The sequence below is a fragment of the Panthera uncia genome, chromosome B4 (genome assembly GCF_023721935.1).
Source record: "Panthera uncia isolate 11264 chromosome B4, Puncia_PCG_1.0, whole genome shotgun sequence".
Taxonomy (NCBI): domain Eukaryota; kingdom Metazoa; phylum Chordata; class Mammalia; order Carnivora; family Felidae; genus Panthera; species Panthera uncia.
The window spans coordinates 93,463,536-93,751,893 of record NC_064809.1 but is presented as its reverse complement, the minus strand read 5'-3'; the positions used below and the strand labels follow the sequence as shown (position 1 = coordinate 93,751,893).

The window sequence follows — 288,358 nt, the reverse complement described above, 5'->3', positions numbered from 1 at the left end:
CCTTTGAATTTCTAACTCCTGTTCCAAGCACATAATAGGAATTCTAGAGATACTTGGGAATGAATGAATGATACATCTTAAGCCAGTATGTCTTGGCTCCCCAGTTTTTCTGTCTTCCATGAAGCTTCTGACATTCCATATTGATTCCACCTTGAGAGAACTGACTTTTTGGATGATTGCTTATCTTTCCTGATCTGCCTCCCTCCTGTTTTATGAAACACACTCTTCTAAGAAACCACACAGGTGTTCTGAAATGTGGCAACTAGAAATCTAGTGTCACTCAAGCAAACATATTCTTTTTCATTAGACTCCTTTTCCACTTCAAACCTGATAGTCCATTCATTCAACAAATATTTGAAGGTGCCTACCATGTGCCAGGCACTGTACCGAACATGATACAACATCTCTATCATCAGGAGCTTACATTTTAGGGGTGCCTGGCTGTCTCAGTCTGTTGAGAATTCATCTCTTGATCTCAGGGTTCTGGGTTCAAGCCCCAAGTTGGGTGTAGAGATTGCTTAAAAAGAAAATCTTTTTTTTTTTTTTTAAAGCTTACATTTTAGCAGAAGACAAAAACAGTCAATTACATAATGAATGCTGTCATCTTGATAAAGCAGTTCAGAGTATCCTGCAAAGGTATATCGGGACTCAACCCATTTTGCATTCTAGAGTAATGCATGCATTTGGTTAGGAGTAATCTAGGCCAGAAGGGAGGATAGCTTTGCAAGTAGAGAGAACAGTATGTCCAACAGCGTTGACGTAGGAAGGAGCATCTAAAGTTCAGCAACTGAAAATGTGGTTAGAATGCAGAGAGGAAAAGAGCTCCAGATGAGACCTGTAAGGAAGCCAGGGGCCAATACTGAAAGAGCCTTTCAGCAATGAAGGATTTTAATCAAGGGGCTGACATAATCAGATTTAATTTAAAAAAAAATCACTCTGCCTATAATTTGAAAAATGGATTGGAAAGGATAACACTATAATCTGATGTGCTCTCTTCTGGGGGCTAGAACTGTGTCTTTCACATTTTTTAAATCTTCAGAGCTTGGAATGTAGTGCCCAAGTGCCCTTGGAATGTAATAAATAACATTTATTAATTACAACAAGTGAACACATAAATCTAAGCCTATAAAATACTAGGTTTGAGAAATGCTCTTGGACATATGGGGCTTTGTTAAACAGAATTGTCAAAGCATTTGCCATTTTAAGCATCTAGTACTAGTAATTAACAATAGAAAGAGGGGCACCTGGTGGGCTCAGTTGGAAGAGCATGGAACTCTTGACCTCAGTGTCATGAGTTCAAGCCCCATGTTGGGTATAGAGATTACTTAAATAAAAAAAACTTAAAAAACAAAAGGACAATAGAAAGAAAAATTGTTCTCTCCTGTGAACTTGCTATAGACTAAACCCATTTGTTCCTCCATTTGCTCATTCAACAATCTTTGCAGAGTGTCATGCAAGATGTCTCTGCCTTCATGGGGCTTGATCGTATTTTAGTGTGGGAGGCAACACAGTTACAAGTAATGTGTAGTGGCCATGTTTGATGCCAACCTGGCATCCATACCTCCTTCTGCTTTCAATCAGAATCTGGTCCTTGCTCAGGTATCCTCTCCTCTTGTGCAGCCCATATGCCCCTACCTTCTAGCTGGCTTTCTTCCCATTTTCCTGTGGTTCTTTCCAGCTTTCAGAGGCGACTATTCATGCATCTGAAGCAACAGTTCAGAGGCTTCGCAAAGGCAAACAAAACTGAGCTGTAATTGTAAGCACCGGCCACAATGGGGCACAAGCAGCTCAATGAAATTTACCAAGTTGGCTAGAGCACACCCAAGACTAACTCAGAAGTGCCTCAACATGAAAAAGAAAGAAACCATTGGGAGATTTTCTTCTGAGTTATAGAAAACGAGAATATTCCAAGAGACATGTAGTCTAGGAGAAGGGAGGAAGGGACAGTTTCCAAGGTGTTTATCCCTAAGGTGACAATATTAATTAAAAGTGTCTCAAAAAAAAAGTGTCTTGAGATATATATTTTTGTCAGAGAAGGAATTTAAGGGGCGCCTTGGTGGCTCAATCAGTTGAGCATCCGACTCTTGTTTTAGGCTCAGGTCATGATCCCAGGATCGTGATATTCATTCTCTCTCCCCACCCCCACCCCCCACCCTGCCCCTCTCCCCCTTTTGTGTGCAGTCCCTCTCTCTAAAATAAAAATTAAAAAAAAAAAAAAAAGAACAAGAAGAAGAAGGAATCTAAGCCAAACTTCGAGATTCTTACAACTTACCAATTTCCACTAAAAACATACACTCTCAATAGTTAAAAAGGTAGGACAAGAAGCCACTTTGTTTACTTGTGATGTGTATTTTATTTTATTTTATGTTTATTTATTTGAGAGAGAGAGAGCAAGGGAAGGGCAGAAGGAGAGGGGGACAGAGGATCTGAAGCAGACTTTATGCTGACAGTGGGAAGCCCAATGTGGAACTCAAACTCACAAACCAGAGAGATCATGACCTGAGCCGAAGTTGGATGATTAACTGACTGAGCCACCCAGGCTCCTTTGATGTTTATTTTATGTTTACATTTATAAATTGTATTTTGAGATAACCAGAACATGAAGTTGTATCAGATGAAAGTGTTTGTTTGGCATGATTGGCAATAGAATTGTGTACCAGCAATTTCTAAATTACTGAAAAGGTTCAGTTCAGAATGTTAGCAGTCTTGTTGAGTCAGGCCTGTATGCTTACTTCTTAAAACTAAATATCAGTAGTTATATAGAGCTGGAATTCTAAAGAGACTTGTCCACTTCAACTAGGCCTGAATGACTATACTTTTCCATTTTCTTGAGTAATAAATCAGTATAGTGATGGAAAAGTCTCTTACCAGAGAAACTGTTTTGCCCTGGTGAAATAATTTGAGTGCTCTTATGAGAGATTTGTGATTTTGGAGAGCTTTCCAATGGCCATGGATGCTCTAATGGGAAGTTTGTAAGTATATATATACTGAGGATTATAACATTCAGTCCCACTTGCTTGAGTGTTTTCTCCTATTGGCTACTCACTCCTGCTTGGTAAGTTCTCATTTAAAATCTTGCCATTCCTCTATGCCACTTTCTAAGTACTTCCTAGCATATATCATTAAATATTACAATTACCTATTTATTTATCAGTATTACAGCCATAAACCCTATGGTAGTAAAGATCTGTCTGCCTTGCTCACCATTCATTATACCCTGTGTCCAGAATAATGCCTAGAACATGGGAGATGTAAAATAAATACCAGCTCTCTTATGCCTTCGTTTTCAATAAATCTTTTTTTTTTCTTTTGTACAAACCTCCAATTCTTTGAGCCTCCATCTGCTGCTGACTCCCCAACCCTATTTGCGTATGTGTCCCTCCCTTGAATCATTTAGACTAAATTCCAGGTTGTGTGTAAACCCCATGAGGCTGAACCAAGAACAGCTACTGAGGAAAGAACATTTACAGAGGAGCTATAATGCAGAAAATTCACCCCCATCCCCAGTCCATCTATCAGCCCTCTCTTGGTCTCTCCATCCCCCCTACTTCTAACTCCCTCATACCCTTGCCTTCCCTCATCACCAGGCTTGGCCTCCATATTGAGCAACTAAACTCTTCTTTTACCAACATGCTTTATTGTCTTATATCCTTATATTCCTACTGCATCATCACAGAACACCACCTTTCAAGTAAACTGGAAAAATTCTCTGAGCCACCTGGATTTTGTGCATCAATACAAATTCATAGTCATTAATTTCATTCTCAGGGCTACCTATCAGTTCCTTTTCTTTTCTGGCTTCAGCTTCCTCCCATACCCTTTTATCACTATTAGGCTTTCCTCATTCTACTTCTGGTTCTAATTTGAGTTCTTCATAATATTTCCTTATTATTCTTTAGTGTCGGTACGTCTGTACTGATCTTCCTTTTATTCCTGATATTGCTTATTATGTATTCTTTTTTTTTTCTTGGTCAGGCTCACTAGAGATTTATCAATTTTATTTATGTTTTTTTCTAAGAATTGGCTTTGATTTCATTGATTTTTCTCAATTATTTTTCAGTTCTCAATTTCATTGATTTCTACTCTTTATTATTTCCTGCCTTCTGCTTGCTTGGATTTAATTTGACCTTCTTTCTCCAGTTCCTTAAGGTGGCAGCTTAGATTACTGAATTGAGATCTTTATTCTTTTTTATTACAAGTATTTATAATGGCTGTATCCACAAATTTTAATGTATTTAATAATAATAAAAATTAATGTATTTTCATTACACACGCACACACACACACACACACATTTTACATTTCCCTTGAAGCTTTCTCTTCTTTGAGCAAATGCGGTTGTTGTGGAAGGCAGAATAACATCCCTCTTTTCCTTCTCCCAGCCCGTAATTACTGGAACCTGTGAATATGTTAGGTTACACAACAAAGGGGCATTGCGGTTGCAGATGGCATTAATGTTGCTAATCATTTGACCTTTAAATAGTGAGATTATGTTGGATTATCCAGGCAGGCCCAGTGTAATCACAGGGATCCTTGAAAGTGGAAGCCAGAAGCAGAAAAGGAGATGTGACAACAAAAACAAGGTTAGAGTGATGATCCAGCATTGCTAGCTTTAAAGATATGGGAAGGGTATCATGAACTGAGTATGCAGATGGCACCTGGAAGCTGGAAAAGGCAAGTGGGGTCCCATGTTGTGTCCTACCTATAGAACTGTAAGATAATAAATTTATTTTACTTTAAGCCATTAAAATTGTGGCAATGTGTTATAGCAGCAATATAAAACTAATAGTTACTTATAAATGTGTCATTTAATTTCCAAATATTTGAGGATTTGCCATATCTTTCTGTTTTGGATTTATAACTTAATTGTCATCACTTAAGAACATCCTTCGTATGTTTGTTTAAATTTGTTTTAAATTGTCTTATGGTCAAGAATCTGGTCTTAGTGAACATTCTATTTATTTGAAAGGAATGTGCATTCTGTTGATGTTGGGACAAGTTTTTTTGTTTGTTTGTTTGTTTGTTTTTATAAATGTCAATTAGGTCAAGTGAATTGATAGAATTATTCAGATCTTCTCTATCTTTATATTGATTTTCTAATACTTCTATGACAAAGTCTCCAACCCCAATTGTGGATTTGTCTATTTCTCTTTTCAGCTCTATCAGTTTTTGTTTCATCTATTTTTGAAGCTCTGTTATTAAGTGCATATACATTTACTACTGTTAGACCTTCTTGGAGAATTGACCCTCTATTATTATGTAATACCCCTCATTATTCCTGATGTCAGTCCTTGTTTTGAAGTCTACTATGTCTGATAGTAATATAGTTATTGCAGGAGCACCTGGCTGGCTCGAGTGGAGAGTGTGACTCTTGATCTGGGGTTGTGAGTTTAAGCCCCACATTGCATGTAGAGATTACTTAAAAATAAAATCTTAAAAAAAAATCTATATAGCTGTTGTAATTCTTTTTTTTTTTAATTTTTTTTTTAACGTTTATTTATTTTTGAGACAGAGAGAGAGAGAGAGAGCATGAACAGGGGAGGGGCAGAGAGAGAGGGAGACACAGAATCTGAAACAGGCTCCAGGCTCTGAGCTGGCAGCACAGAGCCCGATGCGGGGCTCAAACCCACTGACTGAGAGATCATGACCTGAGCCGAAGTCGGCCGCTTAACCGACTGAGCCACCCAGGTGCCCCTGTTGTAATTCTTTTTAAACGCTGTACTGATTATTGTTTGTATGGTATATCTTTTTCTGTCTACTTTTAATTTATGTTTATGGGTTTCTTGTAAACAGTATATGGTTGAGTCTTGTTTTTGTTTTGTTTTGTTTAAATCTAGTCCGACAACCTCTGGTTTTTAATTGGTATTCCTGGTCTTAATTAAACCTACAACAGGTACTCTCAGTAAATGACTCTGCTGAGATCACTAAAACTAGGTCAACAGGTATATTCTTCCTCAACTTCCAACTCTCCTACCTAATAATAAAAGCTACAATTATTCAGCATTTTCTATGTACCATACTTCTATTTACATGTATTTACTAATTTAATTCCATTAACAATGCTATGAGGTGGGTACTATTAGTTTCTTTCCCAGTTTACAGAGAAGGAAAACCAAGATACAGAAAGGTTAAGTAACTTGACTGAGATCAGATTAAGAAACATTAGAGCCAAATTCCAAATGTAAACAGTATAGCTTTAGATAGTAATCTCACACTATATGGCCTCTCCATCTTTGAAGGAGTCTTCCACTTCAAATTCATTTTTAAATAAGATATCTTCATACATTATCTCCACTTTTTCAGTACTCAAACCACTCTGTTTCCATAGCACTCCTCAGGTATAATTAAAAATGATCGCAATATTGCAAAATCCAGTAGACATGTCTTAGTTACCTGTTTGGCTCTCTCTACTGTATTTGACTTTATTAACCACTCCTATCTAAACTGGATTAGGAATCTCTTTTCACAATGCTCCCATAACGCCCTATATATATTCTTATTTTTGCAATTATATAATATATCAAAATTAAATGTTCAGGAGCTTGTCTACTTACTATCTCATAAGGCCCCTGACATCAGAGACTGTTTCTTATTTTTGTATGCCCAGTGCACACAAAATGCATACAATGTGCCTGGCACATTGTAGGCATTTAAAAATATTTAGTTAAATCAATGAATTAATGAAAACCATTTACTGATGAGTATATTATTTTTTGTCACTTCTATGCAAGCAAACAAAAAAACCTCTCAAAGGCACAGATTTTGTGAGCTACATTATTTATTAAGATCGACTAGAAAGGAGATGAAGCTTGGCTGAAACGCAACCATTCTTCTCTTCCCCAGTGGAATCCCTTAGGATGCTGGGGGGGGGGGGGGGGGGGGGAGAAATTAACAAGATTTGTCTTCTTTATGTCCCTATAATGCCCCCCTAGTGTGGTTTTCATTAAAAAAACAACTTCCAGGGGCACCTGGGTGGCTCAGTCCGTTGAGCTTCTGACTCTCGATTTCTTCAAGTCACGATCCCAGGGCCGTGGTATCAAGCCCTGCATCGGGCTGTGCAAGGGCTCTGTGCTGACAGCCTGGGGCCTGCTTGAGATTCTCTTTCTCTCTCCCTTTGCTCCTCTCCACCACTCACACTCTCTCTTTTTCTCTAAAAAAAAAAAATTTTTTTTTAAATTTCCGGGAAACTGTGGATGTGACAGCATTAATAATATCTTTACTGCTTATATACCTAAGGTATTCAATAAAATACTTAGTAGAATTAATAAGAGATTAGTAAAGCGGCTATGTATCAAAGCAATATACTAAATTCATTAGGTTTTTCAGTTTTCTGGCAACAAGCACCTAGAAATAATGAGAAAAATATTCCATGTTTTATTCATAATAGTGGAAAAATATAAAATGCTTAGGAAAAATATTGATTAAATATATGAAATCTATAAAATTTTATTGGTAGGCATGATAAAAAAAAAGTTAGACCTGAAGATATGGAAGACACACTACATTCTTGGATGCGAAGTTAGCATTAAAATAACATTTTCCCCGAATGTAATATAAATATCTTTAAGTAAGCTCTATACCCAACATGGACCCCGAGACTCCATGACCCCGAGATCAAGAGTTGTATGCTCTACCAACTGAGTCAGCCAGGAGTCCCAGTAATGTATTAATTAGTTGTTACCCTGATTGTGTTTATTATAGAATTGGATAAAATATGCCTAACATATGGGAAGTTAAATGCTATATTTTAAACTTATTCTGGCTTCTTAAATTTTTTTTAATGTTTTTATTTATTTTTGAGACAGAGAGAGACAGAGTATGAGCAGGGGAGGGGCAGAGAGAGAGAGGGAGACACAGAACTGAAGCAGGCTCCAGGCTCTGAGCTGTCAGCACAGAGCCTGATGCAGGGCTCGAACTCATGGGTGTGAGATCATGACCTGAGCTGAAGTCGGACACTCAACCGACTGAGCCACCCAGGCACCCCATAAACTTATTCTGGCTTCTTAAAATAAATTAGGAATCCTTCTAGTTTAAACAATAACTTTCTTTAAAAGGAACAGAATTACCTATTCTTTAGAAGTTGGGAACTCATCTGGTACTGGAGCCTTTTTCAAGTACTGAATTTTTTTTTAAATCATCTTTACTATCTCTTTTATAAAGATTGTAATTTGTATACAGAGTGCACATATTTGGTAATTTATATTTTGCCAGAAAATTTTCCATTTCATCAAAGGCTTTCAGATTTGTTGTTATAGAATTGCTAGTCATGTATTCTCATAATCCTTTTAATCTCTGCTGAATATGTTGTATGTTTTCTTTCTCATGTCCAATTGTGTCTATTTTTGCTCTCTCTCACTTAATCAGACCCATGAGCTTATTTGTTTTTTTTCTTAATATTTTTCTAGATGAGGCATGTGAATGATCTATTCTCTGAATTACTGCACATTTTCTTTCTTTCTTTTTTTTTAAAGTCTATTTATTTATTCTGAGAGAGAGAGAGAGAGAGAGAGAGAGAGAGAGAGAGCAGGGAAGGAGCAGAGAGAGAGGGAGATAGAATCCCAAACAGGCTCCATGCTGTCAGTGCAGAGCCCCACTCTGGGGCTCGATCTAATAAACCATGAGATCATGACCTGAGCCAAAATGAAAAGTAGGACACTTAACCAACTGAGCCACCCAGGCAGGCACCCCTGAATTACTGCACATTTTCCGAGATTGTTCTTTGGGGTGCCTGGGTGGCTCGGTTAAGCATCTGACTTCGGCTCAGGTCATGAACTAGGGTTTGTGAGTTCAAACCCTGCCTCCAGCTGCCTGCTACCAGAACAGAGCTTGTTTGAGATCCTTTGTTTCCTGCTCTCTCTGCTCCTCCCCTGCTCCCTCTCAAAAATAAATAAGCATTTAAAAAAAAGAAAAGGACTGTTCCTTCATTTGATGGGGCTAATTACATCATAGCTAAGTTAAAAATCTTGCCTTTTCCCATTGTAAAGATCCTATTCTACTGCCTTGAAGCTTCTGGAGTTAACAGTAAGTTCAATGCAAATCTGGTTCTTTTTTTCCTTTTCAGCAATTTGTTCTTTCTAAATGGTAGCAAATAATATTTTCTCTTTATTCATAGAGTTCAGGAATTTTTATCAGGTTGTGTATGTATATTTTCTTATCAATTCAGTCTACCCTGAATTCTGGGAGCCTTTTTAATTTACAAAATCAGATCTTTCAGCTCTCTTTTTTTTTTTTTAATTTTTTTTTTCAACGTTTTTTATTTATTTTTGGGACAGAGAGAGACAGAGCATGAACGGGGGAGGGGCAGAGAGAGAGGGAGACACAGAATCGGAAACAGGCTCCAGGCTCCGAGCCATCAGCCCAGAGCCTGACGCGGGGCTCGAACTCACAGACTGCGAGATCGTGACCTGGCTGAAGTCGGACGCCCAACCGACTGCGCCACCCAGGCGCCCCTCTTTCAGCTCTCTTGAATGCTTCTTTTTGTCTGTCTAGAGTGCCTGTTGTTTATATGTTAGGTCTTTTGCCTTTCTGCTCTTAGTTGCTTGTTTGCCCTCTTGATTTCCATGTCTGCTTTTCCTTTGCACTTTGAGAGCATTCTTACACTTTACTTTCTAGGCCACTACAGTGACCAACCAATCTTTTTCAGTTTATCTACCAACATATTTAGTTGGAGATTTCTGTTTTATATGTTTCTAGTACTTTTTCTTTACTGCACTTGAATTTCACTAGTTTTAAAAAACAATGTGAGTTGTTCTCTTTGAAGAGATTATTTTCTGTTTATGACTCTTTTCCTGGTCTTACCTATATAGGGTGATTTTCTTCTCTTTTCTTTCTTTCTCTCTCTCTCTCTCTCTCTCTTTTTTTTTTAATAAGCTCTATGTGCAGTGTGGGGCTTGAACTCACAACCCAGAGATCAAGAGTCATATGCTCTACCAACTGAGCCAGCTAGGTACCCCCGGGGTGCTTTTGTTTTTCTTTCTTTTTTTCTTATTAGGGATCAGGTCTTGAAGGACTTGAAGTCTAATAAGTGGTTTTTTTGGAGGACTTGAAGTCCAATAAGTAGTTATTAGACTTGTACTGATAATGCAGAAAGCAGGCAGGTTATCACTTCTCTTCTGATTCCAAAAATGGAGACCTTATAACAAAGTAGATAAGAATGAAGACTTTGGAGCCAGATTGCCTCAGTTCAAATACAGCTCTGCTGTTTACTAATGATGTGGCCTTGGGCAAGTTACTCAAACTCTGAATTTCCTTGTTTATCCAGTGGGGAAAATAATCACAGCATTCTTGTGAGAATTATAAGGGTCTACTTTTGTGAAATACTGAGAACACTTCCTGACAAGCATATTGGCTGTTTTTAAAAATTCCTTCTGAAAATGGATGAATATGTGGTGGAACAAAAACTGTTAAAACTTTGAGCTTTCTAGCTTTCCCTCCCAATTGTTCTCCTTTTGGACTACACATTTGAATCACCAAGAAGCTTGAGAAATTTTCTCGCTGTACCCCAGACTAATTAGATGAAATTTCTCAAAAGGGGAAACAAGGCAGTGGGAATTTTTAAAACTTCCCAGGGGATTCCACTCTGTAGCCAACAATGAGAGCCATTGCCTTAAACCCTACACCAAAGGCAATCCAGTGTTTGCTTCTTGAGCTACTCTTGTATTAGTCATTGTAGATATGATTTCTTCAGACAGGTTCTTTTGCTCTGCAGAGTACAGATCTTAAAGAGAAAAAGGTCTACAGAGTGAGGCTAAACGTCAGCTTCAAGGAACTTTGGAAGAACCTAGTTATTTTCCATTACACTAAGAGAGAACCCAAAGTCTGACAAGGCAAGTCTCTCTGGGGATCAAGTCCCTGTCTGCGCCTCTAGCCTCCTTACATCATTTCCCCTCTGCTCACTAGGCTCCAGCCTAGCCAGCCACCTTTGCATTTTTTTTTAATGTGTCAAGCTCTTCCTGTCTCAGGACTTTTCTTATACCTGGAATTGGCTATTCTTATACCAGGAATGCTCTCTACTCCCTACACTTTACCTGACCATTGCTTACTGTCACTTAGAAAAATATTTCGTGACCTTCCAATAAAATCAGTCCTTCTAGGGCCCACTATTCACCAACACTGAAGTTTCCTTCACAGAACCTACCACAATGTGTAATTATTTACTTGTGTGATTATTGGTGTAATGCCTGACTCCTAACTGGACTATAAGCTTTATGTTTATTTGGTTCTACTTCTTTCTCTCAATACCTTATGGCTAATACTGTGCAATATACCCAAGAGCTCATAAATAAATATTTAATAAATCAATAAATGAAAAGTGTTAGTTCTTGGGGCACCTGGGTGGCTCAGTTGGTTGAGCGACTGACTTCAGCTCAGGTCATGATCTCACGGTTCATGAGTTCGAGCCCCACGTCAGGCTCTGTGCAGACAGCTCAGGGCCTGGAGACTGCTTTGAAATCTGTGTCTCCCTCTCCCTCTGCCCCTCCCACACTCACACCCTGTCTCTCTCTCTCTCTCTCTCTCTCAAAAATAAATAAATATTTAATAATGATAAAACAAAGTGTTAGTTCTTAATTTTGATCCATGATTAAAAGATTAAATTTTAGGGGTGCCTGGCTGGCTCAGTTGGAAGAATATGCAACTCTTGATCTTGGGGTCATGAGTTTGAGCCCCACTTGAATGTAGAGATTACTGGGGGAAAAAAAAAAGCTTGAAATTTAGTCCTGAAAGGAGTTTTTGATCATCTGTTTCAAACAGTTTGTGATTTGAATGAAGAAACTGAAGTATGTAAATGACTTGCCCAAGTATGTAAATGACTTGCCTAAAATCATTCAGCTAATTAGTGAGGGAATTAGGACTCATTCTCATTTCTTCCATTTCTAACTCTGATGAACTTTCTGGTACTAAGTGATTTGCTGCTGCAGATATAAAACAAGAAGCTCAAGAAAGTAATTTATATATATGGAATGAATGAAGATTTAATACACTCATCATTCAGAAAAATAATTTTTACTGAATGATAATATAAAGTAAGTGTTAGAAGATGTTGAAAACTGAACTGAGTGTTAGTTTTCAAATGAAAGAAGTGAATAAATAAAGACTTAGTTAAATCATTGTGAAAGGTTGTTTGCAATCCTTAGTCCAGATTAGATTACTATTTGGAATGTGTCCAGATTCTCAGAAAAGTGTGGCATCAACCAATAAAAAAGCAACCACTCATTAAACTCCTATACCTTGGCTAAGTGATTTGCATACACAAACCCCAAATAGCTCCAACTTTGCAAAGTAGATATTATTATTCACAGATGAGAAAATGAGACTCATTATCACATAGTTCACAAATGGTTAACACTGACACCACATTGGTCCCACCTGACATGTAAAGAGCTTGGAAGTCCTCACTTCCAACCTCCCAACAAGAAAAAAGCTGAACAAATTGAAAATCAACAACTTTTCTCAGATCTAGCAGAGAACTGAAGTCACAGGGCAAACTGCTGCCCTAAAAACTGAGAGACAGACAAATGGATACAGAGAATCACAGTTGACAGGGAGCAGAAGCCCAGGAGCAAAAACCAGCAGCTAGAGCCAGTATCAGTGAGAAAACTTTAAACTACAACTAAAAAGATTGTTGGAAACTCACTGCCGACTCACTTGAGAGTTTAAAACACCTAAGAGGCCCAGGATTAGGAAGGCCCTTACACTTTCCTAAATTTTACCATGAAGAGCTATACCAAATTTTCGCTGTAAGGAGCAGAGAAAAATCCCTTGAGGGGCAGGAGGACAGTAATCATTTTTAGAGTGCTAAAGAGCTCTCAGTTCTCCTTCACAAAGTGGTCCTTCAAGGAAAACTGTTTTACTGAAGCCTAACTGACTGGGGTTTTCCCAAAGCCTAACCCACCTGGGGAAGGGAAATACCCAACTCCAGCCTCCTCTAGCCTTTGACAAGGGGGAAAGGAAATAACCAACTCAAGCTCACCAGAAGATGGAGACTGAATTATAGGATTATATAACACTTCTCCCACACTTTGCCATCTCATCAAGAGGCCTTCTGAATAATAATAACTGGAGATTAAGGCTAAAAGAACTGCAAGACTCAGACTCTATTCTTAAATTCCTATTCTAGGAATACCCAAAGACAATAGGGGAGACAAAAACAAGGACCCTAGGGGAAATTTTAGTCTCCGACACCACAGCAAGCATTAAACATAGCCCAACTCCTAGCAGGTAAACATAAAAACTCACACCAAAGGCCCATACCTGGTATCTCATGTGAGCTTTCAACAAAAAATTACAAGGCATGCTAACAGGTAAAAACCAACCTTAAGAGACAGCAAGCATCAGAACCAGATTCAGACATGGCAAAGATTTTGGAATTATGAGACAAGGAATTTATTTATTTATTTTTTAAGTTTATTTATTTTTGAGAGAAAGACAGAGAGAGTGAATGGAGGAGGAGTAGAGACGGAGAATCCCAAGCAGGCCCTGCACTGTCAGTGGGGATTCTGACTCAGGGTTTGTACTCAGGAACTGTGAGCTCATGACCTCAGCCAAAATCAAGAGTCAGACACTTAACTGACTGACCCAGCCAGGCTCCACAAGACAAGGAATTTAAAATCAACTGATTAATATACTAAGTGCTTTAAAGAAAAAAGTGGACAATGTGGAAAATGTTGATGAGTTATATAAGCAGAGGGATAGAAATCCTAATAAAGAGTCAAAAGGAAAGGCTAGAAATAAAAAACACATAACAGAAATGAAGAACGCTTTTGATGGACTCATCAATAGACTGGAACCTGGGTGAGGGAAGAATTAGTAAGCTTGAAGATACGTGAGGCAAAAACTGATAGAATTGCAAGGAGAAATAGATATGTCCACTATTAGAGTTTGAGACTTCAGTAACTATCAGTAATTGACAGATGCAACAAGCAAAAAATCAGGAAGGATAGAGTAGAATTGAAGAGTGCTATCAATCAACTGGATGTAATTGACATTTATAGAATACTTCATCCAACAACAGCAAAATACACATTCTTCTTAAGTTCACATGAAACATGCACCAAGATAGACCACGTTCTGAGCCATAAAACACACCTTAACAAATTTAAAAGAATAGACATCATACAAAGTTTGCCCTTAGACCACAAGGTAATTAGAAATCAATAACAAAGATAGCTCGAAAATCCCAACATATTTGGAGATCAAACAATATACTTCTAAATAATACATGAGTCAGTGAATAAGTCTCAAAAGGAATTAAAAAATATTTTAAGGAGTGCCTGGTTGGCTCAGTCAGTAGAGCATGCAAGTCTTGATCTCAGAGTCATCAGTTCAAGCCCCACGTTAGGTATAGAACTTACTTCATAATAATAAAAATAATTTTAAAAATGTTTTATAATAAGTAAAAATTGAAATACAACCTGTCCAAAGTTGTGGGTTGCAGTGAAAGTAGTGTTTAGAGGGACATTTATAACATTGAAATGCATTTTTCTTTTTAAGTAGGCTTTACATCCAGTGTGGGGCCCAATGTGGGGCTTGAACTCAAGACCCTGAAACCAAGACCTGAGCGGAAATCAAGAGTCGGACATTTAACTGACTGAGCCACCCAGGAATCCCTGCAATGCATTTTAGGGGGGAAAAAAGGTCAATCGTCTGAGCTTTCAATTTAGGAAAGCTAGAAAAAGAAGAGCAAATTAAATCCAAAGCAAATTAAACCAGAGGAAAGGAAATACTAAAAATTAGAACAGAAATTAATGAATTTGAAAACAAAAACAACAGAGAAAATTAACAAAAAGTTGGTCCTTTGAAAGATCAATAAAACTGAAAAACCCCTAGTCAAGCTAACCAAGAAGAAAGGATAGAAATTAAAAAGAAAAAAAGAGGAGATACAAATTACCAATATCACAGAGGAAAGAGGTATCGTCACTACCAATCTCATGCACACTAAAAGGATAATAAAGGAATATTATAAACAACTATTCCCACAAAGTTGATAACTTAGATAAAGTCAACCAATTCCTTGAAAGATGCAATAAACTAAAACTCACACAAAAAGAAATATCTGTCTAAGCCTATGTATTAAAGAAACTGAATTGGTAATTAATAACTTTCCAAGACAGAAAGCACCAAACCCAGATGGTTTCACTGGTGAATTTATCAACCAATTAAGGAACAAATTTAAGGAACCAGTTCTCTACAATGATGTAAAAAGTAGAAGCAAAGGGAACACCTCCTAACCTACTCTATAAGGCCAACATTACTTAATACCAAATCAGAGATATTATCAAGAAAGGAAAACTATGGACTGATGTCTTTCATGAGCATAGTTTCTGTGGGTCAGGAATTCAGGAGCATCTTAGCTGGGTGGTTCTGGCTTAGAAACCCTCATGAAGCGGCAGTCAAGAATTTGGCCAAGTAGAAGACTTGACAGGAGGATTTATATCACATGGTGCTGGTTGTTGACAGAAGGCCTCAGTTTCTCCCCATGTGGGCCTCTCCACTGGTTGGTTAACTGTTTTCCTGACATGGAGGCTGGCTTTCCCCAGAATGAATGATCCAAAAGAAAGCAAGGTAGAAGCTGTAATGTCTTTTATGACCTCGCTTCAGAAGTCATATACATCATTTCCTCAATATCCTATTGGTTGCACAGACTAGCTCTATTCAGTATGGAAAGAGACTAAACCAAGAGCCATCTTAGAGGTTGTTTATGACAACATACAATGGAATCCTTTTAGCAATGAGAAGAAATCACTAACACATACAACCATTTAGATGAAGCTCAGATATTATAATGAAAAAAAAATGCCAGACACTAAAGAGTATGTACTGTACTCTATTTATACGATGTTCTAGAACAGACAAAACTAATCTATAGTTATTACCTCTGGGAAGGGGAGTGATTGACAGGAAATAACCAAGGGAATTTCTAGGGTGATAGAAATGTTCTGTATCTTGATAGGGTGTGCCTCACATGGGCGTATCATTTGTCAGAGTTGTACAATTAAAAATACTTGTGTATTTCAATGTAGAAACATTTACCTCAAAAAATAGTCCCATAAGAAAATCAAGTGAGAATTGGGAATGAGTATACATGAATGTAGTATACATGGAACAAGAATGGCAGAATATTAATTATCGAAGCTGAGTGATAGATATTTCAGGGCTCATTATATTATTCTGTCTACTTTGTATGTGTTTCATCGTTACAAAATAAGTTTAAAAACTAAAGCCAAACTGTTTTGTGTAAAAGTTTATATTTCCTTTTGTTCTAAAATGCGAATTAAAGGGGCGCCTGGGTAGCTCAGTTGGTTAGACATCTGACTTTGGCTCAGGTCATGATCTCATGGCTTGTGAGTTTGAGCCCCGCGCCGGGCTCTGTGCTGACAGCTCAGAGCCTGGAGCCTGCTTCAGATTCTGTGTCTCCCTCTGTCTCTGCTCCTGCCCTGCTCATGCACGCGCTCTCTCTCAAAAATGAATAAACATTTAACATAAAAATATATTTAAAAAATAAAAATAAATAAAATGCTAATTATAAGAGCATTTGTATCTTGTGAAGGCTGCATTTTGAATTGCATACCAACAAAGTCAGAGCACCTTAGTAACCCTGATTACAATTAGGTCACAAAAATCTGGTGGTGGAAGATGGGTAGTGAGAAAATCTTCCAGGAGCACATTTTTACCTGCTTTGTTAATTATGTAAAAATTGGTGAAACTCATTAAGCTCTTAGGGGAAGTAGGCCAGCAAACATGACATAAAGATAGCTAAGACCATGCTTCCTTTTCTCTTTTTTTAAGTTTTAAAAAATGTTTATTTATTTTTGAGACAGAGAGACAGAGCATGAACGGGGGAGGGTCAGAAAGAGAGGGAGACACAGAATCTGAAGCAGGTTTCAGGCTTTGAGCTGTCAGTACAGAGCCTGACATGGGGCTCGAACTCACGGACCATGAGGTCATGACCTGAGCTGAAGTCAGATGCTTAACCGACCGAACCACCCAGGTGCCCCAAGACCATGCTTCGTTTTAAGCCAATTTTTTCCCTTCTTCCACCCAAGGGAGGCTGAGCAGGGACAATGGTGATCTCAACATTTAGAGAGCACCTACTACTTGTAATATTTCCTGTTTCTTTCCTCAAAGGCTTTAAGCGTATTTGGCTGTGGGTATGGGGATATGAATTAAGTGGAAGAGTACAGGAATTTGTCAAGTGGACACAGAGATCATTTTACCATACTCCTATCACTTGAGGATCTAATTTTTAACATGAAAGTACATACGTCTACTTACAGATGCCAGTGAACTTCTGCCAGAACCCTCAAGTATGGAATAATGTGGAGATATGGGAAAGCATAGGATATATTCTAGGACTAGGAATAGTCTAGATGGCCTAGATACATGAAGGCCATGTTTGTAGGGGAATAACTATTGATAAGGCCAAAGAGCCTAGGGATCCTTATGCCTAATAGTAGGCACCCATTCTTCTCACTAGGAGAAAAATGGTACCAAAAGCTTAAGAATGAGGTTTTGGTTAAAATAGCGAAGTGTGAAAAAGAATATCTTTCTTGGGGCACCTGGGTGGCTCAGTTGGTTAAGCATCTGACTCTTAATTTTGGCTCAGGTCATGATCTCACAGTTTGTGAGTTAGAGCCCCGAGTTGGGCTCCGCACTGCTTGGGATTCTCTCTCTCCCTCTCTCTGCACCCCTCCTCTGCACATGTACGTGTGCATGCTCTCTCTCTCAAAATAAATAAACTTAAAAAAATAGTATCTTTCTTATCTCTGGCAAAGTGAATTATATGGCACAGTTCATTTATATAATATTAGGAGTTATCTTTTTCATAGAATAATAGCAATAATAATAAATATAAAAGAGCAGAACTACCTTGCAGTTGCATGGCACTATAAACATGTCACATAGTAATGATAACACTGACTGCTTAATATATACTAGAGACTGTGCTAAATATGTTAGATGACTTAACTTACTTGATTCTCACAGCAACTTCATGCACTAGGTGCTGTTGGTAGCCTCATTTTATGGATGAGGAACTTGAGATACAGAGGTCATGCAGCTACTGAGCAGAAGAACTAGGATTTGAATCCAGGGGACTGTTCTAGCTCCAGAGACTGTTGCTGCATTATTGCTGCATGTTCTATTAGTTTTCTGTGGCTGCTGAAACAAATTATCATAAACTTAACGGCTTAAAACAATACAAATTTATTGCCTCAGTGCTCTGTAGGGCAGAAGTCCTAAAATTAAGGTGTCAGCAGGGTTGCGTTCCTTTCTGGAGGCTCTAGGAAAGAACATGTTTCCTTGCCTTTTCCAGCTTCTACAGGCTGCCCACATTCCTTGACTTATAGCCTCCTTCCTCAATCTTCAAAACCAGGATCTCTCTGACTCTTCTTCTGTTGTCACATCTCTCTTTGACCACAGCCAGGAAAGGGTCTCTACTTTTAAGGGTTCATGTGATTCAATTGGACCCATTTGGACAATCCAGGATAATCTCTCCATCTCAAGGTTCTTAATCTTGAACACATCTGCAAGTCCTTTGTCATGTAAATAGGTTCTGAGGATTGGAACATGGACATCTTCTAGGGACTATTATTCTGCCTCCCCCACGTTTTCTCCAAAGGCTTTTCACATATATAACTCATGTGATATCAACAATATGGCGGAATAGAAAATATTCATATAAGGTCATGTGGGTAGCTCAGTTGGCTAGGTGTCTGACTTGATTTTGGTTCAGGTCATGGTCCCAGGGTCATGAAATTAAGCCCCACATCGGGCTCTGTGCTGAGTGTGGAGACTACTTGAGATTCTCTCTCTGTCCCTCTACCACTCTCCCCGGCTTGTGCTCTCTCTCTAGTGAAATAAGTAAATCAATAAATAATGTTTCTCTAAAACAAATAAATAAATAAATAAATAAGTAGATAGATAAATAAATGCATATCAATCTCATTTTTCCATATAGAGAGACGAATACTGTTTTTTGTCCCAAGATCGTACAGCTAGTATTAGGGTCCTTTATGAATGGGTCGCAATCTACCTCTTTGGCTTCATTGCCTTCCACCTAATCTCTAGTCTCAGTGAACTTTTTCCCCCCCTCAAAAAGTCATACCCCTTCAAAACTCAGTCTTTAAATGTGTTGTTATACTCTCTGGAGGGAGCATCTTGATTTGCCAAGCCACCAAGATGACACGCAGCCGTCCATGGAGAACTTAACAACTTATGGCACATTTCCTGGGCTCCTCAGCCAGATCAGCGTTATAAAGTGAGGCCAGAGAGGAGAAAGCTTCAGCAAGTAATGAAGAGTTTCTTTTCATTTTTTTTTTTTAAGTTTCTTTCTTTATTTTGAGAGAGAGAGCTTGTGAATGTATGTGACCAGGGGAGGGGCAGAGAGAGGGGGAGTGAGAGAATCCCAAGCAGGCTCCGAGCTGTCAGTGCAGAGCCCAATGTGGGGCTCGAACTCATGAAACTGTGAGATCATGACCTGAGCTGAAATCAAGAGTCAGACACTTAAACCGACTGAGCCACCCAGGCACCCCCAAAGAGTTTCTTTAAAGTGAGTGGTAGCTGGATTGTGAATCCCACTTGGGGAGAAGACTTAAAGTGTACCTTTGGTGAGTGTTTCCTTTAGTTGGCACAGAGAGGACTAGTGCCCAAGTCATGCCTAAGAAAGTTAAAGCTGTGGGCGCCTGGGTGGCTCAGTTGGTAAAGCCCCACACTGGGCTCCATCAGTGCGGGGACTGCTTGGGATTCTCTCTCCCTGTCTCTCTCTGTCCCTCCCCTCCCTCACTCCTCAAAATAAATGAATAAACATTTTTTTTAAAGGAAAGTTAAAGCCGACTATATCATCCTGGGGGCTGACTCTTGCCAGGGATTCCAAAAAGCAAGCAAATGCTTGACTGTCTTTGATGCTAAAGCCAGAGAGAGCCTGCTGCCCTGAACTGGCCAGCAATTCCAGGCATGGTAAAAGCAAGACAGTTTTCCCAAGCAGCTTATGTAGGTCATCTGGTAAAACCCTATCATGAGGTTGTCTTGAATCCAGTCCAATAGGGGTGCCCGACAAGTGGGAATATCTCAGCAGAAAGAGCATGATGACCAGGAGCTGAGGAAGTAAGAGTGGTAGAGTGTTAGAATAATGGCCCCCAGGGCATCACACCTCTCTATCACCTTTCTCCTCTACAGTGTAACTAATCCTTCCATGGAGCTGTGGGGTACATTTCCCCACCCCTTGAATTGTACTGGCCTTTGGACTTTTTTGACTAATGACTAGCAGAAATGACATCATGAGACTTTTGAGGCCAGGCTTTAAGAGAACTTGCAGCTGCTACTTGTGCTTTCTTGGAACACTTGTGTCATCAGTGTAAAGAAACGCATACTGGAGGATGACAGACAGGTCACGTACAGAAGCCCAGCCAAGAGGCAAGTGCCATCCAGTGCCAGACATACAAATGAGGCCTTCCTGACTAGTACCTCAGCCTGTCAACTCTCTGCAAACCTGAGTGAGCCCAGCTGACATGTGGAACAGAATTTTCCGGCTGATCCTAACCCAAATTGCCAGCCACAAAACTAAATGCAAATAAATGGTTTTTGCTTTAACCCACTAGGTTTGGGATGGTTTGCATTAATAGATAACTATTAGAATTAGAAAGTGGCTGCAGGCAGCCACTTGAACCAGAGATGCATCTGCTGCTTCAAGAACTGTCAAAAAGGGGCTCAGCAGGCAACCTCCAGATAGCCGACAAAAGCACCCCCCAAGCTAGCACCAGCCTTAATCTTCTATCTACCAAAATCATCCAATAACACCAGCTTAAGCCATCTGCCGTGCCTAGACAACCAAACTATCTTTACACACATCTCTTCTTCCTGCCTCTATCTCCCTTCCTACTTCCACACCAGTGCCTTAATCCGTTCAGACTCCTGTGAGAAAATAGCACTAGTCCCATTCATGAGCCTCCCCTCTCATGACCTAATCACTTCCCAAAGACTTCACCTCCTAATGCCATCACACTGGAGGTTAAGATTTCGATATGTGAATTTTGGGGACATACAAATATGCAGCCCATAACGAACAGTATCAGCAAACCTTCAATTTTGTCATTAGTCTCAGTTCAGCATTTAAAATAGCCATACCTGGCTTAAAAAACAAAAGCAAAAAAAAAAAAAATCAAATTTGACTTAGTCTTCTCAGCTTGGACCTGCTTCAAGCTAGAAGCCTGCTGTGGGAAAGGGGGACACAGTTCTCTATTCTCTCACAGCTCACCTACCTACTTCCCCACTAGTTTCTAGGAATAAGAGAAATGTCAAGGGTTTTCCAGAGTTTTTATAGAAAGTTATGGGAAGTTTTAAGGGGCACCAGAAGGCAAAAATAAAATCACTTAAAAAAAATCATAGTAGACACACTGTATTTGATATTTGTTCATGGTGGTTAGTTACACACATTTGTCTCCCCCACTCTTATCAGATGGGCACCGTTCTTGTCTTACTCTTCTTTGATTCACCAACTTCAAACACAGTTCCTAAAGCATAGAGGTACCAAATGAATGTTTGTTTGACTGGAAGCTAAAACCCAGGTTTCCCTACGTTGGGATTAAACCCTCTATCACTGCTCAGGTGAGACAGGACATGAAATAGTGAGAAATATAAAACAGAATGGTATGCCCGGGACCAGACCCCTCAACAATCATGGTTTCCTCTACACCAAAATACACTCACAAAAGGATTTAGGTATTTTCTTTCCTTCTTTTTAAAGCAATAATCATCAAATAGAACATTCCATTTACTGTGATATTTATTTCATCTTTTTATTGAAATAATAAATGCATATAAATGTTTAGCTTGACACATTTCCACAAATGGATCACACTCATATAGACAAAACCCAGATCAAGAAACATGTTTTAGCACCTCAGAAGCTCCTCTCTTGAAACTTCCATTCATTCTCTATCCTCCAGGTAACCACTATCCCTGACCTCCTATAGCACAAATGAGTTTTACACATTTTTGTTCTTTATGTAAGTGAAATCCAAGTATGTATTTTTTAAACTTACTTTAGAGAGAACGAGCAAGTTGGGGTGAGGGGCAGGAGAGAGAGAGAGAGAGAGAGAGAGCGAGCGAGCAGGCTCCATGCTCAGTACAGAGCTTAACGTGGGGGTTGATCCCATGACCCTGGGATCAGGACCTGAGCTGAAATCAAGAGTCAGACACTCAACCAACTGAGCCAGCCAGGTGCCCTGAATCACAGTGTACATTTTTTTGTAAGTCTAATTTCTTTTGCTCAACTCATCTATACTCAGTGCAGGTGTAGCAGGTGTAGGCTGTTCATTTTCATTGTTTTTTTTCTTAATGTTTATTTTTTGAGAGAGAGAGAGAGAGAGAGAGAGAGAGCGCACAAGCAGGGGAGGGGCAGAGAGAGAGGGAGACACAGAATCCAAAGTAGGCTCTAGGTTCTGAGCTGCCCACACAGAGCCCGGCATGGGGCTTGAACTCACAAACCATGATGTCATGACCTGAGCTGAAGTCAGTCGGACGCTCGATCGACTGAGCCACCCAGGAGCCCCTTTTCATTCTCATTGTTATACAGCATCTCCATCCTGTGACCATTCCACAGTATATTAATCTGAGGTATGGCTGATGGGCATTTGGTAGTTTCCAGTTTGACCATTATGAAGGGAACTGGTATGAACATTTCTCTTGAGAATATGGCTAGGCATGGAATGAATGGGTCAAACTATGTATGTTCAACTTTAGTAGACGCTGCTGAATACTTACTTTCACAACATGGTTACACCAAATTTATATTCCCTCCAGCCCTGTAAGAGTTGCAGCTATACTACATCTCCTTTAACATTTATTTTCTGTCATTTTTCATTTCAGCCATTTTGAGAGGCTGAGTGCCAGTGTCGGCTGTTCATTCTCATTGTTATAAACCATTTGCATCCTGTGACCATTCCACACTATAGTTTTTTTCCCTCCTCCCACCATCCAGTGTAGTTTTAATTTGCATTTTTCTGATGACCTAAAGAGGCACATACGCATATGTCTATTGTCCATGTGGATACTCTCTTTTATGGAGATGCTGTTCAGGTCTTTTGCCTATACTTTATTTCTATACTTCATATTTCCATTTTCTATTTCTATTTTTCTTTTAAAAACTGTATTTGCAGATAATTGTTTTACATTCTAAATATGAACCTTTTGTTGGATACACATGGGCTGCTTTTCACTCTTAATAGTGTCTTGATGAACAGAAAGTTAATTTTAATATAGTCCAACTTTCTTTGTGGTTAGCACTTTTGTGTCCCATTTGAGAAATCATGATCCATGCTCCAGGGTCACAAAGTTCTTCTGTTTTTCTCAACACCTTTATTTAATCTTTCTCAGTTAGATCTGTAATACATCTGGAAGTTATTTTCTTTTTTTTTTTTTTTTAACATTTATTCATTTTTGAGACAGAGAGAGACACAGCATGAATGGGGGAGGGTCAGAGAGAGGGAGACACAGAATCTGAAACAGGCTCCAGGCTCTGAGCTGTCAGCACAGAGCCCAACGCAGGGCTTGAACTCACGGACCGCGAGATCATGACCTGAGCCGAAGTCGGACGCCCAACCGACTGAGCCACCCAGGTGCCCCTGGAAGTGATTTTCTATATGATATGAAGAAGGGGTCAAGATACTTTGTTTTCTTCATATGGATATTAAATAACCCAGCACCATTTACTGAAAAACCATCATGTCCCCTCTGTACTGTATTGTGATAAATCAGGTGGCCATTTGCCTATTCCATCTCCCCCTTTAACAAAAAATACTTTATTAATTACAAAAACAGGAATACTCATTGTAGAGGATATAAAAAACAGTTAAAACAAAGACAGTGTTAAAACTCTAATAATCCCACTTCCCAGGCATCATTAACAGTAAGGATGCATATACATCTTGACATTTTTTTGATGGCTATATAGCTATGGATATTTTTAAACCAAAATGAAACCATACTGCCAGTTCTGGCTTTTAGACTACTTTTTACTTAATAGCCAATACAAATAACCCAAAACCCCCCAATAAGGAATTATAGATGGTGCTCTCTAAGCTGGAATATTTCCTGGCCATCAGAAACATATTCACATAATTTTTAATAGCAAGGCAGTGTTTACATTTTAGTGTTAAGTGATGATACCAGGCTGTGAAATTGTATAGTGTGACCACAATTATGTAAAAAAACCCAAAAAACAAACAATCACACTCAGATTAAAGATGGGAAGAGCGCATATACTAAAATATTGTGCTTGCCTCTGGGCAAGATGTGAAATAAATCTTTTTTCCTTTCTACACCTTTTTCCTATTTTCTAAATTTTATATAATGGATATATTGCATTAAAATCAAGAAAAAGGTTATTTCATTTATTTTTTTTAAGTTTATTTATTTTGAGAGTGCATGCACACATGCATGGGAGGAGCAGAGAGAATGAGAATGAATCCCAAGCAGGTTTCGTGCTGTCAGCATGGAGCTCCACACAAGGCTTGATCTCACCTGAGATCATGACCTGAGCTGAAATCAAGAGTCAGATATTCAACTGGCTGAGCCGCCCAGGCACCCCTATGCATGCTAGTTCTTAGCAATGAGAAGACTAGCAGTTTGAAGAAGGTTAAGTATTAATATAACGACTCAATAAATGTTTATTGTGTGATAACTGTTGTAGTTAAGTGTAGAATGTGTATGGGCATACCTAATTCAGCCTAGGAAGACTGTTAGAGGAAGTGCCACTAAGCCAGTTTTTGAAGGATCTATAAGGGAAGAGAGAGGGAAGAAATTCCAAGTAGAAAAGACAGTGTTAGAAAAACACTACACTCACTCGTATGAGATGGTATACATATTTTTAAATTTCAAATCTGATCAATGGGCTAAGATTCCTTATGGTTCTTTGTTCTAGAATTCAACAACGTGTTGACAATTTTGTCAAAAGTGTTTGCCATGTATAATTCCAAATGCAAGCAGCTAAGATGAGAAGAATGTAAAAAATTGGAAAAAAAATCACACTCAAAATATACACACGGGTACAGAGATATGTGATACTTGTATTAACGTTTGCAACAATCTAAAAGTGAAGGTGTTAAAGTACTGCTTTGAGTATCCACTGTTACTTTTCATTATGTTATACTAAACTCCCACTTTAGTCTTTCAATTGAGTACTAATAAGGTAGTTTATAAAGAAAAGGAAAGCCATTTAAAACAATGGTGGGGAGGGGTAGATGGAGAAGAGAGGTAATTTCTAGAGATTACTTTGAGTATCTTCTTGATTGGTAGAATAAATGCATTTGATTGTAGATGTTTTAGAAATAACACATTGATATTTTGGTATACATCTTTTTCACCCTTTTTTTCTCCTTAATAGATTTTTCTTGGATGAAAACATCCAACTTAAAGCAGCGAAGTCATAGTATTAATTATAACAAGATCTCATTGATTAAAAATAATATATGTTAAAATAAACCCAACACAATTACTGTGTAGAAAAGATCTCAAATTTCTAGTGCTAAGTTATTTTGGGAAAGGTAGGAGAGGGCCACGTCTGTTGAGGGGGTTGTGGAGGCAAAAGGATATTTTAGTTTTATCTCTAATATACTAATATTTAAAAAAATAAATTGTGTATTCCATAATAATTAAATATTAACAACAAAAAAGAAAAACTATCTGGGACACATGGCTGGCTCAGTTAGTGGAGCGTGTGACTCTTGGTCTTGGGGTCATGAGTTCAAGCCCTACATTGAGGTAGAGATTACTTAAAAAACTAAAAAATAAATTTAAAAAAGAAAGAAAAAAAATCCAAACATTAAAAAAAGGGTTGCCACATGTATAAAATAAATTTTGAAGGTGGTGACGAATGAGAGTTAACATGTCTAGTCCTGGCAGAGAAAACAATTTTAGGAGCCTTACCCTGATTATCATTTCCTGACTCATTAGTTTCAAAACCATTAATAGTGTGTCACATGACTGATAAATGCTGGAATCATCACAGTCCTCAGAAATTCAGGTAGCCAAACTGGTTTTTTTTATTTTTTATTTTCTTCCAGAACAATGTTCCTGATTATCAGCTTTCAGTGACTCTTAAAGGAAACACTGATTAAAGTCAAACAACTTAATTTAACAAACATATACCGAACATCTATATACTTTTTAAAATATTCAGGACCAGGTGCACTGGGGTGGCTCAGTCGGTTAAGCGTCAGACTTCAGCTCAGAGCCTGGAGCCTGCTTCAGATTCTGTGTCTCCCTCTCTCTCTGACCCTCCCCTGCTCACACTCTGTCGCTCTCAAAAATAAACAAACATTAAAAAAAATTTTTTTAATAAAATATTCAGGACCATTTGGAATTATAGCAACAGATACTCTATTAGGAGATTAAATAATTTAGCTGCATAACTGTGTTTTCATCTTTAAAATATGTACAATTCACCTGAGATCTGGGGGCTAAGACAGTTTTTTTCTCACTGTGATGGCATCAGCAACAGCAGATGAAGGACATCAGATGATTGCACTCCAGTATATCTGCCGTGCATAATAGGTAGCAGCCGTTACTACTACAGGCATGAGGCAGAGTTTATATCTCACCTTGCATGATTTTTCTCTCCACTAGGTCTTTAACTGGGATGGGTCTGGCATTTCTGAAGCTAGCATCCTACAAATACAGCAGTTAGAAACAAGAAAGAAATTTGTACACCTTGGTTGAGACACTCATAACCCAAGTAATGAGAAAAGCTAAGAATGGAATGACCTGTTGTATCAATTCATTGTTCTCCTGGTAGCTCCATTTGATGAGTCTTCATATGCCACTCCTTGAAATCTTTAGGTCTCCTTCAAAAGCTTCAAAAGCCTTGAGCCACATAACCTTCCTCTCCTCTACTGTATAACAGTATGATAAAAATGGTATGTATACCTTTAGGCTGCCCTAGGTAGGCAGTACGTATTGTTTTGTTATACTCTTACATGGAGTTCTTTCTATGAAAGTGTTTTTATTTTTTTCTATCAAAAAGGTTTTGTTTTTAATGTTTACTTCTGAGAGAGGGAGCGAGAGCACAAGTTGGGGAGGGGCAAAGAGAGAGATGGGGACAGAGGATCTGAAGCCGGCTCTGCAGACAGCAGAGAGTCCGATGTGGGGCTCGAACTCACGAATCACAAGATCATGCCCTGAGCCGAAGCCAGACACTCAACCTGCTGAGCAACCCAGGTGCCCCAGAAAGTGTTTTTAAAATAAACTGTTCATTCAGTAAAGAGGAAGAAGAGGTTGAACTAGTTAAATATTCAATTATGAAGGATGTTACAATAAAATACATCTAAGATTAAAGAAAACAAAAAGAGCCACAATTCCTTATCTGTAATTCTCATATCCAAAAAAAGCTCTGAAAACAGAAAGTTCCTTCCTAAATTTGGTGCCAAAACTGACCTGATCTGAGGCTCTCTTTATAGTGTTCAGTTATCACACTTGGTGGTACTATTCATACATTCACCATAGAAACATTAGTGTATTTGAGAATAGGTACCACCTGAGACTCTTTTTTTTGGGAATTTAAGTAAAATATATGTACTCCATTAGTTTTCTAAAATCTGAAGATTTTGATTCCAAAACACAACTAGACCTAGGTTTTCAAATAAAGGCTTGTCAAGCAGTATTTCCCTACACCATTAATGATACGGTGATTCTACCAAACCCAAAGATGGTTGCAATAAATATTTATATTCCATTGTATGTCATGAGGATGAATCACCAGGAAAAGAGAAAAGGCATGTTGGAACAGATACAGGCTGTTCAAACAATAAACAGGCTGCATCAAAAACTGACACGGGAATGATTTGGTAAGTGATGTGGCCATAAGACACAGTATAATTACCAGAAGCTATTAATGCAAAAAGAGAGCATACAGCACTGCTACTAACAGCTGTCTGCATAAAAATGGAAAGTCCCATTCTTTTGAAGCTTCTTTTATATATGGTGCTTTAGGACATTCTTATTTAGTAGTTCTCAACCTGTCTAAACATTAGAATCTCCTAGAGAGTTTTCTAAAAATAACCTATGCATGAACCTCACCTTCAGATGCTCAGATTTACTTGTCTGGAGGGGTTTTGGCAAATATTTTTAAAAACACCCTATGCCTGGATGGCTCAGTTGGTACAGCATGGGACTCTTGATCCCGGGGTTGTAAATTCAAGCCCCACATTGGGTGTAGAGATTTAAGAAAAACAAAAAACACCCTATGTGATTCTAATGTACAGCAAGAGCTCTAAAATGTCCTAACACCGAGGCTCTACCCCAGAACAGATGAATCAGAATCCCTGGAAGCAAAGCCCAGACACAAGGGTTTTTTTTTTTTTTTAAAGATCCTCAGGTGATTACACTCTATACCCAAAGGTGAAAACCGATGCTTGAGACACACTGTGTTGCTTGGCTTAAGGATTAAGGATGTCTGCGTTGTTTTTTCTCTCCCCTTCCCCTTCCCCCCTCCCCTTCCCCCCTCCCCCCCCATCTTCTTTCTCTCTCTCTCTTTTCTTTCTTTCTTCCTGAGTCAACACAGGTCTTAATTATCACTGTAGTAGAGCCACCAGTAAAGAATTTTTTTTTTTTTTACTCTTTATTTATTTTTGACAGAGAGCGAGCGAGTGAGAGAGAGAGAGAGAGCATGAAAGGGGGAGGGCAGAGGGCAAGAGGGAGACAGAGAATCTGAAGCAAGCTCTGCATTGTTAAGGCTGAGCCTGACTTGGGGCTCGAACTCACAGTGAGATCATGACCTGAGCCAAAGTCAGTCATGAGCCAAAGTTGGTCACTTAACCAAATGAGCCACCCAGGCGCCCCACCAGTAAAGAATTCTAAGCTTTATCCACTCTAAAATAATAGTGGCTTAATTCATGCAATCTCTCTTCAATTTCAATGCAAAAGAAGGGGGAGGGATGTGTGGAAATCACATGAGAAATATTTTTAAATACTTTCAACAACGTGCTCACTTCAGCAGCACATATACTAAAATACTTTGAGCAAAATAATCCATACTATATTAAACTCCTTTGGTGCACAGTAAATCAAAGTGAAAAACAAAACTGAAAAGTAGAATTCATTTGAGTTTATATTGTACAGAAGAGCATAACTTAAGTACAGAAGAGGAAATCATAGCATCTTCCAGTGAATTCTAGGTAGCAAATAAAAAAACAGTTTCCCAGTGACTCTAATTGTTCAGGATGCCAAAGTAAAACAAATTCCTATACAAATTTCAAAGAAAACTAGAAAATACATTAAAAAATATTAAATACAAGATAACTTCTCAAAGATCAATTGAAATAGAAGGTGCACATATCTTAGATATAAATCTTTTTTGCTTTTACTTAAAAAAGTATGCTTTCTAATGGTCATATGAAAAAGACATTTACTTTTTTCCCATTACTAACCCTGAGAAAGGGAGAACAAATGTGGAGTAGGCCTCATAGCTCATTAAGAACCAAACTCCACACTTTTCCCAATTGTGTATGGCAAGTAATGGAGTCCAGGATTACACTTATTCAGGATTCCACATACACATATCAGTTTAAACCACCCCAAACTACAATTTGGGTAACTGTTACATGTGGCATTACACTTTTAGTCCCTATACTGGTTTAACGAGAACAAAATCTATTATTTACTCTGTAGGAATTTTCAGTTCAGTATATAGCAATATATATGGATATCACAGCTTCATTGCTCAAGAAGCTCTACTCAGCAGAAGAAAAATATGAATAAGTTCTGTGTATACTTATCTTTCACTACAAACATGTTAGCTGTTACAAGGGAGTTAATGAAAGGAAAAATGTGGAATTTCATCACAATGGAATATGGGAAGAGCTGATATTTCCTCTTTGCCATTGTAATTATTCTTTTTACGATGAAACTCAGAATTGCAAATTTAGCTGAATTTACCACAGTTTCAACCTTTGTAAATGAAATAAAGTTCACTCGCTGGGCCAAAAATGGCAAGCAGCAGTTGGGAGCAAGAGGGCAATAAGGACAGAAGAAAACAGATTCACTGCATTGTTATCAAGAATCGGTTTCCCTGCTATGTACTTCACCTCATTCACTGGGCTGTTGACCACCATGCCAGTGCTTTCATCTAAACCTGGAGTAGAAAAGAAGCAAGTGAGGTAGAAAATCCAAATGACTTGATTTAAAACAAATAAGCTCATCCCTTCCAAAGAATATAATCTTTGAAAGATTCTCAGCCACTTAAAATTGATTTCAGTGGAGGCGCGCCTGGGTGGCTCAGTAGGTTAAGCATCCTACTTTGGCTCATACCATGATCTCACAGTTTGTGAGTTCGAGCCCTGCGTTGGGCTCTGTGCTGACAGCTCAGAGCCTGGAGCCTGCTTCGAATGTTGTGCCTCCCTCTGTCTCTGCCCCTCCCCTGCTCATGCTCTGTGTCTCTCTCCCTCAGAAATAAGATAAACATTTAAAACAAATTTTTTAAAAATTGATTTCAGTGGATAATTAAATGGGGAGAGATATGGAACCCTCAATTACAATAGACTTTTTTGAAATGTGATTTTCAGTACACCTTAATACTGTTCTCTCAACACTGCTCGAATTCCTTCACAGGTGGAAGGGAGAACATTAAAAGTAGAGATGTCATGAAACCAGAAGACTAGGCCTGCAAGACCAATAGGGATCATGTCTTTGGCCTCTGCACTGGAAACCCAGGACGCAGCACGGTGCCAGCACAAAGGAGGCACACAAAGAATTAACGAGTTAATCTGTCCCAAGATTAACAGATTATTTTTTCAACCCACTCAATATGATCAGAAACTTCCCCAGTTAGAGCCCAGTTTAGAATAAACCTAGGTTCTTAAAAAAAACAAGAACAAACAAAAAAATGTAGGGATGGAGGAGGGAGGGAGGGAGAGGGAGAGAGAGAGAGAGAGAGAGACAGAGAGACGGTGAGTCTGTGTGTGTGTGTGTAGTTACTGACCTTTACCCTGAACTAAAATCAGACTGCTTCCTCCTTAGTATCTAGATGAGACTAACAAATCTGAGAGAACAAACATTCTGATTGGTGGGGAGCGAAGCATAAGGGCAAGTAGATGATCTTGGCACATGAAAAGAAATAGAAGGACTGTACACAGAGAAACTTTCTCCAGACTCCCAGCTTCTTCACTGTATGAGTCAAAGGAGAACACATGGTTGGTCAGAGTGTGGAAGAAATACACACCTACCAGAATATGTCAGTATACTGACATGACAGGACAGCCTCAAAAGCAAAGCACAGAAAATTGTGGGGAAAACCAACTCTCCCATGTATCTTGAGTGGAGCTAAAAATTCAGTGGGGACAGAAAGCATTATGTCACAGTAGAAAAGTAGGTCATATGTGTACAGAGTAGTACAATAATTCTTTCTCAAACAGACTTGAAAAACAAATAGAGGGTGGGCATTAAAATGATCTTATCCGAAATGTTCTGCTTTCCTGGGATTAGATAAAGTCCCATAAGCAAAAGTATCTGTTTCCTGCACTATCATATCCTCCCCACATAGCTTCTATTCATTGTTCTGTAGGACTAATTCTCTTTCAATTAATTTAACACACACAAAAATTAAAATCAAAATTGTGGAAAAGATTCTGTCCTATCATTCCTGGCCTCTCAATTTCCTCTTTGAGATTGTTTTCGGGGCGCCTGGGTGGCGCAGTCGGTTAAGCGTCCGACTTCAGCCAGGTCACGATCTCGCGGTCCGTGAGTTCGAGCCCCGCGTCAGGCTCTGGGCTGATGGCTCGGAGCCTGGAGCCTGTTTCCGATTCTGTGTCTCCCTCTCTCTGCCCCTCCCCCGTTCATGCTCTGTCTCTCTCTGTCCCAAAAATAAATAAAAAACGTTGAAAAAAAATTAAAAAAAAAAAAAAGAGATTGTTTTCATATTTTCTCCCCCCATATTTGTTCCCATTTAATATACTAATAAGTTGCAATAATAAAGTGATGCTCTTACCAGTAAATTGCATTGTAGCTCCTAAGTATGAGTCTACAACTGATCCTAGTAATCCAGCCAGACCCCCAAATGCAATAATTGGCCACTGGGGAGCAGAAATGTCCAAATCATTAACAAAAACCAACTGTGTGAGGAAGTACGTGATGCCCACAAAGGTACCACCAAGGAGACTGGAGGCAAGGCCCACCACTGTGACCCCTCCATTGGTCCCTGAAGAAGAAACATAGATAAAAATAATCTGGTTAAAAATCAACAAACACATAAAATCAAGGAAAGCAAAAAATTGTAGTACCTATCTTACTAAGACTAATTCAAAGAAAGGGTTCTCTTTCATACAATCCAAAGCTCATAGCCTACTTAAAAAGAAGTCTTTTCTGCATATTAACTCCTGACATTATAAGCAGTGCGGGGGAATGGTTCAATGGAGCCAGGCTGCCTGATTTCAATCTTCCTTCTGCCACTTCCAAGTTATGTAACTGTAGTGAAGTTACTTAACTTCTCTTAATTTCCTTGTTAGATGAAAATAAATTAAAGAACCAATACACATGAATATTGAGAATATTAAGGATGACGATAATGAGGAAGAGATAAAAAGGAGGAGGTGAGGAAGAAAAGGAAGAGGAGGAGAAAGTAGAGGAGTAAAAGACGAGGAGAAGGAAGGGAAGAAGATGAAGGAGGAGGGCGGGTGATAACAGAGACAAAAATGCAGTAGTCGTAGTAGTGGTAGATGATGATGATAATGGTAAGGGAACTGAGATCTGTGGTAAAGCACTAACCACATAACAGGTCCTCAAGAAATACTCTACTATTCCTTTCCTTTTCTCCTCTCCTACTGATAGGTCTCTGCATTCCTGTATTATTTATCTAGGACTTGCTAACATTTCCTGCAAATATTATTATCACCAATTTAACAGCCTACAGTAATTTTCCAATTAAGGGAATAACCAAAATTCTTAAAAGCCTCCTAGGTAAGAAACACAATCAATCGGGTTTTTTTGTTCACTTTGTTTTTTTGAAGAAATTTAAATATAGACTCACCAATTGGAACTTTTTCCCAGGTTGTTATTAGCCTTGGCGGGCTTTTACTCAGAACGGTGCCAACTTCTGAAGCCCACGTGTCTCCAGCAGAGCAGGCCAGTGCAGCCAAGAGAGACAAACACATCCAGGAAGCAGTGTACTGCTTGGAAAAATCTATTGGGATTTCCCCAGGGCCATTTTCTATCATATACAGCAGGGCCAGCTCTGTAGGCACAGCTCCATTACAGAATACCTGAATCCAATTCCTCTGCCCGCCTACAAACAAACAAGTACATAAAAAGGACAAGAAACGTTTTCTCCTCAGAAGGGCAATCATGCAGTTACAGGAATTTATTTTAATGTTTAAGAAAAGAAAAATGACTACAATTTTAAAAATGACTAAAATCGGATAGTACGTTTTTCTATATTCTATATTATTTTAGAATAATTAATGATAGATTCTAATGCTTCTAAAATTCGCTCTTACTTTTATGGTGAAGTAATGATAAAGTAAATTAGGCTACTACTTAAAGTTATTCTCATCTAAAATTTATCTGTTTCAACAATCTAAACATGTTCTTGCTGTAAGCTTATAATACGTTAGGATGAAATAAAGGTTACTATTTTGAGTGATATCAAACATAATTCATTTTACCTTCTTTGTATTCTGAATCTAGACGCTTCTTTATTTCTCCCTTCCATTTAGTGAGTTTTGAAGAAGAAAGGAAAAACATCAGCAAAGAGGTAAAAAAGCTGTAATTTGCAATGGTTAGGATAAATCCAACCACAAGTCCTGAAAGAAACATATATATACACAGAATTATATTTAGTCCATACATTAATGCTGTGAAAAAAAAGAATGGATTTTTTTTCAATTCTTTTTCACATTAAACCTGAAATGTACATTTCTAATACATTTTCACTTTTATCAGTTCAGATATTACCAAATAGTAAACTAAATGTTGATTTCATTAAATTGAGAGATTTTTTTTAAACCATATTTTGACCTCCTTTCAAACTATGAATATATGAATGTATTACTGTAGACATTTTATTTTATAATCAAATTACAGAACACAATAAATAGCAGTGATTCATTATTAAGCAATACATATTATATATGTTATATACAACATTTGGATAGACAGCTAGTTTGGAAAATTTCAAAGTTAACTGTGGATCTCTGCAGAGAGGTTAAACTGTGGCATCTTTCAGGCTTCTAATTTTTACATTTCCCCCCACAGTCTAGATCTTTTTTTCTACTTAAAGGCTAGCTTTTTGGCTTTTCAAAAACAGTTCTACATGCTCTATTCTTGAGCCTCATAAACTATGGGAGAAGATATAGATAGTGTTTCTTAGCTATGTTTTCTTATGTAAATCTATGAAAACAGTCCTGGATTTTATGTGAAATTAAAAATGGAGTATTTTCTGTGAATGTATTTTTTAACTTTTTCTTTGTTTCTTTTATTGGACAAAGAAGAAAGGGAACATCTTACATTTTTCCATGAATGACCAATTTCAAGGAAGGCTTATCAGGAGAGCAAAAAAGAGGGAAGCTTACATTAAATGAAACAGAAAAGAAAAAAACAGAAAGAAAGAAAGATGTACTCTTGATATTATAGCAATATGTAAAGAGGCCACTGAAATCAACTGCTAAATCAGTCAAACATGCTTGAGACTTAACTTGTTGTAGGTTACTAAACTGAGAAATTATAAAGCCTGTCTCTCAATAATTCTATAAAGAAAATGCACATCTGCTGGAATTAGCTTCTTAAATTACTCAGATAATCCTTAAAGGCCTTTGTTAGAAAATTTGAAAATAAATGTTCTTATGAGAGATGCCTGGGTGGCTTAGTCGGTTGAGTGACTAACTCTTGATTTTGGCTCAGGTCATGATCCCAGGGTTGTGGGATCAAGCCCTGCACTGGGCTCCATGCTGAGCATGGAGCCTGCTTAAGATTCTTTCTCTCCCTCCCTCTGCCCCTCTTCCCCATGTGTGTGTGCTCTATATAATAAAATAAAAATAAAAAAGAAATTGTTCTTAGTAGTAAAACTTGGTGGCTGAGATAGCAAAGTACCCTAGTTTCTATTACCACAATGGTTAGTAAATTCTACAAAAATGAATGAGACAGAGGATTCTGGAAAGATGGAGGAGTAGGAAGCATTAAGAATCTGTCTTCCCACCTAGACAACAATTGCACAGGCAGAATCTGTCTGACAAAACTTTTTTGGAACTCTGGAGTCTACTGAAGGCTTGTAACTTTCAAAGGAAGGCTTGGAAGGGAAACTGCAGTAATTTTGGTCAGTTTCCCATCACCACTCCCAGCCCCATGGCAGGAAGTACAGGAATTGCAGGAGCAGTCTGCACACAGGTTATGAAAGCCAGGGCAGACAATAAGGACTTGTCTTTCTTTAAAAATTTTTTAATCTTTATTTTTGAAAGAGAGAGAGAGAGAGAGAGAGAGAGAGAGAGAGAGAGAGAACGTGAGCAGGGGAGAGACAGAGAGAGAGGGAGATAGAATCTGAAGCAGGCTCCAGGCTCAGAGCTGTCAGCACAGAGCCTGATGCAGAGCTCTAACACTCCAACCATGAAATCATGACCTGAGCTGAAGTCAGACACCCAAGGGCCCCTGGACTTGTCTTTCAAATATGAGGATTTGTACTCTGATCAATGATTGCTGCTTCTGATAATGCAGATATAGACACAGAGGATGGCAGCCATTGTTGCACTCCACCCCTTACTGTTGCAAGCCCTTTCTTGCTGAAGGAACTTCCAAAGGATTTAAAGGGTTGATTCCAGCCTCCCTTCATTTCTGGTTTTCCTCATTTGGAGAGCCATACATTAAAGACTAGGACATTCGAAAGAAACTGAATTTACGGGGAAAATTAGAAAGTCACAGTGCATACCCAGAGAAAGGTATAGGCTTAGAAAAGACTGGGAAGACCTTAAGTTTACACCTTAGGGTGATCTCTGGCATAGAGACAGCCTGCAACAATCAAAAACAAGACAAAACAAAAACAAAAAAGAGCAAACCTTGGGGACAGGGGAAATTCTGACTTCCAGAGTTACCGTCTTACTAGATTTAAATGTTTAGTTTTCAAGAAAAATATCACAAGGCATACAAAGAAACAGGAAAGTATGGCCCATTCACAGGGGAAAAAAAAAAATCAATGGAGACTGTCACTGGAAGGGCCAGATGGTGGACCTACTAAGCAAAGACCTCAAAACAACAGTCTTAAGGATGCTCAAAGAATGAAAAGAAGACATGAAGAAAGTCAAGAAAACAATATGGAATATGGAAATGCTAATAAAGAGGACAGAAATCTAGAGAAAAAACAAAAGGAAATATTGGAGCTGAAAACAATTCAGTAAAGATTCAAAGGCACATTTGAGCTGGCAGAATAAAGAAATCAATGAACTTGAAGGCAGGCAAAGGAAATTATCCAGCCTGAAGAACAGAAAAAAAAAAAAGACTGAAGAAAAGTGAACAAAGCCTAAGGGACAAGTGGAACAACACACACGTGGGAATCCCAGAAGAAGAAAAGAGGACAAGGGATAGAGAAATTCTTTGAAGAAATAACAGCTGAAACCTTCCCAAGTTTTGTTTTTTTATTAAACTTACCAAGTTTGATGAAAGACACATGTATAAACATGCAAGAAAGCAGCTTACCAAACTCCAAGTAGAATGAATTCAGAGAGCCACATTGAGACACATTATAATCAAACTGTTCAAAGACAAAGACAGTCTTGAAAGCAGAAAAAGGTAAGCAACTCATCACATACGAGTGATCCTCAGTAAGATTATCAACAGATTTCTTATCAGAAATTTTGGAGGCCAGAAGGCTAGAAGGCACAGGGCTGATATACTCAAAGTGTGAAAAGGAAAGAAAAAAAAAAAAAAAAACACCTGTCAAACAAGAGGCTTAAATCTAGCCAAACTATTTTTCAAAAGCAAAGGAGAAATTAAAAGTTTGTAGGTTATTGATGTTATGCTGGCAAAAATTTAAATGAAAATGTTGTAACTCCAGGATGTTAAATGTAATTCTTTTGGTAACCATAAAGAAAACAGTTATAAAATATACACAAAAGGAAATGAGAAAGGAATTCAAACATTCCACTACAAAAAATTAAACACAAAAGAAGACAGTAATACAAAAAATGAGGAACAAAAAAACTGAAAGGCATATAGAAACAAATAGCAAAATGACAGAAATAAGTTTCTCCTTAATTACTTTAAATGTAAGGGGCTAGGGGCGCCTGGCTGGCTCAATTGGTAGAGCACTCTCGATCTCAGGGTTGTAAATTTGAGCCCCACACTGGGTGTAGAGATTACTTACAAAAAAAAAATCTTCCAAAAAAACCCAAGTATGTGTAAGGGGATGAAACACTCTAATCAAAAGACGTAGACTGTCTATGTGAAATAAAAATACATAGTCCAATGCTGTCTACAAAGAATGCACTTTAAAGACACAAAGGGGTTGAAAGTAAAAGGACTGAAAAAAATATCCCATGCAAACAGTAACCAAAAGAGAGCAGGGGGGTGCTATACTAATAACAGACAAAATAGATAAGCTCATTACTACACCTGTGTGACATAACCCCATCTTTTTCTTTCTCTCTTTCTTCTTCTTCTTTTTTTTTTTTTTTTTTTTTTAGTATTTCCTTTCTTTCTGGCATAACATAGATGCTCTAGGTTCTTCCCAAACCTAGTTTTCCCCAGCCCTGGAACCAGTCATTTCTCTGAGGAGCTTTAGTTCATTTCCGTGGCCAATCTCACAGTGTGCTCATTGCTACTGGGGTATATTTACTTTTTTGTGGACAGGACAAGTAAATACATGCATACACATGAACATACAAATATACACACATGCACATACATGTGCACATCTACACATACATACACATACATGTATTTTAGAAATCACAAGATCATACCAAGAGCTCCCATTACAATCCATCTCCACAGATTCTCTTGCTCCTCCTCCTTCCACATTTGTATGCCTCCTTCTTTGGTAAGAACCCCCCAGTTTAAAACAACAATGACAATTTCACTCATTTTCTCAATCCCCTATCACATCTAAAATTTGTAGAATTACTTCACTCTTACTACAACAAAAACAAACCACACCAAAAATAGTTCAGGATTTGTTTGCAATTCTCTTCTTCTCTTAACCCAAGACTGAAGGAATATAGTTAAATACTATGTTTTCTCTTTTTCCCTCCAGTGTGCTTATAGTATTAATTTAAAATACAATTGGGTTCATTTGTTTTAGTTTGCTTTCAGTTGTAGATTTCCCCTTTTCCATCCTTTCTAATTTTATTGCTTAAAATATGTAGAATACTAGCATGATTTCAAAAGTCAAACTTACACAAAAAAGTATATTCAGAGAAGGGTCACTTCCTCCCAGGTCCCTTTGCCCCTCTGACTATATTTTGCTCTCCCTGCATTCTTTGTAGATAACAAACTTCATTATTTTCTAGCTTATCATTCCTGCATTTCTTTTTCGAAAGATATATATATATATATATATATGCATATATATATATATATGTTTTATTTTCCCTTTTTTTTAATTTTTAAAGTTTATTTATTTTGAGAGAGACAGAGAATGAGCAGGGGAGGGGCAGGGAGAGAGGGAAAGAGAGATCCCAAGCAAACTTTACACTGGCGGAGCCCGATGTGGGGCTTGAACTCACGAACCACAAGATCATGACCTGAGCAGAAACCAAGAGTCAGTGGCTTACTGACTGAGCCAACCAGGTACCTCCCTTCTTCTTTATATAAAAGCAGCATTCTCTATTCTCTAAGTCCTTCTCACCTTAAAAGCACATTTAAAAAAAGTTTTATTTATTAATCTCTGCACCCAATGTGGGGCTCAAACTCATGACCCCAAGATTGCAAGTTGCACGATGCTCTGACGAAGCCAGCCAGGTGCCCCTATAATCATATTTTTTATAATAATTTTTTATTGGGTTTTTAAAAAATGTTTATTTTGGGGTAGGGGTGCAGAGAGAGAGGAAAAGAGAGAGCTCCAAGGAAGCTCCATGCTGTCAGTGCAGAGCCCAGTGGGGCTTGATCTCGCGAATTGTGAGATCATGACCTGAGCCAAATCAAGAGTGGATGCTTAATTAACTGAGCCACCCAGGCACCCCTTTTATAGTAATTTTTATAGTTCTCCTTTCAGGGAGAGAGTGTCCTAATTCTGCCTTTGAACACTCGGGTCAGTGGCACCCAAAAAATTTACATTTATTGTTAATTAGTCTCTCATGAGCTTGGCTGCTTTAAGTCTAAGTTTCCAGTTTAGAGTCGGTGTGTGAAAAAAATCCACCTGCTGGCCCTGCAGGGTTGGGGACCAGTTTCCTAGAATGTGATCATCACACCAAGGCACTGTTATCTTGTGTGGCCCTGTCCAGACTGCTTGCTTGTATTTCTAAGTACAAATTCTTCCATCCCTGTCTAACTTTATTGTTAACAATTTCCATTCTCAGGGCACGTGGATGGCTCAGTCAGCATTAAGAGGATGTGACTCTTAGTTTCAGAGTCATGAGTTCAAGCCCCATGTTGAATGTGAGGCCTAGTTAAAATTTAAACAAACAAAAAACCCCCCAAAAAACAATTTCCATTCTCTGTAACTTTTAAGATAAATATATTCAGTGTTGTCATATAAAGATTTTTGTTAACACATTAAACAAAACTATTACTAGAAAAGATATTAAGCAGGTGTTAATATTTACTTAATAAATGAGTATGAAATAGTATCTTCTTAAATAACAGAACAGGGGACCAGGTTTTTATTTTTGTAGAAACTCTGATTAGCTCAACATTCAGATACTGCAACTAGTGAGACATTTATTGATTGATCACTCGAGAGATACTCAAATATTGGCATTTTACTCAAGTTTATCAAGCTTAGTACTTTAAGTAGGCTCCACGACGCTGAGATGAAGACCTAAGATGATATCAAGAGTCAGATGCTTAACGGACTGAGTCACCCAGGCACTCCAACTTTAGTGCATTCTAATTTAAAGTGTAAGAAGTAGGGGGCGCCTGGGTGGCTCAGTCGGTTGAGTGTCTGACCCTTATTTTTGGCTCAGGTCATGAGCTCATGGTTTGGGGGTGTGAGCCCCAAGTTGGGCTGCCAGTGTGGAGCCTGCATGGGATTCTCTCTCTCCCTCTCTGCCCCTCCCCCACTTTCTTTCTCTCTTTCTCTCTCAAAATAAACTTAAAAAAATAAATAAAGCGCAAGAAGTAGGGTAATGCTGTATAAAGTACTAACAAAGTACTTTAGCTCTGGAGTTGAACAGTCTGGAGTTCAAACTTTGGCTCCTCCAGTTACCTCTGAATAACTAAATGTTTCCCAACTGTAAGCCTCAACTTTTCATTGGTGAAATAATAACAGCAATTCCTACCTCATTGGCTTGCTGTGAAAAGTTAAATAATTTTTATAATATACTTATTATATTACGCAGATGTAGAAGGCCTTTAATAAATGTTAACTAATATCACTGGCAATCAAAGCAGCTGCAGTGGAAAAACCTATTCAACCTTGAAGTTTTTTTCAATTGATTTTACAGTATTACAAAAGTAGTACATAACTATTGGAGGAGAAAGCCAAAAATATGGAAGTATACATAGTAAATGTGAAAATGTCTCTGTACACCCCCACACTCCCATCCCTTCTCTATAGTCACTATTAACAATTCGTTCCACTGTTTGTAAACAAACCCAGAGTAGGAGGGCCCTAAAACAACCTATACTGAAATGCTACCAGTCATCTACATCCTTTTTACTTCAACCACCTTAAAATACCACAGGAAGTGATCAATGTTCATATGGATGACAGGTTCAGAATGAGGAAATAAATCAAAGGCAATGTACTTTGAAAGAATGATTTCTTTCATGTAGTCTAAAAATATCTTGGAATTTTTTGCAACTGCTAGCTATGCCTGAACTCTTAAATTAGTAACTGCAGTTTCCAGTTCTAGATTCCATCTCCTGGAACCACCTCTGGAATCTCTAATTGTCAGTAATAAAAACTGATATGAAAAACAAAAGGGTGCTCTCAAAGCACTTCAAGATTCAAGAATTATGGCTGCCTTCTGAGTTTTAAACAGGTAAATTCTGCACTTAACAGAGCCATAGGGGGAAGTAAAACAACACTGTCTACAAATGTCACTGATAGCAGGAGTAGAGTTACACCCCAAATTTCAACCATGGTGACCTGGGTATAATAACCCTGAGAGGCAGAAAAGGGAAAGGCAGGACTAGAATTTTATAATTTAATCAACTCAAATATAATCAATTCTATCATAGGTAATCTACTACAGAAAGACTGTGGGAATCAACAGAAGGCTCATTAGCCCAAAATAAAGAACATGAAGGCCAAAGAACCAGAAGTTGGCAGACTTGTTGAATTCCGTACAAGGGATAGGACCCTTTGACTGGTGGATTTGCAATACTGGAGACAGGGAAACTGAAGGACTCCATAAAAATCTGCTTTCTGTTCCTTTTCCTGCTTCTGTTCTTGCTAGGACCTGCACCCCCACTTTATACATGCCTCATAAAGCAAACAGTGTATATCCTCCTTGTAAGGGACAAGGAGTTAATGATTTCTTTAGAATAGATAACTTCTAAGGAAGGACCAGGTAAGAATGACCCGAGGAAGCCAGCATATGTGTATTCCAGACCACTGGTGCTAGACATCTTGACCAAGGCCCCCTGGCTCCAAGAAATAACACCTGGACCTTCTCCTTTGTTCTAACTGGTTCCTGGATGCCTAAAAAAACACATACACCAGACCACAATCCTCATTAAAACCCCACACGCCAAACAAAGATGGGACTCTCTCTCCTTTCCTTTCTGTGTCTCCCTCTGTCTGTATTTGGACTCTATATCTTCCATAAACTTCACTTTCATTTCATGCTGACTCACATTTGATTTCTACCCTGCGCACAGTCAGGGATTCTCTTGGTTGGTCCTGTGTGACCCCCATCTGGGTCTTTAGACTCGGCTTGCTGGCATCATATAGACTGTTTCTCAGACTTAGTACTCACCAAAGAAAAGTTCTGGTTATAATCTTACTTCTCAAGTGGCCTGACTACAAGAATTGGGCATGCCTCAGCAGTGATGTTTTTATTCAGTCTGCAATCAACTAGTTCCATATATCTTTTTAAAGACATACTTTATTATTATTATTTTTAAAGTAAGCTCCACACCCATTGTGGGACTTGAACTCATGACTCTGAGATCAAGAGTCACATATTCTACTGACTGAGCCAGCCAGGCACCCTGACTAGTTCCATATTAATCAGATTAATAAAAGTGGTATACTGATTGCTAATACCAGTCCCTCGTGACAATGAACAACATAAACTGGTTTTCTTAGGTCTTATCAACTCTGGGTACCTGATAGAATGAGGCTTCTATTTCAGAAAGATCGATCACCAGATCCGAACCATGGTGACCCAAAAGAGGTAAGGCCACCCTCTGTAAGACCACATGGAATACAACCACTAGCCTTTCCAGACAATACTCCATTTGTGTGCATTTCCATTACATTTACAATATATATTTCTGGGGATTAAATGCCTCAAACCTGGGGTGCCTGGGTGGCTCAGTTGGTTAAGCGTCCGACTTCGGCTCAGGTCATGATCTCACAGTTTGTGAGTTTGAGCCCCACATCAGGTTCTGTGCTGACAGCTCAGAGCCTGGAGCCTGCTTTGGATTCTGTGTCTCCCTCAATCTCTGCCCCTCCCCTGTTCACTCTCTCTCTCTCTCAAAAATAAATAAAACATTAAAAAAATTTAATAGTAAATGCCTCAAGCCCATCTTATTTATCTCTGTTCCCTAAAACTGTAAGTTCTCTAACAGTGGTATTTTTTTTAGGTTTTCATTTAAATTATAGTTAGTTGGAGTGCCTGGGGTCTTAGTTAAGCATCCAACTCTTGATTTCGGCTCAAATCATGATCTTGCAGTTCATAGGATTGAGCCCCGTGTCAGGCTCCATGCTGACAGCAAGGAGCCTGCTTGGGATTCTCTCTCTTCCTCTCTCTCTCAAAAGAAATAAAGAACTTTAAAAAAAAAAATAAATTCTAGTTATTTAACATATAGTATAATATTGGTTTCAGGAGTGACAGTGGGATTTTTATCCATTTTGTTTACTACTAAATCCTAAGTGTCCAGGACAGTGCCTGGCATACAGGGAACCCTAACTATATATTTGTTGAATGAATGAATGAATGAATGAGAAAAAATGGTAAACCATTATGCCTAATAGTCTTGGTAGGTAAAATCAAATTTAAAATTGTCAAGTCAAAAAACTGATGACGGATTGTCCATTCTGAGCTCAAAGGAATACAATGACTAGTAATACTTCCTTAGAGTAAATCATTTACACAGTGCTTCCCAGTGCTTTATAATCACTTTCCCATATATTCCCTCATGTGATCCTCCTTATTCTAGAAATAATCTCTCTCAAAGAGATCAGAGGCCTCCACTTCAGTGTTCACCTTAAGCACTGCCTCAACCCCTCCTCTCTTCCATCATCACCGAAGTACGTGTTCCAGTGTCATAGGGGGCTCTTAACACCCATATCCTGAGGAAGTTCTGAAACTCTTCTCGATCCCAAGCACACTAAAGGCATGATATGGACAACCTTAGTAAAATTCCTATGACTGTGAACAGTAGTGGAAGGAAGACAATAACAGTAACTAACATCTATAAAATACTTAATGTGTGTGCCAGGTACTGTGCTAACCTTTGTACATGGATGGCTTCTCATAGATCAATGCTGTAGATAATATAATTTATTCTCACTTTACAGATAGGCAAATGACAACACTGATGGTTTAAGTAATTTATAGTCATACTCCAGGATGGTATTCCCAAGTCCTATATAATTTGAACTAGCATTACAATTTTTTTTTTGTTCTTAAGGGAAAAAAAAAAAAAAAGCTCCAAACAAAAGATACCAATATTCATGGAATGAAATGATTAGAAAAAAGAACAGAGGTTTTAAAATCAATGTACAGGGGTGACTGGGTGGCTTGGTCGGTTGAGCGTCCTCTTGATATCAGCTCAGGTCATGATCTCACAGTTCCTGAGTTCAAGCTGCACATTGGGCTCTGTGCTGACACACACAGCTTGCTTGGGATTCTCCCAATCACCTCCCTCTCCTTTCTCCCCTCCAATAAATAAAAAAAAACATTAAAAAGAATCAATCATATATTTCCTAAGTACCTGTTATGCATGTAACACTATTCAAAGAAGCATGGGACACAGAAGCATAAGATCCACTCCTGTCTTCTGGGAGTTTACAATACAATCGAAAGCACACAATAAATCACTAATAGTAAATGTTTATATAATGCTCTATAGCTTTTTAAAAATTTTTTTAAACTTTTTAATTTTTTTTTGAGAGAGAGAGAGAGAGAGAGAGAGACAGAGCATGAATGGGGGAAGAGCAGAGAAAGAAGGAGATGCAGAATCCAAAGCAGGCTCCAGGCTCTGAGCTGTCAGCCCAGAGCCCAATGCAGGGCTTGAACCCACGAACTGTGAGATCATGACCTGAGCCGAAGTCAGACGCTTAACTGACTGAGCCACCCAGGCACCCCTAACGCTCTATAGCTTAAACAGACATATTGTCCCATACATTATCTTGTCTGAACCTCACCAATAAGCCCTAAGGAACTATTTCATAAGAGATGAAGAAACTGAGACTCCAAATTGTTAGGCAATGTGGTAAAATGTGGGGAAATAGGTTCTACTTACATAAATGGGTTAGAAAAAGCTTAGGGTGGAAAGCAGCTGCCACAGGGCAAAAATGCCCAAGGTTAGCTAGCAAGATATTGTAATGGGATCACAAATACTTCCATCTGACGCCAATATACTATTGTACTCTGATCACAAACTCCACTTGCCCCCACACCCTTTGCTTCTTACGCACACAACTTAATGATTACTGATTGTTTTCTCCACGTTCACATGTGTAAGATCTTGTTTTCTTCATGTTCACCCACATGGGTAATATCTTGTAAGCTCAATAAATGTGGAGACGAAACCCCTATTTGGGGCTCTTGTCTCTTCCTGGACACAAGCCTCTCTTGTATTCAATTCTGCATCCGTTCTCTTGCTGGACAAGAGAGAACTCCAGACTCATAGTATGTGACAGCAAACTTCACTGAGATAGCAAGTGGAAGTCTCAGAATTCAAATACGTATCTTCTAATTCTAAATCAAGCTAGGCAGGAGAGGAATAGAAGCCCAAGGACTAGAAGGCAGGAAAGCAAATGGTAGCAGGAAAGAAACAAAAGTAGAGATCGGAAAAGGAAAAGCAGGGCAATATACAACATGGAAACCAGGGAAGACAGAATTTCAGGAAGGACTTGCCCTTTCTATATGTCAAGAATGATAATAATCAAGGCAAGACTACTTGAGAAAGGACATTTTTAACAAAGCATAACTATGTGTTATATTCAAACAGAAACCAAATTATTCACTTTAAATTTTTTTTTTTAATGTTTATTTTTGAGACAGAGCATGATGGGGGAGGGGCAGAGAGAGAGGGAGACACAGAAACGGAAGCAGGCTCCAGGCTCTGAGCCATCAGCCCAGAGCCCGACGCGGGGCTCGAACTCACGAACGTGAGTTCGTGACCTGAGCTGAAGTCGGACGCTCAATCGACTGAGCCACCCAGGTGCCCCCCAAATTATTCACTTTAAGTGAGTTAATACTTCCAAAGTGCTAACAGCAGTGCCTGGTACACAGTATACGCAACATAAGCATTTGCTAAACAGATAAAACATAACCATTCCTAAATTATATGGCAAGACAAAATATATGTCAATATGGTCTGTTAACTGTAATTCTCAATTACCCTCATGGGAGGGAAAAAAGTCCTTGAACAATGTTTCTCAATCATAAAGGAAGAGACTTAGCATGATTCTGAAGAACTGCCTGAAAATAAGCAGCCAATAAATGCTGGCTATGTCTATGCACTGAGCTAGGAACTTTATTGTGATTACCTGATTTAATTCTTACTGCAACCCGTAAGAATGAAATCAGAAATAGATCAAGGATTTATAGGGCCTGGTGCTTATAAATTAAAAAAAAAAAAATATATATATATACGTACATATATATATATGTATACATATATACACACACATACACACACAAACATAGCTCTTACCTTTGTAAAATTTACAAAACCATAGGACCATGAGCATACACTGCTAGGGTTCTTCCCAAGGCCTTAGAAGGTACCACTGCAAGTGAAGATGCCATGAAGTTTAAGCTGTATTAACTTCATGGTAGTTCTTTAGGTTGGATATTAAAAATCCCATTTCACTGAAGAGAAAACTAAGGCATAGGGAGGTTAAGTGACTCTCCCAAAGCCATAACTAATATTCATTTATTTTTATTTTATTTTTTTAACTTAAAAAAATGTTTATTTATTTATTTATTTTTTTTTTAATTTTTTTTTCAACGTTTTTTATTTATTTTTGGGACAGAGAGAGACAGAGCATGAACGGGGGAGGGGCAGAGAGAGAGGGAGACACAGAATCGGAAACAGGCTCCAGGCTCCGAGCCATCAGCCCAGAGCCTGACGCGGGGCTCGAACTCACGTACCGCGAGATCGTGACCTGGCTGAAGTCGGACGCTTAACCGACTGCGCCACCCAGGCGCCCCAAAAAAATGTTTATTTTTGAAAGAGAGCAAACATGTGAGCAGGGAAGGGGCAGATAGAGAGGGAGACAGAGAATCCCAAGCAGGCTCCATGCTGTCAGTGCAGAGCTGGACAGGGGACCTGAACTCACGAACCATGAAATCATGACCTGAGCCGAAGTCAGATGCTTAACTGACTGAGCCACCCAGGCACCTGCTGTAACTATCATTCAAATCCATCCTGCCTGATTCTAGCACTTGTTCTTTTACCCATCATGTTATATTGCTTCCATGAAGGCCTGCTCAAGTTTATAAAACTTTGAGAAACATCTGCTCTATGTGAATACAGTGGCAGCAGAGTGTGTTTACAGTGCTAAGTTAGGCTAATGAGCAATATTTTGCAGGTTAGATAGGTGGCTTCAAGACCTGCCAGTTCTGAATAATTGTCATTCCATAGTGATCTTATCTAGTGATCCATGTAGTAATTGAGGGGGATTCTCATGTCTTAGGATTTAAAACACTGCCAGGAATGAAAGTCTCAATGTCATATCAGACCATGTCACCCCACTGATCTGAGGCAGGTGAGGTTCCACCTAGTTTGAAATAGAACTTGAAACCTTGTCCTTGTTCACAGTCACATCCTCAGTTTCTAGAAGAGTGGCATATAGTAAGTGCTCAATAAATATGTGCTAAAAGAACAGATAAATGGCCTATCCCTAACTCAGTTCTGAAAAACATATCTAGGATACTTAATTTGTACTGCTCTGCTTGAGGCTACTAATAGCGATTTCCAAGAACAATTCTTTCCACCAGTTCCTCTACGTTACACCTAGGAGTTCTCTAGCATTTCTGCCAGCAGATAATTTAATACAACTAAAGGAGCAGAATAATTAAGGAACTGAAAAAAAAAGCTATCCTATTAATCTACTTGACATCAATTACAAAGATAAATTTGAACATTACACTGAGTATGTTAGTATCTGCAATTTTGACAGAATAGGAATGCTGAGCAATAAATCACTTTATCATTGTCTAAAATACATAACATTGTGACTGTCGTCTCATATATCTGGAATTTAGAAAACATGGTTTTAAATTATATTAGCAAGCACTTATTATATAGTTAACATTCAAAAGAAAAACATACCTCCTAAAGCCCCACTGTGGTCTAGACTTTTCTTCTTAAAGCCATTAGAGACAATCAAAACAGGAACGACAACGGAAAACAGCCAACGCCAAGGAGAAATAGGCTGTAAATTACCTAAAAATTATAAAGATAGAGCACAAATTGTGTGAAGCCTGCACATGTTAGTCCTGGCTGTAAACTCTGATTAACTGCATTCTGGATTAAAATACTGGCATAAGTAGGGAAACAGAGATGAAGTCACCAAAGTAAAATATGTTGAGACTTTTATATTTCCAGAGAGACAATCCTACTGGGGAATGACCAAATAAGTCCTGTCCAAGTTTTGATATTTCATACATATGTGGAGATTTGAAATGATTCTCTATAGTTCACCATTGTTTTGGAAAGGAGGCATGTATTAAATCTCAAGAACTGCATAAAGCAAACTATTAACAGGATCCAATTATTTCACTTTCTGCCTTGTAGAGAGGTTTTTTTTTGTTTGTGTGTGTGTGTGTGTGTGTGTGTGTGTTTTAAAGTAACATTCTCACAAGCTATACACCTCAATTCAACAATTAGCAACTGAGTTTTCCAAAGGTTGCATCCAGCTCACAGGTATTTTGTTTGGCTAACATAATGTTTTCAAACAATTGGAAGTTAATATTTAAGATTAGGATATTTCAGTATAAAAATTCAGAACCTTCGCTTATGTTTTAAAATGTGGAAGTTCAGGCTCACGTGGCAGAATTGACTGTAGTGGAGAGAGGCCTCCTCCCATATACAGGCCATTGTTTTCCCCTTTAAAGTCCCCACCATTCCTGACAGACTCGTACACACAAGACTGAGTGATTACGGTAAGGAAAAATGTGAACTATTGCCTGAGCCCATGTTTCTATCAAAAATGGGAAAATGGAAGACAAAGAGGGCCAAATGTTCAACCAAAAAATTCTATTTCTGAAAATGAAAACTATTCCCATGTGTTTAAGATGCAATGATCATGTTCCTGGCCCCAGAGGGACACTTGGGTTTACAGATCCTGGTTTATTCCATTGCGTTCAAGCAATAGTTAATACTAGCGCACACCAGAATCTTCTCCCATACCTCTCCTCCCTAAACCCTCATCCCCTACTGTGAGTCATTATGAACCAACTCTGAAAGCTTCTGAACCCTGAAGAATACCCATTCAATTATTCACATGTCTGCAGAAGGGTAAGTTCTGAGATGGCAATCGCTTTATCACTCTACTTTTCACTTTTCCTTTCAGCTGAACAGTATTCCATTTTTACAGGGGTACCAAGGAATTTGTGTAAAGGCATATGTATGCTCTTAGGAGGTGTCAAAACTATCAAGATTTGAGTCCAGAGTACGCAATGTGGTTTCAGACTTTAAAAGGAATCTGTTCTTCTGAAGTGACTAAAACAGCAGACAAATCCTCCAACTCTCCAAATGTAAACATTATACCACCTTTCATTTTTACTGTGATTTTTTACAGGATACGAGAAACTGATAGTTACAAATATTCTTATTTAAAAATCACTGCAGTTGTTTTACAAAACCATGTTTCATTTCACTTATTTCTCAAGATAGATGTAATAACTACATACAACATAAAAACATTTTGAAATAGGTTTAACTAGTATTATCCACAAGCTGTGTTTATTAAAGGTTCTAAAATGTTCAAGGCAGTGATTACATTTTAATGTTTGTAAATTCGGACCATGGGAGTTAAGTAAACACAACAGTTCATAACCACTCAGAGGACAGGAGTTTTGGATTTCGTTAATGTGACTATTTTCAATTCCACCAATTAGCTTATAGAAAAACAACTTAGAACATTCATACTTACCATAATAGGTGCTTGCAGTCATAGACATAATCCAGAAAGCTAAAGAAATGCAAATGATCAGGCTCAATATAACTATATTAGTGATCATCTTTATATATTTTTTGCATATATTGTCGTTAAGATCTGTCATGGAAAGTAAGGATATGAACGAGCCCCCGAGGGAGAAAATATACAGTGTTCCTAATTAAAAAAATCAGTCATTTAAGTTGCCAGCAAAAAACTCATGTAGAGGCAAACGTAAATGCGAACGTCTCCCACCGACCGAAAAAAAACCCCAAAAAACCTGAAACTATTTCCGGAAACTTCGGCAGGTGGAGAGCTGAAACTCCCGTGGGCGAGGTTAACACTTCACTGGAAAAGCAAAGCCCACCCCCGCAGAGTGCCGGTTCCTAGTCGGCGGTCACTTCACACCGCAACTCAGCAGGGTGGAAAGCGACGGAAAAGCGGAATCAGCCAATCGCTGGTCTTAGGACCGTGGGCTCCGCCTCCACCTCCCGCCCGCGCGTCGACGCGGGCCGCAAAAAGACAAGGTGCGCAGCCAGAGCCCAGGTGGGTCCAGGCGGTGAGCCCAGCGCAATGGAGCGCGGTCACATCCCGACCGCTGCGCGCGCCGCTTCAGAATCCTGGTACAGCCCGCCTGGGCCGAGGTTCCCGGACCTCAGCCCCGCGGCGAGTCGCGTCTCCCTTTCCTGCGCGCATGCGCTGCGGCCGCCCGAGACGTCGCTTAGTCCACGTGAGCGGTTTAAGGGCGTCTCCCAGAGGTCGAGCGGGGCGGACCCACTCAGAGGCCACCTGCGACCGGGGCCTGGTGGGTTTGTAATGCTTCTCAGAATACTGATGTCTGGAACCTTAGGTACTTAGGTTTGAGAACATAGGCAAACACCGAATGCTGAAACCACTACCCGGGTAGTGAATGCAAATAAATTTAGACCCCATAAGTCCGTTTCAAGCATAATCGAATACATTTTCATCTATAAAGAGTTTATGGCACATAATATTACGGATTTTTAGGGGAAGGGGCATATGTTGTGTTGTAAAAATTTTATGACTGAGAAAATTATTTAAGACGACACCATTTAGTATGTGGTGAACACTTGTAATTGCTAGAGATGTAAAGTTGCACATAGTACCTGCTATTGAGCTCAAATAATTATTGTAATGACAGCATTTACATTGAGATCTGTTCCTACACCGCTCACACTTTAAGTGTGTGCATTAAGTCATTTAACTTAGAAAGCAGAACGTCTTATTAACATTAAAAGTCTGAATCTTGTGGCTTATTTCGTGGTTTATTTGACATTAACATTGGTATGCCTTGATTAAAACTAATTAATAATTACACTATATTTGAACTTTTTCAGTTAATTGCTGACAATGTAAGAAGAGGACGTAAATGAGTTTCAGATATATACACGGATGTGTTTTAACCCAGAAAACGTTTTCTTTGAATAGTTTTTTAACTACTGAGTACTTTTTAAAAACACACAAGTCTAAATTTAAATAACATGTCAAAACAACATCCTTTCCTTTGGTAAGACATCGAATTAACTGATTAACTAAGAACCAAATCTGTGAAGTAAGACTAAATAGTAGCGGCCTTCTTATTAGACTCCTTGCATATATGGTCTTCATGCAGAAAATATGTGCCCACTTTATTTTTGTCTCACACTGTTCGGTACAGGTAAATTATTGGATTACCTCAGCAAGCTGACTAGCTAATATCAGTCACACCACACAACTGGATACAGTTATTAACAGTAAAACCTATTATTTTTGTGGTTTGCATAGTGACCTTGCTTTTGTCCCATAGAGAAGATTATGAACTGATCTTGCTTTTCCTTCCCCCTCCTTTCATCAGTCACAAGGTTACAAGGGTAACCTTGTCCGATGTTGGTGTTTTACGAGATTTTTACGTTAATTAGAAAACCATTGATGACGCCTAGCTGTGTCAGGCATCTCCTAAAAACACTGAAGTCTAGATGTGTCAGGCTAGTTCCCGGATGCCAGGGATGATTTTCTCGTGACTGTGACTAAAATTGAATATTAAATAATAAATAATAGTGAGCCTAAAAATGAATATTTCTCTTTCATTTTTTCTCAGTGTCCAATTACTGCTGTCATTCTCCATCATGTTATTTTATTTATTTATTTAAAGTTATTTTAGCTTAAGGTTGAAACAATTTGGGGGAGTTACTGTAGTTAAGATACACTAATTCTTTAAAAAAATTTTTTTTAATGTTTATTTATTTTTGAGAGAGCGTGAGTGGGGGAGGGGCTGCGAGAGGGAGACACCAAATCCAAAGCAGGCTCCAGGCTCCTAGCTGTCAGCACAGAGCCCGTTGTAGGGCTTGAACTTACAAACTGCGAGATCATGACCCGAGCCAAAGTTGGGTACTTAACTAACTGAGCCACCCAGGCGCCTGAAGATACACTAATTATTTGAAAAAATACCATTATTTTACAGTCTGATAATTTTTATACAGTTTGATAATTTTCAAAATTCCCACAGTATTTTTCTATTCATATTAAAAGTCATTTTCGGGGCGCCTGGGTGGCCCATTCCATTCAGCATCTGACTCTTGATTTCGGCTCAGGTCCATGATCTCACAGGTTGTAAGTTTGAGCCCTGCGTCAGCGCATTGCCTGCTTGGGGTTCTCTGTCTCTCCCTTTCTCTCTGCCTCTCCCCTGCTCTCCCTCACTGTCTCTGTCAATAAATAAATAAACATTAAAAAAAAATAAAAGTAATTTTCTAGCAACACAGAATTTTTGGTCAAGATTTCCTAAACTATATTCCTTAAGATATTAGTAGGTATGCTACTCTCTGCTCTGCTCCCCTTCCCCAAACGATACCTTTGATGGAATAAGGTTGAGAATTTTGTGTCCTCAGAGGACTTTGAGAACACATTATTTTAAAGGCTCTGAGAAGTTAGAAAACTTGAACACCTTTGTTTAAATCTTTCCAACAGTTAATTGTTTTATCAGATTTTTCCCCCAGAAAACTCAACAGTTTGAGAATTTCTATAATAACCAGAACAGACTGAAAATTCATTATTACACCAATAATCTTTAAATGTAACCATATAAACCTATTTTTAGTTGTTTTTTAACGTTTATTTATTTTTGAGACAGAGAGAGACAGAGCATGAACGGGGGAGGGGCAGAGAGAGAGGGGAACACAGAATCAGAAGCAGGCTCCAGGCTCTGAGCCATCAGCCCAGAGCCCGACGCGGGGCTCGAACTCACGGACCGCGAGATCATGACCTGAGCAAAGTCGGACGCTTAACCGACTGAGCCACCCAGGCGCCCCTTTAGTTGTTTTTTGATATAAACAAATTTGGATATTTTGGGGGATAAACATTTGGTACTTGACACCATTGTAAAAGTCATCCCAATGGCAAAAAGCACTTATCATTGCTAGGGAAATATCAGAGAATTCTATGTATATTCCTTTTGAATTTGAGCCAAAGGAGTGGTTTAGGTTTTCTGAAATGTGTTAATATTTGACTGCCTAATGTATATATGTCAGACTGAAAGCCCAAAAAGAAAAAAACACATACATACACATGTGCCTTGAAGGAACATAGATGAAAATCAATGTGGAGACAATTATATTAATATGATGACTTCACCCAAGTTATGTGTAAAACAGGACTCAAGGACCTTTTTTTTTTTTTTAGAAACTTGTTTTCTCCTCAGCACTTATCCCATCGATCATTCTAGAAATGTTTATTTGTTTTGAGAGAGAGTGAGCGAGCTGGGGAGGGGCAGAGAGAGGGAAGAGAGAGAATCCCAAGCAGGCTCCATGCTGAGTGTAGCAGCTGACGCAGGGCTCAATCCCATGACCATAAGATCAGGACCTGGGCCGAAAACCAAGAGTCGGATGCTCAACTGACTGAGCCATCCAGGCGCCCCACTGAACATTCTAGATTGTTCCTGGTCTCTCCCACCAGCTCACAAGGATGGGGATTTGTGCTGTTTTCTGCTGTGCTACAGATGAGGAAACTGAGGCCCAGAGAGGTGGGCAACTCCTACGAGCTGGCGAAGCCAGGAAGTGGTGGAGAGTCGGTGCCTGGGCACTTACTGTCACTTCAGTATGTTAAGGGAAGTGTCATAGAGGGATTGTGAGAGCTAAGATGTGAAAGATGACAAGTTTAAGTGACCAAGCTAAGGGAAGGGCAATTTGTAAAGGTTTGGTGGTTAGGGAGAGCATGAAAATAAGTTCAGGAGAATGGAGAAGAGTTAGAAATAAGCCTTGAAATATTATCTAAACAAACTAAAAGCTTTGTTCTACTGAGAGATAGGCACACATCTGCTTTCTTGATATTAAACTCAAAGGCTGTTTTATGTTTTCAACTTTTGGAGCGTAAATTTTAAAAGCCTAAGTAGCAATCTGAAGACTGATTTCTTGTATTAGATTCAACTCATTCTAAAGGACACTAGAAAGAGACTAGGGAGCAGTGAGGGGAGAAATAAACAAATGGAGTCTTTACTTTCAGTAACTTTGAGGATAGGGACCTCGTCTATCTGGTTTGCTCAGTGTTTTTTAGTGAATGTTAAGATAGTATTTTTTTGGAGTAAAGTATCAAATGAAAAAATGAATTAAAAATCACATCTTATTTCCTTTTTTGTTATTGAACAAATGCTATTGTTATTGAAATAATGCTTTGATAATTGTTTCTACAAATATCCTCTGTGTGATCCTCTATTGTCAGGATAGACAGATAATTTTTATAGCCTTTTGTGTATCTGATTTAGATTGCATAACCAGTATAAAACAGTGCAAATAAAGTATAATGTATTGTTAGATAGAATTTGAGCAACAAAAATAAAAAGGATAATTCCTCTTCTATGCTTTACATATCTTTATTTTGTTTATAGTTTGCTTCAATTTATGGGCAAGGACTTCTACAGAAGTATTTTAGGGCCCATCTAGGGGAAAGACTTCCACAGAGATATTCATGTACATTTAAAAAAATAGGCATGATGGTAATTTCCTTGTAAAAAAGTTTTTAATATTAATATACTCAGAATACAATATGCAATTGTCTAATATACATTATAAAATCATTAATTTTAGAAGACTTCCAACTACCTAAAGAATCCCATGTTCAGGCATTAAGATGAACTATTTTCTTTATTATACCAAAATTGAAATTTACCCGTGTTCTAACATTGAGAAATGAGATAAAATACCAACATTAGAAAGTCTACCTAGAAAAGATCAACAATGACCTCATAGACCATCTTACTATATACATATATGTAATTTATTTTTTGAGACACATGACTTGTCCTATTTTAATAACATGATTCATTATGTTTGACAGAGGGTTATAATGTGGAGGGTAGAGCACAGGATTTGAAGGCTGACAACCATTGTTCAACCTAGGATTGAACTTCCTAGATTGTTGGCATTTCTATCCCTTGTGCTAGTGGCACATATTAAACGTCTAAAATAAGTAAGTAAATAAATAAATAAGTAAATAAAATTAACAAAGATTCCATCTGTAAATTGGAGATAATACCACATACCACAAAGAATATTTGTAAAGAACAAGAGATCTAATGGATGCCATAGTGTTTTGTTAACCTTAAGACTCTGAGCTAAATTATTTGTAAAAATCTTGTTGGTAGGGTTTGTTATTTTGTAAAAATACCAAATGTCAAATAAACTTGAGGACTTGGCTTTGGTACAGTATTTTCTTTAGTTATGTTTTCCTGTTGACAAAGATATCATTAATAACCAATTTGTTCAGTGTTCATTTTCAAGGAGAAAAATGTCTTACAATTCATTAAAAAACACTGTACATTTCAGGTCAGCACTGATGTCCTTCTACCTCCTCTGATAAGTCGTAAGAAATCTGTTGTGTTTCAAGGGAAAATTTTTTTTGGAAAAAGATCTAAAGTTTATATGCTTATTAAATTCTAAGTCAACAGCATTTACCAAAGCACTTCATGTATCCTTCTTTTATAGCATTTATTGTGTTACAAATATTTTTTTTTTCCTTGCAGGAGACTTTTGAGGAACTTAAGGGGAGATAATGGTATCATTTTTATATCATCATGTTACTAGCCTTTGGCTCGTTCTTTGTAGAGGTTAGTGCCTAACAGGTTAGAATGAATAACAGACATCGAATGAACAGAGGATACATACTGGGTCCAGCAGAAGAAAAAGAGCTATTCTGATTTTTATTATTTTTATTGTAGATGGTCAAAGTGATGTTTATCAACATCTGAAAACAGGATTTAAAAAGATTTAGGTTTTTCTCTATGAGTAAGACTAGTTTTAAGGTAGACAGATGTATGTTAACGAAAACGATTTGATGCAGGGAGTGTTTAGGGCATTTTATCAGGACAGGAATATGAAAATGACATGGAGGAAACACCAAAATAAATTTACTTTAAAATTATTGAGTGGTAGTTTATCCAGTGGTCTCAAATAATAATGAATAAAGACTAGTTAATTTTGCCAAAAGCTTGTATTTTATAATATTTTGTGATTTTTAATATATTAAGATATCAAGATACTTTTGTAGATGGGAACTAGCCTGCATTAATTAGTATTTTGTTTTGTATTGGGGAGGGTGCTGAACCACATGAGAGTTTATACTTGGAAAACACAGTTAATGTTTAAAGTTTTATTTTTATTATGTTTATTTATTTTAAGAGAGAGACAGCATGAGCCGGGGAGGGGCAGAGAGAGAGACACACAGAATCCAAAGCAGGCTCCACGCTTTGAGCTATCAGTGCAGAGCCCGATGCAGGGCTCAAACCCATAAGCCGTGAGATCATGACCTAAGCCGAAGTTGGACACTTAACTGACTGAGCCACCCAGGCGCCCCAACACAGTTATGTTTAAATGATTATTTGCTCAACTTATTTTGAGGCATAAAGTTATGGTCAGTAAGCAAAGAGATATTTGGAACCATATTAAAAAAACAAACAAACATGTAATGACAATTCCAAGGAGCTACATCCAATATTTAAGATAAAATGACTAATAAGGCTTCCAATATTCACAAAAAGATTTTCATAAATATTTAAATGCCTGATATAACTAAAACAGCCTTTTCTTACTTTTGCCTTTGTGAAATCCAGTTGCTTGGGAGGCATTCCCTATTAAAAGACAGATTGCTAATACTGTAAAAAAGACTATTGCTAGGATCCAAGCAAATGTCACCAAAAAAAACAAAAACAAAAAAAAAAAAAACAAACCATCACAACAAAAACAACAAAAAAATTTTCCCCAATTTTTTTTTTTTTTTTTTTTTTTTTTTTACAAAATAGCCATTACTTTAAAGGAAAAAGGTATAGCAATTATGGTTAGGTATATGCTACTTTCATATGGTAGTGTCAGAAGCTTGAACTAGGATTAATAACTTGATTACACATTAATAAACTTAATGTGATTTGCCCAAAGCTGTTTGAAGGAAAGCGTTCTTATTAAAATTACAATTTATCTGGTGAAATAATGTGAACTCTTTTAATTAGTCAAGAGGCAACTATAAGAATAGTTCTCAGATTGTTTTGTAAAATAGCATTTGCATAGCTTTATCAGACACATATATTTTTTTAAAAAGTTTATTTATTTTAGAGAGAGACCATGCACACGAGGAAGAGACAGACAGAATTCCAAGCAGGCTCCGATGTGGGGCTTGGACTCATGAACCATGAGCCCATGACCTGAGACAAAATCAAGAGTAGGTCATTTAACCCACAGAGCCACCTAGGTGCCCCTGGACACAGTATTTTTACAGAAAATACATTTCACTTCCCTTATGCAGTACAGTTGCTCTATTTGACTCACTAAAAAAGATAAAAGCAAGCTGATATATACGATAAATTGATTCCATTTTAAGTTATAAGTTGTGAAGGTATATAGTAAGTACTTCTGTTATTAAATCCTATTGTGGGGTTATGGAGAAAAAAAAGCTTAAGAGTTTCAGTACCAACATACATGGGGGTAGAGAACATATTCCTAATATGGAACTTTGTATCATGTTGTCTAATGCATACATTTTGGAATCAAAAATGTAATATTTTTATTATGAGAAAAATAGTATAGATTTATCTTTTTGTTTAACTAAGGTAAAAGCTAGATCACAACATCTGGATTATTTCACAACATATAATCAGCTACCAGTTTTTACTAGTCTGAGGTACTTGAGGTCTTAACCTTGCTTGGATGACTCCAGAGTACTTCATATTGAAAATATTATTTTTGAAATATTTTACAATCTATTTTAAAAGCTAATATTTTTATGAGGGAGGCCATGATTAGCACACTTTTATTGGTAAGCAGATACAGAAAGTTTAAATAAAAGAACTTGCCTTGTATATCTTTTTTTCCTATAAAATTTCCAGATCACAGTGCCAATAATAATTAATACAAAACCCAGCAGTTTTAAAGTCATATTTAATGTTGGTTAACTCCCACTTAGCATCCTATTTAGAATGTAATATCCTAACATTGTTACAGGAAAAAAACCCTGTTTTTCTAATATAAATTAAACACATTGTCATAGATAGTTCTTTAAAAGTAGCCTTAAAAGACAAAAACACAAAACATCTTGCAAACATACAATTCCCTAGCAAAATTTTTAAGTACATAATTCTCATGTAAGGCACTTTCATTCTTTTTCAAATAAAATTTTCATAAAAAGTTTCCATTTTTTTTGTAATCAAATCTTCAGGAATTATACAGTAATAATGTTAGTTCAAGTAAAACTTTATTAAATACCCAATTTTGGCATAATTTCCTTAAATATCTTTACCTTTGAAGAGAATGAAGGATGGGCATCAAGTTTTATGTAGGCTAATCTTAAATGAAGGTATTCTTAGCCTGTTTTAGAGAATTGATAATGTTTTATCTTGTTGCTCTTGTTCAAGAATCTTGAAATCTTCCAAAGGAAGACTGCTTAAGGCAGTTGGTAAAATGTGTTCTGATGTACCCTTAGGTAATATGTTATTTGCTTCCAGATTCTTCACCAAGCACGTGGCTTTGATCCATCTCCGTGTTGCTCTGCGTTCTTTTTGTAAGCAAGTTTTCATTTTCTTTCTTAAGCTTGCTATTTCTTTTTCCAGTTTTATTATCCTCTTTTTGGCCTCCATAGGATTCCTAAAAGCATAACTGTGTTCGAGCAGTACTTGCTGACTACTAATGTTTGATTTTAAATTAGATGGTCCTGTTGGAGTACAAGTGTTGTTTTTCTTCAAAAGATTCCTTGACTTGAGTTTCTAAGCCAAATAAAATCAAAGGGTTGAACATAAATGATGGAATATCACAAATAAGTGAATTTTATCCTGTTTTGTATACACATAATTAAACCTCTCTTTTAAAAACTGATTTTAAAAGTTTGATAGGCAACATCAACAGCCCATCTCGTATAATCATGGATTCAAGTTTCTCAACTTGTTGAATTAGCCCCATTTACTTATTTCTTTTTGTGTTTTCTCTTCAGACGGATGTGAATATTATTAGAAAATAGACAATGGACTACCAAGGTCTCTTTCAAGTTATTGAGTATGATTCTATGGAAACTCTAAAACCTTTTGCAATTTTCTCACTAAGGCCAATGTAATGTATTTAAACATTTGTTTTATCTGTGATAGTGATTTAAACTCTTTTTTAGGTACATCCTATTCTTTCAATTTGGTAATATTTTAAATTATTTCCAAGTATCAAGCTCCTGAATAGATTTACTTATTAATTGTTCAGTTACATCTTCCATTCAAGGATTTAAAATCTGGCTAGGAACTTTTTACCCAAACCCAAGGACCCTGAGGACCTTTTTTTCCCTTTATGTCTTTCATTTGATTGTTCATCAAGTCCCATTATTTCTCCTCCTAAATATCTCTATCATGAATCTTTCCCTCTCCATCATTCTTAATGCTACTGTCCACATCAGGCCCATACATCACATCTGGTTTGAGGATATTAGAAACTTCTTTACTGATGCCTGCCTTATTCTGATCTTAATTCACATTCTGCCACCAGAATAATTTTTCTAACAGATTTGATGTTTCTGTAACTGGCTAAATTCCTCTTTGCCTAACTATATAAAGAAAAAACATGGCAAACTTACTATTTAGGATCTCACTCCTGCCATTCACCATCTTGATTTATACTCACAATACTAAACCACTTCCAGTTCTGAGGGTATGTCATAACCTCATAACTTTGTGTTTTTTATTGACTGAACAAACATTAAAACATATAGGGATTCATTTGTGGACAAATAAATTTTCCTCTCTGATCAGATTTTGCCTAGCTATATAAAACGTTGTTCTAATACATTCATCATGTGCCTTAATTCTCTTTCCTTTTACATATCACTTGCTAACATTTGATTATTTTCTACTTACCCCTCAACCCATTGGCTTTTGTTCTCATCATGTTATCGTAATTGTTCTGTGCAAGGTCAAGAACCCTCTCTTAAGTTCCAAACTCCAAGCTCAAGCCAGCCTAAATGCCTGAGCTCTATGAATCTTTGTTATGCTTTCCTCTGAATTTATATTCTTTAGTGTAACTCTTGTATTCTTTGGATGTGTTATTCTTAAAGTTCTTTGCACACATTTTAAATGTTACCTTAAAATCAGAGCAGAATGATGCTGGAGGTTTCATTACTCATGATTTCTCAGTTTTATCATTGGTTCAATTATTGATAATGACTGGAAATAATGTAAAATCCCAATATAGTAAAAACAGTTTGGAATGGGGAAAAAATATTGGAGTTAGGGAGACCTGGTCTCTAGCCTGCACCTTTACTGCAAAAGAGGAAGTTTTGCAACTTTCTTGAGGCAGATCATTATATATGAATTTCCATGTATTCTGAATGGTCCCACTTTACAAGCAAAAAAGAATGGGTACTAAAAATGGTAAAAATGGGTAAAAGAAAAGTAATGTTACCTACCATAGACTTTAAATGGTTACAAAAATCAAAAATGGTTGGAACAGCATCCATTTTAAGTCGTCGAGTTTGTCCTGTTAAGTCAAAACAGGAGGCTTCAAAGTGCTTTGAGCAAAGAAAAGTGTGTTTTCCTGGCACAAAATTTTTGCGCCTAAGTAGGCGAACCCATTCTTTTCTTCTTTTAGGATCCAAAGGAAACCTTTAAAAAAAAAAAAAAAAAAGGGCAACTCAAATTCCAACTATTACACTTCTGGTTGCACCTAAATGGTTAAAAGAAATTTTAAAAGATGCTGATTTAAAGTGTCTTCCATTTACATAAAACATTTTAATATCCAGACACTGAAACAGAAACTAATTCATGCTAATTTTTATAAGTTGGCAAAAAAATTACTCAAAAACTGACTTGAGTGGCTTTATTTTGATTTTTCAGGATTTTTAAGAGAACTTTCTTCCTCCCCACCACCCCCCCCCAACAGTCCTTAACATGGGCAGTAAAAATACAAGACTATATTGATTTAGATCGAGGTTATATAGAACCATTTTAAGCAGGAGTAATTCACAATGCTGTGATGTGCTGCTGATGCACACGGTCAAGACAAAATATCTGCAGATTAAATTTTATCAAGGAGAGCCTAGACAGATTCTGGTATTCCTTCCTCTGTGTTTGTTCATTGTGACACTTAACACATTGTTTAGGAATTTTTCCATTTTAATAAATTTCCAGTGAAATAAAAGTAGGTTATAAGTTTCTTGAGGACAGGGATCATTATATCATCTATTTATCTTTGACACTTAGCACAGAGCCTTGCAAACACTAGGGGCCCAATAAATATTTGCTTAATTGCTATGAAACAGAATACATAAATTAAAATTTACTATATTACGTCCATGTAGTTAAACTACACACATATATTTTTAAGCTTATTTATTAATTTTTTTTGGGGGGAGGGGCAGAGGGAGAAAGAGAATCCCAAGTAGGCTCTGTGCTGTCAGTGCAGAGCCCTACGCAGGGCTCAAACTCACAAAACTGTGAGATCATGACCTGAGCTGAAATCAGGAGTTGGACGCTTAACTGACTAAGCTACCCAGGTGCCCCTAACTACACATATTAAAAAAAAAAAAAAAAAGAACTCTTAAGCTCTGTAGTAGAAAGCATAATTATTCCAAAAAGTAAAATGCTGCTGTCAAGCCCAGCAGGAATGTTTTCCCTTTCATATTTATTTTAAGTATAAAATATACTGATATGTACCAGTGTATACCTGGTAGGAAGAGAAAATTGTAGGGGACTGCCCCAAAATTCTAGTGGCCATTGTACTGACTGACTTGAAAACATAAGAATCAACGTTCACATAAGTTTGAATTGAGCTCTTCTTTAGTTTGATTAATCCTTTAAGTATTAATAATGAACTGACTAGTGTTTAAAAAGAACCATTAAAATCATGTTAAAAGATCACATGTTAGGGGCGCCTGGGTGGCTCAGTCGGTTAAGCGTCCGACTTCAGCTCAGGTCACGATTTCACAGCCTGTGAGTTCAAGCCCCACGTCGGGCTCTGTGCTGACAGCTCAGAGCCTGGAGCCTGCTTCAGATTCTGTGTCTCCCTCTCTCTCTGCCCCTTCCCTGCTCATGCTCTGTCTCTCTCTGTCTCAAAAATAAATAAAAACATTTAAAAAAAAAATCACGTTAGAAGCTCCCAAGTGAAGCTTGATTAGGTAACAATAGCTTTAGCTAGATTAGATATTTAGGTTTGCTCAAATTGCCAGCACTAAGGGGCATAGAAGAAAACCCCGATTTACTGTAAGTACCCTTCCATCTCCTATCCCCCCACCCAAAAATACCCTAATCTGAAGATAACATTTGTATGTCACTCTACAGTTCGCTTTCATGTATGTAAGTTTTTTCTATTTCATTAGAAACCTCTGATGGAGAATTTATCTACTGTGTTCCAATATTTAGTGGTTTGGAAATGTTTCCTGGGGCCTAAGCTAAAAGTCAAGCTTTAGTTTACAAGCACATTTCTTGTTTGGGCCTCAATAAAGATACAGAACAAATTAAGTACTGTCATTGTATTATCATTGCTTTAAGACTCTTCAGATATATGAAGGCTATCTTTCAAAATTATTTTTCAACCTTTTAATTTCTTTAGCTCTTTGTAGAAAGCTTTTTTTTTTTTTTTTTTTTTTAAATAGGCTCCACACTCAATGTGGGGCTTGAACTCAAGACCCTGAGATCAAATGTCACATGCTCTACCAACTGAGCCAGCCAGATACCCTTTGCTCTTTTTAAAACTAGCTCCCTAATTATGAAACCAAGGCATAATTGAACCTTAACGAGTCAATTTTCCTTCCTTAAGATTCAATTTAGGAATCCCATCTTCCTAAGGAAATTGTTCATGGAATAAGGTGTTCCTGTATCATACAAAATATCATTGTATTCTAATTGTTTACTTTTCTATTTCCACTCCTAGATCATAAGTTTCTCCTGGTTAGGAGCTGTTTTTCACTACTTTATCCTGTTAAGCAAGCACTCAATGAACTTTCTCAATGAATCAATGAATGTGCAAACTAATGGGGTTAGTTTTTATGTATATAGTAATGGGAAGGGTACATAATCAAATGACTTGATGCAATAAAAGAGTGGCTGAGAGTATAGTCTCTGGAGTCAAATCAAGGTGCCAATCCTGGTGCCTTCAATGTAATAGCTGGGTGACTTTAGGCAAGTTATTTAACCTTTTTAGGTCTCAGTTTTATCATCTATAATTGGAGTAATAATGGTACTTAGTACATTTCTAGGGAATAAATTAGATAATATGAGTAAATGCTTAGCCCAGTGCATTGTATACATTAAATACTAAATAGGGGCTATTTATGAATACAAAAACAATTACAGGTGTCATGAGTGTCATAAAAGGGTAAGAGCTAATCTAGTCAGGACACTTTGAGTTAGGAATTAGCCAGGGAATTTAGGGTGGGAATAGTGAAGAGTTTTAGCTTGGGGACAGTGAAGAGTGTTATGACATGAAATGATGTTGGAGGGCCTTCTGGGTTAAAGAGTAATTTTGAACTCTATCCAAAATGGCACTGGTAAGCCTTTTAAAGGCCTAATTTATTATTTTTTTATTTTTATTTTTTAAAGGCCTAATTTAGAGAGCTGATTATTAACATACCTTAACTAGCTGTTGAACACAGTCATTAAAAATTAGGTATATTTGCAATTAAGAACAAAGGTAATAAATACTGAAACCCATCATTTCTTAATTACTGTATCTATATTCTTGAAGTTATTTATGTCTGTTATATCTGTGTGGTATAATTGCTATAGAACAGTGTGGTACTGCACATTTATTCCCAACTCTATGATCAGTCATGTCATATTGGTAACTTGAAACTAGTCATGGTAGGAGTATTTATATCATGGAAATTGGGCAAATACTATCAATCAGGGCTATCCTCTTTCCCTGGAGATCCTGTTGTTAAACCTTTAGCAACACAGCTACGATTATAGAGGTTAGTAGTGTATGAATAGAAGCAGTGAACCAGTTAAAAGGCTGTTGTAATAATCCAATCAAGAGGGAATGGTGACAAGTCAAGGGAGGATGACCTACCACATTCTGGGTGGATAGTGTTTTCATTTACTGAGAAAGGGGTTAAGAGAAGTGGTGTAGGTTTGGGGGAAGAGCAAGCTCATTAGTACAGTTTCGAAATGTTGAACCCAAGGAACTGAAGAAAGAACAGGCAAATACTGAGACACTTGTCCTATGGGGTCTGGAACTCATTAGAAAGATTGGACTGGAGATATTGATTTGGGAGGCATCATGGATTAAGTGTTAACTGAGACCACAGAACAGTTGAAATCATTCTGAGAACAGTGGTAAGACCTAGGTCAGGGTGCAGAGAAAGGGGCTGGCAGAGAAAACAGATCAAAGACAAAAATCACAAAAGTAGTGTCAAATAATTCAAAAGTAGAGAGTATTTCATGGAAGAAATGATCACATGCCATAAAAAAGAAACACAAAAATGACAACTCAGCAAGAGAAGTTCAGAAGATTATTGGGGAGACTTAGACTGCAGTGGGCTAAGAGATAAAAATGGAGACAGTAAGTTGAGGCAACATAAGTTGTACATGGGGATAAAGACGTCTACCAACATCCTAGAAGTTAGTCAGACATTGTATTTGTGAAATAGGAATGTAATTTATTATAATATTAAGATCTAAATTTCTGAGGTTACACATGAAAATGCTAATTTCATAGGAAGAAAAATGGTCAGGTATGCATGTTACTGTATCACTGTGTATCTCTTAAACATTCAATATTATTGGTGCCTTGCTTGACTCCTCTTTCCCTCATCTTCCACATCAAATTACCAAACACGGTAGTTTCTACTCAAAAATCTTAAAAAAAAATTTTTAGTGTTATTTTTTTAATGTTTATTCGTTTTTGAGAGACAGAGCATAAGCAGGGGTGGGGCAGAGAGAGGGGGACACAGAATCTGAAGCAGGCTCCAGGCTCTGAGCTGTCAGCACAGAGCCCGATACAGGGCACGAACCCACAAACCGTGAGATAATGACCTGAGTCGAAGTCAGACGCTTAACCGAGTGAGCCACCCAGGCGCCCCTAACTCGAATATTTCTTAAATCTGTCCACTTCTTTCCATCTCTGTCAGTACCACTCTAGTCTAGGCTACTGGTGGACTCTCTCTTGTTTTACTGCAAGTTTCTGTTTTTTTCTCTATAACTCTCACCTCGTCTAATTTACTGCTGGTTGTGCCAGCAATGAAGTATATTGCTTAGCTCAGTTGACATTATAGCAGAATTTCTCTGTGAAAGAAATAGTAGGTAAATTAACATTGTGTAATAAGCTCCTTTGTCATCAAATTCATCTCTTGATGATGCTTGACCAGCACTTTAAGTGTCAAATAATTCTCCACACTGCAGCCAGATGGCTTTTTAATATGCAAATCTAATCATGTCTTTCTTTTAAAAACTTTCACGTCTTCTCAAACACTTACTGGGTAAATGAGAAATCTGTGAAGTAGCACACAGGACTAAATCTCTGTCATCTTTTGGTATTATCTGAAATTTCACATCCTCTGAGAAGTGTTCTTTGACTTACTAAGGCTTAGTTAGGTATCCCCGAGTATCTCTACTGTGGCACTGACCCATAATTATGTCTTTCTTTCTCACTACAGGCTAAACTCAAGGTGTAAGAATTTTCTAGATCCCTAGCACTATGTCAGGCAAATGAGAACTCTGTACACATTTGATGAATGAATGAATGAATGAATGAAGTGCTACGTTTCCATCAAATAGCTGAAAATCAGAAACATCACAAGGACTTTTTAAAGCAGCAGTTTTTAATAAGAGGGGCATTTAGTCATAATTAGGTAGGGAAAGGGTCAAGGTTATAGTTTTCCACATTCTAAGATCGTGTTAAGTTGTGAGATATATAAAATCAGAACTATTTGCGCTTAACTTTCTTTTAATGCTTCTTCAGGCACATGGCAGGCACTTGCGTATTACAAAGGTAAACATTTACAGAGTACCTATTATATCTCATGCAGTGTTCAAAATGTTTTCAAGAGTTCTGATGTGACAGAACTAAATTTTGATCGCTCTTCCAGCAATCGGAGGAAAAGCAAAATGTAAGTTCTTTTTATTACTGTTCCGTTAAGAATAGAAAGCTTATCTTTTGCACTTTCATTAACATCGCTTAATTCTTTAGCTATCAATGATGACTCAACTCCTCCGCAGTTAACTGTTATGTGACTGAAATCGAAATGCTTCCCATGCCAATTCAGCTCGTGACAATTTCCTAACTTTGATGAAAGCACACAGCAGGCTTTTAAGGTGACTGCGGACTTGAACAGGAAGGTTTCGCTTCCTTTTAAGGCATCATTCATGTCAAGGCCCAGTCTAATACATGAAAGAACAGAAAATTAAGATATTCTCCTCTCACTTTTTCTCTAAGGGGTAGCCACCACACAGAACTTGGATTTCTTGTACAAAGTGAGTAAACCTTCCCTGAAGTGACAGAAAAATTGGGCGTATTTGAGAAACACAGACAAAGGGCGGACAGAAATGATGCTCCCCTGCTACCAGCTAGGTAGCGAAGTCTTCAGAATTAGTAGGATCCTCTTGTTCCTTCCACACAAGCGACACCCAATCTAGGAGCTCCCGTTTCCGGCACCCCCACTCCCTGCCCAGGTTACCTGTGGAAGCTGATGTTAATGTGCTTGTTGTAGGTAGTGGCACAGCCCGCCGCGGCGCAATTGGTCGGCATTTCCCTTTCCCCCTCATTCGGCGCTGTCTTAAGCCTGTTCTGAGGCGCTGGCTGCTACGCTTCCTTCGCGCAAAGGCTAGGCAAGCGAGGCTAGGGGAAGGGCCCACCGACAGGAGTCGTGGGAACGGGGTGGGAAAGACGGGTTGTGTGTATTTGGGGGGGTGGTGGTGTCAACCTTCTGTCTCTTTATTAATATGGCGGACTTCAGCCAGCAGAGCAGACAGTCCTGGACCTCCGATCTCCTTCGTCTACCTTCACCAACATGGCGGACAAAAGCCACCCCCTCCCGGCCCCCAAAAGGGAGTGGGACTACTGCGTCTCTTTGGCAGCCGACCTCAGAGCAGTTACAAAGGTGTCTCTTGCCCTCCCCCCATCACTATGAAACTCTTGCGGCCAAGACTAAGAACGGGCCCGCCCACCCCGCCACGCACCCAGATATCCCAATCCCGAGCCCGCGGTGGGTGTGAGCTATGGGTTGGAAGGACAAACCCGAAGGGAGAGAGAAGAAAGACTACAAGTCCCACTGAGAATCGCGTTGTCCGGATTATTATCGCGTGAACTGGAAGCCTTGTTTCCTGCGTGCCGCAGGAAGCGACGTCACGGGCGAGCCACTTCCAGAGCCCCTTTCTCGCGAGGCGGAAGAGCCCCGAGCGCGGAGGAGCAAGGGGGCGCTAGGGAAGGGAACTGGATTGCGACGGTCCGGCGAGAAAGAGCTGGGGTGCGGGGAAGTTGGGGAGCAAAGCCCGCTAGGTGTCCGAGTAGGGTAAGGCCGCACCGACCGGGTCCGTTAGAAAAAAAGGGAACCGAGGAGGAAGGCAATTGTCGGGCGGATCCCCGGACGGAGGGCTAAGGTTGTGTGGAAGGCGCTGCTCCCGGGATGGCGACCGCAGATATTCCGGCCCCGGCCTCCAGTGGCCTCTCGCCCAAGGAAGAAGGGGAGCTAGAAGATGGGGAAATCAGCGACGACGATAACAACAGCCAGATACGGAGCCGGAGCAGCAGCAGCAGCAGTGGCGGCGGGCTGTTACCGTATCCACGGCGAAGGCCTCCTCACCCGGCCCGGGGCGGTGGATCTGGCGGAGGCGGTGGCTCCTCCTCGTCGTCGTCCTCTTCTCAGCAGCAGTTGAGGAATTTCTCACGCTCGCGGCACGCGTCGGAGCGGGGCCACCTCAGGGGACACAGCAGCTACCGACCCAAAGAGCCGTTCCGGTCTCACCCGCCCTCCGTGCGGATGCCTTCGAGCTCGCTGTCCGAAAGCAGCCCCCGACCGTCCTTTTGGGAACGGAGCCACATCGCCTTGGACCGTTTCCGCTTTCGAGGCAGGCCGTACCGGGGTGGAAGTCGCTGGAGTCGGGGGCGAGGAGGGGGTGAGCGAGGAGGCAAGTCGGGGGGCAGACCTCCTCTGGGAGGAGGAGCAGGATCTGGATTCAGCAGCAGTCAGGGCTGGCGAGAGCCCTCTCCACCTCGGAAGAGTTGTATCCTTAACGTGGCGGTCCGCCCTGGGTGTGTCACTTAACAAAGTTCCCTTTAGCGTCATTATTAGGTCTATGAGATGAGTAACTTTTCTGAACCATCAGAACCGCTTATTTGTCAGTGTCAATATACTAAAAGTAAGTTGCTCTTTGGTGATCCCCATGTGTCACACTATGGAGTCTGGTTTCTTAAGATTGGTTTACTGGGTGTATTATTGCTTTTTAATGTAAACGTGTATGGGTTGGCACCAAGTTAGTGAAATACAAGAAAGTCTAAAATCACATTTGTAATAGTACATCAGAAGCCTAGGTTTCATTAGCATTTGTTTGTATGTGAGGTTGATTTAGATTGTTAGAGGGGAAAAAAAGAGTCAGTTTGGGGAATAGTGTTGCTTATACCATATTGAACTTTGGCATTGAAAATTGTAAAGTTCTATTCTGCGTAATTCTGCAGTTTTTATTTGTGATTCTGCTTTACCATTCTTGATTGATTCTTACACATTGCTGCCTTGTAAAGTGGGGGACAGGGAAAAGACCCGTAGCTTTACCAAGTCTGTTAATTCAGAGGTTTCAAATTCGTAAACTTTTAGTAAAACTTTACCGCCTTCTCTATGTTCACTTTTTGGAAATTTTGTAACTCAGTGCTGACAAATGTAGGTTAGAGGAAGACAAACAGCATTTTAATTTTAATATATTGGAAGCCATGGAGTATATGGGAGGGTGGAGATTATGGGGAGGTTGAGAAGGGAAATAGCAAAATACCTGGTTTTTGTCATCTCTAAGCCCATAATCTTTAACAGTCCTAAATTTCCTTAAGATTTATACTGGGGAATTAGTCATCTGAAGGTTTGCTAGTTTATGAGTTTGTAGGACTAGGTCTTATTTCATGATAACGGCATTAAAATAGTTTACTAAGTATAGTTATTACTGGTTGTAATTTCTATAGTGTAATGATTTTATAACATTAATTATATTTGGAACTTATGCGCAATGACATGTGTTTGGAAGACACGCAACATTATTTTTATAGAATATTTAGGACCAGATGGTTTTCCCCAGATTTTAGGATATAAAGGGGACAAGAAATGTAAGTTTAGGTAAGAAGTAGCAACTTCTGATGCTAGTGCCCAGAAAAAACTTAATTTTGCCACCAGAAGTTGGGTTAGGAGCATCCCAGGCTCATTTCAAAGAAAATCATGTAGATATTTAACTTTTAAAAAGAGGATGTTCTTTCAAAAAAAAAGAAAAAAAGAAGAAAAGAACTCTGCCTAAGGTACTTTTTTAATGAAAGATTTATTGTCGATTCTGAATCTAAAAAACAGGATGTTTAAGTACATATATGTGTATTTTTTAAGAATACAAGAGAGGAAGTTTGGAATTTGTGTTGGAGAGACAAACGTGAGTAAATATAGTTTAATGTAAAGCAGTTCGTATTGAGGTGTGTAAAAAGTACTGTGGGAGCAGAGTTTTTTCTTCATCTAATTGTATTAGAGAAGGTGGTGAGGAAGGGGGTTTGCCCAGCTGCTGCCTTTGCTTTTTTTTGTCCATTCATTCAATACCAATTTGGCCTCTGTCACATATACCTTTATTCATTGCTAAGCTTATGTTTTTATTAGTAAACAGGCATATGATGTGAAAAAGCACAAGAATATATCCAATCTGATTTCTGTAGTAACTTACCAGAAATGAGCTGTCTTGCTGTTTTTCTTTTCACAGATGCTGCTCTTAAGAAAAGGATGCTTACTTTGATCCTCTGCTCATTGTTTTCCTCATGAAGTATCATTAATCCACCCTAGGGTTGATAGTCTTTGTAAGAATTTGTGAAGGAAAACATAGTTTCCAACTACTTTTATATGATGTGAGCAAACAAAATTTGTCATACAAATATTTATTAATTCAAATTTCTTAATACCAAGATTTTACTTAGGTTTATTCCTATATTTCACTGTGCAATTATAATAATGACATTTTAATTTTGCAGATATTACATTAAGAAAGAATAAGGGTTATGGGAAACCTGGCTGGCTCAGTCATTAGAGCATGTGACTCTTGATGTTGGCGTCATAGGTTTGAGCCCCATGTTGGGGGTAGAATTTACAAAAAAAAAAAGAAGAAGAAGGGTTGTACTGTGGTTCATTTCTGTAATTAATGTGGAAGTAAAGTAACATGAGTACAAGTTTTTTGTTTTGTTTTGTTTTTTAACTCTTTTTCTGTAATGATTAAGGTATGCTGATTGCAGCTTTAAAAAGGTAGAATGAACCAGATTCTATTGTGGCACTTATTTTCATTCTCATTCATTTAAAATTTTTCTTAGTGATAGACAGATGCTCATTCAGTCTTAGCATGTTTCCTTTGGATGACTACTGTTTTACACTTTCTAATCTGATGAGAGCTAACATAATTAGGCCAGTGTCTCTCATCAGTAAAAGTCATTTCATTTTCACCTGCAGTTGTAAAGGTTGAATAGCAGTTCTTTTTTTAAACCAGATCTGAGGTAGAAATTGCATTTTAACTAGCTTAAAATTAAATCTTTTAAATGTTGGTTTCATCCTAGTTGTCCTGTATTAGAAATAGATTTCATTTAGCCTTGATGGAGATTACTTAGTTACAGTTGTAACTGAATTACTTTTCCTCATTTTTCTTTTATTTTTTTGTCAGTGTATTGAATCTTTTTCCTCTACAAATCTTTCCAAGGTCTTCAGTTTTATTTTTATTAATCACTGTGGTTGTGCCTTTAGATGGCTCTACTGAAAAGTGAGATGTAATGCAGCTAATTAGTGAATTCATGTACAAAGAGTAATGTGGGTTAGGGGAGCAAATAATGCTCTAGCTTCACATAGGAGGTGACATTTCAATTTTGAATTGGGGTCAGTTTGAAGAACCAAAAAATCTAAATACAAAGCTGTGCATGATTGTGATTAACGGGGAAATTGTAAGATTGGAAAGGAAGTACAGGTCAAATCATGAGGCATTATATATGCCATTGTAAGGATTTTGGACTCTGTTCTTAATGAGATTTAAACAAGGGGAGAGATCTGATCAGATTTGTGTTCTAGAAAGATTATTAGTGCGGCAACAGAGTGGGAGGTGGCTTGTGGGAGATAAAACCCCAAATATCTATCATGAGGCAAGACTTCTCCCTTGTATTGTGTAAATGTATGGGGGTGCATTAGAACGCTCAAAAGGAAAAGTGAAAGAGGGTTAAATAGAGCTTACTGAAGAGCACCATTATTGCGGAGTTAGGAAGGAGTCATGAAGACTTAAAGGAAAAAAGAAGGTAGGGAAACAGGAGGAAAGTGGGGTTAGGGAAGGGAAGTGGTTTGCAGTGTCCAAAGCTGCAGAGAGGTCAGGTGAAATAAAGTTTGAAAACACGGTGGATAAACAAACTCAGCCAGCAGAATCTAGATTTCGTTTGAAGAGTAGGATAATGAGAAACTAGTATTCTTTCAAGAAACTTGGCTCTGCAGAGGTTAGATCAGAGGTCCAAAGATTTACTAAAACAGTTTTGCCGTAGAACTGTTAAGATGTTGAGATGTAAGTGGTAATGCTGGTTTAGTTTCTAAAATTATTGGTGAAAAAACAATATTTGGTGGTGATTCCCATTCTTCTATTAATTATTAGGGAAATTGAACAATATCTGGAGGCTGATTGTCCTGTAAATTGTTAAACAGAGGAACCATCTTTAGGGAACTGTAATGTTATATCCTAGGAGTTTAAATGATCTATAAAGGACATATTGTATTAAAATCACATTATCTTGTTAATTTCTAGGCAGAAGTGAGGGATAGCAATTTTCACCTATGTTAATTATTTTGAATAAGAATAGTATTGGAATTTTGTAGCCATTTCCAAGGAAAAAGTTATGTTCTGTGTATCACTTGTTAGAGAAGAAGAAAAAATTTGGTAGTTGTCCTTATCTTCAGGGACAAATTAAATTAGTTTACAAAATACATTTTGAATGCTATTGAAAGATTTTATTATTTTTTTTATAGTATAACTGCCTTCATTGTCTTAGTTGTGCATATGTTGGATATTAGTATATTTGAGGAGCTCTAAGATTGTTATGTACTAGGTATTTAAGAAAATGTTGCTATTTATAAACTAGTTTTAGCTATTAGCTGTCAATGTTCATTTTTTATCTCTTTTTTAAAAATTTGAGACTTGAGAAGAAACTAAAAGAAGAAATGTTTCCTTCTGATTATCTGAAGGGTAAATTATCCACACCTGTGACAAACCAGTTTCTCCTCTTCTTTCAGAAAGGAATTTTTAACATCCAGCATATTATGGCTTTTTCTGATAACCTCAGAAGGAAGGCTGCTGTAGACCTCTAAGTGGTTGGAATACCTGTAGTTACTGTGGGTAACAACTGACATTAGTGATTTTCTAAGTGGATTATTTTATGTGGTTACTTATTCAGTTTGAAATATGGGCGCATAATGAAAGTGGGCATTAGCACATATGTTGAATGGACTTTAGTAATTTGAAACTACCAATTCATCTTTTTTGAAAAACAGGTATAAAAGGGAGGCAATTAATCTATAACTTAATGTGTTTTTGTTAAATTTACTGGAAAAATTTTGGAAACTGGTTTCCTTAATATGCTGTTCAGCCAAAAGTTTTGGAAGATCTCCATCAAGAAAACAAAATTATTCATCTAAAAATGAAAACTGTGGGGAAGAAACTTTTGAAGACTTACTTTTGAAGTATAAGCAAATACAGTTGGAACTAGAGTGCATCAATAAGGATGAAAAACTAGCTTTGAGTAGCAAAGAAGAGAATGTGCAGGAAGATCCTAAAACATTGAACTTTGAGGACCAAACAAGCACTGATAATGTCAGTATTACAAAGGACCCAAGTAAAGAAGTAGCTCCTGAGGAGAAAACGCAGGTCAAAACTTTTCAGGCATTTGAATTAAAACCACTCAGGCAAAAATTGACTTTACCAGGGGATAAGAACCGGTTGAAAAAAGTTAAAGATGGAACAAAACAGCTTTCCCTGAAATCTGACACTACTGAACCTAGTCAAGGTAATGGAATAAAAAATTTCAATTAGTACTAAGATTCTTTATGGGGTAACTAGTCATTTTGATGCTGTGTTTCATTGAAATTGTTTTGATACCTCATCTGTGAATTCTTCTTGCACTTTCTAGATAGACAGTCATTATTCAATAATGATAGGTTTAGATTCATTCTCATCTTTCTTTTTTGGCCTTACATGCTGGTCAAGACTTCTAATATATTTTTTAAAATAAGCAATAATGTGGACACCTTTGTTCCCTACCTTGAAGGAATGCTTTAGATATTTACTTTTCACATGATGTTAGGTTTTTTAGAGATATCCTTATTGAGTAAAAAGTTTTTTCCCCCTATTTGACATTTTCAGCATGAATGGATGTTGAAGTTTATCGTATCTTTTTTCTTCATTATTGAGAAGAACATGTATTTTTCTCCTTTAATTTATTAGTGTAATGGATTATATTTTTGTACTGTTAAACCACCTTTGTATTCTTGGGATAATTCCAGTTCGTGATACATCATTTCTGGGTTGGATTTGCTAATTTTTTCTTTTTCTCTTTTTTATGAAGGTATAAATTATATGCAGTAAAATTTAGCCTTTTTAGTGTATAGTTCTTTAAGTTTTGAGAAATACAGGCAGTTGGCTAACCATTGCCAGCGACCACAATTAAGATCTAGAACAGTTTTGTCACCTCTCACAGATTCCCCCATGTCCCTTTGCAATCAATTCCTTCCTCCCCCAGCCTACCAGGTAACTACTGATGGGTTTTCTGTCCTTATAGTTTTGCCTTTTCCAGAATGTCATATAAATGGAATCGTTCAATATATTGCCTTTTGATTCTGGATTCTTTCATTTAATAGTGTATTTCAGATTCATCCTTGTTATTGTATGTATCACTAGTGCATTCTTATTGCTAAATGTGCCATTGTATGGCTGTGCTACAGTTTGTTTATCCATTTCCCACTTGAGGGATATTTGGGTTAGAATTTTTCATCTGGATTTATAGGTTAATTTTTTCCCTTCTTTTCCCATGCCAAATTCTAGTATAAGGTTATGATATGCTCAAAATGAGCTAGGGAGTGGTTTCCTCTATTTTCAAGAATAAGTTAAGATTAGAATTGTTCCTGGGATATTTGGTAGGCTTTGTTGGTAGAAGTGTTTGGGCCTGGGTAGAATTTTTTCTGGGAAGGTTTTAAACTATTGACTGTTCATCCTTTCTATTTCTGGTTAAGGCAGTTTAGGTAAAACATACTTTTCTAGTAAAGTGTCCTTTTCCTGTAAGTTGTAACATTTATAAAAAATTATTAATATTAAAAAAAATTTTTTTTTAATGTTTGTTTATTTTTGAGAGAGAGAAAGAGCATAAGCCAGGAAGGGGCAGAGAGAGAGGGAGACACAGAATCTGAAGCAGGTCCAGGCTCTGAGCTGTTAGCACAGACCACGACGCAGGGCTTGAACTCACAAACGGTGAGATCAGGACCTGAGCCAAAGTCAGATGCTAAACCGACTGAGCCACCCAGGTGCCTCTATAAAAAATTATTATTAAGAATCTCATTTTTCTATTATAGCATTTATAAGTTGTATCACCCCTGTTTTTAAATTTTCTTAGAAAGAAATCCATAGCTTTTTAAACTTATGGGTTTTCAGCCTCTCTTCTATTAAGATCATTTTGAGTTATGAAATTTCTACTTCAGCTGTTTGTGATGTGTAATTTTTTGCCATTTATTCTAAATATTTGCGAGTTTTGTTTTTCTTTGATCTGTAGGCTATTTGGAAGTATGTTTCTTAACTTCCAAGCATGGAGGTTCTTTAGCTGTATTTTTTGTTATTGATTTCTAAGTCAGTCATATTGTCAGAGAATGAGATATTAGAGAAAGATAGAATGAGAATTTACTGTCATTTATTTGTAGAGATTTGCTTTATTGTATGTGATTGATTTTTATAACTCTTCTGTGTGTTTGAAAGGAATAAATGGATCGTTAGATATGTTTTTTTATGTTCACATCTTCCTTCATTTTTTGATCTGCTTGATTAACTACTGAGAGGTTAAAGTCAGCCACTATGATGATGGATTTATGGTTTTCAGTTTTTGCTTTAACTACCCCGAGACTAAGGAATTGACTCATTATTCTCATTATTATGTAGTGGCCTTTATCTCTAGCAATGTTTCTGCCTAAAAGACTTATGGTAACAGTCCACACCATCTTTCTTTTGGTAAGTATATATGCCTTGTATATCATTTTCCATTCTTTCAGTCTTTCCATATCCTCATGTCTCAAATGTCACTTGTACATAGTATAGAACTGGATTTCATTTGTAATTTAGTCTGACAGTCTTTGTTCTTTAACTAGAATATATATTCCATTCACATTTTTCATGATTACTGACATTTGGATTTTTTTTTTCTTGCCTCTTTTGTTTTTTGGGCTTTTTTTTCAAACATTTTTTTTTTTCTTTTACTAGTTTGGAAGGTAGATATTAAGTTTCTTGTCTCATTAGTTCCTTTAGGAATTGTAACATGAATTCTTATCAATGTTTGAAATTAATCAAGACCTTTATCCTGTCCTGGTATACAAAGGCCAGTACATGCCTAGCTTTGCTCATATAGTTAATGTTTTCTTGGCTCACTTTTCTTTTTTTATTTTTTTTTTTATTTTTATTTTTTTATTTTTAAAAAAAATTTTTTTTTCAACGTTTTTTATTTATTTTTGGGACAGAGAGAGACAGAGCATGGATGGGGGAGGGGCAGAGAGAGAGGGAGACACAGAATCGGAAACAGGCTCCAGGCTCCCAGCCATCAGCCCAGAGCCTGACGCGGGGCTCGAACTCACGGACCGCGAGATCGTGACCTGGCTGAAGTCGGACGCTTAACCAACTGCGCCACCCAGGCGCCCCTTGGCTCACTTTTCTATGTCTAGAATCATTTATGCTTAAAATAAATTTTTTAGGATTTTCTTTAGAATGTGTCTGCTTGATGGAAAACTTATTTCTGGTTGCCCTTTTAAAAAGTTTATTTATTTATTTTGAGAGAGAGCAAGAGAGGAAGGGGAAGAGAGAAGGAGAGAGAGAATCCCAAGCAAGCTCCATGCTGTCAGTGCAGGACCTGATGCAAGGCTCAAACTCATGAACCATGAGATCATGACCTGAGCCGAAATCAAAAGTCAGACACTTAACTAAGCCACCCAGGCGCCCTTTGTTTGCCCCTTTTTAAGTTTTCAATTAGCAATAATCGCGCCTCGGATAAACCTCATTGGCTACGATACTGCCACTGCGCAAAGCTGTTTGCCCCTTTTTAAAGATAGTTGTCTAGGTTTGAAATTCTATATTGGCTAGTTACATTCTCAAAATATTGAAGATATTTTCTGGCTTCCATTATTGATATTGAAAATTTCACTATCAGTCTTAATAGTTTCTTATTTGAAGGTAGTTTATCTTTCTCTGCTTGCTTTAAAAATCCGATTTTTGTCTTTGATATTCTGTAGTTTAACTGTGATGTGTTGATTGCAGATTTCTTTTTATTTATCCAGCTTGGCATTTGTTGTGCTTTTTGTTTTCATTGATTCTGAAAAATTGTCATTATTGCTTAAATATTTTCCCATTCTCTGTCTTTTCTGGAATTCTGTATATCTGTATGTTATATCAAATCATCTCACTTTATCTTCCATTTCTCCTAATTTCCTTTAAGTTTCTGTCTCTTTGGTTTTTGTTTTGTTTTGTTTGTAAGGTTTTTTACTTTGAGAGAGAGGGAGAGCATGAGCAGGGGATGGACAGAGAGGCAGAAAGAGAATCCCAAGCAGGCTCTGACATGGAGCTTAATCTCATGAACTGTGAGATTGTGACCTGAGCTGAAACCAAGAGTTGGATGCCCAACTGACTGACTCCTAGTTTTCATCTCTTTGTAAATCTGTGCTACATTCTGTGAAGTTTCTTCTCATATATCTTTCAGTTCACGGATTCTCTCTTAGCTGTGCCTGATTTGCCTGAAGCTCACCTATTGAATTTTAAAAGTTTTTTGTTTTTTTTTTAATGTTTATTTATTTTTGAGACAGAGAGAGACAGAGCATGAACGGGGGAGGGTCACAGAGAGAAGGAGACACAGAATCTGAAACAGGCTCCAGGCTCTGAGCTGTCAGCACAGAGCCCGACGCGGGGCTCGAACCCATGAACCGTGAGATCATGACCTGAGCCGAAGCCGGACACTTAACCGACTGAGCCACCCAGGCGCCCCTTGAATTTTAAATTTCAGTTATAGTTTTTATTTTAGTATTTCATTTTTATTTTGTTTTTCAAATTACTTTGGTCATTCTTTTTAGATTTTTCTGCTTAGTTTTTCAAATTTATTTATTTTTTCTAAATAGTATTTAAAAAATTTTTTATTTATTTTATTTTAGAGAGAGAGAGCGAGTTGGAGAGAGGGGGAGAGAAAGAGAGAGAGATTTTTAAAATATATTTAAAAAAACATTTATTTATTTTGAGAGACATAGAGAGCAAGTGGGGGAGGGGCAGAGAGAGAGGGAGACAGAATCCCAAGCAGATTCTGGGCTGACAGCACAGAGCCTGATGGGCTAAAACTCCCAAACAGATCATGACCTGAGCTGAAATCAAGAGTCAGACCTTAACCAACTGAGCCACGCAGGCGCCCTGAGAGACTGAGAAAGAGAGAGAGAGGATGAGAAACATAAGCAGGCTTCATGCTCAGCAAGGAGCCTGATACAGGGCTCGATCCCACGACTCTGTGATCATGACCTGATGTGAAATCGAGAGTCAGATGCTCAACCAACTGAGCCACCCAGGCACCCCTTTTTAAATTTAAAGAAAAAATTTATTTTTTAATTTTATTAGAAAGAGTGAGCAGATAGGATAGAGGAGCAGAGGGAGACGAAGAGAATCTTCAAATTTATCTTTCTTTTTTTTTAAATTTTTTTAAAGTTTATTTATTTTTGAGGCAAAGAAAGAACGTAGTGGGGCAGGCTCCAGGCTCTGAGCTGTCAGCACAGAGCCCAATGTGGGACTTGAACTCACAAACCATGATGTTTTGTTTTTTTTTTCCTTTGCTAATTTCCAGTATCTAAAGTTTTTATGGGTTTCATTTCTGGTTCCCATATTTTGGTGCCTTCTTTTCTTGAATGTTTAGTGATTAGTTTCTTTTTCTTTTCTTTCTTTTTTCTTTTTTCCTTTTAAAAAAATTTTTTTTTAATGTTTATTTATCTTTGAGAGAGAGAGAGAGCAAGTGGGGGAGGAGCAGAGAGAGACACACAGAATCTGAAGCAAGCTCCAGGCTCCGAACCATCAGCACAGAGCCCAATGTGGGGCCTGAACTCACAAACCGTGAGATCATGATCCGAGCCAAAGTCAGACACCCAACCGACTAAGCCACCCAGGCGCTCCTCCTATTTTTTTTTTTTTTTTTTTTTTTTTTACAGGTGTTCATTTTTCTTTCAGTTTTTTCGGTGGGAATTTTTTGAGACCTGGGACAAAGATGGATTTCTAAGGGAGAGCTTGTTTTTGCCACTGTCAGGCACCTGAGTAGACTTTTGTTCTGGGAGTACTTTATATTCGAAGTTTTCAAGGCCACCCATGTAGTATAGATTGGGTTATAAACCTGAGTGGTGACTGATTTTGGTTACACTTACTCAGGGATGTGTTTTTTCCTCTTCAGTTTAGCACCATGATTCCAGGCAGTCAGTTTCAAAAAGAGTAACTCAGTGGGATAGAAAAGACACAAGTAACTATTAGTAAGAGTTATGTATGAAATAATGAGTTATGTATAAAAGTATACATGAGAGTATAATAAAAGTTATGTATGAAAGCCTGCAGTAATACAGGGGATGGATCAGATATGTCCACCCCTGGGCTTGGAAAATTTTCATAGTGATGGAAATGTTTGATACGTGCCTCAAAAAAATGAGTTTTTTTGACTTGGGAAGTTGGAAGGAACCAAATAAGCAGATAAAGCACAGAGAATTTTTAAAGGATAATTGAGATTGATCTAGTACAGGCACAGTTTGAAATATATGGTATATTTCTGGGAGGGGTAAAAGGGTAGATTGAGATCAGATTGCAGAGGGCCTTGAATGTCTTGGCTAAGGAATTTAGATTTTCTTAAACATCATGTATGCCACTGAATATTTTTAAACAGGAAAATGATATTATCAGGTATCTTTTTAGAAAAGTAACTGATAGCAGTGTAGAAGGGGAGGGATTGGAGGAAAACCAAAAGAGCTAAAATTTATATGAATCAATAAATTATTTGGTTAGTGTTTCTTCATATGCATCTTGCAGCTGCCACCATCCAGCCCTCCCAGCTCTTCAGTAAGACTCTGCCATCAAGCTTTTAAGTTGTTAGTGATCAGCTTCTTTTCCACTTCTCTCAACAACTCTTCTAAACCTTTATCATTTTTTTCAGGCCTTTTACTCAACTTTATTCCTGTTGTCAGTCTATGAGTGTGCCTCTTATTTCAGGTTCTCTCACTCAACTTCCAACTTTTCACTTTCTGATTGTAAACTTATATCCATATTGATTTTCACTTCAGTGTTTCCACACTGATGAAATGGAGACTTTCTTTTTGTTTATGGTAACTTGTTTTAATCTGTACTCCTGGCTCTACTTTCTACCATCTTTTGGACCTTGCGCTCCGTCTGTTGTTTATTTTGATTCATCTTTAACCACATTCTCTTAAGGGGTTATTACAAACATTTGCGTTTTTCCTTCCCAAATTTAATCACTCTCTCCCCGCTCTGTATTCTCCCATAACTTCTGTCTTTTCAGCCAGACTTCTGGAAACACTAACCTGTGCTGACTCTCTTCACTATACCTCTCATTCCCTCTTAATACAATGTAATCTGCTTTTTCTGCTCCTTACCTGAATACTGAAACTAGTCAGGGCTGGATTACTTGATGTCATTGCAAAATTAATTTTTCATTTTCCTACATTTTTTTATTTCATTCTTCCATTCACTCAAAATTAAGCACTTGAATTCCAGACTTGTTGAAATATATCCGTGAACAAAGTAGCCAGTCATTTATGCCTTCATTGGCCTCCATTTTAGAAAGGGGAAAGTAAATATGATTAGTAAATAACAGTTATGGAAAAAGTATAGCAGGGTAAGTAGGAGGGCGGTAGCAGGAATAGGTTGCAGTGTTAATGAGTGATCAGGAGAGGCCTGAATTTGGACAAAGATTTAAATGAAGCCTTTGAAGACAGTGAGGGAATAGCCAAATGGGTATCTGGGGAAGAGCTTTCTAGGCAAAGAATAAATAGAGCAGTGGTTTTCTAACCTTGTTCATTGGATCAGCCTTACCTGGGCACTTGATAGAAATGCAAATGCTCATGCCGTATCTTAGATCTACTGAATTGGAAACTCTGGAAGTGGGGACTAACAATCTATATTTGGCAAGCATTCTTGTTGATTTTTTTTTTTAATTTTTTTTTTAATGTTTATGTTTGAGAGATAGAGACAGAGCATGATCAGGGAAGGGCAGAGAGAGGGAGACCCAGAATCCGAAGCAAGGTCCAGGCTCTGAGCTGTCAGCACAGGGCTCGATATGGGGCTCAAACCCATGAACCATGAGATCATGACCTGAGCTGAAGTGGGACACTTAACCGACTGAGCCACCCAGGCGCCCCCATTCTTGCTGATTCTAATACCTGTTAATAAAGTTTGAGAATCTGTGAACCAGGATAACTACTGTTAAGGGAGAAGGATATTGGCATATTTGGGGAATAACAGGGAGGCCTCTGCCACTAAAGAAAAAAAGCATGGGAGTGCTGAATAGTGGGAAAGAAGAGGTCAGGGATGATGGGTTGGGTTAGATCATGTAGAGCCTTATAAGAATTTTGTGTTTTATAGTGAGTGAAATGTGAGCTACTGTGGAGTCTTGAGCAAAGGACTGGCATAATTTGTTGTATATTCTCAAAGGACCATTCAGGTTACAATGTTGAGAATATTCTATAGGGAGTAGATGTATCTATTATATTCAGTGATGTTTTTCTTTTTTTTTTTTTAATTTTTTTTAAATGTTTTTATTTATTTTTGAGACAGAGAGAGACAGAGCATGAGCAGGGGAGGGACAGAGAGAGAGGGAGACACAGAATCTGAAACAGGCTCCAGGCTGTTAGCACAGAACCTGATGCGGGGCTCGAACTCATGAATCGTGAGATCATGACCTGGGCCGAAGTCAGACGCTTAACCGACTGAGCCACCCAGGCGCCCCTGTTTTTCTTGATAATCTTGAAAATTTGGGATTTTTGTAATACCATACACATCTGGAATTTCTTATAACCTGATTTTCCTTTTTTAAAACTAATTAAAATATAATTAGTTTTCATTTGTAATTTCTTACTGTTGATGTCCTTCCTCAGTGTTCCATTCTCCAGGAGTGTTCTTAATTACTATGATTTTAACTACTACCTATATCCTGACGATTGTCTTTAACTCAGTTTAGAATTCTAGCTAATACTGCGTGACTGCACAAGACCAATTTTCATTTTGGAAGTATTGAGGCAAAATTGAAATAATTGTATTGTTAGAGACCTGTAACAATGGTAGGACAATGCCTAAGTACATGTTTGGTGAATTAAACCATTACTTGCTTTTATAAACTTTGCGTAAAGTTATATTTATAGTTTGAAATTTATGGTTTGTACTTATTTTTAAGGTAGCATTGTGCTCATAAGGTACCTGCCAGCTTAATGTAAATTCTGTTATTCAAATAATTACTTTTATTTCAGAAGTCATTTTTTATCAAAGTACAGTTTTAACTTATTTGATATTTTTAATAATTTCGTCTTATAACTTTCAGAGATAAAGCTGATATGAGAAGTTTGGTCAGATTTTCATTCTAATAACATCCTTTCCTTTTCGTTCAAATATTGTGGAAATGAGAGACCTTTTAAAATAATAACTACTAAATATCATACAGCATTTCATTTTAAATTGATTGTAGCTATTTATTGAGTATTCAGAGTATGCTGTTTTATTTTAAAGGATTAGAAGATAAAGAACAAAATTTAACAAGAAGAATTAGTGCCTCTGACATTTTATCTGAAAAGGTAAGATGCTGCTTTTTGGAATTGGATGTCTCTGTAAAACTGATTCTTGCTCACTTTGCTCACTTCTTGTGAAAGAAGATTCTGTCTTGCTTTTTGCTCATTTTCTTTATCATTTTTTCATCATTACCTCCATTTGGACATAAGCCTTAAATATAAGAAAATCTGGAGAGATGTCCTGAAGTGTCTTTGCACTGGGTTCAATTGAATTGAAATTTTTTTTAATGTTTATTTTTGACAGAGAAAGCATGTGTGCGCATAAGTTGGGGAGGGGCAGACAGAAATGGAGACACAGAATTGGCACAGGCTCCAGGCTCTGAGCCGTTAGCGTGGGACCTGATGTGAGGCTCGAACTCCCGAGCCATGAGATCATGACCTGAGCCAAAGTCCGACGATTTTCGTATATATATCCATAGATGATCTTTTTGCTTGTTAGTTTTTTGAAACTTTTAATTTTCACCCAGAGATTGTGTTTTCCTACTTTTGGGAGGTTATCCTGTATTGGAAATCTTTGGAGTTAGACTTTGACCAGCTTTTCAGTTCTAGCTCCTCCTCTTACTAGCTTAGTGATCTTGCATAAGCTCTTTAGCCTTTACTTGCCTCTATTTTCTTTTCTACAAAATGAATTTAATGTCGTCTGTTTTCTGGATTGTGGTGAGGTTCAGCAGGATAAAGTACAGAAGCACCAAGTACTGTGTTTGATACATAATAGCTTTCAATAGCCCAAGCCTTTTTGTTTTTTTAATTTTTTTTTTTTTTATTTTCAAGAGTGAGAGAGACAGCACAAGCAAGGGAGGGACAGAGAGACAGGGAGACACAGACTCCAAAGCAGGCTCCAGGCTCTGAGCTGTCAGCACAGAGCCCAACGTGGGGCTCAAACTCTTGAACCTGGAGATCATCACCTGAGCCAAAGTCAGCCACTCAACTGACTGAGCCACCCAGGCACCCCAGCCCAAGCCTTTTCTTTATTTAATTAGAAATATGAAATACCTTCAGTTCCTTCTTTTAAGATTTCACTTCCTTTTTTTTTTTTTTTAATGTTTATTTTTGAGAGAGAGACAGAGTTTAACGGGGGGAGGCACAGAGAGAGAGGGAGACACAGAATCTGAAGCAAGCTCCAGACTCTGAGCTGTCAGGACAGAGCCCGGTGCAGGGCTTGAATGCATGAACGGTGAGATCATGACCCTAGCCGAAGTCACACGCTTAACTGACTGAGCCATCCAGGCACCCCTTATTTCACTTAGTTTTTATGAGTAAATCAAAATGATGCAGAGAGCCTAGGAGCTTTAGGAAAGAGGTGGACCTGAATTTAAGATTGATAATATAACAGGTACATATATATATGTATATATATATATGTATATATATATGTATGCACACACATATACACTTGTATATGTTTTGAATGTTCTCACAATAACCTGCTAAATTAAGTTGACATTTTCCGGTTTACAGATGAGGTAAGATTCATATGGGTAGATTAAGTGACTTACCTAAAGTTACGTAGGACTTAAGTGTCAGAGCAAGGAGTTGAATGAGGTTCAGTGCTCTTGCTAATGAGGTAGCTGCTTTAAGTAGCATATAGTTGTGTGACAGAATCAATAACTTATTTTATTCCAAAAGAATAAAAAGTAATCAAAGACTTTTAAGTCTCAATGAAATGGTGATGATAGCTTTATTTTAAATTCTCTAGATCAGCAGTATCCAATGGAATTTTCTGCAGTAATAGAAATGTCCTTTATCTGCACTCTCCAATATGGTAGCTATTAACCACATGTGGCTTTTAAGCACTTGAAGTGTGATTAGTATGGCAGAGGAACTAAATTTCCTACTCAATTTTAGTTAACTTAAATTTAAATAGCCACATGGGGGCTCATTGCCACCAAACTGGATAGCACAGCTGTAGAATGTCCGTACAAAGCAGTAGAATTTGGTATGTTTTTTAAAAATTTTTATTTATTTATTTTTTTAACACCTACTCATTTTTGAGAGAGAGAGAGAGAGAGAGAGAGAGAGAGAGGGAGAGAGAGAGGGCATGAGTAGGGGAGGGGCAGAGAGAGAGGGATACACAGAATCTGAAGCAGGCTCTAGGCTCTGAGCTGTCAGCCCAGAGCCTGACGCGGGGCTCAAACTCATGAACTCTGAGGTTTTGACCTGAGCCAAAGTCCAAAGCTCAACAGACTGAGCCACCCAGTCTCCCCAAAAAGATAATTTTTCAGTTCATTTGTTACATATATTTCCCAGCAATGGAAAGAGTAACTATATCCTGGTTTGGATAAACTGAAGTACTGACATATGTGATGGTAATTCATTTAGGCACTTAAAATAGTGCATAGTAAATTGAAGCCCGTAAGAAGGATCCATAAAGAAAGGTTTCTTTATTCTTAGGTGTTAAATAATTTAATTGGATATTAGGAAAAAAGTGATTACAATTCACCTATAAGTAAAAGTCATTAGATAAGTGGGCCTTAACCGTTGTTGTGAGTCGTAGTTTGTTTTGATTCCCTGCTTTATAAATACACATAAAGGGGGGTGCCTGGGTGGCTCAGTCGGGTGAGCATCTGACTTCGGCTCAGGTCATGATCTCACAGCTCGTGAGTTCGAGCCCCGCGTTGGGCTCTGTGCTGACGGCTCAGAGCCTGAAGCCTGCTTCTGCTTCTGTGTCTCCCTCTCTCTCTGCCCCTAACCCCCTCGCATTCTGTCTCTGTCAAAAATAAAATAAAACATTAAAAAATAAATAAATAAATACACATAAAGGAAAAACAGTTTTGCATTTAACCTCAAAGGGTGGGGAGGACAGAGGACTCCCAAAATCTCTCTTCCCACCAAATCCACGTACTCCATTTAGAACTTCCGTTTTGTTTGCCTGACATTACATTTTAGCTAAAATGTGGAGAATAGATTAATTTTTTAAATTATCTCAAAAAAGGTAGAGTGAAAAATTTAAGAAGGTATTTCAGTTGGAAAAAAAATTTCAAACATTTGCTTGTAACCTGTTTTCCTATTTCAGCTTCCCTGAAGAAAAGTCTTGGGTGTTCAAAATATTTTAAATGTTCAGATACATATCTGTAGTTTTAGAACATGTAATGTTCAAATATAAGTAAATCTCATTTAAAGAATAATAAAATACGTATTTAAAAAAATATTTTTTAAGTTTATTTATTTTTAAGAGAGAGACAGAGCAAGCAGGGGAGGGGAAGCGATAGAGGGAGAGACAGAATCCCAAGCAGGCTCTGCACTGTCAGCACAGAGCCCAATATAGGACTTGAACTCACAAACCCGGGAGATCATGACCAGAGCCGAAACCAAGAGTTGGACACTTAACCGACTGAGCCACCCACGCACCCCAAAATACGTATTTTTTTAAAGTTTGCAAATTTCAACCTTGACATTCAGTGTACTTGTTCTCTGTATTCCTTGTAACACTAGTAAATCACATGATTACAGAACCACTTCATTCTTTATTCTTTTAAAAAAAATTTTTTTTTAATGTTTGTTTATTTTTGAGAGAGAGAGAGAGACAGAGGGCAAGTGGGGAAGGAACAGAAAGAGTGGAGACATAGAATCCGAAGCAGGTTCCAGGCTATGAGCTGTCAGCACCGAGCCAGAGGGGGGGCTCGAACCACGAACTGTGAGATCGTGACGCTTAGAGTCATGACGCTTGAGACGCTTGAGAGTCAGATGCTTAACCGACGGAGCCACCCAGGCACCCCATTTCAAAAAAAAAAAAAAAATTTTTTTTTTTTAAATGTTTAGTTATTTTTGAGAGAGAGAGACAGAGGGTAAGTGGGGGAGGAACAGAGACATTCTTCATTCGTTAAGTCACCTCTGGGTTGATTTCTTGCATTTGTTGTCATCAGATTTTTACTTGTTTGGGAAGTTCAGTTAAATGCTGATCTCTGACCTTTAACTTTCCTTTTTTTTTTTTCTTTTTGCATCATCCTGTTCCATCAGTTATATTCTCCTCTTCTAACCCTTCAACTTACATATACACACACACAGTCTACAGATTGATCTTCTATATCATAGGGACTGAATTAGGATGTAGGGCTGTACGGAAAGTAGTTTAGTTTCCTTATTTCAGTTACATTGCTATTTAAATATTTGCCTTACAGCTAACTTTAAATTCTGATCTTAGGAAAGATTTGACTTGGTAAAATGTTTAAGGTTAAATAATAGAACTAAAAAATTGCAACTGTTTATTTTTTTAAAGAAACTTGGTGAAGATGAAGAGGAACTGTCTGAACTACAACTTCGACTTTTGGCTCTTCAGTCAGCCAGTAAAAAATGGCAACAAAAAGAACAGCAGGTGATGAAAGAAAGCAAAGAAAAGTTGACTAAGACGAAAACTGTACAACAAAAAGTTAAAACCAGTACAAAAACACATTCAGCCAAAAAAGTTAGCACTACAGGTGATTGATCATTTCTGTTAAATTCTTTAAAAAAATTCTTTTTAATGTTTTTTTATTTTTGAGAGAGGGAGAGGGAGACAGAGTGCGAGCGGGGGGAGGGGCAGAGAGAGAGGGAGGCACAGAATCTGAAGCAGGCTCCAGGCTCCGAGCTGTCAGCACAGAGCCCGACGCAGGACTCGAACTCACAAACCGCGAAATTATGACCTGAGCCAAAGTCGGACGCTTAACCGACTTAGCCACCCAGGTGCCCCTGTTAAATTCTTTTAATTGATTTCATATATCAGTATAGTTTCAAGATTAAAAAAAATTTTTTTTTAATTTTAGAGAAAAAACGCAAGCGGGGGAGAGGGGAGCGGTGGGGAGAGAGAGAGACCGTCTCAAGCAAGCTCCACACTTGGCACAGAGCCTAATATGGGATTCAGTCCTATGACTCTGGGTTTGTGACCTGAGCCGAAATCAAGAGTCAGACACTCAACCGACTGAGCCACCTAGGTGCCCCTAATTTCAAGATTTTAACTCAAAGTTTTGAGTTTGCAGAATTACAGGGCCCTGAATGGGAGACAATCCTGTATAAACAGAACTTGGAGGAACAGCTAGTATATTTGACTTAACAATAATGAAAATAAATTATAAAGCTCTTGTTTTCTTTTATGTAGGAAATTCTAACTCTAGTAGGTACTGATGTTTCTGTATTTTCTATTTAAAGCTAAACAGGCATTAAGGAAGCAGCAAACAAAGGCTTGGAAGAAACTACAACAACAAAAAGAACAGGAAAGACAGAAAGAAGAGGATCAGCGGAAACAAGCTGAAGAAGAAGAGAGAAGGAAAAGAGAAGAAGAAATCAGAAAAATTCGAGATCTCTCAAATCAGGAAGAGCAGTACAATCGATTCATGAAATTGGTTGGTGGAAAGAGGAGATCAAGAAGTAAGGTAAAGAGTGCTAAAATATAAAATCAAAATGTTATTCAAATCTAAGTGTCTTTGTTGTCTTTTATCATAAAGTCAGTCAATTAAGAAAAAGCATAGATCTCTTGTATTTGATAGAATTTGATAAAACATTTTTGGGGAGATGAGAAGGTTGGTTATAATCGAGAATGAGTCTTATATAGTTACAGATAATAGAAATAGAAGAAATGAAAGACTAAAATATGGTTAGCAAAGTCTGCTTTTGGCTTTTTCATCCTTCTCTATTTAGAAGAAAGTGAGATTACTAAATTGTAGTATAGACCTATCCAAAAAAAAAAAAAAAAATGGCCATACCTTAAGTTATAAGGGCAGAATTTCATTAGTTGTTTTTTTGGTTTTTGTTTTTTAACATTTGTTTAGTATTGTAGAATTAGAAGTGTGTCATGACCAGTTGGTATGGAATGTTTTAAAGAAAGTTAAATCATCCTGGTCTGACTGCTTGTGGCTACTTTAGTTATTAAGCGTTTAGTTTAAGCATTAAGAATTTATTATGTAAAGTCATTAATAATTAAGTCATTGGTGTTTCTGGATGGTGTTAGGCAGTAAATTGGAGTTTTAATATCAGTCTCTAGTGGTATAAGTGACATATTAGAATTTTGAGATTTGAGACTAGTGAATGGACTGTTGAAGAGAGGGATGTTAAAAAGTAAAAGCACTTTGTAGGGAGTCAGGAATTAGGTTTGCTTAAGCAAGGAATTTATCAATATACTTTGAACTTCTAAAAAGTACTTTGATAGAATCTCTTTTAGAGAAAAGTGTTGCACTTTTACATGACTCTTTTTATCCATCAGGATTGGTTTTGTTAGATTTTGGTTTGTTAAGAACTGTCTCTGAAACGTGTAAGAAATAAAAAAAGAAAACTACACATAAACATGTCAACTAAGAATTTCTAGTTTTCAGCTATCATTAATGTATCCATAACTAAGATGTTACTGGATTTTTTGGAAATACTCCAAAATATAGTCTCAATGACCTAAAACTTGAGTTTATTCATCTGGTTTCTTAGAGAGGCCATAAGTATTCAAGAACTCGAACATCTTAATTTTACAGATGAATATGATTTTTGATAGTGTTCCCTAGAAATAACTGTCAATTGTTTCGTAGTTTCTAGTGTAAGAATAGACTGAGACAGAAAATGCTTTGAAACTAAAAAAAATCTTGTTATTAGTCTTCAGATCCTGACCTAAGACGATCCTTAGATAAGCAACCTACTGATAGTGGAGGAGGCATTTATCAATATGATAACTATGAAGAAGTTGCTATGGATACAGATAGTGAAACCAATTCTCCAGGTATGAACCAAAACTTAAAACATTATCATATTCACAAATTGTCATAAATAGAAAATGATCATAAAGCTACCCAAACCTTGGAAGAAGTGTGTCATGAAAAGTGACATTTGCTGGTGAATTGTGTAACTGTAGACATTTAATGGTCCTCAAATATGTAATATGAACCTTTATTTCTAGGTGTTTGTTTCTAGATAGGATTTAAATAAAAAGGCAGTATTTAAACTCCTATTAACTGTTGGATCTAAAAAGTGAAGATAGTTGGAAAGATGAGAACACTGTTTTTAAATAAAACACAATAAACTTTTGATCTCTAAAGTTACCTTTATGTTAAAGATACTTTCTAGTTTAGTAAAAAAAAAAAATCTTGTTTTGAGGCTTCCTTTCTCTTTCCAGCGATGTTACTTCTAAGGAATTTGCAGATGGAAAGTAGTACTAGTAGCATCTCAAGAGAGGCTGCTTAGAACTGATGAGGGCAGTACCTCAGTTTGATCGCATACATTAGGATGTGACTATTCTTGAGAGCTAGAGACTTGCTTAGGTGATAGTCAAGGGTGATTTTGTGAGAGGCCTATTTTCTTACTAATTAAAACACATAAGACTGGGGTGCCTGTGTGTCAGTTAGGTGTCTGACTCTTTATTACTGCTCAGGTCATGATTTCACAGTTCGTGAATTCTAGCCCCTCATTGGGCTCTGTGTTGACAGCATGGAGCCTCCCTGGGATTTTCTCACACTCTCTCTCTGCCCCTCCCCAGCTTGTGCTTATGTGCTCTGACTCTCTCAAAAATAAATAAACATTAAGTTTATTTAAGTTAGATTTATTTATTTATTTATTTATTTATTTATTTATTTATTTATTTATATTAAGTAACCACACGTAAGACTAAGGCAGATAACTGAATGCAGTTGGCATTCTAGGAGCTGGAATACTTACTTGAACGATCGTATGATCAATGTATTTCTTCCTGTGGTCATGTTGTCAGAGCAAATCAAAACTAGAATCATGCTGGGTGTGTCTAGACAGAGACAAAGAAAAACATATGATTGACTAATGTTTACCCAAAGTGCTCATTTTAGGTTGTTTTAAGGCTGATGTTTGATAAGTTCACATCATACATTTATTTTGAGAGTGAGAGAGCCCAAGCGCAAGCAGGGGAGGGGCAGAGAGAGAGAGAGAGAGGGAGAGAGAATCCCAAGCAGCAGAGCCTAACTCGGGGCTCGATCTCACTACTGTGAGATCATGACCTAAGCCAAAATCAAGAGTTGGAAGCTTAATTGAGCCACCCACGCACCCCTGTTTTTATTTCAACGTTTAACTCTTTGGTCAGTATTAAGTTTTCTTATTCGTAGATTCTTTGAGATAATTCATTGCATTCCCAATATTGGTAATATTATTAATACTTTCTATTTCTATAAAATAACTTTATGAACTATGCTTTCAAAAGAATTTTGTAAAATGGGGCACCTGGCTGGCTCAGTCAGTGGAGCATGCAACTCTTGTCATTGGGGTTGTGAGTTCAAGCCCCGTGTTGGGTGTAGGGCCCACTTTAAATAAATAGATAAACTTTAAAAAATTAATAGAGAATGCAGTCTTTACTCAACTTTATCAAATTTTAACTTTTTGCTATATTCAGTACAGGTACTGATATTTAAGAAGTATAATGTTCTAAAGGCCAATGTATATTCAAATGCTGTCATTATATGGTACAAGTTAACCATATAAATCATGTGGGTAATAGCCATATTGATTTGTGAGACAGCTGGATAAGAAGAAGCATTAGTTTTTCCCTGAAGTTTGTCTATAGTTACTGGGTAGCAAGAGTCGTCTTTGAATCTGCCATATTTCACCTAGTCTTAAGAAACTACTGAAGTTGAAATGCATAATTATTTTTATCTGCTACCATGGAAGAAAAAATGCTAACAATTTAAGAGATGCATTGATTTTATTTCAGAATTATTAAAATGTGACTTAGTGTACATTTAATTGATTAAATATAAGTAGTTCTTTTCATTTCTAGTCCTATTTGCTTTCTTTCTTTTTTTTTTTTTTATGTTTATTTATTTTTGAGACAGAGAGAGAGCATGAATGGGGGAGGGACAGAGAGAGAGGGAGACACAGAATCTGAAACAGGCTCCAGGCTTTGAGCTGTCAGCACAGAGCCGGACGCGGGGCTCGAACTCACGGACCGTGAGATCATGACCTGAGCTGAAGTCGGAAGCTCAACCGACTGAGCCACCCAGGCGCCCCGCTATTTGCTTTCTGTACAGCTTAATAGTTCATTTCTTTGCTCCACATGAAGAATGAAATTACATCACTGGTTTTGTTTTGTTTTATTGGTTAGGGCACTTTAGCAGATTCAAGGGAATTTTTTGTTTTACTATTCCTTTAAAAAATATGTTTGTAAAAAAAAAAGTATGTAAAAAAAAAGAGCCTTTCCTGCTCTATTCCTTCCTTGTTACCATCATTAGGTGAAAAGTGGAACAAACTAGAGAGGTTTTTGGATTTTTTTGTTTTTTTCAAACTAGAGAGTTTTAAGGCACTAATTGTCAGCTTAAGTTGGAAGGCTGATGTTATGATAAAGGATAATTTTAAATAGGTGGAAAGGATTCATGGAGGTTAAAGAATTTGTTAGAGATTAATTTGCACTCTACTTTGATGTATTTTTATTTCTTCAAACATATCATAATCTTAATTTATTCCTGTTGAAGAATATTTGTCTGTAAATTCTTAATGAAAAAATTTTTTACAGCCCCTTCACCGGTGCAACCACCATTCTTCTCTGAATGTTCACTGGGGTATTTTTCTCCAGCACCATCTATTTCTTTGCCTCCACCACCTCAGGTTTCTGTAAGTGAGAACTGATGTGATTTCTAAGAGAATTATTTTGTTGTTTTGTGTCTTTTCTAATTTGTTCTGAAAAACTGGCAGGTAATTAAAAGCAGTTAATGTTTGAAGAGAGCTTCAATTAGAATTGTTTACCAAAATGAATAGCTATGAAACCTATAGAATAAATAGTTATTTATGTATTGGCGGGGTTGTCCAGAAGGTAGATTTTTTTTCATAGCTATTTTTTAATCTCATGTGTACTTTTGTTCAGTACTTACCGTGTTTCCTTTTTCCTTCTCGGCTAGTAGCTACTCCAAAACTTTATTCCAAAGAAGAATGAGATTATCTCCTGTTTTGTATTATCTTTTTTGGCAGTTGGGATTTAGATGCATGAAGGATACTTCTAGAAATAAATTCTTTCCTTTTTCTTTTGGTGAATTATGGTTATTTTTTATTTGAAATTTCAGCAAAAAAAGATCATTTTATGTAGAAGTTAATTTCTTTTTCCCCATCTTCCTTTTAAAAGAACTGCCAGTCCCCCAATTATAAAAAAAAAGGGAAAAAAGGAAGTGAGGGAATCATTAAGTAAAAGTTCTGAAGTTCTCAGTGAGTTAGTGGGAACATTACCATTTCACAGTTGCTAGGTGGACATCTGGTGTCCTAGCTTAAGGTGAGGGGAATATTAGAGCACAGAGTGAAGGAAAAGGTTTTTTTTCCCCTTTGAAATGTTTTCTTTTGGGAAATGGAGAATGGATGAGCTAAGTGCCAAGGGAAATACTAGAAGGTCTTTGAAACAAAACTTTCCAAACTCAAGGATTTGTATACAATTAGTTTTCTTTATAATTTCTAAGAAGCCATTTCACAAGGAATTAAGAGATTGTTCTTGACAGTTCTTGAGATACTCTGGACTATTCTCGGAATCTCTTTGGTGCCTAATTTTGTTTTTTACTTAAATATCACCTTTGTTTTCAGTAATTCCACTTGTTTTCAGGTAGTCATCTAAAGGGAAAGACCCTGTAAAATTTGATTTCTGTCTTTTAGAATGCTAAATGAAAATAAGAAAGATAATGGAAGAGTTTGTATAATTGCCCTGAAGTTCATAAATTAAATGTTTCAAATATCGTTGATTTTTTTATTGTAAAAATTATACTTTTTTCATGGTTGAATATTGAATTTGAGTTAGTTTTAAGATTTACAGGATGCTTAGTTCACTTCTGTTTACAATTGAAGTAATAATCTAAAGTTTACTTTTTTAAATTTAATGTAGCTCCATAGATAAACATTTTGAATTGGTAGTATTTGCATTGTAATTATTATTTCTTCTCTTCTAAAAATAACCAGTCTATGCCACCTTTGAGCCAGCCTTATGTGGAAGGCTTATGTGTTTCTCTTGAACCTCTACCTCCTCTACCACCTTTACCACCTCTTCCACCTGAAGATCCAGAACAGCCTCCAAAACCACCTTTTGCAGATGAGGAAGAGGAGGAAGAAATGCTGCTTCGAGAAGAGCTACTTAAATCTCTTGCAAATAAAAGAGCTTTTAAGCCAGAGGTAATTTAGGTGCCTGAACCTCTAGGTGGTGCTCTTGAGCTTAGTTTTAGGTAGTTCTGCTTTTCTGTTTGGGATTCATTGGGCTTTTCAGTAAAGTAGCACTAGTCTAAAAAATGACAGAAGTGTCTTTTTATTTAAAAATGTTTCATATTTCTCTTTTCCTTATTTAGGAAACATCTAGTAATAGTGACCCACCTTCACCTCCAGTACTGAACAATTCACAGCCTGTGCCAAGAAGCAATCTATCAATAGTCAGTATTAATACAGTATCTCAGCCTAGGATTCAGAATCCAAAGTTTCATAGAGGACCTCGTCTTCCACGAACTGTGATTTCGGTAAAAACAAGCAGAATATTTAATCCTACTGCTACATAGCTTGTGAGAAATTTTTATGAAATTTTACTGTCTTATTCCCTGCCTCCCAGTTTATTTATATGTGTCAAAAAAGTTTGTCATTAATTGTGTAATTTGTAAATTGTATAATTTGTCATTAATTATTTTTTTGTTTGGTTGTAAAAGAATTAATTTAGGTGGCATTATGGTTCTTTATAGAAAGTTGGAGAATATAAAACTTAATGAGAAGGGTGGTCACAGTAAGTGTCTAGAAAGACTGACAATATAGAATATTTTATTTTGTGGGCAAATAACCAGTATTGGTGAAGTGGAACAAAGTTAGGCAACATAAACATAAAAAACTATAAACTATCTACTTGGATTCATTATTTTTAGGAATTGAAATTAAAAGAGGTGAAGTGACTTGTCCAAGGTTACCTATCTAATTGTGGTAGGGCCCAGAAAAGAATAGATAACTTCTGTCATCAAGAGTAACAGATATATTGTCTTTGCAGCTTCCAAAGCATAAATCAGTGGTTGTAACACTGAATGATTCAGATGACAGTGAATCTGATGGAGAGGCTTCCAAGGCAACAAATAGTGTTTTTGGTGGATTGGAGTCCATGATTAAGGAAGCAAGACGAACTGCTGAAGTAAGTGCAATAATGAAAGATGAAAAGATGATTTATTGATCACTGTTAAAGTTTTTTTCCCTGAAAATTAGACCTTAGAGGTGTAAGTTTTTAATATATTGAGTTGTGGGGATATTTTAAGTACTGTGTTATTTAGGACTTTATGTAATGAAGCATGTATAAATTTAATTAGACTTAACTATTAAAGTCCACTTTATTTTTATTCAAATTGGCTAGTACCTTTTTCAAAATAGTTAAATTGAGTAGATAATTGTCCTCTGTACCAAGGAAATGTATTGCTTTGGAATTGTATCATATTACCAGAAAATAGTTTTTATGATCTCAGTACAACTTAAAAAAAATTTTTTTTTAGTGTTTATTTATTTGAAAGAGAGACAGAGAGAGACAGAGCATGAGTGGGGGAGGAGCAGAAAGAGAGGGAGACATAGGATCCAAAGCCGGCTTCTGGCTCTGAGCTGTCAGCCCAGAGCACAATGTGGGGCTTGAACTTCCGAACCACGAGATCATGACCTGAGCTGAAGTCAGACACTTAACTAACTGACTGTGCCACCCAGGTGCCCCAGTACAACTTTTACCCCTATTCTTACTGTGCATATGTTGGTTACATATGATTTAGTTCAATTATTTTAAAACTGTAGGTCTTAGTGGATTGTACAGTTAAGTTGTGGTTAACAGGCTGTGTTGTTTTAAGAAAAGAAATATAAAGTAATGATGAAGATACTCTGTTATTTCTAAATAGCTAAATAAATGTGCACTGGGTTGCAATATAAATATAAAACTTAGCTAAAGCTTAGCATGGGATTATTGAAAGCTGTTGATCTGGTTGACTTCAACTGTTTTCTAGCAAGCTTCAAAACCGAAAGTACCTCCAAAATCTGAAAAAGAAAATGATCCCTTGAGAACACCTGAAGCTTTGCCTGAAGAAAAGAAGATTGAATATAGATTGTTAAAGGAAGAGATTGCCAAGTAAGTAGCATTTTATGTAATTAGCTTTAAAGATACGTGCTCTTTTCTTTATATACCGTATTCGTATTAGGCAATGAGTGATGCTGATTTTTATCCAAGCTGCAGAGTATCCAAGCTGCAGAGTTAATATCTTTATAATTCACAGGAGGGGGAGCCAGATGATCGATCACTTATAGGCTTGAATACAGTGGTGCACTGAGATAAAAACAGCTTAGAAAAGGATTAAAGCTGCTATAAAGGAGAACTACACTTTTTTATACTTTAAATATATAATTTTATTTGTCAATTATACCTTAGTAAAGTTGAAAAAATAGTAGAATCAGTAGTAGATTCCTGTTGTAGTTTTAGTAATTGATGGGAGGATGTTACATTAGTCTCAGGTGTATAACATTGTGATTTGACATTTCTCTACCTAGGCTATTGTATATTGTCAACTTTGAATGCCAGCTTGGTTATTATTAGTCAATATGATTAATATTTTTACTTTATTTTATGAAATAGAACACATCTTTATCAAAGATAAGTAATTTTAGTTTATTTTTTGGTGTAATTCGTCTACTTCTATTGATTATTTTAGTCGAGAGAAGCAGCGTTTAATTAAATCAGATCATCTGAAGACAAGTTCATCATCCCCAGCAAACTCTGATGTAGAAATTGATGGGATTGGCAGAATAGCAATGGTTACTAAGCAGGTTACAGATGCAGAAGCGAAACTTAAAAAACATAGGTGAGCCTCTTTATCTGATTAAGTACTGGCATATATTTAAATGTTCCTATATTTGAATGATATATTTTTACAGTTAATGTTAATAATAACTATATTGTATAATTACAGATTCTTTTATACTTGGCAAAACCATAGAAAGCTATCATTTTGTTGAATAATACATTTACATAAAGTAATAGTATTAATGTTTAAATAAAAATATCAAGATTTCAGAGGAGATTTTTTTCCTGTTAGATATATACATGGCTTATTCATTGCTAAAAACATTTGTGAAACTCCTTGTTTTGGAATTTTCCTTAAAACTTTGACATCTTTTTGAAATAACTTCATTAGAACCATATTGTTGAAGATGGGCTCAGTTGGAAATAATCATTACCAAGTCTGTTCAGTAAGACACATAGTCAAATATGGTGTTACTATAAATGTGTGTGAATATTAAGTTACAATCCTAAACTTACGTGTTTTGTGAAATTACTATGTTCGAGTAGTGTTGCAAAATTTTGAAAATGTGTAACTTCATAAGATGGACATGAGTCATAGAATTCATTTTAATTCATTAGCATATTTGGGGAAGTTATTTTATTGAGGTATAATTGACATATAATATTATATTAGTTTCAGGTGTATATCATGAAATGATCACCACATTAAGTTAACATCTGTCCCCATATATAGTTGCAGATTTTTGTAATAGTCTTTGATGAGGACCATTAGCGTGTATTTGATAGAAGTATTATGGCTATATATCTTTTTTGCTCCATATACCTTGAAATCATTAGTTGATGAAGAGCAAAATGGCTTTAGTTAACATCAACACTTGTGAGTTTTGTTCTGCTAGTCCTCCTGTAGGTTTACACATGTCAGGGGAGGTTCTGTGCAAAGATGGTTAGACTCCCCCTATTCTGTTTTTAATAACTGACTGACTAACCGATTCTTAAACTTCAAAGATTAATAGTAAAAAATGATTACAGGGATGGATTAATTCTTAATGTTAAAAATCATTAACGGTGTATAAATAATGGTTTTTGAAACAAGCTTCAGAAGTTAATCCACTCATAGTTAATTAGTGAAGGGGAAAAGGTAGAATTTACAACCACCTTGGTACTCTTTATTTTTTTAAATCATAAAAAAGAATGTAATTTGGAGTGTTTTGACAAGGCACCACACACAAATCCCTCAAGGAGAGGTATTAAGGCGATAGGGACTATGTAAATTTTTATAAGTAAACAAAAGTATGTTCTGTTCCTTATTTCTTTTATTATTTATTTTAAAGTTTATTTCGTGAGAGAGAGAGAGAGTGTGCGCATACATGAGAGCACACATGGGGAAGGGGCAGGGAGAGAGAATCCCAAGCAGGCTCCATGCTGTCAGGCTGTCAGCGCAGAACCAGATGCGGGGCTCAATGTCAGGACCATGAGCTCACGACCTAAGCTGAAACCAAGAGTTGACGCTTAACTGACTGAGCCACCCAGCTGCCCCTGTTCTTTATTTTTGAATAAGACATTGGAGATTAAGTATTTTGAATATTTGTCTTTGTGCTAACTACCATATTTTAATTACAATTAAAATATGCCATTATTTTGTTCACTAAGAAAGAAAACCTGCTGCTAGCCAAACTATGATATATAATAATGTTAAGACACACCCTGATATTAGAGATATGAAAAGTATTCTCCATAAATGAAATGCTGCGGTGACTGTAAATCTCCAAAATTATCAATGAGAAATGGTATTGTGTATGTTTTAAAAAAGATTAAAATAAATTTCATTTAGATTCTATTTGTTAACTTCGATAAAAAGTGAAAAGGTTTTAATATTTATTTATTTAAAGTTTATTAGAGAGCAGGGGAGGGACAGAGAGGGAGAGAGAATCTCTAGTAGGCTTCACACTGTCAGCATGGAGTCCGATGTGGGGCTTGATCCCATGAACCATGAGATCATCACCGAGCTGAAATCAAGAGTTGGATGCTTAGCCAACTGAGCTACCTAGGTGCCCCAGAAAGTGAAAAGGTTTTAAAAAATTCTTTTATTTCTACTCCCCATTCTATCACATAGTCTCTGACTCTGTGATTCATTTTAGATGACAATTGTTGTGACTGTTGAAATATATCTCCTGGGCAAGGTCTTTCATTTTTTTAATTTTATGGTCTACCATAATATTCAGTAGTTGAGAAAATTAAAATCTGTATTTATTTGTTTGTTTATTAATTTGTTTTGTTTTTATTCACAGTTCCAATCTTTATATCTGTATATTGTTTAAAAATTTAGACTTCCTGTCCCCTTGCTTGCCTAGCTTTAAATAAAATAGATAAGAGATTTGTAAGTGTGCTTGATTATATTTATTAGATGTTTATTTGTGTATCTATTAAGAGCATTATAAATGAAGCCAAACATAGCAATTTTCTGTCTTAAGTTCTCATTTTTCAGGAATCCTATAGGGTCAGATTCAGTCACATCTACTAGTAATAGTTTTTCAGCTGTAATTCACCTTAGTCAAACTTAGTGATATTGACCTGTAGTTGCTTTCATTAAATGTAATCGTGTTTATTTGAATATGTGTGTGAATATGAAAACATTAATCCTTTTAAATTTTCATCTGTATTGATATATTTTTTAAAATGAGCTACTGCTTTGGAAATTTTTTATTCTGATGGTATTCATCCACTAGTTGAGAAAAAAATTTTATTTTCCAATTAGGATTCTCTTGATGAAAGATGAGTCTGTTTTAAAGAATCTAGTACAACAAGAAGCTAAGAAGAAAGAATCTGTTCGAAATGCTGAAACAAAGATTACAAAACTTACAGAACAGCTTCAGGCAACAGAGAAAATTCTCAGTGTCAACAGAATGTTTTTGAAGAAGCTTCAGGAACAAGTAATGTTCTTTTTTTAAATGAAGATATTGTAGTCTCACATTCCTACTCATTTTTATGGGCTAAGTTTTTTTTATAAAACAAAACCATAAACCAAAGCCATCAAAATGTGTAACCGATATATTATCTTCCATTGAGACATAATTTTGGAATATTTTTATTTTCAGTTGAATATTCTAAAACTGCTGTGTTTAAGGAGGAAGGTATGTCCTCTCTTAAGATTTACATTTACATTTTCAGAATTATCCTATATTTTCAGATTCACAAAGTTCAACAACGTGTTACAATTAAGAAAGCTTTGACTCTAAAGTACGGAGAGGAGCTTGCTCGGGCAAAGGCAGTGGCTAGTAAAGAAATAGGAAAACGTAAACTGGAACAAGATCGCCTTGGAGTAAGTTTGTAGGAATATTTTATTTTTGGAAAGGAGAAAGTTTTATGATACTTTTAAGGGTAAGAGATATATAAAATAACACGTTTTTTCCTGCATATTCTGAAAGATTAAAGCTTTGTTTTTAAATGACATCCATATTTTTGGAAACTTAATTTTTTAGTTGTTTTATTTCATCTTTTTGTTTTATTTTTCATAGATTATTGATTAACTGGCATAACTGTTGGGGACTTCTATAAAACTGTTTTATTCTCATCAGTGATTTAGTTTTATATTGTTGGCATTGTATTGTAGGGATAACACCAACCAAAAATTGTTTATGAAATCATAGTGATGTAAAATATGTATACTATGTTTCCCCCCAGCCAAACAAAATGATGAGACTGGACAATTCTCCAATATCAAGTCCAAGAAAGCATTCAGCAGAACTAATTGCTATGGAAAAAAGACGATTACAAAAACTAGAATATGAGTATGCCCTGAAAATTCAGAAACTAAAAGAAGCCCGGGCCCTTAAAGCAAAGGAACAACAAAATATTGCTCCAGTTGTGGAGGAGGAACCTGAATTTTCTTTACCCCAGCCATCACTTCATGATCTGACTCAAGATAAATTAAGTCTGGACACTGAGGAAAATGATGTTGATGATGAGATTTTGTCTGGTTCAAACAGAGAACGAAGAAGATCGTTCTTAGAGTCTAATTCTTTTACTAAACCTAACCTTAAGCACACTGATACACCTAACAAAGAATGCATAAACAAACCTGCTAAGAATACGGTAGAAAAACCAGAACTTTTTCTAGGGTTAAAAATTGGTGAATTGCAAAAATTATATTCAAAAGCTGACAGCTTAAAACAACTGATTTTAAAAACCACCACAGGCATTGCAGAAAAGGCCTTGCATGGTCAGGTAACTGAACATTTCATATTCCGTATAAAATCTGGGATTCACCCTAGGCTTATTTACTTTATGTAATTACTGTTTTCTTTTGTAGGAGATTTCTGTGGATGTGGATTTTGTGACAGCACAGAGTAAAACAACAGAAGTGAAGCCATGTCCTTTTAGACCCTATCATAGTCCTCTTCTAGTTTTTAAGTCGTACAGGTATAAAAGAAAGATTCAGTAAACTTGAATTTCAGGACTGTTCCTTGATCTTAATGATAGTATAACCTTGGATGTTTAACAGTAATGAAAAAATAATTGCGTTTTGGTGACTGAAAAATGAACTTGTCCTTTTAGGGAAAATAAAATTGTCTTGTTGTCAGATGTGAACCATATTAGGAAGTAAAGTTTAGCTCATAGTGGGTTTATTCTTACCAAATCCTTATTTCTGGCTATTGGGGAATTGTGGAGAATTCTGGATTACTGTCTATTAGGGATTTTAGGAAAAATAACTGGAATCGAATGAGAATTAAAAAAAATGTTTTAATGTTTATTTTGGGAGAGAGAGCATGAATGAGCGAGCAGGAGAGGGGCAGAGCGGGAGAAGAGAATCCCAAGCAGGTTACCTGTGTCAGCACACAGCCCAACGCAAGGCTCTATCTCATGAACTATGAGATCATGACCTGAGCTGAAATCAAGAACCTGACGCTTAACTAAGTCTCCCAGGCGCCACAAGAATTTTTTAATTTTAAAAAGAATTTTATCATTACTCTAAGGAATGCATTGGCTAGTGTTTATAAAATTGATTTAGACATTCTTAGGTGATTAGCTTTGTGGATGTCTTTTTTAAAGCCTTCTGGACTTTGTGAGACTAAATGGGTAGGATTTAATTATAAAATCGTAAAGCACCTATTGGGTAGTACAGACACTAGTTATAACCCTGGTTATTTTGTTGGCTGCACAAGAAATGCCAATTGTACAAGAAATGCCCATATTATATACTGTTTTATTATATGATAAGACACTAGGTTTAAATACAAGGATTTTTGTTGTTGTTTTCTATTTCAGATCTTTTGTGTTTTAGGTATAAAAGTAGTTGTCTCTGTCAGTTGATACTCTGGTTTTTTCGAGTTCATTTTGGTATTAAGTTACTAGATAAATAGTAAGCTCAAAGCATAGAAATTTTAATGGAGAAAAATAAAAATTTCTTAATTTTATAGGGATTGTTTGTGGAGTATAATGTGCCTGTCTACCTTTCTCCTCCTTAGATTTAGTCCATACTATCGAACCAAGGAAAAACTTCCCTTGAGCTCAGTATCATACAGTAATATGATTGAACCCGATCAGTGTTTCTGCCGTTTTGATTTAACAGGAACATGTAATGATGATGATTGTCAGTGGTGAGTAGTTTTTATTTGTGAATATTTTATAATTTAAAAGGGTCTTGGTTATTTAGTTTTGATATGTACATAATTCTCTTTTCTGTGTTGTTATTTTATTTTAGGCAGCATACACAAGACTATACGCTTAGCCGAAAACAGCTATTCCAGGACATTCTGTCATATAATCTGTCTTTGATTGGTTGTTCAGAGACAAGCACTGATGAAGAAATTGCTGCTGCAGCAGGTACTTAAAGACCTCTTGTTGTGAAAACTTGAATTTAGGCAATTAAAAATTGTATGTTTACTTATTGGCATCTTTAAGTAGTTGTAATAATTCAGTACATTCATCTGTGGCATTTTATCCAGATTTGCTTTTATATAGTAGTCACTAGCCACATGTTGCTATTCAAATATAAGTTAATTAAAATTTCTTCCTTAGTTGCACTAGCCACATTTCAAGTACTTCATAGTTGCTTTTGATCTCAGCCGTAAGTGCTTACCAATAGGATAGTGTAGATACAAGACATTTCCATTGTTGTGGAAAGTTCTTTGGGAAGAACTCATCTAAATAAATAGTTCAGTTTATTTAGAAGAATATATTAACATACTCGTTTAGCAGTTTTATTAATGATTTTAAAAGACTCCTATTTTTATTATTCTAAAAAATAGAGAAGGGATGGAAATTAAGATGAATGTGGTTTCATATTTTACAAAGAAATAAAAAGGACTTTATACACTCTGATACTATAGAAAGTGTAGATTACTGTCACACATTGTGAGTAAATACTGTTAAGATTTTCTCCAGATTTATTGCCAAATTTTAAACCTTAAAGTACAAGTTTTCTGGAAATAAAGGAATTGGTGTTTATTAAATTTAGTATTAATCACAACCCAGAGTGATTGTAAAGTCACTGAATCTGTGTGATCATTCTCAATTTGGCACTTTAATTTTTACTTACTTGTTTAGTTTGTTTCAGGAAATACTTTTTTTTCTTTTTAAGTCCAAATTGGGTGCATGATGTGGTAGGATTTGCCATAGTAATTAAGGTAGTGGAGTCCTTGCCCTCTGGGAGGCATATATGTTTTTGACTAATAACGTATACTTTCTTTTAATTTTTAAATTACTCTTCACTTTATACTCTTTAATTAGCCTTGTCTCTGTAATCCATGGTTTTATGCTTTTTATGAAGACAGCATTCTTCTAATTTCAGAAAAATACGTTGAAAAACTTTTTGGAGTAAATAAAGATCGAATGTCCATGGACCAGATGGCTGTGCTCCTTGTTAGCAATATCAATGAAAGTAAAGGCCATAGTGAGTATCTCTCTCTCTGTCTCACACACACATACCCACAAAAGGACCTTAGAGTTTCTGTATGATAGCAAATTTTTTGGCATTATGTTCTGAAAAAATACACATATATTTATATATATATATAAAACATGCTTATAGAGTAGAATAAATGTTTCTTCCTATAGGGCAGAAAATATATATATGTGTGTGTCATTTCTGACTAACAGAATAAATTTAGCTTTTTTTGAGTATTGTGTGGATAGCCTTAAAAACTGTAAGAAATCTGTCTACTTTAGCACCTCCATTTACAACCTACAAAGATAAAAGAAAATGGAAGCCAAAATTTTGGAGAAAACCTATTTCAGAGAATAGCTTCAGTAGTGATGAGGAACAGTCTACAGGACCAATTAAGTATGGTAAGAAGTAATTTAAGATCCTGAATCATTAAATTGTGGTGTTCATCTTTGTCTAACGCTTTACTAATTTTTTGGTGTAGCTACAAGCTTATTAGTTTTTTGTTTTTTGTTTTTTTCTATTTTTTTAAAACAGTGATACCATTTGGCCTTTAATGCATGTAGTTCTTCATTGTGTAGGATTGCCCCTTGTATTCATGACCCCTGCCCAGTAAATACAGGGATCACTCTTTAGTAAATGTGATGGTTTCAACATACTTGAGCAAGGGAGAGGCGAGCAGTGCTGCTCCCACTTGAGAACTACTGCCTGGGTGTCCTTGAGGGTAAGGGTAGTATTTTTTTTGTGTTTGAGTCTGCTTGTTGACATGCAGTAGGCTTCCAGAACGAATAAACGAACAAACAAGGTAAATATGAATGAGTAGTGTATTGTCAAGTATATCTTATGTTATCTTAACTCTGCTTTATTTACTAATTTTTTTAAAGTTTGTAATTTGGGGCGCCTGGGTGGCTCAGTCAGTTGAGCATCTGACCTCAGCTCAGGTCATGATCTCACAGTTTGTGGGTTCGAGCCCCGCATCAGGCTCTGTGCTGACAGCTTGCTCAGAGCCTGCAGCCTGCTTCAGATTCTGTGTCTCCTTCTCCTCTCTCTGCCCCTCCTATGTTCATGTTCTGTCTCTCTCTTTCTCTCAAAAATAAAGTCAAAAAAATAAATAAAAATAAAGTTTGCATAATTTGTTTACTATATGTGGATTAGCAGATATCTAATGGATATATGCTTTCATGTGCTTATTTATGTTAATACTTTTTTCTAAATGTAGTGGGATAATTTTATCTTCATAAATTATAACTTTTTTTTTCTTTTCTAATTTAGTAAATGTGAATTATCAGGTGATGCCACTTATCCTTCAAGTAGGGAGACCATACTTCTGGTTTGTCCAGCAGAATCCTAGTTTATACCTGTTACTCTGATATAGTTTTTAATAACATCCCTTTCACTTTTAGAAGGGTCCTAGTATATGACCATTCTATCTTAAAGCTATGAGCTACTGCATATATTTCGAATATTTAGATTTTTAGATTATTTTAAAGTTGAGGCCAATTGTTTTCTCTTCGTCTGTGGATAAAAGAAAGTGTGAAGCTAATGATACTTTTCTTTCCAGCCTTCCAGCCAGAGAACCGAATAAATGTTCCAGCTTTGGATACAGTTGTCACTCCAGATGATGTCAGATACTTTACAAATGAGACTGATGACATTGCTAATTTAGAAGCAAGTGTGCTTGAAAATCCATCTCATGTACAGCTTTGGCTCAAGCTTGCATACAAGTATTTGAATCAGAATGAGGGGTAGGTCCACTTCTGATCTTTGTGTCAACTGTTGCACATTTATATTTTTATGTTTGAAGTGTATTTTATCTGTGGTAATCACGTTTACATCATGGAATCAATGAGGTCTTTGTTTTTTGACAAAACCAGAAGCACTGTATTGTTTAAAAGCTGTTAGAAAAAGTTTAAGGTTAGATCTTGAGTTGTTTGTGTGGCTCAGTGTGTGGGTAATAAATTAGCCACAGTTTTTAACTCCAGTAGGCTCTTATTTCAAAGCAGGATTAGTTAAAACAGTATATTCTGAGTGGTGCAAGGATTATTGTTTTGGTTTTTTTTTTTTTTTTTAAAGTTAGGCACATAGTGATAGTCTCTTAAAATTATGGTAAAATCACAATGGAACAAATTAAGTTTTATGTTAGTTTTTAATTTAGGGGTTTAAAGCTTGTCTAGGAACATCTAAATTCTGATGAATTGGCTTTTTTTCTGTGGGTGGTGTTACATGTATTCAAATAAGGTAAATAGTAATTTTTCTCATAAACCTGTTGCATTTTCTAACTCCAACTTTTTGATACTATTAACAGGAGTAATCTTTTATTATCAGGAATAGTCTTTTATTACTATACTTGAAAATTTATAATTCAGTTTTTGAAAGCTATTTTGAATGTCAGAAAACTTGGTATAAAAGCTTTGTTAGTAAGGCAGCACTGCGGGATGCTAATGTATCACACATACCTGAATATGGTGCTTGTTTAACTTACCTTGTGTGTCATTTCCATGTTACTGAGGTAAGTTACGGTGTTTTCTTTTCTGACTCATTTACTGAGTGAAGGCCAAAAGAACTGTACATTATTTTATGAATAGGATCATGAGACAGTTATCTTCTTGAAGAGATAGCAAGCCCTTGACCGTTGAAAAGAACTGTTACATTGAAAGCTTTGATATTTTGTGTTGGCAGTAGTTGGCCTTGAGGGGGAATTGTTTAACTTTTCCCATTCCCAGACCAGAGTAACTCATAAAAGGTATTGCTAAATATAGACATAAAGTACATTTGAAGTTGATAATCTAAGGGTTTTATAACAGTGGGTTTTTTGTTTGTTTGTTTGGTTTTTGGTTTTTTTTTTGGTAAATGCTCATTGAACATCCACTTAAAAAGGAATTGTTAGGTCTGTGGGAAATCAGGACCTTTTTTTTTTGACTGATGTGATTTAAAATCCTAATCTACCTCCCTTTGTCATAGGTCTTTCTAGCTTCTTGGTAGGTTCCAATAGAAAATGGAACTTTAGGGGCACCTGGGTGGCTCCGTTGGTTAAGCATCCGACTTCAGGTCAAGTCATGATCTCATAGTTTGTGGGTTTGAGCCCCGTATTGGGCTCTGTGCTGACAGTGTGGAGTTTGGAGCCTGCTTCGGATTCTGTGTCTTTCTTTCTCTCTGCCCCTCCCCTGCTCGTGCTGTCTCACTCTCTCTCAAAAATAAATAGACATTAAAAAAATTTTTTTTTTTTTAATGAAACTTTAAAGTTGACTCATTAGATCAGCCTGATTTAAGAGTATCTTGAAGTATTTTTTAAAAAAGATGTTCCTGGTTTTTTTCTTTTATGTAGGCTATGTTCAGAGTCCTTGGATTCTGCTTTAAATGTTCTGGCTCGAGCTTTGGAAAACAACAAAGACAATCCAGAAATTTGGTGCCATTACCTCAGATTGTTCTCAAAAAGAGGAACCAAGGAAGAAGTGCAGGAAATGTGTGAAACAGCTGTTGAATATGCTCCTGACTATCAAAGTTTTTGGACTGTGAGTAGAATAGATAGCATAGTGTATGTGTATGTGTTATTATAATTCTTTGGATCATCTTAAATATTGATGCATAGCTTAATAAAGTCATATGGTTTATCTGCAGGTAGATATAATGACTTTTCAGTGTCCTGTAACTTCAAAACCACTCATGGGTCAGGACTAAATTTAAAATAAGAAGAAAATATGTAGTGAAGGGGTAAATTTTCTTGTTAACCTTATTGGTAAGGAAAAAACATAAACGGTTTAAAACATTTTACACTTACCTATTCATTGGCAGTTTTGGTTTGGGCAACGTGAATTTTTTTGTAAAGCACCTGAAAAAATATTTTTTTAATTTACTGTGTTCATGTAACATTTTTATGAATGTCAGAAAACATTTTGGTCTTTTTATTATCTATCCTCATTACTTAAGGAAATAATCTTAATCTGTAAATTCATACTAATACTGAACTTTACCATGATACAGAGATTTGGTGAAAAAATGAGTCCTTTATTCTCTGAGACAATGGGATGTTTCCTACCCATGCTTAAACTTAAAATTATAATTAATCCACTTGTAGAATGAATATTTATTAATATCTGAACTTTGATCAGCTGAACTCAGCAACCATAAGTTTTAGCTAAACTTTTAGATAAATGTATTAACTGTCAGATCTGTCATTTATTTGCTAACTGAAATTCAGAACAGAGAGATTTGGATAACATGCTATCCCTTAATGAATGAACTTGCCATTCTCTCTCCTAACTCAGGTACCAAATAGGTTTGGACAGTGAAAGATGCTTGATTTTTGACCTGGAGCCTTGTGCCAAAGTTAATGCTATTGATTGCCATAAGATTTTATAGGGTGTGAAGTTTTTCCTTAAAGTTGTTTGGTCTTTAAGGGGTCTTTTAATTTCTTAGGGCTTTTTAATTATTTTGCTACATATATCTAATATGAATGCTGTTCTCAGAATTTGTGTACAATATTTATGTACAAAATTTGTGCTCAAACCTGAGCAATGTAAATAGTACTTGACCAGCAACCTGAAATTTCGTAAATTTGTCATGGTCTTGCTGCCATTACTTTGTTGATTCAAGGAAGGGAAAGATGAATTTGCTTCAGTGGTAATTCTAAGAGTACATCTGTATGATTTTAGTTTTCATTTGGTTCTACTTTCTAACTTGTAGAATGGGAAATCTAGAATATGGTACTGGAAGATGGTTTTGTTTTTGTTTTTGTTTTTTTTAAGTAAGCTCTTTGCCTAACATGGGGCTTGAACTCAAAACCCCGAGATCACCCGTTGCCTGCTGTACTGACTGAGCCAGACAGGTGCCCCAGGAAGATGGGTTTACACGTATTTATAATGATCCTTTTTGCAGAAATTGAAGATTTAATATGACATTTAATGAACTGTGGAAAATCTGTAGCTTTACAGTTTATTTTTATGAAGCAGGATTAATTATATGAAACCCCTTTGGGCAGTTTCTGCACCTAGAAAGCACCTTTGAAGAAAAGGATTATGTATGTGAAAGAATGGTGGAGTTTCTGATGGGAGCAGCCAAGCGGGAAGCATCAGATATTCTGTCCTTTCAGCTCTTAGAGGCTCTCTTGTTTAGAGTTCAGCTGCACATATTTACTGGAAGGTGCCAGAGTGCACTTGCAGTTTTACAGGTAAACATTTATCATAGCATTTAATTACATTTTATAGAGAATTTTTTAAAGGTCTGAAACATTACAGATTAGCTGTTTAATAAGCACACAGGCTTTAGATTTGAATCCTTGTTTTGCCACTTATTATCAGTAAGTTGTGTAGAGTTGGGTCAGTTTATGACTGTTTCCTCATTTGCTTAGTGGGGATAATGCCTTTTTAAGATTATTTATGAGGTTTAAATGAAGACGTATGTTAAGTACCCACCAGAATAAACTTCAGTATTCAGACAATAAGGAAAAAAAATTAGTCCATAGTGAAAATCTCCTGTATGGGTATGGTGGGTCTTTTTGTTTGTTGTTTTACTGTTTTTGTCTTACTAGATTTTGAATGTCGAGACACTAAAAATGTACAGATAAATTGAATTTTTTTCAGTAATTAGCTTATAAATCTTAGCAGAGGAAAAATTATATTAATCTGTATTGACATTTCTAAAGAGTTTTTTCATTAAAAAAAAATTGGCAGCTGTCAAATTTTGACTTAGATATTTAAGAACCACTCCAAAGAAATACGACCCTTGTATTCTTCTTTGCCCTTACATTTGAATCTTACTAAGAATAGGAGTCATTATTTCTAAAAACACAGGCTGTTTTTTCATTTTACCTAGAATGCACTGAAATCAGCTAATGGTGGAATAGTAGCTGAATACCTTAAAACAAGTGATCGATGCTTGGCATGGCTGGCCTACATACATCTTATTGAATTCAACGTTCTCCCTTCAAAATTTTACGATCCATCTAATGCCAATCCTTCAAGAATTGTTAACACAGAATCATTTGTAATGCCATGGCAAACAGTTCAAGATGTAAAGACTAATCCTGACATGTTGCTAGCAGTTTTCGAAGGTAAGTGCAAATGTTTATAAGTTATTTAGAACATCAACTTACCCCTTATTATGATTCTTCATAATTAATTGGAACAAATTTGTATCTACATATTTCAAGCTGTAGTTTAACACTTTAGTAGTATATCAATGCTTAAAAGATTAAGGGTTGAGTCACATAAGATGGACATTTGGCATCTATGAAAGCCAGGAACTATATTACCTTAAATATTTTTTTTGATTGTGGCTAAATATGTAGATAAAACATATTATGTAGATTTAATGAGTTGATTGAATAAGAGAACCAGGTAATTTTTTTAAAACAATCCATCAAGGTGATAGTTAAAAGGTTATATCATCTCTTTTCAAGTAACTAATGTTTTCTTCATTAGTCAATGAGTTTGAGTACTACCATATGCTAAATGGTATATCAGCTATGGACAACAGTTAAGGACAAAGCTTATTCCCTTCTAATAGGAAGTATGTAGCCTAGTCACAAGATAAAATTTATCCATTTGACACAGTTATTAAATGTATGAGACCATGTAACTGTATTGGTATATAGTCTAAATTCTGTGCTTCAGAAGAGACAGAGATTTGTGATGTATAGAATTATATTGTGCAGGTCATAACCCCAAAGGAGAGAGCTTATTGTAGGTTGGCATGATGAAAGAAGTCTTTGCAGAAGAATTAAGACTTGGAACTGGACTGTGAAGCTGATTCTGTTGTGACATAGTTGGCTTCCTCAAAGATGGGACCCTGGTCTTATTTGTTCTGTATTTCCCAAGGACCTATAATGTCTGCAGCATACTAAGTGCTTAGTAAATATTTAGTGAATAAACCAAAGAAAAGGAAGGAAAAGCAGGACATTCCTGTTAAGGGAGCTAAGTTAATAAAAAGCAACAAGTAGATAGAAATTGGTGCAGTGGATTTGAAGGGAGATTAGAAGAAGGGAGAGTTCTTATCAAAGCAAGAGTTTTATGCTAGAGAACAGTAGAAATTAAGTTCGGTAAGTGGAATGATATCAGATTTTCATGAACTTTGTAAGTGGTAGACTTGATGACAGTCAAGGTTCTTGAAGAAAGGAAGAATGTGCTGAAGAGGAATGATTTGAAAGGTAGGAAAACCAGAAGCTGATGGCCATAAGTGAAGCACAAAAAACAGAACCTGGGAAAGAGGGAATGTTTATTGGAGACATTTGAAGTTCTCACATGCAGATGTGAGGGAAATAGAGAAGAAATAGTCAAAGATGATTTCAGGGTTTTGAGGCTGGGGGAAAAAGTGTATTAATAGAAAACAAGTAAATTTGGGAAGACTGATTTTGGTAGTAGGAGTAGTATTTGTGAATGGTAATTGGCCATTCAAGTGGAAATGCTTACTGGCAGAAGGAAATAAGGAAGTGGACCTTAAGTGGATGATTATGGATAGAAAAATGATTTGAAAGTTATTAATGTAGGAGCTACTATATTATAAAGTGCTTCACAGTTTTTAATGTGCTCTTGCGGTAAATTTTTTAGTAGTTGAAGCTATGAAATATTTTCTCTGAGAAAATGGAAACTTAAGACTATAGCAACAGGGGTGAAGGAGAAGAGTCAATGAATGAGACCAAGAGGACATGTAAATAAACTCTTGATAGCATAGGGAAGAAAAAAATTGAGAAGAAGAGGAAGAACATTATCAATTGAGAATGAAGCAAGTGTAGTATTGGCCGTTAGGTTTGTTTAGATGATTTTTGTAAGTGAACGTCAGAAGTGCAGTTTCAGAATGACACTCTATCTGGGAAATCATACTACCACTGAGCAAAGGAGGAAATGGTAACAGCTGTACAAAGTAAAACAGTGAACCATTCTCTAAGACCCAGCAGGATCAAGTAAAGGACTCTTTACAAGGGAAACGTGTTTTGAAGGAATAAGGAAAGGATCTAGTTTAGAGGAAGACAATTAAATGGCTGTATAACAGAGAGCAAGGCCTCTTGAATTGGGTCAAAGAAAAACCAAAAGATAATTCATTCTATGATTTTTTTTTTTTTTTTTTGAGACCAGTTTTAAGAAATTTAGGTAAATGCAGAGACACTTAAGTGAAACCTTTGATACGTGCGAGAGCTCATATTGAATGGTTTTATTCTTACCAAGAATGTGAGGGTAAGAGGTTGAGTTTTAGGGAGTTTGGAGATACCTAAAAATACCTCTGGAGTAAAGATGAATAAGATTATGGTCAAGCAAAAGGGTAGGCCACCATGTTGTATTAGTCTCCCAGAATTTAAATAACATAGTCAGATAATTCATTTTATGTTTGATTTCTGTTATTGTGATGTTTTTGGATAGATGCTGTGAAAGCTTGCACAGATGAGAGCCATACTGTTGAGGAAAGAGTAGAAGTCTGTGTTCCACTTTACACAAACATGATTGCTCTGCACCAGCTTCTAGAGAGGTAAAACTTAATCGACAAGCAGTTAACTGTGCGTTAAAAGTTGATTTTTTTTCTCATGTGTTTAGACATGTTTTTTTGTTATTAAAGGTATGAGGCTGCAGTGGAGCTTTGTAAATGTTTATTGGAAACGTGTCCCATGAACTGCCAATTGTTGGAAGCCCTTGTTGCTTTATATTTGCAAACAAATCAGCACGACAAAGCCAGAGCAGTGTGGCTTACTGCATTTGAAAAAAATCCTCAGAATGCAGAGATTTTTTATCATATGTGCAAATTCTTCATCCTACAGGTAAAAAAAAAAAAGCCTCAAAATTCTTAAATATGTTTTTGTGTTTCACATTTTCTTATTCATCCTTTAATATGTTTCAGGCATCAGCCTCTCCAAGGAGCTTTTCCTGGTCCTTTTTCCCTTTGCAGACTGTGTTATATGTTCCTTCTGTCTTTGCTATAAATATTCTGTGGATAGTTCTGCCATTGCCCTTACTATAGTGCTTTGTAATTTTGTTGATAGCTGCTTTATATACTCTACTCTTTGAGGGCAAGAATCATGTCTTAACCAGATTTAGAGCCTCCAACACACCTCACACAGTGCTAAACATGTAATAGAAGCTTATTAGACAATTGGTGGATATGGTATATCGGGTGTTAAGCTGTTTAATGGTTAGTTGACTTTAATTGGAGATCAAAATGTAGAAGTTCTCTCTACCTCCACCTATTCAAGAAACTTAATCTGATCAGTGTTTTTTTTTTTAAGGGCTTTTTCCTCCCTTGAAAAGAATTTTTTAAATGTTTATATGTTTATTTTTGAGAGGCAAAGGCAGGGTGGGGGGTGGGCTGTGCAGAGAGAAAAGGAGACAGAGAATCCCAAGCAGGCTCCATGCCGACTTGGGGCTCGAACTCAAAAATCATGAGATCATGACCTGAGCCTAAATCAAGAGTCAGACGCGTGACCAACTGAGCCACCCCGGTGCCCTTCTCCTTTGAATGATATAATTAAACACTGTAAGTCTAATGTATATCCTTCCTCTCTTTTTAAAAAATAGAATCAAGGAGATAATCTTCTTCCATCTTTGCGGAAATTTATTGCATCCTTCTTTAAACCTGGGTTTGAGAAATACAGTAACTTGGATCTGTTTCGGTAAGTTTGTAGAACTCTTGACTTATAGAATAAAGAGAGTATAGTTTAGTGGAAAAACCAAATTTTTTTGTGTGGGTTGATTATATTTTAGACTGATGTAAAAAAATACTTGAACATTCTTATAGAACTATTATGAGGGCAGTAGAACTTAATAAAAATGGAGAAAAGAGGTAATTACGCATTCCTTGGAGTAGAGACACTAACAAAGGAAGGCTTATATTAACATCATGGTGACTCATCCTGCTTTTAATTTATTATTGTTCATTTTAGTACTTAATACTATAGCAGTGAATTATCGGAGACAATCTCAGTGATTTCTGAAAAAATGAATTTTAATTTATTTGGTGAGCTCAAGTAGATGTAAATAATATGCCTTTTACTTTTTCTTAAAATCTAAAGAGAATTGCTCTAGCCTCTGAAATATTGAGTGGGAAGCTTTCAGGCAATCTTTTTCAACCACTTTCTCAGTAATTTCCAGAGAGCTCTATTATTTACTGCCTTTGCTTGCTTAGTTGTGAATTCTTACTCTAACAATAATAGGAGGCCACAGCCAATCCTGAGGAATTACTTCTGGGTGGACTTCTCTTCCCTTCCTCCCCATCCCTCTAGGGGTCAGCAAAGTTGTTGTTTTTTTTATAAATATTTATTTTGAGAGAGAGGGAGTGAGAGAGATCACGCACGGATGGGGGAGGGGCAGAGAGAGATGGAGAGAGAGAGAGAATCCCAGGCAGGCTCCACACTCAGCTCGGAGCCCTCAGCGTAGAGCCCAATACAGGGCTTGACCCACAACCTTGAGATCATGACCTGAGCCTTTGACCCAAGAGTTGTATGCTCAGGTGTTCCACCAAACTTTTTTTTCTTTTCTTTCTTTCTTCTTCTTTTTTTTTAAATGTTTATTTTGGAGAGAGAGAGAGAGAGAGAAACAGAGCTTGAGCAGAGGAGGGGCAGAGAGAGAGGGAGACACAGAATCCGAAGCAGGCTCCAGGCTCTGAGCTGTCAGCACAGAGCCTGATATGGGGCTTGAACTCATGAACCACAAGATCATGACCTGAGCCAAAGTCAGATGCTTAACTGATTGAGCCACCCACCTGCCTCGCAAACTTTTTTTCATAAGGGCTAGATAGTAAATAGGCTTGCAAGCTGTGTGGTCTATCACTTCTTGTTACCTATGCTGTTTAGGAAGAAAGTAGCCATAGACAATATATAAATGAATGAGCTAAATGAATGAGCATGGCTGTATGCTAATAAAACTTTATTTACAAAAATAAGTTTGCTGATCCCAAATCAAACAGCATCAAAAAGAAAATATTTTATCATAACATACTCTATCATTTTATGTTAGGAAGAACTGAGAGAAGGAAGACCTAAGTTGAATATCTCCTAAAAATTTTTGTTGTAGAAAATAGTGCAGATAAAGTTTTGGTTTTAAATATGTAAGTCAAAAGCTTGCAAATATTTTTCTTTTCTTAGGTGCTTCCCCTGCTTATCCCACAGTGTAGCAGTGTTATATGAAAACATTTTCTAAAAGTAACCCACATTTTGTTAATTCAGTGGTCCATCTACCTTAGAATATCAGTTTTACTTGAGATTTGGCAAAAGTTGGGGTCACTGTTCTTTTCCTAGACTTGAGTCTTTATGTCTATCCTCTTATGGTAACCAGTTTATTGACATAGTGACTTTAGTACTGTTTCTGAAATTCTTTCTGCTCTATTACATCTAGATTAATATCTTACAGTTAATTACGAAAGAATAATTTAAAATACAAAATAATGGAGAATAAGTAAACTATCTGTAAGAAACTTAGAGATTGTTCAGCTTCCTCATGCTGACTTCGTCTCTGTCAAGTTAGATTGCTTTAATGTCTCAAACTTAGGCACAGGACAGATCTAAAGCTGAACATTTTACAGACTTGCTCGTTCTGATCTTCCCTTGGGCATGGAGGTAATTGGTTTAGCTTAAAAGAAGATGCTGCCAGTTTCTGCTGTGGTAACTAATCAAAGATCTTCAGATCTTCTTGATGTCAGCTTAATGAAGGAGACTGAATAACTGTCAATAAAAATTTGGAAAGGGGCTGCCTCCTAATAATCTTCTATTGTTTACTAAGTCACCTTGCCTTATGAAATGTTTCATGGGAATAGTCATAATTCATAATACACCAAGAGTTACAAGGAAAAGGTATCTTGTGCTTAGTTTAGACAATACTGAAGACCTTATTTACACAGTGTGCATTTTTTGTTCATTTAGGAAATCTTTTTTGAGTCAGTTATTAGGAGAATGGCAGTAGGTGAGATAGTTGTTAGCATTGTCATACTTCTTATTGATGTTGATAAAAAAAATTTTTAATTTATAAATAGAGTCAAGATTTATTTAATACGGTAAGTCGATGCTCTTAATAGGTTCAAAATATTTTTTTTTTATTTCATGAGTAGAAATTGTGAAACAATACTAAGAATTTTGTATGTGTTGCAATATTTACATGGAGTTGGGTTCTATCATTTCCCTTTCTATGTAACTTTTAATAAAAAGAACTAGATAAGGTAATTTTCATGTGTTTCAAATCAATTTGGAGATTAGTAGATAGCCACAGAAGTTAACCAGGGGATTTTATTCAGTGTACTGAAGTTAGCTTAGGGATGGAGTCTTAAATAGATTAGATCTCCTCTTACCTCAGTTTTCAGTTGACAAAACTAGTATCCTTAGAAGTCAAGTGATTAAATGACAGTAATACAGCTAGTTAAGGCCAAGTCATCAGCAGGATAATAACCTGACTCCTAAATGTCCTGTTTTTTTTCTCTTGCTTATGGTTCCTCCTGCCCTCTGCCTCCATACAGTTTCTCTAATCCATTAAAACTGAGTTCCTTGCAATAATTTTTTTTTCTTGAAATACTTTTTAAATCCAAGATTAGTTACACTAGATTGTCATTGTTGAGATTAATGTATTTCCTTTAAAAACATTGTCCCTACAGATGTTGGTAAATGTACACAAAAATTCAGATATATTGGGGAGAGACCTAAATTAGTGAGAGTCAAATAGATTTCTTTACTGATTGACTTCATAGAATCTTTAATATGCTATTAAACACTCTATTGTGGCTTTTTATAAGAGTGTACTATAATTTTCAGTATTTCCCAGTTTTACTTGATTATGGACCTCTTCTGACAAGTACCTTATGGACCGATATGTTACCGAATACACTTTGATATATCTAAAAGGCTATGTGTGTATATGTGAGGAAGAGATTATTTTCAGATATCAACTTTTATAACTCTTAAATAATTTTTTTTTTTTTAAATGTATAGATTTTGTCGAGAAATTTTAGATACATAGTAATCTCATTTGTTCTCTGTTTTTGATTAGATGATTATGGTGGTTTATTTAATTTGGGGCTGGGGCATAGAATGAATTCATTTTTGAAGAGTTACTCGTGTAGGTATAAAATAATAGACTGTGTGATGCTAGAGATGGGACCAAAGCAGTATGGTATACATGTGAAAATAAAGTATATTTCAAGGACATTTAAGTTGAAACAGAGGTCTTTTTTGTTTTGTTTTGTTTCTGTTTTTCTTAAGTGTTAGTAATCCATGTGTGCATAGGCATAATTTCCAACAGTGTTTTTTTGTTTGTTTTTTTCCAGGTATCTTTTAAATATCCCAGGACCACTTGACATTCCAGCCCGTTTATGTAAAGGGACTTTTGATGATGAGTTGTTTAACCACCAGGTTCCTTATTTGTGGCTGATTTACTGGTGAGACATTATCTAACATGGAGAGAAATGTTGCATATTAGGCTTGCATTTGTTATTTATTACCAAATTACCTTGTGTTAAAGTTAACTTGATGCTAAAGTCATTGAAGCAAAATTGAAGGGACATACTTTATACATTATTAAAGGTTTATACATTATTAAAGAAGAAACATCAAAAGAAGAATTCCATTCTATATCTCTGATGCTTAAATATATATTGTCATTCCTTTACTAATCGAAGTGAGCTGTAGACATACATTGTTTTCCTTCATTTTTAAAACAGCCTTTGTCATCCTCTTCAATCAAGTATTAAAGAGACAGTGGAGGCATATGAGGCAGCATTAGGGGTGGCCATGAGATCTGATATAGTGCAGAAGATTTGGATGGAGTAAGTTTAGTTCCTCTTAATAAGAATGGGATTTGGAATAAGGGGATATGGTGGGGGGAAAGGGGTGATCAGTTTTCTGAGTGAGAGACTCGCTGCCTTAATTATTCTAAATTATAATATTTTTCTTTTGGCAGTTATCTTGTCTTTGCCAATAATAGAGCTGCTGGATCCAGAAACAAAGTCCAAGAATTCAAATTTTTTACTGATTTAGTGAATAGATGTTTGGTTACAGTCCCTGCCCGATACCCCATTCCTTTTAGCAGTGCTGATTACTGGTCCAACTATGAATTTCATAATAGGGTAAGAACTTAAAACTTTTTTCTTTAGATACTTGTACAAAAGAAGGGGACTTGGAAAAATGACAGTAAAACTCCTGTTTTTTATCAAGAGAGCTTTGTAGGACCACTTTCCTAGCATTTAATGTTATTCTTGACCGTGTTTCCTGCTTATCTCTTAAATCTAGGAACAGAGCCCTTTAAGGTTCAGTTAAGATAAATGTGTATTTTGATTCTTATATTTAAGAAAAATTAACATTGAAGCAAAATTGAAGAAATGTTAAGGTTTAATACATATTAAAGAAGAAAGATCAAAAAATGTGATTATAATAATATCTAATGTTTTGCTTGATTAGTTGGAAATTCACTGAATGAAAAAGTCCATAATGTACAGTGGAGCTACTTTTTTTTGGTTAATACTGTGTTAAGTGAATATAGCTATACATAGGGCATAAGAAAGCTGAAATTAGATGTTGTTTAGAATTTTAATAGTAGAATAGAACTAATGATCTATTTATCAGGTTATTTCCTTATAAGAAAGGAAGCAAAGGTTTGTTTTAGTTTCTTTTCAGAGACCCCTTTTATTCAGTACAGTGTAGGCTAAAATTTCCTATTAAAGCTCCATGTAGACTAAAACATATATGTATTCTATTTTTTGGTGGGATGGTTTGTTGCTAATCGGGATAACCAATTATTATGCTTTGTACTTCTATGCCATTCTTTATCCCAGGATCTCAAACCACTTTGTGGACATTAAGTCATTTACACACGGGCATTCCATGAGCAAGATGTGGCAGGTATTATTAGTCCTATGACTTGCCCAGCTATACAGCAAGTAAAGGTAGACTCAGGAATGAAAACCCGGACTCCTGGCTTCTTGTCAGTGTTCTCAGTCCATGGCTATCATCACTAGATCATATTTCCTAATTCATATTTGGAAAGTCACTAATATAATTAATGGTAGGAACTGTAACTCACAGCATCATACATTATTATAATTTATACATTCATGTCTTAAAGACCATTTTGGTTTTCTCATTAAAACATTTAAGTAATTGGATTTCACATTTTGTTGCATTTATTTTCCCCCCGTCAACCTTTCCAGGTTATTTTCTTTTATTTGAGCTGTGTTCCAAAGACTCAGCATTCCAAAACCTTGGAACGGTTTTGCTCAATTATGCCAACTAATTCTGGACTTGCACTGAGGTAAGAAAAAATAAAATTCTTTTCAATCTCAACTCAATATTATATAGCTCTTCATATAAAATTATTCTTGAAAACGTGACTAAAAGTAGTCTGTCCTTTACTATTTTCTCGTTGATATATACTACTTTAATTTCAGAGTTAAGCAATATACAGCTTCATATAAAAGTCAGTATAAAAATCTGATAACTTCAGAAAACTGCAGGTTTTAAGGGGCATATAATTCAAGTAAAGTTCATTTATGTCCCTAAGCACATACCATCTGTCCTTAGCACGTGCATAATAAGCAATAATCATGTTTTACATAGCAAAGAAATATTACTTAAGAGGTTTGTAAAGTGTTACTACAAAGATAGCAGCCAACTGTATATATTTTGGTTATTATGACTTGTTTTCATATATGTCAGTTGCTCTGAAGTATTAACATGCATCAGAATCTCCTGGGATGTTTGTGTAAAATACAGATCCCTGGGGGTGCCTGGCTGGCTCAGTTGGTAGAGTCTGTGACTCTTGATCTCAGGGTCATGAGCTCAAGCCCCACATTGGGTGTGGAGCATTCTTAAAAATACAGATTCCTGAGCTTGAGCCCTCAAATCACATTTGAGAAACACTTATGTACGGATTTCATATATTGAACTGGAGGTTTCTGAGCATCTCTTTGTAGTTTCTCTATTCCAACAGAGTAAACTTATTTTCACTGTCAAGAATTGTGCTTTTTAATTCAAAATGGTACCCTACATGCTAATGCCTTGGCTTGTACTTGTGCAGTCATTCCCACTGCATTGTATTGTGTCTTATGTTTCTAAGTTTGTTTTGTGGATCATAAGGTACCTAAATTTATCAAATATTTCCTTATGTGTTAAAATATTTACATTCCACTTAGCCCGTGTGTGGGAAAATGGTATGAGGTTGAAAAAAATTTGAAGGTCTGAGGGTGCAACAAAAGTAGTGTTTCATAATAAAAATTCTTAGTAAACATTCTAGTCTTTGGAAGCTAATACAGAAATTTCTATTATAAGGCATCACCTTTGGTAAAACATTTGAAAAATATAAAATGTAGTATTTTGACTAGTTTCTGTTATGATAGAATTATAGGCATTATAGGAAAGGTAGTTTAATTGTTGGTTTTGTTGGTAAAGCTCCACTTCTGTATTTTGATAGTTACTTCCTTGTGATCATTCTTGTCTTTTTTTTTTTTTTTTCAGAATAGAGAACTTAATAATTAGTCACTGTACTTACATTTTAGCCCAAGAAACATTCATATTTACGTCTACTCTGTTTAATAAAGAAAGAAAAATACAAGGAAATTGCATTAATATATCTAGTCATTATTATAAAAATTTTGGGGGAGGGGGTGCTTGGAGGGAGTGCTTTAGTGTAGGAGTACATGGACCTTATTCTACTTTATTGAACATGGCATGGGTCTTGACTGGGTATCTTGCTAGCTTGCTTATTCCTGTCCCGGGGTGATTTTTGTAAGAGGTATTCTAGAATCACGTGCTGAATAGCCTTGAGGGAATTTAACTGATCAAAAATTGTACCTCATCAAACATTCTGCTCATAGAGCACATTGGGGGTTCCCTACACTTACAGTGCCTTGTTCATTTTCCTGAATGTACTTTGCAGGCTACTTCAACATGAATGGGAAGAAAGCAATGTTCAGATTCTGAAACTTCAAGCCAAGATGTTTACATATAATATTCCAACATGCCTGGCCACCTGGAAAATGTAATGCAGCAATCATGTACATGTTTTTATAGCTATTGCTTTTATTTGTAAGGTTTGCTCCAGACAGGTAAATCTGAAATGACATCTATGTTTTTTTTTCCTGGACAGATCTCTACTCTAATTTAGATTTGTTTTTGTCACTTGCTGAGGTTTTCTACCAAGAGTAAGGGAGTGCTCGTTAACAATTGCTTTTAAAAGCAAAAATGGGTAGAATTTGAATTTTTTTTTGCGGCAGAACATTTAGGTAACAGTAGTGTTATCAAACAAATCTGTTATACACATTTTAAGACCATCTTTTTTTAAATGTGTGGGTTTCCCTCCCCCCTTTTATAGTCTGATGTCTTTTTTTTTTTTAAGCTATTAAGAGTGCCAGGTGTTTTTACTAGTAATTATGAGTATTTTTCATGAACGTTATTTATGTTCAAAACACTGGTCTGCTTAATTCTTGTAAAGTTGATAAAAATTGTTGAATTTTTCTTTTCACTATAGGTTACCCTCCTTGGAAGTTTAGCCTGTTACTTTCAGGAAGTTTTGTACTCAGATTCCCACAGTCAGTATTCTGCCAGTGGTAGTATCTCATTTCGTTCAAAGATATATAAATTTTTCTTTTCCCTTTTCTATATTCCTTTGTTTTTTCTTAGAGCCATTGCTGCTGAGATTGTTCTAAAGGGACAAAGAGAGGTAAGCTATGATTATCAGATGGGTCACTTTGTTTTTAAGCTGTTCTGCCCCTTTTGTTGACTTCTCAGTTTAAAAGGATTTATGCATAGATGTTACCATCCTAAGAACTCTAAATGTTTGGAAACTTGAAAACCCAGTGTAACCGTTTTGTATTTCGTGAGGTCCCAGTCAAATAATTAGGGTTATAAAGGTGTTTTTCATCATGTTTCCTGATGGAATTGTGTGTATATCTATCTTATAGGTCCACCGTTTATATCAGAGAGCCTTACAGAAGTTACCTCTTTGTGCATCACTGTGGAAAGATGTAATGCTTTTTACCTTTTATTTCATCTTGAAGTTTTCCTATAAATTTTCTGCATGTGCCATATCCATTGATGTGGTGATGCTCAAAATCTAGCTAAGTCTTACTTCTGTGCTTCCCTGTCTTTTACAGCAACTCTTGTTTGAAGCATCAGAAGGAGGTAAAACTGATAACCTGAGAAAACTAGTTTCCAAGTGCCAAGAGATTGGAGTCAGCCTAAATGAGCTCTTAAATTTAAACAGTTACAAAACAGAAAGCAAGAATCACTGAACACTGGGTGCAGTCAGTTCTAAGTCCTTATAATAATTGCCAAAATTATTTGAATGATCCTTCAAGATTAGGCTGATCCCTGGCTAAGGTCTGCGTAAGGCAGACAAGCATTTTACTGATCATATCAAGTCCCCTACAATATCCTATCCTCAAAACCGGAAGCAATGAACATGACCCTCTTCGGTTGGATAAATGAACTTCCTGTTTGGCCTACTTCTAGGCCCTGCCAGATTCTCATAACATCATGTACGTAAGTATAGTTCCTCAAAGTGACTGACATTTATTTTAATTTTGCTTTGTTTTGTTTTTATTTTTTACTTTCCCCCTTTTCTTTACGTTGTGCTATTCCTGATTCACTTGACACACTCTGATGCCTGAGAGATTCTTGTTGGGATTTAATTTCCAGGGCTGTGTTTACAGTAAAAACCAGGCAGTCCCTTTTAGTTCTTCTTCTTTTAAACCTTTGAGATTCTTCATTTCAGGATTTAAAACTTAAGCAGTCCATCTTAAGGAAAGTGTAACTGCCATGGCCACAAGTCTGCTAGTTGCACTTGAATGCTCTAACAGGGTTGTTTATTGCCCTTTCTACGTTCTGGACTCCTTGCCGAGACTGTTTAACTTGAAGATTAAAGAAACTATTGCAAATGCCAGTGCATCAGAACCTAAGAGTGGTCAAATATTATGTGCAATTTTTTTGTAAAGAAATTTTAATTTATAATAAAGTTTAACAGTTTAAAGAACAGTTAATATTTGAACTGCTTTGTATTGAAATACTACTTTGTAGTATTAAAATTGTTTATAAACAAAATATTTTTTAATATAAGTTAACTTTTTAAAAAACGTTGCTGTCTTTATTCACTTTTCACACACACATGGTGGGAAAGGGTTCCAATATGAGATACGGATTTTCACTGTAATTATATCCTAGCCTGCTTTCTCCCATAAACACTCCAGTGACTTCTTGATTTATGAGAAGATAGGTTCTGTTCTGTTTTGAGGACAGTAGCAGGTTTGCATTACCTTTAAATTCCTCGTTCTCAGAACCCAGTGTTTAGAAAGTATCTCTCAACTGTAGTTTGAATGAGTTGCTTAGTGACATGCTCTCTTATGTTGAATATCATTATGACCAAATATAGAGGAGACTTTGGAGGTCTTTTTCCTAGTCTATAGTCGGTTGTTTGCACCTGGTAGAAAATTGGTTAATGATACACACACACACTTTCACAAATCTGGTTTTATAGCTACAATTCAATCTGATTACTGGAGACAGAGCAGCAGCCCCATGAAATAGTAGGCAGATTTGTACACATGTGTATTTGTATAATGCTTAGTCAAAATAAAATCATGTTTTGAGGCCCAACTGTGTGCCTACCAGACAGTGCGTATTTGGTAGTAAGTGCTCTTGGGTGAGGTCAGGAATGAAACCCACTTATCTAGTGTCTTTCATTAAATCAAAAGAGGCTAATTGATTTTTCTCTAAAACCAAAGGAATTTGGATGGAAGACAGTAATCACAGAGGGTGTGTTCCTCCATTGTATGCATTTAACTGTTTAATCCTGAAAGCTTTTCCCGCTCTATTTGGAAACCATTGTTAGGTGCTTAGAAAAAAATTTCCAGTCTGTCCCCTCGTAGTGTAACAGTTTTGATGTTAATTAACTGAAATGTCAGTTTTTTGCAGACAGTGATAAGTCTTGAACTTTTGTATATTCTTAAACTTACCATTTGTTGCATTAACAATTCATCAGCAGTAACTTTTATCTCTTTTTAAAAAAAGAATACTTTGCATTGGTGCATCAGCTCCATGGTCCTGCCATGCAGGCTATCCGCAGTGACAACTCCAGGAGTCGCTGTTACACTGTGCATAGTCATGCAGAAGACCTAGCATTTGTTAAGCAGCTGTTTCCTTTTTGATCAGTTGTCATACTGCTATTTAAAATCAAGAAGCTTGGGGTACCTGACTGGCTCAGTCAGTAGAGTATGCGACTCTTGATCTTGGGGTTCTGAATTCGAGCCCCACGTTGGGAGTGGAGTTTACTTCAAAAAATAAAAAAATAAAAAATGGGCACCTGGTGTCTCAGTCGGTTAAGTGTCCAACTTCCGCTCAGATCATGATCTTGCAGTTTGTGGGTTTGAGCCCCACCTCGGGCTCTGTGCTGACAGTTCGGAGCCTGGAGCTTGCTTTGGATTCTGTGTCTCCCTCTCTCTCTGCCCTTCCCCTGCTCTTGCTCTCTCTCTCTCTCTCTCTCTCTCTCTCAAAAATAAACATTTAAAAAAATTTTAATAAAAAAATTTTTAAAAAGTAAAATCAAGAAGCTATTGTATAAAAATTATATTGCTTTTAAGATACCTCTTATGTTACCCTTTCTTCCTGTCATTTTACAAACTCCCTTTAATCTCCCCTCCCCCCAAAAGCAAGTACTGCTTACAAGTGAGGTATATGTTTTGGTCATCCTTCTGTATTTGTTTTTATCAGTTTTAAAATTAAGTACTTTCAACATATAATAATTTGAATATTAAAACTCAATAAACTTGATAAAGGTTTTAATAACCTGGTATTAATAACTTGACAAAGTTACCACAGTTCATGCTGTGGTAGCATGAATATACTACTTAACATACCGTATGACAAAGTCTTTGGGCAGAGAAATGGCCTACCGTCAGGAAAGGTTAGTCATTGAGAACTGCAGTTCTTTGCACTCCCTTAGTCCTACCGGTGGGGGGAAACACAAAAGAGGCATTTTAGGCTTTGGGGCTTTATCTCTGATAAAGGAAGTGGTGTGGCAGATTGCGGTGTATTTTTATGTGTTTTTCTTCATTTTAGAGAACAGCCTAATATTTCTATTTGCCTTTTAACGGAAAGTGGACCTTGTAACATTGTTGTCACTGGATTATCTAAGGCGGTTTGCTTTCAATTAAAGGGCATATAAACCTACATCATAAAGCAAGCAGGAATCTCCAGGTGCAACATCTAAGAGCTAAAGGCACTAAGCAGACAAGCAGAAGGTGATTAAGACTGACAACAAATGTAGAGAGACTTTATTGAAGATTGTAGTTCAAATATTTATTTTTCAAGGTGGTTGAAAAAGTAGGAACATATGGCTGTAACACAAAACAGGGCCAATATTCTTGCTTAAAGCTGTCATGTGTTCACAGATAAGTCATAATTTCCTTAGTCTGCTTTCATATCTGCACGTTAACATTAGTTCGACTGAAGAATGGGGAAATAAAATTTTAGTAACCTTTTAGGTTTGGATATTATGTCTGAAAATGTATCATTGCCCCTCCATGAGAAATAATAGTAATTATACAGAACATTTTGGAATAAGAACTGATCAAGAGAAGGCAGACTTCTCAAGAACATTTTTGAAATTGTTGCTTTTTTGTCCAACCTCAAATTTCACAGTTCAGTCTATCTTTCCAAGCTGTTTATTTTATTTTTTTAGGGCTGTTTTCATTTACTTCCAGAAAGTCCCCTCCCTTTCTGCAGGTGTTCTTCAGTTGTGCGTTTCTTATTTTGGGGGCCAGTGGACAGCTGCCTAAGGAAATGCTGCCCCACCCTGCTGTTGTTACCATGGCCCACGGCCACTCACATGGCCTCCTCAGTAATGGCTATGCTGTATTTTGTCAGTACTACTTGGTTGAGGTATCTGCAATAAATGTGAAGAGTTTTTTTTTTTTTTTCTGACATCTTTGAGGTAGATAATAGCTGTGTCTTTTGTAGTAAAATGGATGTAGAATTTTCTCCGCTTTTCATTTCATTGATCTTCACAAGAGAGACCCCACAACAAGTTTTCAGAGACTCCACAGTGCAGAATCACGTTATTTTTTTTTTTGGTTTCAGAATCAATTTGAACTTTGTGCTAGACATTGCAGATACAAAGATGAAAAAGGCTCTTGAGTCTAACAGAACAGAAGAGTGTATGCCAAGGAAGCATTTTCAAAGGAGCTCCAAGTTTGGGCTGAGAAAGGTTGGGAAAGTCTTCCTGGCTAAGTGAATTATTGGCTAAATCATAAAATAGGAAAAATTAAGGCCCGTAATATTTCCAAAAATTACGTGCTACTTGCACCTGAGTATTATGGAAAGGTTTACACGTTTAGAAACCTATGCCTTTCTTAAAACTTCCTAAAAAGCTGCTTTGACTTTGTACTAATTCATTCACAACTGACTTTATTAAACATGATGACAGGTATGGCATGTAAAACTCCATAGCAGCCACATCCGTCCAGAAGAAAGAACTCTTAGGGCACATTGTACTTCAAAATCCACATGAACATGCTGAATAGAAGTCAGTTTTATCAGGCCCAATTTAAACAGCCTTGATGTGGAGAGTCATTGAAATTCTAACTGCTGCAACTAGTTTTCTTTTTTTTCCCCTAACTCCTTGGATAATCCATGAATGAAAGGCTGCTCTCAACATTTACTAGCATCTGCAAATGCTATGGAGCCCTGTTTTAATCCCAGTCAAGGCTACAAAGTTCTGTTCCATGACTCATAAGACTCAGTTAATTTTTTATCTATATAGAAGAACTACCTGGAGAGAGCCCAGTGTTCAATGCTTTAAACTGGTTTTTCCAAACGACACATTTCAGCCCAACACAAATGTTTTAATGTAGAATTCAGTAATGCTGGGAATTTGAAATATTTCAGTTGGGAAGCAAAAAAATTTACATGAATTTAGAAGGAACATGTGCTTCCTGCTTTCATCAATAAAGCAGAAGATCCACACAGGCCAATTTGATTGGTCTTACATGATGTGACTTTGCTGTGAGTGCTGGTGGGCCTGACTTTTTTCCTCTAGTAAGGTACAACTATTGCATAGAAGACCACGAATAGAATATCAAGAGTGTCTTGAGTCCATTGTATCACAAACACTATGGAATAACGAATATTTTCCCTTTGTGGAAGAGGTTAATCAATTTGGGGGCCACCCAAAATATAAATGAATGTGACTCTTCAAAGGGCTATCTTCTATGAAATAAAAGCCTAATCCAAACAAGAAAAAAACTATTTGCACAGCTGTCCTAGAAGAGAATACGGCACTTACCCTTAAATTGGTCATTTAAAAGCTTCAAGATTTGATCAACTTCAGCCAAAATCAAAGGTAGATTTACAATATTGTTTGGTCAATCAAGCAAATTAAATCTTGCAAATGTTCTTACCTAGTGATGTAAACATTGTGAAAGAAGGATAGCCAACAGCCTAAGGGAGCTGAACCAATTAGGAAGATAGAGGACTGATGAGCTGTTTGCATTAATGGAGATAATCGGGATATCTGCTGCCAAGGCCAAAACAAACACTCAACTTAGCACATCATACAGTCAAAATTATGAAACTGCCTGTGGATAGATTTGGCATTTCATGCTGGTTGAAATGGAGCTACAAAGAAATCATTTCAGGAAATAGAGGAGTATGGACCAACGTGAGTAATGAGAAAAGCACATATCTAAAAGATCTGGATGTTAGATTTCGTTCCACCACTAGCTGTGTAATCGTGACAGGTCATTTCATCGCTTCTTGTCTGTTTCCACATATATAAAATATGGAAATATATGCATTTACCTCAGTGGTGTTGAGAGATAGTATAGTAGAAATTATCTTTTAAGACTAAGGGTAGTATTTTGAGTTGGGGATCATTTTCCAAAACTTGAGGGCAAAGAGATGCTACAAAATAAGTCATTGTTTTGTTTTGGATGTGCTTTCGTTACTGTCAGTTGGAGCATATGTCCGTACCCAATACTCAAGCATGAGTTAGTTGCTCTCTCTCGGTAAGTGACACAACAGAAAGCACTACCATCTAAATTCAGTGGTGTTACTGCCCAAAATAACAGGTAAAACTATCCACTAGCAGATGGTCTTAACGTCAGGTTAAATAAAACGGGATCAATATGAAGATCCTCTGTTATCAATTCCGAGGTTTCTCAGCATGCTAGCTGGGCTTTTTTGTGTGTGGTGTAAGGAGGATAAAAACTACTTAATTCAGGACCCAGTTTTCACTTCTTGATGGGTCTAGAAAGAATTAATGGCCAATATAAGTGTAGAGAGTAGCCAATAATCCTAGTCACTTTCCACCCTTTTTATTGGAGTTGCCTATGAAGGGCATGGCACCATTGGCCAATTTAAACTTATTCTTGCAGGCCAGAAGTAACAAATGATTTAATCAGGCAAGAGTTTGCATGATCCCCAAGCTGGAAAACCATCCTTCCAGGACATTCTTTAAAGAGAAGGGAATTGTCTTTTTTTCCTTCTTAACCATAATTTTACTTTTTACTGTAATGAGACCAATCCTGGTGGAAGCTCTGCTTCAATTGGTGGAAAGAGGAAAAAAAATCACAGAATGAACAGAGCATAATTGGTAGCATTCACTTTTGGTTATTGGTTAATGTGGCACTAAATAAAAGCAATGTGATCTACTGGGGAGAATAAAAAGGATGAGTCAAAATAGCCAAGAGTAAAATCCAGGGCTTCCATTATGTTGCAAATGAGCCTTCTACGGTAGGACTGAGAAAAACGAAGCGGTGGCTTAAACGAGGTGGAAGTTTCTCTCTGAGGTAAAAATCCAAGTATGGAGATGGGCTGAGTGGCGTGGCACTCCATGGTGATAAGAGTCCTAGGCACCTTCTGTCTTGTTGCTCTGTCCTGCGTGACCTCCGTTCTCAAGAGGACTGCCACATGTGGTTCTGCTGGTCATTTCCTGCACATGGCCAAAAGCCTGAAATAACAGGGGTTGAAATAAGCCCACAATCACAAGCATCCTAGGCCACTGGCAGAGTTGGCCTGGGGGAAGGAGGGCCTTTTTTTAATTCACACAGAGGGATCACCTGGACCCCAAGTTTTATGGGGAGGTGGGCCTTTCTCTAAATTGCACAACAGCCCTCTGGTTGGTGGTCCTGATGATTCAAGACAGCTTTTCCAGCCCCAGCCGTTTTGTTCACATTCTGTTTAGCAGGAAAGAAGAACAAGGGGAACAAACTTCCTCTCTTAAGAGTACTTCCCAGAAGCTGAACATAACCACATCTGCTTTGTCTCATTGTTTAGAACATAGACACTTGGCCACTTCAAGGGAGGCTGGGATATTCAAGGATGAAGAACAGAATACATAATTTGGGGACAGCTAAGCATCTCTGCCACACCACCATCAAAGAGTAAACAGACTATAGGATGAGGTTAGTGACTTGAACCTAGCTTGTTCTAATCTCTAAACAACTTTCTAATGGCAAACCACTAAAATCCCTTCCAGTTCTATAGTCCTACTCTATAAATCTTTAGTTTGGTATAGAAAAGCAGAAAGTGCATTTCCCAGACTTAGTGGGTTAATGTAGGTTCAGGGATGGGCATTTAATAAGAGCTAACAATTGAGGCCTTACTGCTAAGTGCTTGAGGTTTATTAACTTAATTAAAATCTCACAACAACCCTATGAAATATTGTTATAATCCCCATTTTACAGGTGGCAAATAGAGTCCAGAGAAGTTAACTAAGTCACCAACACAGTAAATGACCAGCCCAGGAAGTTAACTGCTGAGTGCATGCCCTTAACTGGCAACTTAAAGTGTAAAGTGAGTTGAGTTGGTCCACTGAGAAGCAATCTTGGGGTCTTTGAGGGAATTATTGAGAAACGATCTTTCTTTTTTCTAAGCTAGTAGAATGTAAGCCTGGAGCTGTGATAGCTGCCTCACCACAGCTCTGTGAATGCTGGGAGTCAGGCCCAAGAGGGAAGCCCAGCTGAGGGTGGAAAGAGACCTATTCATGGTGGCAGCAGGATTCACTGTGGCCGAAACCACATACCCCTGGATTTTCCAGGCATTTAAAAATTTTCATTCTCATCAACCACCTCCCTTCCCTCCCTTTTACCCCATACCATTTTTTTTTTTTAATGTCTGTTTATTTTTGAGTGAGAGCTAGGGACGTGTGAGCTAGGGACGGGCAGAGGGAGAGGGAGAGAGAGAATCCCAAGCAGAGCCAGGGAGGGACAGAGGGAGAGAGGGAGTGAGAGGAAATCCCAAGCAGACTTGACTCTGTCAGCACAGAGCCTGATTTGGGGCTCCATCTCACGAATCGTGAGGTCAAGACCTGAGCCAAAACCAAGAGTCTGAAGCTTAACCAGCTGAGCCACCCAAGCGCCCCTCCCCTACCTTTTTAAAATGAGCTGCTGAGATTCAGCAGAGGTTCTTGTCCTCTGACAACATAATAGGTTAACTGATTTCAGCTAAGCTCTTGTGAACCTATGCCTGAAGAACATATGTAGCATCATGGTTTAAGATCCTGAGGACAGAGAATGGAGTAAGTTCTTATAGCCACATGAGTAAAGCAACTTAAGTAATAACTTTATGTTGAAGTTGAGGGGTCTGTAAGAAGACCAGCCAGAGAGTTGCGTATTTAGAAAATGCAGGAAGTGGGGCTGAGAAGACACTCTTCAGAGAGAAAAGTATAGCTTAGTGCTTAAGATCTCTGTACTTTGGATTCAACACCTGCCTGTATGACCTCGGAAAATTTCACTTAACTCCTAAGCCAACATTTGTTCATTAGTGAGATGAGGTTAATATTAGTATTTATCTCACTTGAGATTGTGAGGATAATAAGTTCATACAGGTTAAGAGCTTAGAACAGTGACTGGGACACAAAATACTCCATAACATTAGCTATCCATAGCATATGTGAGATTACAGAGACAGTTTGAGGAAGAAGCCTCAGCAATGTACGTTAGGGCAGCAATTCAGTGGAATGAGAAGGCTTGTGGTGGGGGTGTCTAATTACTTCATAAACTTCCCGAGAGTAAGGAAGACCTGAAGAAAATATTGAGACAAAGAAAGTGGAATGATAAAGGAACTTAGCTGTTATATATATTATTGTCAAGTTAGCTTGGACCTATATTTATTTAGCAAAATAAAGTTGTAATGAAGGCTTGGAAACAAAATGGTGCTGATGGATGGGACTAGCACTTGCAAAGAGATGGAAATAAGGTACGGCTTTTTTCTGTTGGAGGTTCGCTAGTGTGGGGAGTGTTTAAAGAGATTACAATGATTCTAGATCATTGGTGGTTCTAGATCTACAGCATCAGGAACATCTGGGAGCTTGTTAGAAATGCAGAATCTCAGGCCCTACCCCAGACCTACTGAACTAGAATCTGTATTTAATAAGATTCCTGGGCGATTTTATGTACATTAAAATTTGAGAAGCACTGCTCTAGGGTAGAGAGGAATTAATGGATTTAATTTTTTTTTTAATACAAAAGAAGAAGAAATGTCACAAATCATTGGAGTATCTACGTAAATATTTGGAATATAGTGGCTACCAGGTGCTTCGTTTTCTTCAGGCTCCATCTCACTACGAGGTATGTGCCTACCAGGTTTCGGTAACGCAGTAATCACCATGGATCTACATTGTCATCAATGCTCTTCATTCTAAAACTGATGCTAAGGAATAATTCTGGCTCCACAAGTTTTATATCTTTAAGTGCTCCTGAAATTTAAGTGAATGGTAACTCCTTGTTTATTCACAGGAGGGTTGTATTAGTTATGTATTGCTGTGTAACAAATTACCCTCAAGCCAAACAACTTAAAGCAACAAACTATTGTATCATAGTCTCTGTGGGTCAGGAATCCAGCAGGGCTTAGCTAGGTGGTTAGGTGGTTTGACTCAGGGTCTTGTAAGGAGTTGAATCCAACTGTTGGCTGGGCCGCAGTCAGTTATCTGAGGCCTAAAAAGAGCTGAAGGGTCTACTTCCAAACTTGCTCTTATAGTTGTTTGTAGGCCTAGGTTTTTTCCCATATGTATGTCTCTGTAGACTGCCTGAGTGGCTTCATGGCATGGTAGCTGGCTCCCCCGAGTGAGTAAGCCAGGGGAAAGAGAGACACACAGAGAAAGAGACAAAAAGAGACAGAGGGCATCAAAAAATGGGAGTTGCTGTCTTTTAAAACCTGACATTGGAGATGACAAACCATCACTTCTGCCATATGCTACTGGTCACACAGACCCAACCTTGGTACAATATGGGAGGGCATTACCCAAGGGTGTGAATATCAGCAGGTGGAGATCACTGAGGGGCCATCTTGGAGTCTGGCTACTGCAACGGTAGAGGAAGTTCTTCCCTATGAGCAGTGAAAGTCACCCAAGCTCCAGTAACAGGTGGAGCTTGTAGCTAGGAACCTCTTCAGTCTCCATGGAAAGGAAGGAGCCCAACCAATACATGACTTACAGATCTCGCACCCATCTTTGAACTGCTTCAAGAGCTGCCGATCCAAGCACAAATGGATTTTAGTACTAATTCGATGGGGAAAAGAGAATATGGTAGCAAAGAATACCTATTCGGTCAAGACAGCCTTTATATTCCAAAAAATCTGGATGCAGAAGTGGTCCCAGCAGCTGTTTAATTCATAATTGTATCAAAAAGTGGGGAGGGATGTTTTACCTGAAAATAGCCAAACTGATTCCTCTAAACAGGCCATACTTGTCATGAATAATGACCTTCTCACATCAAACATTGGCTTTTTTGGTCTAGAGCCAAAGAAGCAGTGAATGATGAGTATAACCAAATTTTGGAGAAACTTCTGCAACTCCTCTTATCCCCAGGCCAGCAGATAGGAAACAAACAAACAAACAAACAAACAAAGAAACAACTTCTATCACTTTGGTATCATTTCCTTTTGAAATGAAATGCATCCTTTTGCTTGTAGGTGGTGCCACCTGCTTCTTAATCAGCTCTGTGAACCCTTCTGCAGTCTCCCACACTGAGCCAAGCATATGATCACTTTACGTCCCATCATCCACACACTATTAAAATTGAAAAAAAAAATTTGTAGAGGAGCTATTGTCTATCTCCACTAGATTTTGGCTAAGACACATGCCTCCAGTCATACATGACAAGTATTTAAACTTTCTTACTCATTACAAAGGTATTCAGAGGAAAAGTGAAATATTCCAGAGATTGTAGCAGGCAAAATCAGCTACACAATCTTTTTCTAATTATTATAACAAAGCACCACATCAAGAATTCTCATTTTTCCATTGGAAAATAAAGTTATGTTAATCAGAAACAATGACATTTGGTCTACTTTAGATCAAAGGCCCCTCCATACCCCAGAGGGCCAATTCTGCTCTTGTTAAGACAAAAGCCTTGGGTAAAAAATATGAGTTTTTTTTCTTCTTCTTCTTTTTTGTGGACCATTTCCTTATTGTGGCTTTCAATAAACCTCTCAGTGGTTAGCAAGTTTTGACCAGAATGTCAAGCAAGATCTTCTTCTACTGTGGAATGGAGATTTAAAATTTGAGAACTTAATCAGATAGGTATCAGATGTACAACAAACTGCAAATCCTTTCAATGAAAACAAAACTTTTCCAATAATTGATATAGCTTTGTGCCCCATTTTACTCTTGACTTTTGCAGTTAATTGGAAAATGAACTTTGCTGACAGATGCAGTATACTCTGCATGTTTTATTAACCCCATTTTATAGTAAGCGCTCTGAAAAGGGAAGTGAAGAAACTTGCCCACTATTAAGCGTTAGACCTGGGATTTGAACACAGGCCACCTGGCTTCAGAATCTGAATGCTCAGTCACTATGTTATATTCCCCCCCAGAGTAACCACTCAGTGCATGTTTACTAAATAATTGGTTTAATTTTAATCTGTGCTACACAAATTCTTTGTAGACAAATGTTAAACAAAGAATGAAGATGTTTATAGAGTTTTATAAATATTTTTCTCAGTCAATGCTTTAGCCAACATTTTCACTCATTTTTCTTTAATTTGAAATAAATTTTCTCCTGTCTCTACTACTCCCCTTTTCCTTACACTCAGGATAGCTAGTTTTCTTTTCCTTTTGTTTCCTGTTCTCCCTTGCCCAAGGAGTGATACTTCAATCCCCCTAAAGACTTAGCTCCCTTGGGCAGGAGAGTGTAGTGGTTCTCAGACATGAGCCTGCATCAGAATCACCTGGATGACCAGTTAAAACACACATTGTTGAGGGGCGCCTGGGTGGCTCAGTCGGTTAAGCGTCCGACTTCGGCTCAGGTCATGGTCTCGCAGTCCGTGAGTTCGAGCCCCGCATTGGGCTCTGTGCTGACCGCTCAGAGCCTGGAGCCTATTTCAGTTTCTGTGTCTCCCTCTCTCTCTGACCCTCCCCCCTTCATGCTCTGTCTCTCTGTCTCAAAAATAAATAAACGTTAAAAAAAAAATAAAAAAAAACCAAACAACACACACATTGTTGGGTGCCAGCACAGAGTTTCTCATTCACTAGGTCGGGAGTGAGGCCCAAGAATATGGTTTTCTAAGTTCCTAGGGACCACACTTTGAAACTCACTAGTGCAGCTGTTCAAAGAAATGCCTCTGAGACCCACCTTCACTATTTATTAGGCAGGTGATCAAACCTTTGTTTGATCAAACCTTTGTTTGATCAAAACTTTGTGGGACACTTGGCTGGCTCCATTGCTGGAAGCATGTGACTCTTGATCTCAGGGTGGTAGGTTCAAGTCCCACGTTGAGTGTAGAGGTTACTTAAAAAATAAAATCTTAAAAAAAACAAAACCAAAAAACTTTGTACCACAGCTTCCTCATCTATAAAATGGGAATGACAACAGGACCCATTTCATGGGTTTGTCTCCTAATGAAGTGAAGTATTGTACATAAAAGCACTTAACACTGCCTGTCATATTCAAGTCTCCAGTAACAGCTATTACAAGCTGGCTTTTGTAGACATGCATACACTTAGAATTCATTTACAACTAAAATAATAGCTATTAGCAATAAAAAAAAGGTGTTTCTCATTCTTGATAATTACTTGTCAGAGTTTTTTTTCTTCTGTCATTATCTTGGCCTCTCAGCCTACTCACTGACTTCTTCCAGGGGAGTAGGCGAGCTAGGTCATAATGGAACGTTTGGGAGAGGCTTCTGGCCTGCCTGTGTTATCCCCCTCCTCTCTTTTTTAAAATTTGAAACTGGGGAGCCTGCATGGCTCAGTTAGTTAAGTGTCCAACTCTTGATTTCGGCTCAGGTCATGCTCTCACAGTTCATGGGATCAGGCCCAGCATTAGGCTGTGTGCTGACAGCACAGAGCATGTTTGGGATTCTCTCTCTCCCTCTCTCTCTTCCCCTCCTCCTCTCTCTCTTCCTCTCAAAATAAATAAATAAACCTTAAAATTTTTTTTTTTGGAAATACTCTGTCCATAGGAACCATCAGTTCTGCTGTTCCAAGAGGTAACTATAGAAAACCCAACCTCCATGTGGGGAGGCCATGGTCATCCAGTGCTGCCTGTATCTGGGAAAAGAATATGGCTAATTCTGGAAAGCTCACTTGCAAGATTTTTTTTTTAAGTTTTTTTTTTTTTTTAATTTATTTAGTGTGAGTGAGAGAGAGGCAAGGAGGGAGGGAGAGAGAGAATCCCAAGCAGGCTCCACACTGTCAGCATGAAGCCTGACACAGGACTCGAACCCATGAACAGTGAGATGGTGACCTGGGCTGAAATCAAAAGCCGGATGTTAACCAACTGAACCGCACAGCTGCCCCATCACTTGTTGAGATTTTTTAGGACACGTTCCGTAATATTAAGTTTTTCATTAGAAAATGTGACACATTGATCCATATCTCCTTTATGTTTTCTTATTTCTCATTTCCTTGGAACTCAGGCGGAGAGAAAGGATGCTACTTGTGGGAACTCTTCAAATCCAGTTCAAGGTCTGAGCCTTTAGCTATGTAGTGTTTTGACCTTGGCAGATTACTGAAGTTTATAGAGGCTGCATCCACAGGTGAGTATATGTGTTTATACAGGCTGCACTGGTGTTAAGGAAGTCTGGGGCATTTGAAGGATGAGAAAAGACTGGTGTTTTTTGAGAACATGGCATCACAGAGCCTTCTGGAGATCAAATCTCCTGGTCCTGGTGGTCTCAGGAATATTTCCAGAAGCTGTGCTTGCCGTAGGGGAGCAGCTTTACAAAGGTGGAATAAAACTGCCCAGATATGCAGCTGGTATCTTGTCCTCACAAGACAGCCACACGCAGGGTTGATCACAGCCCTACTGGTTACATCGAAAGGATTGAGTTAAAAAAAGAGAAACGGTGAAGGCTGGGGTCGAAGGGTGGGGTTCATATTCCCTGCTGCTGCCTGTTTCCTTCCATGTGGAGGATACTCCTGGTAGCAGTCTGTCCTCTTGCTGACTTGTCCTGTAGAAGGGATAAGTGACATATCTGATTAGCATGTAGAAGTACTCAGTCTTTTCTTCCCTTTGCTAGTGCCCTCCTGAAGATTACATTAGAAGGTTCTGTTCTTTTGTGTTGTTATTTCACAGAAACTCACCCTCACATGGGGAGATCTGTGTTGGACCAGTGTTCTCTGTGACTCAGTGGACAAGTCTGTCTAGTTCTCAGTTATGTATTAGAAAGCTGCTTGTCTGTGGATGAAAGCCCTGCTGTCTTTCATCAGCTTTATCAGCAATAAAGGTGATGTTTAACCTTTGCTGCCTTACTCCTTGTCCCAGTTTTCAACAGGTTCCAAACAAAGGCAGGAAAAGAGATTTCTATTTATTGAAACTTCCCAAACACCAGTAGTTAAGGATTTATTAAGCACTTATGAAGTACTTTGCATAATAACAATCCCTCGAGGTCAGCTATGAGGTAGATGCCATTATTATCCCCATTTTATAGATGAAGAAATGGCTGTTAAGAGGAATTAATTAATATGCTCATGATTAATTAAAGAATATGCCCACCCAGAATTAAGTAATATGCCAACTCGGCTGGTAAAATGGCTGTTCTGACACTCATATGTATGACTGTCTGACCCAGGGCCCTGCTATTCCCTTTGTCCAAATTTCCTATTTGAGAACAGAAAGGCAGTTTAAAATATATAGTTTAGAGTTTTAGGTAAAAACAAAACAAAACAAAACAAAAAAACCCCAAACTCTATGTATTGTATGTATTTTATGATGATGCAGATTTCATTTTGGAAATTGTAATAAACATAACCAATAAACCAGTAAGTAACCAAATGGGAGAGAAAATAATGATCTGTAGAAGGGTTGGTGGTTCATTGCTATATTTCCTATGCCAGCGGAACTTGGGAGATGGAGCAGGGGGAAGATCTTACCTAGGAACTTAGGAAAGATAATACAACTTATTAAAAAAGATTTAAAAACTTTGGACAGTGAAGCTAGGCATGTTAGTTGAGGAGGGATTGTGAAGGTCAGTATCAATAAAAAGCCCTTCAGAGTAACTCAAGTAAAAAAGAAGGTTAATTGAGAGGATACAACAACTTCATAGACATCTAAGAATAGGACAGAAAGCATGACCAGGCCACCCAGGGAATGGAACTTTCTAGAAACTCAGTCTTTCATGGGGCTACTGGCCACTTCTATTCCTTTCTGCTTGCTACACCAGTCCTTTGTTTTTCTCTTCAGAGTGCCTTTTTCTGCTTTCCAAAACTTAAATTTACACATAGTTTTGGCTTCTCAGGGTGTCAATGCTAGCCAAAATTTCATTTGATCTTTCTGTTCAAGCACCCATCCCATCATCATCTGACTTAGTTAGATTGTCTTAATGTCCTAATTCCAAATTCTTTGGAAAGAGTATCTGATTGATCTGGCTTGAGTCAAGGAGAATTTGATAGGGGTTGTGGCTGGGAAGCAATTGCAAACATTGTGCATGCGTGGGCTGGACAAGTACCTCCAATCTGTCTCCCTTAGTGAGGAAAATCAAAATTAGTCACATCTGCAGAACAGGCCGATCAAGAGCCCCAAACTCTTCTAAATCCTTGCCCAGAGGGAGGGAACTCTGGCTGGTTCCTTAAGCACTGATGGTCAACACTTAAAGGTTTTGACCATGTGACCCTGACTTCTCCTTATCACTACCAAATGATTAATTGAATCAGAAAGGGCAACCTATCCATCATCTGGACATTGACCTCTCTGATTGCTTAGCCCCCAAAGCTCTGTTCCATAGGGACAACAGTGATCAATCAACTTCTTTCCCTTCTAGAGTAGGAGTGGAAGATACAGAACGAGCCAAGTCAGTGATAGCAAGTGAGAGTCCTAAAGTGAAACCTGGGGGGTGGTGGGGTCCCCTTGGGAAGCACTAGGCTGAAGTCATGAATAATCCCAAGTTATAAATAAACCAAACCATGAATTAAAGAGAAGTTACAGAATAGAGATGATCAATGGGTGGCAACAGTAGTAGTTGAAGCACAAAGACTGGGTCACTTCAACAGTGAGAGATCCATACATTTAAGGAGTAACAAGAATATTCCATTCCTAGACCTGAGGTGAAGGCTTCTGGTTCTCCAACACCATGCTAAAGTTCTGAGGCCCTGTGTTCCCATGAGATTCCTTCTTTTCTTATTGCCACAGGTGTCCTCCCAACCAGTCTCTACTCTCCCTCATTACTTATAATCCAAAGAGCCTAATTAACTGCCATTACTGATTACCTCACTTCAGTATTTTGATATGGATAGCCTAGGGTGGAAAATAAAGGGAAGGAAGAAAAAAGGTAAAAAGGGGAGTATAAGGATTTGAAACAGCTAAAGAGAGATTTGATATGTGATGTATCAACTTGACTACCCATGCTTTTGGGACTGGTATGTTCTGTGACTTTGTGCTGTGATTCTCTAACTTACTTGGCCTTTACCTGCTTCTCTCACTTCCTGGGGAGAGACAGAAGCAGAAAGAACAGCCTTCAAACTTACTGTAATCTTAGAGATTGATATTGATATATCAATTGATATAATTGATATTAGTTCATCAGTAGTTTGAGGAAGAATGAGAGACAGTGAAGAGCTGGAGAAGTTAAGAGACTTGCTCAGGATTCCACAGCAGGTCTCTAAGAAGGGGGTTTAAGTCCCAAGTCTTTATTCTTCATCATCATTAAATGAACAGACTGAATGTCCATCACTCATTACACACAACTATGTGCTCTAGCTTTCAGGATGTTGATTTAAGGTCTCACTGCCTTCACCAGCAAATTCCTAAATCTCTAAAATTTCCTCTACAATTCTGACATCAAGTCCCATGTGTGGGTTTCCTTCCTGCAACCACAATTGAACCCTCCCTGCCCCACTACCCTCTTAGTTCAGATGCCAGTTGCAAGTCCTAGATTATTACCCGTGCTTCTGACAAACCAGCTAGAGATGGGATGTTCCAAAGTCATCCTTGAATTCAATCAATTTGCTAGAGGGGCTCACACAATATAGAGCAACATTTTACCTACCAGATTACCAGTTTATGATGGAAGGATATACCTCAGAAACAGCCAGGTGGAAGAGATGCATGCAGCAAAGGATGGGGAAAGGTGCTTCTTCCATGCCTTCTACACAGGAGCCACTATCTCCAAATCTGTGTGTGTTCACCAACCCAGAAACTCTCTGAACCCCATCCTTTCAGATTTTCATGGAGGCTTCATTACAGAAGCATGATTGATTAAATCATTGGCCGTTGGTGATTCAACTTAACCTCTAGTCCCTTCCACTCCCAAGAGGTCAAGGGCAGGGTGGGGACTGGTGGGGGTGGGGACAGAAAGTTCCAACCCTCCAATCACAGGGTTGGCTCCCCTCACAACCAGTCTCCATCCTTAGGTGATTTAGGGGTCTCCCAAAGCCCCTCATTAACATAACAAAACACACCTTCCTGGTTCTCATAATTTAAGAAATTCCAAGGGTTTTAGGAGCTCTGGCCAGGAATGGGGAATAAGACCAAATTCGTATTTCTTATTATAAATCACAATACTACACTTTCCAAGAAGACTAACACAAGAATTCATCTAAAACATTGAGAATTGGGAAGTTAACCATTATTTGATCTAGCTTTTCACTCAATATAATAGACTTTCTTTGGTATCCAAGACATCTGATGAAGTGAGTCTTGCTTAGATTGATTAAGCCCAGCTCTGTCTCCCTGAATTATCCACCGATTGGTTTTTGTTCTCTGAAAAAGTAATTTGGCTCATTCTGTGACTGCCTTTTAAGTGCTATTAAATAAAATCCAACTTTTATTCATGACTCCTCACTTTTGACCTTAGAGAGTCACTTCTCATTCTGACTCTCAGTTTCTTTATTTGCAAAATGGCAAGTCCTGCTTTGCTTATGTCATAGGACTTTTGGGAAAGGAGAAAAAGACAGCAATCACTTATTAAACATCTACTCTGTTCCAGGTGCTTTGATAAGAACTTTATGCACACTGAACTATTAATACTCCCAGGCCTATGAGGCTGTTGTTATTTGCCCATTTGAGTGAGGACAAAGTTGAGGCTAAGAAAAATTAAATATTTTGCCCTACTACTACACAGGTAGTAATAGAACTAGGATTTGAATGGAGGTTTGTCCGATGGCAAATCCCTGGGCTTAACCATTTTATTATTTTGCCTGCTATGAGCGGGTACTTAAGAAAGCACTTAGTGAATTTCAATTATTCAAATATTTCAAGTGTCTTTTTTTAACTTTCTTTTCTCCAGGGGCAATATTCTCAATTTTCTCTCTCTCTCTCTCTTTTTTTTTCTTTTTAAAGATTTTATTTTTAAGTAATTGCTACACACAATGTGGGGCTTGAACTCACAGCCCTGAGATCAAGAGTTGCATGCTCTACCGACTGAGCCAGCCAGGTGTCCCTCAGTTTCTTCTTTGATGAGCTATCATTTCCCTATCTCATATCATTAAATTCACTGTCCTTATGGACTAGCATGTTTTAAACATTCCATTTAAAAATGTAGTAATCAGAATGGGAAGTCACGTCTTAATGTGGCTAGAGTTGGAAAACCCATGTTGCACAATGCTTCTCCAGCCTATCATTCATTTTCTTCTAGTTTCTTCATCCAGACAAACTAAAGCTTTGTTATCATCCTATCCAATAGGCTTCAAGGGTCAGACATGCTGGAATTTGGGTTTGAGATGAATGAGTAGAATCTGAGTCCAGCATCTTTAGAAATGTTTATAAGGAGGTCATTGAAATGATTACTGACTCCGTGACCACTTCATTTGCAAGGAAAAGCCACCATACCCTAACTGTATTTTAGGGCCTCTGTGGCCTAACAAAGAAGATTGTCAGTGTTTAGTGGCTTGGAGGGGGATTGTCTCTTTTATCTACATAGTTGAACTGTAAAATGAAATTTCCAAATGCTGAAGAGCATGAATGGAGCTAGTGTGATCACAGTGAGCCCGTCTATTTATCTAAAACTTATTCTAGTGTTGGCTAATGGGCTCCTGAGCTAAAGGTAGTGATAAGATTAAGAAAAAAAAAGCAAAACATTGTTATCTTTTCAGATGTTGAAGCTTTTCTGGTTCTAAATGAACATGATGTTGCTAATTTTATTACTTTTTTTTAATTAAAAAAATTTTTAATGTTTATTTATTTTTGAAAGACAGACATGGCACGAGTGGGGGAGGGGCAGAGAGAGAGGGAGACAGAGAATCTGAAGCAGGCTCCAGGCGGGAAGCGGGGCTTGAATTCACGAGCTGTGAAATCATGATCTGAGCTGAAGTCGGACACTCAGCCGACTGAGCCACCCAGGCACCCCATCTAATTTTATTACTTTTTACTACCTTGTTTTTCCACTTTTGGCCACAAAGAAATGAAAAAGTGTTTTCTATTTTGTACAAGAATGATTTTGCCTACTAACAGTTGTGAGAAAAAACTATGTGCAATATCAGCCATCTGATATATATTTATATTAAAATGGCATTTAAAATGATTTGTTGTGGGTGACATATGAATAGAGAGACTAAAAATGATGAGTTTTACTGATGTAAGTGGTTGAATGCTAAAGAAAAAGGTAGCTCCTTTTTGAATAATATCTTAGTTTAAAAGGTGCCTTTCCAGAGAGCCCTTTCTTAAGCTCTGCATCTAAAGTAACATGCCATTCACTCCTGCCATGCTATTCAGCTTAATTTCCTTCATTCATGTTTCTATCACATATTTCCTTGTTTATATTTGCTTATTGTCTATCTCCCCTCTACCGGAGTACAAATTCTAGACCTTGTTTTGCATAGAAATCCTCATGTATAGAACACTGCGTGTAGTAGGCACACAGTATTTGTTGAATGAATGAATCCATTTTGAAAACATAAAGTTTTACTCTAGGCTCACCTACCACTTTATGTTCTTTTGGCTTTTGTTTTTGTTGTTGTTCCATCTGTCAACAGTTTATTGTATCTTTTCCCCTCCTCACTGTAGGTTTATTTACTTGTGGATATCATTCCAGCCATTCTGATTTACTGTATTATAGTGGAAAGCAGTGTTTGGTGTGAAGTGCATTAGAACTAGGTTTTGCTAATAAATAATAAAATTTGTGGATTAAAAAAAATTTTTTTAATGTTTATTTTTGAGAGACAGAGACAGAGACAGAGATAATGTGTGAGTAGGGGAGGGGCAAAGAGAGAGGGAGAGACAGAATCTGAAGCAGGCTCCAGGCTCTGAGCTGTCAGCACAGAGCTCCACGGGGGGCTGATCTCACGAACCTTGGGATCATGACCTGAGCTAAAGACAGACATTCAACTGACTGAGCCACCCAGGCGCCCCACAGAATTTGTGGATTTTTAAAGAAATACGTTAGAGTGGATTTTTTTTTTCCCTTAAAAAAAATTACATCACTGACTTGCGTTTTCTTGAGTGGGACAGAAAGAGGTGGGCTGCCAAGGACTTGTTCTTAACTTTAGGTGCCCAAAGCAAGTATGTTAAGAAGAAGGACTGAGATCCATTGCTTTAGAAGCAACTTTTGTATCCGCCATCAAGGCTCAGAGGAGTGAAATCGTGTTAGAGCCCTTGTTTCAGCTGAAGACAACTCAAGTGTGGGCTGCACAGTTGGTGCCATGGGATGCCTGTTAACTAAATTAGGTTGAAGCATATGGTTATATCTGATGGGTAGGTAGCAAACTCGGTGCCAGGTACCCTGAGGGCTCTCAGTAAATATGGGTTCATTTTAGCAATAATGCTGGACCTCCACCCAGGCCTGACAGTTTTGTCTTGCCACCTGTATGGGGACACCAGGAATTGCTGAGGGAGCTGGGAGGGTCTGGCACAAGAGGTTAGAAAATCATTTTCATTTCTTATGTTTTGAGGGATGGGAACTGAAGGAGAACAGTGCATTTCTTTGTGCCTTGAGAAACACGTGTTCTTAGAAAACGTTTTGGCCTTGATATGGTTTTGAAATATGTTTTTTTTTTAAAGGAAGAATTCATAGAAAATTCATGTTCGTGTTGAGTAATTGTAAGATCGATTTGTTACTTATATATTTCTCTCTAGTTGTGGATTTGGCTACGAAATCCAAACTCTCATTAGAGACAATAAACTTTACCAAGTCATTTACCATGACAAGATGGCTTATTAGTCCTACTTAACACAATCCAGGAGCTGGTAAAGATATTTTGATTTGTGCTCGCGAAGAATTTACTTCTTGAGATAAGTCCAAAATATGTAAAATATTAAGGTGCAAATACTTAGATAGCAAATGTATTTATACATCAAAAATAAAAAAAACATTTAGGAGAACATATATTTGCCTGTGGGCTCAGTAAAAGGCCTGAAGATATTTTGTTTTATAGTCACACATTTTATTACAAATTTCTTTTATTTTGTACCCAACAGAAAAGCAGGTTTGGAATCTATTTACAAGTACTATACATTTACACATATTATATACAGTTAATGAATTTAAAGAAAATGGGCAGAGAAACACAATATATATGAATAATATGCCACTGTACATGGTTTCTTATCATGGTCCTTAGAGTTACCGAATCTTTATTGTAGTAATAAATACAGTGCTATATTTACACATCTTATAAAACATCTCATAAATGTATTTTTTTTCAATTCCAAGTTAAAACATCTGATCAAAATAAACATGCTTATATAAAAATAAATCTACCTAACAGTCTTTTGGTTTGGATGTATTGAAGCTAATGTAGTATAATGGAAGTTACAAATTAGTCCTTTGACCTTTAGTATTTAATAATTTTGCTTCTTAAAATACTTAACACATCGTATTGTATTACATATGGAATAAGCAGAGAAGTCATGTTCCTGACATCAAGTGGGTTGGTCCAAAGACAACACAGCTAAAACCAAGCTAAAGAAAGAGGATATGTTACCAAGTCCCTGTTAAGTCCAAAGTGGTTTCAGACATCATTGCTAGGGCTACTAGAGATACACGTGTGAGAAGTTATGTTGGTGGATTTCATTCATGTTGGTCTGCATTTGATCATTATGTTAAGATGCACCTCAGTCTGAATCAACTCACAAAGCCCCCTGCAAAAAGTGTGCACCTGAAGAAAAAACAATCCCCAACCTCCCCGAGTTGCACACCATCTTTTCTAGGTGTATCCATTGCCAGCAATGGACTTTTATTTGGAGTTCTGGACAGCAGAGAGTTAAAAATTAATTAGACACGGCAAACCTCACTTCTACATGATTGCCTTCATGGCAATTTAAGAATTTATTTTCCTTTCAAAATATTTGTAGGCAGTTTTACTTCACTGAGGTGGAACCATCTAGTGCCGATACATACAATTTGGCATCTCTAAAAACGATGTGAATATGAGTAAACTAACAATGTCCTACATTATCCATTCATGGGGGATTGGTGCTGTGGAAGGATCCTTTCTGAGGAAAGGGAAAGGAGGATTAACACATCCACATGGTCATTAAAATGAAATTGTACTGGTCACAACTTTTACTTAGTAATGTAGGCCATTTAAAACCCTATTTTCTGAACTCCTCTAACCATCTTTTAAGGAGTTTTCAGGTTTGAAAACCTGAAACTAACCTTTGTAAGCAAGTGGTTCTGCCCCTCGCCCCAAATAATTAGATTGGTGAGTTTAAAAAGGAATCGGTGGAAATCATGGAGAATCTTTTTTGAACATTTCAGTCTGCTTTTTAGAATCTGGGCTTACCTAAATAATGTGATTGATGTATCTCTTATATCTGAAGGAATTATACAAGCAGCATTTAGACTTGTTTTTCACTCTCCAGTATCAACAAGGTCTTCAGCTTTTTCCACACTGAGAGATATTAAAAACAAACAAGTTTCCACTCAGCTATTTTTTAGTTACTGCTCTGATGTACTCAATCTCATATTTTTTGGTTTTCAGTGTTTGAAAACTTTTCCTCTCACATGTTAATTAGACACATGGAACAAATGCCACCGATGAAAGATGACAGCTTTCGGTCACTGGGTAAGCTGGCGGTGACACAGAATTGGAAGGTAGGTCGTAGGCTATGCTGGCACTGGTGAAGGTTACCAAGGCTTGGGTTGAGTCACAGGACTGCTTCTCGACATCGTCAGAGTTAATAGACATCAGGCTTGGGTTTCTCGATCTTGTCCAGAAGTGGGTTTGCTTTCCCAGGCTCCCCAGATCTTCCTTAAAATGGGGATTGAAGAGGATGTAGAGAAGGGGATTGAGACATGCAGGAAGCGGGACAATCACCAGAAGGATAAACTTAATGACTTCAGGACTGATAAATGTGAGGTTTAGTAAAGAGGAGAAGGACAAGAAAGCCACAGGGCAGTAAAGGATACAGTTGGTGAAGAGCAATAGAGCGATGTGTTTCACCATAGAACAGTCCCAAATATTTTCCAGGTCTCCCTTTTCCAAATTGCAGTAGAGCTTGGTGTAGGCAATGGTCATCACCAGGAAGCAGAGGGAGTTGAGCAAGACGAGAGCGACCATGTAGCCTGTGGTGCTGGGCTCGCCAAAGGGCAGGGGTAGGCAGAGTGGGGAGGCACTGAACTCACTGCCACCCAGCAGTGGAACCGTGGCGATGGTCAGGGCCAGCACCGCACAGAGCAGAATGATCACTTTCAGACTGGAGAAGGGGGTTTTCCTTTCAAATTTTGCAGAGCATTTCACAGAGAACCCGCGCTCCAGGGCTGCCAGAGTAAGCAGGAAAACAGATGATTCCGAAGCAAAAATGGACAAAAAGCCGACGACCTGACAACCGACCCCCTGCTCCCACCACGCACCATGCTGTGCAAAGCTGCCAAAAGTGAACGCGTCCACGCCAGCCAGCACAGCACTGGAGACCCCCATGAGCATGTTCACTGCTGCTATTAACCCAATTAACAGTTTTATGGAGGAAATGTACAGAGAGGCTCTGAACACTGTGGAAGTCACCAAGGCATTGCAAGTAAGCGCCAAAACTGCTATGGTCCATACTCCAATTCTGATTAGCCAGCTGCCAAACAGGTATTCGCAGAGTTTGAAGGGGCCTAGAATCCAAGGAAGAAAAAGACTGGGTATCAAACTAGGGTTTACAACTTCTGCCAATTTACCTTTTTGTTTCTCTTATTAGGACACCAAGAGAGAGGCCAGTAACAGCTAGAGGTAACACACAGTTCCCTTGTGGCATGCTCTACTTTCTTTAACTCCCGTGAAAACATGAACACCAGGTGCTCATATTTTCAAGCTTGACACAGAGAAATGGAGATGGGGAATTTAAATCACTTGATTAAGATCCCTCAAAGAATGCAGAGTTGGGGCCAGGTAAAAAGCCAGATCTCCTGGGCTTTTCATTATATTTTTCTCAGAATGCTTCAAAAAGGTTCTGGAAGTAGAGAAAGAGGATCCCAGGGAAATACTCTATAATATTAGAACAGGAAGCAATGATAGTATGAAAATGCATTTCATGAACATTTCATCTTAGGTTTGGCTTGATGTTTGATGACATTTGATGTTTGATGTTTGAGAGCCAGAGACAATCTAGTTGTTGAAAATAAAATATCAACCCTTCCCAGCTGTCCTTTTTTTTTTTTTTTTTTTCAACTGGTCCATTCTGTTCCTGGGAATGGGACAAACAGTTATGTGAAGTCAATATTTACAGAGCTCTTTTTTTTTTTTTTTTTTTTACTTATCTGTACTTATCTATTATTTGCTTTAATCAAATAGCTATTTAGGGAAGACAAAAGAAATCGCTTTCAAAAATGATTACATGAAGCAAGATTCCTGCATACTAGTTCAGGCTAAATTGCCAGTATCTCTTAAAAAATTGCATACACTTCTAACTATATGATTGATTCTTTAGTTTTCATTAATCTGAATCAAAAGTCTTTCACAAAAACCCTCTTTATGAATGGAGACAAACTCCAGGGAATGAACATTTTTATTTTAAAGGTCCCCATGGGGAGGGATATTTAAGAGCCACAAAGGTGGCACAGATTTTGCTTGGAAGTGTAGCCTGTATGTCATTGATGGCCTCGGAGTCAGTGGTGGGTACTGCGCTGAGGCAGTGCTGATGCCCTTCTTCTTCTTCTTTTTTTTTTTAATATGAAATTTGTTGTCAAATTGGATTCCCTTCTCACCTGGGGAAGGCGAGCACTGTGCCGAATGAAGGGCTTTCAGGTCTTCCTCAAAGTCCAGCAGGAAATCTTCAAGATCACGCTCATCTGCAGGAATGAGAAGCCCTGGAATGGTGAGTTCTGGCTCTTGTTTTGGGGTCTACCTCCCAGGGAAGAAAGTCTTGGATTGTCCTTGAGGGACTGAAGGGAACTGAAGGCCAGACATCCCACTTTTCCCTGGGCTCTGGCTTTCTTGCAAGTCTATTATAAAGTTGCAAGTCTATTATAAAGTTCTAATCAAGCTACTCTATGACATAGTATTCCAGACGAACTGAGGGTAAGGAAGGGTAACCCCAGGCTCCCGGTGATAACATTTTAGCTCTACCATTCTGTTCTTAGCTCATGACAGCACAAAATTGCACTGACTTAAATTAGAGAGAGGCTGTGGGCCTCTCTTTATCCAATTACCAAACAGTTAGATAGCTATAGTGCAAATGTCCTGGGCTGTGTTCTCTGAGCACAAGAGGGAGAATCAGGTATAGTAAGTTTCAATCTTTCCTGGGGAATTCTGCTTAACAAAGGGCAAATCAAGTTACTGCGTGGTGCTTAGTTTAGCTACTCATAAAATAGGAGTTTTGTGATCTAACATACAGAATTGCTGCCCTTGAAAATAAACTCCTTTGAAGTACTTTGTTTTTCTTGTTCATTGTGTACCTTCTGGCACATAATAGGCACTCTTAATTTTTTTTAATTAAGTTAATAAATATAGTAGAGTTAATAAATATAGTAGAAATTAACATGGATGAAGCAGGGAGAGCAAAAACTAAGGAAAAAACAAGAGCAAAAGACACATGCTGTGGCCTAAAACAAAAAAGCCAAGGGCCAAAATATCTGCTCCTTAAACTGGTATGTTTACAGGAAGAAACGTTAAGGTAACGTGCAGACAGACAGAATCAGACAGACACACTTGCTTGGGAATCAACAAATCATTAGGGTCCAAAGGAAGAAAAGCCAGTCTGTTTGGACTGTGTGCAAACTTGCAGGGTTGGCAGGCAAAGGAAAGTGGGGGCTGCCATGGTGCCTCCTCATTATCACAGGTGTGGTTTGAGGTGCATTGCTGTCTGTTTAAGTAAGGTCTTACTTCAAGGAAAGCCAAGCGCTTTACAGACATTATCTCATTTCACCTCCCTGACAGATACCCCTATGGGGGGTGGGAGGGGAGAAGGTTTTAGAATTAGTTGGATAATAAGTTGGATTCTTAGGCCTTTCTACTGACATATGGAGGCATCTAAATGCTTATGTTGTCCATTCCTCCCAGGCCATAAGAATAAAAATGGATTTTTATCTTCTGGAGAAAAGTACTCAGAAACATGTACAAAAAATATATCCATAAGGATGAGGCCCTTTTAAAATCTTACGGAAATACTGACATCAATATTAAGAATTACCCCTGAGGACAGTATATGCCAAGGGAGATCTAATTATAAATACAAGTACTGTATTAAGAAATCACTTCCAGAAAAAAATGAACCTTTAGAATGATCCTAAGGGATATTTCTCTTTCTCTGGGAGTCTTTAAGTAGTGGGATTGAGGGGCACCTGGGTGGCTCAGTCAGTTAAGCGTCTGACTCTTGGTTTTGGCTCAGGTCATGATCTCACAGTTCATGAGTTTGCCCCGTGTCCAGCTCTGCTCCTTCTCTCTCTCAAAATAAATAAATAAACTTAAAAAAAAAAAATAGTAGGATTGATTTCCAACTTGCTGGGCTGGTTACATAAGGACTTGTCTGGAGTTCAGATGACCTGTTTGATGACTTTTCAAGACCATTGTAGATAAAATTTCATCACTGTGACATAATAGGACTTACCTTGAATTTGAAACATTCCAGCATCTTTCTTATGAAGGTCATCTGTACTGCTGTTGTCATCTTTATTCCATTGATTAGAAATTTTATAGACATTCTCACATGCTCCAAATGCACAACACTGGTAAGCATAAGGCATTTCTATAACCCTTTAAATGAACAAAACCAAACAAAAAACACACACTTAAAGAAATGGATTATTAAATATAGCGTTCATCTTCTTTCACTCAATAATTCTGTCTTTGGATCTTAGTCTTAATTAATAATCTAAAATATTAATTATGTGTATAAAGATGTTCATTACAGAACTATTTATAATAACAACGGAGTTGTTAAAAATTATTGCCATGAAATGTTGACAATTGCTAAGGTTGAGTGATGCATATATTATATTATTTTCTCTACTTTGGTGCTTGAAAATTTCCATAATAAAAAGGTTAAAAAAACGACGGCTAGGAAAATTGTAGCACCATTAAAAAGTGCTTATAGTATGACATAATGGAAAGTAAGGAAAACATGATGTAAGCGGTATATGTACTGTGATTCTAACAATTAAAAATACATTGGAAACAAAGTCTGGAAGGAAATAAAAAAAAGTTGTTTAGGGGATATTTTTAGATTTTTACTCTCTTCTACTTTCCAAACTCTCTTTTGGGGTTATAGTTTTAAAAGTATGTAAAATGTACCGTGGTTTAAAAATATATCTATAAACACACACACACACACACACACACACACACACACACATAATATATATGTGTATATACATATACAGTCTTTCAAGGGATTTTTTTTAACAATAATAAGCATAGCAAGTTTTAAAGAGCATTACTTCTTCAAAGAAATATAAATTTAGTACATTTTATTAGAACATATAACAAGCTAGATAAATTTAGAAATGTAAGCAGTACGACAATAATATTATAATGTTATTTAATTATGTGTCCTAGTTTATATCCCATGGATCAATGGTTTTCAAACTCTTTCCATGAACGCTAAGATTCTGGGAGGCATCTTTGAGAAAGAAAGGAAATGTGGTCAGGAAGACGTTCTTCCCCTCAGGGCTTATCCTAACAATGCCCCAGGGGTGGGGGACTTGAGGGCATGAAATGCAATTCAAAAGAGTCCCTTGACCTCATAAATTTCGAAAACTACTATAACACGTCTATTATTTCGCATGGCCACAAATGTATCTTATTAGTTTTAATGACAAACTCACTTGAGTTCTGGAAAGTTTTCAGATGATATCAAACTCTGTAAGGCATGATTTCCTGTTAATTTTAAGTGAGTTAAACCATGTAACCCAGTTACAGGAAAAGACGACAGGAGGTTGGACGATAGGTCCCTGCAAAACATCAAACAACAATTGGCTTTTAGTCTGTGTTAGCAGAAAGCGTCCATGTTGAAAAAAAGCAACTTAAAGATTATTAAACTCCTCCATAAAAACTTCTTAGCAGGGTCTGTACCCTCCATGGTAAAAATAACCATTGTGGGTTTAGCTACTGATAACATGTCTATTTACAATCAGAATTGCAGGGGGAATATGTCCTAATTGCATCCAAATTGTAATTTCTATAATAAGCTGTATTTTACCAGGTGGGGACATCAAAAATCCATAGAAGGCGCTACACTTAATTTGAAAAGAGATGTTGACTGGAATAAGTTAGGGATGAGGGGGAAGATGCTGTCAGGTTTATTCCCTATCCTCCCCTTAACTTCTGTCTGACTAGCTCCTTCTTTCTCTGCTAGCCACTGGAGAGGGGTGAGGAAAGGGTTCAGAGGCCCAGAGGGGAGGAAACGCGGGACAGGAAAGTTTTCTCTTAGGATGGCAAATATAAAACGAAAGCCCTTTGGGACTGAAATGACATCTTATTCCACCCCACCTGACTGCTCGGCGAAAGTGGAAAATTTCACTTCAATAAGCAGAACAGCTGTCACCCAGCTCTTCAAATACGCAGTCAGGGCCCACATGGCCTTGGAGGGGCAGCGTTCCTCCCTGGTCTGACTTCACTCGAGTGTGGAGAGAACTAAGGGCTGGGCAATCTGTGTGTGGCGGTTTCTTCAGCAACACCGACATTTGTGAGGAAGTTAAGTGGCCCCCAATTTCTTAAAATATGCCATAAACAAGTCATGAGATACTCACAGCTTTCTCAGAGATGGCAAAGTGGAAAAGGCATTGGGATGAATAACGGCAATTTTGTTCCAAGCCAAATTCCTATTTAAAAAAAGAATACATATACAAGGCAAATGAGAGGATGATATTTTAAAAAGATGGTGTGAAGTTTTACCATATATATTCATTCTCTTACCAAAATTTAGCTTCCATTCAGGGCAAAACAATTAGTTGATCACATCAGATAAAGATATCAGTAGTAAAAATGACTAAAGAACGGACTTGAAATCAATCTTGTTTTAAATCAATCAAGGAGAAATCATTCAGGTGGATATTTTAGATTTTATTCTCTGTGAAAAAGGTGACTTGAACATGCTTGTAAAATTTTATTAGGGTGTCTCTGAGGTGAGTAGGGATAGAGGAGCAGTAAGACAGGAACTTCTGAGGCTCTTCCACTGACAAGCAAGTAAATGTGAAGTAGATAAAATGTCCCTGGAAATGTAATGAAATGCAGCAACACTTTGTGTACATTGTCAGATATGTCAGGCTTTAAGAGAAACACAGAAGTTTTTTTTTTTTTTTTAATGTTTATTTATTCTGAGAAACAGAGAGAGAGTGAGCAGGGGAGGGGCAGAGAGAGAGGGAGAGAGAGAATCCCAAGCAGGCTCTGTGCTGTTAGTGCAGAGCCCAACATGGGGCTTGAACTCAAGAACCATGAGATCATGACTTGAGCCATAGGTCATGACCTGAGCTGTAGTAAGATGCTTACTCAACTGAGCCACACAGGCCCCACACAGAGAAGGTTTTTTTTTTTTTTTTTTTTTTTTTTTATAAGGGGCACCTGGGTGGCTCAGTTGGTTAAGCATCCGACTTTGGCTCAGGTCACGATCTCTTGGTTCATGAGTTTGAGCCCTGTGTTGGGCTCCAGGCTGACAGCTCAGAGCCTGGAGCTTGCTTTGGATTTGGTGTGTCCCTCTCTCTATGCCCCTCCCCTTTTCACGCTCTGTCTCTCTCTCTCTCTCTTTCTCAAAAATAAATAAACATTAAAAAATAAATAAATTCCCAGTAAAGGAGATGTACATTTAAATTCTTAGCTGCAAAATAAATATAAAAGGGTGCTAATATGTTGGAAATAAAATCCTTTGATAAAAGAAAACCTACAATTTATGGAGAAATAAAATTCACTAAACAGATACACACATGCACACGCATACACACTGAAATGTAGGTGATTCAGCAGGAATAAGAACTTCCACATTTCAAAAAAGAAACAATGAACTTAAAACTTGTATTTTTAAAATGCCTAACTAATAAGTATAACTAAGGTATAGACATTTGAGGAAACTGAAAGTGATCACTGTCAACTTCTCTAGCACAAATGAGTGATTTATTTATGGTACTGAGCCTCTTGAATTATCTTGGATAAATGGTATTCGAAGAACATTTATATTCCTTTGAAAGTCTCCCTAAACTGGGTGAAACTGGAAGGCTTTTTATTTTGATCCATTCCTGCTGCCAGAACAGAAAAAAATTTTGGCTAACAAGGGGAGGATATGGTAGGGAAGCAGTGGGGGAGCCACATTTGGGGGTTGGGTAATTGAGTGAGGACACAGTCTTCTCCTGAGCTGCTCATAAAACTTATGTCTGGTGAGGGAAGCAAGTCATGCCATCTGTCAAAGTCTCTGGTGGCTGTGAGTAGAACATGGGTGCCCAGGGAGCTTCACAGAGAGGAATTATCAGGAATATAGGCCAAGTCCTGCCATGGGGCTTTATAGCAATTTGACTGGATTTAAAACAAATATGGGAGAATTTGTATGTTCAAAGGACTGTAATTCCACTTGTGTTGGTATGTCTGTGTGCTGGAATGTTCGCAGCAGCCCCGGGAGGAGCCACTTCCACTCTCCTACCCTGTTCTGTGCCTGGGGCTGACCCTGCAGGCCACGTGCCCAGGGGCTCCCTACTGTCTGCAGTCAGAAGCCCAGGAGAGACAACTTGGGCACCTGTGCTCCTTCTCTGTTTTGGAATCTTGTCTGGTGGCAGCTGCACGTTTCTCAACCACAGCATCCCTTCTCTGTGCCTGTGTTCCGTTAGCCTCAGTCTTGGCCATGTTGTTGGTTCCCGAAAGCCCATCCCTTGCTTACTCCCCACCAACACCTATGCAAATGTCTCTTCATTTGCACCATTTCCTGCCAAGACCCTTACTGATACATCTTAAGAGGATATATACTTGTAATAATGATAACAACAAACACCATCATGATACTATTGCATATTTACCATGTGCCAGGTTGGGTTATGAGTTGTTTTTTCACATGTATTGTCTCATAACCCTTAACACAACTCTAAGAGGTAGGTATTGTCATTAGCCCCATTTTACTGGTGTGAAGAGAGGCACAGAGTATTAAGTGACTTGCTCAAAGTCACAGAATAATCTCAGGAGCTGGGATTCAAACTCAAGCTAACTGACATCAGAGAACCTGATGATGTTTCGCTTGGAATATGTTTGGAATTCTTAAGTAAATAATGAGAGCCACTGCACCTGACCCTGGGGATAAGAAGATAAAAGAGTTCTTGTCATTTGGGGGCCAGGGCATAGTCTACCCGTGGCAGAGCTGAGTGTTGAGTCCCGTAGCAGAGAACGTGCAAAGTGCATCAGAGTGGAGTGGGCTCGCAGATCTTGTTCTTGTGGCATGGGCAGGGGACGAGTCAAGGGTGGAGAGGAATCCGATGGGCAACAGGAATAGGGGAAATGGCCACCATGTGTCAGGGGACTGGAATGCCTGGGTAAGAGTCAGGAGGTTGGAGTCAGATTTTGAAGGTGGTGCTGGGAAGTCTGGTGTGGATTTGAAGACAATAGGGGACTAAAAAGATTCTTGAAGCAGGGAAAGTACCATGATTAGACTTCTGTTTGAGAAAGATTCTCTTTAGAGAATGGGATGGATGAGTGGAGACCAATGATGGGCCAGTGGCAGAAAAGCAGCTGAACTGGAGTTGGCAGAGTTGGGTGAGTGATGGATGTGAGGTCTAAGGGGCTGGAAGAATTCAGCGACACTCATACATGTAGCCTTCAGGATCCCATTCTTTTGCTATCGTTAGAGATCAGTCTTCTATTTCATGTGCATATGAAAAAAACATTTTTTTTTTTGATGAGAACATTTAAGTTCTACTCTATTAGCAAATTCAATGACATAATAGAGTGTTATCAACTGTTTCAGCCTTTTAAAATGGAACTGACCTTTGGAAACAGCCAGAACTCCAATTGGATGAAAAAGGCAGGTAATGAAAGGAGGTAATGTATTTTTTGTTTTACATTTATTTAAAAAAAAGTAGAAGAACTTCACAAGCTGATATAAAACAAATGGGAAGGGCAACATACTTAAATTCAGAACGAGATAGTTTTCAAGGTAAATTTTTAGAAGATGATTCTTAAAGGTAAATTTAAAATGTTTTGAGGAATAGTATTATTTTACAAGGATATAGTCTCTTAAGTATTCAGAAAAACTTTAGGGGGCGCCTGGGTGGCTCAGTCGGTTAAGCCTCCGACTTTGGCTCAGGTCATGATCTCATGGCTCCTGAGTTCGAGCCCCACATCTGTGCTGACAGCTCGGAGACTGGAGCCTGCTTTAGATTCTGTCTCCCAATCTTTCTGCCCCTCCCCCACTCATGCTCTGACTCTCTCTCTCTCTCTCTCTCTCTCAAAAATAAACATTAAAAAAAAAAGAAAAAAGAAAAACCTTAGGGAAAAAGGGGGTTTTATCAAAATATACTGAGTTTAAACATTCTATATTGTCATTATTCATCAAAACTACATTGAAACTCAGTTTGGAGGTGAAAAAGACTTAACTGACACAGAAAACAATCTGTTACCAAGGTTTCCTTTTTTAAGTTTATGGTTAATACATGGTGTTTTCATTCATAAAATGGAATTAGATACTGTATTTACAATTCTTACTCATCTGATCAACAGAAGCCTTTCCAGGGCAGTTGTGCTCAAACCTTAGGGTACTTGTTAAAAAGCAGATCGTCGGGACCCACCTGAACCACCTCAGAGATTCTAACTCATGAGGCAGGTAAGGACCTGGAACCTGCATTCTTGACGGTGGCCCCATGACGGCTCTTAAGCACTTTGAGACACATCTTGAAAACTGTTTCCCCAGGAAAAAAGAATGGGCAGGAAGTATTGTGTGGTCATCCCATTTCCGTGTGGAAATCCCTACCAATTCCAGGCTGCTGACAGAAACGCATTTCGTAGGTGATTCAACAGCTTGGCCTCCTTCCTCTTCATTCAAGTTTCATATCAGAGAGCAGACTGCAAATTTACTACTTTTGAATATACTCCTGGAAATTATCACGAGCAGGATACTTGCCCTTTGATGGCAAATACAGGCACGAAAGCCCAACAATTCCAGTGTCCAGTGGAAAGAAAACATTGGGGAAGACCCGAAAGAGAAAGAAAGCGCTCTGTGTTGGGAAAGGCGCTGGCAGGCAGTACTCACAGAGCTCGGAGGCTGAGCAACTGCTGGAAAGTGTCAACTTTAATTTCAAAGATTTCATTATGTCGCAGGTCTCTGAAACGACAGAGTTCCAAAGATTGATTTCAAAGTCACTGGTTTCAAAGATTAGTTTTCGGAGTACTTCTACAGAAGGATTACCTGCCCTCAATCAAAGGAACACATGAAATATGAGTGTCAAGTGACTGATTAAAAATTTTTTGTTTTGTTTAAAGAAGACCATTCCAATTTATACACTTAAGCGTTGCCGCTCTTTCAGAGCAACGAGTTCTTTCGGGTGGATGTAAAACTATATTCCAAATGCCATCATCATTCAATCACTTGGTGCCTGCTGGCTCTGCCTTGTGAGTCATTCTAGTATTCTTTGGGGGTCTTCAAGAGAGTCAAATCCTTACCTTTTAAAGACGGATTTGTCTTTCTTTTTCTCTCTTAATCACCCAAAGGCATTCAGGGAAAAATTAAGTGGGAAAAGACCGATGGTTAATATTGTTTTTTTTTTTTTTAAGTTTATTTACTTATTTTGAGAAAGACTGAGAGGGTGGGGGAGGGGCAGAGAGAGAGGGAAAGAAAGAAGAGAGAGAGAATCCCAAGCAGGGCTGTCACTGTCAGCACAGAGCCCGACGGGGGCTCCGTCACGCAAAAACCATGAGATCATGACCTGAGTGGAAACCATGAGCACCCAGGCACCCCAGATGGTTAATATTGTTTTGATCAAAACCGAAGTATGTCTATAAAGCAATAATGCTGGGGCGCCCGGGTGGCTCAGTCGGTTAAGCATCCAACTCTTGGTTTGGACTCAGGTCATGATCTCCCGGTCCTGAGAACAAGCTCCTCATCGGGCTCTGGCTGACAGCGCAGAGCCTGCTCGAGATTTTCTCTCTCCCTCTCTCTGCCCCTCTCTGACTCTGCGTGCACTTTCTCCCTCTCTCGAAAAAATAAATAAATAAACATGAAAAAAAGCAATAAGGCTGATCCTTTGTAGAGGAGGCAAGAAGGTTAGCATGTTTCATGTGTAAGTAGCATCCATGGCACCTCAAATATGACAGACAAATAGGGCACCTCCTCTAAGGATGACTATGTGGAACCAACACCCCAACAAACCCAAGTCCTTCCTGTATTTGAAAGTAACGTCACTCACTGGATATATAAGTTTAGAAAAATTCCAAAGCTCAAATAAACTCAGTTCTTATATCACCAAGTTTGGGGGAAGAAAGAAAAAAAGCATAATAAATGCTTTACTTACAGTACAATGCATAGAAAAATAATATTATCTGTGTTTCCCAACTTAATAGGCATCCTACACAGTCACACCATGCGTGTATAAGAAGGGAAAAGCACCAAATGCCTCCCCAGCGACCTGCAGAGCAAGCAAACCAATGACCCCTGGAAAAGTGAGTTTTGGCTCTTGTTCTTTGCTAAGTGACTTAGAAACTCTTATAGACGTACATTTTCTGAAGCTTTTGGCAGACTGAAAAACTGGGTAAATCTTCCAGCAGGTTGTAAGATAGATCTCTGAAAAACAGAAGGTACAAAAGGGAAAATCTGTTATATATTAATCTTAAGGAAACATGCTTTGCTCTCCTTTCCTCTCCAAGATGATATATCTCCCAAAGGCAGTCTCTGAACGTTTCCCCAGCCCTGACATGGAGCAGGTAGTCAGAGGCATTATTGGATTAAGCATAGATCCAAACGTTTACTGAAACGTGGCTGTTGTACTTCTTTAATTGATTTAAATAATTTACTTAACAAATTTATTTATATTTTGTTAGTGATGATCTACAATGTTCTAGCTATTATCTTGCTGAAATGAGTCCAAATTAAATTAAATAATTGTGTCTCTCTTTCTAGGAGCTGCTATATCTCTACAGCTAAGAGAATCATTGTTGGTTCTTTTCTAATCAGCTAAAAAAAAAATCCAACAACAAGTCAAAACATAGCACTAACTTTGAAATCAATCACTACAAGGGGGAAAAAAAATCTAAGAAAGTCTTCAGCCAAAACTCAACAAATTACAGAATAACAAAAACATCTGGACATATTTATAGTATAATATAACTAATCTAAAACAAGCCATGGTAATTTGCAGAAAGCTTAAAAAAAGAAAGCTGGTAGATAAAGTAACATAGATATTTTAAAAAAATCTTGTCTCATGTTTTAAAAGTTATCGGCTAATCAACTAACACACTTTCATGCCTGATTCTAATTCTTAAAACCAGATCGCCACCATGGAACTGAAAAATCCATACTGTTTTCTAAGAGGCTTTTAAATTATCTTGTTCTTGTAATTGATCACTTTTTTCTACATTTAGTGAATAAATGGAATTCATATAGAAATACAGTTCAGTTACCACACACAAATAATGCAAATGAAGCTGTTTGCAAACACAAGTTTGTAGTTTATACTACAGGCTTGAAAGACCAAACTAAACCAAACAAAATATGAAAAAACCCAAAACCATACCCCACACCTACGCACAAATACACCTGGTTAAAAATTCTGTGTATATTTTTAAAAAGTAGTAAATGTGATAAAATGGACATACATTTCATCAAAGCTGATAATAATTTGGTTCGCTCATCTCCACACACTGCAAGGAGACAAATCCTTCCTGTGCACCTCCTTAGTAGAGGATACATAAAACCTTCTTCCACGTAAAGACCCAGTGTCACCTTCTACCTACCTTCTACCTAATGATTTTCATGGCTAACATTGATGAAGCACTTCTTAAATATAGACACCATGTTTACAGCTTTACCTAAATTATTTCATTTGACCTGTGGTCACCTTGTGAGGGAGACACTGATTATCACCATACAATGTGAAATAATTTGCCTAAGATCACCAGCTACTTAGTGGGGAAAGCCACACACAGCCAGGGAATTCCCATGGAGGTGAGGCAACTTGGGGGCAGTTTCTTCATGTACAGGTACTCAGTGGATGATTCAGCCAAAGGGTGGAAGCTCGCAGACCTATGTTTCCAGAACATAAAGTAGACTGTAGTAGAGGTAGGGACCCTGAGTCCTATTCTCAGCCTCAACTTGGATTCTTCAACTTCGTCAATATGTTGGTCAAAGCATTATACCTTTTTTAGTTCTCTCCTTAAATGAGAAGATACCTGCTGATCTTGCAGTGTTGTGAAGAACAAATCAAAATTACAGGTTGAAGTGCTTTGAAAATGACAAGCTTCTGTGGTTAATGGATTTGTATTCTTTCAGACCTTTCAAGTTTCAGCTTGAGGAAAGAATAGCTTGAAGAAAGAATAATGGTTTAAGGGAAATGAGAAAGAAGTTGATAAGAGCTAACACTGCCTGAGAGTTTACGATGTTCCAGTGCTGGTATAAGTGTCTGACATGTAGTAATTCATTTAATCCTCATGATGATCCTCTGAAGGAAATGGCTATGTCTCTATTTTATAGACTGGGAAATGGAACCCCAGAAGGGATAAATAACTTGCTCAAGATCTCTTGCTGGTGTATAGAGAGACGGGATTTGAACCAGAAAAACAGACCAGGGACTTTGCTCTTAGCCAATTTATGCAATTCTAGACCTGGGTGGTTTACCATTTGCTATGTGACATAGTGGAGACAGATGCAGTTTAAATGCTGGCTCCTTAAGTATTAGCTATAGCCTGTGAAATCTTAGTCATGTTATTAAGCCAGTTTCCTTGAGAAATGAGGGTAATTATGCCATTTTGGGTGGGTAGGCAGAATTCTAAAATGGCCCCTAAGATTTCCACTACCTGGTGTTCATGCACTCTCTCCTGGTATTCAATCAAACTGCCTGTATTTGAATTTGGACTCTGCTACTTTCTTGCTGTGTGACTTTGACAAATGTGCTTAACTGTCCTAATTCTCAGCTTCCTCATCTGTATCTACACCTCAGAGGGCGATGTGGGAGAAGAGGAGGAGACTTACTCTATGTTCCCTCCCTTTACACACAAATGACTGACTCCAAGGCTGTCACGTGGTGTTACTACAATCTCCTATCACTGAACAACTGAAGTCTGAAGTGGCTAGGGGGCTGGGGAGAGGGGAAGGCAGAATCATTATGGCAGACATTCCCATTCTTCCCCTTACACTTGTAGTGCTGCTTGTACCTCTGCTACTGGGTGAAGCCTGTGGTGGAATTAGAGGCATTCAACTGACACAGATGTCTCCTCTGTGAGAACACAGCCATGACTGGAGACTAAGGGTCCATTCATTAAGTTCCCACAATGCATGAGAGGATGGTAATAGGGTTGGGAGTTGAGGGGAAGGGCTGAAAATGGAAGGTCAAAACAAAGCTCTTCAAATTCCTATAAACTACTTTTCAGAAAGGGAAAGGCAGAGGAAAAAAAACCAACAACCCAAGTCAACAGAAATAATAAATGCAAGCTGTTTAACCATTAGTGGAAACATTAGAACATGGCACCCACAACTATACCGGAAGAATGTTTGGTCACCTTTATCAAGGTTTGTATGGGTCTGATAACTTAATTTTTTATTTTGGCATCCATATTGAGTTTTTAATCCATTAGGTAATTTTTTTCTGCTCTGCAAAGAAAGGGAAATTAAGTTATCTAGGCTTGTTCATATTCATTTTCTGACAGGAAACGTGTGCCAGTTGAAACTCTAATGGGAGACTGGATGGAACTTGGGAACAAAGGGTGTGCCGCCACCATTACCGGGGTCACATGAGAGAGTCAATTCCCTAACCCCCCACGGGGGCGAGGGAGGACCGACCTGCTGGAGCCCTGCAAGGAAAGAACTTTCTCCCCTTTTAAAGCATTATTGAAATAACGCCTGCCATTTTGCTCCTAGATGGAAGTTGCCTGTTTACACAATGTTACTGCCTTCCTGATACGTACAGCACTTGCAGATTAGGTAACTGATCGCAGGCGGTTTGAGGAAGAGATGAGATCTGTGCTCCAGTTAAAGTCCTGTTGAAACACAAACCAGACATAATTCTTTTATTCAGGCATTGCACAGTGACATATTTTTATTCACTGACTTTAAGACTGGTCAGGCTTCAAGGGCAGTGTGTGTGCTGGGCCAAGTCAAGAGCCTATTCGAGTACTTACAAACTCTCCAGGCTCGCAGTTCCAGTTAAATCAGGAAATTCAGTTATTTGTGAGGCACCATTCAAAGTCCTAGAAGGAGGGGTACATGAGTACTATCAAAAGAAGTTTCCAGAAAGGGGTAATTTTAGTGCCATTTTCAAAGCACTTTAACTTAAAATATGCATGTGGTTTTTACAACAACCCTACAAGGGAAAGCGATCTGCAAGAGAAAAACTTACAGTGTTCTTAGTTCAGGTAAATGTTGAAAAGCGGATCTTCCAACAAGCTGAATGGGGTTGTCATAGAAATGTCTGAAAAAAATCCAAACACCAATGTCTTAGTATAAAAGTTGAATGACAAATGAATACCTGTTCAAAATTTCAGGGACTATATTAAGTGTGTGTAACCGTGATTATACTATATTGTATAACATCCCAATTACTTGGTATCAGGCAAACCTCAAAAATGTTTTAACTCACATGAGGAAGCTTTGGGTAAGAAATCCATACTATATAAAAATGAAAATTTCTGATAACAAGGTAGACATGAGTGATAGTTACTAAGGAGAAAAGCAAGTGAGCAGACCATAGGTATACTTAAAAATCTTCCTCTTCCTCCAACATCCGTGGACCATTCATCAAGTGGCAAGAAGGTAATTCAAGGGGTTGCCAGTCATATCATTAAATAAACAAAGATGAGTACATATATTTATATGAAAGTTAGTCAAGTCTTACAACATACAAGAAGGACTCCTCAAATTATTTGAGAGAAAATTTGCTACTCTGCTTTTTTTTGGTGACATTTAGTTTTTTAAAAATATTCATGACTGCTTTTAAAGGTAAGACATTATTAGAACTTAAATGATATTTTGTTTTACAGATTTAAAAAAAATGTTTACTTATTTATTCTGGGAGAGAGAAAAGAGCATGAGTGGGGAAGGGGCAGAGAGAGAGGGAGAGAGAAAACCCCAAGCAAGCTCCGCGCTGTCAGCACAGAGCCTGATGTGGGGCTTGATCCCATGAACTGTGAGATCATGACCTGAGCCAAAATCAAGAGTCAGACACTGAACCAACCGAGCCACCCAGGCTGTCCTACAGATGTTTTCAATGTAATGGTATTTGAATTGTCTGGTCAATGGAGCCCTACAAAAAGTTCTCAGTTGACACATCCTAGTTCAATGAAATTCAACTAATATTTATTGGTGTCTACTGTGCTCAAAGTATGAGGGTCGGTACTGTAGGAATTTAGAGACTGATTCACTAGGGAAGCTGTAATTAAGTATCTACTATGTGCTTGACATTACGCTAGATTCTGGGAGTTTGCAGATGGGTAAAATGTCCCTGCCCTAAAGAAGCTTGGAATCAGTTGGGACAGAACAAATAAATAGCAGCACCCCACGTCCTGGTTGATAAAGTACTTTCACATGTATAGCTCAGTTGGTCTACTCAACAGCTTTATGACATCCATAGCACAGATACTTAGATATTATTTATCTAATTTTTGGAGGAGGAAACTAAAGCTCAGACACTTTGGCAAGTACATTACTTCCCAGAGCTTTACTTTCCTAATTTGTTAAGCTGGAATAATAAATCTTAGTTGTAGGGTTTGTGTAAAAATTGAAAGAGCTAATGCTTGTGTGACAGCTGGTATAGTACCTGGGATAGAATTGTCACCCAACCAACCTAAGTCCCCTTCTGTCCTCTTACCCTCCAACCTCTTCTCTTGGGTTAGACAATTGGTAAGAGAAAGAGCTAGAGCTAGAAGGTCTTATGATTAAAAATGGAGTTTTCATCATAATATGACACTGTCCCTTATCTAGACAATATGCTTGTATGTATATAATTGTGTTCACACGTGTGTATGTATGTATCCTGGGCAGATATGAATACACATGCTTGTGTACCTAAGTATCACAAATACAAATAAGGAGTTAAAGGGTTCTTAGGAGGGAGTTTTCTTGTGAGATCAGGAAAACCTTAATGGAATATCATTGGAAATGGGCCCAGGAAGACAGAATTTCAATAAGCATTGTGAGGGGATGGAATCATAGGAGCAAAGGAAATAAAAGAGTTTTGTTCTATGAGGATAGCTTAGTCCATCTGGGTTATGGCATATGGTAATTGAGGAGAGCTTTGGGGAGCTGGTCAGGAGACTCACTATAGACAATCCTGAATCTCTGTATGTTTCACAGCAAGAAAGTGACAGATGCTGTGCTTCAGGGTGACAGGTCTGTTAGCGGTAGAGGCAGGGAGGATGGCAAAAATGTCGAGGTGGTGGCTGGCAGAGGCTGGGGGCAGTGGGCATGAAAAGAAGTCACACGGAGGATGGGGACCATAGAGGTAGACATGGGGACTGCGTAGCCAATGGGACAAGGGAAGCGTTCACACAGAGTGGGAGCTGGGGATCCTTGATGGGGTGGCAGTGGCAAGAGATAGAGGCAGAAGCAAGGAGAGGAGAGTTTCAGGGAGAAAACAGTGAATACCATAAAATACTGGATAGAAGCACTAATAAATTTTGGGGGCTTCAAGTCCTTTCTCAAGTGGTATTAGCATATCAAAAGAGCGATTAAAAAAACAAACCCAGGCTTGTGGCTGCAAGGAAAAAGAAGCAAAGGCAATGCAATTTGCCAACTCTTAATATGTAAATACTCTCTAATGAGGCCTAATGTTTATTGGCAATAGACTTTAAAACCCTTAGTTTGCCAACACACTGTCAACATATTTCAGAAACGATGAATGGTATTTTTTTTTTTTTTCAGTTGTCAGGGCTAATTGGGATTCCAGCTCATTGGTGACAGAGGCTACCCGGTTCCAAAAAGCCTCTTAAGTTGGCACAGGATGAATATCTACCAAGAAATGCCCCTATCCAAGACCCCTCCTGCAGACCTCAGGCCAGTACTACGCCCCAAATCTGCCAGGGGTCTTTAACAAAGAACAATCCTAATGCCTATTTTCATCTTCATGTATGTCTACAGATGATCAGTCTTCTGTCTCTGCTAAAATGTGAACATATAACCAATTAATTATAAGCTGTAGTTGTAACTCTATTTTATGCTTTGATGGCATATAAATCCCCAATACACCTTTTAAGAATATACACATCTTTCTAGGATTACAACCTAGCTTGTAATTCTATAAATGTGACTCAATGCTTGGGCTTGGTAACAAATCGATATAGAAACCTAGCATAAGCCAGTATGCCCCAAACCCCCACCATCAATGGAGTCTATTGCTGTAAAGGACTCCCATTTGTACGTAATAATTTATATTTCGAGTATACTTGGATTTAAGTTCTGAATGATTAGGTGACCTTGACATTGATACTCTGAAAATGAGTTTTATTCCTTAGAAAATAGAGATAAGCAAAACTATTTCACAAGATTTTTGTGAAGTGAGACAAGGCATCTGAAGATACGAAGCATAATGCAATGCACACTTGTAGGGTATAAAAAAAAAGAATCTTTGATGTTATTTTAGCATTCAGCTAAAACCTGACAAAACATCTCTCCATACACTTCTCTGTATAGATTCTTACACTGACAAAGACCAAACTTGGGAAAATATAGGACACTCATTGTATTATATTTAAAAGTGCATTATGTATTATATTTCAGGATGGAAAAATCAAAAAGAACTATGGCCACTTACATTGTAATAAGAGAAGGATTGCCTACAAATGCTTTCTCAGGTATTGACTTGATATTGTTGCTGTGAAATCCTCTAGAAAGAGAGGGAAAATTTTTTTTTAGAAAATAACGTGTAGGGTAAAATTATGTAATGGTACCTCCCCCCCACCCCCTTCCTGTGGCAATAATCAACATCTTTGGTAACTAGAGGATACAGTTAAATTCCTCTATGCATTTTGAAGCTTATGTGCTCACTAGGAGAAAAAGAAATCACGAGCTCTTATCTTGAAAGAGGAATAAAGAATCTGAAAATAATAGTTGTGCTTTATGGAAACTTACAATCTAATGTTATAAAAAGAAATTCCATCTGTTAATATCCAATAGAGCACCATTGTATAACAACTTGAGAGAGAGGGAACCATCTTTGGAGAGGGGATTATGATCACTCCTTCTGACCCCATTTGAAGCGAGGAGAAGAGAAAATTGACTTAAGCTGCTGTGAAGCAGAGATTTAAGTAATCTCCTTATGAGGGCAAAATTTCCTGAGCTGAGGGAAGGTGCTCAGTGAGTGTGTAATAACAAATTGACTCTCCTCTGTTGGTGCTAATGTTGTCTGAATGGCAGAAGGGCAGAGTCAATGATCTCTGGGTCCCATGTGGGCCGGTGGCTGGATAAGGTGAGTGACAGTCTTTGGGTTGCCTAAGCAGAGACCACGATGACTTCCCGGTTCAGCCACACGTGGGGTTCCTGAGGGAGAACCCCCTCCTAAAGGCTTTTTCTTACAAACAAGCCCTGTTGTCTGCCTCCTTTAGCTGTGTGTCTTATTCCTCTCAGCCAAGAGGATAGGCTCTATGTTTATTTTTCTTTCCAAATATTAGAACATTCCTTTCATACATTATTCATATTTTTAGGTACAAAGAAAAGGCAATTAAATTTTAGTATATAAAAGACAATATATGCAACCTAGGAGCTGAAAGTTAGCTTTACCTTAGTAAAATTGTAAGTTTTTAAAAATTAAATGACTCACAGAGTATTTAAAGAATATGAAATAATGTATGTGAAAGCATCTAGCATAGTACTAGGCACATGCATTTGATTTCTCTAGTCCTAGACTTATGCAGCCTAGAGAAGTTTGTTTTTCAAAATGCTTGGCAAATAACTGAATTCCATAGCAATTTTCTATAAATCTATAAAGTATATAAATGTTGGGGAAATATAGCTTAGGAAAAGAGTATGATTTAGAGAACTATGTATATTTTTTTTAATATACACATATTAGAGAAATCCATTATAAATTTAAAAAAGACTATCTGATGGTAGAGTAAATTAAAATATATTACAGGTTTACTTAACCATTATTTATACAAACTTATTTATTTGTTTAAATGTTTATTTATTTTGAGAGAGAGAGAGAGAGAGAGAGAGGGAGTGGGGGAGGGGCAGAAAGAGAGTGGGAGAGAGAAAATCCCAAGCAGGCTCCACACTCAGCATGGAGCCCAACTTGGGGCTTGATCTCAAGACTGCAAGATCACTACCTGAGCTGATATCAAGAGTCAGATGCTTAACTGACTGAGCCACCTAGGTGCCCCTATACAAGCTTTTAAAAATCTTCTAGTCAGTCACACTATGTACAATAATCAAACATATTTTAAAGTGAATTCACAAAGAATAGAATTCTCCCATTAAATCTGTCCTAAATACTTACAGTTCTTTAAGGTTGGAGAGTGTCCTGATGGCAGTGGGAAATTCATCAAGATTATTATAATTTAAATCTCTGAAAATAAGTAAATAGTATTTTCAGTTTCTCATTTAAAAATTCGAATATACTACTTATACAGAGAAAGTTAACATGCCGTCCAATGGGGCAGGATCACTGATAAAAGTTCTCATTCCTTCTCTTTATGGAAAGAGATTTTCTTGGCTTGCTGACCAGTATGTGCATTAAAATTGGTCATCACACTGATCATGAGACATTTCAGAGTCAAGTCTCAGTGGCACAGAGGCACTTAAAAAAAGGGAGGGACAGATGACAGTGTTAACGTTCAAGTAAAAGGGACGTTTGGCCAGGTGTTGGCTGCTTGCTGATGTAGCCGTTCACCTGAACCCGGCTCACCAAGCTGCCCGCTTGTGTGTGCTCTCGTCCTGGCTCCTGAATCACATCTCCTTTCTTGTTCCCACCTACACCCTCTGACCTACCCCCTGCGTTTCAGAGTCTCGCCTGAGAGGGCATCTTGGAGAGCTGCTTTGTCCCTGACTCCTGATGAGTCCATGTGTCTCTCCCAGGCTGAGGTCCAGGATGATAGCCTGCTTCTGGAGAGGTTTATGTGGTACTGGGTACTCTCAGGAAGGGCATCGGGTCTAGAGTTTCTTCACGGTCACAAATAATGATTCAGAGCAGAAGTATGTTTTCCTTGGTCTGTGAGGCAGAGCTCTATGTTATCCTTCAGGCACAGAGATGGAATGGCCAAACAATTTTGAAACATTAATTTCTCGATCTGTTATGACACAAATGGCTTTTCAATTCCATTACTCACAAGCGCTTTATAGACTTACTCCACCTTATGCCTACAACTTCGTATGAAAAAGTAATTGCCTCCTAGTCTCTGGGAATGTCAGATTTCCCAGATGACGCAGAAAAACCTTTTGGTCAGGCAATCAGATGTGGTTAGATCTTCCTCTATGGAGAAGAATTGCTTTTTAATTTTAAGAGAGATAATTTGACCGAGTTAAACATGAATCAGGATTCCTACTTGTCTGGCACAAACCATCCTTAAGCTATACTGCAGGCAGGAAACTCGTGTCTTTTGTGGACATAAATTTTCTTCCTGTTTGTAAATCTCTCCAGATGCTCTGTTTTGATTAAACGAGGACTGGGTCCTTATAAATTACTTGGGTTTCTAGTGAGGGAAAGGAAGAGGTTGGGAGTAACCAATTTACTGATCCTCTGTAGCCCTGGGCAAGGGGAGAGGAGGGGAGGGGAGGGGAGGGGAGGGGGAGAATGAGAATGAGACTCATATGAATTTGCCCAGAAATGCTTTACTTTTTACATGAAATCCAAGGTCTTCATCTCAAACGTGGGGGGGGGGGGGAAGGAGACACTATTTATGGAAACACCCTTCAAAGCCAATACTGTTTTTTGTTCCTCCTCTGTTGGAAAGGACTGGAAGGTGCTTTGCATTGCTAAGATATCATGCCCAGCCCTGTGTGGATAAGGGAGAAGTTCTAATTTTACCAAGCAGCTCATGGGAATGGCTTGCTTATGCCATGAAATTGACTTCAAAGTCCTGGATAAGTTCATCTTTGGCATCTCCTTATGAGGATGGTTCCTCTCTTCTAAGAGGAGGCACAGGGTGATTTAAGTAACCCTGGAAAGAGAGCGTGAGCACTCATTGACCTGGAGAAGACCACTAACAACAGATGGTCCCTCAGGAAATCACCAGACCCAGACCTGGTTCGAAGCTAAACCGACCATGTACGAATGCTAAGCTCTGTATTCAAATAAATAATGGGCTCCAAGGCCACAGAAGAGATGGTCTTTGGTATCTCTTGGGTCAGAGCCAACATTATAGATTCAGGCCCTGTGTGACTTACTGTATTTGAATATTAAAAATATGGGAGTGAGAGGGGGCACAAATGGAAGCATGCCCTTTCTTCCAGAACACTCAGGACCCTCACTGCCTGTCACCTTACCCTCATTATACCTCTCTCACTCAGCTAGGGCAATGAGTAGCAGCTCTTCCCCTGGGAAACGGCTGGAGCCTGGTGAGGTCAATGAGAATTCTTCTCACCGTGCCTCTGGGAAAGGCTCTTGGCGGTCAGCTGGCTGGACTCTATTTTTATTATAGGTACCAATTCAGAACTGAACTTTTGACCTATTCTTTGGAAGCAGTGTATACTGGTAAGCATGGACTTCAGACTCAAACTAGGGAAGAAGCAAATCCCAGCTATGCTACTGACTAGATATGTCATGTTCGTAAAATAACTTAACCTGACTAGAGCAGAAAGTGGGACAGTGATGGCTGCTCTCCTCAGATGGCTGTTAAATGAAACAATGTGTGCCAACACGCAGTGCAATATTTGGTTATAGATATGCCCAAGAAATGGTAGCTGTTATTATTTTTTAGTTTTTTGAATTGCTTTAGTGTGAACCTTTGTGGTTTGTTAATGAGACACCTGTTCATCTCAGATTAGAGAGTCCTGGCATTTGCCTGGTCGGTGTCCTCTCATTGGGGGCAGTGGTGGCGGGGGCGCGGAGCAGGGAGTGCAGGCTAGACTCATGAATAGTGAGCCTGAGTGACAGTATAGAATTGATCCTTGACACAGAGTACACATTCCTAAGCAAACAGTCACTGCTCAGTAGAGAACATCTCATTTAGTTTATAATGATTCTAACTCATTTACCACTCTTGTTAGATTAAAATAAAATATCAGTTTTATTGCTTAGCTCTGTGTGTGTGTGTGTGTGTGTGTGTGTGTGTGTGAGTGTGTGTGTGTGTGTGTGTGTGTAAGATAAAGCTGCCTTAAATATCTGTTTAAAGCTCAGGCAATTAACCAAACCAAACAGCAAGTTTGACTTTAAGGCTATTTTGATTCCTTCAGAATACTCATGAAAACACTGAAAAAAGGGAAACAAATAAAAGGTCAACTCACAAAGTCTCTAGGCTGTGGAGCCCATCAAAGCATTTCTTTCCCAGGGAGTGAATTCTATTATTATGGAGATGCCTGCAGAAGAACATTACAGACACAGTCAGGAAGGCATGCTGCACAGGGAAACTTAGGCACAGCATTCAGATTGATTAAATCCAAAGAAACTTAGAGTAAAGAACGCACTAATTATATACAAGAAATGCTTTGTTTAACTTTGTTGTTTTTTTTAAAAGGTCTATATGACCCATCCGCTCTTACCATAGATGATTATATACCCGAGAATTTAATAGGCAATGACAGTTTTATCTTTTGGGTTTGAGATATCAGGGAGTGTATAATACTATGGGCAACATGCTGATTAAAAGGAAGTTCAGGTTGTTAACACGGCTTTGGGATGTAGGATGTTAAGCAGAGATTCTGACCATCTTTGGCAAATGAAGGATGGAAGGAAGCGTTTGAAGCATATTTTCTAGCAAAGCTCCTGGCTTATAATGTCTACATTCCCAGGGTGGGGCCACAGGTTAACAGGCAACAACAATTTTAGCCAAAGAGAATGGCGATCAGATTTTTTTTGGCTGCCCAGGGAGATTAGTTATCTCGACGCAGAGTAGTGTGTACAATTATCATCTTTGGCTCAATGGTAAGTCAGTTAAGTCAGGGCCAGTGAGAGCAGCTGTGTACATAACTGAAAACTGGACCAAGTCCCAAAGGGATTTTTGGAAAATGGGCTTAAGGAGAACGGGGTGAAAAAGAATGGGTGGATCTCTTGTAAACCCATTCCCTCAGGGGGAGGAAAAAATTAAAGCACATACCCAGCCTCTGGTGGGTCGGTAGCATCATCTTTATATGTGAGAGTCCGTATAGAAATTTGTTAATATCACCCCAAACTTGTTATCCTCTTAGACTAAGATTTTTATTCTAATAAGTACATGTTGGTTTCATGTGACATTTACTGACAATCTTCCACATACAACACATGCGGAAAGGGGTAAGAAGCTGGCCAGCCCTCAAAGGAAGATGTACTACAATACAAGGGAGACGGGTAATCAAGAAAACTGGAATAATGGAAGGCAGTGGCAGGCCGGGGGCGGGTGTGGAGCAAAGGGAAGAAACAGGGCAGAAGAAGCCCTCTTCAGTTCCTATGCACACTGATCTTACAGCCTTTTGAGCAGCTGCTGTCTTCCTCTATCAGCCTTGAGGGACCATTATATTACCGGGGGCATATCGCTACACTCTTAAAAAAAAATTTTTTTTTAATGGTTTTATTTATTTTTGAGACAGAGAGAGACAGAGCATGAGCAGGGGAGGGGCAGAGAGAGAGGGAGACACAAAATCTGAACCAGGCTCCAGGCTCTGAGGTGTCAGCACAGACACCAAACTCACAGACTGTGAGATCATGCCCTGAGCTGAAGTTGGTTTTTTAAAAAAAAAATTTTTTTAATGATTTTATATATCACTACACTCTTAAAGAAGACTGATTATTTTTCAAACTTACTTGAGAATCATTTTGGTTTACTTAAAGAAATCTAGACTCATCAGGAAGAAAGCCCCACAAACGCACAGCTCTCTGTCAATGGTTTGTTGTTACTTCTCTCCCCCCTGGTAGGGGTTCAAAAAATATTAACTAATAAAGGCATATTTCAGTTTGACCTGAATAATAAACTATTGCCAGAAATAAGGAGTTTTTATTAACTTCAGTCACTGGACTAACTGTACAGCGTGAGGATTGCCTGAACAATATTCATCGGCTTCCCGAAGACACAGGTCATAGTTTACCTTTGCCTTGCAGTGCTTGGCACTTAGCAGGTGCTTGCTAAAAGCTGTTGAATTCTTTGATACAATTAGAACATTTGTGAGTCATTTTGGGGAGGGGTTCAGGGGGTTTTCCTCCCTGAAAATGTCCCTATTCAAGGTTTGAAAGACTGGCACTTGAAGGCCAAAGTTAAAAAGTATAAAAGGGGGGCGGGGAATCAATAAACTTACAGAACTACCAAGCTGGAGAGGTTTCCAAAGGCATAGTCTGGTATGTGGTGTATTTTGTTCAGGGCCAAAGTCATGGCCTGCAGTGCTGATAAACTTCTGAAAGCCTGGACAGGGATTTCTGTCAGGGCGTTGTCATCCAGCCACAAGTGCCTCAAGGAATGCAGGCCACTGAAACAGCTCGGGGGGACGTAGCTGATGTGGTTAGCATCCAGACGCCTGGGGAAGAAAGCAAGCAAGAAGGTAAAGAGGGCAAAACCGGGCCAGAAGATCTGCCTTGCAGGAAAACTCTCAATATGCTGTTGAACCTGAGTGAAGAAGGGCTCGGGCCCCCAGGATGCCCTGACATCTGGAACGTCTTGCTCTCCTGGTAGGCTGTCCTCACTCAAGAGTACAACCATGCCTTCTTAGGTCTGCTGGGCCATAAAATTCCACGGAGCTATGATTCCCTTCCAGGCTTGTGGGTAACATGCCTTCAGGCACGAAAGTGGCCTCCCCTGAGGTATAGACTTTCAGTGTGATGATCTTTTAGTTTTCCTTTCTGACACCAGGAGAAAGACACCCTTTCTCTTCCCCCTCACCCGGAGCCAAATCCGTGCCTTTGCTTTCTCTGGAGTGTTTCAAACATATGAAACATACTATTCTATTAATTTGCTCATTGAGCTCTGGGAAAAGATCATTTCAGTATTGGAAAAGAACGGAGTAATTTTTAATGGCTGTTGGAGATACGCCTTGGGGAGGGAAGAGGCAGCCTTTATTTTTTTCCTAGTACAATGCCGAAAAGCCTAAAAACTGCTGGCTTTCTTGCTCATTTAACCATTTGCATTGGGCAGATATTTGTTTTTCCTGACATTTTAAATGAATAGTAAAATTAGCAGCTGTCCCAGGTTTTGCTTCTTTCTTCTACACACCATTTTTTTTTTTTTTAATGGGGAACTACATCTAAATATAGATCTGGTTAATGAGCTATTGCAGCTTCTGAGCCAGCAGAGGGAGTGCAATGCATTTGTTTCGCCCCTGCCCAACAGAAACAGAGGCCGTGATGACAATGCCTGAGCTTTTCTTATTGGAAATTGAAATTTCCTGTAAGGTGCACGAACAAGAGAACCACCATCACCCAGCAATGCTTCCGATGGCTCTCTCTCATTTTTCTCATCCGTTCTTAAGGCTCACACATTTGTTTCCAAAGCTAGGATTAAAAAAAAGAATAAGAGGAGTTGCATTTTAAGTAGTCCATGTATTAGGGAGGATTAGAAAATCACGCATGGATTTTGAAAAATGTTTTAGGAAGCATTTAAGACTAAACAGATGCAGGAAGCGCACCAGGATCATGAAATAATCCCTTGCAAACCAAATTTAAACAATTTAGAAACAGAATTCTCTGTGGTAGGGAGCTAATCTCTTTGGAAAGCGGCTTCCTCACTTTTGGTCACATGTCACTTCACTTGTCCTCTAGCTCCTACCTCTACTGACCGAATGGGAACAAGTGATGGACCAAGAAGGCCCTGGACCAAGTTTTGAGAATAACTGAGATCAGGTCACATGGAATGAATTTGAAGAGTTCGGTGTCACGGCCCACTCATAATTACATTTCCAGGAGGGCAACAATTACTGCAGGCAGCAGAAACACAGGTTCCAAATAAATATCTCCAGGTTCTATCAATGGGGAACCAGAAATGTTTAGGAAAACTCAACACTGCCTCTTCCCCCTTTCTCCGGTGATGACATGTCTGGCCCAGGTTCAAATAAGGTATACTTTTCATCAGGGGTAAGGAAGTGATTGTTTTTATTTAACCAGAAGCAAAGCACATATGTAAACTCTTTGTAACGATTAAAGAAAGAAGACTTTATTGAAATAACATGAGCTTCCGCGTTTCAGGTGACATATTGTCTGATAATTGCCAGTGGCTTATGCATTAGATATCAACAAGTGGCTTCCAAGAGTCTTGAAGATGAGTCATCTTAAGGTTCAGTGCAAACGTCCACATACCTTTACAGAAAAGGCTCTCTCAGCATTGAGTCACAGGCTTGTCTTTGATATTTAAATTACTGTTAATGCTCCTGCTAGAACTTGAAGTGACCTTGGTCTCAGTTTTCAATGTCAATAAGCCCATTTCTCTGGATAAATGCCTTTAATGAATCACCCCCCACCCCGCCCCCGAAAAAGGAATGTAATCTGCCTCCATGCTGTAATCTTAGAGCAATTTACTATCCGTAATGAACTGAGTAAGGCAGAGGCAATTCTGCCCAGTCCTAATACTTCACATACTAATACTCCCAGACCCCACACTCGGGTATCCTGAGCGTAGCACTAAAACGTTTCTCTGCCTCAATAGTCTCTTCATGTAAGAAGCTCCCAATAAACCACACTCCCTCTGAACGCAGTGTTTTGAAGTCCATGTCCACCTGGCCTCAGTGGTCCAAACCTAATCCAGAGAGTGGTATATTGTTCACAGTCAGAGGCCTTATCTGATTTAATCTTAACAGAAGATCCTAAGGCTGGAGTATGGAATTAATTATCCAGCCACTCATACAGGTGTTTCTCACAGAACAAGGTTAAGACTGTGGGCCAAGCAGCTGGCAGGGCACAAGTTGTGCCTATTCACTGAGTAAACAAAGAGCTCATATTATGTCAGTCTGGTCTTTTGGGGCAGCTGGCATGGTCTATGCATAGGCTTGGAAAATGTCATATTTAAGTAGTGCTGTATAAGAAAAACATCACTACAGAGAACACAAAAACACACATTAAAATGTGGTTTTATGATATTGTCAGGTGCAACAAAAACAACTGCATTATATAGCTCCACTTTTTAAGTGTTTCTCTTTTTGAATGTGTATTTGAGAGACAGAGAGAGAGAGAGAGAGAGAGAATGTGAGTGGGGGAGGGGCAGAGAGAGACGGGGGTCAGAGGATCGGAAGTGGGCTCTGCCCAGACAGCAGCGAGCCCGATGTCGGGCTCAAACTCAAGAACTGTGAGATCATCGCCTGACCTGAGCTGAAGTCGGGCATTCAACTGACTGAGCCACCCAGGCACCCTTTAAATGTTTCTTTTCTTTTTTTTTTTTAATGTTTATTTATTTTTGAGAAGGGGGGAAGGGCAGAGAGAGAGAGAGAGAGAGAGAGTCTGAAGCGGGCTCTGTGCTGAGAGCAGAGAGCACAATGTGGGGCTCGAACTCACAAACCATCAGATCATGACATGAGCTGAAGTCGGATGCTCAATCACCTGAGCCACCCAGGGGCCCTACCCCTTAAGTGTTTCTTTATTATCATTTCCATTTCATGCAAATCATAAAGGGTGTGTGTGTGTGTGCGCGCGTGTGGGCAGCTTAGAATCTGAATTTGGGATGAGAAATCTTAGATCTAAGCCAGTATATACATAGTAGCTGTGTGATCATGGCCAAGTCAACAGATCTCAGCCTTCACACCCGTAAAATGGGGGTAACACCCCTCTATTTTATAAGATTGCTTTATGATGAAGGAAGGGGTATGACACAGCTTTGTAAATTGTAATTCTCCTTAAGGATTTTAAATTATTATTACTTGAGCCTGGTTAACAGTTTGTGTTTTTGTTTTATGACCATGGAAACCATTCAGAGTAAAAGAGGTGAACTCAAATTTTGCCTTAGTCAAAAGTTGGTTAAAAAGAGTACTGCATTGTCAGTGAATTTTGATCCTGAAAAATGCTACTTTTTTTATCTTCCATAACAAATAATTAAGAGGTATCTGCAATTAGACTTAATAGAAGTTATCCTCATTTTTTGGTCTTCAGTATTACAATTACATGCGTGTGCATGCACATGTGTATGTGCGCACGTGTAATCACAAAGGGCCAATCGTTTTGTTCCTGATACATTACTGACTAGAACATCTTCACTCCAAAGGCAAAGGAGAAGTGGTGACATGTGATAGCACATTCTCAGAGACAATTCCTAGCAATGATCTTGACACTTAAGTATCTATCAGCAATGTGACACAGGTAGCACAGAACCTGGATGCAGACAGCTGTAGCCAAACACTTTAACAATGGGAATGGCCTGACTATCCTTCAGACAAATAAAACTTCTTAATTGTGATCTTGAAATGCATTCAGAAAAGTAATCACTATAAGGGAAACGGCACCCATTTTATGCTCCTTATGTTACGTATAACTTACAGCAATCTGATAGATAAATTTTACACTACTTTCTTTTTTTTTTTTTAAGTTTTATTTATTTATTTTTGAGAGATAGCATGAGCAGGGGAGGGGCAGAGAGAGAGGGGGAGAGAGAATGCCAAGCAGGCTCTACACTGTCAGTGCAGAGCCCGATGTGGAGCTTGAACTCACAAACTGCAAGATCATGACCTGAGCCAGCATCAACAGTCTGAAGCTTAACCAACTGAGCCATCCAGGTGCCCCTACGCTACTTTTAATGTCAAACAACTAGTTACTTAATAGACATATGGTAAACTGGAAAGGGCACTGAATTAGAAAAATTAAGACAAATTGAGTCAAGACTGTATCAGTTATTAATTTTGATATTTGGAGGCACACTGATTAATTTCTCTGAGGGTCAACTTTCATATCTGTAAAGCAGAATCATAACAGGTCACAGAATTGCCATGGGAATTAGAGAAAACATATGTGGAAGTGTTTTGTAAACAGTGAAGCACTCTACAAATGTTAGGTGTTATTATTTGAGAAAAATCTTCACATTTAGGAAGTGCTTCCCCTTCCTCTAAAAGTTTCTTTAACTTATCCTTTGTAATTTCAAATCTTTCTAAAGGAGACTGACATTTTGGGGGGTCATATGGGCTGGCGGGACTGCTGATTTTCCACTCACCATAATCCTTCACATGTAAATTCAGTAGCTACACTGCATGTTTGGATTAAAGTTGTAGGTAGCCTCCCAACACAGAGAAAAGAAGATGCACGCATCTTCTGTGTTAGGCCAGCAAACGTCCAAAAAGGCTCACAAGGCTAACATGGCTGAGGAAAACGAGGACATCATCTGGTGCATGAACATAATTTTCATCAAGTATGAGTCTTGGCAGTGTTACTTAGAGAACTACAACCGATGAGAAATGGTTCTGTCATGACTTTGGGGCATATGTTGCAATAACTCCCTCTCTGGAGGGAGGGCTTGAGGTTGGAGGACTCCATAACTACCAAATGGATTCTGCTGTGCAAACTGCTTGGCCAAGGGGACTGTCCCTCGTGGATCTGGATTTGTCTCTCCTCACCACTGGGACCTTGTCAGGATCATCCAGATCCTGACCGGCTTCAATACTCTTGAGTGTCCAAGGTAAGCACTTAGAGTCTGGATAACTACTTTCAGAAGATTTCTGGGTTATCTACCTATGAGCAATGTCCCATTGTCTTCCAAATAATCTGCAGAATCTACATCAAAATGTTTCTCTGGGGTGGGCAGCTATACTGTCTCCCGACTGGCTACCTCATGTGCTGTGGAAAGATCGCTCTGATAGCACTGTGCAGATGGACTGGTGGGAAAGTAAGTGACCAAGGCAGTTGTAGTCATGAGGGTGAGAAAAGACGAGGGCCTGAAAGAAGTATGGAGATGGACAGGAAGGCCTGGTGGGAGGATTGCTAAATAAGTGGGCTCAACAGAATGTGGTGACTTGTCAGCTGTGGCCACAGGGGGAGGCAAGAAAGCTACTGTGACTCCATGTTCCATTCTGGGCAACTGAGCGGATGGAGACCATGCAAGAGCAGGGATGAATGTCATCCAGTATTATGTAAACTAAAAATAAAACAAAACTGCATGTTACCTGTGAATGCAGTTCTATAATATCAGTGTATCCTATGTGATGAAGACTTAGAAGGTAACAAGCAAAAAAATCACTTATGTCAGGCACTGGCCAAAAAAACCCCAACTCACTTTATTGTCTTCTGTCTAAAGTTTTTTTCCATAATATTTTCATGTATAAAACCTTAGTTTTGTAAGTTTTCTCTTTCAAAAGAAACATTTGGCCAATCTGTTCCATACTCCTGGAAGGAATTTTTGATTTATAAATGGCATTATTGTACGGATTATAGAAGCTATGAGATCATTCTTGCTATTGTTTTTCCAGAAAAAGGACCTTTACATAGATCTCAAATATGGTACCTTGCCAGTGTATCACACAGGCTTATATCTCTGTTTGAGAATGTCTTTGATAAGACATTAACTACAAGGAAGAAAGCGTTAGTCAAAAGATAAGCCATAGATCTTGGCTAATTCCATATCTGACATGACTGTAATGATGTCAATTATTAACATAGATGACTTGAGAAAAAAGAAGTCAAAGGTGTGAAGAATATTGCAGCTGCAGGTAGAGTATAGTTCCTGGGGATTCTTCCAGTGAACAGAATTACGAAGCATAGCATTTTCTGGCACAAGAACAGACACTCAGATCAATGGAACAGAATAGAGAACCCAAAAATGGACCCACAAAAGTATGGCCAACTAATCTTTGACAAAGCAGGAAAGAATATTCAATGGAATGAAAACCGTCTCTTCAGCAAGTGGTGCTGGGAAAACTGGACAGCGACATGCAGAAAAATGAACCTGGACCACATTCTGACACCGTATGCAAAAATAAACTCAAAATAGATGAAAGACCTAAATGTAAGACAGGAAGCCATCAAAATCCTCGAAGAGAAGGCAGGGAAAACCCTCTTTGACCTTGGCCGCAGCAACTTCCTACTCAACACATCTCCGGAGGCAAGGAAAACAAAAGCAAAAATGAACTATTGGGACCTCATCAAAATAAAAAGCTTCTGCACAGTGAAGGAAACAATCAGCAAAACTAAAAGGCAACCGACGGAATGGGAGAAGATATTTGCAAACGATATATGAGATAAAGGGTTAGTTAGTATCCAAAATCTATAAAGAACTTATCAAACTCAACACCCAAAAAACCAATAATCCAGTGAAGAAATGGGCAAAAGACATGAATAGACACATCTCCAAAGAAGACATCCAGATGGCCAACCGACACATGAAAAAATGCGCAACATCACTCATCATCAGGGAAATATAAATCAAAGCCCCAATGAGATACCACCTCACCAGTCAGAATGGCTAACATTAACAACTCAGGCAACAACAGATGTTGACGAGGATATGGAGAAAGAGGATCTCTTTGGCACTGCTGGTGGGAATGCAAACTGGTGCAGCCACTCTGGAAAACAGTATGGAGGTTCCTCAAGAAACTAAAAATAAAACTACCCTACGACCCAGCAATTGCACTACTAGGTATTTATCTACAGGATACAGGTGTGCTGTTTCGAACGGGCACATGCACCCCAATATTTATAGCAGCACTATCAACAATAGCCAAAGTATGGAAAGTGCCCAAATGTCCACTGACAGATGAATGGATAAAGAAGATGTGGTATATATATACAATGGAGTATTACTCGGCAATCAAAAAGAATTAAATCTTGCCATTTGCAACAACATGGATGGAACTAGAGGGTATTATGCTAAGTGAAATTAGTCAGTCAGAGAAAGACAAATATATGACTTCACTCATATGAGGACTTTAAGAGACAAAACAGATGAACATAAAGGAAGGGAAGCAAAAATAATATAAAAACAGGGAGGGGACAACTTAAGGAGGGGGACAACTTAAGAGACTCTTAAATATGGAGAATAAACAGAAGGTTACTGGAGGAGGTGTGGGAGGGGGGATGGGCTAAATGGGTAAAGGGCATTAAGGAATCTACTCCTGAAATCATTGCTGCACTATATGCTAACTTGGGTGTAAATTAAAAAAAATAGATTAAATAAAAATTGAAAAATATAAAAATAAATAAAAAATTTAAAAAATATATTAAAAAGAAGCCGAAGCATAGCATTTTCATCAATGACATTTCTATTTTATATTTGGATGACCATTTTTTTCTTTGTAAGTTAAAAAAAAATGACAAACTCACTTGTACATACATTTGTACATTTTGTGAGGCCATTTTGAATAATTCATGAATAGTCAAAAGAGCACAATCATTTAGTTCATTTATAACATTTTAAGAAATGAAAGCATTTCCCATTATTATCTTACTTTGCTATGAAATGAGAATTATGGATTTCCAAGCTTATATAGAATACAATTTGACAAGGTCTCTAAAATATTTATTACAGTGAAATTTACTGCCTGGAAATTTTATTGCACCAAAACCAGTGGATCACTGGAATTGAATTTGTCAGATCATTATAATAATACTATTGGGATACAATTTTATCTATATGAACTCTTATGGACTGAAGTAATGCTGATTTATATGAATTCTTCATAATAATGAGTCATTTTTATTGTTATTTATTGTTATTTAATATTGATGGAGTAACCACAATGTGGGATTCTACCTTTTAATGAAATTTCCCATTTATATCCTAGGAAGACATTAAGTGTATGAATTTATATAATGGGAATTTCTGCTTCTACCTTTCTGTTCTCCATCTTATTCATTGGTAAACTTAATGCAAACCAGGAAGAAAAATGATCTCTTTAAACTTACTTCTGAAAAGGTAAAAAAGTTTTTTCATCTCTGCAGCTTGGGGAGAGATAAAACCGACAGGCTCACTGAAGAGCAATAATTTAGAGACTAGTCGGTTGGCTTGACTAACAGCTAGATGAAGTGCCTAACAGAACCAAACCTGTCTTTCTGGCATTATTGGAGAGTACATGACTCCAGTGAGAAATATCTTAGAGTCAATTTACAGTATGTTGCTCCCTTTCTCAGAGGTCATTGCTGCTGTGAATTTTGTGACGAGGAGACGAGTAACACAAGCATTAACTTCTCCAGTTTCATTTTTCTCCATAGAAAACAAAGACTTTTTTTGGGGTGGGGGGGTCAAGGGCCCCATTAGTCTCTCGGGTACCATCAGGGTTTGAAATCTGGGGGTCCTTTTTGAATCTTCCATTGCCTTCCAGCCAATCATTCACCCAGTCCTCTCCATTTATCTTTATCTCCAAAACTCTCCACTTCCACTGTCTAGTTAAGTCTCTTATCTCTTAACACCTGCATTACTGCAACAGTCTCTGAGCTGGGCCTTTTGCCTTTGATCTCTTATCTCTTCAATTAATCCTGTAGGCTGCTGCCAGATTAATCTCCCTCAAACCATGCTCTATGTCATTCCCCTGTTAGGAATCCATGGTTCTGCCACATTACCGTCCCTTCAAACCCAAACTTCCCATCTGATATTCAAAGTTCACCATCCGCCTTCACTGGCCACGCTATTCTCCTATTTCTCTGTCCTAGTCAACTTGTCCCTATTTAGCTCCCTCCCACAGTACTTCTGAGCCTTGTATTCATAAGCATCCCCTACTTCCTGCCTATTCGAACCTCATCAGCCCTCCAAGACTTAGCATTATGGTTCTTCCCCAAACCCTACACTTTAAAAAAAAAATTAAAAAAAATTTTTTAACGTTAATTTTTGAGACAGAGAGAGACAGAGCATGAACAGGAGAGAGTCAGAGAGAGGGAGACACAGAATCTGAAATAGGCTCCGGGCTCTGAGCTGTCAGCACAGAGCCCGATGCGGGGCTCAAACTCCCAGACTGTGAGATCATGACCCGAGGAAGTTGGCTGCCTAACCGACTGAGCCACCCAGGGGCCCTTAAAAAAAACATTATTAAAGTATAGTTGACAGACAGTGTTATTAGGTGTCGCTCAGTACTCACCACGGTAAGGGTAGTCACCAACTGTCACCATACTAGTGTCATTATGACATTACTGATTGCATTCCCTATACTGTACTTTTCATCTCTGTGACTTATTTATTTTATAACTGCAAGTTTGCCCCTCTTCATCTCCTTCACCTACTTTGCTTATCCCCTCCCACTCCACTCCCACCTGCCCTCTGGCAACCACTGGTTTGCCTTGAGGCCTGGAATTCTTTAAGTGGAGAGTCCTCAGCTAAGACAATAGAAAGCTAAATCTTGTAGACAGATCAACTCCAAAATCCCTGAAGGAACCACTGGGGTCCAACTCTCAGTTTAGGAAGGGCAGATAGAAAAAACCAGGCACAGAGATAAGAGTTTGGAGCCAGAGATATCAGGGAATGTGGGCTACAGTCAAACTGGGAGAGATGAGCTGATCCCAAGCAGATGTTTAGGACATCACTTAGGGTTTGAGGCTTTAGTTCAGTTCAATAAATATTTCTGGAGTGTGCGTTTTTGCAGGTACTGTTCCTGGTGCTTGAGATCTAACAGTAAGTAAACCAGGCAGACATGAGCCTGTTTTCTAAGCGTGTTGATCCAACCTTTATGCAGCATGTTTCCTAAAGTGTAGTCAGACAACCAAATCGTTACAAGGAGGTGTTAGGTGAAGGCAAATGCATGGTAGGAGGGTCTAACCTAAATTTCACTCTTTTTTGAGATCCAGATCTGGATTTCGGGCTGTCTTTGTGACATTTCTACTCTGTTGTTCCTCCACAAACACACACGTTCAAGACCAAACTCATTATCGTTCGCCTCCATTGTCCCCAAACATAGCTTTTTGCCGGTGTTTCCTGTTCTCAGTGATGGGCTTCCTTAAGCACATGGTTATAAACCAGAAATTTAGGAATCATCCTGACATCTCTTACTCCATCGTTCTTCATCGCCGGTTCCTTACCAAACACCGGTAATTTCATCTAAATAGTTCTCAAATCCATTTCCCCTTCACCATCTCCACTGCCCCCATCCTGACAAAGTTCTCCTTTCTCTCCTAGACTATTTCAGTAACACAGATCAAATCATGCCCTTCCCTGCCTTTTATCCTCCAGTGGATTCCCATTGACTTCACAATAAAGGCTAAAATCCTTGGCATGTCCCAAATGGCTTTCAAGGTGTCTGACCCCACCTGTCTCACTAAGCTCTTCTTGCACAAGAAGAGCTTAGTGACACAGGACTCTTCCTGCTTCAGCCACGAGGAGCTTGTTTCTGCTTCTTCATGTACTAGCTTCGCCTCCAGCCACCTCCACTACAAGGCAGTGCACAAGTAGTTCCCTCTGTCTGGAATGTTCTTCCCTCCTGTCATTGTCTGATCAACTTTCACCTTTGCAATAGGGACAAGATACTCTTTTCTCACCTATAGTTTCCTTATCAGGAAAGTGGAGGCAAATTCTACCTCACAGGTAATGAGGGAACAGACAACCAAAAGCATAGGGAAACACTAAAAAAAGCAGACTGGCCCACACATTAATAATATTGTTCTCTTCTCTTCTTCAACTTATTTATTTCTGTCCTGCAGAAATTTCTTCTTTTTGTAAATTTCTTTCTTTTTGTAAACCTTCACAACATAGGTCTAGAAGTAAGATGTGATTCTGTCAAGCTCCTTTCCCTCACATTAGTGCATCCTGCTGTGTGCCCATTCTCTGAAGTAGATTTTGGAGGGAGGGGAGAGAGCATGGTGGTAAAATAGGCAGATTTTGGTGCTAGGAAGACCAGAGTTCGTATCCCAGACTCACTTCTAGACTGACTCCATTTCAAGCCATATGACTTTGAGAAGGTCATTTAACATCTTTGAGCTTTCTGCTTCATCATCACTAAGAAAGGGGTAATCTCAGCTCCTACCTCATGTGACTCCTCCTTGTCTGAGGATGAGTGGAATGAAGAAGGTGCTTCATAAACAGCTGCTGCTGCTTTGATAACCATGTGGGTTTAAACACCCTGGGTGTTTCTGATTCTGTCCTGGCAGTGTTCCCATGCTTTATTGCTTCTCTCTTTTTTTTTTTTTTTTAAGTTTATTTATTTATTTTGAGAGGGAGAAGGGCAAAGAGAGAGGATGAGAGAGAGAATCCCAAGCAGGCTCCACACTGTCAGCACAGAGTCTGACTCAGGCCTCGAACTCACGAACCGTGAGATCATGACCTGAGCCGAAATTAAGAGTCAGATGCTTAACCGACTGAGCCACCCAGGCACCCCTCTTTATGTGCCTTTTTACAAACAGTATACCTTCCATTGGTGCCATCCCTTTAGCTTCTCTGAAGAGTTTAACCCACTTCCAAAGGTAACCTTCATTTCACATCACAAGACTGAGAAAAGTGGTATTCTACTTCTCATTTATAACATCTATGTTCTCTTTTAGTTATTTACCTATCTGATGTGACTGTCACATGTACGATTTTAATCAGAGCACTGGCAGATAGACTGATGTACGAATGGTTTTTACATGGGGTCTTGCATTACGTATTCACATTTTTTTCCCATACATGATTCTGAGGACTGCGCTCCAATTTGAGTTCTCTCTTGCTATAGACACTGTGTAGAAAGGGCTTTACCTTTGAAAATAGTTTTCTCCTGCTGTTTAATCGGGGAGGGAGACAAGGAAAACTTCTCATAACAATGCATTGGGTGCTGGTTTGCACGTGGTTCTATGAAATGACCTCCTAATGGTGCACTAGACAAAACCCTTGGCCTCTGGAACACCCGAAGTCCACCTCCATCCCAAGACATACCTGCTATGCTGGCACTTTGGTGAAAAAAACCAAACTAAACCAAAATTTTATTTATTTAACATGCATTTTTATTGTGTAAGCTTGTAATTTCTCTTTCTGGAGACTATTTTAGTGGGAAGAATAATGTCACTAATACTAAAACCATTGTGTGTGTGTGTGTGTGTGTGTTTAACCTCTTTGATCTTTTAATCTTATTCTCTTGGTTAGCTCACTCTACTTTTTTTTGTCTGCTTAGACCTCCTTTTGTTACTTCCTTCCCATTCTTTATCCAAGGTCTGAAACTGAATAGGCTCCTGGATGTTCATGGGAGAAAACTGGGGCTGGTTCTAGGCTTGCCTTATTTTCTGCCCAGCACTATGAACCCTGCCTCTCCTCCTCATCTCTTTCTCTTACTCTCTTTGAGGACTATTATCAGCAAAACCTTACCACGAAGAGTCTGGGTGACATTATTAACATTTCACAGGGCTCAGGGGCAGAGGAGTCGGTAGCCCTGAAGCTGCTATCACAAGATGCACAGGCTGATCACGTTCCAGGCAAGAATTACATGTTCTTTTTAGGTTTTAAAACAATGTCTTACACCCCGAAGATGAACACCAATTGGTGTTCTAATTGGAGACTAGAGACAACACCAAAGATATGTCTGATTCTTTTATTTTCTATGTACCAACCCAATTTGTTTCTCTAGTGGGAACTTGAAATGAAAACCAACATGTATTAAATAATACTCTGGTTAACTGGGCAAAGATGAATATGTCATTCTCTTTGATCACCTTGAACTTCACTAATGACAGTGAGATGACTGAACGTCATTGATGACTATCAACAAATGAAGTAACGATTTTTTTTCCCCATAGATCGATTTCTTAGCTACAGATACAAAGGTATGAGGTCAGGGGAGGGTTAAGTTTTGAGTTTCCATCAAATCATTGTAATCTGAACCTAGTCCTCAAATGTCTATAATGCCAAAAGTTTCTTGGTGAAACACAACTCATTGTGAATTCTGATTACATTTCCTATTCCCTTCCAAAAAAACAGAAAGGAAATTAAGTTATATTTGATTACATTACAAAAATCCAACTGGTGTCTGGGCAGTCATTACCATGTCAGAAGCAAACATACATATTGTACAGGGGCAGGCTCTGGGCTATTGGGCTCTGGCACATGGGCTTGACCTCTTATTCTTTAGACAAGCAATTTGTAAACATCAGGAGAGAGTTAAAAGAACACAAACGTACCTATGTGTTTTCATTATGAACAAGGCCAAATATCTTTTGTTTATGTAAAATAAATGAAAATTACATCTCTTGAAACGTGAGTACAATTTGTTGCTTCCTCACAGCAATGTGACCAATTTTAATGTATCAAGTTTCTCAAACTATATTCAATGAAGCCAAGCTATATGGTGGGGCAAAGTATACTGGATCTATTTCAGTACTTATCAGCCACTTGGTTGGTAGACCACTTGTCTGTGTCATAGCACAATAAAACACTTAATTTCTCAAATGTGTTGGCCATACAAATCCCCGGAGGATTTTGTTGACATGAAGTTTTTGATTAAGTAAGTCAGAGATGAGGCCCAGCATTCTGTCCTCTATATCTGGGAGGTGTTGGTGCCGTGACAAACACATTCGGATAGTAGGGTGTGCTATCCACACAGCATGTGGCCTCCTGTCTTTATCTGCCCCAGATCGTCAGTAGACTTAATAGGCAGGTATGTATGAGCTGTTTCAATTAAACACAAACAATGCAATCCCAGACTTTTATTTCATATTCCGAGTACCTTTTTAGTTCACACTGGAATGCAAAGTATGGATTATGTGATTATTTCAGGTTTGAAAATAGCTCAGGGGAATATTTGCAGAACATCTGAAGAAGTGCTGCCTGACACGAGTTTTCCCAACGTTCAGTTAAGAAGCACTTAACGGTATAATGGAACCAGTTAGAAAACACTCAGAGAGTGCAGCCTTGGGCTTTGGGCCTGTCCAGATGATTCTTCTTTGCAGCCAGGGTTGAGAAATCCCCTTTGGAGATTACAAGGCCAGGCATGTAGGGGGGTGATGCACTCACAGCTCCTGTGGAGGTTGGAGTGCAGCTTAAAGAGCGAATGTGTAAGACAAGGAAAATAACAAAGTGAAGAGAAACAGTGAATTCCAGGGACAGAAAAAAAGAGGAAACATTAGAAAAAGGGCCGGGTGATAGTCTAAAAGTTGACTATAGTTCAAGAAAAGCCGAGTGACAGAGTGGAGGCCTCCCAGGTGTGGGGAGCATGGACGATGAGGCAGGTCTCATCCTCTTTGTTACTTGTACTGATACAGAAGTGGCCTGAAAGCATGGACAATGAATGGAGACAGGAAGAGGAATGCATGTTTGCATTCATGTAATGCATTCATGTAATGCAATCATGTAATGATCACTAGTCTCAAAACTGATGCTTTCGGGGCGCCTGGGTGGCTCAGTTAAACTTCTGACTTTGGCTCAGGTCATGATCTCAGAGTTTGTGGGTTTGAGCCCCGTGTCAGGCTTTCTGCTGCGAGCACAGAGCCTGCTTCGGATCCTCTGTCCCCCTTTCTTTCTGCCCCTCCCCCACTTGCGTGCACGCACTCTCTCAAAAATAAATAAACATTTAAAAAACAAAACAAAACCTGATGGTTTCATTTTTGGAACCGCATGAAGGAAGCGGGAGAAGTACCATTAAACATCTCCAGTCTGGGACGACGGCAAAACTTTACAAGGGTTCACTGTGGCCCAAACCCACACACCCCATAGGGGCTCCTTCAGCTGGTACAATACAGTGTCTGTGCGGTTGGTGGTTAGAGTCTATGTTTATAACACTTTTTGTCCAATCTTAACTCTTGTATCAAAGCAGCACAAAAAACCATGAGAAAATGTGGCGCGGTAGCACACAGTGCCAACATTCAGCGCCTCACATGGGCCTGTCTGCGCTCCGGGCAAAGGGACCGCTGGACAAACATTACACAGTCAGCCGATAAAATTCAGCATGCACCGGGGGCCGAGTATCTATCTGGATGCGATAAACATCATACTAGAAAGTTAACCCTTGGCTTTTTCACAGGGAACACATACTTATAAGGTTTCAAACACAATTGTGTTTGTGAATCAGAAACCATAAGGCAAGAGACACCTGGTGAACAGTGAATCTCCAGACGGTAAGAAACCAAATCTGAACACCTTTATCAGGGAGGCACCGCCCAGTTCAAGTGAACAAAAGATTCATGGTTTTCTCTTTCTCAAAGAGTTCACTTTGCTGGGTATTCTGTTTGTGATCTTCTTTCAGCTGATAGGGGCTTTTGGTTACCGACTCTTATCCTTCTATCTTCTGCCTGCCTCACAGCTGTTTAAAGTTCCTATTGGCTACTGCTATTATCTCGTTTTTCAGTGCGGCCACTAGACCCCGTGCCCTGATGCAGACAACCCAACTTGAGAGTGTTTTGCCTTCTGACTGCTTCTTTCCTTCAGGAAAATGCTTGTGCAACAAAGGAGGAGTGATACTGTGATGTCATTAAGGAGCCCCTGAAAATGCAACAGACCTATCGCCATGCCACAAAGGGGCCCTTGTGGGCTTGTTTATCTATAGGCTCGTGAAAACCTAGGAAGTCACTTTGTTTGACTGGACTACAAAGCTTAAAATGGTCTCAAGCACAGATTTGCTTTCATTAAAAGAACAACCACAACAAAAAAAGATCAAAGGAGGAAAGTATCATCTTCAATCTCATGTTTCTCCTCCTCTTGTATCACCTCAGTAAAAGGCATTAAACAAATGCTATGTAACTATTAACCGATGGATTCTTTAAGATACTTTTCAACTAGAGTCTGCAATATTTACGTGCTTTTTAAATGCATCTCCCTCATCATTCCAGACCAGAAACCAGTATTTTGTTTGACAGATGAGGACTTTCAGTGTAAGTAAGATAAAAGCACATATTACACATGCATATATTGGAAATCATGCGATATATTGCGAGCACTTACACATTCTCAGGAGATGAAGATTTACTGACCACCTACTCACGGCACAGTCTTGCCAAACAGTCACTGTAAACACTTGCTTACAACCCAAGCTCTAAAACGTCCAGCTGGTATGAAAGTTCTTTTTGTGGGAAATAACTAATTTTTACTTATTCAGAGATTCTAAGTCAATGAAGAGTGGAAACTCCTGATAGAAAACTTGTATACTCAGAATAAGGAAAAATAACCCCAGTGCTGTGTATGTTCATGTGTCTGTATGTGTCTGTGTGTCAGTGGGATTGTTTGTGAGTATGTTTGTATGTTTGGGTGTGGTGATGGGGAAGCTGTGCAGTGAGAATTTAAGATATACCATTAGATCTTAGCTCACTGATTTGAGGACCCCTGATGTATATACAGAACCTTAAAGATTAAGTCATTTTAAAAATTCATTTAAATTCAAGTTAGTTAGGGGCGCCTGGGTGGCGCAGTCGGTTAAGCGTCCGACTTCAGCCAGGTCACGATCTCGCGGTCCCTGAGTTCGAGCCCCGCGTCGGGCTCTGGGCTGACGGCTCGGAGCCTGGAGCCTGTTTCCGATTCTGTGTCTCCCTCTCTCTCTGCCCCTCCCCCGTTCATGCTCTGTCTCTCTCTGTCCCAAAAATAAATAAAAAACGTTGAAAAAAAAAATTTAACAATAAAAAAAATAAATAAATAAATAAATAAATTCAAGTTAGTTAACATAAGGTGTAGTCTTGGTTTCAGGAGTAGAACCCAGTGATTTATTGCTTACATATAACACCCAGTGCTCATCCTAACAACTGCCTTCCTTAATGCTCATCACCCATTTAGCCCCTCCTCCCTTCCAGCAACCCTCAGTTTGTTCTCTGTATTTAAGAGTCTCGTATGGCTTGCTTCTCTCTGTTTTCATCTTATTTTTCCTTCCCTTGACTTAGCAAAAGTTTCATTACAAGTCAGCTCAGATCATCTAGAAATGGAATAAACTGAAGATGCCAATCTTATCTAGATTTTTCTAGACAAGAGGAGAAAGCATTATTTCTGATTTGAACTCAGGAACAAAATACTACAGGAGAATGCAGGACAAGATCCTGGATCTGCAAGATTCTGTCCTGTGATACCAGCATATATAAGAGGCTTTTCACTGCAGGTGCTATGATTGAGTGTCTGATCTGAAAACCTGAACTCCAACACTGGTCCCCCCCACCCCGTATTGTTTAGTGAAGATTCAAAGGGTTGTTGCCATAATGAAAAGTCTCATTCACTCACAACTTATTTAGCTAGGGTCCCCAACCAAGGAGTTGATGAAAATGGTCATTTGGACATTTCATTGCTCCTTCCCATATTGGTCCTGAGAACATTTTGCAATTTTAACTGTACTTACAGGGACTGAAGGCTTCGCAAATTCTGCAGTGCTCCCACCGGTACCTGTCTTAGGTGATTATTCTGCAGCATGCTGCACGTGAAAAGAAATGAAGAAAAATGTTAAAGAAAGTTAACAGTAATCAATAATAACTGGCTACAGCACTGCCAGGCTCTGTTGTAAGTGTCAGGGAAACAGCAGAGCATCAGACAAAGCCTTGGCCCTTGGGGAGCTTGAATTCCTATGTGGAATGAAAGATAATTAAAAATTAATGGGTGAGTATATACCATCAGGCAAATGGTAGGTACTATGAATAAAAAACAAAATATGGATTTGGGATAGATGGATACAAGGGTTGAGATTTTTATTTTAAAGGTGGTCAGGGAAGATCTTCTTAGGAGTTGATACTTGAGAGGAGACCAGAATGGAGTCATGGAGCAAATCCTGTGAACATCTGGGAAGAGTTTCTGAGAAGAGGGAGGAGTAAGTGCAAAGGCCCTGAGGCCAGAGCTCGCTTGATTTGTTCAAGGAGCAGCAAAGGATCACTTGCGAGGAGGAGCGAGTGAGAGCAAGAGGTTGGGAGAGACTGAAGCTGTCTCATGGAGGACTTGCAGGCCACAATGAGGCTTTATTTTAAGTGTGACAAGATACTCTTGTTGAATGGTTTATAGGGAAATGACATAATCTTATTTATGTTTTTCTTTTTTTAAAAAGTTGAGTACAGTTGATGTCCAATGTAACATTAGTTTCAACTGTACAACTTACAGATTTGACAGGTTTATATATTATGTTATGTTTGCCACAAGTGTAGCAACCATCTATCCCCATACATTTCTATCACAAGATCACTGAATGTATTGTGCCTTATATTCCTGTGACTTATTCATCCCATAACTGGAAGACCTTATCTCCCACTTCCCTTCATTGATTTGGCTCACACCCCCATCCTTCTCCCCTCTGGCAACCATCAGTTTGTCTTCTGTATTTATAGGTCTGAATCTGTATTTTTTTTTGTTTTTTTGTTGTTTATTCACTTTTTTGAGATTCCACTTATGAGTAGAATCATGGTATTTGTCTTTCCGAGTCTTATTTATTTCACTTAGATAATACTCTCTCAGTCTATCCATATGGTCTCAAATGGCAGATCTCATCCTTTTCATGGCTGCATAATATTCACACACACACACACACACACACACACACACACACACGCACCCTTTATCCACTTCTCTATTGATGAATACTTAGGTTGCTCCCATAATTTGGCTATTGTATCTAATGCTGCAATAAACACAGGGGTGCGTGTATCTTTTTGAATTAGTGTTTTTGTTATCTTTGGGTAAATACCCGTAATGAAATTATTGGATCACATGGTAGTTTTATTTTTAATTTTCTGAGGAACCTCCATACTGTTTTCCACGGTGGCTATACTGTTGACATTCCCACCAACAGTGCAAGAGGGTTCCTTTTTCTCCATATCCTCACCAACACTTGTTTTATTTATGTTTTTAAAGGACCACTCTGAGGACTGTATAAATTAGACAAAATGGAAATATGGATACAGCAGGAAGCTATTCAAGATCTTCTTTCTTGTGTAGCCATATTTTAATGTAAATTAAATTCTTTTTGTGAAGTATTGAGCTTTTGCTTGCCTGGGTTCAACTGTTCTTTTCAGAGCATGACTACAGAACAGAAGCAGCTGGCAACAAAGAAATAAATATCTATCATTGTTAGTAGGGAAATAGCATGGAAAAAAATTCCCATTAGATTCCTCATATTTTGCTATTTTATTCATAAATATTTAGGGGCACCTGGGTGGCTCAGTTGGTTAAGCGGCCGACTTCGGCTCAGGTCACGATCTCGCAGTCCGTGAGTTTGAGCCCCGCGTCGGGCTCTGTGCTGACAGCTCAGAGCCTGGAGCCTGCTTCCGATTCTGTGTCTCCCTCTCTCTCTGCCCCTCCCCTGTTCGTGCTCTGTCTCTCTCTGTCTCAAAAATAAATAAACGTTAAAAAAAAAATAAAAAAAAAAATAAATATTTATAAGGCAATAATTTTGCATCCGTTCTCCCAGTATTTCGTGGTCTACGTAAGCCAAAGGCAGAAGACCATTTTAAGAAAGCAGCCATTTTACAGAAAAGCCTCTACTTATTAGGTCACAAACCTATATCTGGATCTCTGAAACAGTTTGTCTGGTTCCTTCACCTCTGCAATGGAAGTTTCTTTCCATTAGATGACTGGCTGGGGACCCAACCCCAGGTGTGTCTAACTCCAGACTTGATGCACTTTCTACGACACCTTGCAGCATTACCTTGAGACGTATTTGGTGAATGTGCAAATTCTCAGGTTGTACGGTATATGGCATGATTAAGGTATGGGTAAGAGTATGGGTTCTCCAATCTGTCTACCCCGTCCCTGCCCCTAGCAGTGTGGCCTCAGGGAAATCGTCCAAGTTCTCAACTTCTCGGTGACCAGTGATAATGCCCACCCACAGGGCTTACTGTTATGATCTGATGGGTGAAGGTACACAGACCAATACCTGCTGCGTGGTAAGCGTTCAATGAAGGCTGACCCTTTTTGTGTGAATTAATAGACTCCTTCTCAAAGTTAACAATATAATGGGATTGTACTGGATGTGACATTTTAATTAACCAGAAAGTAAAATGGGGGAAAAAAAATCTGTGCCAGTGGTTCTCAGACTTCAGGGTTCATCAGTATCCATTGGAAGGCTTGTTAAAGCACAGCCTGCTGGGCCCCACCCTCAAAGTTTCTGGTTCCGTAGGTCTGGGTAGGAGCCCGAGAACCTGTGTTTCTAGCAAACTTCCAGGTGATACTGGTGCTGCACAGTAAGGCAGCACACACTCACGCACACGCCTGTGCTATCTTAAATTGCTTCCACTGGAGTATTTTCACAACTTGAGGCTGCAATGAGCTTGGAGAGAAGTGTTAAGTTAAAAAAAATTTTTTTTAATGTTTACTTATTTCTGAAAGAGAGACACAGACAGAGTGCTAGCAGGAAAGGGGCAGAGAGAGACGGAGACACAGAATCTGAAGCAGGCTCCAGGCTCTGAGCTGTCAGCACAGAGCCCGACACGAGGCTCGAACCCACCAGCTGTGAGATCATGACCTGAGCTGAAGTCAGACACCCACTGACTGAGCCACCCAGGCACCCTTGATAAGGCCTATGTTTTAAGTCTCTGAGAGCAAACCATTTACTCTCCCTGACCATTTGTCATTTACATGTATAATGAGAATAGAATAATATCATCTGGTAGATAAGGTGTTTGAGGATTAAAAATATGAAAGTATTTGTAATACTTTCATATATACAAATATGAGTGTGTATACAAATAAGACACGAAAATACTTTAGAGGTCATAAAACTTACACTTTTCTTATCATGGCTGAGATTCTGTTTACTAAGGAATATAATTATGTCACTTGTATCCTAATAGTTTTACTGGAGTAATTTCATTATTAAACTTGAACTCAACTAACATTTCATAAATCAAGAGTGTCAAATGTATTGGTTCCTTTTTTTTTAAGTTTATTTATTTATTTTGAGAGAGAGAGAGAGCGAGAGAGAGGGCTCAACCAGGGAAGGGGCAGAGAGAGAGAGAAGGAGAGAATTAATTCCAAGCAGGCTGACAGTGCAGAGCCCAAAGTGGTGCTTGATCTCATGGTTCATCAGATCATGACCGGAGCGGAAATCAAGAGTCAGACACTCAACGAACTGAGCCACCCAGATGCCCCATTGTTCCTTATGAGAAAAGTCAAGTTTTAGGAAGATCTCACATTTCACTTATCTGTTAAGGAATTGGTAAAATTATAGCTTGAATTCCATATTTTACATAATTTACTTGAGTATTAAAATTTTACATTTCTATATTATTTTATACTTTTCCAAGTAGTTTTAATATATTATAAAATTTTACCTTCACAGAAATGTTTTCTAAGTCACTCACTAATTGAGTGATAAATGTGAATGTTGGTAAGATTCAAATAGACTTCATTGATGTCTAAACTTTGTAGGTGATATATTACTCTATAAAGTATTGAATAGTCCTTCTATGCTTTCTAACCAAAGAGTGAAACTATTAAAATGGGGTCTTCCTAAAACAACTGGAAAATTGGAGTAGAGGATAAGAGATACTCAGATGGTTTTCCTCCATTAAACAGTGGCAAACTTTCTCCAAAGTTTTATATATCCGGTTTCAGAAAACAGAACTTATATGAACTTTGCTAATGATAATTTTTAAAGCTACTCCTGAACTACCTCCCAGCAATTTAATTTTTGAACTACTTCTACAAGTAAAATACCAAAAAATATAATTTAGAAATCACTTAAGTCCTGATCTCTCCCTAAACTAAAGAACTTCTGTTTAATTACTTTTTTTTTTTTAACATTTTTATTTATTTTTGAGACAGAGAGAGACAGAGCATGAACGGGGGGAGGGCCGAAGAGAGAGGGAGACACAGAATCTGCAACAGGCTCCAGGCTCTGAGCTGTCAGCACAGAGCCTGATGCGGGGCTCGAACTCACGGACCGTGAGATCGTGACCCGAGCGAAGTCGGACGCTCAACCGACTGAGCCACCCAGGCGCCCCTGTTTAACTACTTTTAAATGACAAAACAAGCACAAGTTATCTCCACAAGTCTCCAGTAAGTTAATTAGAAAATTCTGTTTTTGTTTAAGATATCCTAGTGGGAGACAAAACAATGAAAGGGTTTACAGCACTTTGGAGTGCAATTAAAACAGAAAGCATTCACAACATAGCTGCTGATTTCTTTTGCAAATACTCCTTTATTCTGTGCATCCAATAGAAGCAGAAAGCACCATGAACTGAATATGGGTTTAGGCACTTTTGGCTTCATTTTTATCATTCACATATGGGTGAGAAAAGAAAATTTTCCACTTTCTCTAGAGACAAAGAATGGCTGCATATTTCTTTTAATTAATTTTTTTAATGTTTATTTATTCTTGAGAGAGATCAAGAGAGAGAGAGAGAGAGAGCACGCGCGAGCACAAGTGAGGGAGGGGCAAAGAGAAGGAGATGCAGAATCAGGCTCCAGGCTCTGAGCTGTCGGGACAGAACCCTAGGCGGGGCTTGAACTCACCAGCCACGGGATAAAGACCTGAGCTGAAGTCTGACGCTTAACTGACTGAGCCACCCAGGTGCCCCAGTATTTTCTTAATTTCTTTCCCTGATTTTAAAATATTACAAGTTTGAAAATGTAGGGCTCGAACTCATAAACTGTGAGATCATGACCTGAGCCCAAGTCGGAGGCTTTACCAACTGAGCCACCCAGGCGCACCACTATCTTCATTTTCTTAATGGATTGGCTTACTATTATCTTTCTCTTTTTTTTAATCAAATGCCCTCCTTACCCTCTCTATGCTGATCAGGGACCCAGATGAACATAACTTTTACACTACCTTTCTTACCATGCTATACAATAATCGGTTATCTCTTTCTTTCAGTGACTTTTGGGTTTTATAAAACATTTGGAAGAGTTGCCATGAAGAAAGAAGCAGGCTTATTCAGCATTTTACCCCTAGCACTGTGGTCTCAACACGACCAGACTCAATTCTCCCTTTAATACTAAATATTTATAATGCCCCATCTATTATATTTAGATAAAATTCATAAAAATATAGCCTGTTTACACACATCACTTCATAGAAAAAAACCAATAGAATGTACTGCCCTAACTATATTATAAAGGAGAAATTAAAAAAATTTATAATAAAGTGATACATGTATCATTATATAAATGATACTCAGATAGCAGACATCTTTATGAACGAGTCAGATGTTAGGCTCTTTTTTTTAAAATACAAACTTAAAAAAATTTTTTTTAAAACTTACATCCAAGTTAGTTAGCATATAGTGCAATAATGATTTCAGTAGAATCCGGTGGTTCACGCCCTACATATAACACCCAGTGCTCATCTCAAGTGTCTTTCTTAGTGTCCCTTGCCCATTTAGCCCATCCCCCTGCCACCTACAACCCCTCCAGTAACCTTCAGTTTGTTCTCTATATTTAAGAGTCTCTTATGTTTTGTCCCCCTCCCTGTTTTTATATTATTTTTGCTTCCCTTCCCTTATGTTCATCTGTTTTGTATCTTAAATTCCACATATGAGTGAAGCCATATGATATTTGTCTTTCTCTGACTAATTTCGCTTAGCACAATACTCTCCAGTTCTATCCATGTTGTTGCAAATGGCAAGATTTCATTCTTTTTGATTGTCGAGTAATACTCCATTGTATATACGTACCACATTTTTTTTTATCCATTCATCCATCAATGGACATTTGGGCTCTTTCCATACTTTGGCTATTGTCGATAGCGCTGCTATAAACATTGGGGTGTATGTGCCCCTTCGAAACAGCACACCTGTATCCTGTGGATAAATATCTAGTAGTGCAATTGCTGGGTCATAGGCTAGTTCTATTTTTAATTTTTTGAGGAATCTCCATACTGTTTTCCAGAGTGGCTGCACCAGTTTGCATTCCCACCAGCAGTGCAAGAGGGTTCTCCGCATTCTTGTCAACATCTGTTGTTGCCTCAGTTGTTAATTTTAGCCATTCTGACTAGTATGAGGTGGTATCTCATTGTGGTTTTGATTTGTATTTCCCTGATGATGACTGATGTTGAGCATTTTTTCATGTGTCAGTTGGCCATCTGGATGTCTTCTTTGGAGATGTGTCTATTCATGTCTTTTGCCCATTTCTTCACTGGATTATTATTATTATTATTTTGGGTATTGAGTTTGCTAAGTTCTTTATAGATTTTGGATACTAACCCTTTATCTGCTATGTCAGTTGCAAATATCTTCTCCCATTCTGTTGGTTGCCTTTTAGTTTTACTGATTTTTTCCTTCATGTTTGCTCTACTTTTAATGAATAAGGTTGGGTGTGAGAGAAACAACATGACCAGAAGCTGTTTTGTACAAGAACCATGAAGTGAGATTAGAGTTCTACATGGATACTAGAATAAGAACTAGAATTTTAAGATACATAACAGACTATGCTTATATGGGAAAGAAGGAAACAACCTTTATTAAAATAAGGATAACATGCTAAGATAAATGATAGATGTTGTAGGGGAGAAAATTAGGAAGTGTTACACTCTCACAAATGAGCATGACATTTTCAGAAATGCCTGTTCCTTGTAGAGGAGAATAGTGTAAAAATAATTCTCTTTTAGGACAAGATAAGGTTGAAATATCACAAAGCACATTTATCCTATCTCAAAGCTCCATCACATGCTGAGGCAAGCCTTCATTCTCCAGTACTGGAGAGCCTAATGGCAACAGAGAATTGAGGCCAAATTGGAAAAAAAAAAAAATCACAGTATTGCCTTCATAGAAGTCGGGTAGCAGACCCTGCTGGATAATGGAAGAGCAAGATTAGAAAAGCAACAGGCCACCCAAATAAATATATATATTACACAATTGTCATAACAGATTTTTATGACTGTTCTCCAAAAAATTTTAAGGCTATAATACAAAATCTTTACAAAGCAAACTTTGTTAATGAAATTCAACGGAACCTTATGTTTCATATTTCTCTGCTAATTTAATGGCAATTATTATTAAAAAAATTTTTTTATGTTTTTTATTCTATTTTTGAGAGAGAGAGACAGAGAGAGAGAGAGAGAGAGAGCGAGCAAGCAGGGGAGGGGCAGAGAGAGAGGGAGACACAGAATCCGAAGCAGGCTCCAAGCTCTGAGCTGTCGGCACAGAGCCTGACGTGGGGCCCAAACCCATGGACTGTGAGATCATGATCTGAGCCGAAGTCGGACACTTAACCGACTGAGCCACCCAGGCGCCTCAAATGGCAATTATTTTTAAGAAGAAGTTTTATACCTCCACGGTTATATGTTTTTAATTTATTTTGTGGCTGTTGAGGTAATTCTTCTACTGCACTAATACTGTTTTCAACTAAATCATACAATACCTGGAATAGACAGGATGCATACACTGAATTATTCAGTGATTTTACGAGAATACATTTATTCCATTTAATTTTTCCTGTACAAATTATTAGGCCTATGCAGAACTTCTTATAAAACCTTTTAGTGTTATTATGCATGAATATATTATTGACTCAAATTTGGTCAATATGCGCTGAGTAGCACATCACAGGACAGTTTGCTACATGCCAATCATCCAGAAAACCAAAGATGTTGGTTTTCCAACACTCTGGGGCAAGCAGAGTGGCCACAGTTGAGAACCATTGTTCTACTACTGAATGAAATACTTTCAAAACATTTGATGATTGAATTTGCTCATTGAATATTAGTCTTTAAGTCAGCAAAGCAAAAGGAAGAGCAAATATAATTCTGGGCAGAAGTCTTGCTCCTCTAAATTTCTCTTCACGGGGGCAGTGATCTAGCTACACTGCCAAGTCTGAAAATGCCATTCCCATGCTTATAACTTTTCCTTGGCTTCTCATCATGCCTAGATCATAACAATGCTCATGCATTTTTGACATGACATACAGGATCCCTGGGACCGGGACCCTTTCTATCTCTCCACACTCTTCTGCAGATACTTTTCATCTTTCCCCAAATGCCTGAGTACCAATCTTCTTAGAGATGCCTGTTCATCCCAGGTACTTCCTGCCTCCGTGTCTCTGCATTTATCCCCTCAGTTGATCACGTTATGGTTGTTTCGCAGGTGTGCTAAGATTCAGCTCCTGGATCATCTGTTTGGAAAAACATTTCTTGCAGGAAGCCAAATCTGAACCATCAGACTGGACTAAATGGTTTCCAATTTCTGGATGCAGTGTCCTGCACAGGTCGCTAGACACATTTTTCAGATGAATCAGAGGAGACCTGTTTGTTTGGCTTTGTCCCACTATCTTGATCCCACAACCTATCACTACATTATAAACTCTTCAAAGGCAAGGGCCATACTTATTGATCTTTGTATTTTTAGCAATAATTTGTTCAATGACACACACACACACATATACACATGCATACACATGCTCTCTCTCTCTCGCTCAGTACTTCCAAAATACATTTTGTTAAGTGAGTTAAAATAATGGATTCTAGTATAATTTATTTAACACGTATCCAAAATACTTTGTGGTACATAACTCAAAACATCGAAAACACATCATCTAAGTTGTCTTATCTAAACTTGATTTATTTATGATGCATTTTGAATGGTTCCAAATATTCTGATGAGTTCATAGAGACATAGGTACATTAAAGAGTTGGTGCTACAGCTCAGAATTTTAGCACACACAATGAATGAACACATTAGGGTTTGGCTGTATGGCAACTTAAAAATATTTCTGCCTAGGGGCACTTGGGTGGCTCAGTCGGTTAAGCGTCCGACTTTGGGTCAGGTCAGGTTCTCATGGTTCGTGGGTTGAGCCCCGTGTCAGGCTCTGTTCTGACAGCTCGGAGCCTGGAGTCTGCTTCAGATTCTGTCTCCCTCTGTCTCTCTGCCCCTCCCCCACTCAAGCTCTGTCTTTCTCTTTCAAAAAAATAAATAAACATTAAAAAAATTTCTACCTAACAGCAAAAACAAGTTAAGCGTAGGGGGACTGAACTCAACCACCTAAGCAGACCAAACGATGGTTCTGCTGTTACGTTTAATTTTTAACAAAATAGTAAATTTAAATAAAGCTGATTTTCTAAAAGCCTATGGATCCCTCAGGTCAATGAAATGCAATTTCCATTAAGGAGAAATGTATCAAATGCCTTCTTCAAGTTTAAAACTTTCATCTCAAAGAAAGGAAATAAAATCAGGATAGTCTCTGAGATAAAATTTTCCTGGTATGACTTTCAACTTACATTACCTATTTTCTCTACCTAGGTGACCTTTTTTTTTCCTACACAGAAGAAATGAAAGAAAATTAAGCAATGGGTACTAGAAGAAGGAGGCACTCAATAATAATGAGTTTTCTGATGAACAAACTGGGAAATTGCACATTACATACTAAGAAAACCACTTTTACAAGTCTTAGTGAATTAGCATTTCTCAATTAAATAACTACTCAGTATATCTATTAGGCACTAGGCTTTTCCACGTCTATTCACAAGTGGAACATAAACTTGGTAGTTTTTTAGCTGATCCTTATTCGGTGCATTGTAAGGAGACAAGCTTCACAAATGGTTTGAGGCTGTGATCTCATTATGTAAGCATCGTAAGGGTTTATTCACCTGGTGATCAAGACGATTCAAGAGACTGTCCCCAACTTCATTACACAAAAGGAAAGGGAAATACTCTTTTAAAAGTTTGAGTTGATAAGTTGCTTCCTTAGAGGCAATTTTAGAGTTTAAAGTAGAACAGGAGAGATGAACTTTTTTTTCACACACAAATCCAGCCTGGTATCATACTGTCCTATGGTACCAATGAAGGTAGACTTTAATTGAATTATCCTGTGGTTCTAAACAGCTTGTTAGAGGGATTCAGTCTTTACAAGTTAATTAGCATCCACTTGACACTAAAATCAGAAATATAGCAAATAACAGCCTGTTTACTTACAGAACTTTAAGACTATAAAGGCCAGCGAATGCTCCCTTGGGAATGTGCGTCAAAGCGTTTCCAGAAAGACGTCTGTGGGTTTCAAGGGAGAAGAGAGACAGTAAGCATAGTGCTCTTCATGAATTCATTTAGTTGTTAAGAAATGCAATAGAATTTTGTTCAAACCACAAGTACCGAAAAACAACTGTAAAGAACCTTGGCTTGTTATATTTTGCGAAAAGTTTCTGTAAATTTCTAATCAAAAAAGCTGACAAAAGAAGTGTCTATGAAGAAATATGATAAATTACCTATTTTACAATAAATCATTTAACAGCTTGGACTATATACGTAACTCTCCCCTTTAAAAATTTTTACACAAAAACTAGCACCATATGGTAATCTTCAAAAATTGTACTATCAAAATGTGATTGTCCCATGCTTTTTGTAATTCTTTATAAGCCTAAGTAAATCAGATAATATAACATAACAGTATTTCTGTTGCAATTATCCCACAAAATACCCAATTTTCTTACTACATTTGGCAAATAAGAATGCAGACTATCACGATCAGTTTTTTCCAAACTCTCTAAAAAGGGTAGAGTAGGGGCACTTGGGTCGCTCTGTTGGGCACTTGGGTCGCTCTGTTGGTTAAGCATCCGACTCTTGACTTCAGCTCAGGTCATGATCTCATGGTTTGGTTTGTGAGTGCAAGCCCCACATCGGGCTCTGTGCTGGCAGTATACAGCTTGCTTGGGATTCTTTGTCTCTCCTCCTCACTCTCTGCCCCTCCCCCACTAGCGGTGCACCCACCCCCCACACTCTCTCTCTCAAAATAAGTAAATAAAAACTTAAAAAAAAAAGAAAAGGGTAGAGTAGCTTAATTAATGATTTAATTGAGCAATACCTTAAAAATTAAAAACAATAAAGAGTGTTTAGTATGAAAGACATGAATATGGTTTATTTAATGGAAAGTTTTGACATCATTAACTGGTAAAATTTAAAAAGTTTAGTTTATAATATTTTTCTAAGTGGGAAACAGTCAAGGTGAGAGCATATGTAAAAAGATCAACAAGGTATGGTACCTAAAGCATTTGGTTAGTACTTTTTTGGCAGTCACATCAAAGCCATAGCCTCAGGAGTTAGATGGTTCCAGAAAATGGAAAATCCAAGAAGAACACAGTGACTCAGAAGAGCACAGAACCTTTTAAGGAGCTGATCACATTGTTGAATGGTGGGTAAAATTGGGAATCACGACACCCCCATGTTTTCTCGATGGAGATGGAAGTTGGGGGATAAGGGTAGAGCGACCCATTTGATTAGTGCTTATTCCTGAAGGGCTTAACAGCTTCAAATTTATATTTTGGTATTATCTCCACATGAGAGAGGATTCATTTCTACTGAGTTCCACTGACCAGACCGAAATAAGCCAGCACGCAACTTCACATCAGTGTCCCATTGCTGGTCCATATCATCGAGAATAAACTATGAGTATTGAAATAAATATTAGCTCATAAACAGAACATCTGAATGGCATTTTTGGTATGTTTATTAAACAGCATCATTTGCACAATTCAAATTGAATTGGCTTAAAATGAAAATATATCACACTTTTTATAATCTTACTTTTATTTATTAAAAAAAAAATTAGGGGCGCCTGGGTGGCTCAGTTGGTTAAGTGTCTGGCTTCAGCTCAGGTCATGATCTCACGGTCCGTGAGTTCAAGTCCCGCTGTCAGCTGTGCTGACAGCTCAGAGCCTGGAGCCTGCCTTGGATTCTGTGTCTCTCTCTCTCTCTCTGTCCCTCCCTTGCTCATGCTCTGTCTCTCTCTGTCTCAAAAATAAATAAAAACATTAAAAAAAATTAAATACATAAGAGAGACTTGGACCTTCCAAGAAGCTCTGCCTGTTTTGGGTCTGCAGCACTAACTTGCCGTGAGCTGTTAAAGAAGGTTTTTAGTTTCATTTTCTCACTAATTACATGAAATATTAAGATAAGGTAGCTACTCAGATCCCGTCTAGCTCCCACACTCTATGGTTTCTCTGTCTCGTTTTGTGTTTATTTGTATGTGTGTGCCTATTTTCCTTCCTTAAATATAACTTTGTTAAGATTCAGATAGCTCCTCCTGTCTTCCTCATGGTGCCTAAAGAAACTTTCTCAAACTGTAAATAAGTTTACTGGTTCGGAATAGAAGTAAGAAAAAAGAGTAGAAAAACAACAGACTGCATTTTCCACTCTAGTAAAAAGGTATCATTTTATGAAAGCTTTGTTTCGAAATATGTTTGTGAAACTGGATTGAGGGGGAAGAAATTGATTGCTTCCTGTATATGGTCAGAAAAGTTTGAAGGCCACTAGTCTAGAGCATAGTAAGGCATTCAATAAATGTATGTCAATAACATGTAATTCAGCTAATATTTAACCAGGGTGGTTTCAGAGGTGTTTTGTTTATTTCCTATGAAGTTGTCTTACTACAAAACCCTCTTCAGACTTTCACACTGGCCTTCCGTCTAGTCTCCCACATTGAATCCCTCCCTACTCTCACTCATTCTGTATCCACTGATGGTCTTTGGAAAGCCAGCTCTGATTATATCCCTGCCCTATTCAAAACCCTTCACCAGTTCCTGTGCCAAATGAAAAGAAATGCAAAGTCCCCAGCTTCCTCTCCATACTTCCTTGATCTGTGCTCTACGCTGTAGCTAAACCAAACTATCAGGCTTGCTTTTCTTAGACATGCCCTCCACTGTCTCCCTCCCAGCCCTTTCCCCTATCTAAAATATCCTCCCTATTCTCTCTTCCTGTCTCTCAAAGTAATTTTATTTCTGAGCTTTCCAAATTGATGGGAAATCTCTCTATTTTGAACCACTTTGGTAGCACTTTGTGCCTCTCTTATGGGTTTGCTGGTTCTCTTGTGTTACAGTGTGCACCTGTCTTGTCACACACATAATAACATAATACTGGGAACCCCCTGAAAGTAGGAATTCTCTTTGTATCCACTGTAGTGCCTTGCATAGTGTCTGAAACAGAATAGGATGCCCCAGTAGTGTCCAACTAACCATTCAAGTAGAGACTATTAACTATCTCCAGTATCTATTGTTCCCTCCATCTAGAATCATTCCCTCTACCCAGAGTTTTAGCAGAGTGTATGGTCACTCAGCCAGAGACTACACTTCCCAACCTTCCTTGCATCTAAACATGGTAATTAATGCAACCAAGTTTGGCTATGATCAAAAGTGATGTGTGAAAACTACTGTGTCACCTCCTTGAAAGGAGTTTGCTTCTCCCCAATTTTGTTGATTACAGGATATTCCTGCAGAAGTGGTACTGGCGAGACAGCATTAATGATTCTGGTGTGGAAAGCACTCCAAAGAAGGCAAAACAAGAACAGCAAAAGAGACAGAAGGAATCTGAGCCCCTGGATGACTTTATGGAGTGGAGCTGTCCCTTAGCCCTGAAGTCTACTTTGGATGATTAACGCAATCGGTATGGTCCCTTGTTGTCCTCTGCAAACAAGTCCATGACTGAAGGATCATTTAGCTGGCAAGGCTTGTAAACCTCTGCTGTCTAGAGACCTCGTCTAGATGCTGGTCTTGAGGAACCACATTTGCAAAGCTGCTCCAAACTTTAGCATTCACTCTTCTTGCTTCATTTCCCTTTTGTCCTTGTATCATTAGCTTGCAGCTGGCACACCTGAACTATCACAGCCACTGCGTGTTGCTGTGTTTCTAACAGTCACGCTAAAGTGGGAAGGCATTTACTTTATCATTCCTTCAAGCAATCTTTTCAGATCCAGTAAGTAGAGAGGGCCTGCTCTGTGTTGGCGCTGCTGTAGGCACAGAGATGCAGCACTGACCACTAGATGGGGAAAGCCCCTCACCTCATGCAACTTGCTTTCTTCTTCTTCTTCTTCTTCTTTTTTAAAATTTAAATCCAAGTTAGTTAACATAAAGTGTAATAATAATTTCAGGAATAAATTTAGTGATTCATCACTTACATATAACACCCAGGGCTCATCCCAACAAGTGCCCTCCTTAATAACTCTCACCCCTTTAGCCCATTGCCCCACCCAAGACCCCGCCAGCAACGCTCCGTTTGTTCTCTGTATTTAAGAGTCTCTTATGGGGCACCTGGGTGGCTCAGTTGGTTAAGCATCCGACTTTGGCTCAGATCATGATCTCACAGTCCATGGGTTTGAGCCCCAGATCAGCCTCTGTACTGACAGTTCAGAGCCTGGAGCCTGTTTCGGATTCCATGTCTCCCTCTGTCTCTGTCCCTCCCCCCTAGCACTCTGTCTCTCTTTCTCTCTCTCTCTCAAAAATAAAGATTAAAAAAATTAAAAGAAAAAAAAGAGTCTTTTATGGTTTGCCTCCCTCTCTGCTTTTATATATGCAGCTTACTTTCTAATGTGGAGAGAGCCATTATTATTATTTTTTTTTAACAGTTATTTATTTTTGAGACAGAGAGAGACAGAGCATGAACGGGGGAGGGTCAGAGAGAGGGAGACACAGAATCCGAAACAGGCTCCAGGCTCTGAGCTGTCAGCACAGAGCCCGACGCGGGGCTCGACCTCACGGACTGTGAGATCATGACCTGAGACGAAGTCGGCGCTCAACCAACCGACTGAGCCACCCAGGCGCCCTGGAGAGAGCCATTATTAACAAAAAGAAAAAGGAATACTACCACACAAAACACCCTGAGAAGAAAATCAAGGTCAACAGGATAGAGAGCAATGTGGAGGGTGAAGGGCTATTATCTCAGATAAGATGGTCAAGGAAACCTCTCTGCTGAGAGGGCATTTCAGCAGAGGTCTGAGACCTGTAGGTATCTCCGTGAAGGGAGCAGTAGTGCAAAAGCCCTGAGGGGGGGAGTGGGCCTGGTGTGGTCCAGAGACCGCAGGAGGCCAGCATGGCTGGAGAGGAATGAGAGAGGGAGAGAATGGCAGGGATGAGGTTGGAGAGGTGTCTCGGGCCACGTCACACAGGCCTATGGAGGCGAGGTAAGGACTCTGACCAGGAGAGGGGATGTGATTAGATCTATGTTTTAAAATGGTCCTTCCGGTGGGAGCTATTAAAGGGGAGAATGGAGTAGAAGCGCAGGAGGCCACTGGAGCAGGTCAGGTGGGAGGTGCTGGTGCAGTGCTCCAGGGGCAGAGGTGGCCGGACGTGGTGGGATTTGGTGCCAATCTGGTAACTACTAGGGTCAGGACAAAATGTAGGCAGCGAAAAGGAGCAACATTTTATATTTATGGTTATATTTTACATCTAACTCATGTGCATTTGATTAGTTATCCAAAGTCCTACATGTAATACTGAAGTAAATGAATTGTGTACGACTAAGAGTTGCTTGTTGAATTAAGACAGACTCAGCTTGGTTGATGATCACATTTGACTTAGCTAATCACACTGAGCTAATACCGGTTATTTCAGCCCAAAAGTCCCTAACTATCCCTGCTTACAGTCATAATGTCAACAGTACGTTTCTGAGTTCTAGAGCAGAGCTTTCAAATGAATGCTTAACTCTGCTGCTAATGTGTCCAGTGTCATCGAGTAGCTTTGATGGTTCCTGACACCTTGACTTTGGACATGAAAAGGAGAAAGTAAAAACTTTTTATTCATTTATCTTACTAGTTTAAATTATTATTAGGGTAAATAACTTTGTGTTATGTTTCCTGAAGTCTAGCTTACTTCTCATGAACTGTTTTTCTTTTCTGGGCAAGGACTTTCAGAACTAACCCATGGAACCATGAACCTGTGTTATTAGGGGAGTTGTGTTAAAGCAAAGGAATTTATTTTATTTATTAAGAAATCTTTCTAATGTTTATTTATCTTTGAGAGACAGAGAGACAGAGAGACAGAATGTGAGCAGGGGAGGGGCAGAGAGAGAGGGAGGGAGACAGAATCCGAAGCAGGCTGCAGGCTCTGAGCTGTCAGCACAGAGCCTGACGCAGGGCTTGAACCCACGAACTGTGGGATCATGACCTGAACTGAAGCCAGACACCCAACTGACTGAGCCACGCAGGCGCCCCAAAGCAAAGGAATTTATGATGCACCATCAACTATTTGCTGGGCTGCTGGAAGATCTATCTCATTGACAAAAACAACAGTTTAAGGAAATCATTGGATCCATCTCTTATTTCTTTACTATGTGGGTTGTTTTTAGTAATTCTAAAATTAAATAAATATTAACTATAGGGGAAAAAAGGCTTTCCAATGAATACTTGAATAACGAGAACTGCACACAAATCTTTCTTGTGACTATTTGAACTAACAAATCTCTGGCAACTATGTTCCAACCCCAGAGACCCACATACCGTTTGTCTGAGAGTTGGATTCTTTTTTCTTGTTTCTAAAATTATTTCATGGGAATATCTCTCCCATCATCTTCATTTCTATAATAAGATACAGCTTAATAAGGAAAACTTCTATATCTTTTTATATGATATAGAGAACATGTTTATTCCTAAAGATACTGCTCCATATATAAGACTCATATTGTCCCATTATCGTTAGTTTCACTGACTCAGTTGCCATAAAAAGAAAAAAAATCAAGTTTTTTAATAATAGACGCATTCCTCTTCACGTAAGTCAAATAAGTAGATGTTTTGGTGTTCAAGCACCAATTAAAATATCTCTGAGGGGCACCTGGGTGGCTCAGTCAGTTAAGTGGTCAACTCTTGATTTCGGCTCAGGTCATGATCTAGTGTTTGGTGAGTTTGAGCTCTGCGTAGAGCTCTGTACTGACAAGTGCAGAGCCTGCTTGGAATTCTCTCTCTTCCTCTCTCTCTGTTCTTCCGCTTGTGCTCCCTCTCTCTCTCTCTCAAAATAAATAAAAAAAAAAAAAACTTAAAAAAAATCTTTGAGAGTGTATGTTTCTTTTAATCTCTATAGTAATTTGAATCCCTAAGTTAAGAAATCTCAAGGATTTTTGTTGTTGTTTTGGGTAGCTTCATTTTGTGAAAAACAGAAGGACGAAAGCAAAGCAATCAGAGGTCACATCTGGTCCTTCTCCTGATTTCTCATCTCTGGATGTTGGCCTGGAGAGGGACAGGCATGTGGATAGAATGGGGTGTGCATGGGGAGTGGGAGGGCTTAACCTTGCTATCTGATTGACAGCCTCAGGGAAATTACGGAGCGAGGAACCATGGTCTAATATGGGCTTCCCGGGCTGAGTTCCAAAGGCAGAGGAGCATTTCCAGAGCTAGTGAGAGGACCTGGCAAGTTCTACCAGGCCTCCTGGGTCAGTTCTTGTGAGAATATTTTGCCTTGTAATTCTTGTGTTTTTTTTTTTTTTTTTCCTTTCCCTTTTCAGTTTTCTTCCATCTCACCATTAGTGTGCTGTGAGGTTTAAAAAAAGCCTCTTAACCTTCCTAGGCCTCATTTCACTTGTTCTTTTAAAATGATAAAGTTTTTTCACAATGGTCTTTATCTGCCCTCAAATTGTTTTTCTGACACACGTGCGTTTCCTGCTTACCCTCAGTCTTTCCCCCTCATCCTCTCTCTACCTTGCTGTTTTCTTCTTGTTTATTGTAAGCTTCCTTTATGACATGTCACTAACAATTTATTTTATTTTTATGTCACTAACATTTTAGAAGCACTTTTCCATATTTTATATCAGGAGGTAGATCAGAGATTATTATTGTCCACATTTTTGTAGGTAAAAGTACCAAAGCTCAGACAGGTTTCACGTAAAATGAAAAACATCCTTTTCCCCATATCATTTAAATGTGATCCAGTCTTTTCTGAGGGTGCATGGAAGCTCTGTAACAGCAGGGCTACTTAAACAATCAGGGCAGGATGAACTTAAATATGATAACCCTTATGATTTAAAAGAAGATTTTTCTGACTACTTAGCAAATTCGTACTGGCTCTGAGAAATTACTGCTTTATTTTTCAACTTTTTTACAAAGTACATGAGACCTGGATGGTACACATTCTCTACTTGCAAAATTAATTTGTTCTAGAAAATTGGTGAGGGCTAACATCAGGCTTAATGGTAGTAGTTTCCCCTTCTTCCCATGCTGAAGATCTGGATGACACTTGCTGATTTCCAGTTTTCTGGTACTATTTTCTTTCTCTGTGATTTTATGATATTAATTTCCAGGGACTCTGTTACTATTTCTGGATTTCTTTTCACTCTTCTGAGTTGTGATTCACCTGAATAATTGTAGTTACACTATCACTTAAACATAAAATCTCTGAAGTCTCTTATTCCTGTACGATGTATCAAAATATTCTCATATGAAGAAATTCTTCTAAAATAAAGTTAGGAAGAATCATAATAATATTGTAATCAATGACTTTTAAAAGATAAAGTGAGGAATACAAACATTATAGTCAATTCAGATTGGTTATTCATGATTCAACTGTAGTGAGTAAGTGCTCTTGCTGTTTTGGGAGCCACTCCATTGATAAGTGTCGCTTTGGGTTATTCTTAAAGGAGCCAAGTGTCTCGGTGATATGAAGAGTTTGACAAAAATAGGATGAAACTCATAGTCAGATGTAATCTACTGATCTTCTCTCTGCTGGCAGTAATGCATCATCATTGTAATTGACCAAGCTCACCATGGTGGGTTTTCTTTTATGAGATGCCCATGCCAGTGAAAAGGCCCAGATGCTTAGAGTTTAACCCTCTGGCATTCATCTTTGGTAAGGTTTGCTGAAGCCCATTTGGCAGCCTTGGATGTAAGGAGTATGAAATTCCATCGACTGTTTTTCTTCCCATTGGAGGAAATAAGTGTCTTCCCTAATATGCCTCAAGAAGTTGTGATTTTCAAAAAAATGTGGTCTCCTTCCCACCCCCCAGTAAATTAAGCATATCCAATTGGTCAAATCCAGTAAAAAAACTTTCCTTTTTTAAACTATGTGTTTTTGAGCTGTCCATTTTGCTTTCATTATTAGATAAGGTAAAAATATTCAGATTTCAAGGTTCAAAGGCTAAGACCACTGGAATGAATAAATGAACTCTTCAGGGCAACAGAGAATACTTCAGTGGGCATAGAGCCCTATGGTTTCTTTAACCACAGACTAGTGGAGTACAATACTAACTCCTTTGTGAAACCTCCCTTAATTCCCTCAGTCTACAGTCATCTTTCCTATAGGACATATTCTATACAAGGCTATCTGTAAGGTTCATTTTCTACCTTTTATTTTGTAGTCTACCTGATTTGATTATAGATTCCTAAGACCAATAATCTCATTGCTTGCACACAGCGGGATGCTGAATCAATATTTATTGATTGATCATTTGATCTGATCTCTAAAGACAGTTGGCCATTGTGCTACAGTGGCTTTAGGTCTGGCATAATTATTCCAAGATGGCTGGCCAGTCACACAGCCAGATCGGAAATAGCTGAGGAATATGCCTTCTTCATTACACATCACATTTAAATTCAGCCATTTCTTTGAGTACTTTCAATATGCCATGTATAGTGCTTTGGGGCATGCTAGCAGTACCTACCTCTTACTAAACAATTTGCAAGTTCCAGGCGCAGTGTTGAAGTACTTTATATACATTGTGCTATTTCATTATTATAAAAACCATATTAAACAACATGATTAGTCACCTTTTACAGAGGGGAAAATGAGTCACAGACAGGTTATTTGCTCATGCTTATATAGAAAAGTTTACAAAAGAGAATTTGGTTCAACATAGCATTTTGGCTTAAAAATTTGAGATTTTAACCATTACTTGGTTTTTAACCATTACTTGATCTGGAGCTTAGGGTGGCCAGGAAAAATCAATCTAAAACAGGAAAAACACAAGGACACAAATGGCTGCATCACTGGGGTTAAGGCCATAAGGAAACTGTGCTCACTGCTTCTTATTCAGATTCCTCCATTGCCCTCCAGATCCTGTGCAACCTTATCGTTCCTCACCACTATGACTAGTGGTCTCACTTTCTTATTGTTAGCCCCTCTTTTAATTCTCATCAAGTTTCTGTCCTCACACATTTTCTTTTTTCTCTATCTGGTGGTGCTCAAACTTTGGTATACATTGCCATCTCCAGAGAAGCTACAAAAAATTCAGATCCCCTGGCTCCCACTCAGATTTAGTGAATTAGAATTTCTAAGGGGAAGGATTCAAGAAACTGCATTTTAAAAGAGGCAGCCCAGATGATTTTAATATGGGTAGAGAGCCACACTGGGAAACACAGAGCCTACACATTCTCTCAAGATCCTCGTCTGCTTCAAAAATCACCTTTTTGTAAACAACTCTTTAGTCATTCTTTCTAGAGCAGACTCATCATGCTCCAGACTCATATTCCAACTGTGTTAATGACATTTGGATGTCCCACTGGCACCTTACACCTTGTTTCTCCAGAACTAGGCATCCCCTGCCTCCAAAATATCAGTGGTTCCCCTTGAATTTCCTGTTTCACTGACTGTGTCTCCCCCGTCTTCTGGCACCTAATCTCATAGCCTTACTCAGAGTCATCTCTCACCTTTGGACATTGCTTTAGGTCCCCACAATCAACTGATGAGTCCCTGACTATCTTCCTGCACTGTGATGCTTCATATATCCCAGTGGGTCTCAGCTCACCTCTAGAGCTTTAAAAAATAATGCCTGAGGGGGCGCCTGGGTGGCTCAGTCGGTTGAGCGGCTGACTTCGGCTCAGGTCATGATCTCGCGGTCCGTGAGTTCAAGCCCCACGTCGGGCTCTGTGCTGACAGCTCAGAGCCTGGAGCCTATTTCAGATTCTGTGTCTCCCTCTCTCTGATCCTCCCCCGTTCATGCTCTGTCTCTCTCTGTCTCAAAAATAAATAAACATTAAAAAAAAAATTAAAAAAAATAATAATGCCTGAGTCCCCCCTGAATCCCATTAAGTCAGAATCTCTGGCAATAAGCCCCAGTAATTAATAGTTTTAAAAAGATTCCAGGTGAGGGACATTTGGGGGGCTCAGTTGGTTAAGCATCTGACTCTTGATTTTGGCTCAGGTCCGATCTCACTGTTGTGAGATGGAGTCTTATGTCAGGCTCCTCCTCGATGAGCATGGAGCCTGCTTGGGATTCTTTCTCTCTCCCTCTCTCCCTGCCCCTTCCTTGCACACTCTCTCTCAAAATAAATAAATAAACTTAAAAAACTTTCAAAATGCTTCTGGTGATTCTAATGCATATGCAAAGGCGGAAAAGTCTGAAATAATTCTCAGTTTAATATTGATAAGATCAACTAGAGGCCTTTATATCTCCGTCCCCAGAGATGATGATTCATCCATTACTTGTTGGGAGAATTAGGAGAGGTTAGTTAATGGGTTTTAATAATTATCCAGAAGAGACAATAAGAACCTGAACTATGTGGTGATGAAATAGAGTAAACAAATGGGAAAAGAGTGTGGAATTATAAACTCTGGACAGATATCTAAATGTCTAGCTTATATAGACATATATAAGACATATATAGACATATATAAGAATATATATATAGACGTATATATACATACATATACATATATACATATATATAGACATATATAGCTACACAACCTCTAGCTATATGCATAGACGTTTGGAACAGAACCAAAATAATTGCCATGAAGTAACATTAGAGAAAGCGAGTTTCAAAGAGGCAGCATTTTTAATCATTTGCCAGATCCATGAAGAGACGGAACACTGTGACAAAGCCAAGGGGCACGAAGATTATTCATGGGCATGAAGGTGTTTTCATTTTACTAACACATCCAATATGTGAATTGGAGTTTACCAAAGTTCTCTCATCATTATTTCATTTGATCTTCAGGAAAAAATCTCAAAAGACAGGCAGAACAGCTCTCACTATTTTCAGCCCCATGATGAGGAAGTAGAAGTATCAAGCGTAGATTGTGCTTTCAGGAAGTCTGGTGGTATTTCTCATTACAAATTTCATCTACAATAATCGGTATCTACTATTTATATAGAGATTCTTCAAGGCCAACCATAATATGAGCAAGCAGTTCCAGGGAACAATAGTAACTTGAAAACAGACCTCCCTAGAGCTTCTCATGTTTCCTTGACTGCTAAATCGAGTATTTGATTCCAATAGCATTAGAATCTGGAAAGATTTTAAAATACTACTCGGAAACAAAGGCGTTCAGCTCACACTGTTTAAAATGGTAACAGTTCATTTTCCCCTCTGGTTTCATCAAACTACTAATCTAAGTTTAATGGGACTTGTGGATGTCAACATTAGGAACGCTCTGCCATTAGCTCCTAACATCTGAACCACACTCTGGGTACCAAATCTTTAATCTGTCCAAATAGCAAACGTTAACATAAGTCCCTAATAGAACTGAATTAACAGAACTGAGAGAGACACTGTTGGAGAGAAGTGCAATTAGCTTTCAGGATGTTCAAATTTGGGAAAGAACTATTCTGCACTGATCGTGTTTGAGAGTTTGAAAGTTTTCTTTTTTTTGATTTTTTTTTGATGTTTATTCATTTCTGAGACAGAGAGAGAGAGAGAGACAGAGACAGAGATAGAGCGTGAGCAGGGGAGGGGCAGAGAGAGAGGGAGACACGGAATCTGAAGCAGGCTTCAGGCTCTGAGCTGTCGGTACAGGGCCTGACGTGGGGCTCAAACCCACGAACTGTGAGATCATGACCTGGGCTGAAGTTGGAGGCTTAACCGACAGAGCCACTCAAGCGCCCCTGAAAGAGCTTTTCCTTCCCAAGTCCTGGATCCCTGGGTTACTGCAAAGTCAGGCTTTTGAAAGAGGAAAGAAAGAGGTTGGACTCTTCTTGAAGGTGTTTTCATTTTACTAACACAGCTCAGCAGGTGAATGAGAGTTTACCAAAGTTCTCTCATTATCATTTCATTCAATTCTCAGAAACATCTCAAAGCACAGGCGGGGCAGCTCTTGCCATTATCCCCGGAGACCCAGTGAAATCAAGTGGATTATCAGGTAGTGCAGAGACAAGACCTGGGTTTTGCCTCTAAATCCTGCCCTTTTCTCCCTAGCACAGCCTTGCCACACTCAGATACCATGTTTTTGTTTTTTTCCAAAAGAAGAAAGCTCTCCTTCTCTTTGTAACAATAGGACGTTTGGCCTCTGCATGTCCAGTCACTGCGTAGAGTTAAAAAAATAAATAACATTCATAAATAAGACTTGAATATGTGGCACAAGTAGCAAACATTCTAGAACGTCAGGAGGGAGAGGAACTCATCAATGGTGAGGACCTTTATTCTTCTTAAATCATTGCCTCAGGTAGTCACTTTTTCTGGGGTTATAATATACATATATTTCTAAACAGTGAGTCAGGGAGTACCGTTAAGGCTTTATTGATTCTTAGAGGGTTTTAAACTGCGACACCTTTGCTAAGCTCCAGATGAGGAATGAATCATGGCTGTCTACATAGTTCACAACATAATTAAATGAATTAAACTAGGGAAATGATAAGTTGGGTAATTAGTGAACAGGAAGAGTGGTTACTTGCCTTTATCAATAGTGATTTTTAAAAATTGAGTTTTGTGGTGAGAGTTTTATTAAAATCATTAATAGTATCTGTAACACCTTCTTATTTAATAGATAAAGAGAAAAAGCCAGAGATAAGCTGAATAAACTGAATGAAGGAATACTTTTAGAACAGTGCTCTACTGTCATAACAAAAGATACACACACACACACACACACACACACACACACCCCAGATATCTAAATGTCTGTATCCAGCTGCATGGTTGTCATTTGTTGATTCAGGTAGAATACCATATAAACATGCTGTTTAAGCATATGCAGGCACATATAAAAATAGTCACTAAGGTTTTGTACCTATGAAGCAGTGCTAAATTGGTGATACTCTGACAATTCTACATCTGAAAATTCTGATGACATTTCTCCATAGCCAATAATCGGTGATGGTAGTGAATTGATAACCTGAATATCCAATCTCTCCCAGCTGGGCAGGCAGATCTCTCTCCTACTCTCTCTATTTCATTCCTCCACATATACACAAACAGACACAGCCATATGACAGACCTATGATTACAAAACTCAATTTAAATAACAGTTTTGTGCAAACCACTGTGCTAGGTACTACTGGGGAAAAGAAATGCACAAATCACGTACAATTCCTACTGTTTCCTCTACCTTCTGAGTGTGGCTTTAAAGGTGGGTTTGAATTTTAGCCCTGACACCACTTCATGATCTTGGACAAGTTTCTTATTTTCTCTGCACTTCATTTTTTCTTTCTTTTTTTTTTTTAATCTACGAAGTGGGGATAACAATAATATCTACTTTTATGGGGTTGTTAGGAGGATTCAGTGGAAAAATTTTGAACAGAGTAAGCTACTATTGTTGTCATTATAATTACATTATTATTCTGAAGATATTCTACTCTAGAAGAGAATACAGACTTAAACATAGCTAAGTCTAGTGAAATTATGAGCAACATACCAGAGGCATAATCACAATACTCTGCAAAACGGGTGCTTTTTTTTTTGTTTGTTTGTTTTTTTGCTATGTTTTGTTTTGTTTTAAACACAACACCCTAAAATGAGCCTTGGGAACAAAAGAATAAACCAAACAGAGCTGATAATTTCTCCAGGTTCTATAACTACTATCCCCTTTTGCCATGAAATGAATAATGATGTCTTCAAAACATCAGTCAGATACAACATAGAATTATATATGAGAAAGTGGTCTAGCTTTTACATTCTGCAAGTTGGCCAACTCAATAGAGGGCATTCCAGGACAGAATGAAAAACTAGAATGAATAGTCCTTTAAGGGTCCCTCTATTTCTGAAATCCCATGATTCCACAGTCAAGACCCTTAATGGAGTTTCCAGATATCAAAATAAGACAATATAGAAAAATATCTTTTTCAAATGGTAGTTCCTTCCCTATTTTTTTCCCCCCTGACTTTCCTCAATTACCTTTTGAGAAACCGGCCTTGGAACAGAATTAACATTCACCTCATGAAGAATGAGGAGTTATTTTGAATGAGTTGGTCACTGAGGGAGGAATTCTACTGAACAAAGTCCTTAGGGAAGTGAATTATTTATTGATTCAGTTTGTGGTCTAAAGTTGAGGTGCATGTTGACACAGAATGGAAGCCTTGTGCCATCTCATAGTGTAAGGAAATTAAAGAGAAAAGCATAGGAAATACACACCTTCGAAATACAGGGGAAAATAGGACTAAGCATCGTATGTTAATTATGGTGAGAAAGGGAAGATGAGAAGGATGGAAATGAGGAAAAAACACTAATCAAAATTTGCTAAAGGTTATCTTTAGAAATATTAGCTAATGTCTACCACATCTGTTATCTTTTTCCTAAGGCAGCTAACTTGTATGAGAAGCTCCTTTTACATGTTTTGCTTTCTCATTGTTCATTAATTCATTTACTCATCCATCAAAAATGTATTGATTATTTTTTTAAATATTTATTTTGAGAGAGAGAGAGTGTGTGTGAACATGAGTGGGGGAGGGGCAGAGAGCAAGGGAGAGAGAATCTCAAGCAGGGTCTGAGCTCAGCACAAAGCCCAACTCGGGGCTCAATCCCACTGTGAGATCATAAGCTGAGCCCAAATCAAGAGTCGGATGCTCAACCAACTGAACACCCCAAAAATGTGTTGATTATTTATTACATACAAGCCATGACTAAGCTAGACAAGGTCTCAGCCCTGATCAAGGTTAATTTTTAGCAATGGAAATGGTCAGAGAGAAAAAAGAAGACGGGAAAAGAGGAGCTGGAAAACCCCGATTGAAAACCCATTCTTTGAATGATAAAAACTTGCTGTACAATCCCATCTTCTGAGCTTCCCCACTGTAACTCTGGAAAACAATCTGGACATATATTCAACTTTCAGTAGTAAAACAATAGCATTTGCAAAAATATAAGGCCATCAAAAATAAAGAGAAAAGCCTTAGGGAAGTGTGAGAATATTATCCTCCTGAAAAAGGAAAAAATCGACATAGTGTAATTTGGTTACGATGAAATATTCTTTCCACTTCCTGCGGCGGATCATGCAGTGCATCAACCATTTAAATTACTCTCCAGATTGGACCCTGACTTTAGGATTTACAAAGGAAGTTTTTCAAAAGAGGTCATTGCCTAAACAATTCCTTTAATCAACAGTCAGAGGACTTACTCTAATGATGGTGCCAAACTTTCTTCATGAAGACTGAGATGGCACCTCACTCCCTCAGTCTCCATCACTCAATAGGGTAAGAAGATCAAATGAATTTTTAAATGCAGATTTTTGGATTATACGGTTCTTTTTCATCTTCTGGAAAATGATTACTAGACCTAATCAAGATTCCTCTGTGTATCATTAGCTAATTTTAGCTTCCTCCTTTTTAATTTTTTATTTTTTTTACAGTGACTTTCGGAGAGCCCAGTTTGACGTCCTCTGTGGATTTCATGTTTTTCTGTTCAAGCCTTGAGGGAAGCTAAATGAAGAAGTAGGAAAATAATAATTAAAAGTGATTAGGACAAGAAGTTTTGGTGCTATGGAATGTGGACCCAATTCTCCCGGTCACAACCCAAACCAAGCGGCAGTTTTTGGTTTTGATTATAGCTTTACTTGCTATTTTAATAAACATGAACGAGTATTCAAACTTTTAATATCCTGCTGCTTAACTATTTCCAAAGAGACATCCAGCTCTTTTAAACAGCCTTTGTTTTAAAATTTTAATTTGTTTGGCTCAGTCTCACCTTAGAAAGTTGTAGCGTCATGGTAAACTCTTTTATAAGTTGATTTCCAGAATCGCAGGCAATTTTTTTTTCTCCCCTCCCAAGTAAGTGTTTCCTCATGTGCCAAAATTGTTGGTGCTGACAGCTTTTTTGCCTTGTTTTATCTGGTTCCCACAGTAAGCATGAGAGGCAAACACAAGAATGTGCACAGTGTTGACTGGACGCATCACTACTACGGCGATACTTACAACTCCTCTAGGAAGCGGAGACTGTGCAGGGGACTCGGGGGCAGTTGACTGATGTTGTTCATACTGAGGTCTCTGGAGAGGAAAACAGACAGCATGTGAGGAGCGGTGTCCACACAAGGAATGCCACTACAAGGAAATCCGGCTGCTCAGTTCACACGTTTTCAAGCAATATGGCCAAACTCATTCTTTTGATCAACAAAAAATCGCTATTTTGCATCTGAAATATATTCCTGCCCCACCACCGCCCCCGCCCCAGACCACCTTGGTCTCTCTATCAAATTAGAGATCCTAGGAAGAGCTTATGTGAATTCAAAACCCATTCGTGGGCCTGGTTGTAAAACTTCATGTTTAAAATTATGTGAGTAGGACAGCAAAGGAAACAGACATAACTCAACCCTAGACATAACCCAACCTCATGACTTGCTTTGAATTTGGTGACAAAGAGAAATGTCTTCACCATGCAACTCTGGAAGTCCTGCTTCTGTGGGGCTATAAGCACCTTGTAAAAACAAATGTTTTGATTCAAAGAAACTTAAAAAAACAAAACAAGACAAAAAGCCTATTCCCTCCTTCTAACATGTTCCCTTTGCAGGTTCTCGGATTGCATTAAATAAGTGAAATGAACCATAAAACAAGGGTGTAATGTGATCCTTCTCTGGAGCACACTTCCTGCTGGGCTTGCACGGTAGTTCCTGGCACAGGAAACAACAAGCCACTTTGGGCAGAACTCAATCGATTTTTGTTTTAAGGGAAACTCCGTGTAATTAGATTTCATTCTGTTTTTACGTTTCTATTTCTTTACTGTCTCCCACATAACCCTACAGCACCACTGATATACGCCGTCTGTATCTGAGAGGACAAAAGACCGAGTGCTGGACAGATTGTCATCAAGACCAACTAAGACTTTATATACCAGTCAGCTACAGGTTGACTTTAAAAATGATCCATTGGTCAAACCTGAAGATTCAGATTATATTCAGAATTCATCATAATCTCAGATCAGGTGTATGTACTTAAAATTTACCTCTAGATGAGACAATGAGCTTCTTTTTATTTGTTATTTTAAAAATTGATTTAATTGGCATATGACATTGTATTAATTTTAGGTGTGCAACATAACGATTTGATATACGTATATGTTGCAAAATGAGAACCACAATAAATTTAGTTAACATCCATCACCGCACATAGCGAGAACATTTTTTTTCTTATGATGAGAACTTTTAAGATTTACTCTCTTAGCAACTTTCAAATAAAAAATATGGTGTTGTTAACTATATTTGCCCTGCTGTACATTATTACATCCCCAGCACTTACTTATTTTAGAATTGGGAGTTTGTATCTTTTCTTTTTTTTACGTTTATTTATTTTTGGGAGAGAGACAGAGCGTGAGCAAGGCAGGGGCAGAGAGAGACACACACACATAGAATAGAAAACAGGCTCCACACTCTGAGCTGTCAGCACAGAGCCCCACGTGGGGCTCGAACTCACTGACCGTGAGATCCTGACCTGAGGCGAAGTAGGGCGCTTAACCGACTGAGCCACCCAGGCTCCCCTGGAATTTGTATCTTTTGACCACCTTTACCCATTTCACCAAGGAGCTTTTAAAAATATCCTTCTTATTTAAGTGGCCACACCCATAGCGCCTAACCAGTTGATGTCAGTATGGATTGCTTGGTTCCTTTATCAAATATTAACTTTTAATCATTGATGGTAAGAATTGAGGGACTGATCATTTACTCTTTACAAAGTCACTAGTATGTACAGGTAGATAAAATATTCAGTTACATGTTTTAGAGTATGGTAAAAAACAATGATAACTTTTAGTGTCTGATACTGAACAATTATATAGCTGAGTAAAATGCTATTTTCTCGAGCTAAAAGTAAACAATTCCGGGGCGCCTGAATGGCTCAGTTGGTTAAGTGTCCGACTTTGGCTCAGGTCATTATCTCACGGTTCCTGAGTTGGAGCCCCCTGTTGGGGCTCTGTGCTGACAGCTCAGAGCCTGGAGCCTGCCTTGGATTCTGTGCTTCCCTCTCTCTGCCCCTCCCCCACTCATACTCTGTCTCAAAAATAAATAAACATTAAAAAAAATGTAAGGGGTGGCAGGGTGGCTCAGTCTGTTGAGCGTCTGGCTTTGGCACAGGTCAGGGTCTCACGGTTTGTGAGTTCGAGCTCCGCTGTGGGTTCTGTGCTGACAGCTCAGAGCCTGGAGACTATTTCGGATTCTGTGTCTCCCTCTCTGCTCCTCCCCTGCTCGTGCTCTGTCTGTCTCTCTCTCAAAAATAAATAAACATTAAAAAAAAAAAAGTTGTTTAAAAAAAATTTAAAAAACCTAAACAATGCCAAAAATATTCACTAAAAAATTTGTATTTCCATATATTAAGCATCTGGATTTTTTCTGGCATCATCTAGATAATAGTGCCAAATGATTGATTAGCAGTTTAAATTTGTGGTGCAGATACTTCTCTGAAGCAGCAAAGTTGTTTAGTTCACTGAACAGACATGTGTTAAACTAATCAATGAGGTTTCTGAATTCCTCACTGGGACCATATAATTTCTGCGATGACTTGATATTTCTCAGGTATTCACTCATTTCTAATTGATATCTCACTTATTTCCTAAAAGAATCAAGGTGGTTTGTTTTAGGAGCATGTGTATTAGCAGCCCGGATTAAACCAGTTTCAACATCAAGACAACTGGTATGGGTAACTTCCCTCTGCGCTTATGTTTTTCTGTGTGATGTGCAAATCAGTTTGGGATAAACATCTATCTTGCCATATGCAGAAAGCTCTAAATAGAACAAGGAAATTTACATATTTAGGAGATTCAAAAACACTCCACATTATTTTAATATTTATTATCCTATTTCAGGCTCCTGGAAGTGAAGCTTGTATAAGCTTTCACTCTCAGGGTCCCCCACCAGAACTCTTTTTATGGCAGAACAGCAGAAAGAGTGCAAGCACTGTCAGGGTATAGGGTCTTGGGTTTGAATCTGGACCTCCCCATTCACTAGCTGCATGATCTTGGGAGAATTGATCTCCCTGTGGCAGACTTCCTTGTATTTAAACTAGGAAACTAAACTACATTAATAGTGTGAGGCCCTATGCTAGCTGCTTCCAATCAAAAGAGGGTGACTTAATTTACTTCTTAAAAAGAAGAGTATCTCCTTTTCCCAAAAGGAATGAAGAATAACTTCTTGGTGTTACCCAGTGTTGGAGTTCCACTTAGAAAATGAGCAAATACTGCTAAACCAGTCCTTTACCACCTGTTTTCTAATAAGGCTATTTTCTTTTAAAGAGTTTCTAAGCAATGCATATAAGCCTAGAGCAGAAAACAGCTTTTAATATCAACAGTCTAAGGTAAAATCAAATAGGCCTTTAAAATATAAATTCAAAGTGGGTAAGGTAAAAAGGAACTTGTCTGCATTTACTTTTTTCATTCTGTAATCATCTTTGCAGTGATGGTCAAATGGAATAGTGGTCCTCTAGCTCAGTGCTTCCCAAACTATCCATGGTGAAAGACCAGTTTTTTTTTTTTTAGATTTAAATTTTAGTTAACATACAGTGCAATATTGGTTTCTGGAGTAGAATTCAGTGATTCATCATGTACATAGAATACCCCAGTGCTCATCACAAGTGCCCTCTTTAATACGCATCACCCATCTAGAAAATTTTGAATTTGCTGTGGGTCTATAATTTTTAAAAAGACATAATAAAATTAATTACTAGAGAGAGGAAACAAAAAAACCCTGAAATGCACAAAATAGGAGCGTCAATATTTTGTTATGGGATTCAACATAGATTATTCAATTACTATAAAAGTTTGTAAACCTTTACTCTCAAATTCTTATCTGCTGTGGATCACTAAAAAGACAGTCATGTCCTGGGAAGGTTAGGACCACTCTTTAATCAACAATGCCCTTCTTGCCTTCATGTCAATTTTTAGTTAAAAATGACAGAATGAGAACAACATTAAACCTCTGTACAAAAATACTCCCTTTCTTAAATTATTTTTAAACTTTTTTTTTTTTTTTTCGTATTTGGTCTTTCTGACACCTGGAACACATATAACCTTAGCAGCAAATGAGGAGGTCTTAAAACAATTTCTAAACCTGTATGTTATTTACTTTTTAAACGATTATTTTAAAAAGAGGCCGCATTTTGCACCACGTTTTGTCTATGATTCAGTTTCCTAACATTTGTGAAAAATGTAATGGATTTCTTTAATTTTTTCATCTTTTGCCAAGATGTTGGAATTTATTTTGAAAAAGTGGTCACTATGGACAAAGATTTCATAAGACGTGGAGGAGTCATTGTGACAAGATGGTCAAATATGTTCAACCATTTTGCCCTGTCTCTGACCCTGCTCTTGTCGATGCTGTGTTAATGCCCGTGTCTGGAAATCTAGAGCAGGGTTACAGGAAAGAGCCTCTTCTTGGCACTGAAGCAACAGAACAAGGTGAATGGCTTGCAAGCAGAGCTTGGCCTTAAGTTCAGCCCCACGGGAGGAGTCCCTGTGTGGGGCACAACCTGCATAGCTGTGGTCATCGGGGGCTCCTCAATCTGAGAACTTCTGCTGGCTCCAGGTTTCTTAAAGGAATGAATGCCTAAACTATTTTGGCTCTTCACAATCTGGCTTAATGTATGTTTCCATCTTGATTCTATGTCACTTTCCTCTATGCATGTGTGGCCCACCTGCACTGAAAGTCTTGCTGTTCCCCTTTGCATCTGTCTTTACACATGTGATTCTCTTTCCCTAGAACACATTAGCCTCTCGATTTCCAAATTCCTGCTCCTGTGCTTCCCCACCCCCCCCTTGCCCCCATTTAAGATCTAGCTTAACATACCCTTGTGTTTCTGACACAGTGTTTTATCTTTCCAGCTTAGATCACACATTGGTCACTTGGATCACCACCTCACCAACACCCTCAACTCCCTGGTCCGTTGTCTTTTGTTTCTTTCTCCTGGAAAAATCCCAGCTCAGGGAAAACAACACAATTCATTTTTTTCTGTTACTATCTCAGGGTATTGAGTGCTACTAGAAGAGAGTAACTCACAAATGTGCAGATTAGTGACTATAAATTCATGGTCTTTGTGGGTTCTCAACACTGCTGCACAATCCTGTTATTTGTGATTGCTCAATTTACTCCCACGGGGACTGTGGCCAATCCTTACCACTTGCCTCAAACCTCTTCATCAACAGTGACTCCTATCATGGGACACCTTCCCTCTTACTTCATGGAAACAACTGCGATTCTTTAGACCACCAAACATGAAATGAACCAAATTCTTGTTCTTTTTTTGTCCCCTGCTTACTATGCCCATACTTTTCTCCTCGCTTCGCCTTGCTTATGGGTCTCATCCCCTCTAGGATGCTATAGCACTTTACTCCATGAATAATTCCTTCTTCTTCCTCTATTTTTCACTGATTCCTCTTACTTTCAATATATAAACATAGTCAAGTCGTTTCCACTACGAAAGCAGATGGGAAACAGGATCTTTCAATATCATGTCTTCCTTTACCTGCTGCCCAATCTTTCTCATTCCCTTTAGGGTTGTTTACAGCCTAGAATTACAGTCTCCACTTCCCATTCCCTTTCCAACCCACAACACAGAGACTTCCATCCCTACACTCCGATGAAATTGCTCTTGCCAAAGAAATAGTGACCTCCATATTGTCAACTTTAATGAACACAGGACTTACTGGGCCTCTCTCCTGCATTAGATTTGCTCTTTCTGGAAATTCTATACTCCATTGGTTTCCAAGCCATCATTCTCTCAGGATTCTTTCCATACTTTCTACTTTATAAGCTCCTTTGTGGGATTTTATTCTATTTATCCCTTAAATGTCAGTGTTCTCTGGAGTTCTTCTCTGGCCTAGTGCTCTTCAGTCTCTGCCCTTTCTTCTTGGAGACTGTTACTTTCATGGATTTAAGTATCTCTTAGATGCCCATAACTCCCCACATACATATTCCTAGTCTTAATCTCTGTCTCCTAGATTTCCGAATCGTCTATCTAATTTCCTTCTGCATATGTCCATTTAGCCATCTTGCAGGAATGCATCATGTCCCCAATAGAAATAATTATTTTTACTCCAAACTCGTTTTTCTGTAGTGCCGGTTTCTAGCTAGTGTCATCACCATCTTCCTGTCAAAAGAGCCCAACTCTTAGATACTATTCAAGCCTTCTTCCGTTTTATCATCTTTTCTACCTATCTCTTCTCCTCGGTCTTTACTCTTTCCTGCTGGAGGTGCTCACCATCTCTGGCCCAGTCATCTGAAATCACCTCTGAACTCTGTGGCTGCCTGCTATCAGTCTTATCCCTTCAGGCCCACCCTCTCATGGTTAGAGAGATCCATCCAAAAATGCAGAACTGGCCAAATCACCACCCTACCTAAAACCTTTCAATTACTATCATTTTCCAAATGAAAACCACATGTGTTAGCATTGCATACAAGCTCCGTTGGGCAGCACACCAACTCTTTACCACTCTGGCATATTGTATTGCATTGTATTGAAGTGATATGTTCACATGTTTTATATGTTTACATGTCTATCTCCCACAGGAGGCTGTGACTTTTCATGGTCAGTAGCTGTTTTCTTTTTTTTTCTTCTTCTTTTCATTATGGTACTTCCAGCGTCTAGCAGAGCCTTGCCATATAGAAGATACACAGTGAATGCTGAATTGAAATCTCTTCTACTGCAGCCTTCCTGTAAGTGAGCAGATGATCTTACCCGATCCGTTTTGTTTTTTTTTAAATCGTGTTTCTCATCAAATGGCTACGTTGCTTTTAAGTGTGAGGTGTACAGCAGTTTGAAACCCTTTGGGGAACAAAACCCACTTTGCATGTGCCCACCTGCCACAATAAGTTTTGCTCAGAACTAGTGTTAGGTTTTCTCTCTTCAGTCAGCCTTACTTGCCTTCTGTCCTAGAGATTCCTCAAAAACTCTCGTCCATTGAAAGTTCCCTTTCTACCACCTCACTCAAGTACCTTTCCACTGCTGCTGTTGCCTCCCCTTCCCCTCCTACTCCTTTTTCTTCCTCCTCTCCTTTCTACTTTTCCTTTCCTTCTCTTTCTCCTGCTAAAATATCTTTCCTGTCATTTCCATGGCTTTGTTATGGGAGGAATGGTTACATTGGGTACTTAGTCCGCCATCTCAAAATCCAGCTATGCTGTTTGTATTTGAGCCTTGGTACATGAATCGGTGAACAAAGAGGCCATTCCTTATAGTGTGACTATTAAACAAATTAAGAAAACAACTCCCCAGAATGGTTCTTTAATCTCTGCCGCTGTTGAAGACAAATATTTTCTTCTTTAGCAGCACAGTGCAATTCCTATTTCTTCTAAGTACAAGCATTTTCAATTTGTCTTGGGAGATCCAGTAGCATTTAGCCCTCTGCCAGATACCTTTGTTAACAATGGATCCAGGCTGGAGCCATTCCAGCACTTTTTAATTGATCACTTTTCAAATATGCTTCTAGAGATAAGACCTCCTGTGAACTTCAAAAGGAAAGGTGCAGGCTTGAGTAGCATTTTATGATAGTATGAATAATGTTATTTCCAGGTACTTTCTCATGTTATTAACTCCAAAACAACATATCTTTGAAAAACATTTTTGATTGAAGTGTAACATATATGGGAGAATGAACAAATCTTAACTGTCCAGCCCAGTGAATTTCCGGTGTGAACATACCTTCACAAATCAGCACTAGTCCCAAAATAGAATGCTGCCATTGCCTCAGAAGCTCTCTCATGTTCCCTTCCCCCCACTTCTCCACAAAGGGAACCAGTCTGCTGATTTCCAACACTTTATATTAGTTTTGCTCGGTTTTGATCTTTCTATAAATGGAATCCTAGAGTGCATAGTTTCTTTTTTTTTTTAGAGCAATTTTAGGTTACAGCACAAGTAAAAGGAAGCCGTAGAGATTTCCCATACACCTCTTGCCCCCACACATGCATGTTCTCTCCCATTATCAATGTCCTCCACCAGAGTGGTATGGTTTGGTACAACTGATGAACCTACTGATGCTTCATGATCACCCAAACCCCGCAGTTTACATTAGAGTTTACTCTTGGTGTTGTTCATTCCATGAGTTTGGACTAATGTATAATGACACGCGTCCACTGTTAGTTGTAGCATCATCCAGAGTATTTTGCATCTTCCAGAATGTTATGCAGTTGAAACCATACAGTATGTAACCTTTTCAGACTGGCTTCTTTCACTTAGTAATACAGAGCAGAGTTTTGTGTGTGTGTGTTTTTCTAGCTTCTTTCACTCGTTATGTTTATGAGATTTATTCATGTGTTGCATGTAGCAATAGTTTATTCCCCTCAATCCAATATAGTATCTCGTTTTATTATTACACCACAATGTATTTATCCAGTGATCTGCTGATGGACATTTGGGTCAGTTTGTGTCTATGATGAGTAACGTTGCTATAAACATTCTTAAATATGTCTTTTGTTGAGCATATATATGTGGGCATTTCTGCCGAGTATATGTCTAGGAGTGGAATTGCCGGGTCTTGGTGTATGCATATATTCGTTCAGCTTTAACAGATCCTGCCAAGCAGTTTTCAAAAGTGATTATGTTGAGTCACACTTCCACCAGCAAGGTGTGAGAATTCTAATTGTTTCACACCTGTTTTTCCTCTGTTTGTCTTCACCAAAACTGGTATTATTTCTCTATTAAATTTTAGTTCCACTAAATGTACAATGGTATTTCATTGTGGCCTTAATTTGCATTTCCCTCAAGTCTAGAAGAACTGAATATCTTTTCATGGAATTTTTGCCATCAGGATACACTGTTTTGCAACATGCTGGAAAAATATTTTATTTTACTTGATGACCTTTGAGTTAAAAGTAAAGCTTACAGGTTGTAAGGGAAGCAATTCATTTATATGTAAAGAAAGAGCTAATAATCTCTTCATTTCTCTTCTAATATTATTATTTTTCCTGAGGTTTCAGAGATATTCTTTGAAATAGTTGGTAATGTAATAATGAGGAGCCTGTATTCTGGAGCTATCGTGCCTTAGTTCAAATCCTGGCTTTGTTATTTCTAAGCTCAATAACCTTGAACAAGTTATTTAACATCTCTGTGTGTCAGTTACCTAATCTGTGAAATGGAGATAATAGTAGTATCTGCTTTATAGAATTGTTGTGAGAAATAATTGAACTAATATATATAAAGTACTTAAGTAGTGGGGCGCCTGGGTGGCTCAGTCGGTTAAGCGGCCGACTTCGGCTCAGGTCATGATCTCGCGGTCCGTGGGTTCGAGCCCCGCATCGGGCTCTGTGCTGACAGCTCAGAGCCTGGAGCCTGTTTCAGATTCTGTGTCTCCCTATTTCTCTGACCCTCCCCTGTTCATGCTCTCTCTCTGTCTCAAAAATAAATAAATGTTAAAAAAAATAAAATAAAAAAAATAAAATAAAAATAAAGTACTTAAGTAGTACCTGGCAAGTACAACTTGCCCTGCAGAGTTTGCTATCATTATTACAACATAGAATCTCTTAGTGTATTTACAAATTAAAACTCTTACCTGTACAGATGTATCAGGAGTAAAGAAATGTTAGCTTGATGATATTTGGTTACCGTGAAAAATCTTTTAAAAATCACAGTATAATTTTAAAAATGTTTAGAGATACCTGGTTTATGTACGATGAGTCCTTTTGCTTTATTAATTTTTTACCAGATGCTTTGAAAAGACAGAGGCTCAAAATAAAGCTCATTTGAAAAATTTTACATTGTCGTCCTAATCTAATAGAAATAGCTAATGTGACTGGGTAGTCAAGCACATTATTTATATTATGTGCATAACAAGAGAAGAGATCGATGTAGTTATCTGTGGGCGGGTCACTTATCTAAAAACCACATGTACTCTGAACACACACCAAACAGAGAAATAAGCACGCAGACAACAAAACAAAACCAAAACAAATAGACGAAGAAAAAAAAATTATGACAGCAAGCCAAAAACCCTTTTACAACTGTCAGAATTAGAAGCCCACAACATCAGTCATGAATGTTTATGTACTTGTCTCAGAGGCAAAGGTCTCAGTCAGAAGGGAAGTGCTCCTTATTTGGGCACGCTTGGTGGGTTTTGTTTTGTTTTGAAATCTACTGCAGCAAATTACCAGTGGGAAGCAAATGCAACGAGGTGGGCAATGATGTGGGAAACCAGTTTTAAGAAGTCAAATGTCGTCGTCATCATCATCATCATTGTTATCACACAGGTCTTTGATCATTGAATGCAGTAGCTCTAGATACAGCATTTCAAAAGCTTTCAACCAACTTGGAACCAATTTTTTTTCCCTCCAAAATAGTGTAGCGTCTCATATATTCTAAAGGACTGTACAATCACCAAAAATCACCAGAAAAGTTACTTTCACATCTAGGAATACCCTAAGATTCTATCTCTTCTGCTTTTTTCTATTCTCTGGGAACAATTTCTAGCCTTGAGCTTGCAGCTGTATTACAGATCTTTGTTTCTAAAAGCTTTATTTCTGAACTTCTCCATGTGGTTAATCAACCAGTCACCTAAAACGCAACACATTTCAAACTGAATTCATAGTTTTCTCTCTTTTCCCCAAACCAGCTTTCCCTTTTGGGTTTCCTCATATTGAATAGTGCATCGTGGTTCTTTCAAGCAACCATTCTAGAAACCTCAGGTTTGTTTGTTTATTGATTGATTGATTTTACATCACCCTATCTATCATTCATCCCCCACTTTCTAAATGGTCATTAGCCCTATTTGTTATAAAACTTATCTGTGCCAAAAAGTGATAAGTAACATCTCTCTCTCTCTGTCTCTCTCTCTCTGTCTCTCTCTCTCTGTCTCTCTCTCTCTCTCTCTCACACACACACACACACACACTTTAGTGAATCTTCAGATAACAACTCATTTTATATATGAAGAAACAGTCACACAGAATAGCTTGTAAGTGGCAGAGCCAGGGTCTGAACCTGGCCCATGTGACTCTAAAGCTTGTGGGATCAGCCTTTTGCTGCTACACTGTATACTGGAATCTGTGATCTAATTCCTGCCATAGCTTAGGTTCAGGTCCTAATACTTGCTTGACCTTTTTGACTCTTCAGAAGTACCGCATATGTAAGAAAGTGCCTCAGGGAAAGTTTCCTCTCCACTGTTCACACCTTTATGTGGCATCTCTGGTTGCTTTTACCTCTTGGCCAGCTCCTTGGAGTGACTATTCAGAACACCTCTCTGGACCATCGACTCTGCTTCAACTTAGCCTTTGGATATCATCTTTCAGGTCCTTCTTGGCTCCATGGTATGCAACCCCTGGTCCATTTCTCTCCCAGCCCCAGATTTCCGAATACCAGTCAAAACCCCAGGCCTTTCACTTATCTGGGAAGAGAGGTCAAGCAATTGCAATGGGGTATTAATGGTCCTCTCTGCCTTCATTCTTTCTCCCTTCCCAGTCCATCAGGAGTTATCTTAATTTTTTTTCCCCTGAAGGATAAAGGAGCTAATATTTTATATTGTGCTTCCCTTTTTCTTATTTAAATGTATTTTTAAAATGTTTATTTATTTTTGAGAGAGAGAAAGAGAGAGAGTTGAGCGGGGCAGGAGCAGAGAGAAAGGGAGACACAGAATCCATGCAGATTCTGTCAGCACAGAGCCCGATGTGGGGTTGGAACTCACAAGCCATGAGACCATGACCTGAGCCGAAGTCGGATGTCTAACCAACTGGGCCACCCAGGTGCCCCTGTGCTTCCTTTTTTTTTCTTTTAACGATGACTCCATTTATTTGTCTAAACAGTTTACAAAGCTTATTCATGCCACAAATTGGTTTCTGTGTAAGATATTTGAACATGGATAAATCCTAGTTAAGATTGTGCTGTAATTCACAATAGTCATGTTCACATGAGTAATATATTCTATTTTTCTTTACACTTAGAAAAAAATCAAACAACTGACTTTGGAACTAGAACAGGGTTTCTCTATCTTGACACTATTGACATTTGGGGCTTGATGATTCTTTTTGCTGTGGGGGGGCTTTCCCATGCATTGTAAGGTGTTGAGCAGCATCTCTGCCGTACCCCCGAGATGCCAGGAACACCTCCACTCCCATCAAACCCGAGTTGTAACAACCAAGAACTTGTATAGACTGTTATGACTTGATTATACTCTGCCCTTCCACATCTCCATTTGTATACTGCTCTAATTTTAGGTAACTCAGAATGTGATTGACTTGAAGATACAGTTAAAAATTTTTTTAAAAATATTTATGAATTTTTGAGAGACAGAGAGAGCTCAAGCAGGGGAGGAGAAGAGAGAGAGGGAGACACAGAATCTGAAGCAGGCTCAGACTCTGAGCTGTCAGCATAGAACCTGATGTGGGACTTGAACCCACAAACCATGAGATCATGACCTGAGCTGAAGTCAGAGGCTTAACCAACTGAGCCACCCAGGTGCCCCAAAGATACAGTCTTTACAGAAGCATTAAAATGAGGTCATTAGGGTGGATCTTATTCTGATATGACTAGTGTCCTTATGAGAAGAGGAAATTTGGACATAGGGACAGAGGGAAGAAGACCATGTGAAGACAGAGGGAGAAGACAGCCAACTACGAGCCCAAGAGAGAGGCCTTAGAAGAAAACAACGCTTCCAACACCCTGATCTTGGATTTCCCAGCCTCCAGAACTGTGAGAAAAATGCATTTCTGTTGTTTAAGCCACCCAGTCAGTGGTACTTTGTTATGGCAGACCTAAAAAACTAATGTACAGCAGACATAGCCAGATAAATGTTTCCTAGGGTCAAATCGCCCATGGTTGAGAATCATTGAACTAGCACACATGAATTACACATAGGAAACTATTATATTTACCTTTTGCGATGACAGAAAAAGTAAGTTTCTAATGACTTTTTTCTTCAAAAGAGGAAATTTAGAAAAACCTTCCCACCCTACACCTCTTTCACACCATAAATCCCTTTTAGCAGATAATTTCATTACTTAATTATTGGACAACAAAAATATACAAGAAAAAGTAGAGTAAAAGGCTATAATAGATAGATAGATAGATAGTTCCAAGGCAATGTTTCAAAGACAATCTTTCAAAAGCTTTCATTAAAAGCACTAGATCTATTTTATTTCACCCAAGCAGAAAGTCACATCGTTTTTCCTGCCCTGTGCAGTAAGATGCTGAAATATCTTGCAGTCAGCATGGCATGGCTATGGGATCCTTCCATGCCAACAGGATGAAATCTTTCTCTCTTACCCACATTCTGTCTGATATCCTGGGGCACACGCAAAGAATCTGGCTCATTATTTCAAAAGGTGCATCTGATCCATCATCCTCCCCTATCATACGGGTTCAAAAAGCCTTTGTAGATTGTCCATCATCTGCAAAATGGAGCCTAAGTGCTGTTATCTGCCTGTGGTATGTGGAAAGGAAAATGGGCCAGGGTCTGAAATGATGGTTTGGCCACCACCTTGCTGTTAGACCCCGTCCCTTTTTTTTTTTTTTTTTTTTTTTTTTTTTTTTTTTTTTTTTTTTTTGCTTTTGTGGCCTTAACTTCTTAATGTTGTATTGTAACACCTCGGTCGTGCTGCCATGGTGAGGGTTAAATGAGACAATGTAGGTGTGAGCCCTTGGCTCGGTGTCTGGTGCTGAAAGGGCTTTACCGGTTGTGGGTTGAAGTCTCCACCTCTCTAAACCTTTCCAAATACAGACCTTTCTTGAGCTATGATAGAGTTACATCCTGATAAACTCATCATAAGTTGAAAATACTATAAGTCAAAATGCATTTAATACCTCTAACCTACCGAACGTTATCGCTTAGCCTAGCCTGACTTAAATGCGCAAGGACACTTCCATCAGCCTATGGTTGAGTGAAATCATCTCACACAAACCTTGTTTTATAACAAAATGTTGACTGTCTCAGGTAAGTTACTGAATACTGTACTGAAAATGAGAAAAAGAATGGCTGTAAGAGTATGGGGTTGTTGACCCTTGTGATCAGGGGGCGGACTGGGTTGCCACCACCGCCCAGCATCACAAAGGAGGATCATAGCGCATATTGCCAGCACAGAAAGGAGCACGATTTAACATTCCAAGTGTGGTTTCTACCAAATGTGTATTGCTTTCCCACCGTAGTAAAGTTGAAAAATCGCTAAGTCCAATCATCGTAAATTGGGGGCCATCTGTCAACTCTATTCCCATCACACCAGACTGCTTCTCATTCTCCCATTGTGTCCTGAGGTTTTGCTTTTTAGATTGACACAGTCTATTTCTTTTTTTTTTTTTTAATTTTTTTAAATGTTTATTTATTTTTGAGAGACAGAGTGTGAGCAGGGAGGGGCAGAGAGAGAGAGAAAGTCACAGAATCTGAAGAGGCTCCAGGCTCTGAGCTGTCAGCACAGTGCCCAACGCTGGGCTTGAACTCACAAGCCGTGAGATCATGACCCGAGCCAAAGTCAGATGCTTAACCGACTGAGCCACCCAGGAGCCCCAACAAACAGTCTATTTCCAGAAAACTATTCAAGGTACAGGATCTGGAGGAATCTCATCCCATGGTTTCCTGTACCCAGGCTTTGCTGGAGTCGTACAGACTAGAGAGTGTGCATGTCAAGGGCCTGGCACAAAGTTGGTCCAGGGCAAGCAGCCATTAACTCCTAGTCACCTAGTGCCTAGGTCCCACTAAGTCTTCATTACCTTTTTTTTCCTTTAAGTTTATTTATTTATTTTGAGAGAGCGAGCGAGCAAGAGAGCACATGATTGGGGGAGGGGCAGAGAGAGAATCCCAAGCCGATTCCTCACCAACAGCGCTGAGCCCGATGTGGGGTTTGAACCCACAAACTGTGAGATCATGACCTAAGCCAAAACCAAGAGTCGGACGCTCAACGACTGAGCCAGCCAGGCGCCCCTCAGTCCTCATTCCTAAGTGCTCTTCCACTTCCTGCTTCGACTCCTGGCACCCTCCACAGATGCTCCACATGGAGGCCAAACTTAGCTTTTCCAAACAGAACTAGATAATTCCCCGGCACTGCCTGAAATCCTCCAGTGGACTCCTGTTTGCTCTTAGATTAAACCCAAATGCCTCAGCATGGCCGACAGGCCCTGAACGCCTACCCTTCCACGCTCATCCTGCCTCACTGTCCCCTTGCTCACTGCACTTAGGGCACAGCTGCCACTGTGCAGTTCCCTCTACCTCCCAAGAGCTTTCTCCCTCAGGCCTGTCCTGTTCATTCACCTGCACCCACAATGCTCATCTACGCCTCACCCTATCACTATCACTTTTTCAGATGTTCCTCTTGGTCTCTCAATCCGGAATAGGTCTTTTTCCACCTTTCCCTGCTCTTCTTCCTGCTTACCCCTGCCCTCCTCCCCCTGTCCCTACCTCCCACCACTATTCTTTTCATTGAGAAGAGTTTGTGGTCACATCTTTATTTACTTTCCTGTCTTCCTTTCTTGAATGCCATGAAGGCAGGGTGTGTTAAATCACCAGCTTTTAGCACAGCGTCTGGCACATGCTTGACAATCAATAAATACTCTTGTTGAGTGACTGACCAGCTGAATGAATGCTGCATTCTCTGGCATTAGTCCCTTCCTTTCTTATTTCTGGGAGGATTATTTTTACTAAGTATGTTTTGTGGGTCTCCGAGGAGAGTACAGCAAGCAGATTAAAGAATACTGTGTCTACTTTGTGTTTCCTTTAAACAGTTGGCACAATGTTTTAAAAATAACTTTTAAAAATAACAGTACTATAAATGCTAATCTATTTATCAAAAAGATATTAATGAACAATGGATAGGAAACAATAAAAAAGAACTCAATAAATCTCACTAATTTTTGAATCAGTTCCTAGCCAAGTATGGACAATATAGAAACACGAATGCAGTTTAAACAAATACATAGATTGTATTTTCATTTTGCTATTGAATAATTTCTGAACCTGCATAGAAAAATTTGTCCCTAAATTGAATTTTTTTCTCCCACTAAATGGAAGAATCTTTACTATTCTTACCACAGTGATATGGGGAATGTGGATGAAATATTTATAAAGCATATTCTGAGATTCTTTGAAGTGCCTACGAAATACTTGATGAGCTCTTGTTATTTTTGCAATGCTTTTAAGCATTTTAAACTCAAAACAGAGTAGTAAAAACAGAAATACAATTCTCCAAAAGAACAAATGCTACGATAGACTCTGAATTGAATCCAACTACCCAAGAGTTTGATTTAAGCATTCCTTTTCTTTAAACTAAAACAACTCTACAGACACTGCATTAGACTACTGCTTGCATGAGAGAGATGAAAGACAAAAATTGTCTTCATGTCAAAGTGGCACTTTCCAATTATGCACTGGCGATAAATTTCTAGCTTCATGTTTGTCTTCATTTCTCTCTGGGACTGAGAGACCAACTCTACAGAGACACTATTCCATTTCAGATAAACTGTTTTCCCACTCAGTTTAACCGAGATCCCGGACTGGATGCAGTGTCAATGGTTAGAAGAGAGAGATTTTAAAAACTCAGACACTCAACAGTGCAATGATCAAATGCTAAATCAACTTGAGAAGTAGGGAAGACTTCATTTTTGCTACCAATAACATGGTTTATCTGTCATAAAGTCAATTGCCTACTTTCCCTAAACATTTGCTACGGAACATTCATTTATATGCTTCCAGTGCCTCAAGAGCCAGTAAGTCACCAATGAACTTTTAAAAACAACCAAAGGCATAACCATTTGTTGTTATTGGTGAATGAGTTACAAAGCTTAAGAAAATGTAAAGGTAAGTATAACATTTGCAGTCTTTTAGACCAAGTATGACTACATATATAATTAGAGATTCAAAATGTCCGTATAAGCTACCTCAAAGATATAATTATTAACTGAGAGAAGAAAGAAGAAAAGAAAATGGGGAAACCTCAAAAGGGAAAAGCCATGGTTGTATTTTTACAATAAATCTTGTTAAAGGAACTGAGCCACATGTGGGAATTCAACAAGTGCAATTGATGACTAAGCTAAACAAGCAACAAAGACAAGGGAGATGTACCAACTATATGGAAGGGAGTTTACAAATCTTCCCACAAATTCAACAGTAAGAAAGAGAGCTCTATCATGGAGACTTACCATTAGTTGTCACATTGTCAATTCCAGCTGTCTTGGAGTTGGGGCGTGCACAAGCTGTGTGGCTTTACACGATGGTCTTACATACTATGACCCTGGTAGTTCAGTGTCAAGGAGGGGTCATCATTAAAGAGAAAAATTCCCAGGGCAGCCAGTGGAATAATGTATTGGTGACAAGATAACAATTTTATTCATTGATACAATACTGTGTGGTTTTAATTGTGTTTTACGACTATGAAACTTCTAATTTTCTTATTTTACGTTGAATTAAAATTAAATTTGTTGTAATTTATAATTCAAAAAAAATAAAAAAATTTAAAATTAAATGTAAGTTTCATATTAGGTCAAAGTGATAGTATATTTGCACTATATACATATGCATTATAATATATTATATTATCTATGATATATATATATATATATATATATATATATAATTTAAGCAACTATAAGCCTTATAATAAAAAAAATACAAAAAAACCCCAAAGTCTCCAGGCCCCTTCCATCCCTGATTCCCACTTTCTAGAGGCAACCATTTGTACCTCTTAGTCCAGAGTCTCTCAGTGCTCACTCTCTTCAGACTGTAACTTTCCAGTCTTCCACCAGAGTCATTGTTTGTACTGGAAGTTTGGGTGGTAAGGAAACAGTTGTCTGACTTTGTGAGCTAAGGGACATGTTTAGCTTATTAAGACTTTCAGTGAATCTCCCTATTTTTAACAATAGTTGGACCTTCAAAAGTGCTCTTTTTTAGGGCTTTATGTAGGAACTGAGTTGCTTCTTGACTAACCCTATGCCATTTCTCTGCTAAGTCATGTCATGAATTTGTTAACGCATCCCATCTATTACCATTTTCTCTTCAGTTCTCTTTGTCTAATTGTAGGTTTATGCTTTTTAAATTACTTTTCTGCCACTTGAGATAAACATATGTTTAATCTAGTATGTATTTCTGATTTTTTTTCTCAATTATTCAATTATTTCAATTATTCATGACAATTATTCAAGTATCTACCTGTTTTGGGTACAATATTTCATTTTTCCACTGTATGCCAGCCTGATTAAAATTAGCCACAATATATCATTTACAGGGTGTTGCTCCCAGTCACACTTAGGAACTTTAATCTCCAACAGATTTCCTTCCCAAATCATTCTGGAAGTTCCAGCCTGGGATGGAACTCATCCAGTTCCATGGGATGAGTCCTGGGATGACTCATCTCCATTGTAAGAACTAGTGTTTTTGACCACAATATGGTATCTGCTGTTTACCCCTTCTTCTGCCCTGAGTTGCCACAGTGATGTGTCAAGATGCTCCAATGACAATGATCAGTCAGTTGTGCCCTAGACACTAATCCCAGGCATTTTTTACCTGAGACTGAAAAAAATCCAGCCCTATTGGTACCACCATCACCAGTGCCACCACCACAGTCAATGTCCTGCTCTTGACCCAAACTTCTCCGGTTAAGCACAATTTCTTTTCTTTCTTTCCCTTTTTTTTTAAGTTTATTTATTTATTTTCAGAGAGAAAGGCAGAGAGAGAAAGAGAGAGAGAGAGAATCCCAAGTAGGCTCCATGCTGTCAGCAAGGAACCCAACAAGAGGCTCAGACTCACGACTGTGAGATCATGACCTGAGCTGAAATCAAGAGTTGGATGCTTAACCAAGCGAGCTGCTCAGGGGCCCCTCGGCACAATGTCTTTTACATACTTCCTAGAAGGTTCCCCTATGTAAATAACCTTGAATCCCAAAGTAGAGATAGCTCGGGTGCAAGTTAAGTAATTTACCCAAAGTCTATAGGCCTCCAAGAACATGACTTTAATTACTACAGGTCCAGAAAGCTGTCAGTACATTTTTCATTAGTTAGGGAGGGCTTGAGATTTCAGCAGTGTTCTTAGTGTCAAAAGAAGAAGAGTAAAGTAAAGTGGGTGTTCAAAGGGAGTGGTTGGAGTTCCAACTGGTGGGTTTGGGTAACTGCTGTCTACCTACTGATCTGACTGGTGGACAGTATCCTATTCTTCCCTCATTAATATGTGAGTCCTATCTGACCTGCTCAAAGAGAACAACCCCTTTAAACAGAGGAAACCTGTGTTTCAATCATTGACATATTGGTGATTTTTCTATCCTATTAGTATCTCCAAGCTAAGTCTCAAGGTCCCAAGGTGGGAGTAAAATGACCAAAGAGGAAATGAAATGGACAGAATAAACATCTTCTTTTTCTAAGTAAGATTAAAAATGGTAAAAGTTTCTCAGTCTTATGCGATCTAATATAAGACCAATCTCCCCATAGAATCTCTCCCAGATCTTAGCTGGTTAGGAATTAATCTCTTCTGCCACCAAACTCTCAAAGAACTTTCTTTTTACTCATGTCAAACAGTGAATCACAGTGTTTCTAATGTCACAGTTCTTGACATCAACATGTAAACTAAGGCTTTGAGAGACGTCCTGGCTAAGATAGAGGGAGTGGTAAAAGGGGGAAAAGCATTTCTGGAGGAGAAGGGCATGTGTAGAAGCATCAGGCCATAAGAGAGTAGGCTGTTCTCCAGAAGCTACAAATGGGTCGGCACCGTTGAATGGAAGTGCTTATGTTGTAATACGACTGAACACAAGGCTCGAAGAGTGAGGAGCATTAAGGCAAGAACCAAACCCAGCTGGCCTCATATGCCTTGCACAGGAGCTCAGACCATCCTGGGGGCTCTGAGAATCGCAGCAGGAGTTTAGGCAGAGAAATCATCTTTGGATTTAGTGAATCTGTTAGGTGGTAGCTTTTTTCCTTTTATTTAAAGACTTAAAAAGGAAGTGATGTTTTGTTTTTGGAGTATATTTTACTTTATGCTCTCTCTTGAAAACAAGCATTGAATTTTTTCTCACTTTTGTGCTTATTACATATTAATTTTAAATTAGACACACTAAGAGGTTTAAATTAGAATAGTTCTTCACATGTTCTTTCTTTTGTGGTCGAGCAATCTTTTCTCAATGCATTTTTAGGAGACTTTACATGTCTGCTAGCCTCAGACTGGCTGTAAGAATATTCCAAACCCACTTGCAATTCCAATTAGTCATAGATCAAAACATTAATGTGTACAGATTAAATCAGAAGTCCTCATGCTTTATTTCCTAATATCATCTGTCTTTGCTTTGAAAAGCACACCAATGGATTCTTCTGCATCTGTACACCCCAAAGGCAATTTAATCTCCCTTGGCCAACATTAGAGCTTTAAAGTAACTCTATGCTATGATGTATTTTTCCTCCTTTCCCAAGTTTAAGCATTATATAATTCCCTTTTTATCACCCTCATTCTTGTAGACGGTCAGTTGCCACATTGTTTATAGTTTTTAACATCACCTAAAAGAAACCTTGCAAGCTTAAAGCTAAGCAAATCGAATTTTCTACATATTGTCATGTGAAACTGAACATAGGCAAGGACGTGGTCTAGAATTTATTAACACATGTCGCTTTGCAATATTTTTACTAATTCAGTATTTTCAAAGATTTTGGAAGTAAAGAACACTCATTTATAAACCTTAAATGTTTAAGAGGACTTAAATGTTTACTGTGTCTATCTATCTTTGAGTAGATATTCCATACATGTGGGTTTCCCACTTAAATTGAACCTTATACATTAAAGTGTCTAATTTTATTCCAGTGTTAAACTTACATATAGAGAACTTTAAAAATTTTGATTCTATATTTTAATGCCATATTAAACAAATTAAAATTTTTCGTGATTATTCATGGTTGCCATTATAAAAGCACCAGTACCTAGGCTGAAACATCTTTTGAAACTATCGAATGAGGGCCATAGGATCTTGTCTGCATGAAATGATGGCAGATAGGTATTGTTTTACTTTGGGTATCTAATTTAGGAATTCCTTCTCCTTTGCTATTGATTGGATTATCAGTCGATAAATCCTGCAGTCATCAATGAAAAGTAAAAGACTTCTTAGTGTTCAGCTTTTATGTAACTGCTATTTATACTCAACATGCACTCAAAAGCTAAATAATCAGCCTTATCAAGCTTATACATAAAAAAAAAAAAAACAAATAGAATGTGAAACAGAGTCAAAGCCTCCTTTTCAAAAAGGCTTAAGTGTATGGGATTTGTACAGTAATATTCGATGCTCGGAGTCTTATTACATTTCCTGGCTGTTTTTAGAGATGAAATTTGCTACAAGACTGACCTCTGGGAAAATAAGGTGTTACTCATCTGCTCTGTAGGACGCCAACTCTTTTTTTTTTTTTTTAATGTTTATTTATTTTTGAGATAGAGAAAGAGTGCGAGCAGAGGAGGGGCAGAGAAGAAAGAAACAGAATCCAAAGAGGCTCCAGGCTCTGAGCTGTCAGCACAGAGCCCAACATGGGGCTCGAACTCACGGATGGCAAGATCATGACCAGAGCTGAGGTCGGACACTCAACCGACTGAGCCACCCAGGTGCCCCCATGCCAACTATTTAATGGTTGCTGACAAACACAAAATGTATCACTTTGGGGTCTGAAGATATATATATAATTGTTTCCTAATTTCACTGAATGTCATACTCTGAAACCGTATTTCAATTTCATTGAATAATAATATTCTGAAAATTAAGGATGACTTAGGTTAACACCCCAAATTTACCCTTCTTTTTTAAATCCAATCTTAAAAAAACATTTTTAAATGAATTGAACAGACAGGACAGTGGAAATTAATGAAAACCTTATTCACCTTTCAGTCTCTCTTTCCAAAAACTCAGCTTTTCATATTAATTAATTTAAAATCCATTCATTCATTATTCAACAAATTAGTTACTTAATTTTTAAATACTGAAGTATAAACATTAAAAAAATTAAAAAAAATTTAAAAACTGAAGTATAGTTACATACAATATTATATTAGTTTCAGGTGTAGAACAGAGTAAGTCAACATTTATATACATTACAAAATGCATTTAAAGTCCATTCACTCATCATTCAACACATTAATAATGAACATTTAAAAAAGTGCCTAGTAGGTGTTAGTTTATGAATACGCTATGCAGTTTTCCCACAAGTTATAATTCACTCACTCATTCACTCATTTATTGACCCAACCAATATTTATTGAGAAGTTTCTATGTGTCAGACCCTTGGAAAGTGCTGGGAATGCAAAAACCAGTAAGACATGGACACTGTTAGAATCTTTCAGACTAGACTGCAATCTCTTTGACAGCAGAGATTTAGTGAGAATTAAATACTAAAATATGGTTATGCTCATAAATGAATTGTTTATAACTTCGTGTACGTTGGCTAAAGCTTTGACCTATGGATTCATTGAATACTCATGGAAAGAGAGAGAATTTAATCTGAAGCCCCACAAATTTTGTTCCCAGATGTTCCAAGTGAATTCTGCTATCCACTTAGGATTAGTTTTGCATTGTCCTTTTTGATCATAGGATGTGCTTCATGCAATCAGCTTGTGCTGCGGTATGCATATGCCATGTGTAACACATTTTTTGCTACTGACTACAATGATTGAAGTCAGATGTTATAAGCACTATTCCTAATAGTGTCATAATGCTGGTGTTGAGAGAAAAGGCTCACTCATACTCTTCTGGTATAGACCCCCCAGGCCTATCCTTTCTGAGGTTATATTTGTTTAACAGCATTCTCGAGACAAAGCCTCTGCCTATTTTCCATTTCAAAAGAATATTTCTTATTGTAAAATCTCAGACAAGACAGGAGGGGCTGTTGTGGCAGTTTAACTTGGGAGATGTGTTTAAATGAGGAAAGCATTGCGGAGCCCATCACATCCTTTGAGACAGTTCTTTCGATGGGCAATTGCCTTATTTGCCGGGTATGTGTATGTGGGTACATTTGCACGTGGGAGGCCCTGGTGCACCAGAAAAGGTCAGTGACCTGAGGGGTCGAATGCCCTCCATTCTCCACTTACAAGGCACAGGAAGTTGAGGAAGTTACCCTCTCTGTGCACTCATTCACTTGTATATAAATTGGGGATAGTAATAGTTATCTCATAGGTATCGCAGATTATGTGTGTATATGTATGAATTTTATTATGAGTTGTCCATGGTATATACAGGATGGCTTATTAACCACGAATATTATATGTGCTATGGGCATATCCCATTTCTGAAAGAACAAAAATCCATATTACAAGTATGTTAAAATATGTCATATTTCCCCTCATGATTCAGAATACACTATATAATCTTTTGGCAATAATGATAGCTAATATTTCTTGAGTGCTGTTATTTCACAGGCACTGTGCTAAGCATATTCAGTGTTCATAATGATCCGTTGTGATGGGTACTGTTATTACTTCTGTTTTATGGAAGAGAAACTGAGTCACAGAAAAGCCAAGTACCTTACCCGTGATCACTACCTAGTAAATTGTGGGGGATCTGACAACCTGACTCTGTTTTTAAAAAACAGCTTTATTGAGCTATAACTCACACACCATATAACTCACCCATTTAAAGTGCAAATATTTATTGAATAGATACTATATTCCAGACAGTTATGTCAGAGACTTAAAGAAAACTCCTGTCCTCATGGGGTTTATTGAAGAGGAGAGATAAACAATTTAAGAGTTACAAAAGTGATAAATGCTCTAACCAAGATGTAAACGTAAATGTAAATATAAATGGAACCAAGATGTGGGACCTCAATGGAGGAGCACCCTAATTTAGCCAAGGGGGCATGGAAAGGGTACATAAAAGGGCAGAAAGGCTTTCCTGAGGGGTGCCTTAGTGCCAGAACTGGAAGGATGAGCAGAGATTATCTAAGTGAAGAATGAGGAAGACAATCTGGGCACAGGGACAGCGCATGCACCACAAGGGAGCCCAGCACAGACTATGCATGGCTCATGCCTAGTTCCATCATGCGTGATGTGTTATGATGGATGTGAGGTAGTGGAGGCAGGTTAGCCTGCCTGGAGATAGGAGCGAGCGAAAGACTGTAGTGGGATTTCTAGGCCATGTAAGGAGTTTGGACTTTATTTCATAGCTCTGTGTTTCCCAAACTACTCAGTCATTATTTTGCCATATAAAGAGAGTGGCTGAACTGTCTTTTTTTAAGTTTATTTATTTATTTTGAGAGAGAGAAACCACATGTGTGAGCAGGGGAGGGGCAGAGAGGAAGACAGAGAGAATCCCAAGCAGACTCTGCACTGTCAGCAGAGAGCCCAATGCAGGGCTCGAACCCATGAACCATGAGATCATGACTTGAGCTGAAGTTGCATAACTGACTGAGCCACCCAGGTGCCCCTGAGCTACTATTTCTATATTGTTTTGTATATCTACGTAAACATATGTGTATGTACATATATATATATACACAGATGTAGATGTATAGATATATAGATATATTGACTCAAATTGCCTAAGTTTAATAAAAATGGAAAATTTCTATTACCACCTATAAGCAGAAAACCAGTATCACCTGTCATAAATAGAAGGAAACTGTTCCAGTATATACAGTGAGAACCAAATGATGTTATTAAATTCTAGTTGAATTCCTAGTTGTATTTGCAAGTCAAACTCAGCCTGAAACCTGTCTTCCCTTTGATAAGAATAGAGTGAGTGCAGTGGGTTTAAGGGAGATGTTGAAGACAAATTAGCCCTTGTTAAGACTTTCTCATTGATAAAGCCAGAAGGTTGAAAGAGATTCAAAAAGGAAGGGAGTGGCAACAACAGATGTTGGTGAGGATGTGGAGAAAGAGGATCTCTTTTGCATTGTTGGTGGGAATGCAAGCTGGTGCAGCCACTCTGGAAAACAGTATGGAGGTTCCTAAAAATAGAACTACCCTATGACCCAGCAATTGCACTACTAGGTATTTATCCAAGGGATACAGTTGTGCTTTTTCGAAGGTACACATGCACCCCAATGTTTATAGCAGCACTATCAACAATAGCCAATGTATGGAAAGAGCCCAAATGTCCACTGATGGATGAATGGATAAAGAAGATGTGGTGTATACACACACACACACACACACACACACACACACACACACACTGGAGTATTACTTGGCAATCAAAAAGAATGAAATCTTGCCATTTGCAACTACGTGGATGGAACTGGAGGGTATTACGCTTAGTGAAATTAGAGCAAGACAAAAATCATATGACTTCGCTCACATGAGGACTTTAAGAGACAAAGCAGATGAACATAAGGGAAGGGAAACAAAATAATATAAAAACAGGGAGGGGGAAAAACAGAAGAGACTCATAAATATGGAGAACAAACAGAGGGTTTCTGGAGGGGGTGTGGAAGGGGGGCATGGGCTAAATGGGTAAGGGGCACTAAGGAATCTACTCCTGAAATCATTGTTTCACTATATGCTAACTAATTTGGATGTAAATTAAAAAAAAATAATAAAATTAAAAAAAAAAAAAAGGAAGGGAGTAACTTTCCCACTATGTGATGCACTGTTTTAGATTCTGCGACCAAGTACTGATACTCAGATACTGATGGGTATGAGTACCCAAGGAGTCACTAAAGGATTTTTTGCAGAAACACGTATGATATCAGGATGGCACTCCTAGAAAGATCATCCTGGGCTGGCCTGGAGAATGAGCTGGAGGCCAATCAGCCCAGAGGGGGTCATTCCAATAATCCAGGTGAGAAAAGAGGAACAGAAAGAAGTGGGTTATCTTTACTGTACGTGTGTATGTGATACTACTCTGGTAATGGGTGAGGCTTTACTGGGTGCTAGCTTTTAAAAGAGCAGGAGCTTGGGTGGCTCAGTTGGTTGAGCGTCCGACTTCGGCTCGGGTCATGATCTCACGGCTCGTGAGTTCAAGCCCCACGTCGGGTTCTGTGCTGACAGCTTGCAGCCTGGAGCCTGCTTCAGATTCTGTGTCTCCCTCTCTCTCTGCCCCTCATGGTCTCTCTCTTTCTCTCTCTCTCTCAAAAATAAACATTCAAGAAAAAAAAATTAAAAGAGCAGGAAACTGACTACTAGGCTTTCTAGCTGTTGTGGGGAGGGGTTCGAGGCTCGTGTATACAAATCCTTCCTTCATTGGACTAGGCCTTTAATTGTTACCAAGGCAGTTAAGTGGTAGTATTTCTTCCTTGATTTGGGGGTGGGTGTGGCCAACTGAAGTGAGCCCAGAAACTGGCTCTAAGCCTTCATGTGCTTATCCCTTCTGCTTCACTGGATTTTCTCAGTTTCTCTGCTTTGACCTCACCCTCATCTCCTGCCCTCATCAGCTTCTTTGTGTCAGTGTCGCTTTCTGTCAGATCACTGTCAGCGACCCAGGGAAATGGGCAAACAAGGCCAGGGCATGCTGCTCCTGAACCCGCAGGATCGCCAGGGCAGCTACAGGGTGGCTGGAGTCTAACAGGCCGCACGCAGCACAAAGTGATTCATCCAACTTTCTGGGGATCAGTCAAGAAGATAGGCGGTGTCATCCTGTTTACGAAATCTCTTTGCGATTTCATTGTAGTGAGTAGAAGAAGGTGATGACAAAGTATAAAATGGGGCCAATTCTAGCCCACACTGTGACTGGGTATTTTATAATTGCAAGATATTCAAAAATCGCATTCAGACTTTTATCTTATGAAGAAACATTTTAAATATGATCTCTCTGGAAATGTATTACTCTTCAAGCGGAATAAGTTTTCCCTGTGCCAAAAACCAATGGCAAAATGCACAAAAGACTGACTGGCAAAGAAGACAATGCCAATAGTCATTAAAATCTGATTTATAATGTATGTGTGACTGTGACATTCTGGAAATCTAAAGTAATATACATATTGACAAAATAAAAACTAAAAAAAATTCACCATTAAAAAGCTTTGATTGAATATCTTGAACAATGTGTTCTACACTTTCAAAATTGGGGGGCTATGTACAGCACCTATATTAGTAGAAAGGTAATTGAGAAAGACACTGTATGCACAATTGTCTGGTAAGAGTTTATCTAATTCTCCCTGACAAAAGCATATGGGTCCCTTTTGAACATGGAAAGATATTACAGGAAAGCTCACCATCTTCTTTTTCTGAGCCACATATTTTAGGAATTCAGCAGAGATGTGGGGGGAAAAAAGGCAGGAAAGAGAAAACTCAACCACATATCTACACACCTAAGAACCAGAGGCTACCACAGAGATTCTTCAAAGTCGTCTTCTATAGTGGGAGGATTTCCTTTAAATCCTTTTCAAAAGCATATGGCTGGCTTTGAAAGCTTAAATGGCATTTGTCAACCATCAGTAAATCTTTAAAATTGTTTCTGCAAATAGGCTAACTCGGTTTCGGCTTTTCCCATTAATCTTTAGGTAGGACCACTGAAGACTTTTTCAGAGCCTCCAGAATGCCTTGATTAAAAGGCTCATTCAAGAGGGAAGGCTTTAGCATTCACCTTGGGTACATTGTCATTTCTCTAGGGTATTCATGGGCTGTTATTTCAACTCTGCAATTGTGCCCCAAACAAGACATTTTTTTCTGCAAAGCTTTGAGTAGAGACATTCTTCAGTGAATTACTGAAATCTTGCCCTTTCTATTTGTCACAGCTTGTTATTTTTTTATCAAGTGTAATCAGTTCAAATAAGTGCCTTGGTTTGACAACTTTACAATTGTTATTATCTAAAAGAGACAACACTTTATTTTATTTCTCCAAGGGTACCAGTAGTCCTGCTCAAACTACATATACTTGTCTTGGGAGCTGTCTTGCTTACCAGTTCATTATTTATAGCATAGTTTCTGGTGATCAAACAGAGAAACAAAATAGATGAAGTCTAAAACATGAACAATATTCAATTATAACCTTTAAGCTCCACAATGCCTAGTGAAAATTAATCTGCTTATCACACATTAATATTATATAATGTTCCTTGCTCTCTATAATATTTTAAAAAGCCTTTATGTCAACTTTATAGAAATATTGTGAGAATTAATGAGAATTCACATAAGACTCTGGGACATTTTTGGATGTAGTGTTGCTATACAAGTTTAAACAATACAATAGTTCTCAGAATTTCCATGACGTTAAAGCACACCTATGTAGGGACTTCACCTGAGGTTTATCTCCAGAATTTAGAGCATTTTCATGGAAATGACATGAACAGAACAAGTAGTTTCTAGGCATGGTATTCAGAATTATGGCAACTAAAATTACTGTCCATGTCATTTTCATGCAATCTGCCAATTGGCCTCAATTATTCTAGTCTTGCATGTCCAATGGAAAATATCAACTTTGATCTCTACCATCATTCCAAGATGTTTTTTGAGGGTACTAATTATCACTGAAGTTACATGCAGATAACACCATCCTTGGGAAAAACACTAAAAACTAGCAAACAAAACCACTTTGATTACCCCAAGAAAGATCAAGATAATTAGAGACTCCCTTGGAATGACAGCCAGCCATCCCTCATGTAGATGTTAAAAACGACAATGGAGAATCTATAGTATCTTTAGTACTAAGACCCCTGGCATTTATTGTGTTCCTATTTCTTCAAGGCCAAATTCACTCCAAAGGTACTTCCACACCAGTGAAATGTTGAACAATTCTCTTACAACTGTACGATTATCTTTATCACCTTTTAAAATAACTTTTTATTAATGAAAACTTATCAACATTCCAAAAGCAAGTAAAAATAGTCATCACAGTTAATGTTAAGGCAAAGGTCATATTTGGAAATTCTTTGTGTAGTCCTGGGGAAGCGTAGGAATCAGACAGACCTCTTTTCAAATCCCCTCTCTCCATTATTTATTAGGTTTGTGACCTTGGAAAATTCTTTAACTACTCTGATTTCTTTATTTATAGAACAGAAATAACAAATCTCACTGGTTTGGTATCAGCAGTAAATAAGATAACATATGGAAAGTCTGGCACATCGTAAACGGTGGCTATTTTTGCCAAAAAAAAAAAAAATCTGGTCTACATTATTTTCTTTATTGCCTTCCTCATTCTCCAAGTATTCAGACCCTGCCTCACCTAACTATTTTGGTAACTCTCATTATCACTCAAGATTCACTGCAATGTTAAAATCAGTGGCATTCTCCTCATTTCCAATGAGGACATTTTGCCAATTTCACTTAGGAATAGCTCCCGAAAGAACCATAATATGTTCTCTCTCCTCAGTTTCCTTAAATTTGGAAAATCTGAAAATGACATCCAGCTCTTAGATACCCAAAAAACCCTTTTAATTCCTTATAATTTGCCAGATTTCCTTAGCCACTACTCATAAAAGACCATGGCAGCTAGAGGAAGTCATTAATCACATGTAGATTCTGTTTTGGTTCTTTGGTCAGGTAGCCAAAAGCAAAATAGTGTCATCATTAAGAACTGTAGCTGTAACACATCTTTTTGTATTACTTTCTTTTTATCTCCCAAACAAATGGATGATTTTTATTTAATCAGCTACCTTTACTTTCCATTTCTTCATCATCTTCCCAGTTTAAAGGTATTGATGCAAATGATTTTTCTCTGTATGATACTCTCAATTCCACATTACCTAATATTTTACCAAGCAAGAAGTCCTGAGTACTGCAAGCTTAGTAAGAACACCTCAAATTTTTTGAACTCTATTTAATGAAAGGAAATCCTTGCTAAAATGAAATGAAGGAATGTTAAGCCCTTTCAGGATTGATATTACAGAAGTAACATAATTTCATAATCTTCCTTGCTCCTTTAATTCTCTTCTTCATTCATATAGAAAGATTATACCAGTATATTTTGTCCTCATTAAAAAATACAAACAGAAAACTGTTCTATTCAATAGATAATCCTCATAGCAGTCTGTCTTTAATTCATGACTTTCTACTTCTACATAAAGGCCCAGGAATCACTCAAGTACACCAGCCATCTAGTTGGTGGCAGCCTGCCAGTCTTCCCAGGTGCAGTGTTGGATAAAAAATTATCTCATTCTATTGAGTTCTAACAGTGTGCTAGACATTGTGCAATGGAAAGAAGCACAGAACAGGTGCAACAATTACTGCCTTTCAGGAGTTCATGGTTGAAGACCACAAAACATCTTTGCTGTTGCTGTTTCACTAAATTATTTTTACTTAGATTTTTCTGGGTGGTTAGGAAGTGGCATTTGATAACCTCTGTGCTGCGTGAATTACCAGGGACTGCTTGTTTTCTAATTTCCAGTTAATCAGTTTATGTTACCTAAAAAGGGAGTTTTGAGGTAAGTTTCTACTGGAGGAATTGAGAAACCTACTTTTGCCAGGTGTTAAAAGGCAGGAGGCTTACCTGATGGGCCAGGAGAATATAAATATAGGAAGGGAGGAAGTTTACGCAGCTGTTTGGGAGATGGAGTTGCGCTAGTATGGTAGTATTTTGAGGCTCTTCTATAACTCCCTGAGGAATCCTGGGAGACAGAGTTTTGTTTAAAAGACAGGTGGAGGAAAGCCAAAGGGCATAAACATTCTTTGGGACAGTAGAAATACCAAACATATATACATATGATTAAGATGGGACAGAAACTGGCTACAATGTTAAAGGAGCCTATGGAACAGAAAGAGGAAGAAAATGGAGGAGGAGGAGAATTAAAGTCTGAAATAATTTTCAGGATCCCACAGAGGGCTGGCCATTCTCAGAGAGCAGCACGGCCTCAATGTGGTAAGTCCGATTACTCTCCCAAGAAACATGGTATACTGCCTTGTCTATTCCCTCCCTCTTCTAGACTAAATCTTTCTTAACCAGTTGTAGGGAATGCTATGGTATGCTGATCCAGTGACCCCCCTTCAGGACTGAATCACTCATCTCCGCAGCTAGAGCTCCAGCGGAGTCACCCTGCTGAGCAATTAAAGGGAGCCTCCTTGCTCAAGGTCACACTCTGGAAGGGGGTTGGGAGGGGAAGACTTACCTCCAGCAACTGGTCAGTTTGAGGTCTGAAGGGATGCTTCTGGAGAACCACGCCAATGTTAAAGCTCCCATAGGATTGGCTGAAGGCTTTGTTGCGGCCTCATCTAGGTTCCACTTCTGCTGGGCAATCCTGCCTCCTTCACTCCCCTCCCTGGCTACAGGTCTTGAGGGCATGCCCCAGGAAACTTTCTGAACTCAAATCTCCAACTCTGAGCCTGCTTTCCAGGAAAACTTTTCTTTTCTAACCTCCAATCCCATCTTCTGAACATAGAAATCTCATGCCAATTTTTAATGTTCAAAGAATTTCAAATTAAATATCACTACTAGAATAAATCAAAGCAATGATGATATTGAATGTACCTTATTCAAACAACATACATATCCTCATAGAGTCTAGCTTGTTGGAACTCACTTTAGTATGGAGTTAGCACTATTTCCCTTGTATCTACTTAAGGGCTATCATTGTAGCTTCCATGATATAATTATGATTTTTCTTAACTTGGTTGTTCTTGTTTCTGTCTCTTTCACCCCATCTTCAAGATCCGTCTGGAGCCTTACCTCTCCTCTATTTATGTTAACTCCTCTGGGCCATCATCATCTTCCTAAAAACATTTAGTAAGTGTACTGGATGGTTTAGATTTCTGAATATGTCAGATAGTACTAGCTAGATTGGAAATTTTGGTGAGTTGAGGTTGTCATAGTCTTCTTTGTATTTCACATGTAGTTCCATATAGTTTATTCTTTACACTGTTCCTGGTTCTGGGGAAAATACGTGGGAGTACATATGTCTGCCCCTCCCACCCCCGCAACCCCTATCTCTCATCTCTTTTTTTCTTCTCACTCAACAAGTATTTTCTTGGTACTTACTATGTGGCCGGCACTGTGCTAGGTTCAGGGGGTTCTACAGTAAACAACATAGACATAGTGCCTGTCTTTCTAGAGTCTGACATTGAGATACTTGTAATGGAAAGACATTAAACTAATTGTAAGGCAAATGATTATTTAATTATGATTTTAAGTGTTATGAAGAAATATAACATATTTTGATACAAAAATGACTTAAATAATCTTTATTAAACTAACATGTAAGTCTCCTATATCATAATATATTCTGGCAGAGGCTATATCACTTTGACCAAAGATGGATGCATGAAAGAGCTATCAAGTAACTTCTGAGACAATGCTTTGTTTTTACCTATGCCAAAAAAGGCCTCCAAACACTTTTGGCTTAAAAGCCAGATAAGGTCAAGGACTTTTATATGGCTACTTGAAATTTTAGAGATTTCATACACATTCACAGACAAATACACACACACACACACATGGATATATATTACATACAGAAAATACAATTCATATATACTAGCACTTACTCTAATAACCTTCAGAAAAATAAATAAGAAGTGTAAGAGAGATATAATCTTCAGAAGTAGAGCGATAAATTAACTTGTGTTAATATTTCCTTCAGTACTCTATATAAATTGGTCTTGAAGCTACCTGGCCAATTAGACACTTGAAGAGAGGGACTTCAATAATCATAACTGTCATCATCATAGTTGACATTTATCGATTACTTGCTACATGTTAGGTGCTGTCTTGATTGAGTAGTGTGCAGATTCGATTACCTTTATCTTTCTGTACAGTAAGTACTATCATTGCCCCATTTTATAGGTGGGGAAACCGAGGTTTAGAGATATAAAGTCATTTCCTCAAAGTCACATAATGAGTAAGTCACGGAGCTAAGATTCTAACCCAAATGTTTCTGGTGCTAAAGTCTGGGGAAAGTTCTTAACTGAGGCTAAGAGACTGTGCGGTCTGACTCTATACCGAGCTGCCGTACAGAACTGTGCACTGAACAATTCCTAGAGTTGTGTGGTCCAGTGAGCTTGATCACCTTGGCACTGTTCAAACACAGATGCCCAGGTTCATTTCCAGATTTACCGAATCAGAATTAGGAATGTGAACTTTAAAAAAATCTCCATAAGTGATTCTGACTTTTGCCCCAGTTATGAACTCTTGAACTAGAGTATAAACACATTCAAATATTTATGGAATTTTACCTAAAATCTATTGTTAAGTGGCTAAATGTGCTATAACCATAATACTGCAACCAGATTTTTAATAAAATATAATCACAGTTGAAGTTTTTTTAAGCACATTTTTCTTCTTTGTTGATTTTATACTAACTTGTAAATGCATTACACTAGTCATGACACAATTAAATATTAAAAATTCTGACTCCTTACAGCCCATTGGTCTCCTTGTATGACTTCAGCTACATTGGCTTAAGTTTGCTCTGAAGAGTGGTTGACAGATGAGAAACAAAGGTTATTCGGGACATTTCAGTCATGTTTTCTGAAACCTTGGGCAAAGGCGTTGGATTTGAGGCACTGGGTGATGTTAAGCATGGTGGATCTTTAAGTAAGGGGTGGCACAATCAAAGCCAGCAAGAAGAAGACAGAATTGACCAAAGCACAAAGGTAAGCCAGTGGGGCAGGGGTGGGGGGAAAGTAAGGAGATTGCAGTGGTCTAGATGAGACTTCTCCAGTGTGAATCCATCACAGAAGAGGATTATTGACATCCATCAGGTGGGACAATTACTCCTAGGGACAGAAGAGGAAATGACACTTGAGAAGAGCCTGAAGTAAGAATTTTTACACATGGAGATGGGAAAGCAACCAGTCCAGCCAGAAAGACTGCTAAGAGCGGAAGTCCAGAGGTAGGAAAGCAAGGGGTGTGTTAAGGAAGGTGTGTTCAGGCATCCAATTTGCCTGAAGAATAGAAATTTGAAGGGACAGTATGGAAAAATAAGGCCACAATGTAGAATCACAGAATTTTACAGCCGAGTGGAGCTTTAGCTCTAAATGAATCTAGTATTTCAATTTGCTAATGGAGACACTAGAGATAACGAGATATTAAATGGCAAGTAGAGACCAGGTGGAACAGTCTCCAGGATTCCTGCTGTTGGAGCACAGCTGGGCACGATTTGAGGGACTGTGGGGACCTTGTGTGTGATGTGGAGCTTTTCAGTGTTGCTGAAGCTTTCTGAACAGGGAAGTGACATGATCATTATGAAGTTTAGGAAGGTCAATTTGGCAGCTCTGCACATGTGAGATGAGAGCGAGGTAAGGAGAGCAATTAGGAGGCTGAGGGTGTGTGTGCCAGACATAGATAATGGGCTTTATTAGCCCCATTTCACAGATAAGGAAACTGATCGTTGGACTGTGGCCAAACCCAGGCCTGGCAGATTCCAGAATGTGTGCATTCTGAGGCTGCAGTAGGAGGTCAGTGGTGGTGTGTTTGAGAGTGATTTCGAGGCACCTGCATGGCTCAGTCGGTTAAGTGTCCAACTCCTGATTTCAGCTCAAGTCATGATCTCACCGTTCGGTCAGTGGGTTTGAGCCCCGCATCTGGCTCAGTGCTGACAGCATGGAGCCTGCTTGGGATTCTCTCTCCATCTCGCTCTCTCTCTGCCCCTCTGCTGCTTGCACACTTGCTCTCTCTCACTCTCTCTCAAAATAAATAAACTTAGAGAAATTAAAAAAAAAGTGATTTCAATGGAATGATGGGAGTGGCAGGCTGATTTCAAAAGGAATGAAAGAATGAGTGGATAGTAATGAAATGGCAGCAGTGACTATAGCCTCTTCTTTGAAGAATTCTGGCAATGAGAGGAAGGAGAAAGAGGGACAACAGTGTGGAGAAATAGCAGAACAGAGGGAAGAATGCCTCATTCCACCCACAGGAAACATTTCTAGAACATGCATATGTGTCTGATACTATGCTAGGTAGTGGGGAACACCATGATAAATCAGTTAAGGAGGGAGAAATAGAGGAGGCCCTGGTAATAACTATCTTTAAATGGAAATCCTTTTATCAGATAACATGCCAGGTTACCAACTTTAATATATAAAGTGATATGAACCTTTTAGACTTCAAACTTCTAGAAGACAATGAATGGATATTGTCTTCATCTTGTGTCCTCCCATAGCACCTTGCATAGCACACTCTGAATAAAAGTTTGCTGAAGGAGTAAACCATGGGTCCGGAGATGAAGGGGAAATCCAAGATGGTTGGGGGGTGGCTTTGGCAAAAAGGTGGGACACGTGCCTTTTGAGACATAAGGGATGGAGAGGTGGGGTAGGGAGGACTCATAGGTCATCAGAAGCCTGCAATTCCAGATGCAATGCTTATGACCAGAAAAGGTGCAAGAGTTGAGATTACTGACCCTCAGATGGGAGATACTCTGGCAATGAGAATGGATAGGGGGCAATTTCTGGGGGAAGATCTGTTATAATTTTGTTTTCAGCAAAGGCTGTGATGACCAAGGGCCCTCAGAAGTGAGTAGGATTGACTCTCAAGATACAGTAGAGTTGAGAGTGTCATTCAGAAACCGTTCATTCATGTATTTTTGTTTTGGGGTTTTGGAAAAGGACATGGAGAAGGAAGAAACCTAACCCCGTCTTAGAGTTGGAAACAGATGTGGGGTCTAAGGCAGGTTGGAATGGAAGCCACTATGGTAAAGGAGGAGGAAGAGCCAGAGCTGGAGGACTCCTGAGAGCAGAAGCTGCTTGTGGAGGAAGCCCCGAGTCTGCTTCCATATCCACTTTTTCCACATGCAATGCCTGTGCATTAAACATTGCTGGGACATTCATTTGCAAGTCAAGCATTCCTTGCCATATGTAAAGAAAATCGAGGGTGACCTTTGCACTAAAAATGGACCCTGGATGACTTCTCTTATTTAGCAGAGGCCAAAACAGATGAGAAAGGGTAAATGGTATCCTTCTGTCATAAATTACTCAACGGCAGGGCAAGATTAAAACCCTGGCCCTCAGAGGTTTGGTCTGTCATGGGGGGCTCAATCATTTGAAGGAAAACCTGAATAAAGACCTATGACTTCATTTGGCAGGTGTCAGTCATACCTGACCTGTGCTTTAGCAAGTTTCTCCATACTGAACACTCCATCTCTTCTCAGGAGGTCTTGCAGTCATTCAGATGTTTTCTGTGTTATCTTTCCTCAAAGCTCTCTCATTTCCAGTCACTGTGGCCTCGTGTTTAGCAAATCTGAACATTTCCATGTGCTTTCCTACTCTGGTGCCTCTGTTGATGTGCTTCTGAAGGACACTCCCCACCCACGTGGTGAAATCCTCCCCATCCTTTAAAAGAAGGGTAAACACAACCCTCTCTGGGAAGTATTTTCAACTCCAGGTAGAATGAATGGTTTCCTTCTCTATGTCTCCACAGGACTTCATACTGACCTCTAGTAATAATCAGACCTAACCCTGCCTTGTATTTGCTCCCTGTCAGGCACTGTTATAAGTGCTCTGCCAAGAATAACACTCATGAACAACCCTATGAGAAATGTTCTGTTTTACAGATGGGGAAACTGGAGCCACAGAGGAGTTTAATCTGCCCAAGGTAATAAGTGCATTGCCAGGATTCCAACAAAGAGCCAGAATGGGGCTCTTAACCACCATACTGCTTTGGTTTACTTGTCTGCCTTCCTCCACTAAACTGTGAACTCCAGAAAGCAGAGGCTGTTAATTGATTCATCTTTATTTCTTGGGCTTAGTCTAGAACCTGCCTAATAGCAAGTGCCAAGCCAAAGGTAGGTGAATAATGAAAAAAATTAATAAATGTGCACACTTAGGTCTGATCAGCTCCCCCTTGTGAACAGAATTTGGAAGAGTTTACTGTGAATGAGAGAAGGGCAGAGGGAAGATCTTGCTTCTGCTTCTGGGCTCCCCATCTAATGCAGGAGAAACATACAGGTCTACACAGCACAATTACCGCTTCTTCTTTTCAGCTGATTATTAGGGGTGCAAATAAATAAGATCATAATTATGTTTCAGAGACCTGAAAACGAATTCAGTATGCCCAGTAACACTATAAGCTACTAAAGCAGAAGGTACACTTGGGACACCAGAACACTGCTGCAGAGCCCCTTGCCACACAGATCTTTTTAGTATATTCCTATGAGGCTTCCAAGCAATGATAGGTCAAATCTCAGAGGAGGATCCTGCCCCCTAGGGGTAACCGTGTTAAGACCTCCTACAACAGGAGGTATTTACAGGTCCTTGGCATCATGTTGTATATTACAGGAGCAGAACGCATAGGAGACAATCCAGCCATTGCTTAGACTGAAATGGGAAAGTGGGTCTAGAATGGACTTTCCCTTTCCTTCTGGCCAATGCCAACTGGTCCTCTAAGATTCAGATTAAATGTCACTTCCTAATGGAAGTGTTCCCTGACCACCAAGACCAGGCAGGTTCTCTTGTAGGGCACTTTCGTTCTCCACCAGAGTCTTTTCATAATCTTAGTAACATAAATTTAAATAAGCATTTACTTCATGTCTGTCTCCCCTGCAAAGGCTATATACTGCTACGCTCTCAGGATCTAGAACAGAGTTGGCAATAGATAGACATTAATTTTGTGAATGAATTAATGAATATGCAGGAACATGACGTTAACACAACTAAGGATTTCCTCCACAGCCATAAATTGAATTTATTCCTAATAGTTGCCATCTTTTCTAGACCTATGACAGTCAGCAACAAAATGAAAAGACTTACTTGTATTTTTTAATTAAAAAATTTTTTAATGTTTATTTATTTTTGAGAGAGAGACAGACTACGAGCAAGGGAAGGGCAGAAACAGAGGGAGACACAGATCTGAAGCAGGTTCCAGGCTCTGAGCTGTCAGACCCCGATGCGGGGCTTGAACCCACAACCTGTGAGATCATGACTTGAGCCAAAGTCAGATGCTTAACAGAATGAGACACCCAGGTGCCCCAACTTATTTTATTTGTTAAGGTTAAAATGTTTGGGGGCACCTGGGTGGCTCAGTTGGTTGAGTGTCCAACTCTGGATTCCAGCTCAGGTCATGACCTCATGGTCGTGAGTTCAAGCCCCACTATGAGCCCTGCGTGGGGCTCTGTGCTGACAACACAGAGCCTGCTTGGGATTCTCTCTCTCCCTCTCTCTCTTTGCTCCTCCCTTCACCTGTGCTCTCTCTTTCTCTCTCAAAATAAACAAATAAGCTTAAAAATATGTTTGTTGACTGCAGCTTTCCAAAAAGAGGAGAAAAACATGAGAAAAAGTAAGTCAAATAATTTTGAATAATTTTAAAAACAGGGTAGAATGGTGGTTTTATCGCCTTGTTTTCTTTGGAATCACTCTGTAACAACAGTTTGTATATAAACTTGATGCTTGGTGAGCTTCAACCTCACAGAGAGATTCTTTTAAAAGATCCACTTATTTTATAAGACACATCGAGTCTGACATGAAATGTACACTTTGGTATCTAAGAACCCTAGCAAAGGAGATTAGTAGCCAAAAAAGCAATTAAGTTTACAGTAGGGTTACAGATACCATATCTAGTACAAGAGCCTGGAAAAGGAAGTAAAGCAAAGGTCATATCAACAACAAAAAAAAGTAACATTAAATAGTAGATTTTTTTTTTTTTTTAAGAAACAAAATCCCATATTCCAGAATCTTTCCTTCTCATCTAATAACTACATGTGTTTGGGTGTTTAGAAAAAGCAAGAGGAGAGGACGCGGCATTACTGGAGCTGGTGACTGGCACAAAAGCCGGTGAACCAGGCTGTGAAATTTAAGCATCTGGAGAGTCAGGTTCCTGATTAGCTTTTTCAGTTTGATCTCAGATCCCCACTCTAGTGTATCCAGGATCATAGACTCCCAAGCTAGCCGTGTCTCTGTGCTTTAGAGGAGCAGTGGCTTAGGGCTCAAATAAACACATCCAACTACCCCCAACTGAAATACAACAACTCAAATGCAGAGATGCTGGAAAAACCAACAATGTTTTAGGACTAGGTAGTAAAGGTAAAGGTGTCCCCCCAAAAGAACGGGGCCACATGACACAGACACCAAATATAAATCACCCCTTGGCAATTCTGTTTAGTTACATAGCATTGTAGATCCCAGGATTTACAATAGTCGTGCAGCCCATGAAACTATCTTTAGCCAGAGTTCCTCTTCTGTGTCCGTATCCTATTTTGAACTAACAATGCTCTCAGATGAGCCGAAAAGATGTATTTAGCTCCCACCATTACAATTTCTGATCCTCTTTACTTTAGCTCTTTTGAAATAACATGAAAGCTTTGGCTTGCTAATTACTTTTATCCAGCCCATAGAAAAATTAGTTTATCTTCCTGATCAAAGCAAATTAGGCAGATCATGGCTGATTAGAATGCAACAGTAAAATTGCCATACTTTCCTTTCCATCCCCTTTCTCTCAGAAATAGGGCCTGTGTCAAATATGTAGGTATTTCCCACGGCCGGGCCGGACTCTGTTTCCAACAGGGACTGCAGCTTGGACAATGGTTCTTACACAGACACTAAAGTTCTTTAGTTCAGTCATTGTGTTCGAAAAGAACTAGTAACCCCTTAGCTAGCATTTGATGAAACATCTAGATTTACATATTTCCTTAATTGCATTTTTGAATGTGAGTGAGATTTATCTGACCAGAGTTAAATGCCTCCTTTATTCCCCTACCCAAGGCAAAATTCAACTCCATGCTCTTTAAAAAAAAGTGAGGTGGGGGGGGGGGTGTAGGGAATCTTACTTAATTCCGATCTGAATAAATTTTAGGGTTTCAATAAAGTGGGTTGAGGGAGTTACATTACCAAAGACAGGGAAGATATACCTTTACCTTTCAAAGAGGAAGTGACAATTTCCAAAGATTTGGCTTACTCAGCTCTTTCAAAAAGGCTATTTTGATTTTTAATAATGAATGCTCTTCCTTGCCGCCAAATTCCCCAAATCGGTTGCTAAAAAGCGCCAAAATTGTTGTCCTTAATAATTTCTCGCTAAAATTTCTATGTGACTGTAAAAACTGGAACATTAGGCTTTCTTCTCCTTATTTATTTACTATAAATTAACAGTAAATCTTGCATTTAGCTCCATTTAAACCTCCCTCTGCAGCTGCCCATTTGAAAAATAAAATGGTTGCCTTCTTTCACTTCAGTGGGCACAATACAAAACATCCATTGAGCTTTCCCTTTATTGCAGCCGCCAATGCCCAGCCGACTTTTAACAAACCAACCAAGCGGAATCACAATGCAGCTGCAACATTTTATGGTATTTCTGTTGGTTCTCTTTTGAGACCGAAGGTGTTAATTAGGAATCAAAGAACACAACCCTGCCAGCTTTCTTTCACAAACCATACCCTGGTCACTGCAGTTTTCAGAAGAAAATAAATCTAATAAAGGGATAAAAATGTTGTTTGTCACACCAGTAAAGTGTACTTAAGACCCTTTGATCAAAAGCTTTTTATGTAGTCTTGTCAGATGGGCTGGAAATATTGTATTTTCCCTCTTTTCTCTCCCTTCTTCATGCAGACTTCTCTGAATTTTGAATTTAAAGACTGCCTGGAAGAAAAAAATATATAAGCATAGTCATATGTGGGATTATTTATAGGTGAACACTGGTCTCATAGAGCCAAATCATTTTGTTTCTTAGAAAATTGTTCATATTCAACAGTCCATCGTGTTACAGCTTCACGCAAAACTGGGTCTTCTCTTGGCATATTTACCGTATCCTAACCATAGGTTTTTATGCTTCCACTTTACATATGCAACTGTCAGTGCTCTATTTAGCGTAGATTACTTATTGCATAAATCTTTTTTGGTGTTTAAGAGAATCCTTTTTAACATACACAGAATTGAGTATTTTCATAAGCATAAAAACCATATCTATATACACACACGCATGCAAACATATATATAATGTTAATTTATCAAATAGTTTGTCATTTTTGTATAGTTTTTATACATCTCGAGTGTCATGCATTCAAATGTAACAGTGTGAAGTCATTACCTTTAATCTTCAGTCAAAGTTAAAAGCTTATAGTAAGTTTATGAAGTTAGCACTGCTGGGAATTAGTCAAGCCTGCCAGCTTTCTCAGCAAGAGGTTTTGCTGCTAGATGCACAAATCATGCCAAAATCCATTAATCCTGCTTGAGAGAGGCAGAAAGAAGGTCTGCTTGTTGATTTAATGTTAATGAAATGAATGGGCTCCTGAGGCTACCTACAGAGGCCCTCTAAACTGCAAAACAAATAAAGTCATTTTAAGTAATGCTCACTGCAGGAGAGTAAACAATGCTCCCAGATTTGCTGCACAAAATGGGTGTGGGTGTGGATGTGTAGAAACCTTCCATTTTCTGCGATCTTGCTACACCTGTCCCAGCACAACACCCGCAAATGTCAAGCTGATAGATTCATAGAGAATTGGAGAGACCTCAGAGCATATGCTTGCCTCTCTTATTTTATAGATGTGAAAACCGAGGCAAGGAGTTTATGCATCTTGCCAGAGGTTCTATTGCTGGTAAGTGGGGTAGCTAGATCTAGTTCAGTGGTTCTCAAAACTTGACTGCATATTGCAATTGCCTTGGGGAGTAAAAAATCATTCTGATGCCTAGCTTCCTCCCCCAGAGATTTTGATTGAGTTGGTATGGTGTGGGATTTAGGCCTCAAGGTGGTTAATAATCCAGATGGAACTAATGTGCAGACAACCTGAGAACCATGGACTAGATGCTTATCTAGCACACTGCTCCTCTGCACGTCTGCTTTGTTTTGTTTTGCCGCACTATGGTGTTAATTATTTCTCATCTCTTAGGAGTATGCCAGTTGCTTTATCATCCTGTGGATAGAGTAGATAGGTGTTTAGAGATTTTGAGGTTGTTTCCAAAATGAGCTTCCGTTTCTTCCACATGTAAATGCAGAGGTGGGCCTCCATCATGTGCACGCAGGCGCAGGATGTGTGAATGTGCCTGTAGATCCCTTGAAAGACTGATGTCTACCGGTTGGGTGAGCCAACCCTACCCCAGAGACAGAAGCCAGGGTCTATGCCACGTTGGCAGGCTGTCCTCATGCCTCACTCTCCTCTCTGTCCTGCAGTCCACCTCACCTTTGAGTCTTTCTTAGCGTTTTTTAAAATCCTTTTTCCTATTTGCCACAGTCTCTTCTGGGTTGTCACTTTTCTCTTATCCCCTCTCCACCTAGGGAATTTTGCTTTGCCTGAGGCAGATACTTTTCTGACTCTTCATTGGAAGCTGCTTGACTTTTGCTGCCTTCTGATTCAGCCTTCTTTGGTGATTGTTTAAACTGCTTAATAAAGCTCAGCTGAGAGATCCCACTTGTCCAATCTGTGCTGCTGGGTAACACGTAATAGGTGTCTGCCTGAACGTTCCTTCAGTTTTGGCTTTGGGGCTGTAAAAGAAATCAGCTTCCTACTTAAGTAATTCAGTAGGCACTTGAGAATTCCAGAATCATCTTTTCACATGTAGTAAGATATAAAAGTGTTCCTACAGGGGAGATTTTCCCTGTTCTTTTCAGACCTGCTCTCTTGATTTCATTGGTCATGGGTGAAGCAGCTTGCCTCTTCTGTAGGGGGAGTGTAGAGAATCTGAAGAGATGGGACACAGGGCTCATCCAGCAGAATTAAAAGGCTGTCTGGTCCAATAACCGCCCACCCATCTCTCCTCTCTGCTGGGGATCACTGGGCCTAATTCCAAGGCCCCCTGCTCAAAGACAAGCCCGAGTGGTACTTTGACCCTCTATGTAACTTTGAATCCCCTCCTCCTCACAGATTCAAGTCGTCAGCATCTATTATCCTCCAGGAAATTATTGTAGCCTCATGTCATCACTGCCTGCAAAGACCCTTCCTGCAATTGCATTGAACTAACTGCTTCTTTATCAAAGACAGCTACCCAAATCCCTCATGAAAATTCAACTCCTTGGAAGGTACTTTCAGATGGACATAAACCTATTCCTTATATACGTTTTCCCCCCTTAGAGTAGAATTATTTTTTCAGCTGTTTAATATATTTCAAAAATCAAACACATTTTTAGTGTTCCTGGGTGCATCTCTGGTTCTGAGAAAGGGTGGGTTCCCTATGTCCTTTCTGTCCTCCTGAATCCGTTATCTCTTGCCTGCTGCTAACAGCAGGTCAACTGCTGGGACTGATAGCCCAGGGAGTTACCAAACTGAATTTTTCCTACATACTCAAGAAAAATCATGGGAATGGGTGAGATGAAAATGATAGCAGGAAAACAATTTAAGCCCAGGACCACAAACTGTGGGCCATTCATCAAATCGTGTCTGAAGAGTGGACTTCAATCTGTAACAAAGTACTTACTTAGTTATCAGCCCTCGCGGAGCTCTATGCAGTGTCTATGAAATGCTGTATGCACCCATGTGAAAATATGAAACTTCAATCAACACACAGAATCTTCTATCTATTTGATACCAAGGATCAGAGATGAAAGAATCTTTTTACTTAACATTACTGGGTGATACACTACTCATTTGAAGCTGCCTCTTTTGCTTCTCCTGTTTTTCTGCCCAGTAGGTACCTCTCTGCTATTCTCCCCTTGTTTTTAACACTGAAAATTCTTGTTTAATGAAAATTACAAAGTTTTAGGGCAATGAACTTAGCTATTTTGGGGAATAACAATAAGAGTCAATACTGTATTTGAAAAGCATGGGTGTAGTGTTTTAACAACTATAATTTCATCACCAACAAAGACAATAGCATTTACCACTTAATGCATGCTCCACACAGGAGATACTGTGCACAGCACTTTACATGAATTATCTTAGCAATCTCCACAACAATCCAGTGAGGTGGATATCATTAATTACTGCCATTTTACAGATGAGAAAACAGAGACAGAGTAGCCTGCCAAGGTTACTTAAGATAGGTCTGTGATCTTTGTCAAAGCTGTTCTCAGTTACTATTTTCCCTACTTTAGAAATATTTTACTCTTACTGTTACTGTTATGAGATTCAAATGAGAAATTTGGGGTAAAAGTGTTAAGAGCACTCTCTGAATGTTTTTTTTTTTTTTTCTCTCTCTCTTTCTTGGGAATTTACAAACATGCAGTCTGCCAAGTTTAGAGGGAAGGACCTCTCCACTGTCACGTTACAAGATTATACCAGAGATTATAGAAGTTTGTTTCAGTTTCTGTTACACATTTGATGGACAGAAAAATGGTGCCCTACATCTTAGATGTGGAAAAGTGCAGGTTTTCTGTAGAGTTTAGGGGAACAAGAGGGACAGTGCCCCCAGAGAGAGGAAATGGTACTGACTCTCCCTTGAGTGAGCCCTGGCACAGGCGTGCATGGAGAGAAGGTGTTTTAAAATCTAGGTTTTAGGGGCACCTGGGTGGCTTGATCGGTTAAGTGTCTGACTCTTGACTTCTGCTCAGGTCATGATCTCACAGTTCCTGAGTTTTGAGCCCTGCACTGGGCCCTGCACTGATCATGCCCAGCCTGCTTGGGATTCTGTCTCTCCCTCTCTCTCTGCTCCTCCCCTGCTTGCTCTCTATTTTTCCCTCAAAATAAATAAAAAATAAATAACTAAATAACTAAATAAATAAATAACTAAATAATAAAAAACTTAAAAAAATAAAATATAGGTTTTAATGTTATTTAGGTATGGTATGGCCAATAGATTAGGAGACAATTGTTAGTGAAAAGATAGTTTGTTACTCACAGTCCCCAAGAATAGGGCCACATCCGGCCATGCAGGACCACATGGGTGAGCACCAGGGTCATTTAGGAGGAAGAAGAAGGAAGAAAGCACGGGCAAGAACTTTTATTGTGGTTTCCATGTGAAGGAATGGATGGTGTAAGCGGGCTAGGAATTGACTAGTTTAAATAATTTCAGCAGGTTCTGGAGTGCTGGGGCCATCCGCAGCTGTCTGGTACCTGGCCCTGTGTGATTAGGATTGGCAATATTGACCTAGAGTGGAAGAGCCCTGTAGGAGCCCAATAATGAAGGTGGTGAGGGTGTGGCTTTGGATTGGTTGGCTTGCATGTGAAAGGCACACTTGCATGGGAGTCATGGATATCTCTGGGAATTTAGATAGCTCTGAGAGAGGCAGTATCTCCTGGGTCAGCAAGTCCCCAAGAGAGCAAAGCATCACAAAATGCAGAAATTGAAAAACACAATGAATACACAGGGATTCTGTGTTCTGATCTAAGTCCCAGGAAGACTCTTTCTTCTTTGGTCCAAGAAAATCTACAATTCAAGGGATATACATAGTCCAGTAACAAAAACAGACAAGCAGATCAAGTATGGTAATCAAGTGTGGTGAGTTCTATGACTGAGGTGAGCTCATCAAAATGTGGAAGCATCAGGTATAGGTTTCTGGAGTGGTGGGTCACTGGAGGCTTTCCAGAGGAGCTGATGGTTGAACTGAGTGTGAAAAGATTCATAGAAGTCAGCAAAATGAAAAAAAAGAAAAGCATTCCAAACAGATGCCCACACACGTGACTGGTCCCCTAGAGGAATGAAACATGGAAGTTGTAGGTGTAGCTTGATGTGGCTGGAGAGAAGAGAACAGAAGGGGCTAGGGAGTGGAACTGGCAGCAGGGTTTGTGGGTGAGGAATGAGACAAGAGAAGCTTACTCTGTGGGTTAACGGAGATATTTAAACTTCCTCATGAAATCATGGGAACCACTGAAAGACTGAATACAAGAGAGACACGACCAGAATTGCATCGTGGACAAACTAGTGTGGTGGTAGAGAATGTGTGTGTCTTGAGGGTCTATGTAAACCAAGGCGGGAGACTGCTGCAGTGATCCAGGCAAACAGCGAGAAGAGCTTGAACTAAAGCAATTTCAGTGCTAGACGAGAAAGGGAGCGCATACAAGAGACATGAAGACAACCTAAACTTGGTCAAATTAAAGTCACAGATGAAATTCAAATGATAATAAACACATGTTTAACTACTATGATCAGAAATGTGGGAAATTATTTATTTCTCAAACTAAATCTGATTATTTCCTTCGGTTTTGCAGATTTTTAGCTGATAAACACTTAATCTGTATCTGCAATGGGCCCCCAAAAGATGAAAAGGTTAAAATTCAGACAGAAAAATTTATGTATACAGCATACATAAGCAACGGGGTATGTGGCCACATCTAGAAAAGTAACCGGGAATTTTAGAATTCACTTGAGTATCTGGCGTTGGAACAAAAAAGTGACAAGAAGGAACACTCAACTGGGGTTTTCAGGAGCCCTGCGTTCCAATTCCATGTTTGCCAGCCACGTGGCTTTTGGGAATGTCATTTACTTCTTATGAGCATGAATTTCATCATCTGTGAAATGAAGGTGTTGGGTTAGGTGACCTCCAAGGTCCTTTACATCCTAAATCCCATGAGTAGAGACACAGTTTTTGCCTCATCAGAAACCTCTGACACCGATTTTAATTCTGTTTATTTGGGCAATTAGGGTAATGCTCTAGCAGTCATGATTAAATTTCAGTTTTGTACTGTGTAATGTGAACTTAGGTATACAGCTTAGTCCTTCTGGTAATTTGTGCATAAAAGATTATCCTTAGTTCTTTATAGTAGAACTTACTCTACATGTAGTTGGCTATTAGCTCAAGCTCTGAATTGGTTTTATTGTAATTAACATAAATCTATCAAAATTAGCCTTTCTTTCCCAATATACAATCAACTATGTTCTGAGGAGTTTCTATGGCTAAGGCAAAGAGGGCTTCAAATTACTATCTAATAGTCATTCGGAACCAGTCCATATCCACCTAACACTTCTCACAATTATAAGACCCTGGGGAAGTGGACTTTACACTGGATGGGCAGCAGCTGTAAGGTGGAAGGTGGAAACTTGCTGTTGGTTAATCATGTTGCTAAAACTTTTGAGATCTTCAAATGAGATATACTTACACCCTGGGAGAATCTGGTTTAACTAGGATTTCCTTTTGCTACTCGAGCTTGAAGACTTAATGAAAAAAGATCTTGAACTTCCTCCGTTGCACTGAGCCCCCGAGAACAACAGCTGCCGAGGAGAGGGGGCTGCTGTGAGTGAAGGCCTCCCACCCGGGGATGGTGATGCCGCTTCCCCCAAGTTAAAATCAAACACCCCAATTTCGGTGCACTTAGAGTTGATACTTTAATCCCGAAGACTCTTCTTTCTAAACTTCCCTTCATCTTGTTGTTTGGAGCCCTGGGTGGGGGAAGTGGTGAGGGTGGGGGGAGGGTTTGAGATAAGGAAAATGCAGGCTTCCAGTCCTCTGATACTATCTGCAAGCAGGGGATGGAGAAGGATAAAGAGAGACACAGGAGAAGTGGATCACCTGTGTCCTGTGTCTCCTGGTGGCCTCACAGTCTCTCCTTTCTGCCTGCACTGTTTCTTGGGTAGCAGGTTTCCTCATGTAGTCTTTCCACCTCTCTTGGCATTTTTTCCTAGGCTTTACTCTGTTGGGCAGTTGACACTGTAACAATTATAGGGTAGGTCTATGGCCAAATGCAGACATGTCTGCTAAGGGGCCCTTCGGGACAGGAAATTTGAAGAGGAAATAAGGAAGAAGATTTCTAATTTCAGTCTTAATTAGAAGACTCCAAACTCATTCTGTAGATTCATTCATCAAACATTGTGAAATAAATGTTTATTACAGAAGTCTCAATATATATATACACAAAATAGATGACCAAGGAATGTAACTCCTTCCATGGAAATTTTTATTTGGTTTTTATAACCAAATCATCTTCACTGTATATGTATACAAAAAGTGAGAGGTTATTTTGTGCTGATAGATTTAAAGACCAATTGATTATGTAACAGAGTTCCTTCAAGTAAGTGCCTCACAAGAAAATTTATAACCTGAAAACTTCAAGCTCCATGTGGTGTTTTGTGTGTTGAACCAATAAACTCATTAAAATAACATTGGGTAAACCCAAACACAACACAATGAAATTTCTAACACAGCCCACATTAACCAACCAACTTTAAAATAATATCTTTGTTATGTACTAAGGTTAAAAATTCAGCAAATTCTTTATATTTTTTCCACTTGAGATCATGTGTGGTTTTCTACTTTCCTGAGAAGTACACTTTTGCGGGTTTTTTGATCAAAGTCAGGTTATTTTTGCAAATAGACATCTTTTGTAGAGGTCCCTGTTCTACTTAATCAAGGTTTCAAGAAAAAAAGAAGCACAAAAATATTTACCAGTTTTTTAGTGAAACATAAAAATTCTTATGTTCTTTTCTGAGTGTAGACTTTGGAAAGGAAGGCACGAACGTAAGGTTAGCCATCACAGTGTGTGTGTGTGTGTGTGCGTGTGTGTGTGTGTGTGTGTGTGTGTGAGTGTGTGAGGGAGAAGAGGAGGAGGAAGGAGGAAATAAAGGAATTTGGCTGCAAAATTGAGTAACAGTTTGAAACACTTGGCTTCCAGTTGTGAAAGATGAGCAACGCTGGGGAAAAGGCTGGGCTAACAAGGGACCACTTGAGGAAAGCTTAATCTCAGCTGGCAGGCTGACGAGGAAGGTCAGCTCAGTGCACGCGTTCTCAGCTGGAGTTGGGCTCCCTTTGCCAGGACCATTGTCTTCTGCATTTCAGCTTCTGAACTAAACTGAAGGTGCCTCCACACAGCCAGCTCCTCATCTCTCCCCTTGAACGAGTCGGCTCTCCACTGTCATGCCATGTCCAGGTTACGTATCCCTTCCACCCGGCAAGTGGCACAAAGGGAACCCGCTTCTTATTGGCATGTTGGTGTTGTGTGTGTGTGTGTGTGTGTGTGACAGAGATTGCTTTCTTCCCCCTTGACAACCACAGTCCTCTTCAGAAGATGAAACCAAACTCCTTCTGAAGGCAAGGAGGGTAAAATGAACACAGAAAAAAAAAATGTGTATACATTAAAAATGAGATACTTGAAAATTACTGCTGCATAATTTTCAATTATTAATGTTAACAGGAAACTAGAGTTGAGAGGGGCATTTTAGGAGATTTTAGAGATTATACCCCAATGTATCGTACACTTTCTAAACATCAATTCTTACTTGATGAGGTTCTCTCTATACTGAATATAATCTGTAATTCATTTAATTGGCCAACTATTGGTTTTTCATGTTGACTTTGTAATACAATAAATGATTAACACACATCAGGTTTACAGCAGCAAATGAAATGGAAGACTGAAGAAACAGAATGGATAGTTTAGGAAGAGTTTCTCTTTGTTGGAAGGAGGGAAGTTTTCTCTGATTTACCCAGATTTCTAATTTACACAGAAAGACTTCTGTATCACTGGCCAAACTGTTAAGCCATGCATAGTTGACAGATAGTAGATGAAGTAGGTAAAACTTTGACATAATTTCCATTCTGAATCAAATGATGTATGGAAACCTTTTATGATAGCAATTCATCTCATCAGTTTTAAAGGTGAAAATGAACTCACATAAAATTTGCCTATTAAGAAAGTTCATGTCTCTCAGAATTGAGAAATAGTTCCAAAGAATTCAGCTATTTTATTTGACACGTAGATCTGGTCATAGAAAAAAAAAAGTTGTTTTATTTTTGACTTGGAAGTTTATTAGTCAATGGATCACTCTTTATGATACTTGGGCAGCTACCACAATTTATCTTTGACTTGGAGATAAGAAAAATGGTTTCCGTGGTAGTAATAAAATGGACATATGAAAAGATACCTACTAAACTTAAAATATTGGCCCTAAGCTATATAATGTTATTCTCATTTTATTGAAAATTAAAAGCTGCATAGCCCCATTCCTTGAAGGAATGTTTCTGTTATTAGAGCTTCATAAATTGTGTTCCTGAAAAAAAAAAAAAACATGCTGAAATATTTCAGCACCAATTACAATTACTGTGAGGCATAACTATAAATTAGAAGGCTGGTTTTCTTGTGTTTCTGGCAAAACTGGTCCTGAAGATAAGTTCAGAGAGGGCCCAAAACATGTTGAACCATGTAAACATTTTTGCAATAAGCAGATAGGCCCACAAGTTAGGGATGATGAGAGTACCAGCGTCACCGTGTGTTTGTGGGGCATTTGAATGAGTGAAGTACTTAGCATAATGCCTAGTACTCAGGAGGCACAATAGAAATGTCAGCTGTTATTACAATAAAGTAATTTTGATATGTAAATTATGGTGTGTTTGTTAAACAGCTCATTGCATCATTGAAGCTGAATACAATTTGTCTTTCAAGTGGGGCCGGGCCATAATTGCGGAGAGCCTTCTGTAGTGTTACTTGCAGACAAGTAGTTGTTCTCTGACTGATTTTAGCCGCTGGGATTTCAGCAGCTGGTTCAGCCAATTCTGTTCAGTTCAACACTGTAAATATTTCCAGAACATCCCTTAAATGTCAGGCACTGGTGTGAGCACTCGGGTTATAAGGCGGGAACTTTCCTACCCTGTAGGGGCTCACAGTCTAGTGAGGACAGTAAATCCTGAAGGAAATAGAACTCATCATCACATCCTAGAGTGTTCTTCCACCTGACCATAAGGAAGATGGTTTCAAGGACATGGCTGGTTCCTCTGCATCCTTTCACAGTAAACTTCTGCTTCTCCAATCCCAGACTTCAACATTAAGAACGGAGGTACTAACGATAGGAAGGTATGAGGAAGGAGTCCAGCTTATGAAGCATCTTTTATACAGCTCTCCTACCAATGCCAATACCCTGTTAACAGTCTTTTAGCATTGCCACTAGATACTATAATACTATCAAATGACTACTGTTCTTCTACCTACCAGTTTCAAATAAGGCATTTCCATTGGCCTCAAGGTAATACAAAAAAATTACCTGGGGAAGGTAGGGGAAAATGCCAGGGATTTCAAGAATGGGCCTTGCTTCCTGTCCCTGGAGAACAAAATTAATTTTGAATTATGAAAAATTCTGCCTGTAGCCTATGAAATCTCTCCCTTTCCCATAGAAAATGAGTTCCTTGGGTGAAACCGAGAGTGTAGTTGGTGTCTTATATGTAACGAGGGAATAAAAATGTGGGTTGAAGCTGACAGATAATGGGAATAAAAGAGTTGCAGTAGGTTAGAACTCACGGGTACAGTTAACAACTGAAATTCTGCTAAGATGCATCGAAAAGAGCAACAGGACTAGATAATCAGCTTGTTTTCTTTGGTACGTGGTGTGTCAGTTGTGCCTCTGATGCCAGTCTGATTCATCTTTCTACTATAAAATGAGATTCTCTAAAGGAAAACATTGCAACAGGAGTGAAGACGCTGAATCTCAAAGGAAGGAATTTGCCTCCTCATGAAGAATTCAATTTACCAGAAATGTCCGCTTATGGGGTGTTTACAAGGAAATGTGCCATTTGACAGTATTCTGAATTTATACAAATAACTGAACAAAAACAAAAAATGACTTCACAACATTGCTCAACGCAGAGTTCACTACTGTTTTTCATTTCTATCTTATGGCATATGATTTGGGTTAATTAGAAACATACTTCAATTTATAGATAAAATGACTTAAATCTATGAGTTTAATAGAAAAAATATAAAAAATGCTTTACTAAGGTAGGTAGATATGAGGTATCAGTTATAGAATTACAAATATACTGCAATGTCTTTAATTATGTGACAGCTTTATTGGGTTAATTGCTTACATGGATACTATTTCTATGCCTTTGACACTTACATGTCTTGAAAATGAAAAAAAAATCAGATAGTTCAGATAAGAAGTTAACTATGAGAAACCATAGACCAGCTTAGACTTTCTTAACTTCTTTAAACACATCCAAGTGGGAATGGTTCCATTATCAAAACACAATTTTATTGAACCAAAAAGGTTTTCCTTTTTAATTCCATCTTCTAATTCGTTTGTGATTGCTATCAGAACTCCTTTACTTTGAAGAAAACGCATAAAGAGAAAAAAGATTAAGGATCTGATTGAAGATCGTATTTCTTATATGTAAAAATTCATTTTTGTCACACAAACTCTGCCATGCACATGTAGATCATATTCAATAAAATATTTATTTTAAGTCTACACCACAAAATTGTTTGAATCAGAACCAGTATTTTAAAAAAATCACTCATAATAATTTAGTCAATTAGTTTCAGTAATTGCCCCCGTAACAAAAACACTACTAAAACAATGCTAGGAATCCTGGGGAAAAATAAAGAATTTCTCTAAAATGAAAAAAGTTATTGACATCATTATATTTTCAACGAATTCTGAAAGCAGTCTGTAAAGCAAACTGTATAAATTTTGCAATCGATCTAAATATTAAGACTGTTAAAAGAGTTAAAGACTTTTGTAACCATTTCTAAACTACAAACATTTTCCTTGATTTAAAATACTTTTCTTTGCTTGAAGAGAAGCAGAAATATATTAAGCCATTTCAAAGAAGATTCTAAAAATATTCTTCAATTTTGAAACTGCATCTTAAATGCTTAAAACATATGTATGACACCAGCGCCATACTTAATTAGTTATAATTGAAGTTTTTGATCAGCTTTTATTAATTCCAGTTTTGCTAACTATGTGTAAAATTAAATTTTGTTATAAAGTTACATATGGAAAAGTAAGCAAACTATACAAAAATTAAAAAAAAAAAACACAATTCATTCTCCCCGTTCCTTTAGTTCATGTGACATGAATTTGCTTGTGGATGAAATGTTCATGTCTTTAAGCAACAGCAGGGAAAAACTCAGTTTTCATTTAAAAATAAAATGGCTGTTCTAGATCAATAAAGAAAAGTATATTTTCTATACTAAACTATATTAGGATGTTCATACGGATTTAGTTATCTATCTGGATGCCACACTAACTGGATGAAAGACACATCTAAGTAGCAGAGGCGAACTTGCTTTTAAGACCCAATTAGCAAAAAATGTCCACATTTCACGCATTAAAATAGTTGCCCTATAATAAGATTATATGCTAGAGCTACTTTATTTCTGACAGATCACTACTGGTAGATTGAGTTGTATTAAACACTGTAAACAATTATTGCCTGCTTTTATGTCTCAACCCTAGTGTTTTCCTTATTTTATTTAGAGTGAGCTTTATTACCCTATTTATTATTTTGTGTCATCAGAGCCCAACACAATTGGAAGAGAGAGAGAGAAAGAGATAATGAGAGAGTGAGAGAGAGAGAGACAAGGAAAGAGAGAGAGAGAGATTAAGATTGAGATTTTCCAGTGTTTCCACCATGTTCGGTGGTCCAATTAAAGATCTACTGGGGAATGCAGTGCAGTAAGAAAATAGAATTAATATTAATGTTTAGAGTGGCTTAAGACTGAGATTTTCTGGGGGAAAAAGATTATAAAACTGGACATAAATAGCTCTTGCCTTATGTGAAGAGATTTAGGAAACTCTCTTTACCTATGAGTCTAACTGGCCGGTTATCAGATTATGGCAAGTCCATTTGCCAAATGTTTACAGCTGCAACTTGCCATCATCAATCTGTTTGAAGAAAATTAAATGCTTGTTCTTTTGTGGGGAGGGGAGGAAGATTAAGAGATAATATTTCGACTCAAATAAATGGTGATAACCTGCTACAAACAACAGAAGACAGTAGTCTGGCTTTTTACCCACATCAGTCCTGGCATACTTCCATGTTCTCGCCAAAGCTTAATTACCACGGGGCCCCAGTGGTTAAGGGACTATAACTCAGTGGTCCCTTTCAAGAGCAGAGGAAAATTATTTCTTAAAATAAGCAAACCACTACAATACACGCTTATTTATTTGAATGTGAGTAAATAGAAATTTCTCTTTTAGGCTATGAGTGTGTAAGTGAAGGCAGAAATGGGTCAGATAATTCTAGGTGTAACCAAAAGAGGGCACCATCTGCCCTTAACGTCTGCACAGAGTTCCTGTAGTTGTAAAAACAAAACCCCAAAAACCCCTAAACCCCTGAACTCACAAAGAAAAGGCATCCCGTGGCTCCTGACATTTTGTCTGCTAAAGGAGACCAAATTCTGAAATCACATGTTATGAAGAACATCACTTTGGATACTTATGTCAGGACTTATTTCTACATTTAGCACTCCTTTTGCCTGAGATGTTAGCCACGAGGAGCAAGTATCTAACATTCTCTGTGACACTTTTCAGACACTTTGAGATGAATATTTCATAGGGCACTGAGAAAATTTCCCCTTAGGCCAGAGTGCAGGCTATCATCAAACGGCAGGACAAAAAGATGACAATTAACTTCCTAATGGTATCTTAACTCCAAGGGGCTATCTATAATGATAAATAGATAAGGAACAGTGGCAGGACGATCTGACACATGGAGGACACAGTTAAATGCATTTGAGGTATGTGGGAAATAATTTGAAACAGCATTTGGTACCAACTTTTAGTAACAGAACAAATGTTCATTCTTTCAAGTGGGAGAAAAAAGCATCCTGACGCTACTCACAAATTTATTTTCTGTATTCTTAAACATGCTTTATAACAAGTGCATGATTTAAATAGTTAAGTGTTTGGGGGGGGGGATTGCACACCTCTCTTGCATATAATCGATTTCCTCAGGGTGATGGGGAAGAAGAGTTCCAGGCTCTTAACGGTAGTAGCCAAACTGCTCTCAAAAATTTACTATACAGAAGACCACGGGATTCTTGAAACAATGAGTTTAGCATTTACACCAGAGACTGGGGATGAGCATTTCACTTTGTAGTACAGGCAGCTGTAAATGTGAATTCTTAGAGAATGGTCAGAACAAATAATTTTATAATCCTCTCAAGTAAAGAAAAGCACCCCAAATAGTTTCATGGTCAGATAAGAAGAAGACTGCCATTTGCTAATACTAAAATCCAGTATTTCTTTTCCATGAAATATTAAAGCAAACCAAAAAAAATTTTTTTCTTTCTTTCTCATTCTGTCTCTAGAAAAAGAATCACTATCTAGTGGATGGCGTTGTGCAAGCCTCTTCATGTTTCTTTTCTCCAGAAAACAACTAAACACAGGAAAGAACGAGTTCACAAACATCCCAACTCGCCCCTGCCAAGGTACATCAGAGAAGCCGAAACCAGGATTGCGTGGGCTTGGGGTGGGCTCACCGCAGTGATTCGAATTAAAACCTAAACGTGTCACCTTGAGACCACGAGTACCCTTTTTTCCAGGGTGGCCCCGACCCTAGTCTCTCTGCCCGAAGGAAGAGCCTCATATGCTCCACGGATTTGAGGGGAGTTGTCGCCTTGGTTTCCGAGAATCGGGTTCCTCCTGGGTCACTTCATCTAACCCAACCACCTGTTACCCTTCGGGCCTAGGTTTTCCAGAGACAAAGTTACGGACTGAGCCTCTGCCTGGTCTTCGCGGTTGGGGCTTCGGAGGCTGTGGTGGGGGGCGGAGGGGTGGGAGGAGCCCCGAAGGATGACCGAGAGCTTCGGGTCTCCTCCGGGGTGTCGGCGTCGCTGTTTACCCTCCCCGCCGCCTTCAGCCCACTTCCCTTTTCCTCCCGGGGAGGAGGAGATGGTTAAAGATTACACCGTGGCCGCGGGCACTTCAAAGGGCGGCTCGGGCAGCCAAAGGTGAAGATAACGTTCTGGCAGCTCTAATCAGGGTTTGTGGTTGCCACATTTTAATCACTTCATTAAAAAAAAAAAAAGAGAGAGAGAGAGAGAGAGAGAGAGAGAGAGAGAGAGAGAGAGAAAGAAAAAAGAGAAAGAAAGGAAGAAGAAAGGAAGAAAAAAAGTTTCCATCACACGCCCATGCAAGGGATGCACAGCAAGTTCTTTTGGGGGTGGGCAAGCTGGAGTTCTCCTTTGGGGAAACTTTTTACAGGTCTTGGTGGAACGCGGCTGGGCGCGGAGGGGAGGTTGGGGCAGCGATCAACTGGGCAGCCCGTCCTTAGGTTCCAGGCTCAGGGGCGCAAATGCCCACGGAGCAGGCAAATGCCTGCACCGGGAAGACTTCGACCTGCGACCTGCCTGGAGCTGGACCGGGAAGCTGCGAGCACTGGCGCTTTTCGGGGCTTGCACCCGAAGCAGTTTCTCCGCGGGCCCTTAGAAAGTGCGCGCGTGCTCCCCCGAGACACGTGCATTTCCCAGGGGCCCAAACACGTCTGTCCAAGATGCCCTCTGCAAACCAGTCCACCCCCTCCAGACCCCCGGGCCGGTCTGGGGCTAGCTTCCCTTCCCCTAATTGCCCCCTTCCCGGAGCCGAGGGGGGCGCACTTACAGGTAGGAGGTGAAGACGCTGAGGTTGGAAGGCAGCTCCGAGAGCCCCAGGTCGGAGCAGTCCACCCTGAGCAGCATCCTGCCGTCGGGCTCGCACTGACAGTGCGCGGGGCACCCCCGCAGCAGCGCGCCCGGCCTCGGCGAGCCGCCCCCGGCCGCCAGCTGCAGCAGGACCGGCAAGGACAGGAGCACGCCGACCCGGGAGATGTCCATGGTGCCCGGGCGGGGGGCCGCGAGCGGGGCGCGGGGGGAGGACAGCGTCCGGGTTGCCGCCGGCCTCTGCGGCTCGGAGGGCGCCCGCAGCGCGGGGCGCCGCGCTCCTGCCCCACGGCGGGGGCGCCGAGGAGAAGCGCGGCGGGGCCGGGCCGTGCCCGCTGCCGCCACGCGGGCCTCCGGAGCGGCCCTGGCTGCAGCCGCTGCAGGGGCAGAGAGCGTTGCTGCTGCAGGCGGCCTGCTCTGTGTGGAGCAGCATCTCCGCTCGCACGCTTGTTTTTTAAAGCGCTCCGGGCCGAATTGCGCGCCCAGTGACGTCAGCGCAGCCCGGCTTCCCAGGCACCCCCCGCCCGGCCTCCCTTTCCCTCCTCCGGCCCCCTCCCTCCTTTCCCGATCCCGGGCCGGGAGGCGGCTGGCGGCGCGAGGTGCAGGCGAGTTCTCGGCGCTGGGGCTTGGCCGCCGCGGGGCGCATTCTGGCTTTCTGCACCGTGTGAGGGCCAGGGGACCCCCACCTTCATTCCCTTATGCGTCTCGGTGACCCGGATCCCAGAACAGAAAGGGACCTGCCTGAGGGACACAGATGCTCAGGGACCGAAGGATGCTGCACACTTTCTCAAAGACCACTTCTAATAATGGATGGAATATATGGAGTGATTAAAAAAACAACAACAACAAAAAAAAGACTAAAATTCAATCCAGAAAAATAGTTAAAGTTATCAGGGTAAGGAGGCAGGCATTCCCGGGCGAACGATGGGTGGCCTTTTTGATCTTTACCTCAGGGCACACAGTGTAGCTCGCTTTTGCCCTAAAATCAAAGTGCCAGGTTAATGGCTAAATAAATACGGCTTATGAACAAGTGCTGCAATGCTGCCTTCCTAACTCTTGGGGCGAGAAGTCGAAGTGGCTATTTTTTCAAACTGACTTAAGATCCCCCGGAAGTCACCTTTGGTAAGGCAATGCCTCGACCAGACACACAGATGGCTGTTTGCTTTTGCTCAGGGGGCCTTTCTTCCCAAGTGCCCCAGGGTTCTCAAAATGCAGGCCCCGAAGGTGAGAGGCACTGACTGGGTTCCGAGAACCCCTGCCCAGTACCCAGTGCAAAATGCGTGTTCTCACACACTTCAGCACGTCCTACAGTGAACCTGCAGAAGAAAGAAAAAGGACTTAGGGCTTTCTTGAAGACAGGGCCTCAGTAGGAACCAGTCAACCGTCTCCAGACCTGAGAGAGTGGCTCAAAGAGGTGACAGCCCAAGCCTGTCACATCAACTCACAAAATTGCACAATTTTCACTCTGGGGCACAATGCCTCCTTGCTTCAGGAAGGTGGAAAACCCTTTTGGCTCTCAAGCCCTCTCAATATTCTTCTACTTAGCCTTTCCCACCAAATTTCTCATAGAAACTTCTGAATTTTCCAATTGGGAAGCTATTTTTCCTTTTTGTTAGGTATATCCACCCTCTTTCACTGAAGGAACGACCCTCAAAACGGGCTGATCACCTGTGGAACTTTTATGATAATATAGGTACCTAGACCTACATTCAGTATTCTGAACATGTCCTTTTCTTGGGTGAATCCCATCATTAGCAAGTTTGTAATTCTCTGGATTAGATGGAGGGACAGAGAGGCTAAGAATTATAAACTCCATCCTCCTCATTTTGCAAATAAAGAAACTGCAGCCCCCTGAGATTTGGGAAAGTTTGACAGTGGCTGCTGAAAACTGTGAGTTAACCCTGGTTTTGGGCTATCAAGTCCTGGACTGTTTCTTCACTTGTCCCTGTTCACACCACATCCCCTACCATCACTTTGCTTATTCTCACATTATTTTTGTTTCTCCAGCCATTCCTTCCATGTGCATAGAATGCCTACTAATTACCTATTTTCCTTCCCTTTTTTTTCTTTCCCCAGCTTACCTATTTTGTAAGCACAACTCAAGACATATTCTTTCTGTGGACCCTCCCATGTATGACCTTAGTCTGCATTAATCATCAAGCAATCAATATTTGTCGAATGACTATGATCATGATGAAGTGGCAACGTCATGGAGCTTGCAGTCTGAAGGGGACCACAGACTCTGAGCACGAATCCTGCGGAAGATGAATCTCACTGAACAGTATGTTATAAATACCATAAAACTTAGTTCTGAAGTTTTCTTGAAAGCATATTTGTTTTGTTTTGCCAACTTTATTGTAACAACTTTGGAGGCAGGGACTGGGCCATTTGTCTTATCTTTACCTGTAAGACTGAAGCTCACAGTAGTGACCGCAAACCTCACAAATATTTACTGGCTGATCGATTTATCAACACAAGCATCCAAATATGGTTGTGTCCACCGTCTGCCTAAAAACTTTTGGCAATACCTTCTTGACTTCAGGGTTGCTGAAGAGGGCACAGCACTTTAGTTGTAGAATGAATCAGGCAGAACCGACCTGAATGTAAGTTATGCCAGTTTCAGGCTATTTGATCAGAGGCACAGAAAGAGCCCACCTGAGTCGGTTACTTTCTCTGTAAAAGGGGGATAATTATTCACCAGTGTTGTTATAAAGGTGAAAATGTCTGGAACTTGGTCTAGAGCAGAGTAGACGTTCAATCTGTGTTAGTGCCTTTCCTCTTCTTTCAGGAATTGAACCTCGTTAATAAATTCATGTAGAGCAGAATTTCTGATTCAATTACGTGGGGGCAGACAACTGTGCTGAATGCCAGGGATAATGAGTATGTATGTATGTATGTATGTGTCTGTCTATCTATCTATCTATCTATCTATCTATCTATCATCTATGTACTTGCCCAATATTTCTTCTCTCTCCTTTTGGTAGGAACACTCCACGCTTCTCCTTGGAAAACTACCTCCCAAACCTGAAGTAGTTCTGGTAGTATCTGAAGTATCTTGAACTCTCTATTATGTGGTTCTGCCTCCCCCCACCTCCCCCCCTCCCGGGCAAGTATACAACCCAAGCAAAGCAATCTGAATCTGTCTGGGGGATTGTTATAGACCCTGGGGTGAGAAGATCTTCTCTGGCTTCTTGAGCTGGAAAGACAAGGAAATTTGGAGTCAGGGGGGTTGCCATTCTGCTATAGAGAAAACTCACTGGATATTATCAACATTAGCAAAGAGAGAAGCGAAATCCTAGGGTCATCTTTTAAACACCTGAATCTAAGGCTGTTTCTACCCATCATCTCCAAATTGGTGAATCAATCAATTTTGTTTTGTTTTGCTTGAGACAGTGAATGAGGATTTAGTTGTAATCACTTGCGAGCAAGAATGCTCAGTAAAAACCTGGAAGCACAGGAAGTGTGAACATTGAAGAGTGACCTGATGAAGTCCCAAGGCCTTATAAAGCTTAAGAGATAGAAAATCACATAGATTGAAAATAAGAATGATATGGCTAATAGTAATTTTATTGCCCGAATGCATGTATGTTAGTCACTTTATCTTAACTATTAAAGATGAAAATACAGCAAATCAGATTCCTTGAACACTGGGGGGAAAAAGTTCTAGCAAGGACACTGAGCAGTAGTCTCCCTATTTTGTGGCAAATACCATTTAATTTGTAAGATCAGGTTCTCAAATTGCATTCTAATGACCATCAGCATTGATTCAGCCCTTTACACATTCATATGGTTTCACTGGGTCCTCATAAAACCTTATAAAAAAGATATTGTTCTTACTCCAAGTTTAAGGAAAGGCAGTGCAAGTGGTTTTCCTAATGGTGACCAGTAAGTCAGTGATAGAACTAAAATTCTAACCCAAGTCTTATGACTTTAAGTTGTTTCCCAAATCCCTTGGGAATTCTAACCACCACCCCCTCCCCACTCCCGCCACCTATGTAGAGAGCAAGACTTAAACTGGATAAGATCTTGGGTTTACTGTCATTTCACTGAGAAAGAAGTTTATGTACTTTTTAATTTTTGTTTTTTAAAGATTTTATTTTTAATCAATCTCTAGTCAATGTGGGGCTCGAACTTACAATTCTGAGACCAAGAGTTGCATGCTGTACCAACTGAACCAGTCAGGCACCCCATCACAAATATATATATATATATATTTTTTTTTTTTTTTTAAAGAAAAGTATAATCTTTAGTACTGCAATGGAGCAAATTGGAGTAGGGATTAGTGGCTTTTTATGTGAAGAGTAGGGGCAAGTATATATTCAGGCTTTTTCCTCTTAAATATCTGCATTTCTATTTTCTCTTGACAATTCAGGAATACATGCTGGTGAGATGGCAGAGCAAAGCAACAATACCCTTACTTGTGATAGTAAAATTAGTAGGCTAAGGTAGACTCATTTAGCATTTTGTCTGGGTGAAATCGTCCTTATTTATGATTTTGGAAAGTATCTCAGTGTTAATGAGTTGGTATGTAATAGAATAGCTCACGCCAGAATTCAAATCACTTATTACTTCTCAGACTCTTTGATTGCAAGTTCCTAAAATCAATTCTGGTAAAGTGCAATCTGGTACGTGTCTACTTTCTGGGCTTGCTAAATGGATGATTTCCTAATTCTTTAATCTTTGATAAAAGTCCACAACTAAAAACATTCATGTGCACCACAAGAATTACTAATAAGCTTAGTTGAAGCATGCCAGGATAATTTTAGTTAACAGGTAAGTCAATATTTCTTTTACAAGTATAGTGAAATAGTGTTTACACAACTGGTGGGCTATTATGGACTTATTTAACTTGTTTGAAAGAGTGTAGAGCCCATTATTTGCCCTGCTCATTTTACATTCATGATATAATCAGGCTTATGCTGAATTTCTTAACTTCCTTTCACCAACACAGTCTAATTAATTGAGAAGGGAGGAGGACTTAAGAATAAACATCTATTTTCTTTCTGAATTATTTATTTTGCAAGAAAGCATTAGTTCAGCTAGTTCATTACTTTGAAATAGCCTATTATATAAAATCAATTGGATCTGTCTTTGATTTTATCCAACGTAGAGGAAACCTTTAAATATATCCACATGTTCACAACATGCTAAAAGAAAGGACAGTGGTATATGATATTATCAATTCTTTAGCTCATTTTGATCTCCTTGTCTTAGTTCATGTATGATAATGAACACGGTTCTTCTGGTATGCGGCCCGCTTCCTGAGAACATATGTCCAATCAAACTCACATGTAAACCAGGGGTGGATTTTCTTTTCAAACTAAGAATTAAAGAAACGAGAAAGAGATAATAAAATACTTCAAAATTAAATGACCTTACTGCTTATTCACGCACTTTATTAAATTCTGCTATATACTGCCTGAGTGTCCAAACTCTTCCATATGCCCAATATGATGGATCTTTTCCTGGTCTTTTTAGAGGTACACTTTTTGGATTTTTAACCATCTGCCATGTACACATGCTCATATTTAAATGGCAGAGCTCAGACAGAGCATAGGTCTTACTCCAAAATGATGAGGTGCTAACAGGCTCCTATTCACAGAACTGCTTCCCCCATGGCCTGTTGCTACAGTATATTCAAATCCACAACCCCTCCTCTGCAGTTCTGAAATCCTAAGAGCTCTGAAAAGAGAAAGATTTTCTGAAACAAATTTGGTGGCACAGTCTGAACTGAACGGATATGAGTCTGTCTTTCTTACATTTCATGTGAATATTCCCCCAGGTTGCTGCAGAAATATCGATGTGCTTAATTGCAGGGTGCTACCCTGGGTTCCATATAATATATGGGATATCATTCTCAATGTAGTTCATTTTTTAAATCTTCTAAAATTCTGCGTGTGGCAACATCTGTGACCCTGATGTTTTTGGTAAAGGGATTATGGACCTATAGATAGTTATATTTGGAATATTTATTTCATAAACAATTTTCAGAGGAAAAAGAAAGACAAAAAAGGAGGATTAGAGCTCGTACCTTTAAGAGCAAGACTCAGAGGAGAAAGGAAGTAGTCATCTCAGGTGAGAGAGTGGCCATCACTGAACATGGTGCCCTTTGCAAAGTACAGGGCAGAAACTTTCTGTCTCTTGCTCTGGACACATATTTGTGAAACGGCTAGTAGAAAACATTTTAGATGTCAGAAGTTAGCTCTCTCAAAGACTAGAGAATAAATAATGATTGGTACGCATATTTGAGAAAAGAAAAGCGAGATGTCAGAGTAAAAGGAGAAGAAATTGTAGAGCATACCTGGAAGAACAAATTTCTGGATTTTCAGGATTTGTAAAGTAAAATAAACAAATACAGAGCACGCTGTTTCCCAAAACGCTTTATTTTGATAAGTCTGGTGTGTTTTAATTGAGTATGCATAGTAGCATTTCACTGCAATTACAATCTCATAAAGCAGGGCAAAATATATTGCACAAACATTGTGGTTCAAGTAAATGAGTCATAATAAAACATTGTCCAGATTGCTGCAATTAAGATTTACAGAAACCTTTTGTTGAATGTTGTTAGGTTTGTGGATTAATAAAATGAGCCTGTTTGGTTTAATTTTTCTTTCACTACGACTAACATTTTGATTTTAAGTTTCATAGATTTTTCTTCTTTTGCAGAGATTTTAGATTGGTCCTTGGCAGAAAGAAATCTCATTGCAGTTTCAAGAGATACATATTTTCTAAGAGACGATCCCTTTCTTTCCTTATCAACCTTCACTGTCCTTTGTGTACATTCTCTCTGTTTTTCCCATTCCCGTTTTCTACCTAACTTCCCATCAGGATTGCTGGGAATGGACAGAAGAGCAAGAGGGTCATTGGCTGGGTCACCTAGGGGAAGGGCAGCGCAGCACCTTCCGGGGTTTGGGTTGTCACAGACCAGGATTCAAATCTCTGCTCTGTCATCTCCAAGCTGTGGAGCTTGGACCAACTTTATCCCTGAGGCCCAGTTTCTTCATCTGCAAGATGAGGACAAATAAATAGGATCTACCAAGTTTGTAGGACTGTTAGCAGAACAGGGGCTAATGCATTACAGGGTTTTGCATGCAGTAAGCACTTAATATATGGTAACAATAAGGGCCTTTCCATGATTGGAAAGTAAGAGTTTCTAAAGTCTTAAGAGCTTTTTCCTTAAGAAAGGCTGTTCAACTTTGTAGACAGTGTAGGATCAAAACTGGCAAGTAGAACTTTCACTTTTATTTTTCTTTTGCTAATGACATGGGTACTTGGAACATTTACTGTGGATTCTCATCAGAGTAGAATATATCATGAAATTTTGAGTTCACCTTGATTGGCAACATTTGCTAGTGAAAGAGTCTGAGTTACATTTAGCATGCCTCAGTTTTCAGTTTTGGTAAAGCCTCAGTTCCTAGTTTTAATTGGAGTGTAGTTAATCAAAGGTAACTCTTGCATATGGGATAGATGCCCGGCACTGGGAATGGGGAATAAATACATATGGTGCCTGCCTTCAAGTAATTTATCATTAGGTTGAGAAGACAGATGTGGAAAACAGATTGTTAAGATGCAGTATGTAGAATACAAGGATGAAAAAAATGCTCTTCGGGTAATCTACCTTAGAGAAGGTCTTCATGGGAAAGGGCACCGGGAATTCATTAAATGAAGGGGCTTGGAAGGATATCGTTGGGAGTTCAATGGTGACAAAATGTAATCTTTAGATGATGAGTAGGGTGATGCTAGCTTAGGGTGAACTTGTGGGAGGCTTGGGAGACAAGCATAAGGTAAATCTCGAGAGATACACCAGGGAGGGTGATTATGAGAGGGGGTGCTAAGTGCCGTTTTAGTAAGCTTGGGCTTGATCCTGGTACAACTAAGGGCCCAGGCATCTTATTGCAGGGAAATGACAACGTCATGTTTCATCTTTGGGAAGAGAACATCAGGGTCTGCACAGGGAACTGTTGGAGAGGTCAGAGATGAGTTGTAGGCAGGGGCAGGACTCAGGACTTGTTGCTGATTTGAGTATGCAGAGTTGAGCAGGAAGCAGCCGTCAGCATATAGGAGTAGACATGGGGAGGAGACAGGTGTTAGATTTCTGGGCTATTTCTGGGGCAAAATTGGCAGAACTTGGTGACTGTGGTGACTCCAAGGAACAGAACAGCTGTAACATCTCTTTTGTCACTAGCCTGGGAGATTGGGTAGACGGTGATTATTCACTGCAAAATATTGTTACCATTCTTGAGTCCTTATTTGTGCCAGGTGCTGTGCTAAGTGACTTAAACACATTCTTTTTCTCATTTATACCTCTCAACCTGTAGGGTAAATATAATTACCCTCTTAAACAAATAAGGAAAATGAGGCTCAGAGAAACCAAATAACTTTCCAAAGTCAATCTGCCAATAAGTGGCAGAGTTGACATTGAATCTGTGGTCTACTGGACTCTGAAGCCATGCTTTTAAGCCCTGGAAAAGGAGCAGGCTTTGAAAAGAAGATCATAAATTTAACTTTGGATATGTTGAGTTTGCAGTTGAGAAAATTTCTAAAATCATGAAAAGTGCCGACTATAGCATGCACCTTTGCAGCTTCAAATCTTTCTTGATGTGGACTCTTTGATTTGAGCCAGACATAAATTCTTGATTATGGGCCTGATGCAACAGCCTCTCTGTTTGCATTGCTTTCTCCCAATGGTAGAGTAGATGCAGGGCTCTAAAAACCCAAAAGATTTTTTTTTTTTAATTTTTATTTAAAAAAAAAATTTTTTTTTTACGTTTATTATTTATTTTTGAGACAGAGAGAGACAGAGCATGAATGGGGGAGGGTCAGAGAGAGAGGGAGACACAGAATCTGAAACAGGCTCCAGGCTCTGAGCTGTCAGCACAGAGCCCGATGCGGGGCTCGAACCCACGGACCGCGAGATCATGACCTGAGCCGAAGTCGGCCGCCCAACCGACTGAGCCACCCAGGCGCCCCAAAACCCAAAAGATTTTTAGACACAGGAACCATGTCAGTGTCCTAACCAATGATGGTGGCAAATATTTTTGGCAAAATTTTTTCCTGAAGTTCTTTATCATATTTGAGCTTTTCCAGTCACATAGTGACTGAAATTTGATGCATGTTGAAGGTATAAATGCCACCCCCCGTTTTTGGATGGGACTGAGCTTTATATATTATGCTAGTAATTTATTTTAACATTTTTTTCTTATAAAATGTCTTTTTTTCTTAATTCTTTTTTATATCATTGGGCTGTAATACAGTTTCTGAAGGCATTCTATAAATGTTTGTTTGATGAGTCAGTTACAAGAGCAATACCAGATGTGTAGTGAAGGGACTATTCCTTAGGAGGCTTACTTGGGCAGCCAGGTAAGGGCCTGATTGAAGGGGGAAGGTGACAGAAAGACCACTGACTCAGTGTAAACTCACTGAGCACTATTATGTACCAGTATATCAGCTAGAATGCAACAGATAGAGAAGTTTCCAAGCGGACTATTTGGGAGAAAGATGGTGCTTTTTAAAAATGAGCAGATTTGGGGAAGAAGAGTCCAAGTTTGAGTTTGAGTGGCCTCAGACCCCTTTGTCTATTTAGGCTGGTGCCTCAGAGAGAGGGCAGGGATAGATGTCCTTACGTTTGGGACTTCTGTTAATGAGGTGGTCATGGTTGATTCTGATATTGAAAGATGATGGATATAAGTGTGGGGACTGATGAAATTGTGGAGGAAGAGATTATAGATAAATATTTAACATTTGTTCGGCACTGACTACTCGTCAGGAACTGTCCTAAGCATTTTATAGATACTATCTCACTGAATCCTTACAACAACCCAATGAAAGAGGTACTATTAGCATCCCCACTTTATAGAAATGCCCATTTTATAGACGAGGAAACTGCAGCCCAACATCACACAGCTACAAAGTGTTAGATGTGGGATGTGACGCCAAGCAGGCCGACTCTATACCTGTGTTGTTAGGTCCTACTTTATGCTGCTGGCCAGACTGAATTGAAAGAGAAAACACATCTGAGGATGGTCAACGCTTAGAGCAGATGTCAGGAAGGGGAGTGAGCAGACACCAAAAAGGAGCAGTTAAAAGAAGGCATTGGAAAGAAGTTCAGAGAGGCTGTGGCCAGGATGATGGGTAGGCACAACGTCAGATACTACGGGCATTTTGTGTCTGTTGAAAGGTACGTTGTTATCGGTATGAAGCAGGCTCAATGGAACACTAAGGCTGAATCTACCTGGTTTGAAATAAGGTTTGGTTCAGTTACTTAACCAAGAAGAATATTCAGAGAAGTGTGGTTATTAAGCATTTAGTGCCTGGTTGGTTGATAATAGTCTGTACTTACATTTAAATACTCTTAGTTTTTCAATGCCAAGACTAATTACTGATCAATGGAAATTTGATATAAGCACACCCTCTAATAAATTTGAATACCTGGAGGAATAATTTATTTGAGGGAGAGGAAAATCTGACCCCTGTGCTTTCGGCTGAAAAGAAATGCATTTAATAATTTAGGGCCTGAACAGAAAAGAAAACTACAACTGGAATTGGGTTTAACAAAATTATGGCAAATTAAGCACATGCCTGAAGGAAAGTTACAAATGACTCGCAAGTATTACTTCAGTGTTTTAATGAATAAATGTGTAATTCCAAAACCACCTCCCTCAAGACTACTCTCTTAATGCGATTCAGTAAGAATTTATTAACCACTATTACAGCCTCGAGTGTGCTAGGCACAGAGTGCTATAAAAGGGACAATTATTTATTTGTTGAATAAATATTTATTGAGAACTTACTCTGGGCTTGGCGCTGTGTTTGGCACTAGAAATACAATGGAGAAGTAGAACAGAAATGTGGCCTCCTGAAGCTAGTGGTCTAGTGGGAGTGACAGACAATGATTAAAAACAGACACACACAAATAAATATTTGTTAACAAACTGACCCGAGTGCCATGAATGATCTTTTTGGGAAACAAGATTTGCCAGTGAAAGAATAAAATAAAATCCCATGCAAAAATGAACTACATTTCTTAGAATGGTTTTTATACCATTAATTTGTTTAGCAATCCATCTTCTCATAGACAGAAGGGAACAGTAATCTAAACACTAATAAAACTATTATTCTTCTCAATTAGTGGGGGTACAGTTTTACTTTGTACCTGCCTTTTTTATTTAGGCATTTTTTCTCTTTCTTTTTATTTTTCCATGGCTTCTGAAGCTGTATAACTGTGGGGGGTGGCTTGTTGATTGCAAGTTCATTCTAGTGGCAAGCGGAAAAAGAAAATGGAGCAAGGAATCATATTGATAAATGAGGTTTTAACACCTCAATTTTAAGGCTGCTTTAAGTGTTGTAAAAGGTGTGTATGTGTGTGTGTGTGTGTGTTGTCTTCAGCATGGAGATATGTAACTATATTAAGTAGCTGAACTCCCCTAGATACTTACTAAGTTAAATCTTTTGAAGGCAAGATCAGTGTTTTCTACAGACTGTCAAAAAAATCTCGAGTGACCACTCTACTGCCCAGTCACCACAGACAATCAGTTGTTAATTGACACAAATGTTGATGTCTAATGTTGTTTTATACTGTGGATTTGTCTATATATAAAATGTCAGAAAAGGTTGTATTTTTCCATGAAATTCAAAACATTTGACAACATGTTTTTATTCCATTTCCAAATGCTTTCCAACCTTCACACTGAGAGCCTGTGCTCATAGCCCAAAACAGAACATGTTGCAAAAATCTGGCAAGTCTTATTTCAGAGGAATAGGTATATTAGTTATAAAGAAAAAAAGTGAATATCACAGACCTTGAAATGGAGACAAAGCCAAAAGAAGAGACCACTTTGAAAAGGAAAAAAAATAAACAATTTAGTTTATTATGAAGTATAAATGGAAAATTTATATAATATGATTTCTAAAATTAACTTGTTATTCCTTAGAAACCATCGAGATAGGCACAAATTTTCACTAAGAGCCATTTACAATGTAAAATTTTTATTTTACATAATGTGGGTAAGACAGTAGAAATCATTTAAAAGTATTAAAAAGGGCACTTCCTTATAGTAACTTTAGAATAGTAAAGGAAAACATTTATTCTAATAGTAATATGTAGTTAATATCGCTGACTAACGTAAGATCTTAGACCAATGTACTGGCCAGAGCTCTTGGATGGCTTTTTGGAAGGGTCTGAATTTTGTGAAGTACTAGGGGATAGTAAAAACCAAAAGCAAACATGAAAATCCAAAAAATGTAGTTAATAAAAACTTGTGAGGGAATGTTCCATGTCCTGTGACTTGTCCTCCTGTCTATTTCACCTCAGTTCTGGGTTCTAGGAAGAAGAAATAGATGGCTTTCATTCCATTGAAAACTCTGCCGACAGGAGGGAAACTGCTCCCTGACTTCCAGTTAAATTCTTATCTTTATTAATTATCATTCCCAAAAGGGGCTGCTTTGTGAAGAATCACTGTTACCCCCAGAGAGAAGCAAGAATGGTAATCCTTGGAAGAAATAAAGCAGCGCCATATTGCTAAGGCTGAAATTCTACTTTGATGTATAAACGAAACTTAGCGAGGTGCTATAAAAAGAATGTGTTTGCCTAGTGGGTTATATATATTTTGTATGTATATGTTTACACAGACACACACACAGACACACACACAGACACAGACACACACGTATACACACATAGACAATTGGATGCTAAGGGACCAACTGTTAAGTGTGCTATCATAGATTTTGTTTCAGAAGCAAGTTTTCAAAATTTAAAATCGATCTATGTAAGTGCTAAAAGCCTTAAGGCTTTAATTATATTTATGGTTAATTAACATCCTTTTTTTTTTTTTTGGCATAGGAAAACTACTCCTTCATCATTTTCACCTTTCAACAAACAGTTATTGAGTATCTGCTAAGGCAAGATATTGTTCTTGGTTCTGGAGACACAGCAAGCAAATAAAACAGATGACAATTCTTACCCTTTACATTCCAGAGAGTTTACATTCTAGAGAGACAGACAATTAACGAATAGATAACTAAATATATAGGATAGCAGGAGGTAATCAGCTAAAATAAAGCAGGGATGGGGAGGCAGGAAGTGTGTGAGCCAAGAGGGTGAATGCAGTTTTTAGTAGAATGGCCAGGGCAAGGCCCATGGAGAGGTGACACCTGAGCAAAGACCTGAAGAAAGTAGAAGAGTAGCCTTGCAGACATCTGCACAGAGGGCCTCTTCAGGCTAAAGAAATAGTGAAGGCAAAGGCAAGGCCCCTGGGTTGGCAGGAGCAGGCCTGCCATGTTTGAGGGGCAGCAAGGAGGCCCGGGCCGCACTGGGGAGGGAAGGGTCATTGCAAGGACTCTGGCTTTTGCTCAGTGAAGTGGGAGCAACTGGAGGGTTTGAGCAGAGAAGCAATTTGGCACAATTTACATTTGAAAGAACGATTCTGTGTGCTAGGTGAGGAATAGATGATTTATGAAGAGGGCTAAGTGAAAAGGCAAGGCTGTTGTAATCCAAGTGATGGCTTGGGCCAGGGTGGTAGCAGGGAGGTGATGACAAGTGGCTGGATTAGGGGTTGGATTCTGGATATGTTCTGAGAATAGGGCTGACACAATTTCCTGATAGATTGGATGTGGGGTTTGTGAGAAGGAGGGAAAAATCAAGGAAGAATTTAAGGTTTTTGACCTGAGCAACTGGACGGATTGAAGTTGCCATTGATTGAGATGGGGAGGCTGTGGGAAGAAAAGGTTTGGGGGGATGGAGAAGGTTGGAATTGAGCATGTTAATTTTGAGAGCATATTATATGTCTAAATGGAAACACTGACTATGTAGTTGAACATATATGTCTGGCATTCAGAGACTCTAGGCTGGAAACCTAAAATTGATAATAGTCAGAATATAGGAGGAATTAACAGCCACAAGACTTTTTGAGATCATTAATGAAATGAGTGTAGAGAGAAAAGAGAAGAGATCCAAGGCCTGAGCCTCAGATACTCTGGAGTCTACTCTATAAAGTTCAACTAGGGAGGTTGGGGCACGAAAGCATTATCAGTCCAGTGAGGGAAGAAGGAAATCAGTAGAATGATGCATGCTGGGAGCCAAGGGAAGAAAACATTTCAGATGGGAGTGAGTGAGTAACAGTAAAATATGCTTCTAATAGATTTAAGAAGAGGGAGAATCGTCTGTTGGGTTTAGCACGGTGAAGGTCATTCATAATTTTCACAAGAGCAATTTTGATGGAGTGATGGGAACAGAATCTACTTGGAGTAAATTCATCTAACCTTTTTGAAATAGAAGTAATTTAATCTATGTGAAAATATCTGAGATAAATAGAAGCACTCAAAAGTATTCTCTTTGCAAAAGACCAAAAACATACTTTTAGATACGGAGACAAAAAACAACAACTGACATTTACTTAGTACCTACTTGTGCCAGGCATTGTACAGAAGTGCTTTAGAGGCCTGATTTTATCAGACTTTCACAATAGATCTATGAATGAGGTCCCATTTCTCCATTTGACATGAGGAAATTGAAGTTTGCGAAGGTTAAGGGTTATGTGTTTCTCAAGTCATGTAATGAGTAAGTGATAGAGCTGGGGTGTTGAAGTATTTTCATATTTCTGTTAAGGTACACAAGTATTTGTTTCCAAGATATAATTATTGTTTTTAGAAACTAATAGTCTCATTCTTTAGACACTAAGTATCATTCCTTCATTTCATTCATTCCGTTTATTTCATGTCATTATTTTTCAAATATGTAGCACTTCTACAATATTGAAAATTTATAGCCAGTTGTTTTAATTGTTGTCTGCTTTTTTTTTTGATGCAGAAAATTACCCAAAATGTTTCAATGTATTGAATTAGATTTACAAGGTCATTCATGTTAAAATATTAAAGAGAAAGCAGTGTTCTAGAATGAGTTCTATTTTTTTATATAGAAGTTTATTTTGAGGAACTTGATTACATTTTTGGAAGTACATACTTAAGACAATGGTATGGAAAGCCATTGAGGATTTAACATGCTCATTTCCTGTTTACAACCACTCTGTGAGGTGGCTATTGTTATCATCTACATTTTACAGATGGGGAACCAGAGATTTGGAGAAGCTGAGTAAATTACCCAGTCACAGAGCTTGTAAGTGGTAGAATAAGGCCTGACCCCACGTCCTCTGAAATTACATTCCATGCTCTTTCCACTACAACATGCATACAAATTTAGTTAATTCCAAAGAACGGCTTGAAATATTATCTTTCCTTATCTGTGTAAAATTGATTACCCTCATTTGATGCACCATTGGAACTCTAACAGCTGGTGCTACAGGGGCCTGAAATTTTAGGAAGCACGTATACATTTTTTAATTAGACAAGTTTTCTCTGGGAAATATGTCAGTGGGTTGACTTTTTTTCTTCTTTTCTCTATTAGGATTGGTTCTACCTAACCCTATTGAGGACAAAACTGTCCTCAATGTAGCTGGGATTGGTGGTGGTAGAGAACTGGAGTGAACACAGAATTGTGCCATGGCTTCTGGAGACTTCCATGAAATGGGCCAGAGATTATGTATTGTTTTTCTAGAACGACTCCTACAACTTCCCATTGACCCCTACCCCCACCTCACATGCCATTCACAACAAAATCATTGGTCTCTTTAAATGAGCATGCTCTTCCCACTTCTACTTTTGAGCCTCTTTAATCAGGCTTCCACTTTATGGCCAGAATGGTCTATTAAAAATGCAACTCTGAGGTGCCTGGGTGCCTCAGCCAGTTAAATGTCCAGCTCTTCATTGTGGCTCAGGTCATGATCTCAGGGTTCGTTAGATCGAGTCCTGTGTTGGGCTCTGTGCTGACAGCCTGCTTGAGATTCTCTCTCCCTCTCTCCCTGCCCCTCCCCCACTTGGGCACACGCATGCGCACATGCTCTCTCTCTCTCAAAAATAAATAAACATTACAAAAGGCAACTCTGATAAACCACTTATGTGCGTATAATTCTTCAATGGCTCCCCATTATATTCAAGATAAAATACAAACCCCTTACTGCAGCCTACAGGGCCTTACATGACCTGGCCTTTGTCCTATTCTCCAGCCTCAGACAGCACAATTTCCCCTCAGCCCATTGTGTTCCAGCCCAATGGACTCCTTCAAGTTTTTTCTAGGCTCAGGACTCACATAATACTATTTCATCTGCCCAGAATATTCTCTCCTTTATTGTCTGTGTAGGTGCTACCTTCTTAGAGATCCTCCTTGACCACCCAATCTAAATTAGACCCCCTGTTATCATTTCTCTAACTACCTTGTGCTTTTCCTTTGAAGTACTTAAAACAATTTAGGACTACATTTTATTTGCATGTTTGTTTAATATCACTTTCCCCCCACATGCACATAAGCCACATGAGGACAGTTTCTATACCTGCTTTTTTTTTCACTATTGCCTGGCTTATAGTAGATATTCAATAGAGTGTCTTGAACAAATGAATGCCCTTTCACAAACTGTTTTCTCAGCCTGGAATGCAGCAAAAAGGATAATTTTGCACCAATATCGTAAGCATTATGATATTACACCTCAAGCAAAGATAGAAGGTGCATGTAAGTAGCTGGTAACGATAAAGGCATTTTATGGGTAGTTATGCTAACTTGATTTTTCTACTGGATTTCATTGACTGCCTTACAAGCAAATGATAGGGAAAGAGCACAGAAGGATTGGGTCAAGCATCATATTCTATTCTGTTGTATCTACATACCCTTATGTTATAGAGAACATACAATTGAGAATCTGGGATATGTTAAGTGTATCAGCGTGGGTTTCTTTTAAAGAAATGAATATTCATATCAACTTTTGTGTCATTTTGTTGGGGGTAAGTAAAGATAAAACTCAGCTACCCTTTATTTTCTCCAAATTTGGAAATACTTTTTCTGTCCTCCCAGGAAACAAGATTGGGAGCAGAGACTGGATAAAGCTATTGTTTTAGCTCCCTCTGCTGGCGGTGAGTGATGCTTTTAGCAGGAGGCGAGTTGACCTTGCAAATATTGCTAAGGAGACCGGGATGGAACTCTAACATTGCGGCTGCACTCCCTCTGGGAAAGGGAGGAAGCACACGTGCTCTGTCTGAAACAATTTTTAACAGCCATGTTGAGATATAGTTTACATGCCACAAAGTTCACCCGGTTGAAGTGTGTAATTCAAGAGTTTTTTAAGCATGTTTGTAGAGTTGCCTAGCTATCATTATAATCTAATTTTAGCACATTCTCACCACCCCCTAAAATAAACCTTCGCTCCGTTTATCCATCACTCCTCATTTCTCCCTCCACTCCCTCTTGCCCCTAGCATCCTGGCA

At 38.6% G+C, this 288,358-nt stretch overlaps 4 protein-coding genes, 1 long non-coding RNA gene and 1 other non-coding gene across 12 annotated transcripts; 2 read left to right on the top strand and 4 right to left on the bottom strand.

The window, feature by feature from the left end:
• Positions 1–6,766: 6,766 nt before the first annotated feature.
• Positions 6,767–50,339, bottom strand: TMEM19 (transmembrane protein 19). 2 transcript variants are annotated; one of them, XM_049625974.1, is made up of 6 exons: positions 49,628–50,339; positions 47,803–47,916; positions 33,645–33,782; positions 33,011–33,265; positions 31,973–32,182; positions 6,767–7,150 (listed from the first exon to the last, which is right to left on the bottom strand). In XM_049625974.1, the coding sequence occupies exons 1-6, from the start codon at positions 49,755–49,757 to the stop codon at positions 6,978–6,980; spliced, it is 1,020 nt and encodes a 339-aa protein (XP_049481931.1). In that variant the 5' UTR covers positions 49,758–50,339; the 3' UTR covers positions 6,767–6,977. The 2 variants fall into 2 exon arrangements, with proteins under 2 accessions (XP_049481931.1, XP_049481932.1); XM_049625975.1 differs by lacking the exon at positions 6,767–7,150 and adding an exon at positions 28,591–30,121 and having other exon boundaries at positions 49,628–50,338.
• Positions 50,340–57,361: 7,022 nt separating this feature from the next.
• Positions 57,362–67,230, bottom strand: THAP2 (THAP domain containing 2). Its single transcript, XM_049625972.1, has 3 exons — positions 66,746–67,230; positions 60,542–60,737; positions 57,362–58,865 (listed from the first exon to the last, which is right to left on the bottom strand). The coding sequence occupies exons 1-3, from the start codon at positions 66,814–66,816 to the stop codon at positions 58,476–58,478; spliced, it is 657 nt and encodes a 218-aa protein (XP_049481929.1). The 5' UTR covers positions 66,817–67,230; the 3' UTR covers positions 57,362–58,475.
• A 200-nt stretch (positions 67,231–67,430) lies between these two features.
• On the top strand, positions 67,431–144,236 carry ZFC3H1 (zinc finger C3H1-type containing). Of its 4 annotated transcripts, XR_007456731.1 has the most exons (39): positions 67,431–68,291; positions 72,898–73,314; positions 82,293–82,357; positions 86,568–86,766; positions 87,473–87,696; positions 88,901–89,024; positions 91,773–91,870; positions 93,191–93,400; positions 93,571–93,735; positions 94,248–94,385; positions 95,230–95,351; positions 95,929–96,078; positions 98,776–98,950; positions 99,208–99,339; positions 99,702–100,244; positions 100,330–100,439; positions 101,486–101,617; positions 101,722–101,843; positions 102,811–102,912; positions 103,188–103,307; positions 104,465–104,648; positions 106,229–106,415; positions 107,882–108,070; positions 108,715–108,952; positions 111,255–111,360; positions 111,448–111,646; positions 112,401–112,495; positions 116,131–116,241; positions 116,524–116,628; positions 116,763–116,928; positions 118,009–118,109; positions 119,733–119,834; positions 120,476–120,515; positions 120,757–120,819; positions 120,949–121,332; positions 128,123–128,250; positions 130,318–130,416; positions 134,705–134,824; positions 144,141–144,236. XR_007456731.1 is itself a non-coding variant. In XM_049625969.1 (35 exons), the coding sequence occupies exons 1-35, from the start codon at positions 67,694–67,696 to the stop codon at positions 121,084–121,086; spliced, it is 5,970 nt and encodes a 1,989-aa protein (XP_049481926.1). In that variant the 5' UTR covers positions 67,431–67,693; the 3' UTR covers positions 121,087–124,924. The 4 variants fall into 4 exon arrangements, 2 of the variants coding, with proteins under 2 accessions (XP_049481926.1, XP_049481927.1); XR_007456732.1 differs by lacking the exon at positions 144,141–144,236 and having other exon boundaries at positions 130,318–138,892; XM_049625969.1 differs by lacking the exons at positions 128,123–128,250; positions 130,318–130,416; positions 134,705–134,824; positions 144,141–144,236 and having other exon boundaries at positions 120,949–124,924.
• On the bottom strand, positions 76,444–76,584 carry LOC125920463 (U4 spliceosomal RNA). The gene has a single exon (XR_007457062.1). It is a non-coding gene; the product is annotated as a U4 spliceosomal RNA (small nuclear RNA).
• LGR5 (leucine rich repeat containing G protein-coupled receptor 5) lies at positions 144,171–271,408 on the bottom strand. The gene is made up of 18 exons (XM_049625973.1): positions 271,014–271,408; positions 215,201–215,272; positions 198,374–198,445; positions 187,888–187,959; positions 170,104–170,319; positions 168,124–168,195; positions 165,179–165,247; positions 163,496–163,567; positions 160,088–160,159; positions 159,870–159,938; positions 159,657–159,728; positions 156,256–156,321; positions 154,795–154,866; positions 150,329–150,400; positions 149,405–149,530; positions 148,189–148,334; positions 146,348–146,431; positions 144,171–145,258 (listed from the first exon to the last, which is right to left on the bottom strand). The coding sequence occupies exons 1-18, from the start codon at positions 271,223–271,225 to the stop codon at positions 144,171–144,173; spliced, it is 2,724 nt and encodes a 907-aa protein (XP_049481930.1). The 5' UTR covers positions 271,226–271,408.
• Positions 145,880–167,790, top strand: LOC125919345 (uncharacterized). 3 transcript variants are annotated; one of them, XR_007456734.1, is made up of 4 exons: positions 145,880–146,457; positions 153,514–159,261; positions 163,462–163,535; positions 166,632–167,790. It is a non-coding gene; the product is annotated as an uncharacterized LOC125919345 (long non-coding RNA). The 3 variants fall into 3 exon arrangements; XR_007456735.1 differs by lacking the exon at positions 145,880–146,457 and having other exon boundaries at positions 149,460–156,200; positions 159,123–159,261; XR_007456733.1 differs by lacking the exon at positions 145,880–146,457 and having other exon boundaries at positions 149,460–156,200; positions 156,658–159,261.
• Positions 271,409–288,358: the final 16,950 nt, after the last annotated feature.

Coding starts and splice junctions, on each gene's coding strand:
- TMEM19 (XM_049625974.1), bottom strand. CDS start 49,757: ATGACAGATCTTAACGACAATATATGCAAAAAATATATAAAGATGATC. Junction 32,183..33,010: donor CTGGGAAAAAGTTCCAATTG/GTGAGTCTATAT, acceptor TTTCTTCTTCAG/GGACCAATGGAGGGGTCACA. Junction 7,151..31,972: donor AGCTACAATGCAATTTACTG/GTAAGAGCATCA, acceptor TTTTTTTTTTAG/AGAAAAAGAGAGAGTGTGAG.
- THAP2 (XM_049625972.1), bottom strand. CDS start 66,816: ATGCCGACCAATTGCGCCGCGGCGGGCTGTGCCACTACCTACAACAAG. Junction 60,738..66,745: donor ATTAACATCAGCTTCCACAG/GTAACCTGGGCA, acceptor TTTTTTTTAAAG/GTTTCCTTTGGATCCTAAAA. Junction 58,866..60,541: donor GTAACCATTTAAAGTCTATG/GTAGGTAACATT, acceptor TATTTGGCTTAG/AAACTCAAGTCAAGGAATCT.
- ZFC3H1 (XM_049625969.1), top strand. CDS start 67,694: ATGGCGACCGCAGATATTCCGGCCCCGGCCTCCAGTGGCCTCTCGCCC. Junction 111,361..111,447: donor CTGCACCAGCTTCTAGAGAG/GTAAAACTTAAT, acceptor TTGTTATTAAAG/GTATGAGGCTGCAGTGGAGC. Junction 120,516..120,756: donor TTCTAAAGGGACAAAGAGAG/GTAAGCTATGAT, acceptor TCTATCTTATAG/GTCCACCGTTTATATCAGAG.
- LGR5 (XM_049625973.1), bottom strand. CDS start 271,225: ATGGACATCTCCCGGGTCGGCGTGCTCCTGTCCTTGCCGGTCCTGCTG. Junction 215,273..271,013: donor AGCGTCTTCACCTCCTACCT/GTAAGTGCGCCC, acceptor TTTCCTCTCCAG/AGACCTCAGTATGAACAACA. Junction 159,729..159,869: donor ACTGCGAGCCTGGAGAGTTT/GTAAGTACTCGA, acceptor GTGTTTCAACAG/GACTTTAACTGGAGCACAGA.